Source organism: Zonotrichia leucophrys, chromosome 1A (genome assembly GCF_028769735.1).
Source record: "Zonotrichia leucophrys gambelii isolate GWCS_2022_RI chromosome 1A, RI_Zleu_2.0, whole genome shotgun sequence".
Taxonomy (NCBI): domain Eukaryota; kingdom Metazoa; phylum Chordata; class Aves; order Passeriformes; family Passerellidae; genus Zonotrichia; species Zonotrichia leucophrys.
The window spans coordinates 33,863,091-34,151,448 of record NC_088170.1 but is presented as its reverse complement, the minus strand read 5'-3'; the positions used below and the strand labels follow the sequence as shown (position 1 = coordinate 34,151,448).

The window sequence follows — 288,358 nt, the reverse complement described above, 5'->3', positions numbered from 1 at the left end:
TTGTCCTCAGGTAGCAAGAGAATAAATGGAGCAGGCAGGCTCTGGAGCAGACACTGATTCCTTCAAGCTTATTAAAGCTCTGCAGCGAAGAACATCCCTAAAGCACACAGCAGAGCAATCTTACCAAGCGTCTCTTCTGAGGTGTGTTATTGCTCTGTGAAAGTGTGAGTGCTCTCTGGAAGGTGCACACCAGGCTGCTCCTGCTGCTGCTGCCCTTGTCCAGCTCCTGCTCAGGGCTCACACCCAGAGCTGCTCAGTTCAGGTCTGTTTGCTGTAAGACAGAGTGCCCTTACAGCTCTGTGGTCACCAACCAACGGGATGCCTGGAGTGCTGCAGGTGAGTCACAACCCAGATACATCTTAGCCCCTGAGAAAGGAGCTTTTGGGACTGCTGTTTTGGGTCATAAAAATGAGAGTATAGTCATATACTCATGCACAAAGCACCAGAAGCAGGTTAGTATGCAGTTCCTTGACACAAAAGGCAAAGAAAATGAGGAGACAAAATAGAATATGTCTTGTCTCCTCAGAAGATTCACTTTTATTTTGCTTAAAATGTGTGCCTAAAAATTAAAATATTTATGTATGCAGAAATTCTGCAAACATAAATGGGCAGTTAAATATGAAATGAAATGCAGTTTCCTTCTCTTCACTTTCCCCCTTACTGGCTTGATTGATGAAGACTGATCTCCCCTACTCATATGGGACTGCCATGGTTCAAATCTTATCTTCCCTGGGAAGGAAAACCAATGCCTCAACAGTCTTACAGTTCCAAAAGTGATTAAAGGTACTGAGCAAAGCACCTCCATGCCACAGCCCATCTAAACTCTACACCATCACTTAACATTGTAGTACTTCAGTTTTTCATTACAAAATAAGCCCAAATGGCATAGTGGTCTAGAAAAACAACAAGGAGGCTTCCAGACCTGTCCGTTACTGCACAAGGCAGAACCATGCTATGGACAGCTAAGGACAGACCTCCAAATGCCTTGGAACATCCATAACTTAACTTCAAAGGCTGCTGAACTGACAGTTCAGAGAAGGGGAAGAAAAGTCAGCCCAAAATGTATCTAGCTTTAGACTTTGGAAGCAATATCAAGACAATCTTCAGATTGTTTCAAGACTGACTCACCTACAACAGAAGGATGTAGTAGGAGTGCAATATGCTAACAGAGCATCCCTTTTATTTGTATGCAGATGCATAGAATTACAGGCATAAAGATGTTGAGATGTACCTGAAATAATATATTTTCTCCCTATAAAATATTTATGGCTAATCTCATTTTACATTAAATGTTTCTTAATAATGGCAAACACTTGAGACATTATAATTGTTGAATTGCTAGGAGATCTCATGAAACTAAATGCTTAAAATGTACAAATTACCTTTAAGTCATCTCATTTGAATGAAATTATAAAAAATCATGTTCTATTCATTATTTTATGTATGTTTCATTATAATAATATGGTTTAGTTTATGTAACAAAAGGATCCTAATTAGATCTTTCCTAAATAGATACAAGTTTATCAGTTAGCATATCCTGGGTAAACCATTCCAACTAATGCAGCTTTTGCTGCTAATGCCGTGTTTTAATTCCTTCCAGTTGCTAGAGGAGTTATTTATACGCACAGCATGGAGGCTCATACTCATGCTTCTTTGACTGCACATGAAAATAAAGGACATTTAAGTAGAGAGAGAGGGTAGAAAATTAGCAATTTTAGATCTCAAACCAACCCATATTTTCAATAAAGGAAAAGACAAATAGATGAACACACCATGATAAATAAAACATGTGCTTTGACATCTCCTAGATTTAGTAGACAAATTGATTTATATCTCTCAAGTAAGAGACAACAAGGAATACTTGCTTTTTGAAAACTGGCACACTACTAAGAAACCAGAATGTTTTTATTTAATTATGGTAAATGTCTATTAACATTCTAATGCATGCTAAAACATTAGAAGCTCTTCTTTGCCTTTCTTCTCCCATCATGACGATAAATTCATCCAAATTCCCTTCCTTCCAACTCCTTTCTGTCAACACAGATGAAGTTAAAGAAAATCAGTGAGAAAAAGAAGAGGAGGAGAAACATTTTGTTTTAAAGTGTCATTGCCTATGTTACAAATTCACAAGTATCAAAATACATGAGGACAACTGACAAATTTTATATGCGATTCACCAGCAAACAATCTTCACTCCCAGCCCAAAAAAATCCTTAGTTCTCTTTGAAAACACAAAATGCTAAACACATTTCCACAGTTCCTTCTTAACCACACTATATCTTTTTATCTTAACACTTTGGCCTGATTTCTTAGAAAATTAGGCTTAATGAGATCATGGTTTTTTTCAAGGTACAGTGATTTTTTAACTTGTTGGCTAACTATAACCAAATCCAAGAATGGGATAGTGATCTCATAGTACTACTAGAACAATATATGATATAATTAGCTTATGGTTGTAAGGTCAGCACACTTTGGAATACAAATCAACATTTCCTCAAAAGCACATGCCTTCTGAAATCCAACAGTATGCCCCGTCAAAAAAGTCTCAAAAAGAAGGGTTTGCGTACTTTTATTTACCCCTTATTCTTACTTATAATGAAAGACAACTTTCTTGCATTTGTAACAGTAAAGAAAATTGTAAAACAGTAGCTTTTCCACCAGAATTTTAAGCACAAAGTGTCACCTAGTTATTCTGGAATTTCCTTTTGAGCTTTAGCACATTATTATCACAGTCCATGAGGTAAGTTTTATATTTCTCATTTACTCATGATATAAGTATTATATACATAAGACTGTGTTTTACATATATGAATATGTATATATACACACATTTGCACATCAGTATGTGCCAGTTGAAACATTTCATCTTTACTTAACTAAAAGATTTTCTGTTTGTACTATAACATAACAGTTTGGCATTTCTAGAAACAATCAGATTATTGAAAGGAAGCTCTTCTATAGGGCTTCTTACAAGCAGTCATGGAAAATACAAGGTGTAATGGGTACAAGTTACTTCTGGGGAGACTCTGATTGCTCACATGAGGAAAATTTTTCACAATGAGAACAATTAGGCATTGGAATATCTTCCCCAGAAAAGTGGTGATTTCCCCAACACTGGACACTTTGGCAGGACATGGTGCTGGGCCGTATTTTTGAGACAAGAATAGTTTGACCAGGTGACCCTTGAGAATCCTTCCAACATGGTATTCTTTGTTATTTCGAAAATGTTCTTCACTGAAAATGTGATTAGGAACTGAAATAAGCTCACCAGTGAAGTCATGGATCCAAGCCTGCCAGTGTTCAAGTGTTTGAATAACACTCTTAGACATTAGGTTTAACTGTTAGGTTGCCCCATGTGAAGTCAGGAATTGATCCATGAGTCCCTTCCAAATCAGGATAGTCTATGATCCTATGATTCACTAGTATGGCTTCCTGGACAAATGGCAATCAAAAACACGCACCAAATAGATTTTACTGATGAAAACATAGGTTTGATACACACAAAAAGCAGGAATTTGAATAGCTTACAACACAAAATAGGAAAGCGTATTACACAGAAAGGAAATGTAATACACGTATTCCTTTGTATTACATTACAAGGAAATGTAATACATATAAAAAATATAAGCCAAAGACCCAAATAAGGAGAGTAGTCCTATTTCTCATCACACAGTGCCTTTAAATTGGCACTCACCCGTTTCAGAAGCAAGCTCTTTATTCCACTTTAAGGAATGGTTACTTTTCTGTGTTGTCTTCAGATATAACACAGTACTGACTGTTCAGCTCTCTCAAGCCATTCATTGACCACAGGTAGGCAACTCCTTTCTTTGCCTCTTGGCATATTATAATCCCACTGTTTCCTCTCTATTTAATTGCAGTCTTTATGAAAAATGGGCTCCCCTAGATATTGCAACATGTGAAAATCTAGGAATATTTTTCAACAAAACAATGAAAAAAAAATCTACACAATCTTAACGACTGGGGCCAGAATTATCTTACATGAGTAATATAAAATGCAAATTTCTGAAGATTAAGGAAAGCAACACGAGTAATTTGAAATTCAGGGCCCGTTTTTGAAGAGATATGGTGCTTTATAAAATTGACAAAGAATAAGAGAGAACATGCTAAAATAGAACTATTTTCTCAATGCAGCATTTACTCTTCAGCTTTGTCCTCCTTATAATTAGGTAGTGGAACATACTTAAATAAGGAGAGGAGGTACTATCACTTTAAGTATCAAGAGGTTGTAATTTAGCAGCACTACTACACTTTTGAAAGTGAAGAAATTTAATTCATGATAGACCTAAACAAAAGATCTCTGCTTATGAAAATAACATTAGCAAGTGTACTACCCAAAAATGAATCCTGGGTTGCACACTTTAAACAGATTCCCAAGAGTAGCAAAGTCAGTTCCCTAAAAAAGAATAAATTCAGAAAACTATAACATTAATTCTGTTAAAGCAAAATGAATAGATGGCACGAGTACATTTACCCTCCCTTGGACAATCCATTTCTTCACATGGACAAGTCTAAAGCACCTTGATCCCTCTGTCTCTTTTAATCACTTTTTCCTAGACAGAAAAATAGCAGAAGTAATGAACCGAAAAAAAAATTACAGATCTCAAATTAAACAACAGAGACCTATTTAAAATAAAAAAAAAAGTTATCCATTTATCACTACAAATTTGACACTACTGTGCCAATATGAACTAGAATTTCAAACCCTGTGGTCAATGAAGCATAAAATAGATTGTCAGAAATACTGCTTGAAATATGAATCTACTGAAGAAAAATGCTTGAAAATACCCAAGATAATATAAGAGAATCAAAATTGGCTGAATACACCTCTAAAAAGTCTCTACCTCCCTTTTGCAATTCAGAAATGATTTTCTCCTAGTGACTGTTTCATAGAAGTAGTAAAAATAAGCTTCTGATTTCTACATTTGAAAACACTGTGCATTTCTGTGGAAAGCTAAATCACTTTTTATCTGGAAATTATTTATTCTCTAATAGAAACTAATCACAAAATAATAAGCTTTTCCCTACACTGAAGCAATCTTCTTGGAAAATTCAGGAGGCTGTGTTATGAAGCCCACAGTGTTCTAACCATGACATTGTATGAAGTAGAGCATTATCACAAAAATTACAAGCACATTGAAATTATTTTTTCTAGCTTTAACTCAAAACAGAAATTGGAAAAAGAAATTTAGGAAAAAGTCATACTTTTAATATGCCAGTTGAAAACAATTATCCCCCAGCAAACATCTGAATTTTGGTCAGGCTGAATCCTACTGCACCATGATAAAGCTCACTAAGGATAAAGATGGCTACAGTAAGCTGCAGTGCTTCTCTTTCCAGGTTGGTTGCCTCAGCTAAATATCCTCCATAGGAATACTTCCAGGGTTTCTGGACTAAACCAGGGTAATGAAATGCTGTGTGCCCTTCTTAGCTCACATTTTGGCCAAGGTGATTTTGGCTCTGCTGATACAGTTCTGCTGGGCTACTACTCTGTTTTGATCATCCTTTTTCTGTTTAATGAGAATGCTACGGAACTAAGGTAATCCAATCCTAAAATAAGAACAATTATGTTAAGAAGGTAAATGATAACAAATATCCCTTTATATATTCCCTGATAAAAAAACAATAGAAAAACAATTCCTTAATAAAAAAAAAACAATAATTAAAAAAAAAACAGCTAAACCCAAAGAGCATTTAGCAAGCTTGGAGTTTTTCCTTTTCCTTAGAGCTCAATAAAAATGATCACAAGCTAATCTGCGGTATATTAAATAATGGTGGGGAGGGGGAGTCTGTATATTCTAACTATATTTTTCCCTCTAAAAATAAACAGAATGGAATAGAATATGAAAAATAAATATTTAAATTTGTTCAGGATCATTTATAAATAAGACAAAATCAATAAGGAATGAAACAGGAGCTGCACTCACATTGAAAAAATTAGAATCATCTCAGAACACCCAACTGTGGCTTCATTCAAAATGCTGACAGTCTCCAACAGAGAATTCCTGAATTTGTAAACAACCTCTCACCTTTATTTTGGCCAGTAGACAACAGTGGCTGGTGAGGGAAGCATTCAAACAAATTGCAAAGAAATAAGACTCACTGCCTATGAAAGACGGCAAGACTTCAGGATTGAAACAACCCTGTTTCTTGGTATCAGTTCATGGAGAGATGTATTATTTGCAGCTGGAATTGTGGAATGTCTGACCAGTGACAGAAAAAGAGCTAATGGCCCAGTAAAAGAATGGGAATGAAAAAACTGCCCTTTCATTGTGCAGATACTAGAAGGCACTCCAACCCTCCAGGTGGTTTTTTGACATTTTTCCCTCCATCTCCCCCACTACATTTAGTCCCTGTAATCAAACAATACTAAGACTTTTGTCCAAAACATTTTCCAGATATGGAATCAGGAAAGGATGAGTGTGGGCTTTTGTTACCTCACTGACCCCATCTCACAAAGTTTGGAACACTTTTGCAATATTTACAGTGATTTAGAGGCACAGCTTTAAGAAGCACGATTAACCTTGACTTGAAAATCTGAGAGCCAAGCTAGGAGAGAGTATCCCACTGCTGCTTTCAGCCCACATTCAGAAGCAAAGACATCCAATAATTCTCAGCAGTAAGCCTCAGGACTGTAAATATAATGGCAATCTGAAATCTTCATGAGTTTCCATTTAGTATTCTTACATCGTAAGTAGGAACATGGTATTTACCAGTGATTGATATCCAAGGAACATAATCTGTCTTACACGAGGTTATTTATTTATGAAGAGTCCTGCAGCTGTGCCTGGAGACAGAGTGGATGCTCTGTGAAATGGAATGGATGTGTATATATATGCCCTGTATTTGATATCAAACTGTGACATTTTATCTAAAATTCCTTGGGTGGTGCATCTTCATACAATCTTATGGCAATAGCTTAATGATGTTAGCAAAAGAGTGCAGCCAAGAACTCCTGTCTTGTCCTCCTAGCTCAGATCCCTTCATGGATGGCATTCTTCTTACACATGAAAACAACGGGCAGTATTTTAAACATATCTTCTTGCTTTGCCATATCTGCAGACAAAAGAAGCAGTGAACTCAGGAACACCACAGATGAGCAGGCTTATAGTCAACTCTTACTCTTTTGCTTGAACAAAAGACAAAAGCATATTTGCAGTAAAATTCAAGTTTCATTATTTCTATGAAAGGAAAATGAGGGAAGATATGGGTATCTGTGGCTAACAGCATTTCAAAGTTATCAGCAGCTTAGAGGGCAATTGGGTCCATTCTGAATATTAAAAACATGTTATTTAAAATGTTATGACCTTTAGATTAAGGGATAAATCCTCAGTAAATTCCTAAGTAAACTGCACTAGTGACAAGGATTCATCTTCAGTTTTTCATTCCTTTGATGAAAGCACCTAACATAGAACTCCTACACAACCTCACTCAACATATTAAAGGACAATATCCAAAGCTCAGAAAGTCACAAATCTGAAAAAGTCAGGTAAATCCTTTGTTTTGGCATCACAATTATTCCTGGGAGAATCATAGGAATAATTAAAATACATAAATAAATAGAAGGTTTTATCTTGAAATACCTCAGACTTCAGAAACATGCCAGTCTACCTGAACTCACATTAATATATTTGGCACTTATGAAATTACCATCAAGCTCCTTCAAGGCACGCTATTGTATGGGGTATCTTTATATGCACATCTTCAGACAAGGACTTGATCTCCCTGTGATTGATAGAGGCACTTACCACAACAGAATCCTAATCAAGACACAGATCCTCTGGAGAAATAAGAACAAATAATAATGACAGCAGTGCTTTAATATCCAACTAAGCAAGAATCATCTCTGCTTTCTTGAAGTGAACATTTTTTCCCCCTGTCATTTACATACATGAAATGTTGGGACTAACTGGTATCCCTATGAGCACCCTGGTCTTCTGCAGAATACCAGACAGAACCAGACAGCAGTGTGATGAAATAGCAAACACACTAGTGAGTCTGGGGTTTTTCATATAAATACTTTTGCAGTAGAATGACTTGCCTACAGAGCAGAAGGGAGAAGCTTGAAAAAGCAAAAGATTATTTTATCATTTTAAAAAATCAAGAGCCCCAGCATTTTAGACCACAACTGTATGTGCTTTCTGAAAATAGATGCATCTGTGAATTCTGGGGAGACAAGGGACTATAAGAACCCAAAAGATTTTTATGTTTGGAGGCATATCAGATGTGTTGCTTTAGGCCAGTGGGGAATGGCAAATGAAAAGCTAATGGAGAAGGGTTGGGAAAGGGGCTGGATTTAGGATAACAATCCTACCAAATACTTGACTACTTGCTGTCCCCCTTCTCCTGTGAAGTACATAATGCACCAGCATTCCCTGCTAACCCCTGCAAAATGCAGATAAGACACTATGTTTGATGCAGATAAACTCCAGATATTTCAAAATAAAAATAAAACTATAAAGATAAATATTAGATGGAAGGAATATACATATGATAAACAATTCTGCTGATGAAATGCAATTAGTAATCTTATTAGTTGATTCTGGAAAAACATGTTTGTTCAGAGCCTGCAATAAACAACCAAATGTTCCTTCATCAGAAAGTGCAAATCAGCCAACTTAGTTAAGAACTATTCTAAGAACACTTAATAGCATCCAGGTTCAGTGACTGATTTTCTATCTTAAGCAGGAAGAGAGGTACAGCACAAACAATCTGGAGGATAAAAGCCTGACAGCAAAATCTCCACACATACCAAAGAAAATAATGTGCCTATGACAGCTACAACAGCAGCAATTTTCAGCTTCTTACACTGCTCGTGCGACGCACTCTGCAGTCATCCCTCTTGCATAAATCTGCACGTTATAATTTTGCGTTCCAATGGATCGGTTTGTGTGCTCCGTATCTGCAAATGAGCCAGATAATAGGAGTGTGAGAAGTGATTTGTGCTATCAGTGACATCAGGAGTTTTGCAGCTGTAGTTATTAACAGATTTTTTTTTCATCCAGCAGCATTGACTAAAATCAATCACTCTGATAACCAGGCATGGCATGAGCTGTCCGCCCTGTCATTTCAATCTGATTAATCACACATACACAGACCTTTACCTTAAAGGAGCAATTGTTCACATTTAATCACAAAGATACATTCAAGCATACCATCATAGATTACTAAATTTAAGTGCAATTTATGTCTTATAGTTTGGCAAATACGTTTATGATAATACGGTTTTGGCATATAGATGTATTGTTTCATTCATTTTACAAACATTAAAATCTAATCTAATGTGTTGCACTTTGAATCATTTATCACATCAGATTTGCAGCTTTTGAAGCTTCCATTATGCACGTATCCTTATCTGCAGATTTATCCTAATAACCCAGGTACAAATAAGTTATTAGTTATTATGGCTTCTTCACACTGCCCTTGCTTGACAGTAGGCACCTTCTTCATCATGGATGAAATGACTTCATTTTGCCTAAACATCCTACATTCTATTAAGTGGGCATTCTTTTGTTTCAATTTTCCTTTTTAACCTCAGAACAAAGCACAACTCTTCCATTAAGAGTTATGCAAGACCTTCAGTCTCTTTTGGGGTATATATATTTTTTTCTTTTTTTTTTTCCTCTTCAAAAGGAAAGGCATACAAGAGAGTCCTTACAACATTATAATATTCTTCATATAAAAAGCAGGCCACTCTGCAAAAACCCACTCTTATGCCAAAAAAAGGTTGAATTTAAGATCTGTTAAACCAGTAACATATCTGACTTTGCCAGAAATACTGTACATTCCAGATATTTCTTAATTAGGCCTAAGCACACAAAGGCATTCAAGTGTCCTGGGGTCCACCACCATTGAGGAATGTAAGTGGGCACAGGTTCCACTTTCAGTCCAGAATTCAATAAAATATAAGATTATGCTGAAAATTTGAGTAGAAATCTAAATGTTGTGTTGATAAGATTGCACAAAACCATAATCTTTGGCTCTGTTGCTGAAGTCATATGCAGCAGACAGGTTATTACTTGCTATGCATATTAACTAGGTGACTCCCTAAGCTTTTAGTTTCTTCAGTATTAATTCACCAACATTTCAGAATTGGGTGTATTTTCTGAAAAGCCAGATTCATATGTTAGAAATTAGTTTTTATTTACTGTTTCTAAACTAGATAATACTTATGTTTTAAAATAAATACTTTTTCAAAGACTACTGTGCTTAGATCTATATATGAATTGACTGAACATTTTTATGTTTTACATTTAAACAAATAATTTTTAAAATATTTTCATTAAATAAGGCAAAAAACCTTTTAGTTAAATATATAACATTATGAATATAAAGTGAGCTGCCCTTTCATTTGTAGCACACTGTGCAGGAAGTCCCCAGAACCAGGTTCCTGCTCTGACTGCTCCCCAACTGTACTCTCAGGGAATGACAAGTTGAATAGGTTGACAAGCAACTAACCTCCTGAAGGAAGAGAGAAAGCATTCTTGTGCCAAAGAACTTTAAAAAAAAAAGCCAAAGTCTTGGAGGCAACCAGAGACATGCTTATGCTTAAATAAATGGCAGAGACACAGATTCATGAGTAGACTACACATAATTACTCAAAACTGCACAGTGCATTTTTTTCCTCAGTCCAACAGTGGGATGCAGAAGGATATTGCTTTCCACCACATGTCATGCACCAATAGTATATACATTATAAAGCACCCAGAGGTTCAATTGTCATTTTGTAATGCAATCAACAGGAGTCAGGCAGAACATAACTGGGGTGTAATCACCACCAGAAGTTTTAATATAAATACCCCTTTTACAGAAAAGGCTGACTTTTAAAAACATTCCTCCTCATCACATCCTACAGTATTTTCCAGAGAACAGTTGTTAAGCTTATTGTGCCCACCCAGTTTAGCAAAACTCTATCACCTTATCAAGTAGAACACAGGCAATGAACCACAGAGCGATCCATACATCATGCAGAGTGTTTTACAGGGATACACTGCAGCAAGTCATTTTTGGATCTTTCTTAGGCTCTGGAAAAAGATTAAAGTATTGATTTTTGTACATATATTCACATTCAAATTAGAAATCTAGAAAAATGCAGCTGCAGATCAGAACATTAGTCCATCTAGTACACAGTCCCTCTCCATAGCTGCTACTGTCAAGGAATGTGCAAAATACCTGTCAGTAATTAATGAGGATAGTATCTCACAAGTCACAGGTTGTGTCCACACAATTGCCTTCAATAGCTACTCATTAGCCAGTTCTCTCTTGTTTTTCCAGTCCCTTTCTAAATCAGTTTGTACTTGAGACTATACAAAATAGTAGAAGTGAATTTCAGAGTTTAAATTCTGTGGAACAGAGGAAAAAAATAAATGTGGTGGATTAGAGGTTTTTTTCTCCCCCATCTAAGCCTACCAGCCCATAGGACCATGCCCTGTCCCCTCTGCAGCAGCCATCTCTGTACTCACCTCCACCAGAGTACTTCCCACAGATGTACCCCTTCTGTTCTTCCAAGTTCCAGTCTGCTCAGCCTGTCCTTATAGACCAAGTCATTTAAGTACACTGACTTCACTTTTTTCTGAAGACCATTTGGTAAAGAATTTGGCAATTAATCTAAAGTTCAAAGTAAATTCAATATAATAGTCGAATTCCTGTTAACCATTTCCTACTATACCACATTTTATTAACTTGATTTTTTTTTAGTACTATGCATCAGCAGAAGAAGAACTCTTTCAAACATTTGGAATTTACCACCTCACCTTACTGTTTTACTGAATAATCTGTTATTAATAAAAAAATGCTAACCATAACTAACAAATTCATCTATTTGATGATAAGAAATTTCAGCCTTTTTTGCTTTTGCTTTTAAAAATGTCTTTAATCCTCAGGGTTTTTGCATTCTCTCCAACATTTTTGTATTGTTGACACAATATTGTACCAAGCATTTTAAATGCAATTCCTATTGCTGATGTAGAAAGGCATATTAACAGGTTTTCACATACTTATTCTCATTCCTTATGTTTTATACTCTATTTATTACTTTCCACCCTGTAATTAGAAAACTGACTTGCTCTGACTGATGAAAAAGAGGAAACAATACAGGATATGGTATTTTTCCCTCTGTCTGCTTGAGACCTCACACTTGGTCAGGAGTCTCTTAAGGTAGGGCATCCATTAGCAATAATAAGTAAATAAATATGCACAGAGTATAGAGGAAAAAATGAGTGGTTAATTCTTCTCAAAAAACAAGCAAAAAGTAATTTTTGAATGCAATAATGCATTTTCAGCCTCTTGAAAAGAAACGCTTGCTTTTACTATACAAATTCATTTCAAAGAGTTGAATGCTACAAGACATCACAAAAGCCATGCACTGCACTGGGCCTTTCTTTTTCTTCCCCGACCATCATAAGTATCTTCCAAGAGAGGACCCAAGTAGGTATCCATTAACAGGGTAGGATGAATTTCTCTCAACTAACAGATTGCTTTATTGTTTTATACTCTTCCAGAAGTGCCCAAAGTCAGAGTTTTAACTTATCTGTAACTGCCATATTTTTAACTCATTTCCTAAATGAAAGTACAATTAGGAAATAAGGAAAGCTGTATTTATCAGAACGGAATATGATAAATTAATATGGTGTAAGACATAAATTGAGGACTAAAAAATACAGACTCTTGCTACAATCCCACTCCAGTCTAATGCAGCTCACATAGACAACATGCATTTCTAAAAGTGTAAAAATGTTTTTTCCTATTTAACATATATCAGGAAGTCAATATTTTATCCATCTTCTAAAAAAATCCTAGGGGAGGAGATGTCTAATTTTTTTTTTCAAATACACTGATTTTCTCTAGAGTCTGTTAAAGATTTGTCACAAGAATAACAATAAAGAAAGAAGATGATGCACTGAACTCTCTCATCATGCCCTCATGTGCCAAGCCCCTAGACACAAAGACATTAGAAAGGAAAGTTCTTACATTGAATACAATGACTAGATGGAGAAAGAAAAGAAAATAGGATAGAAAAATACTCTCAGAATTTGTACACAATATTATTAATGGGGGGGGGGTGGACATTTCCAAAACAGTACTTTAAAATAAGGTCACTAGACACTTTCTGTGCATATTGTATCATTAATTGATGTAAATATAGATAAAGAAAGCCTTTACTGATAATGAAGTAAAAAATACTTCAAAAATTGCATGGTATGTTCTAACTGCTTTGAACTGTCATGTGAAATGTCGATGGTGAGATAGGTCTGAAAGAGCATGCATAAACTTTTCATTTTTTCTTTCTTTTTAATACATTTGTAATTATGACATTAAATTCAACTTCAATAACATAACTGAAATCAAGATATTGCTACATATATCAAGAGCTGAGCAGGCCTCTCCTTTTAGTTCCATAGCAGTGAAATGGTCATAATTGACATTTTTGTCACGTTGCTGTGTTAAGTCCTGGCTTGTGCTGCATAAATGCACAGAAATTCAGCTGCATTACACTCCTCTCTTTACCCTACCTATCATTTCACTTTTTGCTTTCTTCCTCTCTGTCTTTTCCTTCCAGTCTTTCATCATCATATGTGAGAATTATATTTTTTTTTCCTCTGTTTGTTGACAGAGAAAAAGAGTCTATGTCTGCACACTACCTGGTCCTGAACAAAAATCAGCAAAACTGTAATCAACATCCAGATAAGGTCCTCTAATTTCATTCTGAATATGAGAAGGATAATTTAAATCACAACACTGCTAATGCTGAAGGTAAAAACAAGTAATACACATGCCTCAAAAAAAAAAAAAATCAAATTCTAAACTCAAAAATATGCATGATTTCTTATGAAATGACAGAATCAGAGGTGATTGATGCTTTACACCTAATTCCAATTTTAATCTAATAGATTGAAGATAGGAGACATCAACCATATTAATATTCAAGCCTATCCCTTTAAGTATCACGCAGCCACTAATCAGAGCTGAAGGGGACTGAGCTTTTCTCACAGTTTTCATTCTCATTTTTAAATGACTTAATTTTGTACTATTTTATATTCAAAACACTTTTCTTTATCTGGCATGTAACCCCTACAGTTCAAGTACTTAAACAAACAGCACCTAATTTGATATTTTGTAAAATTAATTTCAATAGAAAAGCTGATGAAAAAAAGAAAGGGTTTCGTATTTTATAGGTATTACTAAAGCTTGTCCCTCCAGAATTAAACTTCACAGCAGTCACTTCATAAACAAGATTCAGGGGTTTTGAATGCAGGGGTATATATGTCACAAAACAGGTTGCTATGCTATTGACATATAAGCATATCTTAAAGAAACTAAACTAACAGTTATTGAAAAGAGAATATTTCATCAGAGAATTACAGAGCAATTGTGGTACCTGAGGCCAAACAGTGCTCCTGTCCCCACAACATTCACACATGTGCTCTATACAGTGGCAATGCTCCCTTCACAGTTATCAGCTGTCATCCATCTGATACTATCAACTAAGCTTTTGCTTTTATAATAGGCCCACTGAAGCTGTATCTAGTGTTTGGGGTTTTTTAAATCACCATTTAAAAAAATGATTCCCTGTATTTTAGTCTTCTTGTTGTTGTTGTTGGATTTCTGATAATAAGATTCAGCTTGCCTTGTCTTACTTGAATTGCCCAAGATAACCCTTGCTTTCCCAGGCTAACATTGGTCACAAACCAGAATTAACAGAGTGAAAAGGGGGATTTTTTCCAAGTCCCACTCAAACACCTGGACTAACAGGATTTTACATTTGAAAACCAAGTAGAAATTTAAAGCATCTAAGAAGAGAAACAAAACTGAGATTCAACCACTGCAGTAAGAGAAAATATTAATATCCTAGCTATTTTATTGCTTCTCAAAAATCAATTATTTAGTCTTTTATGTGTACTGGGCCCAGCTTAAGGACACGTCTTCCCATCAGTTTCAGACAGCTTTGCACAGAGTTGCCAGGAGCGGTACGAGTTCCTCCCTCTGTCTCAACCCCAACAGCAGTCTGAAAATGTGGTTGCAAAAGCGTGCAAGAGACAGCTCTTAGTCATCAGCACTTGTTTTGGTCACTCAGGTGACTGAGCCAGGCTCTGCTGTACTCAAAACAGCATGAGCCCAGAAGGAGAGAAGCCTCAGCTGATGTTACCAGAGAACAGCGCCTCCGAGGATGGAGATGGCCACGACAGCAGTTCAGAACGAACCTCTTCCCCACTCCAGCAGTGCCAAAGTAAAATCCCTCCTGCCAGCTCTAAGACACTCCAGGAAATCTGTTGAGATATTGGGAACTCAGAATTATTTGCATTTTGAAAAATTGTCTTATGGGTGCTTATGATTGTTTTTCACTTTGTGTTGATTCAGTTGATCCTTCAGAGAAGCCTTCTTAATAACATAAAAAATAGGGAATTGTGGAGACCCTGGGGGGGGATTCCCTTGTCTAGGAAGACACAAGAATCTTCCCTCAAAAAGCTGTTAGACTCCATTGACTCCTTCCCCTGTCTGTTCCTATGCCCCCAAGCCACTGCTCCCTATTCCCTCATTGGCCCTTATTTTTGTACTGCCTGAGACCAGGGTCAGCCCCCAGGCCCCTCAGTAGAGCGAAAGCCAGACTTTCCATGTCTGTGTGTCTGGGACCTGATCATCTCACTGTGCAGCTGAATTAAACATTTGTGGATATTATGCAAAGGCCCTTTTTGCTTCCTTAGCTTGGATTATGCTAGCAGCAATTCAGCTTGCTACAAATGGGATCCAGTTCAGAAGAAGAAGCATAAACTCATTATACTAAGCTAGCAAAAGACTGATAGAGGTGTTTTCCCAGGCAAATAATACATACAGCACCCACACTAAGATCTCTAAGAGACCCTCAGAGCAAGTACCAATGCACACAGAAGGAGAACAGCCAGCTTGCCCCTGAACTGCCCTTTCACACACATTGAAATCTAATTGAATGCATCATTCCCAACACACCATATTTATTTCTGGTTCTGCTTGCACAAAAAGACAAGGAGTCTTCTTGGCAAGAGACTGTCCCTGCCTGCTTTTCCACATTGCTTGTCAAATCACAACAGGCTTCACCACGGCAGAAGGAAATGGGCAGTGAGATCCTTCCAAATGTGGACAAGACAGACCCTTCTAGAGCTTCCTAGTTTCTCAGTTTCATCTACAACACTGGCATTTTGACATCAGCCTCTGACATATACATCTTCTCTTTTGAAACCCACACATCTCACCCACCTTCTCTCTCTTTTTGCTGTGTCTGCTTGGCCAGAACGCACAGCACTCCATGGAGCTCCTCACACCGTAGGAGGACAGCAGCAACCACTGAACATATTGCAGAGGTTAAATGAAACCTGAACAAATCTTTTCTCTGTGAGCTTTCAGAATAAGTAAGAACTCAGAAGGGAGGAAAACAGTGATATGGATAAGAACAGTTCCTGTTTTTTGAGCATGTTTTCTATCACATTCCCACCTCAGAGTAATCCAATCACTATTCTACTTTTCACTGAAGATATATAAACCTCACATCCTCATTCTCTGATCAAAGGTTTGTGCCTGCATTGATACATTGGCTGTACTGTCTTTGTCCCTTGAATTTGGACACTGGTACCTCTCCCTTCAAAAGCATGCTATCAGCACTATGTAGAGCCTTCCTTGCAGCAATAGCAATAAATCATTTTAGGGGCCATAAATAATTTGAAGGAGAAAGATACTTTCCTAACAGGCCATATTGATACCCAACTGCAGTACATTCCTTTGATTCCACCCACAAAAATGAACCGAAGTGTTCAAATCCACACTTTTTTTCTTCCTCAGGGACTCCCCCTCTCCTATGGAGCAAACCTTGCTTTTTTAAGGACCAGCATCTTCAACCTCCAGTTCTTCATGTCTTTGCTGAACCAACACTGTCTCCTCATGAATGAGAAGTGTCTCCCTTTGAGTCACTTTTTCCATTTCATTTTTTTCATTGAATTGTCAGCTCAGTCACAGAGAAGCAACTCTGTGTCCAGGTGTAATAACAAAGTCAATCCAGTGGCAGTGTTCTCTCCACATGCATACCAGTGGAGTTTGTGTTATGCTCATAAAAATTGTTGCATCTTTCTTGGGTTTTTTTCACAGAATCTGGGAAAAGTTACACATCACTTAATACAGTAACAGAAAAATGGATTCTCCAAAAACTGCCCCTTTACCTATATATCTACTGAACTGGTTTCTTACTGATGCTGCTTTATACTTATCAGGGTAGTCTAACCTTGTCTGTGCCAGTGGGCTGGTGCCAGATACCTCAATGAGCCCCACACACAGCACATCAGAGTAACCTCCCCTGAAGTGTGTGCTGCTCTGAGTAGCAGGGATCAGTGCCCAAACAGGCATAAGAGTACTGAGCAGCATGTGACAGCTGTTAGATTTCGGAAAGTTTAGGTGACGATGCTTCCCACCCACCTTGCTCACCTGTGTGAGACCAGAGCAGTGAAGCGAGGCTGGCTGCTTGGACCACATTGACAAGATAAATGCATGCCCTTGAAAAAGCCCCACTCCTATTGACGTCAAAAAGCAATGGATTGGGTCCCCTGTCAGACACAGAAAGCAGACATCTGCTTCACTGCAAATGCGAAGAGGAATTCATTAAGTCAAGCATAGCCTTATTCCAAACCAAACACTATTAACATTTGAAGTCCTTAAAATTTTGAACTGATGTAAATTCTCTTCAGTTCTCTTCTTGATTTCCTGTGTTAAATAATGATAAGTATTCAAATCAAGAAATTTATTATTTCTTATTCTTTTATTTTTAAATTTTGTCGAGGCTTTTTGATACTTTCCCTCTGCTATCCCCCTCCTCATTCTATGCATTTCTCCCCCCTGCTGTGTGCATCTGCTGTGTCTCTCTCTCACTTGCTCTCTCCCTGCTGTGTACATCCACTATTTCTCCCCACCACTCCTCTGTGTATGTTTGCCATCTATCTCTCTCCCCCTCCTGCTGAGAATATTCACTGCCTCTCCCCCTCCCCCCAGTACGTGCATCTATCCTGCATCTTCCTCTGCCACTGCAGTGCACATGAGCCTTTTCTCAGCAACTCCTACTGGCATTCATACACACCCTTCCTCTGCCTGCCTTCCCTCGTGCCCTAGCCTCTATTTTTCATCCCCTCCTTCGTGCACCCCTTATCCTTGCTCATCTTTATACTATTCTCCCTTCCATCTTTTTGATATTCTGGTTCCTTCTGTCTCCTTATCTGCACGACTCTTCTCTCAGGCTCCCCTTTGTACCATTTCTCTCCAGTTCTCTCTGATCTGTTCTCACAAATTGATTCTACAGGAAAAATGTTCTTGTTTGCAGGGGTGTGCAAGCCTGCATTGCAAACCATTCAGCACTGTGTCAAATCTGAGGTAGTCAGCCTAATTTGCAGAAGAATCCTTGCTTCCTGCCATCATACACACAGGGTAAAGTCTCCCAAAACACTTTCCTGTGTTTTTTTTTTCTCATATGACTACCCTGCATGATTCATTTGCATGTAATGAAAAGTATTCAAGATATGTCTTTGCATACCTGCAAGGTTCTTATTGGCAAAAGCAAAGGATATGACACTAATCCCAACTGTTGCAGTTTAGGTCACAAAAAAACTAAACATGTGCCTTAATTGGTATAAAATAGCAGGGCAGAATCAAATCCAAATGCATCCTATGATTCTCCAGCTCCCTTTCAACTGATGTATAATAACAGTGACTTAGTGATTCAGTGATCAACTAATTGAGTCAGCTCTCTTCCTTCTCATGAGAAAATTTCATTAACTTGCTCTCTTTTTCAGTGTCCAAATCACTTGAAAAATTTAAGACTGTTCACAAAACTCATCCTCCAAGAACTCCAGTAGGCATACCTACACAACCCTGTACTTTCTCATTCAGTGCTAACCAGTGCTATCTTTTATTTAGCTAATCACTTGTATTACTTATGGAGATGCCCAGTTTTCCACTTCTGATTATTAATACCTAGCTATTAATTACCAGATACCCAGTACAATCAGATGATGTAAACCAGAACTCCTTGGTCTAGAAATTAATTAATTTCAGCAAAGAGAATGCCTCTGCCTGGCACAATGAACCTGTAGTAAACCCTTCTAGCATTTACCCCTTTGAATTACTTAGAATTACTTTCAAGCCTTAAATATTTCTATTCTCTGTAAAATGTGTCCTATTGTCTTACTTGGGCCTTGTTCAGATTTTCTTTTTAGAACATACACAATATATTTGCTATATGCTCAAATCTACCTATTTTATTGGTCCTACAATAACATACTAGCTCTTTTCCAAAGACGAAGATGAAAATTATGCAGCATTTATGGGAAAAAGCAGATAATTTCAATTTTACTTCTGCTAACTTCTACTTACATGTCTAATCTGCTGACTCCCACTTATTTATGTGGAAGCCTAGTCTAATCACACCTCCTTTGTCACTTTTGTTCATCACTGTCACCTCCACAGGTGCCTAGTTTGTTTGGGATAACAGTCCTAGGCATCTTGCTAACTGTCCCAGGCCTCCTGTAGCACATCTTTCCCTCCCACCCCCTGCAGATGGCTGCCTCTAGCTAGAGAAGCACCATGGCACAAGCAGGATTACTGGGGTTCCTGAGCACTTGGTGCTTTCAGCCCCTGAAATACATCAGAGTTATTTCAGAGGCAAAGAAGTTGCTCTTGGTTGTGTTACTCCCATGTGTGTGTGGTGTATCAAACCTAGAAACACTAACAATGCCTGCCAGAGGCTGGCATTTGAGAAGGCATATACTCATGATCCTGGCATCCACACATCTAAGTCTTGCTCAGGTTTTCTAGATCATCAGCTGCCTTAAAACAAATGCTCTCACCTGTCAGTTCTGACCCTGAACTTGACTAAATAGTTTCTGCTCCAATCTTCGTCAAAGTCTTTTGTAATTGTGGTACTTTACGCAACAAATTGGAAATACTTCCACAGCACCTGACAAATTTTATTGAACTGTGTGTTGAAAAGACTTTCAGTAAAATATTCCCTGGTATCAAATTCAATTTACTTTCATCATAGAGGTCACTGCTAATCTCCTTTTTTTTTTTTTTAAAGCAAAAAGAAACTAGGCAGAACTTCATATTCAAACACATAAACATATCTGCTTTACATTTTTTATTAAATAAGCGAATTGAGTTTTAAGAGTGATTTGTCAACATAATTGTAGCAAGAGGAAATTTTGGCAGTTGAACAGAAAAAATGGATGAAGGCTTTAGTGCTTCAAATATGACCCAGGCTTGAGAAATAGGCTCAGTTGGTGAATACATCTGTGAAAGTGATCAACACAAAAATGGATAACATTGCCACTGACATTTTTATCACACAGTTTGAATGTTGACACTCCAAAGAGATAATAAGAATGGTCCAAAAGATCAAAGTTCCTATTGCAGGCTTTCTGCACTTTCAAGGAAATGATGGCACATCCATTTATACATGTTTCAATGTTTGGAAATGTTCTTTTTCTTTCTTTATCCAAAGAACTTTTAGACTCATCTACATGACATTGTGCTAATGAATAGATTCTACAGAGAATGACAAAATAGGCAGGTCCATACCTATACATAAAAGCTTAAAAAGAAAACTAGCATATTTCTAGTGAAAAGCACCTTAGAAACATGAAAGAACAGTGGGAAAATATTATGGATGTTCTTTTCCGCATAAAAACACCTGCAATATTTTTGTTACCTTATTAAATTTAAAAGCTCCATTTGTATTTTAAAGAATAGGTTGCCACCACATCCCAACTAGACTAAAAGTAATTTTATCTTGGTCATCTAGAAACAGGTCAAACCAGTTTGAATTTCCTGTTTCTTTTGCCAAACAAACGCCCTTCATTTGAGAATAAATTTCCATGCCCTGACGGAATAAGCAGCTCACAGGAGAGTGATCTAACAAAAATGACTGAGGCTCAGGATATGAATGTAAAACTGATTGCTTGACCTGCTCTGTAACACAGCTCGTATCATGCATATGCACCTGAGAAACTATTATGATTTGCACATCTTCTGTCTGAATGACTGCCATCCTATCGGCAGTAATAAGCCATCCTATCGTAATAACTTTACCAGTTAAATCACCATCTGTTTCACAGGCTTTCTAATGTTTATATCTCCCTTTTCTGTCCTAGGAAAAGAACAAAATTGTTTTCCTCTACTGCTTGAGAAGAAATATCCCTGCACTCAGCTGGGGAACTAAGCTAGCACATCCTAACTGTCTCTGTCAAACCAAGACATAGATTTTAGCATTAAAATGAACATGAATGAAATCCATGATCTGCTACCTCTATAGAGGGCAAGATAGAACAAGAAACACATTACATGTTTCCCTTTGTCCTTCCTTCCCATCTGGCAAACTTGCTGAAATGCTAATGTAACTGGTGATAATGAACGTACAAAAACCAGAACCCTGACTCACAGCAACACAGATGAGACAGCATTTACAAGGATCCCAAATAGATCCCAGCTCAACATAACCAGAGGAAATTTGGATACTCTCAGATAAGTTAGAAACTTTGGAAACTGTAGGATCTGTTCTTCCCTGAATTACAATAGTAAACTGGAGTTTAAACAGCTTCCATACTGCTACTCAATTTTTCATTGTTTAAAAAAACCAAACAATTTAGCAAACTCAAATGCCAAACAAAATCAAACCCAAAAAATCTAAATTCCAAAAAAACTACATTTGACCTAGCCTTGCCTGCAAAGTTCAAGGAAACAGGTAACATGCCTTCCACCATCGGGGATGTCCATAATCACATTTCTTAAATTTTTACTACACAATAATAAATGCAGACAATGATGGCCGCTGCTATAAGTAACTCAGAGATTAAAACTGTGCAAGTCAGAGACTTATAGAAGTCTGGCTGGTGGGGGCTCTAAGGGAACCTTTGCAAAAGATGTATCAATATGGATTTGCAGAAGCATTCTGGAACAGTGAGAATTGCTATTCACCTCTCAGAACCCCGGATTAAAAAGTCAGAGTAGAGATCATAGTGACTATATATAAAATCTTTCACAATGGGCAAGATTGGATTAATCCTTTATGCCTCTCCTGGACATCAACAGGATCTTCTGGGTTTTGTTAATGCTGAAAAAAAAGTGTTAATTAAAATAACAAATGCACATTAGAAACCAACCACTCACAAAAGGAGCTTCTACTATGTTTCTCTATTACTCAATTTTACTGACACAAAGAAAAATTGCTTTCCACTAGTTGTTTGTCATAGTCTGCTCCCTTCCCTCCCCATACAAGCAGTTCAGTATTAGCAATATGGTGCCATCTATCAGAAAGCACAGAGGCAAAACACTTTTGAAAACACTTTCCTAATATACATTCATACTTAGTGATCCCCTCCTTCCAAGTCCCACACATGCTTTTTGTTGTTGAGATTTAAAATTTGTTGGGAACAACCCCCATATCCAGGATGGATAAAACTTTCAAATAAAACAACAACTGAGCAAAGACCCCTTCCTCTCCATGCAACAGTTCTATCCTCCTCAAACGGATAGAGAGCCTTTAGAACATTCAGTTGACAACTTAGAGACGTAGGCTTAACACTCATTTTTTGTAACACTAAATTATGCTGGCAGAAAAGAAAACAGCCTAGGAATCCCCTTGCCTGACCCCAAGCAAGATGGGGCAAAAGCAAGAATGGCACAACAAACGCAAGGAGGAGCCCCGAGAGCTCACATGGTGCTTCTCTTGCCCTGAGGCATGGTTACCTACACCTGCCCTTTCCCCAGCCAAAACTACCCAGCCTTCTATCAAAGACTCCTCGATAGCAGCACCTTTACACACATCCTGAAACAGCAACCTCAAGTCTGAGTCACCTTTACCATAGCCATTAACCAAAAACATTTCTAAGCAAGATTTCAAAAGTCTCACTGGGGACAGCTGCAGAAGTTGCCAGCACAATAAGGAGGGAACAAGATGGGAACTAGTTCCTAACAAATTTTGATAAAATAATGATTGAGAAAAGCAAATCTACTCAAATTTTAAAAAAATAAGAAATCTCAGGGAAAATGAAGAGGGAAACTACTACAGCTCAGAACTTTCTTAACCTATTACTATAAGATAACAGGAGTTCTTATGCTAGTTTAAAAAAGCCACATAGCATTCTCAATGGAGAGTCTTCTGGAAATCTGAAACTAAAGCAAAGCTCTCACAGTATTCCAGGACCAAAAGCAGGTCTCTGCAAGCTTTGAGATGTTAACCTCTCTTTCTTTTCAAATTCTTTTCTAATTGCAAGGCTAGTAGTAGGGAAGTATCTTGGGCAGACTTTCATAGTCTCCAAAGGAAAAGTTCCATTTGTTCAAGAGGAAGTTGGAAGATGGCAATGCTACACTGTCTTTTCATTGGCAAAATGAAAGCATTCATGTACAAAGTCTGTGTCTTCTTGCTATTAAATCAAGCAACAGCTGAAAAACTCAGCTGCACGAAGCAACTCTACTCATCTTCCTTGTAGTCACCTTCAAAAGTCACCTAAGATTTTGAAGAACAGGGCACTAAAACAAATGTTCAGTGTCTTTTAAGGTGTCAAAAATGAGCTGCCAGACTCATCAATTTCTAGAAACCAAGGTGACAGAACTATCAAAGACCCAGAGAAGTAACCACTGCATTGTCTTGCCTGACCTTCTGTGATGATGTGCGAGGAATGAGGGAGCCACAGGCCTTATTACAGGGAAAGCACTCTTTGTTCTTGTAGCTTTCAAAACAAAGTACAATGATCTTTTCCACTGCAGCTGAAGCAATTCTATCACCAGAGTCATTTTTTCTGGTGTCTGAGCTGCCTACTTCAGAAACACTTCTCTGCCTAATCACAAAGAGCCAGTGAAAAGACAGAACACGGGTAGCTGGGCTTTTGTCCACAAGCCCAGTAGCAAACCTTATTAAAGGAAGGATGCATACTGAAAGCAATAGTGATGGTCTGCATATGCCCATGTTTATTTGCTGTCAGATGCAAGCCCAGACAGGGGGGGCAGCTAAGCATACAGTCCAGGTCTCTTGCAAGGCTAAGCCTGCTGCTTGGACAGAGACAATGGGATAAACAGACACCTGGAAAACCTGACTCCCTGAAATCTGGATACCACCTTTTCTATTGGCACTCAATTGCCCTGATCACGAAAATGAGCTGGAATAGTCTCTTAGGACAAACTGTCAGAAGCCTGCTCTGCCCTTCCCACTGCATTTCTACCCACTCCCTTCACTGCAGTCTCGGCCTTCTTGCTCCTCCTTTGTTTGAGGGGTTTTTTTCTCCTCTCCTTTTGTTTCTGAGACATAAAAAGAGAGAAAGAAAGATGATGGGTGACCCGAGGAAAGGATCAATCTAGACGCTGAGAGAAAAGAGGGCTGACGTGGTTGTCAGTAGATGACACAAAGAAGATGATCTATAGTGCATAGCGCCCAGATTACCTGTCCTGCAGCAAAAGAACATTTTAAAAATAATTATTCTTAGAGAACAAAATTAAAATATGACATCCAACTCAAATACATAGGGAATAACTCACATACAGGTTATCTGATAGCAAATTCACCAGCTTTATCTATTTAAAAACAAATTGAGCCCCATAATAATCCAGCTAATTCAAATGAAAATTTTAGACAATGTATAACAATTCTTACAGTAGTCGTGTCCAGCTACTATACCAAAATAATATGATGAATTTATGATCAGACTGTTTAGTGGTATACTATTGCTTTAAACATGTACAAGAGAAAGCCTAATTTAAGCTAGTTTAAATTTGAAATAATGAACAGGTAGTCAGGGAATTATTATTGATATTTTTCACTTCCTGAGATCAGTAAAATAAATACAATATCTGGAAGGGAAAATTTTAAAAGATACTTTTAATTAAAAGAATGTTTTTTTAAATAGGCATATAAAGACAAGAATAGTAATGGTTAAGACTGCAACAATAAATTCTGACACATCAAGGATAATTTAAGCTAAGATTTCAACTGTCTTTTTTAATTAAAGTATTTTACCTCTTAAAAGACATATCATTGGCACAAAAGAAGTTGAACTGCATTCTGTTCTCAATTGCCTGCCATAATCTGTCAATTCACAGTGAAATAAAATGAAATGGTATCCATAAGTGCTGAAACACTAGACCATTTATTAATCAGTCTGCTTTTTGAACAGAGTTTTCTATTGCTATATTAGGAAATCTAATTTTGTTTTACATAGAGAAGCATGTGTAAAGTCAATAGCAAACCCTGTTAGAGCAAAAACATTTAATGCTTTTATACACAGCATAAACTGCTGTTGCAATTTAAACAGCAAATGTAAAGAGCAACAAAAGTAAAACAATGCAAGGTATTAAAAATCCTGGGAAAAAAATATTACAGATTAATTAAAAGATTCAACATATTGAACTCCAATGTTCTCTCTTGTACATACCGCACCATTTTTACCCTGTAATTCAAATCACAAACTTCCCATAAAATATTGCATGTACACTATGCCTATTTCTTTTTACCTACACCAGATTTGTACAGGTACAGCTCTCCCTTTATTCATTTGCTACTGTTTTTGGATACTGGCATAATTTTTTTTTTATTGCATTCATTACAAGGTTTACTCTGCTTTCTTGGCAAAGGGGCAGAACTTTTAAGGAAGCATTGGAAGCAACACAGCTGTTATGCAAAGTAAGATGTGTGACTAGCTGTGTCTGTCCCCTACCCGTCTCCTACTTTTCTCTTGGGTTTATTAGAATAAGTAAAGTCCTTTCCAGCTACTTATTAATACTATCCTGCTTCTATACAGGTCAAATGGTAAAATGGGAGACAATGAAGTGCTTTATGTGCTTATTTGCCTAATTTCTTAATGATTGCTCGTCTTTAAAGGATCCTGGGCTTTCCAAACTAAAAGTAAAGCATGACTGTAGGCTGTGATAAATTCAAGGACCTCACAAAATTCTGTTACCCAGTAGGCCTACACAAATCTCTTTTCCTAAATACCATGACTCCCAGATCCCAGCTGTCCAAACTCCCCCTACAGCCCTTTTACCAAGCAGTGCTGCAGGCAGTTCCTCCCAGCCTGATGCACAGTGCTTGTGAGGTATCCAGGCAGCAACTTTAATTACATTTAATGTCAGCAAGAAAGACCTCTCAGGTGTAACAAAGAAGATATCACAATACCTAAACTTAATCCTTTTCACCAGATTGCCCTACATTGCTTTGGGTCCGTGACTTAGAGTAAGAGGTGACTGCATGCAATTTCCTGAGGATGAAAATGACTGCTGTATAACTAGGAAATAACACTTAAAGTAAAAAGTGAAAGAGATGGTCCACCATCACTTTGTTGAGACAAACAGCAATAACCTTTCCCTAAAAGGAAAAAAATCCCTTTGGGAAGAAATCTTCTCACTCCACAATGCCTTCAGCACAGAGAGAATTTTTATTTCATTCCCCTTCCCTTTGGGACTGCATTTTTCCTCAAAAGCAAACACCTTCCTGTCAGATGCTTTTTGGCTGAAACATGGCAGACACCACCCTCAGAGTGGAAATGCCCCAAAATCCTTGTGGTTACCACAGCTCAATAAAGTAGGGAATAGAAATGCCCGTGCACAAGGACTGTCTGCATCTCTGTCCTTTTTTTTTTCCACAGCAGCAGCAAAGGCATTCCAAAGGAATGGCAATTAATAGCAGATTCCTTGATTCAGCCTAACTGACTACTGGGAGACCTGAAGAATTGATACCACACTCACGGAGACAGATCCAGAGACATCACATGGCCCCAGTCACCAGCAATCTGTGGCTTTTTCAAAAATTTCATCAGTGCTCGCAACATGTGAGAATCAGGAAAGAAAATGTAGAAACTTCTAATATATAAATTAAGGGAAGAAGCTTTCCCTTCATCACTTTACAGCAGATAAATACCTGGGTGTGTAATACTGAGGTCAAGTAGAAAATTATACTCTTATACCAGGCATTTCAAACATTATTTGATGCTTCTTTTAAACAAACAAATGGAAAAACAATCCCCAAATTAATTTACATATCTTAAGTACAGCAATAATTATTACTTACTGAGCTTCTGCAGTGTACATGAACACGTACCTCAGCAGGATAAGCATGATAAACTACAGAAGTATGTTTAAAACTGTATTCACCACATGACTGTGACTCCATTACTTACGATTAACATGCTCATTTATACTGATCAATAGTGGTTCTGTGTTGGCATGCTTCACACTTCCAAACATTTGTTTCTATGGGGTAAAATGACCCCAAAAAGTAAAAATGAAGCCTAAACCATTCAGGAAGTATTTTTCCTTTTGTTCTCAAATATGTAAATTAGCCCTCATACTGTATTGCCTTTAGAATTAGATGGTCACTATTGATTCAAATTTTATATTTTTCACTGTATCACAAAAAAACCACAGGATCTATTATTCCTTCACAGTCTCTCCCTGACAGTAAATCTAACAGGTCACAAAATCCCAGACCTCAAACTCTTCCATACTCCATGCCCATAGTTTTGCACAGCCTCTTAGGCAAGCCTTTGATTATACTGCTTTCTTCCTAGTCCCTAAATTCATCAAACAGTAAACCTAAATAATTCTATTGACTTCAGAGATCAATTTGGAGATTTAATACAGTTCTGGATGAGGGTCAGGGAGAGGAAAGGGGCTACAAGGGGACCTGGGAACCACTGTACTCAATACAGTAACATTGCAGTACTGCATTAGAAAGCACCATGACCTGGAATTATTAATCTCTAAAGAGCTTTTTTGTTCAAGATTTGTGCTTTAAATAAAATAAAAGCTGAATGCCAAAATGCCTATAGAGTCAGAAAGGCTTTTTGTGAACTGCCAAACAGAACCAAGACTGGAAAACAAGTGCCAGTGTTGCTGGCAGTTATTAGGCAAAGAACTAATACAGCCTGCACAGCAAAACAGGCCTTCCCTCAAAATGGACATAGAAGCTCTGAGTACATCTGGGTATCCATAGACAAACCATCTCCCAGCTTGTAAATGGAGGCTTACGCATCCCGGTTGCACAGACTCAACACATCTTCACAGCAGTTTCAGCTAACATGCCTTTCTGCTTCCCACTGGCTCCAAACAGATCTTTCCTGATACAGGCATCTTCCTTTCAGCCAGCTGAAGCTTGGAGGCTAACCCATCTCCACAACATCAGCACTGATTATTTGTATGTGCCCAGTTTGGGTAAACTGGTCAATACGAGCTTTCTTAAATCACAATAGGGCTGGCAAGAAGGCACATCAAACTCCAGAATTCAATACCAAACTGCAGAACACACAGATGGATCCATTGATCATCTGAGTGGCCCAACTCCCGGTGGCAATTACCAAGTTTGCTTGAGAAGACTTGGCATCTTTCAGACCTCATTCATAGATTACAAAAGAAGCTAGAATTATTCTGAGCAACATTATTTCAGAGTCTCTTCTGTGAGCAAAAGGATAACCACCATACATAACTAAAAAAGCCTAAATACATTCAAGCATGATTTAAAAGGAAAATAAATAAAGAAACCCAAACCCCACATTAAGTCAGCTTATTAATACCTAATTCTCTATGGGAAATGATTGGGAAAAAATTCTACACTTAAACTAACTTATCCTTTAATAAATAATGGGAGCATAAGTATGTCTATGTTCACAATCAAAAAGCCCTAAGAAATACTTCTCTGCTGGCATTTTGGATAAAATTTTAGCAGAGTCTCCAGGCTGTCTAATTGCTATGATAGCATACACCGCCTGCCTCAAAGCCCAGAACATATGGCATCCTCAAAGGATTTGATATCATTTTTTCTTTAAAACGTGCAAGTCAGTTGGTCATTGTTATCCCTCTGTGGAATTACTCAAACAGCTGCTACCTTCCAACTAATAGGTAAGAAAATCTTTGTCTTTTTTGTGGCTGCTAATTTCACTGACACACTTCTGTCATATAATGAGAGTGGGTAATATGGCTATAATGAATTTTAATGTTGCATATTTGATCCATGGTGTAAACAACGCTTTGTTGAAGACTGACATATACAAAAGGATGCATTTCGTGTTGCTTGCAAGGTAGTCTGAATCATGGGGTACACATTTAAAATTGCAGCTACAATGCATAAAATATATTGTTGTTAGAAATATTTTAAACTCTTTATCACCAAATAGATAATTTCTTTTTAAATTGTCCTTTACTTACCAAATATTGATTAGCTAAACTGCACTTGTAGGTTATGATTGGGCATATGACACCTTATTCATGCTACATGCAACAGGGTTACAAATTTCATAGTTTTCTGAGTTCGTATCTTCCACGGTTCACAGATCCCATCTATCCTTGATCATCAGGCTATCTCCCCACATCAAACCTTTGGATTTTTACTTTCTACTCTTTCAAACTGAAAAACTTTTTATTCTCTATCACTAATGAAACGATAACCAAAATGAGAAATAAAACACACCAACAAAAGATACATAATTAAAGGACTAAAAACCTACATCCCACAATGTAGAGATAAAAATGGTGATGAGAAAAGGAGATAGTAAAATCATGATCATGCACCACATGTGAAGCATATATGAAACATCACATCCTCATACATGTAATGGTTGGAAGGAGGGTAAGAAAAGTGAGCTGCCCACATTTCAAAATTAAGTTGTATGGACATTCTTAAAGTAAACACCCTAAATCTAACAAGGCAATTGGCCAGATTTTGTTTTCCCTACTTTTCCCTTCTTTTGAGTTTTAATTGTAAGCTCAGAGTCTTCAATATACATATGAGCTTCTCTTCAGGTGGAAGAAAAGTAATGAAAAACAGATAACAGTTAAAACTTTCCAGAACCAGCAGATGACAAGCATTATTTTTATAACCTAAAGACTGCAGCTTTATTACAGCGTACTAATAAATTATTAACACTATTATAGGAAAAGTGCAGAAAGTTCCTCCTAAACCTCAGAGGGTCACATTAATCCATATTTTCAAAATCTTCATGAATTTCAATGCACCTAAATGGAAGAACAACCTGTTCTGACAAAATACTATCATTTTACTACGTGACAAGTACCAACAGTACATTCTTGGCTCTGTAACAGAAATGAGCAAAGAGGCAACAAACTAATGAAGAACGCTAACTATGTAAATGATACAAAATGACATGATGAAGAAAGAATGCACAAAGCATCCCATCCACAACATACAAGCAGTGGAAATCTTCCCATTAACTTAAAAGATTTTTAGAGAGCTGCTAACAGATCTGCAGCAGTTTTGGTTTAACTTAATTGCCTGTCACCTCCAACTCCACCTCCTCTCCCTCACCTTCCCCAGTTTCAGGTGTAATGGCAGGGGGAGAGGACACACAAGTACAACATAGAACATGTTAAAACCTCAGCAAACACAACTTTCAACAGTTTCAAAAGTACCAATGAATCAAAGAACCTATTAGAATTTATAATATGTTCTTTCATGGCTAGATTCTGCCCAAAATTCACTTTCAAAAAATAACAATAACAAAAATATGATTGTGCTACGATGCACCATTCTTCCTAGACATTTAAAGGGTTTTTTGATTCCTATATTCTCATAGAAAGATATTCATCATGATTTTTATCAAAACCATCTTCTTTTTATCAGGGCTCCTTTCTACAAAAAATCTATTTAGTTTTTCTTTTATGAATATAGAGGATTCTTAAGAACATCACAATCTTTTCACTGAGGTCTAAGTTACAGACACAATTTTTTTTGCCAGGATGTGAAACAGGTGTTTTTCAATTATTTCCAATTTCAGGAGTTATAAAAGACAGCTGGATGCATGCACATCATCATTTACTTTACATGCATCATATGGAAAGGATATATTCTTGTCTATAAAGTCCATCATCAGCTTGAAAATAAAATTATTAGTGAGGTGACACTATCATTCTCTTATGGCACAGCCAAAAAGTTCCAGATAATTATCATCATTTTACAATTTTCAATGATGGAAGTCAAGAGTTTCTATGGTGCAGAAAGATTTTCTTGTCAAATCATTTGTAAGATGTATTTGCACGGAGCTTTGCTACACAGTTTTCCAAGCATTATTTGCACTAAAGCCTGATAGTGTAAGGAAACCAAAGAAAATGTAACAGCTATACTTCAGGCAGTTTGCCTGCTTATTAGTCTGTGAGAGTTTAGTTAACTTTAAAAAAAAAAAAAAAAAAAAAAAAAAAGGAACCACAATGCATTTATGCAGCTCCTGAAATAAGGGCTTTACAACAAAGAAATTTTATCATAATTTACTTAATGTGTCAGTGCTGTACGTGAGCTCAAAAGCAAAAACAATGTTATGTATAACACTTTGTTACACCTCAAAGCCTTCACAAAAAAACAAAGGGAAGAAATATGTAGACATGCACACAAATGACAGCTCCATCCCTTAAGTGTCCTCCTCCAGCTCTACGTGGACACGTTGGACTTTGGTGTCTCTATCAGAAGCCACACTTTTTTCACCTGCTTCTAAGCAGGGGTAGGAATCCCTACTCAGAAATGTGCCTTTTAAGAAATAAAACCAATCAAACAAGTATTTTGACAATTCATCAAACAAAAAGTCAGAACTGAAACGTCACACGCTCCTCCAGTAGTGTCAATCAGGCTGGCATGGGGTGAGAAGAATTTCAAGACTTCAGCACATAGCTCAAAGCCCCTTTTCCCCAAGTGAGTGAGTGATGGTTTTTCATTGCTGATGACACTGTAATGGGCCTTCCACCTTTGTGAACTTTCTTCAATAAGTGCCAGAAACCTCCTAAGAAATGGATTATCTACTTAAGTGACTCTCAGAGTGGGGACAGACATTTCTTTCAGCATTGTATATTGTAACAGCTTCAGGTCCTTCGCCATCCTTCTCCCACCACGGAAATTCATTCCCTCTGCTGTACTATGCTCTCAGTTACAGAAAAAAATACCTCCATATTTGTTATTTCATAAGACAAAAATGTACTCCGAAGGATATCTGGTTTGACTGATTCCTCAGCCACTTCTGTATCAATAAGTGAGCTTCATGCAGTTAACATTACACTGCAGCTCAAAAACATAGTTTAACAATCTTGTAGAAAAAAAACCCAAAACAAACTGAAACACAAAACCACCCTTGAATGTATGAATGATTTTAAAATACATCCTTCAGCAAGGACGAAAACAGTAGGCTAGGGCTGTTAAATAGCCATCTCTAGGGCTGTGAGACTGCAGCACAGAACTTCAGCCTGCTCTGATCGCACATGGATTGCAGCCGGTACTTCTCACATGCAGGCAAGCCATCACCCGTGGCTTCCCAGGTTACGCAGGGAGAGGAGGGAGAAGCTAACACCTCCCTTCCTCACATATGGCACTAGCATATGCCAACAGACACCAGAACTGTAGAGCTGCAGACAAGGAAGCGAAAAGCCCTGCTTTGATCCGCGAAGGGAACAGGGTCAATTCCAGCATTTAATACCAGCGCTTTGCCAAAATATGGTAGACTGAGCTCCTGTGGTAAAATGAAGTAGGGACTTAAGTGATGATCATCTGGTTGACAGCCTGCAGGCCACCCTGTTAGTGCAATTACTGGTAGGATTACACAGAGGAGACAGATAAAAGGAAGGCTGCTGTGAGTTACAGTAAAAACATCAAATTCTTAAACCTATATTATTATGCTGTAATATTAGAAAACAAGGAAGTGTTTCTGATCTCTGTTTCAGAGAAACCAAATTACAAAGTAGAGAGTTCTACGCCAGATCATGGCAGTGGTACCTAATATTAAAAGGCAAAATACTTTCCATTTTAAATATTTTGGCTTAAATATTTCAGCTCTTGACTTCTTTTTCCAGTAGGAAGAAGTAATGCACTGTTCACATGGTGACATGGCAAATGATGTTTTATTTTCATGTTACTGAATTCTGTACTTTTACCATGGCAGGGGGTAAAACCAGTTAAAAATATGTCTGGTGCAGTTTAGAATGCTGCTAGTTTTTATTTGCCACTCACAAAGACATACCGTGTTTGCAACCAAAGTATTTATTCTCACTATGCAGGGATAGCACAGAGTTCTTGGCTCCAACCCAGTGTGTGAGGAGATACTGATTTTGTATGCTCAAATCACAGCTGTATGTCTGGTTACCTGCAATCAGAGAAAATCAAACAGGTAGAAAACTTCTGCAAGCACTAAGTGCCAAACCTAAGTACCTAATAGACATAGCTTTGTCCCAGCCCATGCTGTCCTACTGGCCATCTTAAGAATCTGCTGAGGAAGAGCAAGATTTTACTAAAATTCTGATCAAGTAGTCACTGTCAGGGGTGATCCATGCTTCATTGGAGCTCCTCAGCTCCCAGGAATGCAGTCAGGATCTTTCCTTGGCTAAATTTGCTCAAGTAAGCTGATCTAGATTTTTAAATCGTGAAGAAGAAATTCACTTTCCCCCCCACTCTTTTTCCACAGATTAATTTCCTAGCAGTGAACTGCTGTGCTTCACCCAGCATCAGATTCACAGTTCCCAGTAAGAAAGCCAGAAGGCAGCAGTCTCAGCAGCAGCAAACCATCAGATCTGTCTGGTTGCTTTGTGCAATCCCAGCCTATGTTCAAAAGGCCAGCAATTATGCTGTTAGCTGTGGCCAGAGAAGTGGGGAAATGGCAAGGATGACATCTCCTAGAAGGCTTTAATCCAGTCTTTCACAGCAATCAGTGAAGTATTAATCCTGCCCATTTTTTTGCATAGGCAGGCACAAAAGGAATTTTTTTTATAGCTACAGACTAACACTTAAATTTAAAAGCACTACAGAGATACTTTAGTACAGAGCACAAATTTGACAACTATAGAAGCAGCAAGTGGGTTCAGATGAGGAGAAAGATTTCAAGCTTTATTACTAACTTGTCTGGGAAGCTAAAAAAATTGAAAGCAAAAGCAGTGTGACAGATGCCTGAGAAACAATTGAACTGAGGTAAACTTGGAAGTCCATTCTAGTTGTACAGAAAGCTAAAAACAATTTCATCCAGAGGGAAGCAGAAAGTTTTGAAGCCCCAAGTCAGGGAAACCAGGGGTCCAGCTACAGAGCAGCTCAAAAACCAAAATGATTAAAGAAACTGACTGTACATCTTGCTTCAAAAACCATAAGCTGTATGTTCCAGGCCTCACAAATATCATGGTCCTTACATTAGAAGCAGTGCAACTTAGAGAAATCACTAGGCTGCCTAGCTCAAAGCTTCAAGTAAAATAAATAAATAAATACTTTAGCTTTCAAAAACAAGGAGAACAGTCACAATGTAAGATCTCACAGAGTTGAGAAACCTGCCAAAGATCAGCTTCCAGGACTTAAACAACATTTCAGGGAATACACACCACTACAGATCTCTACAGGACGTGCAGCTTTGTTTGTGGTACCATGTCTTGAAGTGCACTTCCTTCATGAATTCTAAAAAAAAACAGCACCAAGGGTGGGATTCTGTGTTTATTGCCTCCTAAGGATCCATCATTTATAAGTGAAAATACAGTATTTGCTATAAAGTAAGCACCAGATCCTTTAGCTCCTCTCAGGATCTTGCACAGAATGCCAGTTTCTTTTTTACATCATTAATTAAAAGGAAACACATCTCCAAAGATGATACTCTGGCACAGCTGAGTAGTAATTTCATCATATTCAAACTTTACTCTCCACTTCATCAATGAAAAGAGCCTCCAAAGGAGGATCTTTGCACAGGGATAGCTTACAGCTATGTATTTAATGTCACTAAATTAAAATAAACTAAACATCCAGATAGAAACATGATTTCACAAAATGAACACATTTAGGGGGAAAAAAGTACTTTGTGGAACTGCCTATCAGTGTAGAATTGCAATTTAAAAATCAAAGTTAAGTGATGACCATTCTCTGTAGATATATAGAGCCACCCAGAAACCATGCTTTATTCAGCAACAATAGAAAGCAGCTCTCTTTACTGTGCTCGGGTGATGTCAGATGACAAAGATTAAAAAACAGAGAAAAAGTGCATAAAGGGAATACTGGGGATACTGGCAAAAAAGGTGATAAAAAAATTATGGTAACAGAGAGAAAAGGAAAATTCACTAAATTAATTTACACTTTCAATCCAAAATCTATAGTTCTAAGAATAAAGAGAGATGTAACTGAGTGTATTTAGATACCATAAATAATAGTATACTAAATACTAAAATAGTAAATAAAACTTATTTGTGATGTCAATATCAGAAAGTGAACTAACTAACAATGATAAATTCAATATCAGCAGTCTACAGAAAAGCGTGTATACACACTGGGAATACATCTCTTGCTGTTTCCATCACTAAACAAATTCATGCCCAGTTATACATAGTTACCAGTCCCAGTTGCTGTTAACAATCCACACATCATCAATCAAGCTCAGCTGCTCACACAGAACGTATTATTTGAAGGTCAGTGTAACACTGGACAGCCAAGGTAATGTTGATGAGAGCAAGATTATAAAGTAAGTTTGACATTTTTATACTAAATCAATTCTGAGTGATGTATGGATAAAAAATTTAATTTATCCCAAAGTGATAAATTACCACTGCTTCAATCATTGCACAAAACAGCCTGGGCAGTTATCCTCACATTTTCCACAACAAATATGTGTCCTTTCATGGATCTACACATAACCCATCCTGGGCAGAAAAGAACTTCCCATACACTACAGTTTGCAAGTGGAAGAAATCAACCTCAAGTTTAAGCTGATAAGTGTTACATAAATTAAGAATGGATCACCACAGTAGAGATTCATTACTAGCATTCCTTAAAAAAAAAAAAAAAAAAAAAGCAATCTTACTATAAGAATTTTGTAATATAAAATCACTAAAATCCACAGAAGAACTGTATTAGCTTTTTACTATACAAATTAAACAAGCTCCAAACAAGATAATAATAATCTCTCCATAGGACTACCCAAATACATACATCGCCTAAGCCTTCTCCATGGCAAACTCCTATTTCATTAGTCTTATGTTTACACTTGATTGTTTTGTGTACCGTGGATCCAATACTACCTCTCATCTCAGCTAGAAGGTTGACAAACAGTTGAAAAATTATGAAGAGAAGCTTTTTTAGCCATCTTGCCGCACAAATAGGCCATCATTTTTCAGTCTAACTCAGAACCTAGACAGGCAGCCTAAGAGCCCAAATGTGGTTAGGGGTTGGTTTCCCTTGTCCTAGTACAGGCCACAGAAACTTCACAAGCAAGTGCTATATCTCAGCTGGGATACCACAGCTAGGAAACAAGCACTGGGAATTGTGTCTGCAGGACACATTGTGTATATTCTACCAGGAGATCAGATCCTTGGTCCATCACCTTCATCTTACTGCCCTGCCCCAGGGTAAGGATATACAGGGTCATCTCCAGGTCTATACAAGGAATGCCAGGGTCCAAGATCTCCGTACAGACACAGCCAAAGACTATTAACATCCCTCCTTTCATATGCAGTTCACTGAATCAGTCTGCACATGCACTAGATTAGAGAGAAGAAAAAAATTTTGTTAATGCTTTTTTATATTGCATATAGAATACATGCTCTGTCAAACACGGTTGCAGTCACCCATCTACAATACGAAATAATTTTTTGAAAAAAAACAATGTAAGTAGTGGAATATCACAGAAACATAAAAATGACCATCTGAGGTAAAAAATTACATATATTTTAAACATATACAGAGACTAAGGCATGTCAACTTCAGCTGAAGGAAAAGAAGGACACCAACGATGACCTGAAAGGTCTATAACTGACAGGATGATGAAAGTGGATTACTTAAATAAACTCTTATAGAACTGATCTTTATATGACATTATCCAGGTAGGAGTGATGTGAAGCAAATGAATGAACATAAACAAACCAAAAACATACTAAACCAAGATAGAGATCTTAAGTAAAAGCATAAAATCAGGATGATCAAAACAGATTTTCTGTTCCTAGATGTCAAATGTTCTGAAATATATATTTCTGTAGTCAATCGAATATTAGAAACATCTGATTTAAGGAAAAAAAAAATCAGTCTGCCAAGACAACCACACTTCCTTGATTCCCATGAATATAACTTGCTCTCTGTTCTCTGTGATGAGAAAGGGTAACTGCACAGAATTTCTTAGTCTCTTGCCAGAACTGGGATTCCAGTGTTTCTTAGGCTGCCTGCAGAGAGATGCAAAAACTTCAGGAGACTGCAATTAAGACCAGGTGCTGATGATCTTTAAGGTTCCTTCCAGCCCAAACCATCCTGTGACTCTGTGACTTTCAGGCATGGAGAAAAATCAAGGAAGACCATAGTCCTCATGTAGCTCACTGTAGCAAAACACATCCTGTGGCAAAAGCCTGTGTAAAATTGAAACTTTTGCACTCCTCTGACTTAACATTTTTAAATTAAAAAATTACTTCCATCAGATTTCAGTAGAGTTTTCAAAGAATTACAAACAACAGGAAAGTTATAAATTCAGTCACTCAACTCTTCACTGGAAGAGCTAGCGAAAAAGCTCTGCAGTCCTTGCCACCTGTAGTTGTGGTCTCTTACTAAAAAATCCCTCCTCATAAAATTTCCACCTGCTGCTTTCCCATCCTCTCATAATTTCTTAGCTTTCTGTGAGGGCACAGAAGGCTGGGAAGCTGGTCTTGTTCAGAATAAGAAATACTAAAATATGGGAAACACTTTGTTTCATTTTACTGGGTTGCTTTTCAGATGGATCAGTTCCTTAATTTGGTCACTGCACTGACTACACCAGGCTTCTGTCAGTAAAGCTGGTCAACAGCAGGAATGGACATCAGGGAGCATCAACATCAATCTGATCCTGTCAGAACATGTCACAACATCAAGCTACAGTCTTTTCAGTAAATTAATTAACCTTGATTTAATTAACAAGTGAATTAAATCAGTCCTCTTTCAGAGATGAAAAGCCATGCTGTCAGTAAGATCCTAGACACAGGGCAAGTTTGGACCCTAACATGCTACATCTGCTCCTGAGCAGACACTGTAAGCAAATAGTATTATTTAAGGAGGTCAACATTTGCCAGTGTCATGGGGGCTTATAGTACTTTACATGTCTGCTTCCGAAGCCCTCAGAATACCTGACATGAAGAAAAAAACCGGCATGTGCTTCATCTTCCTGCTGTAGCTACACTGCCTTTAGGCCTGGGACCTGCTAGCTCAGGAGAGATCTGCACATGTTCTCCTGTACAGGGTGAACGTTCAGCGACAGGGCAAGGGGCAGCGGCTCATAAATGAAAGAGAGCAGGTTTAGATTAGGTATTAGGAAGAAATTCTTTACTACAAGAGTGGTGAGGCACGGGCACAGGTTGCCCAGACAAGTTGTGGATGACACAACTCTGGAAGTTTTCAAGGCCAGGCTGGATGCGGTTTGGAGCAACCTGGTCTAGTGGAAAGTGTTCCTACCCACGGCTGGGGTGTTGGAAATAGATGACCACTAAGGTCCCTCCAAAGTGAAACCTCAAAAATGCTTTCCATAGTTATCCAAGAGGTAGAAATATGGGTTTTGAAATTTAACTTGGTTATTAATATAATAATTTCTGAGAACAGAAAGAGTACAATTACTCAGTGTTATACTTTGTAAGTTGTCTCAGGCAAGAGAAAGTATATATCCGTATATCAAGTCTGCAGATTCTCTTTACCATCTTTTACATTTATCTTTTACATTATGATTCCCTTTTATTTCTTAGGAATGCTCTGTTTGGGGAACATTTTAATACATCATCAAGTATCTTTTACGCTTGTGCAAGTGCTCGTATCCTCAGTCTTAATTCTTCATTAAGATGACTGTCAGATGTTATTTTGTGCAATAGAGTTTTTAAACCAGAAATAAAAACAGATAAGAATGACCACGTTTTAAAACTGAAAGAAAGGTGCAACTGAGGTAATCACTCCTCCAGTATTCTGCACTCCAAGCTACACAAAACCAATAGTGAGAATTATCACTAGACAAAAATGATACAATGCTGATAGATTATGTGTTGATTTACATGAACATCAACATATTGCGAAACATTACAAACCATTTAATCTACCATCAGAGTAGAGAACATTTAGGAATGAAAAAAGACCAATAGTGCTTCATACACAATTTGGCTTTAGGGACCAGATGTGTTATAGCTTCCATATGTCTCAGCCTACTAAATGCATTTTTAATGGCAAGTTCTTGCAGAGCAAAATCTGCACAGTTGCCTGGGTAGTCTGTCAAAAGGCAAAATTTGCCCTGAACTTTATTTCAATGATGCTTCTACATGTTCTGGGAGCCCCACAGAGGTCACAGTGGGACAGAAGCATCAGACTCAAACTATAATAAGCCTTTTTGGATATTCTATGAATTTCTAGGGCATTAAACATAGATTATTGCTCTTATGACAGTATTTCCGGCTCTACTGATTAAGCATTTTGAAACTTCTCCTAGATAGTGATAGATCAATAGTACTGGAGGACTACCAGAACAATCACACATTCATTTATTAGAACAAAACTATTCCAACAAATTGTCCCTCAATCAGCAGCACTCTGCGTGCTACAGTTCCTCAGGCCTTTCAAATTTCAGACATTTTTCTTGCTTTTTAATGGCTCTAAAGGGCCCAGAGACCCCCATTGGAATGAAGTCTAGCAGAGTCCCACATTTCATTGTACAAACAGAAGCTTGGGACAAAAAAGCACAGAATATTCTCATGTGAAAATTACTTTTTCCAAGAGGAATGAAGGGCAAAGCAAGTGTTAATTGGTGCACCCAAATGTGCCATTTGGCAGAGAGTGGTATTGGGATCTCCTCAGAGTTCCCCAACACGTATTGTTCATTAAGCCAACATCAAAAAAAAACAACCATGATATGATATGATATGATAACTAGAATTCCTTCATTTTCAACAATATGAAGATCAAACTTCTATTTTAGTAAAAATTATCCAGATCTAAAGGATCTAAACTCCAATTGAAATCTAGTAGGACATAGAGTTAAGAAACCCTGCTAAGGGTAATCTGAATGGGTTATCACCAGACAGGTGAGCCATTATAAGCTTCTACAGGCACTTACAGAATCACAGAATAGAGTTGGACGTGACCTCTGTAGATCCTGAGGCCAGAACTGAACACGCTACTCCAGCTGGGGCCTCGCTAGGGTGGAGTATAGTGACCTGCTGGCCACACTCTTCCCAATGCACCCCAGGACACCACTGGCACCCCTGGCTGCAAGGGCACTGCTGGTTCATGGCCAGTTTGTCATCCACCAAGACTCCCAGGTCCTTCTTTCAGAGCTGCTCTCCAGTGGCTCAGCCCCAGCCTATACTGTACCTGTACTTGGGGTTATTTCTTCCCAGATGCAGGAAGCCACACTTGCTCTTGTTGAACTACTTTAAGTTTCTCTCTCCCCAATTCTCCAGCCTCCCAATGGCTGGCAGCACAACCTTCAGATGTATGAGCCACTGCCCCAGTTTCATGTCACCACCAAACATACCAAGGGTACATTCTTCCCCTTTATCCAGGTCATTGATAAACAAGTTAAGTAAGACCTGACCCAGTGTTGATCTCTGGGGAATGTCACTGATTGCAGACCTCCAACTGGATTCTACTCTGATGGTCACAACCCTCTGAGCTCTGCCATTCACCTATTTCTTGATCCACCTCACTGTCCTTTCCTCTAACCCACAATTCCTGTGCTTACCTACAAGGATGTTATGGCAGAGCTGTGCTGAAGTCAAGGTAGACAATATCTACGTCTCTCTCCTCATGGACCCATCCTGCCATCACAGAAGGCTTCCAGATTGGTCAAGCATGACTTCCCCTTGGTGAATCCATGCTGACGACTCCTGAAGAATGGTCAATACTTAGCCAAGTTTGTTGTGCAAAGACAATTTGATCAGACAAAGTACTCCAGATCTGCTGCATGTTATTGGAGTGTGTACAGGCTGTTCACTACAGGGATTTATAGCAATTTTAACATGACTTGATACCACAGAGTAGTATTTCTACATGTCTAAAAGCATGGATTCAAGATGTATCTTATTGATCAGTCATGTAAGAGCAATTTTAAATGGACAAACATAAAGACAATTTCAGTGATCTTCTTTTGCTACCAGAAAAAAAAAAAATAAATTAGGATACATGAAGGGGTAATTCTATTGTAACTTCTCAAAACAAACAGATCTTTAAACTCATGGGTTTGTAGTCCCTAGTAAGGTTAATTGCATGGACAATTTTCAAGGCAACCTGAAGATTCCAGTCTATAAAGGCAGTTGCATGTAGGAAACACATTTTCACCTTAAGACATTGTCATGAGTTATAAAGTAGATCAAATTCCACTGAAGTCAAACAAAAATTTTACTACTTTTTGAATGTCAAAGATGGCTTTTTTCTTATCTACCACCTGCAATAAAATTCCATCTGAAGTACCTTAGAGAACATTCAGCCTCTAATTGTTATTTTACTGCTTTTAGAATCCTGTAGTGAGCAATCATTGAATTACTGTCAGTGATGGTAAGTTTTCAAACAAATACCCTCTTAAAAAAGCCCACATGCATATTTCATAGTCAGAAAAATGCAAGTGCCTTCAAACTCATGAGGAAAATAAAAGCTTCAGATACAATGTTCTAATCAACCACTAGATTTACAAGACAGCTCACACAGACTTACACTTCTAAATACAAGTTTCTTTGCAAGTGATTTAACATTACTGTGACGCCTCTTTACTCTGCAATTTGCTCTATACTGAAGAAACTTCACCATTTTGGACCTGCAAAGTTCTGTTTCTGTTTAAACAAGGATGCACTTGCATAAACCAGATGGAGTGATGGGGATATGAGTCAGCCAACAATTAGTTAAAAAAAACCCCAAACATATACTTTAGGGCAGTTTCCAATTACCCTAAAATTAAAATTTCTACACCCAGCCACTCAATCCAAAAAGCATAAGGAAATGCATGGAAAGAGAGATCATTTTGAGGGCTTTGGTTGTTGGGGCTTTTTTTTTTTTTTTGTTTGCTGCAATGGAGATATGTTCCTCTTTTTTATATTATCCTAAAAACCAAAATTTGTTAAAAACATTTTGGGGGTGATTAAAATGGGAAAAACTCCCAGCATACCTGATTCACTAGTTAGTGAAGGCCTTTCTAAAATGAATATTGCAGATTCCATGTTAAAGACCCATTACTTTACATTATTAGTTGTCTTCACATTAAACCTGAGTTCCTGTTTTCTCTGACGAATATGCTTACTGGAAAGTAGAAAACGCATACATTTTATCAAAGACAGACTTTGTACTTGGCACACTCTTCAAAAACATCTGTCAGACAGAGGTTACTTATTAAACTGTTAAATCAAACATCTTATCCCAATAACTAACAATTACCTTTCTCCCCTCCTGTGGATCCTAGCAGATTAGTCTATTTATTGTTAAAACCTTCACACATATCAGATCTGAAACCTCTAAATATGCCAAAGACTCTTCAACATGTCTTTTGCTTCTTAATGAAACTATGAACTGTGAGAAAATTTTGCAGTAGTTTGGGCTTGCTTCAAGTGCTGAACACATCAGGGCGGCTGTAGCATAGTTACAATCAAATACTTTGTAACAGCATATTTTAAATTGGATGAAAGATGTTACTTTCACTTAATATTTCTTCAGTAGCATGGCAGGCACATTACCTCCGTTGATAAAGGCCAAGGCCCTGTGGAAGTACACGGCAAATGCGTTATAGCTAATTTTGCCATCTCTGAAACTAAGTATATATGTCTGCACCATCTACAGAAAAAAAACTTATGAAATGAGATACAGCTTCTAGATAAGTAGCTAATATCAACCAAATTTGTTTAGAGCCATGGAATAAGTAAACAGGTCATGTTTCTAGCAATATGCATTATCTAAATCATAAGATTATGTCAGGTTTTGTTCGGAAGTAGGTTTTTCTGTTTTACTAAACAACACAAACACAACCTCATTTAGAAGTAAGAATCAAATAGGTCAGGCTGAATTCAAATATGTTCCCCCATTCAAAAAGTTCTGTGAATTTAAGAGACTGTCAGCACTTATTCTGAACATTTTCAAAACCTTCTGTGCATCCGCCGCTATCTGCTTCAGTCTGGAGAGGAGATGTGAGACTCAGTGACTTGACTTCTCAGCCTGAGCCTTAAATCTAAGATGATATATGTGGTGTTATTTTCAGAACTCTAGATTCCTACACACTTCTATATTAAAAACTGATTATTTTAAGTGTTTTAAGTTATAGGGGTTAGATTTGCTTGTTTGTTCAGAAGAAATGTTCCCTGTGAACAAATTAACTGGAGTGAAAGAAAATTGCTTTCTTGTTGATTTACCTAGACAACACTTCAAAATTTTATTGAACATATTGCATTTTGTATTTATATAAATAGCATCATTAAATTACTTTACAGTTTTATAGAAAAGCTTGCACCCCTTTGCTTATATAAACTGCAAGTGAACTAGTCTTTCCCTCAGCTTTACCCTTCAAACTGTTCCAGTCAACTTGAAAAGGAAGTGTGGTGCAGAGAGAAGAAACAATACAAGACCCCTTTTCCAAGCAAGTACATTTTAATTTTTCTCCCATTCCAAAACAATGTCTCTAAAGATAAGTTGTACAGAGTATACATGCAAAACAGGGACACTTATCTGAACTTCCCCAATAAGCTGATAACAGGACTGTTGTTAAAGCAGTCAAATGGATTTACTGAGTTCAAAAAATGTTTAGGCAAGAAGTATTAATTACTACTAAAGTGATTCCCAAACCATTAAATTTTATCAAATGCACTTCCTTTGATCAGATAGTACCTGATAGCTGTCAAAATGTTAAGCTTTAAAAATATCACTAAGCTTAGAACTACCTCCAGAGGATTTTGATTTTCTTATTAACATCCCTGTAAGGATGGCACTATCAACTTCATACTGATAATTTTCTCCTTTTCAACAAATTATTAGTGAATAAAGGTATAAAATATATTGCAATAGTGAAAGAAAACTTGAATTAGAGTTTCAGTGTTAACAAAATGATCTGGCAAACATTAAAATACAATTGATCAGATTATCACAGGCCTCACGCAGCGCCCTCAGCTTGTTCCTGCTGAGTAATGATGATGTCTGAAAGGTAACAGGGATACAACAGTTGGATAGGGTTACAGCACCATCACTGTGACAATGCTCCAGCGATTGCATTTTGCTCAGCTATTCAGTCATTCAGGTAGGGTGCTTAAGTAGACTGCTGACATGTGAAAACACTGCTTCTTTGAATATTCTAAGTGAAGCACTTATCCTGCACTTATCATTGTTATTTTGACCGTGGTGTTCACAAAACAGTGAAGGGCTAATGGAAGCTCCAAGTGAGGTCTATGCAATCCAAAACAAACAAAAAGAAAGTATCTGAATTATTATTAGCCTTCTACTTCACTAGATTACAGAGCTGCAGCACAGCACGACATCCTGCACCTTACCCAAAGCCTTATGCTAAAATAACAAGTTACTCTGAAGTTACTTTGCTCCAGTTTTACTCACTACATGGTACACATCTACTAAAACACACATAACTACCTCCTCACAAGATTTTTTAGCAAGTCTGTCCCCATTCAAGGGAGAAACCAATTTTCAAGCACTTTCCCAAGAGAGGAATTTAGGAGGAAAATTTACTGTTAAAAACTGTATCTATACAAACTCTTTCATCTAACATGTCACAGTTTTGTTCTGTATATGAGTATTTTATCTTGATGCATATACACACTGATAAACCACATAAATTAAAATTAATTGTCCTGATGGTGCATCCTTAACTGGTTTATTCACACTTAACTTACTCATATCATTGTCTTTTTTTCGGGGGGGGGGGGGGTTTGAGCATTTACAGGGAAATTTCTCCTAGATTAAACCCTGACAGAAACAGATTCATTTGTATTACCTCATCTTCATTAAATCCCTTTAGTCCAAGATGCAGAAACAGTAGCAGAGAGATTTAATATATCAAAGACAACTCTACAACAAAAATGAAAGCTACATACCATTGGAAAAGACAAATTTCTGTCAATGGAAAGATACGAGTCAAGGCCCCTTGCTGAACTTGCTGGCTGTGGCATGATGACTACTTGAAAATTATGTTCTCTGACAATGAACAAAACACTGGATTTTTGTTGTTGTTTACAGTGTGAACTATGAGTGTTTTCTTAGCATCTAAAACTAGAATCAGTGGAACGAGCTGAAAAAGATTTTTTTAGAAAGTTATTATAAATGGTTTGGGGGGAAAAAAATAAAAATTGCTCTTGCTGCCATTGTCTTTTGCAAGAGCTGTAACAGAACTGTCTTGTGATTTATGCTGTGGGATGCTAAGTGGAAGCCAGTGTCCCCCCCCTGAGGTACCACACAGCCCTGTCATTGCCCCCAGCACTCTGGCACAGGCTGGGCACAGTCCCAGCCCCAGAGGAGTGGGAGTCTCCAAGTGCTGCCATCCCCAAGGGCTCCTTTCACAGCAGCACCTCCGCCCTCACCTTGACTGCTATGGAGACTGCAGGAAAACCCACAGGAAACACTGAAAACTACTGAGTAACAACCAGCCTTGCCCACATTTAATCCAGAAAGCTCTCAATCTGGAAATTTCACTGATGAGAAAAGCAATCTGAACTTTAATTTGGTGAAGTGACCCAAATAAGTATTAAAGACTTTTTTTCTTGCTTTGCCTTAAAGATTTCCACTGAAACTCTGGATGAGGATAATTTTCAGGCAGCATTAATGCCTGGGTTCACACCTCTACTATGCTGCAACGGCTAGCTGAGAGCAGTTGGGGCACATTTTGCTGTAAAATTCCATTGGTGTTTTGTCAGTCAAGAAATCCATTGCAGTCCTGAACAAAACCCCAAACCAATACACTTTAGCCAGAGATCTAAAAGGAATGAAAATAATGAACCTACCAGTCATGAATTCTTGTAAAAGAGAAGGTTGTTTACATCAGTAAAGGAGGGGTGGCAAAGACTACAATTCAGATTAAGACATGACCAGATGCATGTGAAAGTAAGCAGCTGAAAAGTAAAAGAAGATACAGCAAAAAAACCCCAAAAAACAATGCAGAAATAGACCATTAAAAGTCAATTAGAATCCCAAGGAGGAAAGACAGGCAATGAAGGAACAGATTGATAATTATAAACTGCAAAATGGAACATTAGGTTAGCAAGATGATAATGCTGGATAGATGAAAAGAAAAACTGTTAAAAAACAGCAAGTCGACAACAAAAGAGAGAAAAACAAGGTAAGTTAAAAAGGAAACATCTGCAATATGTGAAAAATCTTCTGTGATTGATTTAACATTTTCTTTCTTCATTTCTAGTTTTATACTTTCTCTAACTCACACTATCACATCCATAGAATTCTTTGCTCCAGCAAAAAAGAAAGATAAATGATCATCCCTTGTAAAACAATTACAGCTGAATTTTTCTTTCTATCCTGGGACACCAGTGGTGTTGATCTCACACCTTACACCTCCCTTCCCTGACACAAAGGTACCTGTGCATGCATTTTCACTGTTCACAAGTGAGTCTGAGGGCCCCAGACAGCCACAGAGAGCTGTGCACTCAGCACCAGCATATTTATCTGCTCAGGGCATGCAAACTGAGCAGTTCTTAAAAACCCCAAACAAAACCAAACTAACATCACCACTGCCATCCCTCACAAGTTGCACAAGTTTAACTCCCTCAAACTGCAGACTATATCAGACAAGCTAAATGCTCATTTAGAATATGAGACCAGACAACACAGATTGGAACAGGACTAACACACTGCATTTGTGGCAGGTAATTAAGTTGGATTAGTTTAGCTGAGTCTTGAAAGCACATTTTCAAATCCTGCACCTTTTTTCTGCCAGCTGAAGATCTGTCAATGGAAGAGTCATAAGTAGGAAAGCAATTAGAAATTGAGGAGCTTTCTGTAAGATCTTCATCAAAATGCATCTCTCTGGCCTTATCCATTATCCATTTCTGTGTAATAAAACACACTGGACTAAGAACTACATGTATTCCTGATGGGTTGGTCACAAATTAAGTTAAATTAACTTAATTAACTTAAGTTACATCTGTCTACATCTCATCTCTGGCCTCATTTTCAGTACTAACAGCCTCTGTCCATAAACCTGACCATCACCTGCTACACCCGGTAGCCCAAGGTCACTTACACTCACCTGGAGTTTGACAGCTGGCAACTCTGGAAACCGTGGGCCCTTAAAGGATCCGAATTGGTACCTCTGCTCTTCAACTGTCTTCAAAAACTTTTTATCCAGCCTCCACCAGAGCAGAATGAAATAATTACATTTAAAGTGGCCAACTTTACAGACTTCCCCTTGGCTGCTGTCTCCCCTGACCAGGAGCTGTTGACAACAAAATCTCTTCCAAACTGTGAAAGCAAGTTTATCCTCAGGCTGCAGCAGTGTTATCACCAGCGGAGTCACTGGGGGATCGGCCACTTGACAGGCTCGTGCAACAAGCAGGTGTCATTTGCTTCTTTTATAGCTTCCTCCACAGCTTTGGGCTGTAACTCTTCCCTGAGAACTCGGATGCTGTCTGCAACGGGCTACAGCTGACAAACAGGATGTGACAAAAATTTGTGTTCTCTCACATAGTAGCCTAACTAATGCCAAAACCTTACACCCTTCCAATCTGCATCAGTCTGAGCAAGCAATGAAAATGGAAGAATCCAGGATCCTAAAGAGGCTTTTGACAGACAGCGTGTTTTTGGCAAACGAACATCTGAAGAACAGTACAAACATTTTGATACTACTCCAAAATAGCTCAAAGTCTGTCTTGAGAAGTATCAATAACAAAGAGCAAGAGCCTCCAGAACATAAAAGCTGTTGACAAAACTGTCAGTGCTGTGCAGAATTTGACAAGGAGTACAAGAGCCAGCCTGGAGCTTAGAAGGAAGAAAATGAAATCCACCTCCCAACCCACAGTCACCCAACGCTCACCCCTTAACCTGGAACCAAGCCTGACCCTCAGCCCTGCCCATGCACAGACAGTGAAATCCAGCAGACACGTTACACAGACAAAACTGTCCCCACACCTAGACTTGGATAAAAACCTTAATAAAAGATTGAGCATTCACTTTATACATACATATATATATATATATTTACTTTTTATCTGGCATTGCCAGATAAAAACAAAGCCTAGTATCTTTAAAGACAAAATACTTTTCCTTCTTGAATTTTAGACTGAAATACATGTAGAGCACTCTTCTTTGAATACCATTTCTGTTTTGAATACACATTCATTTCAGAAACATAAAGGAAAAGTTCATTTCATCTTTCTGGTCAATGACAAAAAAGAGAAATGACTAAATGAAACCTTATTTGCATTACAACTGTTAACAAAAAGTACTTTTTCTTCCATTGTTAATAAGCAAAAAGTCCCAATTCTTTCTTTGTAGGTCACTCTTTTCTTTTCTCTCTTTTTATTAGAAAAGTGAAAGTAGATTGGAGTGGAAAACAAAAATAGAGAAACCAAAAATTAAATAGCAATTTTCTACAATTATCATAAAATTATAAAGAATAGCTTGAAAAAAAATCTTTGTTGTTAAAGACCACTAGGAAATGAAAAATTGCAACCAATTGTATAATGATACCCACTAATCTCCTAAGATTCATAAATTAATTCAATACATTCATCCTCTCAGTATGAACCTATTGTGTTGCTGCTTCTTAATAACTACTAGAATAAACATAATAAATTTACTTAAAATTTCAGCTACAAATCACACTCTACTATATCTTCATTTCACATTTTTGAGTTTCTAGAATATTCAAACTTTGCTCTGCTATTCCATAGCATTTCTAGATAATGCTTTAATTTACCTCAAAAGTCCAGTAAAACCAGAGATTTAGTGGGGCAAAAAAAACTTTCACATCCTTCTTCCAGTTAAAGTTCTTAGTCATTTACAAAGGTTTTTTTTATTCCCTTCATTCTTTTTTTTTTTTTTTCCCAGCAAGGCCTACTAGAGATAAATATCCCATTGCTCTGTTTGAAAATTGAATATATTGAAAAGCCGATTGAAAATGATTTCTATGATATAGGATGTGGTTTATTTTTAGGTGGTGATAGTTTAGGCCTAGTATTTCATTCATGTAGAGTTTTTTCCACTTGGATGTCTTAAAATGAGATTTATTTTGGTTTGTCATTAAAATGAAGCAGCAATCTTGCTTCTATAGCCTAAATAACCTAGTTGAGTCACAAAATGAGTTTCTGTTTAACTTCATGGTTGTAAGGAGTTTGGGGAGTCTAACATTAATCTGTTTTGGTGATGGAGAGAAGGGGAAGAGGTTGCTTTTGTATGTCATCATTCATATGATAGAAAACACTCAAATAATTTCAAATTTTTCTGCACCTCTGATATTTGTGATCATCATACTGAAAGACCCAAAGTAATTGGTTTTGTATAGAAAACTAGCAGAAATACAGCCTTTTCAAAAACAAATCTTGATTTATTAATGTTCAGCAATATTGAAGTAAAAAAGGGATGTGAAGATTTTATCTGAACAATAGCATTCACTCTACTAAACAAATAAGAATAATCTTGATCAAGAACTAAAATTTCAGGCAAGTCTGTTGTAAAAATCCTGAGCAACTGAGAAGAAAGCACCAGAGGAAAAACTTGCCAGAAAACTTGAAAGGTATTTTAACATCCCTTATTTAGAGATAAGGAAATTATTCACAGATGTTATACCCAAGGAGGATATGTACTTAACTGAGAATAAACATCCAGAATTAGCAAGCTCACCTCTGAACAGATATATTGCAAAGAAGCACTCAACCCACACCTGTGTAATTGCATCAAGCAGATATCTTAGGTAACAGGCTTGTTGCTAGGATTCCTAGGGATCTCTCTCAATGTGCTCCTCACTCTTGAAAGCCAATATTTGTCTTAGGATGCTTTCAGAGAGAACTTGCTCGCCCTGTTTGAATGAAGATATTTCTAGCTCACAGACACATTTAGAATTGACATTTTTTCCTACATAAATTCCTTCTATTTGTTTCTGCTGAACCGATGTTATGACTCTGGTGCATAAATTACTCCTGTTTTTGCTATTGCAGCTGATGGAAAGGTGGCAATGGAGGGCAACAGAGATGTGTTACAGCATTTAATGCAGGCAGATTAGGGATCACTGGCAGTAGTGTCATTGCAAAGACTGAAAAGACAAAGTAAAACAGCTACTGCATGATTCAGCTGTTCAAGGATCTTGGTTTTACCAAAACTTGCACTTGAGTTTCTAGAATATTCAAACTTTGCTATGCTATTTCATAGTGTTTCTATATAAATGCTTTTATTTACCTCAAAAGTCCAGCAAAACCGGAGATTTAGTGGAGGGGGGGAAAAAACTTTCACATCCTTCTTCCAGTTTAAGTTATCAGCCATTTACAAACATTTTTTTGATTCCCCTCATTCCTTTTTTGTAGTACAAGAAGATGGTGCTTGAGCATGGCTGGTGTGCTGCAATCACATCATTGTTCACAAACAGCAACAGAATATGTGAGAAAAATTTCCATTCTTGGACCTGCGTGAGAAACTTGCCACAACCCATGTTAACACAGACTTGTAACACACTTCCAGGGGTAGTCTGTTCACTGTTAATAAGTCATGTGAGGAGATCTTGGGTTTATTCTACAGACATGCCAAAGTTACTGCTTTTGTGAATGCCTTTATATTGGCTGCCAGTGGCCTTCTGCACCTCTCGGAAGCCACCAGCTCCACAGGGATGCCTGCTGTTCTCCAAAGACACAAACTAGCAACACTCAAATATACCAAGAAAGGGAGGGATGCAAACATCAACGTGAGCCACACAAAGTTGGCCACACCATCTAACAAAGGAAACCTAGTATTTACCTGCTCTTTTATTTCTGTTGGTTTAGATCACAATTAGGCAGCATGTCTGCACAAACATTTAATGGGACCCTGCCTTGACAGATAAACATGTATTCCAACATGCAAACACAACTGCTGTTCTCTTCATGTTTTCTGTATTAGTAGTAGAGCATCAGCCATCCTGCAGAGCACTAGAGGCCTGTGAAGGGCCTATTCACACTAAATCCCTGTTTATTGCTCTTCCAGCAATTCCAAGAGGATAAAAGATATTTGTCTCTCTTTACACACTTGTTGCATGTCAGTTCTTCCAGATTACCGATCATCTAATTTTTTAAGCATTGAGCAAGGGTTTTTTAGTCTCTGTGCTCTCATCCTCACAATATTAAACAAAATAATCTGTCCTAGATACAATTTCCTTTCTACATTAGTAATATATAGAGATCTCCAGATTGCATGTTAACTATAATTAATCATATTTCTAACAATATCCTTAACTTTTCCAGAAATACCCTTTCAAGCATCCTGAGAAAACTTTTTAGATTAAATATGCATGTGTAAAGGACTTAACAGGAATGATACTACAAGTAATTATTCCTTGATTCCAAATTAGTTTTAATCTTTGTTTATGTGGAAGATTTTAAAATGTTGGAAACAAATTTATTAGTCTAGGCTTTCGCATTGCCCTAGATTAACAAGAGACTTTACCAACTCCCATTTTTAAATTTTGTGCTGTCATTTCCTTTATACACTGCTTTGCTGTGCCTTCTTTTCATAAATTGGATCTTTACCAATTTTCTATTATATTGTGCTTTTTATCTGACATGACAATGTCTTCAACACTTCTAATTGTGTATTTTTCCTTATGGATCTGGTGATTTTCTGACTAGCCATCCTAACAGTATTCTGCAAGTGGAAATCCCTTTTTCCTCCACTAGATAGGTATGGATAAATTCTGCTATTTATCTCCCAATGGTTTACATAGTAAGTACATAACTGTTCTTTTATCAGTTTAAAATCCAAACTCAATCTGAAAACTACATCAGAAGATGAGGGTAAAGCCAGTATACTTCCTCCCCCTAGCAGCATCTTTTTTTTTGCTGCCTAGAAAATAATTAGCAGAACACAATCACACATTTTCTGTATAATAAACAAATGAGTTTCCTAGGAGAAAATAAATTATATCATGAAACATTAGCTACTGCTTAATTCCAGTTTTTATGTGATGAAGGAAGACCTCTGATTTGCTACTCCTTGCCTGAAGCAGTGTAATCAAACAAGTTATATAAAAACCTGGGGCAATTCAAATTACTCATCTATGTTGCTGGAGTTTTGGGGTGGTTTTTGTATATACTTTTCAAATTATAACATTGATAAATGATCATTTCAAAGAACTTTTTTTCCCAGAAAGACACACAAAAGAACAAAATCCAGTTTAAAAAATGAACTCATGGGCATTGTCTAGTTACTACATTAAAAAGTCAGTGCACAGCAGGAACTTAATGTTTTAGTATGAAATACATATCAAACCTTTGTAAAAGATACCTTACTTCAGGTAAATCAACACACCCAGTTTTCATTATGACCTTGTGCACATGTATTTTTGAAAACATTATGTTTACAAGCAACAAGAGTTCAAGCAGGCCATGAAATACAGTATCCAGAGTCCAGAACTAGTTTTTGAACAGATGCTAATTAAGTGGTTATCACTGAATGTTGAGACTGTGCCAAAAAGCACTGCAAAAAGTTGACAGCAAAGCTCACAGCAAAATAGCCTGAGAATAAAACCTGATACTCCTCTTCACAGCTCCCTGCTAATAAAAGCATTAACTTAAGAGCACATATGAAGGGAAGTGAGGACCTCCTGCTGCCTCTCTGATACGGTGTTTGTGGCAAATGGGCAATTTCCATACATGTGGCAATTTACTAGTGTTACACCCTATACCCAAATGCCTTGAGGCACTGAAGTGCCAGTCAGGAGAGCAGGATCAGCATTAACATATCATTATGAAAGAAACAGCAAAAGGGAAAAGGGAAAAAAACCCTCTGAATGCTTCAGTGAAAGTTTCTTTGTAGACATGTTTTTAGAGGCAGGACCTGAAATCTCATGCTCTCAGAGGCACAATGCAATTCACTCTTTTATGAAATATTAAGCAAAGGCAGTAACTCTTCATTTCCCTATGACCATTCCTCCAAGTTTGCAAACAGCCACATTCACCCAGAATTAAGCAAGCTGTAGCAAAAGTAAATAATCTAGTTATGAAAGGAGATGCATGTTTTAAAAGAAACCAAAATAGTTTGCAAGACGGGATTAGACTCAGTCAATAACATATAGGATTTCATGAATAATTCAAAATATCCTGTGCTTCCCTGAGTGAGGAAAGGAACACAGGAGAGAGATCAGTTGTCCCCTCTCTTTATTTATCACGTTGTAATGTCTGGGAACTGTTTACCTCTCTTTTTAATGCACAGCTCCAGATGATATTATTAAGACCCCAAAATATTAAACACAGACTCTTGAATTCCAAGACACACTATGAAGTAAAAATCCCCTTTGTTAAGAAAGCTGGATCATTTTACATATTGCCAACTAGCAGTGTTAAAAATGGCATCCAATATTACTGCAGGTGAGAGGAGGTACATTGTTGAAACTTTTACAAGTTTATCTAAATTTTCAGTTTGTTCCCTTCATATAATTGGCAACTTGACTATAAATAAGTAGATTTTTTTTTTTCTGTGAAAAACACCTAATCAAGTTCCAAATCTACTCCCCACTCAAAAAGTAATTGGGTGGGGAAAAAATCAAAAAACCCACAAAAAATGCAGTATAAATTTCAAGTTCATGAAACATTCCTTTTGCTCAGGGGCCAAACAGAAACAGAACATTGCTTGAAAGAATGTTTCTGTCCCCTAAATTTCATACATTTATTTTATTCTGAATCAAAGTAAAAAAAAATTGCATGTACATCCCTTTGCATGTTCTTAGAGTTTTATGGTTTGCTGGGCTGTAACGACCAATTACATTATCTTCTAAATTGGTCATTCTAGGCCAGATAGCTCTCAAATATACTTTTTCTCCATGGCACACGTGCCTGGAGTTGTGCTGTGCAATATCCCAAAACACAGTCCTTGCCACTTCCTGAACACATTGCACCTCTTACTGGTTTATAACACTCCATCATCACTGTTTTCCTAGAACAGATACATCCATATACCCAATGGCTGACGGATGATTCAAAAAGTAAATGTCTTTCCTCTGCACTTTCTAAAGCAAATGTCAGGTGGCTTCCACTGCTGTATGATTCCTACTGGTTCAGCACACAAATCCAGCTCCACATCTCTTCCAATATTCCTATTGCTTCCTAAATACCAAGCCTGTTGGATGAAGCTGTGCTGAACAGAGCTGTAACAAGCGTGGGCACAGGTACACCCCAGGAAAAACACTAATAATGAAATTACCACCTGTTCACTCAAGTCTTGGTGCATTTTCAAGGGAGATCTATTTTATGTTCAACATACAGAATATCCAGCCCTGCAATGTTCCCAAAATCTCCACATACATTTCTCAGGTGCAAAAGCAGTATCCAGAATGTCTAGGCTCCCTGCCACCCCTGCTACTTCCTACAGCGCAATTTTTGAGGAGTGAGTTCTTATCTATTAAGTATTAGGACACAGCAAAAGCAAAAATTTGTACTCTGAGGAATTTGGCAAACGAACAGTAAATATTTACCAGCTGCTAAGATCAGCTGGCTGTTTTGAATTTAATCTAAGTATAATTAAACAAACAAACAATCAAGATATTGAGATTGGATTTAACAGTGTGGAATAAGACCATTCAAACACTCTTCCATTTAAAAATTATACCAGCATTAATGATAATCAATGCAAATTCTTCCTTTTACTGCTAGACAAGTATTAATTTTTGGTTAACTAACAACACCACAATAGTTTCATAAATCACTGCCAGATATCTGTAAGGATGCCATCTGAGAAGAATTTCATTTTTAAAAGTTTGCTGTCATAACATTAAAATGGTTTGTCAAAACAACCTTGTCTCCTAAGGAATCATGGCTTTGTTTAAATGAACATCAATTCTTCATTTAGAAAATATTTTCTAAATGAGAACTATCAATTTTTGGCATGCCTTCTTAAACTGGAATTTTGCCTAAAGCATTTTCTTTATTTATTTAGAAAAAACCTCTTTGTTTTAGTTCTTCATTTTCTAAAAAAAAAAAAGTTAGGCATTTGAAATTTCAATATCAAATGTCAATTTTAAGGCTTTCATACTGCAAGCCATGCAATACTGGAAGGAGAGGAGTTGAGCTTTTGACAAGTCCCAACTTTTTCAAATTTATGCAGGAGTTAAATAGATGCTAGTAAAAACAAAACACCATAAGGTGCCCTAATCCTTTCAACTACTAAATTCCAGTAGTATTCTAGGCTTCCTCTAGACATGAAGTGCTGATAAAACCAAACAAAACAAAACCAACCGAACAAAAAAACCAAAAAACATTCTCAACCACCCTAGGTTAGTGCTATACAAGATACAACCATTATCTTTATGGAAATCTGAGCCTTTTGAAATAATAAGGACTAAAATATCTTTTTTACAGCTCTGGAAGGCCTAAACTTTTCTAGCATATTTCTGAAAAAATATGTGTACGTATGTTATGCCTAGGATTTCAATTTCAAAATACTACAATACAGAACAAGAAATGGCACTTAAATTCCATGGCAGCTAAATTCCCAGCACATTAGCCCATGCCTTCTACAATCCCACAGTGCCTGACTACTGAGGATTCTCCTACACAAAGTTCAGGAAAACTGTTTTTACAAGGGAAATTCTGAATCAGCATGATATCCTAGCAGCTATCATGCATTTTGTTTCTCTTTTGTTTTTCTTTAAGAGACTTTTTTTGGTGACTCATTGCAATTATTTTCTTATAGATTTCCTGATTAAAAGTATAAAGATTAAAAAACCCCAAGCATTTTTAAAATCTTCCTCCCAGAAACATATACATATCCATTCTCTTTCCAATTCCTGTTCTTATTTTTAAGCCAACAAATTCCTTATGTAATATTGGATGAAGGCTGGAGAGGAGACAAAAAATGAAACATGCTCAAGTTTCAGTGCTGAGAACCAGGCTCAGTGGCTTTTAGTGTTTAATTTTTTCTGTTACTGGGTAGTCATTTTGTTAAGTCTTCAAGAAAAAGATAATTCAAAGACAAAAGTAAGCTAAACGTCAAGTTAGATGTTGACATAAAGGCCCATTCTATCCAATTATGAAGGTAAATCTAACAAGTTGTCAACCACTCTACTCAAAGAAATCACACAGGTTAAAAGGCTGATACGTGTAATTTAAGAGAGACAGCAAGCAGAAATAAAATGGCATGAGGAACAGACTGCACACAGAAAAAAAATTCATGATACAGCTCAAACAATCTGTTTTAACAGAAAATTAATCAAATATTTCTTTTCAGTTTCTAATGAACGCAACTGAAAAACCACAAACATGCCTCTGACTGTGTAGTAACATAGTGTCCTAAGAATTAAGAAGCTCTTAATTCAACACTCAAGATTAGCGTCATACTATAAAGTTGACATTTGATATTTTTCTTGATCACATGGGTTTCTAAGCTCAGCTAAGAAGAAAGGAGATGCACAGATAGCTCATCATTGCACAGAGAACCTCACATTAATGGTCTCTAACACAGGGTGGGAGGTGAAAAAGATTTAGACTTGTTTGAACCCCAACACTAAGAGAGAGAAGAAACTTTAAAAAATGGGCTAAGAGAAAATACATTGTTGTCTACTGCACTTCTTGCCTGGCATTTCCATCTGTGGTTAGGGGAATATTGCCATTTACTGAATACAGAAAACTACATGGATGCACCACTTACAAGCACCTGGTTGCTGGAGGCGAGCTAATTATCTCCTGGGTATCAACAATTCAGGTTCCAATAGAGCTTTTAATTTCACTGTATCTCCATCCTTGGAAACACCCAAAAACCATTTGGATAAAGTCCTGGGCAGTGGTCTGGGTGGCTCTGCTCAAGCAGGGATGTTGGAGCTGGTGAGCTCCAGAGATTCCTTCCAACTCATTGCTTCCATGATCGTCTGATGAAGTCACACTATCAAGAAGAAATTAAACTTGTGCCACTGCAAGGGCTCAGAACACATCTTCCTTGAAGGCTTTAAGCCAAGTCCAGCTTAGCAGCTGAGTCCAAACTCATCAATGCTACTGAGAAGCATCATCACGAAGAAAACTAGAAGGGAGGCTCTTCCCCAGCTGCTTTTTGGCTGGGGTGTACCACTGGCTCCCTTCACTGCTGCACTGCAGCTGTATCTGTGCCTGCTCTCCCACCACTCTAGCCCAGACTTTTCAGCTCAGCTTCAGATATGCCCCAGCTCACCGTGAACTTGCTGGGAAATGACTGCCCAGACTCTGAGCCTGACCCCTGTCTCCAGCCCTGAGTCATCACTCAGCACCCTGGCTCCTTGCTGTGAGGGTCACCTGCCAGTCTCCACTAGCGGAGCAGTCACATCTGCCTGCCCCACACCAACACCAGCATAAAGACAAATTCATTCAATCCACAGGAAAAAGTTAAGTAAAATCAGTGGTAAATCAGTACCAATTGTCAAAAGTACAGGGATTGAGAGGACAAGCAAGCCAGTATTATTTAAGCTACAACAATTTGAGATAGTACAACCATATCTGCAAATACACTAGGAATTCTCAGTGTATGGTAATATGTAATAAGGATAATACAACTTCCAATATAATAAAATATAAATACACAGAGGACAAAAGAATGCCAGATTTATCTGGTAATGTTACAAGTAATGCAAGATAATAGCATATGCTGTATTTAAATAAAGACTTTATTTGGAGTCTGAGGGAGTCTAAAATACTCCAAAGACTATAAATAAATTACAGTAAAAGTATAAAACTGGCATTTCTTGGCATGAGTAGGTGTGGCCAGCCAATGTCACAGTAAATTGTCACAGGAGAGGAGAAAAAATACCTGGTTAAAACATCAGGACAATCTCCTATTTTAACAAAAGGCTCCCTTTGATCCTTCGTGCCTCTGGAAAAGGAAGAAAAAAAAAGGCAGCCAGTGTTTTTTTCATTAGAGCATTAGAGAAATAAAAAGGGGAAATTCTGAAGCTCTTCCAGAGTAAACTTTAGTTCTCAGTGAAGTTAGTTCCTTGGGAAAATATATCAAGTTCACTCAGATGGAACTGATGGAGAAAAAAGCAAAAGGAGATATTCCTACAAGCTTCAAAGAGAAAATATTTCTTTTTACCTACATTGCCCTGAGATTTGCTGAAAATACAGCAACCATGAGGAAAATGATGGTACTACTGAACTTCAGACCAGCCTTTATTTTAATGCACTGTAAATCAAACAGAAAAGCCAATTAGGAAAAACGATGAGCTCTTGCTTTTATTACAAACAGCTTTTATTCCATTTTCTAAGAGCCTGAAAAATTTGCCAGTTGTCAAATTTTTAAGACACAACAACTTCTATTAGTTTTCTGTCCTCATAACCTGCTGCAGGCATGCACTCTCTACACCTTCCAGAATTAATACGTAGCAAAGTATTACTGTGGTTCTGTCCCAAACGTCACTTAAAATTTTCATATTAATTTGATTTCATATGTAGCGTTTTAAATGTAGATGTTTAAAATCCAGTATTTAAATACATGGTCAAGCTTCTGAGCAACAAGAGAGGCAAGTTTCAGAGTGAGTTGTAAATGCCTGTGCCCATGCAAAGCCAAGCTGGAGAGGGAAGGGAGGGCTCTGTTCAGAAGGGAATCTGACATTTCAGCTGGCCACAATATGACACATGAAAAGTGATTCTCTCTTGGCCCACACCTGTAACCATGAATTTGCCTGATGACCTGGGCTCTGGGCTGACCCTGTGCCAACCCTGGCCAGCCCACAAGTACCTGTTTTCATATTCTTCTCACATCAGGAACATATTTCAATAAAGGGAGAACCATTATTTTTGTGCCTTTATGTGCCTTTTCTAGGTTTTGGCAGAATTTCTCTGAACTCATCAAAGCTCCAAACGAGATTTTTGTGTGTCAAGAAAACAGTGAGAACAAGACAATGCTTCTTCCCCTGCAGCTCTTCCAGGTATTTTTCTACAGGCCTTTAGTAAAAGATTTCCCTGACACACTTTCAATGGTGCATCACCTTCTGACATTTGACTAGATGCACTGTAAAACCTTCTAGTGGTGAAGGAAAGAGGAATGCATGACAAGGAATGCCAAAAAAATTAAGATGCTGATATACAGAAAACAGAAGCATTAAAAAAAAAATTAAATGTCTTCCAACTTCAATGATATCTTTGTAATTCACTTCTGAAAGCCTGAAATGTCCTACAGTTGGTATGCAGAAGGCATATGCATTGCATATGAAAGAGACTCAACACCTTTATTTTTATAAAACAAACAGACTCGTTCTTCCCTTTGTGGGGGAGCCTTCTTTCTACCCTATTCAAATAGGACTGCATTGGGGAAAACAGGACAAGCAGAACTTCACATAGTCCCACTCACAAGCTAAATACAACCTGCCTAAGATGGCAGAAAAGCTACTACAAGGCTTGAAGTTCTTTTGCTTGGACCACTTCAACTTGTATCTTGATTGAGAATAAAACAACTAAGAACAAACAAACAAATAAACATCATCACTAGCAGACAGCTAAAATCCCCTCTCAGTCTGAATACCAGTGGGGCTCACACTGAAACTAAGAAGGTGTGGAAATGGAAGCTGCTGCCAGACACAGTTTCTCTCACCTCACTTGTGGACGGCCTTGTAGAAGAAGAAATAGGAAATACACCAGACAGAGAGCGAATGGGATTGGGGTCATTTTGGAGTCAAAAGAGCTGGGCTGGTTTCTGGTTTTGTTGGGTGGGGTTTGGGGTCTGTGGCGGTGTTTTTAATCACTAAACATCTATGTACATCTTGCTCAAAGCTACCAATTTTATCTTATGGAATGAAACAGGTATCATTGCATTTCCCACTCATGATCCAAATTCATAGATGAACATAGATGAACTACAAATACCTCAGAGACAAGGGGGGGGGAAAAACCAGGTCCAGCATAGTCTAGAACTGGCTGGCAATGTGCAACTGTGTGGGAATCAAAACATTTTGCTAATCTCAGCTTTTATAAACATTACCAACTGCCAGATGCTCTCCTGATCTGTTAAGTATCTTTAATATTACTGAAAAATAGAGATTTTCATTTTCCAGCTGAATGGACTGAAAGACTTGCAAAGCTTCTGGGTAGAATAATGGTAAATTTTAAAAAGCCAAACTATTGCACCTCATGCTAGCCATTTGAATTTGCTAATTAACATGCAAGTAAAATCCATTCCACCACTTTCCTAATGTGATCCCATGGGTCCTTCCCAACAACTCAAAGAAATGTAACTCCCCCAAATTCATGACAATAGACACTTTTCAAATGACAGATAGCCTTACATATTCCTTGAACTGTATATTATATGAATTTCACTTATTTTTAGGTTGGATCACACTCACATCATTGAAGACTTATGGCCTTTAGCTTTTAAAATAGTTATGGATGATAGCTGAATTAAAGCTGAAAACTTGAGTGGGAATGTTCTGCAAAGACAACTGCCTGAAAAAGTACAGAGTAAGCAGTGCTGAACAACAAAAAACTTCCAATACACATAAGTACTATCCTTAAACACAAATCTCACACAGAGGATTACAAATAATCCCAACAGACTGGCTAAAGCTTTATTCCAAACTAATCCTAAGTATTTTCTTCTTCTTATATGGATACAGCTCCGTAATGGTTTATATCCTTTAAAGGAGAGTTTAGAGCATTTATCCCAAGTAGGGGTATCAAGATAGAAAAGCAGTGTGGACCTGGCTCAAATAGAAAAAGGGAATAAGTGGCAAACAAATCTCTCATGTACAGTACAATACAGGCATGAGATACACTAATACTGTGCATATGTACTTTACAGCAGTGAAAGTGGGGCTATCCACAAACTTCCTCTGCCATCTATGAATTCTAGCTTATGGAAATTGTCCTGCTTTTAATCCTTTCCACCACAGTTTCTTCTCTCCCTCTCACCCATGGGAAAGAAAACAAAAAAAAAAAAAAAAAAGAAAAGAAAAAATCAACCTAGTCAAGAGAAATGGGCTGTTCTGCAAGAAATAATTTTATTATAAACTACTCTCTGGAGAGAAAGAAATTGATAGGTCACTGTGAAGAGGCTTCCCAAAATGTTACCTGTTCAAAAGATTTTTTTCCTGCACCTTCCTTGGTTACTCTGCTAAAGAAAAATCACCTCCTCTAGAGTTGCTGTTCCAATTCATCCCAGATTTCCCAAGATGATAGTGCTAGGTGCTAGAGAAAAAAACTGTGCTGAATTAAAAGTTTTGGCTGATAAGACTTCTCAGTTTGTTTGGCAAAATAATACTAAAGAGTACAGAGTTTAATAAAAGGAATGGCTCTTTTGAAATCTCATTAGAATCTGTGACTTATAAATTAGATGTAGAACATGCAATACCTCTAAATAATACTTAATATGCCTGCATTTAAATTTACTATTAAATGGTTAATGAAGAAGACTGGCTTCATCTTCAGCTTGGTAAATGTATGATATTTTCCAGCTGTCACAATATAGTAGAAAGCATTTTTTCAGTTCTAAGCAGTGCTAATAAACAACATTTCCTGCCATTTTCTAGAAAGACATTCTACCAGCTGTCACCTGCATAATGTAAATACATGCCTGTGACTTAGACACACAGGGACAGAAAAGGGAGTATAAATTTCTAAATTAATATTGTTGGGGGTGTTAAAATACTTCTTGATTTAAAAGATAATTGTTCATTGCCTTGTTATATATGTCCTCTGGGATGATATTAAATTTTTGAACATTGACAAAAATCTAAGAATTTCAACAAAAAATATTCAGTTGAAGAATTGCTTTTCACTGCCACCTTCTCAGATGATAGAACTTCCTCCCTGCAGCCTTCCTCCCCTCCCATAATTTCACAAAATCCACTTAGTTATAGGTTACTTTATGGGATAATTAGCCTTTGAAAGCTTAAACCAGATGCGTCTTCTATAGTTCATTATTTCTCATACACACAGAGATCAGCAGTGACCTTCAGGGTTGAATGCATGAGGAATGCACAGCCTCTAAATTATCTTACAAAGATACTAGCACTGGTATCTCAGGCACATATAACACACATATGTAGATGCTTACTAGAAGGAAAATCTATCTTTAGGATTGAGTAATGAAAAAATTTAAAGGATGGTTTCTTATCTTCTAGAATGCAAGTAGTCAGTAGAACAACATATTAAAGAATAACCATCAGATATATAGAGCAATAAATTACCAAAATATTTTATATAAAAGCTAGTTCAAAAGCTATTTTATTACTACTTAGGACTAAAAGGAGAGAATTCTTATATGATCACTTAGTACTCCTACAGATTTGTATTGGTCTTTGGTCATAACAATTCACCTACCTGCCAGAGATTAAAAATTACTCTAAAAACATTTGATATCCTACAGCATCATGCAGTGCTTAAAGATGTTTTCCTCCAGAAATACTTCCTGTGCATGTTGCAGTTGCTTGCTATGATGCATAAACTTTTCCTGAGTTTCCCTCAAATTCTGACATCACTTTCTTCACCTAAGGTCCCTTAGACATAAAATAAAATTGCATTGAACCTACATTTTAAAAACAGAATTTATAGAATTAAATTGTCACATTTTTCTCAATATTCGGTATTTTTCTATCATTATGTGGAAAAGGTATTCACTATACTTGTAACCACTTTTAAAAAAAAACATGTAAAAACATTAAAATAAAGTACTTAGGAATTAAACTGAATATTGCCCATGCTGCTGAGGTGCGGTTTGCAAGTAATTACTGATATGTTAAAGAGCAGCATTTTAAACTCCATTTAAAAATATAAACTCATGCAAGTTACTATATTAGAAGATAGAAATAAATAGAGATAACATACAAAAGGCCTCTTGCCTAGGGACTGACCTTTTCAGACTTATTCCAGTACTTTACTTGGTCCTAGTTATTGTTCAATATTCCTTTCCCAAGAGCACATTAATAATAATAAAAGAAGGCTAACAGCTTTGATAGCTGAATTAGAGGTTCAGATTCTTTACTGCAGCAATGAGATGGTTTTTAAAAAGGCAAAATGCCAGTCATGAGATTCTACCAGGCTATTGGTAAACTACTGACAGCAGCACTACAGCAAATCAATCAACAATGCAAAAAGCTGACAAAGAAAGAAGAAAATAAAGGCTTGAACAACTTTGCAGTTTACAGGCTTTTGTTGACAAATTGTGCTGCCTAATGACATTTTATCTCGCATTACAGGAAAATTCCAGATTTTGGTGCTAGACCACGTCAACACAATCTAAATAAATTTCAAATTTAGGACTACACACAAGAAATAAAATATTCTTTTCAGACACACAAGAAGAAGGCTTAAAGAGAACCACGTTTCAAAACAGAAATAACTACTAAAGGGAGCTTTTAAAACAAGAGTTTTGGCAATATTTTTCCCCTTTTTTTCAGGTTTCTATTATTTGCATTAAACTTGAAATCTAGTTGGAGGTTAGAAATACCTCAGCTAGGGCTAATTGACTTTGCCTCACACGCATAAAACCTCACTAGATTAAATTACAAGCAATCGGTGATATTTTTCATCTGAAACAGCCCTCAGTAAGCCTCATTTATAAACAAACAAGACACAGCATTATTAATTTATTAATGGACTCAGTGTAGTATATAATGGCGTCATTAATACCAAAGTCACTTCTGTTCATGTAACTAATCAGAATTCCAGGAGGGGGAAAACCAATATGACAAATGTTTGGCAGAAAACATGGAGCCCGTGTGCACTCAAAACAATTTTTTAAGGCGCCAGTTGAGGTCAGGGGCTGACAAAGCCCTGCTGAGGAACGGCTGTGTGCAGCTGCCCAGATGGAAGGGCAGAACCGGCCTGCCCTCGGAACCGCCCCCAGATCACACCAGCATCAACCAGCTGCCTCAAACACTGCCAGTAATTAGCTTCAAAAAATGGCAGTGCTAAGTCGGGCTGCTTATTTTTGTCAGGACCCTTGGGACTGTGAAACGGGTGTGAGGGTCACCCTCGGCTCTCCATCCTTGGGATCCACCAAACTCTTGCTGCTCCCTCACAATTTAAACTGAAACAGACAAGAACATCAAAGTGGAAGACAGATGGTGAAGTACTGAAACAAAGAGTTTATGTTCAGAGAATAAACAGAATTTCCAGCTACATCTGCCTATGCACACGTTTAAACAGTTTAGATTGGGATGCAGTTTTTTAAACTGTACTGCTAGATTTTATTGCTTACTTGCAGTAGTCATTTTACAAGGTTCTACAGAAAATTTGCAGACCTCAAGTCCACAGTCAATGTCTTTAGCACATGAATTTTAATTCATGCACTTTTTAAATACCTATTCATTCTTACTACGTTAAAGTTATAAACAATTCCATTGTTTTTTTGTCTCAACCTGCATGCTTGGGGAAGATAACATCTTCCTGTTCTGCTGCCCCTGCCAAATTTACCATTTGCCCAACTTCAGACTTCAGTGGGAAACACCACAGCAATGTGCCCCCTGCATCTTCTGCAGGTGTGCCTCACTCTCCATGCAGCTTCCCAGTGACTCTCAAAATTATTGGAATACCTCCTAAGCAGCCATTATTTTGGGACCAGTCGTCCTGCAGGAGACTCACCTGACTCTTTGAGGGCCTGGCTGATGGTTATGTATGCACCCAGAAAATACACCCTGGTTGGTAATGAGCCCTGCATGGCAGGTGTGGAGAACAGCCTCCCCCAGACCTCTTTGATGTGCTACTTCTCATTCACCACTGGCTTTAGGAGGGCACTTGACAGCCAGGGTAACATTTCTCTTGGGCAGACATAAAACAGAAATACAGAATTTGTTTTAAGATCTTGCAGACATTTTCTGTGGCACAAAGGAACAAGTGAAAAAAACAGAGGTGTGCAAATTAAAGCAATAATTTATAAAATAAAGGTCTTCTCTACCCAATAGCTTTCCAAGTCATACCTTTCTTCTGGTTTGACAGAGCCCATGCCATAGAGGACCCAAGAGACAGAGCAGACAATGCAGGAGTTAGAAGAAGTTAGAATTATATGGGGAAAGAAAATGCAAGAGAAACAAGGAGCAGAAGCCAAGCATTGAAGAGCTAAGAGCACAGGTAAACAGAAGATGCTGCCCATATTGCAACAGCTTGATAAGTTAGGCATTTTCAGCTATTAAAAGTCAATTGACAGCTCAGCCACATCCTGTGTTTCTGGTGCATTTAGAAAGGAAAATTCTCCCTCTTCCCTAGGAACATTCCCATTTTACATGAAATTTCAGATTCCAGTTACTATTAATGCCTCTGTTACAGAAAGTGCAGCTCCACCAGCCCCTGAGTAAGGTCTGCCCACCCACTCCATGTCACCCTCACACCTCTCCTTCAGCTGCCTCAATACTCCTGCCTCACTCAAACACCTTCTGCCAGCACATTTGCCCCTGCTGAGGCTGAGGCAGGAGAAATAAAGGCTTGTAAGCCCACTGCTCAATTTTTACCAAAAATGCCTGTGAATGCAGACTCCAAACACTTCAAAATAAAATTTCTCATTTTATAGGAAATATTCCAAACTTGCAGCAATTCTGTACAAAGGTAAGGACAAGGCAGAAAAAGAAAAATGGTGACATGCACCAACACAGCAAATGTCTGATGCCATATTTCAGATTCTTAATTTTTCCAAGAACTGTGAAGAGTACAGTATGCATTTATCTCAGTTACTGAGGGCACACATTAGATCTTTCCCAATGAACACAGGTTACTTCCCTCCATTAAGCCAATTCTGCAAACTTTGTATGAACCCACAGATATATTCAGCTACTGCTGTCAGTTTTCCCAGAGGGGAGAAAATAAAAAAGTTAAAATAAGGAAAATTCATCAAGGCAGCTGGGAATATATATACATATTTCACTCTTAAAGAAGGGCAGGGACAGAGAAAAGAGAAATACCCATTTATTTTTTAAAAGTCATTCTAATTTAATTTAGTCTATAAAGCTCAAACCTGCTTTCATATGCTGGACTACTGTGAGGGTTTGTCTCTCTCATTAGCATTGGGACACTAAAGGAATTTATTAACATTTATTCCTGTATAAATTATAGCAGCAATTGATTCCTCATTCCCATCTGTAATTGGTCTGAAAGAAGATGCAACAGTACAAGTCCAGAAAAGCTGGATAAAATAGTGTCCCTAAAAAGAACAGGAAAGTCGCTGATCTAAGCTAAATATTAATCAACCAGGGAATCAACCAATTAATGTTTCCTGCACATAGCCAGATATCCTTCATATTTTGGAAGAAGACATGTAAGGAAATGCCAAAAACAAGAGTATGATTTGTACTTGATGGGCTTCCTGTAGCAAGAAACAAGCTGAATTCAATTCTATGTCAGCACAAACTAGAAAGCATTTGGTGTACAATATTCTACGCAGTTTTTTTAATTATGCAATTTAAAAATTTACCTGCCTATGATAAATATTGACTGAAAATTCTATGCATTCAATAGAACAAAAAAAAATCCACCACTGAATAACAACCAAAATTATTTTGCTTCTTATTTATTGTTGTGAGGACATGCAGTCCATCTCTTAGTACCTCAGAAGCTACTGACAGGAAAGAGATTGAAATGCATTCAGGATGTGTGATACTCTCTGTGACAGGGAAATATTTCCTGGTAAATTCCATGAGAATAGTCCCTGCTATTGGTGGCCTAAGTGGTTGATGGAATCACAGAATAATGTAGACTGCAAGGTCATTTGACCCCAAATCTTCCTTCAAATTTGTTGTTGAATCTAACTTCAAAGTCATTAGGGATGAGCAATATTCAGTTAAGCTTTGAGCATTTCCAGTGATGGATATGCTGTTGCTGGGCACCTCTTCTAGTGTTTAATCATTATCATGTGAAAAACTATTTTCTTCTAATAACCAATCAGATTTCTCTTGTGCCCATGCTTCTCACTCATTACAGCACAATCCTAACAGAGGTCATGTCTATAACCTGCCATCAGATAACAGAAGATCACCCCCAAACCTTCTCTTGGGCAGACAGAACAAATCCTCAGGTATCATTTCTCCATCACTCACCTTGGTGACCCCATGCTGGACCTAGGAAAATCTTTCTTGTGCTTGAAGCCCAAAGCTGCACATATTTATGCAACTACAGATTCACAAGTGACTAAAAACATGGAAAAAAATGCCCTCAAACTGCTCTCTACATTTTTCCTATTACAACCCAAAATGTGGCCAGTTTTCACGACACAGATGTACCTGTGTTCAGCTTGTCCAACACAAAGCCCAGCCCTTTTTTTACAGAACTGTCTTCCAAACTGCCCCTACACACCCCGTGCCATTGCATGGGATGAGTGACCGGAACAGTAAAGCCACCACAACTTTACCAATGGCTCTCACCATGCCAAAGACCTGAGAGAGAAAGCTGTCTGCTTCAGGATTAACTGGCAGGAAGTTTAGGAGCTTTGCTACGGAAAGGTGATGGATGCTTTACCCCAACATCTGTTTTTTCACATGTCTAATCCTGTCCCTAACTAAACAAGCTAAATCCAGAATCTGACCTGAAGTGTATCTTTCTATAATTCTGCAGAAAGTTGTTCCATTTGAACGCAAAATACCAGCAAAAGAGGATTTATCATCTTTTGTCACTTTCAGATACTCATTCAACATTTCATATTTTGAAACTGAGGACTGAACACAAAATTTTAGCTAACATATGGAGCAAGGAAGTATAAGAGACCAAAGCAAAATATTTATAATATGTGTATGCCACAAACAGGGTGTCAAGGACAGGAATTCAAAGATACAAAATCCAGCCATACAATTTCCCCTTGCGAAAATGCAATAAATGGGGTAACCAGGCTAAGGATAGGAACTTCACATGCGTCATTCCCACCTCCCTTCAAAGTGCAATACAAAGCAGAAGGGATACATATTCAATATGTATATTCAGAAAATTACATTTATCTTACTCAAACATCTCATAATACATTGTTCCTTCAGTTCTGATTCAGTGGGGTATTTTACCTAGTGGCTATTATAATTTCAAAGTCCTCCCAACTTCTTGAAGCTTTACTGTGATCATAATAGGGTCTATTTTAAATATTTCCAGATGATACAACATTGCACAGAGAATACACCCTTTACGATAAACACTAATGGACCCTACTCTTTAAGCAGAATTTTCTTTTTGCACCCTATTTAGCATCAATTGCATCCTTTTGGCACAGCTTATTATCCTAATAATAACGAATAATAAGCTTATTATCCTAATAATATTCTCTTTCCCTATGACAAAAATTAACGAGGTCCCACCTTTTATGATAATGGATTAAGGAGTGGAGTTGGACCTTCCTTAAGGATGGCTAAAGTATAGGCTTTCTAGAAAGGAGTGCAGATTCTGTCAATGTGAATGTATTCTTTAGCTGAGCAAATAGAGCAGACTTGTTAAAATTCTGTTGCCAGCTAACACATTGAGAACAGTCCAGCAAACCCTTTACAAAGAAAAAATATGATCTGTACAAAATGTTAACATGAAAGCTTAGTCATGCTGGTAGCATAACAGATAAAATGGACAGATGAGTAGCTACCTGTGACTCCTGAGCTTCCAAAAATTATAGTTAAATCCCTATATGTATTTTGCTACTATATTATATTTCTCAATGAATGGCAACCTTTAACTACTCTATATGAAAGAAGCAGTTCTAAGCCACTCAACAGTGCAGCTTTTCAGTATGCAACAAAATTTCTCTCAAGTCCATTTGAAAAGACAGTGTACAAACACAGGAATCAGAGAGAAATGCAACCAAAATTTTGTGTGCAATAAAATGAAAATGGCACACAGAACAGCTGGGGCTGAAAGGGGTGCTGGTAAGTTCATTCAGTCCAACCCCCTGCTCAAAGCAGGGCCAACTACAGCATGTTGACTATGGCCATGTGCAGTTGGGTTTTAAATGTCACCAAAAACAAAGATGCCATAAGGTCTCTGGGCAGACCAGTCTAGTCTTTGACCACTTCCACAGTGGTAAAAATTTATGTTTAAATTGAATATCCTGTGTTTGAATGTGCTCTTTGCCTCTTATCCTGTCTCTGGACACCATTGAGAAGAGCCTGTCTTAGTCTTTTTTACCCCTACCCCAACACACATGCGGGACTAGGGGAAACCAGAGGATCTGAAAATTAAAATCACTATTTTTGAACCGTAACTTTCTTGACTGCATTAGATTCACACAAAGCATAGGCAACATGCTGACAAACGCCTTCCTCCACATACTTGTGTTTAGAGAACACTCATTCCTCATTCTCCAGGAAAATATATGTATCTATGTCCTAGGGTGACTTTATGATTTTTATAAGCAGTCGTCTGCTCTGCTTATGTTGGATAATAAGTTTTGCACCTTTACAGCTGGTTCTGAGAGTGAAGGGGGTAGAAGAAGTGCAGAGCTTGTTTTCAGAAACTGTGCTCACTCCTCCACATTGCTGCTCCTAGACTGTGCTGTCTGCAGCACGGACAGACAGCGGGACAGAGCTCTCCTTTGCTTTTAGCTTTAAGCTAGCTGAGGCAGAGAAGTTCCCCAGCCTGTGGCTTTTCTTTTTCTTGGAACTGATCATCCAAGGACTGCTCTGGAGTGAAAACCCAATGAAACACCAGGAGCTCACAACTGCGGCCCACCAGGGCCTGAGATGTGGCATTTACCAGCGCAGGAGGGACTGGTAAGAGACTGAGCGAGCCGAGCTACAGCCATGACAAGGACCCTGAATTTGCCATCTCTTCAGAGCAGTGAGAGGATCCATTGTTTAACATTATTTATTTTTTTTTAGTGTTTGTGAGTACTTTGCCTCTTAAATAAACAGTTTTTTCCACTTTTCTTCAAGGAAATCTTTCCTGAGCTGCTAGGCAGGGGGCAAGGCACTTGTATTTGCTTTCTAGAGGGACCCCATTCAGAGGTTTCCTTCCAAATTTGCCCTAAATCAGGACAATCTATAAATATAATCTATATTACATACACTATAGAATATAATCAGAACACTTGTAGGCTTCCTAGGTAAGGTAAAAGACGGCATGTGTATGACAAAAATAGGCAGTGCTCAATTACAGAATTTCACTCCTTTTAGTGATGAGAAAGAATGTTTCAATAATTAAAAAACCTAGTTTAAGTTAATTTTTATACTTTATTGAAAGTCTTTTGATTCTTCTCAAAAAATCCCATCAGCTTCCTTTTAACTCTTATTCTTTATGTCTATCAAGTAACTTTCATATTTATATTTTCCAGTAAAACTAATTATCTTGAGAGCACATAATTGCTGAAAATTACTGGTTTTCACCTACACAAGTACTCTAAATACAACATTGACCTAAGCATTTTTTCAACACTTCAGATTTCAGTGAAGTTTTTGTTTGGTTTACAGGACAATGTTTGTCTGGTTGGGGAAAAAAGGAAGGGGCTGTTTTGGTTTTCCAATAGAAACTCTATTCCTAACCTAATGGTATTCCTTCATCCTGTCTCAGGAATGTGCATCAATTAAATAAACATGGCTCTACACTCCTGACAGATGCATATTTCTCTGTGCCATGTCTCTGCTTACCAACCCATAAAGACTGAGGAGCCATGCAACTGTTCAGGTTAATACATAAGTCATGTAAAGAAAGGGAACTGCACCCATGAAACAAGAGAGAGACTACAGTGATAATTCTTATTGCATTTAGAACAAAGGGAGCTGTACTCCATACTCTCAAGCAACACTGCTAGAAACTTAAATTGCATTGATTTCTTGAAGTTCCTGAAGTTTGAAAGGAATGTGGTCAGCAATACCACATTGCTGTCCACAATGTTGGATCTGTTTGATCTGTTTCATGAGAGATTTTTTTTTTCAGTTCAGGTGTTAAAAACCAAAATTCCTTTAATAAAATCCTCCAAAGGTCAGGTTTGCTAGAAGTAAAACTGTCAGGCTTCCCATCCTTGCTTCGTAATTGTGCACTTGATGCAACTGTAAAATGTATCCACTGCTGCAAGCTGTTCTTTTCAGTGAAGTAAAAGAAAAAAAATTTCCAACTATTTGCAAGCTACAGATCATTAAAACCATCCTGAAAACCAACACCAGAAGCACATCTACATCTACAGTGTTTTCCTGATTCTGTTCTGCAGACTTCAATTACTCTTTTTAACTTTAGAGTACAAAGACCTTCTGCACCAAATTTTATGTGACATAATAATGCTTAGGAAGAGCCTGCACGCATTCTTTAAAGTTCTCCAACTCTTTAAAATTACACTGACCCAATATTAACCCCAAAAGCATAAAATACTTCTATATTCCTTTCCTTGTTAACTCTAACTTCACTCATTACACTTCCCATAGATTTAATGCATCTTGTACAAGCTAAAGTTGGGGGGGGGGGGAAGAAAAAATGGAAATCTGTGAGGGCCACCTGAAGTTCTCAGAAGTGTAGGAAATCAATAAAAAGTAATTTTCTGGCCTCAGACATTTTTCAGATGAGAAAATGCATCAAATGAGAACTTGTACTTCAAAATAAAATATAACTACAAAGTTCTATCATGCAACAAAAGTCAAAATACCTGTTTCCTCAATGACAAATAAATACTGTGTTCACAAACTCTGTGGGTTTCAAATACCTGGCAGAGCCACAATAATTCTGTAAAAGCTGAAACAGAAAAAATCCAGCTTGAAATAGGGCTTCAAAATGTTTTTGAGTTGAGCAGTATCACCAAATCTAAAGGGGAGAGTTGCAACAAGTCAGCTAAGGTTCCAGTTAGAAAAAAATCTTCCAGAGAGTCTTCTTGACAAGTCTTTTGGGAAAGAACGGACAAACAATGAGTATAGCAGCAGTCTCTACCCACTGCTTGCACTGCCACTGCTGGATCTCAGCAGCATCATCTGTCTTTACACCACCAAGAAAAAGATTTCCAGATCCATGTTTTTAAGAAATCCCCAAACTAACTTACTTCAACTACTTAAAAGTCTCAAAAGCCAATAAGTTGTTTTTCAGAAGTATTCCAGTTTGAAGCTACCTATCTTCCACTAGCCTTTGTAACATCCCATTCCTTGTTTAAAATAAAAGTAGATTCTGTTAGTTTACTTGTCCCAGGATTTTTCTGCTTTCTTAACTTCTGCAGGACATACTCACTCTCTGAGCAATCTGAATCCTCCCAGATACACATGCCATTGCTTTTCCCTCACTGTACTGAGAAGGGTCAAAAATCCCCATTCCACATTTCCTCCTCTATCCAGTTCATACTAACTCTGTCCAGTCTTCCAACCCATCTGTCATTCCAGAAGCCTGGCCCCCTTTTCCTCTCTCTGTGGGCTTATGCATACCTGAATCATCTCCCCACAAATGATTCCTTTCTTGCAGACTGAGGAACTAATCATTATATGAGTTAACATTTTAGAATGACAAAGGGGTTGGTGATGCTTTTAAGATGAAAGGTAACCATTCATTCAGGGTAACCACTGACTGTTTTAGCTTCTACAGGCATCAAGAGACAGCAAAGTTGATGCTGTAGCCACTCCTCTACTCTTCCAGTCATCACCAAAGTGAATAAAACTTTACTCAGAGATGCCTGAAAGAACTCAATTGAAAATTGAGCAGAGCTTCTAGAGTTGGTATGCCAGGGACTTGTACAGAAATCCCACTCAAAGCAAACAACCATTTCAACCAGGCAGAAAAAAGAAAAAAAATCTTCAAATGTCAAAACATTTCTGGTTCATATTGCTGTCAACTCAAGCCTGAATATAAAATAATAATAACATGGAAAACTTCCATTCTAACAGTCATTGTTCAATAATTCTCTACAATTTAAAATCACATGTTTAATAATAGCACGTGAGAATGAGCAATATCATACTACAAGCATCTAATAAACATGAGTTAACATTACACAAATGAACAATCAGTAATAATATCTTATTTAAATTTAAATAAACAGCTCTAAAAAAACTAGGACAAAAATACCTAGCTATTCAATGGGAAAATTAAAGCATACACAAAAACATTTATAGTTTCTTGCTCTCACCTTTATTGCAACTAATAATCAAACTAAAAATGCAAAATAAATTGTGAAAAACTCTGCCTCAAACAATTGATAGCTCAACCATCAGGGTAGCATTTCAGGAAGTTAAATATAAAACAAGTGAATAAACCCCTCTACTACTTTCCTTCTCTTCTGCTGGTGATACCATCCTGAAGCTATCAAAATACCAAATTTTTTGAAGCAAGGACAAAAAATTGAAAAACATTTTTGACTGTTTGTTCTGTTGATTTTTTTCTATCAAAGCATCTGCTACACATCCCTCCTGGAGATGGGGTATAACATAAACCTAAAAGCTGTACAGACATTCTCACATCATTTTAGGGTGAAAGGATTTGCTCCTCTCTCTGAGACATCCTTCTTTCTGATGAGAACAGGAAAGAGAAAGGTAACAGTGAACCAAATGAAAGTTGTTTGTAACTCCAAATCCGCAGAGATCACTGACAGCAGCTCACTGCCCTGGGAAGCTCCCAGCAAAAGTTGACTCCTGTGTGCCAGGGCTGGCTTTTGGTGTTCTCATACTCCAACTTGTGGCAAAAAGGGTGGATGCAGCCCCACAGAACCCTGGAACCTCAGCTACCCTTTTGTCCTACACAACTCCAGCACCAGCAACACCCCAGAGCCCAGGCAGAGCTCTGTGATCATGTTGGCAGCAAGCAACAGGATCCACAATCCTGTCTGGCCCAGCTCCTGCTTTCTTCCCCAAGACAGCAACACTTACAGCAACAAAAAGTGCTACCTACACAAGCAACTTAATAGGAGAAGCTTGGATGGATGTCTCAGAACACATCACATCCTCACAGCTTTCCCAAAACAAAGTGTGATTTCCCACACTGAAAATCTCTACAGTGGGTTAAGTAATAACCCACTGTAGAGATGGGTGTCATGGTTTTCCTAATTTTTCCTTTGATTATGTCAATATCACCTGTGGCTTTATGGTAAAAAAATAAATACATAATATTTTCCAAGGATTTTCCTCTTTAAAAAGTTCCAAGAAAGTCAGGAAAACAGAAGGGAATACAAATTTGTATCTATATTTATCTGGGAGGAAATAAATAGCAATTCTTATAATGATGTCTTCATGCTGCCTATTAACTGATAAGGCAAATCTATTAATCTTCCATTTTGTATAAAAAAATTGAGTACTGATTTATAGCATACACCTACTTCTGTGTATTTCTACATACACATTGCATAAATCCTTTGTTTTTAAAACCAGACCAAAAAATACAAACTAGGATATCATAAACTCAGAACAAAACATCATCCTGAATTTGACAGCAGGTGGGAGTATCCATGTTTGTCTGGCTCTGCATATACAACAGTAAATAAAATTCACAATGTGAGGAAAAAATCTGGCTGTTAAAAAAATTGAACTACTCATATGAAAAGTTAATTTTGATAGATAAATGAGATAATTATTTGGGCTCTTCAGAAATGTGTGTCTGAAGTGTTAAAGTCCATGACAGATTAATGGGCAAAATACAGGCAGGGCAGCTGGGAGTTAATGGTAATGAAGTACATAACACATCTGACAATTTCACCATAGCATGTAGTACATATATACACATATACTCATTTACAAAGCCCTAGTGGATGAATTAAATTAAACTATTTTCTAACTCTTAAATTGGCCAATCATAGGAAGCTTGGCTGTTGGATATATTTTAAAGAAAGGCTCATTAAGCAATAGCCTCCATTTCTTTCTTTGCAAGACACAGTGAGACACAGTTAATTTGAAAAAGAATCTGTAGGCTGCAACTAACGATACATTTGGGTGAAAGTTTCTATTGAACTTGTTTATTTCCATTTGCAAGCGGTTTCACTGTCTTCTACAAAAGATTTACATTTACATACATTTACCAAAGATCTACAAAATGTTTACATTTCTTGGTGGATGTCCTTTCACCACACCCAATGACACTTGCATGTCCCATGAAATATCCATACTTTCAAGTGTCCTAATCAAAGACCTTTATAGTAAAATTGTTTTAATTTGATGATATATGTTACAGTGCAATCTAGTGCTTCACTGCTTGGAAAGTTCTTACAATGAACAGATTCCTCTAAAGTTGCTTTGTCTTTTGAATACACATGGGATAACTGTGGGAAGCCTGTTAGATACCTAGTGGTTTTCAACATGTTAACTGCTTCAAGGCAGATCAATATACATCTTCAATATACATAATAACCAAGGAAGAGCTTTATGATGAGGAGAAAAGCCTTGATTAAGCTGGCATAAGCAGCCCAACTGCTACATGCATAACCACAACAGGAACAGTTTCCTACAGCTCCAGGTACAGACACCGAGGTGATCCTGAACTTGCACAGGCGGAGGGGGAAAGGCGAGGAGACGCTGTAAGAGAGCAAGTGATAAGAGGAAGGGGAAGGGTTGCAATTCCTTTCACCAAGTAGGATACAAAAGGTAAACTTTCTCATTCATTTCCAAAGCCACGTCATTGTGGACACATCTGCTGTGAGGAAAGGCTTTTGTTTTAACAAGTCACTAAATTTGCTGTATCTAAACATCATCACAATGCTCATTAAATCTAACATCACATTTTAAGCAGTCTTCTTAATGGGGGGCCTAGATGGCAAGTCAGCACTTAGTTCTCTCTGTTCTTCAAAGACATCTGATTAAATAATGTCAGAATTCCTCAAAAAAATCAAGTTTTTATTGCTCCTTCATTCATTGATGTTGCCATCAGATGTCACATATATATGCATACATACACACACACAGAGGTGTGTACATATATACACACTCACTCATGATAAATCTCACACCAATTTTGATGTCAACATTTCAACCCAAAGACACCACAAACATTGCTGCAGCACTGCTAACCTTTTATCCTTAATGAAACCAGAATGAGTTAAAGCAACAATTTTAAAAACAAGGAAGATGAGCCTAGAAGCCATTTGTTAAAAGCCAGCAATTTTTTTGATAGGTAGATTTCCCACCAGATTGCTATGAAAAGCCTTCTACAAATAGATTTTTTTTTTTTAGAGTACATATATCTATTATTATCATTAGCTCTCTCTTGCCAAAATATGTCCTTTTAAGTTTTCAAAGCTCCCCTCAGTTTGTGCTGCTTTAGAAAAATATGACTCTGTGAAGTTATTTACAGCATCAGATCAAATACATATATGCATTCTAAGGAATCTGTTCCAAGGAGACAGTTTTCTTTCCTGGGGATGAAATAACTGATGTAGAAGAAGCAGTGATACTGGTAGAGCTTCTTATTTACTGAATAAACAGAGTTGAGTTAAAGGATGCCAACTCTGTCAAACCACAACGGGACACCCTAACTAGAAGGAAAAATTAGATTGAAGTCGAATGTTTACTTTCCATTTTTCTTCATTTTGTTATATGTCAGCTGAAAAAAAAAAAAATTCTGGCTGCAACACATGGCCTCATTACCAGTTAGAATTGCTATCTTCTTTTCCACATTTTTTCCATATGATCACCCTTTCAGTTTCTGATAACTACTAAATATAGAATTCTTCCAGAAAACAGACAGGTCAGACCACTCACAACTTCAATAAATTGTAAGAGTATGAACTGAGCTCCTGACAAAATTGTTGTTTGCCCTCCTATTAAGATTCTCATCCGATATAAATGATCCTGAACTTTATATCACAACTTTGATTGGATTTCACCATACTTACATTCTGCTTCCTCTTGTGGGATGCTATTAACAATCATTACAAACAACTTCTCAAAAGGAACATAACATATCCTAATACTCTGGAGCACTGTATCTGCATGTTGCAGGTACCTCCATTCTAAATTATCCTCCCACTCCACTATTACCTCACCTCCCACTCTCTGCAATAAAAACAAGATTTGCTTGATTTATAAAGGAAGTAAACATAGCGTTTCTGTAGTTTATAATAGCATAAAATGGACTGAGCACCATTCAGTGATACATCTGCACAACTGCTTGATCTATAATTTAACCACATTGTATTATTTCAGCTTTACACTTTAATTGGATTTGAAAGAAAGGTAGAGAAACTGTATTTTTTATGCAGCTTATGCAAGATGGAGTCCTGATATTTTCTAACACACAAAATGACATTTGAAATAGTGAACAAGAGTCAGTCTCAGAGGACACAAAATGACTGAAGATTGCCATTATTCAGACTCAACAGGAATCTCATTCCCTTCTTTAGATTTGTATGAATAAATAAGGATCTCCAAGACTACCATTCACCTTGTATAAGTTGTTTTATTACACATATAGTAAAAAAATCAAAATATTAAAAATTTCCCAGACCAGCTTTTCCCAAGACAACCATGCCCTCACACACATTTACAGTTCCACCAAGGTTTGGGGTTTTATAAATTTTAAAAAAGCTAACTAAAACTCAGTCCATTAAAACAGATTTTTCTCAGCAAGATCAGTCCCCTTTTCTGTTCACAGTGAAGGTACACAATAGTTGGTGCATTAACCAGGTAGGGGTATGGGGTGTCTACAGAGAAGAGCAGGAGAAAGAAATGGGGGAAGAGGGGAGAGAAGGTAGAGAGAGGGGAGGGGGGAGAAGAGAAAAAGGAATAGCACATTGCTGTGATTTTGATGGCAATGCCAGCTTACAACCATGAGGAGTTCACAGAATTAGTTTCTGGTAACTACTTATTCATTGTCCTCCTTCACACAGCTGTTTAAAGCAAATTGTGGTTAAAAAAAATGTTTCCAAGGAAATTATTCACTGGAACTGGATGGTCAGCATCTGCTAGTCCTTCCCTCCTAGACTTAGAACCACAGCATAAACCTGTGGATGTCATCTTGTACAAGTCCTCACTCAAAGCCAGGCCAACTTTTGTGCTGCACCAGGTCACTTAGGACCATGTTCAGTCAAGTTTTGAATGTCTCCAAAGGAGAACCAAAGAGAGACTGAGACTGTGCATCTGTAATTTAAGAGAACACCCGGTGCAGGCCAACTGCAGATTAGCCATTTGCACCAATCCTCCATTTTAATAGTTTTATTTATGCTCACTTATTTAAATGAGTCCAACTTCTACTTCTTGTCACATTGTTGGAGAGCCAAGAGGGATTAAAATGATAAATTCACCACTTCAGCTCTCAGTAATGTAAGGATTTGGGGTTTCAGCAGAGAAAAAAAGAAAACAACCATCTTTGAAGAACTGAAGTCCAATTATTTTAAGGGAAACAATGTTCCCACAATCCTCTGCATCACTACTCCCTAATTAAACAAAAAGCAAACAAAGACAGCTCACACTCTTACTATGGAAAATGCCATCGCTTAACTGGAAAAGCAAGCTATAGGAAAAACAAATTATTACGGCCACTAAACACAGCCCAGTTTTGAAGCAGGTTGGACGGCTGCTTCTCTGAAAAACGACTCAGTTATTTAAGCTGGATTTAAGGAGACACCTCTCACCAGTCTAAATAATTCTTAGCACTGGGAATTTGAGGAAGCTGATGGGAGGCTCCAGTGAGAGAAGAGGAAAGATGAAGAATGGTGGAATGAGGTTGCCTCTGCCTCATTCACTCCTATTTCCTTCCAGCTGCTGTCTGCAACAGCAAGTGAAAATGGAGCAGTGGTGACAGTACCGCTCCAGCAGCAAGAAGAAAGAATTTGGCACCTGAGACCAGAAAAGCCCCAGGTGCACCACTGATACTGATTACCTTTCTCCTACTGCAGCCCATAAGAGTTGTAAGAAAAAAGTTTGATTTATGCTGCTGTGTTTGTTGAAAACACCTTTGTTGACTTGAGCTTAACATATTTATAGCTTATTAAGTAAATTGGATCATTCCAACAAAGAACATGCCACTGGGACATATTCCAAGGAGAAAAAAAATACATAAAAACAGATGCTTACAATCAATTTAGTTTGTTTTCAGAACTATATAGTAACAGCACAGTTTATAGCAGTCCCCTTTTATCGATTTATTTCCTCTTCAAGAAAAATTTCAGAGAAACTAAAGCATTTCACATGTAGTTAGTGGGATAAACAGCTATTTCACCTGTACCTTCAGGTATCCTATCCTTAGCCCACATTGCTAAGGACTAAAAGAGACTATCATCTGACATCTTTTCCCTGACTTACATAGTGGAGCACAGCAGAGTAAATGCTGGTCAATGCTCAGATGTTCAGCACAGGAAAACGACTACAGTGGCGTCCAGAAGTTTGTTCATTTTAATAATAAATAACCAGCATATTAAAATGGCACATTCCTTTATGAAACAGTCTCTGCAAAAAGGCAATTTTTTTCTTACATAAAGAACAAAAAGCCTGCACGCTAGGGCAACTGATACACTTGTGGAATTTATTAAGTTAAGCATAAATGCTAAAACTAAATGAGCTTCTTTAATTTCCATAATGAAATTGTTTTTGTAAAGTTAAAAATACTGTAATGAGGCCAAAACGGTGTGCTTTCAGAGACTCCCATGGTGAAACAAATGAGATTTTAGCTTCTCTAATTGGGCATACTGCAGACTGGGCTTGATGCTGTCCTCAGCACAGGATGTTTGTTATCCCTAACAAAAAGAGGTCTACAGCTGTCAGCATAATATCATATAGCTTCTCTGAAGCCAAGCCATCAGAAGGAAGGCTGCTGCTCTCTGACTGGGACCACCCAAAGGGAGAGATCAAGTAGAGAACAGCTCTACTCTTCCCTGATTAAGAAGTTATTCATAGAGGTAATTTGTTTACAGCTATCACAGAGAAGCTTTTGAAGCAAGGAATGAGTATTCCCAAAATCCACCAAGAGAATCTTATTTGATTAAATAATGAATATGGATATTCCCTTTCTCTTTCATTTCCACCTACCCCTTTTCCCCTTGGTTATTAGATCTCATTACCTGTCAACGCAGGCCTTCAGAGCTTGCCTCTTCCAGCAGGAAAAAGAAAAACGTTAGAGGAATTGTGTTACATCTCTAGTGCCAGAATCTGCTGGTTTGATGACATGTGCAACACTGCAGTGACACTCTTCTAGCCTTTAACAACTTCAGTCTCATATTAAATAAATTTTTTTTTGGTTTTCCCCTGTACTGAAGTTCAAGTGTAAAGAACTGGGAAAACACATAATCAATTTTTAAAAATTCACCAACTTAAAAATCTGGCAGTAGTAAAAAACAAGCCACTTAGTTCTTACATAACTAAACCATGATTTAATATTTGAAGCAAGAACAATAATTCTATAGAGAAAAAAAAGTCCTATTTAGGGCACAAACACTGAAACATAATGCAACTGCAACTATACATACCTTTAGATGCCTTATACAAGGATACTTGATTCCAATTAGTTACATGAAGAAGAAAGACTTTATGAATGCACACTGATGGAGATTTCTGCTCCTTTGCTTTCGACCTAAGTTTTCATTGCAAGATCAAACTGTTTAACCCTTGCCAGAACATTTTACTGGACTAAAAATGTCAAGGCATAATTTCAAAGTGACTTTCTTACTATTGTAAATTTTCTCTAATTTCACCGTAACATTTGGAACACTATTGTCTCTTTATATCTAGTCTTTCACTCCTTTCCTGATATCCTGCTCTACTTTCACTTCTCAAGACTTCAGCTGTCAACCTGCTACAAACTAAAAATGTGTTTTCTTTACAGAAAGGCTTTCAGAATCTTGATAGTTATCACATGTTCTACAATTCACCCCTCTGCTGACTCACAAAAAGATAGGGAATATAGGCTTTACAATGAGAGCAAAGCACTTTGGTGAACAAAAAAAAAAGTGAAAAATTACTTTAACAGAGGTTTAAAAGACGTAGTATGAAAAAATGATGGCAGAGGAGAAACAACAGGCAAAATTTTAAATCATCAGAATTTATGCATTTTTGTGAATGGCTTTTGCTTCTTTGCTAATGTTTTGGTGAGTGCAAAAGAGCATAGCAAAACTGCACAGACAGAATGAAAAATATTATTCTCCAGCAGCAAACAGAACTTTCTCAGTATTTTATAAGGAATCCATTTAAAAATATAGCTTAGCAGGTAAAATCCTAGGAACTCTTGTGAGGTTGTGCTCTTCAACCTACTTCCAAGAGCCCTGTGTACTGCATTAATGCTTGTAAGGGAATGTAGAGAATTAGCAAGAGATAAGTGAATCATCACGTTTTTCATTTTAATTCAAACTTGATTCATTAAAGCCTCCTAAAAAAACCTCTATGGTACATGAATCAGATTCAAATAATGAGCTATTTTAATTAATTTGAACTTGGAACTTTACTTTGGATCACAGAAACCTTCTTAGAAGATGCTCAGAAGACCAGCATGGGGTAAAAGCAAAATATCAGATTACTAGATGTTCAAAGAAAACCTATCTTGAGAACCTCCTACAAAGACGAGGATGATTCCAAGTTAAAATAAAGAATAGGAAAATTCTTACAGGCTTTTTTTACAACTGATTTTGAGTATTCAAGAACACCTATCTTTGTGTCGACCACAATACAGTAGGCTGAATAAAAATTATATACATATTGCACACAGTTTATTGCTATGTGTAATAGGTTATTCAAAGTACATCCTTTCAGGTTTTGAAAGAGCAGAGAAAGTCTGAGCACTGTGCCCCTGTATACCTGCAATACACCATGAAATGTTATCAAGTTGTGTATCTGCATTAACTGAAACCAGGGTCAAGATGATACAGCCTAAGGAACAAATTTAAAGATTAAAAAACTAACAGCCTCCTGAAATAGGCATAAAACAGATTGTAACTGGCAACTGGTTGTCAGTTTCCAGAAACATCACCACTAAATGATGATGTATTGAAAAAGTTTAAATATGCATCATCTTCATGTCAAAAATACCTACACAAAGGGTTCTTTTTCTACACTGTGTATGTCTTACTATTTAATTTAGATCTAAAAAATCTACTGATTTATTTTGGTTAGCCCTATAAAAAATAGGATATCTTCTAAAAATGTTCCTGTTAGGCTTAGACTATAAAAGGGGAAAATGCTTAAGGTGCAAAGTATCTTTGTCCCACTGTTTTCCTATAACATTTTTACTATGATGAACAAATTACATTGTCCTCTCAATCAACACATCTGAGCAACATCAGTCCTGACACAAAGCAAATAATAAATCTCTCCCTGTAATGAATTCTTTTTTTCTAATAAAGTCACCCATTATTTTAGTCTAGAAGATTAACTGTTATAAAATCTATAATATGAAGCCCAGACAAAACATACATACAAATATACACACAAACTTAGGGGTTAAACCTCATTTCGATATTCACATTATTTCACAAATAACATGTCACCTTTACTTAAGCTGATCAGGCCAGCATTTCCTTTCTATCAGCTGAAGCAGCTAATTTACTTTCATTGACCATCCAGCAGTATAATATACCACCTGCTTATTGTGACTCTCTCTGGCTAGGCATTTAAAAAAAAAACCAAACCAAACCAAACCTGCCTTTCTCTCCCCCATTCTGTAATTTAACTTTGTACAAATGTAATCTTAAATTCTTCAATTCTCTCGGGCATTTTGTGAGTAGAGATGCTGGGATTTTTACAGCACCACATCTGTGCATGCACATTGTGATTAATACAAGAGAAATCCTTCAGGCATATTGCAATTGATGCAGCAAAGCTGAAGCACTGCAAAATTATCTGTTTCTTCAACTGTTAATTTATTTCTTCATAGCCAGACAGGTATAGAAGATTAAACACTTCTTTTTCTCATTGCTCTATGAAAGTAGAAGATGCAGATATGGTGGTAAAAGGACAGCAAACAGTATTATATCCCATTCTAATATTTTGGAAAGAATTTGCTTTGCAAACCAGTTTAATATTTTTAACAACTTTATGTGCTTGAGAAAATCTAAGCCATATTGCAATGAGGAATACTATCTAGTCAGGTTTTCATTGCTATTTTTGTCACCAGCTAAGATAATTTCTATTGGTCTGTAAACATTTGCAACCCCACCAAATGCTAGTTCATACCTACTGATGAAAATCAGAAAAAGAAGCCAGAAACATGTTATGTTCAGTCTGCTACTTCATTTTGGGTTAAGAGACAACAGTTTTGACAGTAGGGCCATCTGCTGTTAACTTTCCTTCTCAACATAATACCAGTCCAGTCAAAAGCAATTAAGCGTGTTTTGCCATTATAATATGCAGATAATTATGATAAATTACAGTTTTCAAATCAGCCTCAAATTATGCATATGGTAGGTATTTTCCTTGCGGTTACTGATGTAAAAAATATTCCCGCATTTTCAAAATATTTCAGCTATTTTATTGATGATGTTATTTCTGTAATGAGATATCTACAAGAAAATTTCTTGGGCAGAGAGCCTGACAGCCATTAGAAATCTATTTATATCTCAGCAAGACATTTTGCCAAGTAGATAGAGTCATAACATTCTGCACTGCCATTACACAAAATACTCAGAAAATTGTCTATTTTGTTTACTTGTGTGTCACAAAAAAAAAATTGAAAACATATGCAAAAACACAACTAAATAGCCAGAAGAATATTTTATGCTTTGTTACAATGTGGAATGATTAAAGAGTTTAATGTAAGCTAAAACACATGATAAAAACATCACTTTAGGAACAGCACACTGCTGTTTTGTGTCGAGCTCTCTTTGTCATTGCTCAGGTGATGCCCAGGATTAGCCAGGCATACATAGGCAACAATTCAAAGTGCAGTCAATAAAAATTCATCTTATATGCCAACACTGGATTTATGTGGAGGGTACTTTTTTTTGTATGGATGGGAGCATACTGTCATACTTTCTCTGAAGTTTAACTGAAAAATCACCACTGTTAATATTTTAACTTTTTTTATAATGTTTCCTCAGTATTTCTTTGCTAGTGAATAGACTTCCTGAGAAATAATCAGGCCCTACAATGCAACCACATGTTCTTCGTGACCAGACCAGCACTGAGTGATGATCCAGGACGCTTCATCCATCTAGTTCTTGCCAGGAATGCGAGATCCACTATGAAAGATGGCTCATAAATCCTGGACTCTAACAGCAACCAGTAGCACCTGAGCCATGGCAGGCCGCAGAGGAATGATGAGGAAGAGAGGAAAGCAAAAGAAAAAATGACACAATAATGCCAGCAGCAGAATCAAATTTGAGCTCTGCTGAACGCACAGAGATGGGGTCTGCATGGCAATGGCCTAATCACCTTCTCATCATTGTGGACAGAAAGTGCTCAAATACAAGTCAGAGAGATAAAAGTTACCAAAAGACATCAATTCAATTTCAAGTTCAAAAACGTGCGGCCAAAGACATGAATTAAATGAACTCATATTTTAAATGCTTTCCCTCAAACAATGAAGTCAAGCAACACCTCCATTTAGCAGCAACGCAGAAAGAAAACGAGCGGTGAATATCTGCTCTACTTAAATGTCAGCTAGCTTGCTCTTCAGCTGTGCTTGCAACAACCACATAGACTCAGAAACAGGAGATACCAACAAAACAACAGCAGAATATCCTTACCTCTGCCTTCTGATTCTTAGCACTATGAGACAGAAAAGGGTAAGATCTTTAACTAAGGGGAATGGAGCCTTTACATAATTCTGCTTGTACAAAAGCTGTGTTCTCTCCATATCCCTCTGGTAGCTGCTGTTAACAGCTGCCAGTGCATTACCATACTTTTTCTCTCCTTGGCAGGACAGGCAAATTGCTCCCCACAGATCAGATGCCAGTCAACATAGCAAAAGGAACTGTGTTGAGCATAATTTCTCTTCTCGTAACACTAAATTGTTTTCAAAATGTTTGGTTTCCATCAAATCACTGCTTGGGGTGAGCTTTTGCTTCTAGATTTTTCTTTTGAACATAACATTAAGTTTTACCCAATTTCCATCATCAGTTGAGAAAATGCAGTGGATGCTTTTATTTCAGAAGTGCTGCAAAATTTAACAAACCATTCAACTGAAAAAGCTCTTGTTAAAAAACTGTTGAAAACTTAATGTGTAGCTAATTTATGTTTTCAAGATCAGCTTTGCACAGTATCACAAAACCTAAATTTCATTACTCAATATAATTCTCTGCAAACTTTTTCAGAAGAGGATATTTGGATTGCAAGGCTTCATGTCTAACACAGAAGATATTGCAATTTTGGAGCTGGGAGGGCTGCATCCAGCCTATAAATGATGGTGTGCAAATGCACAAACATATAAAATATTATCCATATCTTGGCTGCCGCTTCAAAATAAATTCCTTGCCCTTCATAAGAAAGTCCATTTTCTGAATAAAACCAAGAACTGCACTGTCTACTTGACTAATCAACTTGAATTCATGCACAAGTCAGTGCACCCTCAATATTAATGCAGGTGGCTGCTCAGAACCATGCAGAATGACAAAAGCATTCACTGAGTCTTTTTGGAAGCAGAAATGCTGATTTCTATCTTCTTAAAAGTGTATGTCAAGAACCAGAAGAGATAAACAGAAATGCAAATGAAACTCAGCAGGAAAAGTGTTCCCTATAAGCAGAGAAGTTCTCAGCACAGTTTTACCACAAATCTGCTCTCAAAACACAAACCTTTTGATGAAATACAATTAGCAACATAGCTAGAATTATTAATAAGTTAAGAGAAACTGATGAAATACAATTAGCAACATAGCTAGAATTATTAATAAGTTAAGAGAAACTGACTTAAAACAACAACCTAACAGACTTGGGGAGGCCATCTTAGTGGGGTATTTCTGTTTGGTTACAGTATCGTACGTGCATTTTCAGCGCTGCATGAATATAATTAGCATGTCTGTATTCCAACCAAGAAACACTAATCCCCAATTAAAGTTTATACAAGTCTGATATCTCCAGCTTACAAACAAAATTTTTCTTGTCTATCATTAGATATTCCAGCTGTGGGCCAAAAGGAAGTCAAGGTAGGAAGCACATCCACAAGTACTTTCAAGTGAGCACTTAAATAATTCCCCACTACAGATACAGGTCCCAGCTCATACAGATCCACGGAGAAAAGGTGAAAAAAACCCCAAATGAAATGAAAATTCTTTCACTCTTGTCTTCTAAAACACATTTTAGAAGCAAGATTGTTTATTATTAAGCCAAGTAAGGTACATAAGACAACACCTTAAAAATATTTTCTGTCATTAGTGACTCCATGACTGGTTCTGTCACCTAAGGCACAGTGAAGATGTGCTCCCTAGAAAACAACGCCTTGGTGCTCTACATCGCTAAGACAGGAGTCTGGATCTTTGTGAATGCATCAAGGTCATAACTGGTCTTCAGCAACCAATTGGAAAGAGAATTTTTTTGCAAGTTCAAAAGTAGATAGGACATTTGAGTGAAACCATGTTTGGAATTAATCTCTTCTTAAATCTAAATAGTAAAATGCAAAAAAAGACTGAATTTGAGAGACACCACTCTTTAACCATATTTACCACATCAACTGTATATTCAAATTTTGTCAAAGTGCTATTAATTTCCCTTCCATGGCATTTCAAATATTTACCACGAGGACCTACTGTGAGTTGTAAAGATGTGGCTACAACAGTCTGGTCAGAGAGAGAGAGAGAAAGCTAGATAAGCTTTCCCATGAATCAGTCTGGGAAGCTTTAGGGAGCTGGAGAGAAAGAATGGTTATCAAATGGTAACAATCTGCAGGTTGTGTTTATAACAAGTTGCTTTTCTCCTGAGTTATTTACACCAAAGGAGTGTCTTCTTAATTAGCCAATCATGCGAAATGTGTTGATTCAATGACCAATCAGGTCCACCTGTAGCTAACCAAGGTGTAAAAGGAGAGGATTCTGGCTTTTCGCACTTAGCCTTCTGATCTAAGTCCGTGTAATTTCTGACTCAACAGTGAAATAAAGATCTATTAAAAGTTTGAGCATTTAGTAATGACTGAAAAATCCTAGTATTTTTAATTTAAAAAAAAAACCAGCTTTCCAATTTTTTGCAACACAGAGGACTTCTGTATCAAATAATCCGTGGTACAACTCTCTACAAGGGCTCAGATGGAACTATTAGCATTTAATAACTATCTTTAAAAATCTCTTCTGTGACTGTTCCCTCTTTTTGTCCATTACCCCTCAAGTGTGGCTTTATCTGCCCTTCTGCCAGAAACCTGGCAGCCAAGACCCCCACAGCACTTTGAGGAAAGTACAAGGCAGGCTGGAAAAACCTCCGGCACAACCTTTCAAAAAGGTATCACATCAATCTCTTCAGGGCTGTCAAAGACAACAGCTAATGAGACAGAGCAATGTCCAAGCACACCAAATGATGGTAGGGGGAAAAAAAACTCCCTAAATTCACCTGGTTAGTTCTCGTAAAAAGGAGATAAACTCAACATCATGTAAATGCCACTGGCTTTGCACTGTTATCGTCCATTCTCACCCTGCACTGAACCTGTTATCTTCATGCACAGGCAGGCACGAAGACCTTGAAGCTCTCAGTAGCATTGGCAGTGCAGTCAGCCCCTCACAGGCAGCAGGTTCCCCCCATTTACAGACAGCCATCTGTGATCACTAGAGCTAAAACACACAAAGCACACTTGCTGACTTGCACACTTTGGCACAAGACCTGTAGATTTTGCCCTCAGAGCACACCATACGCCTGAAGTGCTCTGAGATAGAGCAGGAATCACTACATCCCCAGGAAAAATAACTGCAGCTGTGTTATTGTCTCAAGTCTATCAACTAATGGGACTTACAGAAACAAATTTACTGAGAAGTACAGAATGTTGAGTGTATTTCAGCATAGACAACAGTGAGAGTAAAGCCTCTACCTTTTTCTGTTTTCAAACCTGCCCAAATAGCAGATGAAGGAAGGAGATGAACATCTTTGGATATACAGACATACAATGCAACATCTCAAATATCTTCAAAAGTGCAGACACTTCCTGAGAATCCTTGTTCTGAAATAGAATTTCTGCTAGGAGAGGGTATCGTCTTACCTTTCATATCCTGTTATCCAACATCAGAAAATTGTAAGTCTTTAAGCAATGCAGGAATGAGGAATAATGGCTGACAGCACTGTCCTGTAACTCGGATTCAACATTAGCCCTGGCAGTGCCCATTTCCAGTACATGGTAATATATTAGCACAAGAGAAATGGAAATTCTTGGTATTCTTTTCACTATTTTTATAATATTGAATCAGATTTCTGGCAAAAAAAAAGAAATAGCAGTAAAAGCAGAAATATTCACCCAAAGTATCTGAAAAGTAAAAATAAATTTCGAGACGCTTCTTTCATAGTTTGAAAAAAAATCTTCTGACATCAGGTATGGATCTGCTGGCTAAATTGCTTTGATAAGTAATCTAAACCCAAGGGGTTTTTTATTTATTCATTTACTCATTTATTTCATGGTTATAAAAATGTGTTTCATAATAAATATGGAGAGGGACCAGACAATGCTGATTAACAAATGTGATATTCTCAATTTCTTTAGCATTTCATTTTTTAAAAGGAATTGTGTATCTGCAAGATTGTCAGTCCTAAATTTTATCCATGCCTTTGCTGTCACTACTTGGTTTTGGCTTTCTTTGGATATGTTAAATTTATAGGCGTTGACAAAGTATTAAGAAAGAAAGTGTAGAGCACTTCAGCACTTGTCAGGCCACACCTGGAATACTGTGCTCAGTTTTGGTCCCCACTATAAGAGACACAGGCAGGCTGAAGATATCTGGGAAGCCTGCCATGAAGGGAAAGGCTGAAACAACAGTGTTTGTTCACCTTGAGAAAAGAAGTCTTAGGAGAGGTGTTATCACCATGTTCCAGTATTTAAAGGGTGGCTACAAAGAAGAGGCAGACCCCCTTTTTATAAGGAGTCATGTGTAAAAGACAAGGAGTGACCGGAACAAGTTACTCCTGGGGAGATTTTGTTGGACACAGGAATAAAGTTTTTCAAAATGCAAACAATCAGCCATTGGAATAACTTTCCCAGGGAAGTGGTGGATTCCTCAGTATTGGGCTCATCTAAGATTCAGCTGGACAAGGTGCTGGAACATCTATTCTTAAACCCAAATTCTCAATATGCTCCTTTCAGACAATTGAAGGCAACAATTAGAGATATTAGTCTTCAACTGTCTACACTTAACCAACCCAGCCCTCAGGTCTTTTGCTGCTTTTCTAGTTTAGTGTTCTACAAAGCTGCTTTCTAGCCACACAGCCCCCACAGTGTAGTGTCGCATGCAGTTGTTCCATCCCAACTGCAGAAATTTGCATTTGCCTCTGCTGAAGGCAAGGTTCCTCCAAGCCCATTTCTTCAGCCTTTTGAGAACACTCTGAAGAGAAGCCCTGAGCTCCAGCAAATCAACCACTTCCCTCCAAAAGAGCATCACCGAGCAAACTTACTGAGATTGCATGCAACAGAACCATAATCACGTTGTTATGGAGGAACTAAGAAGTCTTGGCTCCAGTGCTGAGCCCTATGGACCTTTGAGCAACTGGTGATCAGCTGGACTTCACACTGACCCTGAGCCTTTAGGTCCAGCAGTCAAGTTTCTTTTCCAGCTACCTTAGCCTGCTAATCAGCCTCTCATCAGTTTAGCCACCAAGGTGCTACTGAGCTCTGAACTCCAGGCTTCTAATCTTGATATTTATCTTCCTCACCACCTCACAGGTGTGCAGCTGGAGCTACCACTGACCTTACCATGCTTCACCAGGTGCTCTTTACTCATGAGCAGCAGATCACATTGTGTGCCTGATGGGACAGCACTTGCATTAAAACAGATCCTCAACACATCCCAAAAATCTCCTTGATGTCATGTGCCACATCATATTACACCCTCCAGCAGATGTTGACAGGTCAAAGTTGCTCACAAGAAACAATGTTTTCAATCAAGGTTCCTCCCGTCCTCTAAAGAAGATTTCAAATAATTCTTTTCTTCTCCCACTCAGTCAGCAGCAGACACTCACTGAGAGGCATTTATGTTGGACTCTCCTTCAATCTTGACCAGCTTATTACTCCTTCCAAAGCAAACCTGCATCTGTAAATTCAAGCCACCATCGGAGCACAAGCCTTTCTTACATCTTAGCAGCTGGTACTTCCAAAAGAGTCTGCATGGTGTGAGCCATCCCATGCCACATTTCTGTGCTCCTCAAGAAGTACCCAGGTGCTACCCAGACTTTGTATTTCTTGTTGCTTCTTATGCACTGTGTGTTTCTCTACAGGTAGATGGGCCACCAGGGAAAGTATCAAAGGTTTTCTTATAATTCTTCCATTCAAGTACTCCATACTTCTCTGGCCTTCATTCCTCTACTTCTATTTATGTTTCAGTCTTCATTTCCTGCAATGAACACTCTTTAAAAATGAAGTTTCATTTAAAGTGGTGATACCCTAATTGAGGCTCAAACTCTTCTCCATAGGTAAACAAAAACACAAGCATGTGTAAGAGAGCAACAACCCCACTACCCTCCAGCCTGGATGCTCACTTTCCTTCTTTCCTAAAGTCAGAAAGAATACTTTAGACAATGTGAATCTAACCCACGTTGGTGAAATGCTGCTTGAAGCTGGAAATTACCTGAAGGGACAAATCTAAAAACTATTCATGCAACTTAATCAAAGGTTTTTAGACAGATATTCAAACTTAAGATCATACATGAAGTATTCTTCCCTGAGGATGATCCTCACATTAGAAGGACATTAATTTATGCTTATATTTTTGAAGAACAGATCAGCAAAAACCACAGAACTCCAAAGGTGTACAAGATCCATGACTGCTCTTGTGATGAACTACTGAAATTACAGGAAGACAAATATAGATGGTTTGATTATGAAATGAGATAAAGATGTATATTACCCTTTTACCGTATATTCCAACAATGCTCCTTTTTCTACTTCTTCATATCTCTGTGAAGAATTTTCTAGAAAAGCTGTTGTTAAAAACAAGTACAGTAACCTGCTGAGTACTGAGAATGAGCTACTTTTATGTCTGAAACTTCCCACTGCTCCTAAACAGATTTGTGACTCTAAGCAGACTCATCTATCTCATTAACAAGAAGTACTATTAGGGAAAAACAGAAACCTTTGAATTTAATTAAAATTCAAGGGCATTTTGTTTGAATGCACATTTTTATTTATGTTTTTACATACAAAAAGAAGAGCATTATAAAGTTCTATCTACGCCCTTGTTTACAGAGAAAGAATAATCAATATTTTGAGGGAGCGATATTCAAATAGCAGGGGAAAAGGTACCAGCTATTAAAATGTGTCAGCTCCTGGTTATACCTGATCTTTGCATGCCATGGTCTACTCCAAAAGCTACCCAGTGGAAAAGGATGCATCTGCTACCATAACTTCAAAGTGATACTCAAATGTGTCATGCTGTAAATAAAAAGTTGAGATGCAGAGGCACATGAAGATCCACTGACAAATTTTAGAGTGGTTTTGGGTAGCAACCCAAACCCTTGAATCCCAACTCCTGTTAATATTTTGTGACCAGTAGGATATAGCAATTTGAAAGTCTTAATCATGCAAATATATTTTTGAGTAACCTCTAGAGAAGAGCAGAGGGAAACCTTACAGAGTCCTTTAGTCACAGAAGACAAAGCAGAATAAATATAGGCCTAAACCAGAGTAAGTTTCAATTGTTCTTCATCTAAATTCCAAAAGATTTCTATCAATACCACTAAAAGTACACTTTTCTTATTCACCTTCCTCACATTCAGTAAGGAGAGGGATTATCCAGAGAGGTGCACAGGACTTAAACTGGTAATAAAAAATTCTTCCCTCATGCTCACGGTTGTACATTTCTGTTTTTCACAATAACTGACAAACACAACAAGATTCAAATAAATATCCACTGAATTATAGATGCTCTACCCCAACAAGAAAGCACAAGCTGAAAGTCAGGTGAAAAAAAAAAAAAAAACAACCAAACTGAATCCAGCAATAACTACTTCAGTGTCATAAGGGACCCTCTACTTCAGATGAAAACTTATATGAAGAAGCCAATGGAGATTGTGGTTCTTTCCTACAGCCTGAGTATACATATTACACTTGAAGATGAGCATTTTGAACCAATTTCCTGAGGTAAAGTCCACTGACTTTTACTGCTTCTTTGATGAAACAGTATCAAAGGAGAGACATCTGTCTTGTTCCTCTTTTGAATTCAATTTCTTCACGTAATTTCTGCGCTATCCAACCTCCAATGGGAGAAGTTGCTGAGGAGACACTGTGGTCATCCCTGAACACCTGAGGTGAAGCAATTGTGAATTCCGAGAGGCACAGATAGCAAGTACATCCCAAGGCAGCTTCTGGATGCACAGCTCCTGCAACCTGAGCACAGACACTGGACAGCAATAAAGGTCACCCTAATTGAGGCTGAGAGAAAACTTCTCCCTGACTCAGAGCTTCATCCATAGCAAGCAGAACAACAAAACTAATTCCATGTGAGCAAATTGCTACTATGACACAATGGGAAAGAAAGGGTGATATGACCCACTCCATGTTTAATGACTGCTTCTGAACTAGATAACATACATATAATGGATTCACCCAGACTCTCTCTGGAAGCACACACTGCCCAGTCAAAAGTATTCCACCAATTTACCCACATGCAAAGTGACTTCAGTGCTAACAACAAGCTCCTGGACTGCAGTCACACTGTAGCTTGAAAATGGTGATATCCTAAAGTCAGACCAACAAGGTCCCAGTGGTAGTACAGAACTGTGTTAGAGATCAACACCTAGCTCCAAGAGCCCAAAGTGAAAAGGGCTGGAAGCTCAGTCTCAAAGCAGGTTAGAGCCCGACCAGGAAAAGCAGCAGCAATGATGTCCCTGTAATTTATCAGCGTCCTACACCTTAGAGCGCCAGCATTCCAGATCAGGCTCTGTGAAGACAGCAGGCCCAGCATAAATGATGAACCTCTCAAAAATCATCCAATCATCTTTTTTTTTTTTTTTTTTTCTCAGATCAAGACACCATCTAAACCAGCAGAAAAGAGGTCAGACTTGGAAAGGGAACATGAAAAATAAGGCAAGTATGGAATGCTCATTCTCAAGTCTTACTTTCTGGCTTCCAGTGAAGACCATTACTTTATTTTCACTGTAAGCAGTCTTTCCATTAAATTCCACCCCAACAGAGAGCATTGAAATCTACAAATACCAAAGCAAAGCCACAGTCACCTTCTACCATTTCCATGGCTAAAACCAGCTCATTTTATAGAAGTAACAGCCTTCTAGCTCCTAAGGTACAATACTGACCCTCCTTTGTGCTGGCAACACCAACTCAGTACCACAGTGCCAGGAGCCATTGATTTGACAACTTTTTAACTTTCACATATTCGACAGAGGCTGACACTAACCTGTGATACATAGCATTCCAGACAGGACACATTATTTCTTAGAGTTCATGAGTCTTTTTTTCCAATGACGAATATTGGCATTAAAGCTTCTCTCATAAACCCAAGTATTGTATGCCAAGTATTGTATACTATTCATTTTCAGAAGAAGCAGGATACTGCAGAAAAGAAAAAAAAAAAAAAAAAAGAAAAAACAAACCAAAATAGACCAAAATTCAATTTACAGCACAAACAAACACAACAAAAGACAACCCCACCCCACATACAACCACCTAAAAATTTGTACTGTTAAGTTAATTCGGGAAGCAGAGCGAAAAAAAATTGAAAAGGACCAAACTTCATGGGAACTTATTCCCTCAAATCAGAGTCCCAGAAACTTGTTCAACTTCTGCTTGCAAGCTTCAGAATTTAGAAACTTTGGGAGTTTCCCACTGCAGCAAAAGGCAGAGCTTTAAAAAAAAAAACAAGACTAATTAGACATTAAGTAAGAGCCTTTTTCCAGCTCCACCCCCTAGGATATGTTAAAAGAAAGTTGTATTTGAACTGACAAACAGCATTCTGGAGAAGGAGAATTAACTTTCAATACTTCTCTTCTACAATCTGAAAATATCAGGCAAGTTGGAAAACTCTACCTGCACATCTCTGAAATACACCACAACATTTTGATGAAAATAGTTTTGTGCTTGCATCTTTGATCTAGGATCAAAGTTAGCACCCCAGATGAATCTCAGCCAAGTACTCAGGTATTTCAAACGCTGAATGACAGACCAGCTGAGGATTAAAGGTCAGGCCAATATCTTGAAATGCAGTAAAAGCAGACAATGCTGAAGTACATTTAGATCTTCATGTGAATAGCCTTCAGGCTTGCCATGAATTTACTCAAAGCAAGGCAGCATGATCTATTCAAGTTGTGCTCCAGGCTGGATGCTGCAAGACAGGGTTGTGCTCATGACTATGGTATCAATTTGCTACATGATCTATTATTTTGGATTCAGCTGTATCTCACTACTGACAGAGCAGATTTACTCTGCAGCTTTACACAACTAGCATGGGACTAATTCCCTATGGGATCTATATAATTCTATTTTAGACTTCTTGCTGTCTATCCAAAATACTTTCACCTGCTGATTTTTATACAGCTGGAAAAAAAACCTGAGGCTTCCTCAACAATTGTGGTTCCTCAGGGCCCATATAGGAAATTGTTACTGCTCACATAATAAATTCCCTGAGTACAGGATATCAATAAAGCCAAGAATGCTCTTTCCAATGATTTATTTAGCTGCTGAATTCAAGTTTCCCTTCCATGTAACAGCTGTTCTGTTGTTTAATCAGAGATAAACAAGTTTCTGAAAGGTTCTTCCCCCCCTTTGGGTTATCAGATAGTTAAAGCACTAAAAATAGTTCATTAAGGATCATTCATGGTCTTACTTAACAGGTTTTGAATGATATTTCAAAACATCACAGCCTTTATTACAGATATGTTGGAGCAACTGAATATAAGCAGTAATTTGGCCAACATGCCCAGACCCTCTCTTTTACAAATGTTTTTTGTGATAATTCCTGCCTGCAATAACCTATCTGCAACAAACCTCATTCAGTTACGTTTGTTAACCAGTATTCATTCCTTGGTACAATATCACAGGAAATAATTAACAGTAATTCTACTCCTAATATCCCTTTGACACTATAGTAGGACTGGACTGATACTGCACAGATACTACTTCAAAATATAAACATATTTACAAAAATAGCCCAGGTGCACACACAAACACAAAAAAAAAGTCAAAAAAAAAAGACCTTGAAAAAGTAAGATTTTTCAAGTTTACAAAGAGAGGTGGTATTCCCAGCACTGAAGCTACCATGCATACATAGGCAGGTGGTATCCTGTGGCTCCTCAATACTCAACAGAGAAAGTAAAGGCTTCTCCAGGAACAAATTCAGAGCAGAGACCTAGTTCAAGCACTTTGTAGAAACAATTTCTCCTAGAAGCGAAGAAAACATAGAAGAAGAACAAGAGAAACTATGTGACTGAGGCTTAGTGACTCACACTGGAACACACGAGACACAAAAAAAATCCTCATTATATCATACTGTATCTTCAGGCTGGCAGGGTTCAATGAATCAGAATTCCAATATGACTGGATTATTGCCTTATCATATTCTTTGAGGAGTCCTGGTCTCAGCAATTCTGAATGATGGCCACAGGAAATAGATTTCATGGATATTTTGATGAGAAGAGTAACAGAGGTCATATCATTCCAGCATAGAAACAATGATGTTTATCTAGTGTTTGGCTTCTACAGTTATACAATTTAATTAACCTGATGGCAATACCAGCATGATCTGTGGCATACTATACGATGAGACTTCAGCTGTCTCACTGACTTCAGTGTTGTTGTGAAGTTTCAAAGCAGTGATTTGAAAAGTTGAACAGAAAGAGTGCTATCATATTCTATGAGATTTCTGAACAATCCAAACTCATACTGTGAATTACTTCCAATATGCAAACTACTGTTCAACTATATTATTTGTTATTATGCCAGTGCAAGTGACATTTTTTAGTGTTACCAACATATAGACCAGTGTTGTGAAAAAGAAACAATGTAGGTTTATGTCATTCAAGAGTCAAGAGTTTCAAGGACTCAAGGATTCATGGATGGCCACCACCTGGGTAGCTAATCATCTTATTCGTGGTCCTGTATTTGTTTAGAGAGCAGATATCTTCAAGATAAATGACTTAGGTCCTTGACTTCATTTTATGTAAATCATTAGATCATAAGTATGAATTATGCATTTTGCAGGAGACATGCTTTTATTAGAGATTGCACTATGAAGAGCAACTGTAACACAATTCACCTTGAGAACACCTGAAAGTGAGTCAGAGCATATGGGAAGTAATTCACTGTAAGTGGAAGATAGAATGGAGATATTCCTGCAGAATGAAGATCACATCTCTAGCCCTCTAGAATTTCAAACCTTTCTCAAACAAAAGACTTCATGATTTTCTGGTATTATTTAGAAGGTACAACACTTTCTAGAAGCGTTACACAATTCAGGAATTTTCAACAATAACATTCTGTCTTACTCCTTGCCTTTTATTCTTAAAGGGGAAAAAAGTCTACTCTTCTAATTAGAACAAAAAAGAATATAAACTTTGATACTATCAGATTTTTTCAGTTAAGCCAGTCTATATTTTTTTGCTTAATCCTGGCCCAAAACACTTCTGCATCCAGCTTTAGCAAACAGTTAAGATTCAGCTGGGTTGCAGACCATGTATGAATCCATAATCCTGGCTATAGCAATTAACATCTCCAGATATCAGTTGTTGCCAGAATGGCTTCATGAAGGGAAAGCCTTGCCTATCGAACCTGATTTCCTTTTATGACAAGGTAACCCACCTAGCTGATCCAGGAAAGCCAGAAAATGTAATTTCTTTGGACTTCAGCAAAGCTTTGGTACTGTCTCTCGCAGTATCCTTCTCGACAAGATGCCAAGCTCACAGCTGGATAACCACATCATGCTGTGGGCAAGCAACTGGCTCACAGGCTGGGCACAGTTATAATGAATGGGGTAACATCAGACTTGACAAACTATAAATGCTGCACCAAACATTCACAAAGCAGTAATCTTCCAAACATTTTCCTGGAAATTTGTGCAGTTTCTCCCTTGAGTAGGGATGCCTGCTTGTCTGTTACTCCCAAGAAGTTAAATGAAGAACTCTGTACATTATCATCACTCTGGTGGTAAGTTACATTCAACTCCTAATCAATACTACTTGTTTTGCTAGTTTTAATATAGGAACTTTCATATATTGCAGTGTTTTATGTAATTTTGTGATCTACCTGGAGTTCTTTATTTCTGTGCTGTGTAGTAAGTAATTCTGATTAAGATCTTTCATCTGTTATCTCTTTAGTGTTTAATATTCACTTTTATAAATAGATCTGGTTTGACATCCTTAGAACTTGCAGAGTGATTCCTTCATTTTAAAGTGTGATCAAGTCCTGAGGCTAAAGCAGGGCCTCTACTCATCCCATGACAGCTGGCCAATGAGATCAGATAAGCAATCTGCCTAATACCATGTGTTGGACACAGATAGTGATGTGTTATGCCTCATTTCTTGTTTTAATTTTGTCTGTGGATTTCTAAGGCCGAACTTTTCTATGAGTGAAGTGATTGCAAACATTTGCCTTCACCTTTCCCCTGCCCTCCTGCCCCCTCCAGGTGTTCTCTAATGCTTGCTACGGAAGAGCAACTGATGACTAACATTTCTTAAATGAAAGGGTAAAAAAAAATGGTAAATGCAATCACAAAAGGGCTACAGCGGCCTGGAATAATTTCAGAAGGGAAATGGAATGAAGAGCACAAAATTTTCTGTACTGTCTTATAGAAGTTTCTTCAGTTCAACCAAAGAATAATCAGAATATAATAAACAGTCTTTTTGGATTAATTGCAGTCCATGTCTGATCATCTGTGACTGGATTTCAGTCAATAGGAAAAACAGTTTCAGGAGCAGAAGAACAAGCAAAGGACTTTAACTAACTGTCCTTTGAGCACCTAAACTAATTAGCCTGGTGTCTCCCATGTCTCTCACAAACCCCAGTTTTCCTTCATATACCTGACACCTGTCATTGTAACAGCCCATATCCGCCCAACATGCCCAGAGCCACACCCAGCCCATACAGGTTTCTTGTTTCAAGACTAAGCCAGTTGATCTGCTCAATTCTTGCCCAAAATACTCCTGCACACAGCACCATATACTCAAGTTTAATCCTGGACTCCTCCACACAGGACTCTTGCTCCCTTTTCCCCCCAGAGATGCATCAAGCCACTTCTAACAACACATACAGAAAACAAAGGTCATATGAGCAGAAGTCTCCCTTCTTTCTTCACAATGGGGGCATAAACATGGATTTCTACTCCATGTCAACACCAATTTTCATGCAACCTCTAAAACCTCAACATTTTTAAGATGCTGCTTTAAATTGGGAAAAAGATGCATTAGCTATTAGAGCACAGACAGAGATGGAGTAATGGCATACGCCTCATTTCCTTAGGTAGGCAGGCAACAGATTAGTTGAAATGATGCATTTTTCAGAAAACATTTATGTCACTCTGTGTGCCATCTAAAATTTTGAATCTGTAACTTATCACCTAATGCACATTCATTTGAAAATAGAAAACCAAGAAAGAATGCTAATATAAAAACTACTCAAAAAGGTTTTTGAGGCATAGTGGTCCACATCCCTACATTATGCAGCTAATTTAAATAAATAAATAAAATCTGTAATATTTAGCTGGATAACAGCAATAAAATTACTAGTGATATGCTTTGCTGCCTTGACAGTAAATCAACATAAAAGATTTTTTAAAATGTTTCCTGTCATGTAAATGAGCTGAAATGCAGCTTCCTGAATAATAAATATTTGGACAGTGCTGCGTTACAGCAAGTCCCTATAAACAGAATACACAGTTAACAATTGAGATAATGGAGAAGCTGACACCTGAAGCACTTTTTTTATGTTGCATTGTTTCCTGAAACACTAGAGCAAAGCACTGCATGACACACTACAGATAAGTCCAAGGAAAGAACTCTGCATTTAAATTTCCCAAATGAATGACACTTTTGACATTTCCCTTAAGAAAGTTCATGATGTACGGTAGTTTTTGTTCTGCTTTCCACTAGGAAAAAATGATCACAATAATGATAGTAATTGGTAAACAGATGAGTGAGAAATCCCAGAAGCAATCTCATATTAAAAGGCCACACTACATATTACTGCAGAGTACTGCGCTACAATATTTTTGGTTGACTCATAGATGGATTTTTTTGCTCTCGGTTGTTTGAGTTGGTTTGTTTTCCTTCAAATAAAACTTTCCAGAAAGCAAGACAACATATTAAGAAGGTTTGAACAGGTCATATAATCTCTGGTAATCACTTCTGCTACAGACATCCACACAGCTTCTCTGAGGCTTCCAGCAGCAGAGATCTCCACAACATTCCCCAGGCATTAGATGAGGTCACCTACCTCAGTCACTTGCAAAAAAGTAATTTCCTAACATCTAACCTGAATCTCTCTCGATGCAAATTAACTTTTCTCCTGCTCTCAGTAGGCCTTGTAACTGTTCTTTCTTCCCTCTACTATTCTTATTTGTTTGATTCCATTGTTTATCCCACTTTTCTTTAAATTCAGTTCCCCAAACATGACACAGAAGCTCTGCCAAGATTGTATTATACATATCATACTGTAACGCTATTTATAAATTATTTTAAACAGCAGAACAGTGTGGGTTCACATTTAGGGTAACTGTATCGAATACAGTTACCATAAGCTATTCTTCAGTATTTTCTAAGCAAGTGTTCCTTCACCTTGTGATTGTGCAGCTACTTGTTCCAAAGGACAGCACGCTGCAAAAGTCCTTACTAAATTTCTCCCAACTTTTTGTAGACTGTTGCTCCACCATGTTTATCCTACTCCTGACCTCCGAACTTCTTGCTGTTTCCTTCTCATGGCTACCTTCCAAGTAAACAAGTATGCCAAGCAGACCCAAACTAAACCCTCCAGTCCCCTATTCAATAGCAGATACTTCACACTATCAGTTTGCACAGACTCCTAACTACTGGTTGATTCAGTTTGCAGCTGTTTCATCCAAAATGCATTTTTTTTTTCTTAAAAGTGCAGCATGCAAAAAAAAAACCACAAATTGTCCAGGTGTTAAAGGCAAGTTGCATCTCATCTACAGCCTCTCTGACTCTAAAAGGCCTGGCATTTTTATAAAATTAAATTAGACTGGTTTGAAAAGAGTTGCCCTCAGTCAAGATGTCTTGTATGGGTTGGTTTTATTTAATTTTGTCAAAGATCGTAAGCTCTAGCACTTTACTTGAACTTAAGTTAGGTAAATTTTCTGCAATTTCCTGATCATCATCTTCCATTCTCTTACTTTTTTTTCCATCTTTCTGAAAATTCACCATCTTCACTGAAAATTCTGTCAATGTTTTCTTCAACAGGAATATTTTACCCATTTCTCTAAATGGGATGACATTCATCAGGATCAGCCAATAAAACAGTAATCTCTTTCTTCTTCTTTCTACACCTACTCATTGACAGTAATCATGCTAGCTACGTGAGAAGATCACAGTTAATTCCCTTTTCCACCTATAATGATTACCCATAGATTTCCATGCTCAAATTAAGTGGCAGTCTGGACCTCAGAGCATGTACAACCTTGACAAACTAATGTCACTCCTGTTAATAAGGCAACATAAATATTCAAGCCCCAGAATCACTTTATCAGATTTTTCATAGCGTATAACTTTGGCAGTTCTTCCTCTTTATTTCTTGCATATCCCTATGGCATTTAGAAATTTAACATGGGCAGAAGACTGCTGCTTTTTTCTCTTCTCTTCTCTCCCCACATTAGCCCAGCAATCATGAGGTAGATATCAATACGTCCTGGTGTTACTAAAAATACCTATTTCATCGTCATTATGCCATTTTTTTTACAACACTACATTGACTGTCAAAGCAAGTTCCCAGGGGAGATAAAAGCCACATTCCCATCCCAACAACCACTAACTCAAAACATCCTAATCAGCATCATTCTTACCTATGAAACTAAATTTTAACATTAAGAACCCCATAAACAAAACATCATCTGGAAAATGCAAATGAAAATCTTGGCTGTGACAGCAGTGTCTCCTGACCCAAGCTGGATCTGCTTCTGATAAACCAAAGCAGTTTTTTATCTCCAAGAAAGGAGACACACAAACTGTATCTGTGACACTTTCACCCCGTCCTTCCTCCCTGACATACAAGAATTCCACTTTTCTTTTTCAGGCAAAAAACTACATGTAGTGTGCACTGTCAAATGTAAGCAACTAAAAATATTTTGCAATTAAATTGGAACAGATCAGATCAGTCACTTTGAAGAGTATTGAGACCTCCAAAACTGAAAATATAATTCAAAAGTAAATCTCTCCAGAATATATTCAAATGGATTTAAATTCTTATGAAAGTATGTTAGAAAAACGAAACAATGAATCTTCAATTCTTGTTGTCAAAAAAGATAAAAGGAAAGAAGATTAGAACTTGTTGTTTTGCAGTTTTGGGTTTTTTTAACCTTGACACTTCCAAGAAGCTAAATCCCAAAAAATCCTGCTCAAATGACCGAAGTACTTTTAAAAAAAAAAAAAAAAAAAAAAGGAAAATAAAGGCAACACAGCCCTAGACTTGATCTCTGCTGTTGACTTTTAGAAACAGGTAGAGAGGCTGTAGTTAATTATGACTTACTGGGGTTTTTTATCTCTACCCTACTTCACACACTACACTTACAGCAAACTTCCCAAGGTCAGAAACCAATGTCTATAAAGACAGTGACAAGAGCCTGTAAGCAGTGAGATATATCACAAAACACCTTTTTTTAACAGAAAAAGCACACGTGCACTTTACAAACATCCATAAACCCCACACCAACTAGACAGACTATACCTATGGATGTGTACACACAGAAATCCACACCTCATTTTCTTAGTAATGAACTAAATCATTGAGAATTCATAGCAAAGGTCATGGTTCTCTCCTGCTGGGTATCTGTGGTGCATGCCCAAGCTCATTTTTTTGTAAGCCTGTACTAGAACAAGATCCAGCCTGGTGAGTAGGAAAAGGTCCTGGTGAGTAGGAAAAAAGCCTCTGCACTTATTGCAGTATCCAGTCTCAGGGTATCACAAGCCTATTACTCTGCACATGGTCTAAGTTTACCTAACACCTTTATCTCAATTTCCAAAGGTGCTGTACTGAAAAAAGGCTTCAGTGGGATTTGGGGTGGCAAGTATAAGCAGCAACGTTAAAACAAAGCTCTTCAGGAGCCATATTAGATTTGAGCATCCAGTAGTGGCAGGGTTTAGATTTGTGGACTGGTGGGCACAGGAAATTCTATAGAAAACCAAATTTCTTCTTGTTTTTCACCTTCCCCAATAATACATATTAAATCAAGTTTATGTATTAAAGATACTGCTCCTAACAGTTCTTCAGGAAGGGAGGAAGGATTCCCCCTTTTTCTCATTAAAACTATAATACTATAATTTAGAAAAAAACCATGAGAGATTATATGATGGATAACAAATAAGGCAATGGCAATAATTGTTAGGAATTACCAGTAGGCAAATTTTTCTTGCCTGCAAGAGCACAGGATATGGGAATTCCTTGTTTGTTTGAAGTAGCACTATCTAAGCCACATTCTTTTCCATGATTGCCTCACCCAATAAGATGTAGCTGTCACCTCAACCATGAGACCAGCCAAAACTTAGCTCCATGGGTGGGAAGCAACCTGAACTGATTATTTTGTTTATCAAGCTGGGGAAAACCACTGGATTGCCTCCAGCCCACCTGTAGTAGTCAATTATACAAACATGCCCCATAGAAACCTTCCAAGGGGATCCTAACACCCACGCCCCCACAATCCATTCTCAAATGCCCTGTTATCTTAACTCCACAAAATACACAAAACTCCAGTGAAACTGTTAATGGAAAATGCAATCGCTAATAAGAAACACTAGTTCACTGTTAATGTTCACTTCCTTTCCCTGAATTTCAAAGCCGGGCAAAACAGAAGCACTTTGCAGATTTCTACCCTTTCAGAATTTCTCTTTTGTCACTGTCTCAGTATTGCTTCAACACAACTCCTGTATTTGGGGTTTTGTTTGGTTGCTTTTTTTATAAAAGATGTTTGGCAAAGTCCAATATCACTCACAATATACCAAAAGCATAAATATTAGAAAAAAAATTAAATTATATGAAATACACTATAATATCAGCAAGGCTCTTTCTTCTTACTATGGAGAGCCTTTTATTAAAATCTAATACTAACACCAGATTAATGTGACAGCCATGAGTATACAAACCAAGTTACAAAGGAAATAAGCTTTTATTACTTTTCCAAAGATACAACTAGCTTAAAAGTAAGAGAGGGATGATGAAAATCGCTCAGAGCGGGGCAAAAAAAAAAAAAACTACAAAACAAACCAAAAAACCAGTGGTTTTGGAAAAAAAATCAAATTGTTGAGCAGTTAATTGGATTTCCAGGCTTATATTTAATACAACAATCCTGCTTACACAAAGTATTTACTTAGGCTGTGTATTTCCCCATGTACAAGCCAAGTACAAGAGGATTTAAATAAAACTTTAACATTTGAGATGCTTTAGTTCTTATGATGGAGTTAAGCACTAGTACACAGTACCAATACAGGCAATAACCAGAGCCAGTAACAAAAAATAGAACTGGATTAGTCAGATGCCAAAAGCCATGCATAACAAGACACCTCAAAATAGGTTTTGTCCTGCTGGAATTCTCCAGCAATGTGCTATGACTTCAAGTGCAGCAGTTGCAGAGCTCCAGCTGGAATCTTCCCTCTCAAAACTCATCAGACATTGAAGTGAGTCACTCCATCACTCACATTAACGATAGCAAGTTTTAGTGCCATTAGTGAAGTCGAACATTAAACTTTTTCTAAGCCATTGAACAGATGTTCCAGCATTTAAGCTAGCATGACTTTTTTCCTAGTTGCCTCCGTTCTATCCTACCAGAAACCTGTTGTTCTGGCAACTCCATGCAGGACTTGAACTTCATCCCAAACTTTTCTGATCTCCTTCCACCTCTGCAATTCCTTTTGCCAGCTCCCTCGCAGAGGGCAGCAGCAGCTAGCACCTGTGCTGCCAACAGAGCTAGGGCTCACAAGGAGATGGAGAGAAAAGGCTATGCAAGTGATGGCAGCAGGGCACAGGAGGGACATTTTTCATGGGTGGGTCTGAGCACCAGGAAAGAACAGTGGCGGGATGGGATGGAGCGCTGAGCAGGAAAGGGGCCGGATGCAGCTCCAGCTATCCTGTTTACATTTCAAAAATCCACTGTCGTAGTTTAAGGACAAACCTTCAGAATGAGCTGTAATTAAGCCTTTTATCTCCCTTATTCCTCCTTGCCCTTAAAGGCCACTCACTTACTGCATACCTTTCTGCCCCATTGGAGTCCCACGAGGCTGGGAATGAAAGCAACAGAGTTCTTTATTTTCAGAAGACATAACTGCAAATGGCTTCCAGCTGAAATATTAGAAATCTTTTCAAGTAAAGTGACTTGATATGACTCATTTGCTAATGTCATAAGCCTGTGGCACAAAACATCTTAAAAAATATAGTTTTGTCTAACTGCTTATTAAATAGAGTCAATTTTTATATTACCATCTTATTGTTTTCCTTCTATATCCCAAATAATCTAATTTCTCAACAATTAAGCAGTTTGCTTTAATACACTCCTGCTGATTTAAGCAGAAAACAATAGACATAAAAGGGCACAATCTTCATTAGGTCAGTGATAGTTTCAATACGTTTCAGTAAATTAAAAATTTCACAATATGCAATTAAGCAACTCTATTAATATAATTGCCTTTTTCCTCAGTCTTTTGGCTTAATATATGCCAATAATTATATTGAGACATACGCTCATTCATGCACATACATATGATTTCCACCTGCAGCCTCCACATTTCTTGCAGGCACAAATCAGTAATGTGCTTCTGAAAGCTAGTTAAGAAACCACACCTAAAAAATAACTTCCCATCCTGGACAAGAGTGTAAGAATCACTCTCTGGCTGTGTAAGTAAAACACATGGGAGCATTTATGTACTTAATTTTCCTAATAAATCAAATCCTATTTGTTTTCCAGCTACAGAGCCTGGACATGATTCAGAATCTGAAATGCCACAGCACAATGCCGCTCTCATACCTGAGAGAATGCCATTCTGCTCTAAAACTTCATGTTCCCAACTTTGTAAAAGAGGGAGTTATGTTATGAAACTAGTAAAAAAAAGTCCAAATATGTTATGATTGTCTATTTTGCAGAAGGGAAGCAATTTTCAGCCAAGTAATTGGTACATTTTCTTAGTGCATTATGTTTCTCAAAACATGTTACTGTAGGTGGAGATTAGCATCCCTTTTCTTCAAGAGGAAAATTACTTGTCTTCTGTAGTGACTGGAGCTGTCATTCCAAGAGCTGACAAATGTTAACAATCTCTGGAGGTGTTCTTTACAAACATCTCAAAAATAAATAAATATATTCAGAACAAGGATCCAATGACCAAAGAAAGGTTATAAATAGAAGGAAAATACCACTGTTTGAATATTCAAATGCATCATGTATCCATCATTTCCAACATAAGGAAAACTATTTTTAAATAGCTAAACTGGCACATTAACAACTAATATGGAAGATTGCCAGAGAAAGAACACAAATATTGTATATTAACAATGAAAAAAGTTAACTGTATCTCCCATTTTGCAGATAATATCAAAGAGGAAATGAAAATAGACAACAGTTCCATTCCAGTCATGCAATCCAGTAATCTGTGCAGACAGATTAGCAAAACTCTTACATCTGCAATTAGAAAACTGCACAGATATTTTTCTTTAAATCTTTTTGTGGTTAATCACATCCTCACTGCAGTTTCTTAAAACTGCTTCCAGTGCTTGCAACAACAACACATGAAGCTGCACCTCCTTATCCCACATGCTGAAAGCAGGCCCACCAAGTCCAAGCAAATCTATTTGCTCAAATCAATTTATTAAACCACAGTAACTATCATGCCAAAAACTCTCTGACACTGTCTATATGTATAGCACACTTAATCGTTTAAAATTTCAACCATAAAACTCATCTTGGTTTAAAACATTTACAGCAACACATTAATATATGCCACAGGAAAGGACTCAAACACTTTTCCTTATTTGCAAGAAATTGTCAATCACAGAACAGGGTACTTTACTGAGATTTTCACTGAGAAACTCTTACCCTTTCTCTAATATTTCAGAATAGCAGCTACTCTCAGCCCCATGACATGGCTCTTGGAGAGGGTCCTGTGCAGGGCCAGGAATTGGACTGGATGATCCTTGTGGGTCTCCTCCAACTCAGCTTACTCTGACATTCTGTGATTAAAATCATCTCCAAGTAGAGAAGCTTCTTTTCCCAAGGTGAGGCTTTTGCTAGGAGACAAATACCAACATGTCAGAAAACCTTAGCCAAAATTACAGCTATACAGGATGTAGGGCCACCTTCAGAAAAATACAACCTGAACAATAGTCAAAATAATTGAAAAAAATTAGCACTCAATACATCTCACTAATGTAATATCCAAAAAAGAAGGAAAGAAAGAACAGACAAGGAGATTCTCATTATACTTTCAAAACTTTTCATTTCTCAATCTCCCAATGTAAACCAAGGATTTAATTTTAATATAAAATTAGTTCCCCATCAGATGAATAACAGAAATATAAATAAATCAGCTTTGCAACTAGTTTAGCCCAGGGTTATAAGTAACTCCTCTAAATGAACTAAGAAGCACACCACAGAATTCCCAATGCATTTAAAGAACCTCCTTCTTGCAAGAGATGGACCTTCCCCACCCTGCTCAGGGTCAGATTTGAGCACCTTCCCTTCAAGCACATGATCATCACATGATGGGCTCTGCCCAGCACATAACCCCACATAAATTCATAGGCTCTAAACAATGGGATTTAGAAATAGTGGATGAACATTTTGCTGTAGGGAAGAGGGGATGGAAGAAAATACCTAATTACTTCAGCCTTACAGATGAATTAGCATCTCAAGTGATAATGGAAACAAAGAAACACAGACTGAGGGCAAGCACGCAGGCAATATTTTTTAGTGTCAGTCTATACCTGCTTTGTGCAGTAGACCAAGAAACAGCAGCTTCCAACCAAGAGCTGCAAAACACCCCACTGGCTATGAGGCAGAGCTTCATGTTCTTTTAGCCCTTCATCTTCCCCATCACAAGGTCTGACATTCACCAGAAGCAGTGCCTGATTTCAGCATTTTCTTCCAGATACTGTGGAGACAGGTCCGGATTACATCCCCCCATTCCACAGGGGAAGGGACACAAGGCAGCCCACTGTGGATGAACTACACCTGCCCCAACTAAGAAACACTTCTCATGAATCCTCCTAACATAGCCAATCATCTACACCCTGCAAAGTTTAAGAAGCTGAAGTATTTAGCAGGATCAGATTTGTAGCAAAAAGGTAGACATAAAAATGTTCTTCTCCTGATTAGATGTAAAGGAGAAAAACTTAGAACATTTAAGCCTCTAAAAGGCTAAATGAAAGACTCCTTGTTATTTAGTTCATTCAGTTTGTTACATCAAAGTTCATATAGAGGAGAAAGGAAGGAAGCTGTGATACCTTATCATTGAAAGGCCCTTATTTTAAAATGAAAGGTAATTAATGAAAAGAATTGTATGTATTGTAGAAAAGAATTATGTCATAAAATATCCAGTACTATAGATCAAATACGTTCTTCCAGTATACAGGTTATGAGGCTGAGAAAAATAGTGTTTCTTCTAAAGACAGAATGTCATACCCATGCAATATTCATACCCAACAGTCAAACCTATTTGATAATTTTTTATATCTTTAAGTACGACTGGGATTATTCATTAGCTGACTGAAGCCTGCACTGCGGTATGTAAAACTTTGTGCAATGCTCATTATTGTGAGTCTTTTGATCATACAACTACTTTGTTTACAGATAAGGACAGCTTTTTGCCATCAGCCATGGTAAGGTGGCAGTTTAACTCATACTGGAACAAGGAAGATGTGGGAGTAAGCCAAAGTTAAAACTTTGTGATACTAAACAGCAGGTTGCCTGCTGTCTGCAGCATTAGCATTTAAGTTCTCTGCAGCTCAACTCATTTTGTATCAGAGGAGATTTATATCAAGCTGTGGGAAGGCATGCCAGCTTCTGGTTCTGTCTTACAGAATTACCATCAAGAACACAGATTATAAGGAGCAAAAAATAAAAGCAAACTTAGGGAAATATTTCATGTGCTACCAAAACTTGTAAAGATTACCCTCGTGCAAGAATTACTTTCTAAACATCTTACTCTTTGAGATACTTCTTGAAAAGCAAGATTTTCTTTCCTAATTGAGGTGTATAGTGAATTGGAATTCCAAATAAATGCAAGCCAGTATCAAACTACATATTTTGCTTTGTCTTACTCCATTCTGAAGTAATATTTACTGTTCATTTGTCCTTTTGCCGCCTCCTTATGCTGGGATCCCCAAAGGTGCAGTGCCAACTACAAAAATTCACAAGAAAATTTTGACTATAGTATTAGACTACTCAAATTGAGGGGAAAAGCACCTTGAGGATGAGACCTGGATAATTTACATCCTGAAAAATAAAATGTGATTTTCTATCTGGGATACAACAGAAACCCCAAGTTTTCTATTTCCTCTCAGAGTATTACTTTATTAATAGCAGATCTTTTGATACACTGTTTCATAAGCAAAACTATTTTCAACAGCATTGACATATTTGACCATGCAAATACAGAAACATAAGGAAAAAAATCTCATTTTCTCTTTGTTCAAATATTTAGCTGTGAACATGCTTTTTCAAAGACAGCACAACTACTAAAAATTTCACTGCATTAAGATAGAACTTCTTTACTGGAAAAGTAAAGTTGTTCGACATCTGCAAGTCAAAAAAACCCCACATAGAAAAATCCCTCCCTATTCTACTGCCTTCCACTGCTGTTACATCAGCCCAAGACCTGTGACAAATTAACTCTACCCTGCAGCCAAGTGAATTTCTGTTAGCGACTTCTTATGGAGGAAAGTAAAAACAGGATAATCAGGAGTTCTGCCCATCAGACAAATCCAGCTGTCATTCTGCTTAACTTCTTCAACAAATGTCCTCAGACCCACAGGAGAGAAAAGAAACACCATTTGGCATTTAAACCTGAGGTGCCAGGATTCATTAAAGTGGAAAACAAGTCTGGATTGATTACTCCAATTTTAAAAGGTCATGAATTCCTAAGGTTTTTTTTGTTTCTTTTAATGCATATTTAGTTATTTTACCAGGCAATTGTTTTAAATTGTAAATTATGACCCTGTATAATGGGTACTGCCTTAATTAGATTTTAACTATATGCTAATCTGAAAGGGGGGGAGATTGTTTCATGCTTTCTCAAGGTCTGCTAATATCCCTGCATATCCCATAAAAATGCTAATTGAGAATCAATATAACTAACTTTTATAACTGAGTGACTTAAAGGTGCAGAGCTTCCACAAACAATGGCCTATTTGAAACATTTAAATTTAATCTGAAAGTACCATTTTTGCTTCCATTGCATGGCCAGTGATTTATATCAACCATTGTCCAAGTAGTCATGGAGAGAAAAGCAGTGCAGAGAAGAACAAAACTCCAGTAAAATAAGTAGACCAACTCATAAAGGTTTCAGCTGTGCTGTGTGGTTACAAGGTAGAGCATTAAATTCAAAGTTTAGCTTGGTCTCAAAATCAAACCAATGACCTTCAAGATTCAGCAGTTAAAAACTTTTCCACCTTTAACATTTTGCTCAGACTTTGCTCACGAACTCACACAAACTCATAACTGTCATTTTTTCTTTTACAGATTGTACTGATAATTTCATTTTTAATCCTAACAAATTTACCACAGTGATGACCAAAGAAAATATATATAAAGCTTATCAGTACAATCAGCAGTAAAATAGGAGCAATGCTATTTTCACTGATGACCTCATCTTAAAAAAAAAAAAAAAAACAAAACTCTTTTTCAAAAGCATTCCTCCTTAAAGAAAATAAACATTCTTCAGGCAGTAATGTCAAATTTAAGTAACTGGAAATGGAGAAGAAATAAGGCCAGCACATCTAATGGATCCATAAGATTAGGAGATTACTAACAGCCCACCAGGCTCACCCTTGAGTGTCAGATGTGGGGTGGCAGATCCCAGCAGCAGAGGAGCATTCAGTCAGGAGGGAGCAGAGGACAGCTGCACAGCTAATGGGATATGCCACTCCAGTGCAGCAATCAGCTGATATACAGCCATCACTGAAAATTGCTCTAATTTGGTGCTTATCACCTATCTTGCTAATATCTTGGTAACAGGAAGAAACACAAATACATGCTTAAATATGCTGCCCACATCACACAAAAGTTGAAGGCTAATCTTACTTCCCTTACATCAATTACTCCAATAGAAAATTGGTATGGAGGCAGTTCTGTTGAACCTGACCTTCACAACTGCATCACTGTCTGCAATCACTGGCCAAAATTACAGCAGGCTGACTGTTCCACTCCCTCCCATATCTCAGTTTTCCATGCACAGTCACCAAATTTCATCTTTGGAGTTTTGATTAATACAAGTATTGTCACATATATTAAAATGTATTTAAGAAAAGAAGTTTAGACTTCACTGTTTCAGAAAGGCTCTGTGTTACAGGATGGTTTACAACTGCTTTAAAGGTAAAGCTGTCCCTACACTGTGCATACAGAACCTGTGAATAATCACTAGCACCTCCTCATGTCTCAAAAACAGCTGAAGACCACAGATCTAATAAGAGACCAAAATAATACCCATACCCTTTCCCCCATTCTGCATCGCTTCAGAAGTTCTCTTTTGGAACAAAGTGAACCTTAAGTTACTTCTAGAGGTTTATATGATCACAAGTCCAGAAGGAGATCCATCAAAACACTCAAATAATGTCAAAGTGCTTTAAAATCTAAACAGAGCTGCACAGGAATACCCAACAATATGATGACTTGTGGGAAGCAAATTAATTTTGATTTGCCAAAGACGTCCACCTGGAGCTGCCAGTCATTTCTACATGTACACTGGAACTTCAAAGAGCACTGCTGTAAAAATATACATTCCTCTTGAAGATACACACCTAATATTCATCTTAGAAAAAACTTACTTTCTGTCCTGTGCAGTATTTCAGACACTATACCCATGACTTCTGTTTTGGCTTTTGGCTTCTGTTTTGTTTTGTTGATTGGGCTTTTTTGGTTTGCTTTTAGATTGAAAAGCACTTTACCCTTACTGAAGCAAATTGCTCCTTTCCAGAGTGCACTGTCAATGACAATCCTGCATACTAAAATGGTATTAAGTCTTCACAATGAGATTTTCTGTTGGTGCCCAGAAACACATCTGCAAGAAAGGGTTTATTCAGAACTAGGTTTTTACACTAAAATAATACTGTTCATATTCCCTCTCCCTCACAGCTGCTGCTGATTACAGGCTCAAGATGAAACAGCAGACGCTGGTTCTGAAATACAGACCTTAATAATTGCCCTTTTTATTTAACTGTTTACCTTCTGATCTGACTCTTGACATCTGCAGTTTATGAGCAACATACAATTCTAAAAGCTTTCATATTTTAATTATAGATGCAGGCATAAATAGTTCAACAGAACGTAGGAAAGAAAACCCTTTGTGCTGATCATGGGGCTGGCAGTCTCTAAAACCCTGCCTTGCCTCCTTTACCCAGCAACAGGCAGAGTGCTGTTGGATGGGAATTTGTCATGTCCTCGGATGATAATAACTAGAATTTCCCAAGGGCAGACACACGCCTGTGCTCGAAGTCACCCATGCAATGCTGCTGTGGTTTCTGCACGTGGCTGTGTGCTGTGGAGCACTGCAGTGTGCTGCACAGACTAATTTCTGAAGCTCTCAATGAAACAAGCATATGCTCAGCTTTTAGGAAGCAAAGGACCCTAGAATTTAAGTGCACTATCCACAACATATTGAAAAAAATAATTTGTTTGATGCATAATGCTTGCCTTTAAACATAACTTCTGGGTGCCAGAGTTACATTGAGTGTGTCTGTTGTCATCTTGTTGCAAAAGTTCCATACCTTCTTGGTGATTTCTCACGAGCATCTCCTCACAGCACAGCCAACAAACTCCAGCTCTCTCCTCACCCAGCTAACCCACTCTTTTGTAGCACTGGTCTTCTTACTGGACACAGCTGTGGCCTATTAAGGGCAGGCCTGCTCCTAATCTTTGGTGATTAGTACAGCTGCAACTCCTCAGGTGTGAGATTGCTTTCTGCACTATCTTTATTTTCTCACATTCTATCCCTCCACATGTGTCCACCATCAGTCAGGATGAAAGAGTAAAGAGAACATATAAACAATTGATAATTTCTTTCTGATTAATTTAACAAAAGCATTCATGTTAGAAGGAGCTCTGGAAGTTGTCTGGCCCAACCCCCTACTCAAAGGAGGGCCAACCACACTAGGTTGCTCAGTGCTGCATCCAATCAGGTTTTGAATATCTCCAAGGGCAGAGATGTCACAAACCCTCTGGGCAGCCTGGCCCAGTGCTCAGCCACCCTAAAAAGAATAAATCTTTACTTCATTCAGATTTTCCCCTATTTCAATTAGTGCCCATTGCCTCCCATTCTGTCACTGGGCACACTGAGAAGAGCCTGGCTTCATCTTCTTTACTCACCTCCCCATCAGGCCATGACACGCGTGGATAAGATTGCCCTGAGCTTCCCTTCTCCAGTCTGAACTCCCAGCTCTCTCAACCTCTTCTTGTGTGTCAGATGCTCCAAGACCTCTGATCCTCTCCATGGTGCTTTGCTGGACACACTCCACTCTCCTGGAGTGAGACACAGCACTAAACACAACCCTCCTGCAGTGCCTCACCAGGGCTGAGCAGAGGGGAGCAGGGTAAGTGAGCATGCAATTTTAACTAGATTCAGTGTTGCACACACCCTTCCCACACGGCTGAGAGGGAATAACCAGTCTAACAGAGAGAGCAATCCTTTCTCATACTTCTGAAACACAGAATTTAAATTTACACTTCAAAATGTTATCAATTTATTAAGTTCACATTACTGTGAAAGTAAAACCACTTTCATCCTGAGGTGTAAATCTGAATTGGCAAAATCTCTGGGCTTGTTACACAACCTATAAAGTAAAACACAATCACCACTCTCCTTTCACTTGCCCAAGTTTATCATGCTGATGCCAAAAGCAAGGCAAAGTATATTCCTACAGTGTAAGAGAATTACAAAACAAAAGCAAATCATGATTCATATAAAACTATTGTGACCTCCAGCCTTCAGAACTGCCAATACAATAGCATCAAATTTACCCTTAGAGACTTTCACTAAAAGTTAACCTAACAGCTAATAGTAAGAGCAGCTAATGAGAAATCTAGCAGACTCCATTTTTATATTTTATGTATATAAATTACACACATATCCATACACATGATTCTAAAAAGAGGCCCAGTTCATCTTAGATCAACTTCTGAGTAAGCACAGGAGTAAATATAGCTAAGTTTCAAACTCTTCCTGGGGTGATTCATTTGTTTTTGCCATGTGTCTTGTGCAATGGGATCTACACATTAGGACAAGGAAGCATCCTTCCTCTGCGTGGGCAGAATGTAGCATGCTGTCAAGGCTACGGAAACATGAGCAGAAACAAAAAGATTAAAACCAGCTTTTGAACTCAAGATATTTTACATGTTATTTAGAATAAAGACTTTCTGCCTTTTTTTTCTTTTAAGGCTGAGCTCCACCTTACCAGATCACACAGTTCAACTTTTTGTGTCACAAATATATGTAAGACCCTGCATTATAGAAAGGACTGATGTAAAGGGCATTTTTAAAAGAGCACCAGGGTAGTTTTTAGAACAAACCCACTTGCACCTTAACATCAATACAGGTTCAGGTTGCCATTTTTAAAAAAGCTGGGCTTCTAACTCCATATATATTCTCATTTCCCGATCCTTAACATTTTAGAATTAAAAAAAAAATAAAAAAAACAATAATTAAAAAAACAACAAAGGCAAAACACATCCAATTTTTATACTACAAGTAAAAATCCCTCTAAAGCAATGTGGCCCATTTTGTGATTCCGGTAACACCATACAAATGGATGCCAAGAACATTCTTGACAAGAAATGCTGGAGTGACATGCATTATCCTACCCAGGAGACAATCTGCTAAATATGCATCTGGTTAACATCAAGTAGTTGTCCTTCTTGGGATCATAATTTTTTCTTTGTCATCTCTGACTATACATATATCTGTATAGAGAGATACGTCTCAGCAAAGGTTCACAACTGCAGCAGTAGGCAAGGGCAAGCTCATTCTGCCCATGCACTGGGAAGACATTTCTTAGTGGGACAGTATCAGTTTGCACACAGCCTCATGCATCATACATGCACCAGTCCCATAACCATTCTGGCTTATTTCTAGCTCCAGTCGTGGACCAGGCACTCCTGTGCCAAAAAAAACCCTGGTTTGGTCCCTATTCTTATGTTTCATTTACATATTTTACTCAGCTTTTTGCTTTAGATTTTTCCAGGTATAGTTATAAAATACTAGTTAGTCAAAAATCTCATTTTTTGAGAAGTGATTCATAAAGGTGGAGTTGAAAAATAAAAATACCCATACCAGCCTTTATGCCTTCTTTACCAGCTTTTAAAAATCCCAGTGTTAAGTTCCATTTCATGCTCAGTAGAAGGTTGTAATTATAAAGCATGCAGGACAAATTATTTCAAGTTAAGGTAAAACTCTGCCAATGAATTTCAGGCAAAGCAGAGGGTATTTTCAGGTCCAACACTAACAGCATTTTGTCTACCTGCCCTCCTCTCCCCAGTCCCCTGCCACCCATTTCTGGTTCTCAGGTCCACATACCTGTATGGAACTGATAGCTCAGTTCAGTAGCAAACAGGAAGTTTTCAGAAAAGTGATTAATTCCTCGACAGTTATTAAGTACTCCAAAGTAGCTACTCAATAGAAAATAGACTCTCACTAGAATAACACTGTTTTTAATATACATACTGCTTACATTCTTCTTTGTGTTATAGGATCTTTGGGTACAAATTTGAATTTGACTTCTCCCTGCTTTACAGAAAGAACACAAATGATGTCAAATCTCTTTTTGTTCAGGTATAAAACTTGCTGCTAGAGACTAGCTAGAACACTGAAGTTTGAAGGCACAGCCTTATTAAATATTAACATTCTGCTGGATTTTTATATTCCATTTCAATATATTTGTGGCCAATAACCATCCATTTCCCTCACTTGCAGAAGCTGAGCAGGTGTGCAGGTAGCTGGTTACCAAGACAACATACCAGCAAGGGATTAGAGCAGACACTTGTATGTGTATAACTCTGAATAATGCAAACACTGCTAAGTGATACATTTTTCATTATTCGAATATCACATGATGTTTTATGCCATTTAATATTTTTTTGCCTGTTGAACATGCTCCTGTTAAGAACCCAATTCAAACCTCACAAGCAAATGTAATTATAGTTTCATTATAACAATGAAAATACCACTTTATGCATTTCTTCTATGAGCTCAATAAGTAGTTATACAAACATCTGTTCCATTTCCTACATCTCACATTTAGAAGAACTAAGCACCAAGAAAGAGACATTTATAAAAACAAAAGTGAGATGAAGAAATGTATCAGAACTCTATCATATTTACAAGCACTTCACCAAGAAGGCTGAGTACTTGAACCAGGCATATCTTTGCAGTAATTCTCCCCTCATTGCTCTAGAGACAGATACCAGTCCTTTAGCAATGCCTTAAATTCTGTTTTGTTAAACTGTGGAAAGCACTGCAGAACATTCTGAAGTGTTTTGTCAACAAACTATGAATTACAATGTTAACCAACAACTTTTAATAAAAGAAATGAGCAGAGGTAAATAAGAACCACATTTTAAAATGTCTTTATGTTAGAGACAATTTGAAGTGGACTTATTCAAAACAAAACCTTTACAGAAATTTGAATATATACCACCACATCCTAATTTTAATGCTTCATTTTTATTTTACACATACTGCCAGAGGACAGAAAACCTACGGCTTCCCCCATAGTTCTCATAGTAATAGCACATTTCAGCTGCACCAAAATGTGTCGAGAAAAGCACAAAATAATGAGAAATGGCTCTTTTTGATCCACTACATACAAGATCAAACAGCTGCATTTTATAATTCAGCAAACCTCAATCTCCACTTTACCCATGACAATCATCCATAGTATGAGAGGGAGAAATGCTGAAGTTTCCTCATGTAGATGGAAAATGTTAAGTGCTACTGTCATTCTGTTTTCTGCAACATGAAGGAGAAATGGTCCTTCCAACAGGAATTTCTAGGACTGAAAGTAGGAGGAAAAGGTTCAAGAGTCATCACTTTAAATTCGTAGATTTCAAAATGAGGAAGATAAAACCTGATGTATTTTAATGGATACCTGGGCTTTTTAAAGGCAAAGAAGAACAAAACAGACAAGTTCATGTGCTTTTCATCCTCCTTCTATACTGTAACTTCTTCCTGCTCTGAGCAAACTGCCTGCCCTTGCCCCAAGGTGTAGCAACACTTATTCTGCCTCAACAAACATTTTCAGATATGTTTCAGAATCAGATCTCCACAAAACAATTAAAATAAAATAAAATAAAAACTTAGGTTTTATCTGATTTCAAACTTTTCACTGAGCTCAGATGATACAGAGGAACCTGGAGGGTATTATAAGCACTTCTAGTAATTGAAACGATCCTCCTTTGAAATAACTAGTGGCTACATAACTCACCTGTCCTGGTGCCTACAAAAGTCCTGATAAAAACAAAGATGATTTTAAAATACCCGCACATCCAGGATGTAAGGGTAGGAGGGAAGAACCTCAACAGTTCTTCTCTAGGGTTAAGGGTACAACCTCAGCAGCTGTGTAGTTAAAAAAAACTTAAGCTGTGGAAGTTTGTGGGGATGAAGTGTTTATGTATTTCTCAGTACTGTGACTTTAGGACTTTCAATATAACAAAATGAACAAAAATTAGAGTCCCTGAGCTTGAGGAATCTTAGTCTTGATCTTCACAGATGAAAAATGAAAACCCTGGAAACACTTCAACACAGGTGACTGATCGCTGGAGAAATCACATTCAGTTCAATGAAGCAACTTGCATGGCCAAAATGATGCTTTTAATTAACTATTTCCAGGACTCGCATTTTTAATTTTGCTGCAGCCTGCCCAGAAAAGATGAGAGACTCAACCTGTCAACTGCTTAATTAGACTGGGTTTCAATTCTCAGACTAGCTTCCTCCAAAGAAACAGCCATCTGTTTCATGTTGCAAACCCCCTAATGTCTTTCCTGGCTTGATACTGAATTCAAGATAAATACTTGTTAAAATCAAAGATCCAACCATGCAAAGAGACTCTTGTAGGGTTAATGCTTCCACAAGCTCACTGAAGTCAGAGAGACTTTACAGTAGAATTAATTTTTTTCACACCACAGCCCTTCAATGCCTGGCGACTGGACCGACCACCCAGTAAGGAGGGAAGATAAGACACAATAGAGATAATCAAAATTCCAGATAAAATAACATGTATTGAAATTTAAAATTCTACAAGTCTATTTCATAGTATATGAATATATATATATGAATTTAAGTATCATAGTTTATGAATTTAAGAATCAACTAGGTCTCTGCTCCTATTGCTTTTCACAGAATATTTGTGCCTAACAGCAAAGCAGTGGCATAATGCACAGCTAAAGTTTCTTGTTATTAGAAGGTAGACCAGTATGTACCTCTTGACCCACCATAAAGTACTGGAGAAACCATAAAGGCCCAAGCAAAAAGTAGTGGAGAAACCTCAGAAAATAGCCAAATGCCCACCTAGCTGCTTGCTCACTCCTCTTCAGCAGGAAAGGGGGAGAAAATAGGATGGCAAAGCTTGTGGGTGGAGGTAAAGGCAGAGGTATTGCTTACCAATTACCTCCACAAGCAAGACAGATTTGACAGATGAAAACTCCTTCAATTTATTGTCAAGGGAAACACAGACAAATATTAAAGCAATATCCTTTCTCCTTTCCATTCCAGACTCCTCACACTCCTACACCCTCCAACTCCTGAGCAGCACAGGGGAAATGGGCATTACAGTCAGTACACAAGGGTTCCTCTCTACCACCCTTTCCCTCTCTGCTCTTCTCCCTTGCTCCAGCCCACCCTCTTCCAAAGGCTGCTGTTCTTAAGGAAAAAATTTGTCTGCAGTGTGGGCTCCTCCTCAGGCTACAGCATCTGCTAAGGTATCAGGAGACACCTCTTTCTCCTCCTCCTTCTCTGACCTCTGTTTCCCTCTACTGTTTGTCACACTTTTTCCCCTCCTCCTTTTCCTGTCCAGAATTTTTTGTCCCTTTTTAAAATAGGTTTCACAGAGGTGCCGTGCTCGTGGCTGATGGGCTCTACTGTGTCCTGTGGTGAATCCACGGGAGCTGGCTATGTCCAGCTTGGAGCAGCCTCTGGGCCCTTCTCACAGAGACCACCACTGCAGCTCATCACCTTCAAAACTCTCCAGGGACACCCAGAGCAATGCCAAACATCTACAAGTTCTTGGAAAGAGACAGAGATTGAACAGTATATCAAAGTCTCAAATCTCAGCTAAAAATCAAACACTGCAATGTCACCCAAAAGGAATTACAGATTAGAGTGGGCAAGAGAGGAAAACAACCCTTGTGATTTAACAATCAAGGTCTGGGAATGCTAAGGAGCAGCTAAAGAGCTACCTCTTTTGAAATAGGACCATAAAGAAAGCCACTTCATTTTGGCTCTTAGGGATGAGGGAGAAAGTTTTCTGAACTTAGAATCCACTCATCTTCACAATATAACCACAATTTCTCAATTGCATTTACAGCAGCAGCTCTGCAAAAGGCTAAGCAGCACTGACCTCAGTACAGCACAGAACTGTTTGTGCTGGAGAGATCACAGGCCCGTGAATAATTACCCACTCTGCTCCAGCCACTTCAGAGACATTGCTTTATGAGATTTTGTGTTTCTTAACCTTTATGTTATTGTGCTCATATCATGATCAATTACATAGGTTTTAGGTTGGTGTACTTGCCCAAGTGTTTCTCATTTCACCTCTGCTGTTGTTGAACTTTGGTCTCTAAGATTTCTTCATTAAACAGCACATATTTGTATCAATATCCACTGCATTTGCCTACAGCATTTCCCTTGCTAAAGGGGGCTCTCTTACATGCCTTTAAAGAGGGGCTTTCAAAGATGTAACATAAACATGACTCTGTTCAACTTAATTACAAAGGAAGGAGATATTCCCCATGGTCTCTGGCAATCCAAACGTTATAGAGCAGAGACCTCAACTAAGAGCTAATCTGATTTTTAAAAAAAATTGCTGGCAGACAATTTTAGTTTAAGCTTCCCTAAGACTCCAATATGTTATATTTCATTTTCTTGAGGTTATGTATGTTATCTATTTAAGAATCTAATTCCTCATTTTTAATAATAAACCTTAAGCATTTAAACTAACAGCTTTAAAACATTCAATACCATCAACAGCCACCCTATTAGTCATTATCACACACACATAGCTGCTTGTACTAACTGTGATGGCCTCCAGTAAACAAACTGGAAGAGAAATTAAATTTTCACACTAATATAAATACATCTCAGCAACTTCTCTTTCATAAATGATACTGTTTATATATCAAAGTGATATTTTTCAGGCAAAAGAAATTATAATATCCAATAGTACCACTTTTCCATATGGTTTGGGTGGGTTTTTTTCTTTTGTTTTTTTTTTTTAAATCAAAGCACTGCTGTAATTTGATCTTCTAATTTATTACCATAGCCTGAAACTTCTGAATTGCAAAACACTAAGTTCTGCATCCTGCTGTTGATTCTTCTTTAATGAAAGAGAGTAAACATTGCTGTTCATCCTCTCCAGCCTTTCAAATACCTTTTACATAATCAACCTCATAGTTCTATTGAGTCCTGCAGAGTTAAACTGCAGGATTTCTGATAAGATTTTTTATCAAATCCAGTGCCACTCCAGAAACTGAGCATTAGCAGTGTTTACAAAACTGCTCCACCATTTCCTCCCACTAATAGAGGGAAAAAAAATAAGCCAACTATGAAATCTAATTGTCTTCCATAGTTTCAGTGTCTGAAAATGGAAGAATTGCAGTTACTTCAAATTTCTTTCTTCACAGCAAGAGACAGTTACAGACACCTGTAAAGGTAGTATTTTCAACCAAGAGCTCTTAAGGGTATTGTTTTTCCTGGACACCCATTTCTGTCAATGCACACATAAAGATGATGAGTGCTGCAGCACTCACAGTGACAATTTCTCATCATGTTTCCCTAACGTGTCTGACCTAATCATCCAAAGGGAAAGCTAATTGGTTTTATAGTTTTGGCTGAGAAGAGCAGCTAAAATTTAGTCCACTTGAAAGTGAGACTAGTATGGACATCAAAAAAAAATTTAAAAACTTAGTAAGTATGTCAACTCATGTCTGAAGGGGTATGGCATGACTCCAGTGTGTATACAGGCTGAAATTGCATTCTGATACTCAAATGGAAAACAAGTAACTGCATTTTTTCTGCATTCACAATCATCTATTCTTTATGCTCATTCAGCATAGACTTAAGACTTCCCAAACACCCTAAAAAAATCTCCAGTTGTAGAGCAGAACAGCAGAAGACACAAATCTGTTGAGGAACAAGAGTCAGGAATCAAGAACACTGTCAAATAGGCATGGAGGACCTGCAGTAGCAGGCAGCTAGTTAAATTTGCTTTCTGTGATGATTCTCTATAGAAAGACATCTAGGATTGCATCTATAGTGAAAAAACAGGCAAAATCTTATTTAGTCCTGCTGGGTCCCAGTAAGCAAGCAGCAGAATGCTTGAAGTCTACCTAGAATTTTTTATAATATCATCATGGTACAGACACACATAATAAAACATTTATTCCTTTCCTAAATACTTAGTAAACAGCTAAAAACATGTAGCTTAAAGCTCTGGCTATAGGCTCCCCCCCTACCTGCCAGAACATGCTGAGTGTCATCTTAAAAAAATGCCATCACACAAACACGTACACCAGCCTTGGCAAGGCAGAACAGCCACCTGCTGCACATGTAGTTCCAGCTAATCCAATCTACCTTTGAGTTATAGTGTCTGCAGTTTGCCCTGGGAATGCTGCTTTCCCCAACTGGTTACTTTGGGAATTATTTTTTTTAAAAACTGAGAATAGAGTACCAGGGTACCAAACCTTTATGGAAAAAAGTTGTGGCTTTCTGAGCAAAACTACAAGGCACATGGAGTCATCTCAGGTTCACAGGGTCAGCTGCCCTCATTTAGTCCTAACAGGTTGGTTCTGATGCTTGCAAAGACACCAGTGGATCTGAACTTTAACACTCCAGTTCTAGGAAGACTGGCTAACTTGGCATTAGCAGAGCATGAAAATCTGGATTTGTTTCAAGTCTAGTGCTCCAACCTAATGATCCCAAACCAAGCATCTCTTGTGGAGCCAGCGTGGCCCAGTCAGACCCACATGCTCAGGCAATGCCCAGAAGCAGCAGTGCTGCTGAGATGCCTCCAGAAGGGCTTAGCTCAGGCTGAATATCACAGCCCTGGTGCTACCAAACCCTGCCAGAACTGAGCAGGCTCTTCACAAGGCCAGCCCTGCTTACAGTCTTTTGTGGTCTGAGCACACACTGACAGCTTGAACTCGACTGTATCCCTGCACCAGGACAAAAGATGCTCACATCTTCCTTCACCCCTCAGCACTATCTCCTCAGGTCACAGACTGCTTCAGCTTCCAGAGTGCTACAGTTTGTCAGGTGGAGGGTTCACAGCAAGTGCATCTTACACGTGGCAGCAGACACGGATCTTTGAGTAAAGCAGGCAATGGCAGCACACCACGTACAATTTTATCTGTGCCCTTTTAAGCAAGGTGCCCTTATTTAATTCCTGTGCCCCACAGAAGCACTAAAAGAAAACTAAAAATACATCCCTGCTGCTTCGCAGTTTCCATTTTTTTCAGAAGATAAAGAGCCCATGAATTGTCCGCATAGAATTTAATTGGTGCAGTTTATATGAATTCAAAAACTCACTGTACAGTAACATCCTTGGCATGGAGCAATTAGAGCTGGCTAAATTTTTTCAAAACCCACGCTGCTTCTGCTCCCACTCCAAGACTGGGTCACTCTTTGTTATGTGAACTATCTTCAGAAAGAAAAAGCTGACAGTGAAAGTCTGCAAAGCTCCTAATTGCTAGACTTCTAAAAGAAACCAGAAAGATAGATCAATTTAAATTCTCCCCAAGAAAACCACTGTAAAACTCTGGGGTTTGTTTTATGATCTGTGTCACTGGCAATAGAATTACTCTGGAATACTTCAGAAATATTGAGCCTCTTCCTCAGCAGGGGACAAAAGGCCCAATACTAAAAAGTATCCAGCTTCAGATTAATTAGATATTGTAACTACAGTCCATAGTACTTTTTACAGATATATATGCTTTTATTGTCTTCTCTTTAATTGTTTGAAAGACAAACTACATCATCCTGCTCTCCCACAATCCTTTTCTTTACTTCCACAAAGTCACTAAAAAAAGCAGAGACCCTTCAAGATGTGTGCAGTGATGCTGAATTTCTTGAAGGAAGCAGTGACAGAGTTATTATAACAGCTTTTACCCCAAGGGAAGAAAGTCTGGTAAGAGAGGGGTCCAGCACAAGATAACTTCAAGGAGAAACAGTAAAAAGAGGCCTTACACAATGAAAACTATAACTGCTGAATGTGTTCTGCTGTCCCAAAACTCAGATAACAGACAGCAGCAGTGTTGCTGAAGACAGACCAGACTGCTAAGAGAATACAGAGAATGAGACAGTCCTTCAGACACATTTTAAATATGAAAAGAAACAAACAAAAAAAAATTGCCAATAAAACAAAAACCCACAACGTCAAAGAAATTACCGCAGCAAGCACATGAAAGAGTCATTAAGTTCTTCACTGGAGTAGGGCAGACTTCATGTTAAAAGTACACATACCTCCCAAAAGAAATTACTATCTCCACTCATTTTCAAAATCCCAAACAGATGGTGAACAGTGGAGCAGACACATGACAGCTAATAAGAATGAGTTCTCAGGGATAGAAATTACTGAGATAGAAGCAAAATCCAAAGAGCTTATTGCTGTCAAGTCTGGGTGGCAGAACCATCTTAATCACAGAACACCGAATGAACTGGTACATGAAATTTTAAGTCTGATAGCACAGATATTAAATAAATCCATCAAATGAGGGAATACCACATGGCTGAAGAAAGCCAAATATGGTGTTTATACTTGGAAGGAAAGAGGGAAAAAAAGTCATTTTGGTAGCACAGACACATCAGTCAACTACAGATAGCACACAGATCTTGACAAAAGAATGGAAAACAAAAGCAGATTAAATACATTACAGAAGACTGATCATATCATACTAGTCCAAAATGTCTCTTTTCTATTTCATTCCCACAAAAAATGTGAATGCAATTTGGATTTTAATAAATCATTTGGCAAAGTACTCCATAGGCTAAACTGGAAAAAGTGGGGAAAGTCAGCAAAAGTATAAGATGTATAAATCAGATAAACTATTTAAAAGATAAGTAAGAGCAAAGGGAAATTATCAGGCAAAAATATCATTATAAAGGAAGTTCCTTCAAAGTAGTCTTTCAAGATAGAGTTGAACATCAGGAGTGAAGAAAAGCATGTCAATGGACACAAAACAAGGTGAGCAGGGCAAGATGCAATGCCTGTAAGATCTGAGTGCAGGATGACTCCAAACAATCACTGTGGCTCCATCCTGAGACCAGGAAAGTGCAGCCAAGAGAACTGATGTTGCTTTCAGAACTGTTTTGGAGAGGGGTCCTGACATTGGCCAGAGGCTTGAGGTGAATGTAAAGAATTCTAAAGAAGAATCTAAAAATTCTAAAGACCACAAGTTTTCTGCTGCAGACTTAGGTCTTCAATCTCCAGAAATCTAGTTTCTATTAAAAAAATCCCAAAAACTAGAATACTCAAAATGAATCTGTTCACCTGGTACTGACCTTTAAACTGTGGCAACCGTGTTGCTAACAGTCTGTCAATGAGGAAGCTCAAAGTGTGTCAGGTGTGTCTACAGAGGCACACTTGCAGCAACAACTCCACTGTAAGCATGCTCATAAGGTAAAAGCTATGTCTTTTCATGTAAGAAACACTGATTTGTCTAAGCCAAAATGAAAAACACAAAACCATCCTTCAAACCAGAGGACAACAAGGAATGCATGGTCATTTGTTAACATGGGAAAAATTACTTTAAACTAAAGATGACAAGGATTTGACTGCCAAAGGGTTTGGTTCTAGAGCAACTTTTCAGTAAAGGGAACCATGGGGAATTGTTTGACTAACATGAGGAGGAAGCCAAGCTGTTTCTGAGGAGAAGCTTCACCAGCAGAGGACTGTATGTTGCACCGGACAGTGCCAGCAGAGACTGAACCTGCTGATGGGGTAGCACTGCCCACCAACCTCACCACCAAACCACATCTGACCAAGCCATCCCACTCTTGTCTCCTCTTTTTTCTCTGCTTGAATGTGTCACTTACCTGCTGTGTCTTTCTCCATTCAGGTGGCAACCTCCAGGACTGTGACTCATTAGGTACACATATGGCTCCTGACAGGAGCCCCAGTAAAGCCTCAAGGCTTTACCAGACGTGGTTAGAAATGATGAAGCAGTGAGGCTTAGCAGGTAGGCAGGATCCATGAGGACAGTCTGTGACACTGATGTCTAGCACAGCAGTGTAGGGGCAATTTAAAGCTGTTAGATCTCTTCAGCTGTTAGATCCCACAATTTGTATTGCTGCTTCCTGTATGAGCTGGTAAAATTCATACTACAAACTCAATCACATAAAATATTAATCAAAGAATTAATATTTGAAGACATAAGAAAAAAAAAAACCTCAAGACAATTCCTATTTTGAATAACTTTCATCCTATTTAAATCATGTCTCAGGTTTACATCTACTAATAACAACTTGTTCTCCCAAAACAACACAAGAATGGAGTAAATATATATATATAAAAAACCAAAGCTCAAATAAGGTACACATGAACATTTTACAAGACAAAAAGTACAAGCATTGTCTCAATCTCAGTGCCAACAGACGTTAATCTCTGCGTGACAGAGCTCCAAGTGCACACGTGGTGGCAGGGTTTGTGTTATGCAGACCAGCAGAAATTAAAATGCAAAACCTGGTGCCCAGCCCCTGCTCCAAAGACAGACTTTGGGCTCTCACAGGGATCCTTTCCTCATGCTCATGTAGCTCTTTATAGAAACCAGGGAAGGATAAGGCTTGAGAACCTAAAAAAAGAGGTTCAGAGACATCTGAGCAACCACAGCATCTTCCAGTAGAACTCCTATTTATACCTATAGGTATAGTATATACCTATACTCCGGTAACTCCCTTTCCTATCTGAGTCACCAGGGCCCATGTCCGAATTCTCCTGCTTCCTTCCTTCCTTCCCTCTTTCCACCTCCTGACACAGCCTGGCATATGTTTCATCTGCATTTAAATAACCTGCTGGTCACTGGGTACTTTGGAAACAGCTGCCCCTTTTCCATTTCAGGACGTGGTTTAACGTGAGCCTGCAGCCTAAGGCGCTGCTTAGGGAGGGAGGTCTGCTCACACACGCTGTAACCCTGGGCTGCAACATTCCTGCTTGCTCAGCCAGGATGGGACATCCGCTCCCTAACTGCACGGAGATGACAGGTGAGCTTCCAGAATTTTATTACTGACACATATTTTTCAGAGACTTCCAAACTTGGCAAGAATTAAATAAAAGCAGCAGACCATTTTCCTCTGAAAATGCCAACTTCTGCCAAACGTACCCTGCAATGCCATGACAGAAGGGGCTTTTGCAAGTGACAAAGCAATACATTATTTTCCCCACGCATTCATTTTTAAAAATAACCCCAAACATTTTGATGAAATATCAAATAAAAAGGCAGATGGTGTGAAAAATTTCAATACTAATATTTAGGAGTTTACTACAGCTTACCAGGAGGGAGCTCCCAGGCCTGACAGAAAAAGAGTATGCCCATCTTACAGTTCAATAAACCAAATTATTTTGATGCCCTGAGTTCCATATCAAACTCACTTCAAAAAACTGACTACATGTAGAGCAAAAGGTGTTTACTCTAGCAAAAACACCACAGACTATTTCAAATTAAGAAAACTTCACAGAGAATGCTTTCTTTTTAATTTTGGAAAACATTCAATAAACCCAAGAAGGGTTATCTGGTACAGATTAAATTGGGATGAAATTTTCGGCCAGAAAAAAACATAATCAGCACCAAGAACTACTTTCAGCTTTATGGAAACCACAAGCAAGGCTCAGAGAACAGAAATACCAGCTCAATCAGCTCCAGTGGGAGCCACAGTCAGCAAAAATGTATTGTATTAACTGGGGCGAAAAAAGGCACATTGACTAAGATGCAAACATTGTGTTCAAAAAACTGATAGTATATGCCAGCCTGGTGACCAGCAGACTGGTTCTTTCTGCATACCTGAAATCACAGTAGCATACTGAACACACTGCTTTGACCAAACTGCAGTACTGCAAAGCCTACACACTAAAGAAGGACCAAGGCTGGCCAATGCCTATGACACTAAAATTCCACTTATGAAGGGACAAATTTCTCCCATTTGACCAGGGTTAGGCAGTGTAACAGTAAATGTAATGATGAGTAGCCTATGCAAGTGCTTCCATTTTTGATGGCAAGGCTAGAGGTGAAGCAGCACTAGAGGAAACAGCTTAACAATGACAGCAGTACCCACACAGTACAGCAGATGGAATCAGAAAAGTCTTTACTGCTGCTGATGACTGCACAGCAAGAAGCTCTTGCCCACAATATACCAAGTTAGCCAAAACTAGCCTCTCTCCCAAACTGGCTGAAAATCAGACCATGCTGTCTGACAGTGCTCCTCTAGTAAATTCTGAGCCTAGCATGAGTTCAACACCTACAGCACAGGGCCCACGGAATTCAAGGAGGCAGAGCTGGAGTACTGCTCCATGATTTCGGGTATGCATCAGGAGGCTGCAAGTAATGGTGAGCAGCTAGAGGAAAATTAGAGGTACTGAAGTATAAGGGCAGCTGGGGAGTGGTGGATGATGGGCATCAACTTCAGTGAATAGGTGGAAGAAACACTGAGTCACTGAGAGCCCAAAGTCTGCTTCATTGACTCAAATATTCACAAATTAATGTTTTGTCAGTTGTTGTGGTTATGTCCCATCCAATTCAAACTTGCTGTGGTGAGAGGTACAGAGAGAGGGGAAGAAATATAACACAACATTCCTTCTGTATCCCTCTCCAAACGCCTCTGCATCCAGCCTCTGCTTCTCATGCATGCAGGCTTTCCCACCTTCACTTCTCTCCATGATGTAGTTTATATAGTTTTATATGGGTGTAAGAAAAACAAGGCTGCTGGAGTACACAGGTGGGACTCTCACATCTAATAACTTCTCAAATATTACTGCAAATCCCTTGCCATTGTCTCCAGAGACATCTTACTCCAGTTATTATTTCATTTCCTATTTGTTCCATTGTAAGTTTCCTTTTATTTAATTTCATGCAGCTTGGCAGAATAACACCAAGCAATTAAAATGAGGCACATATAACACTCACAAAAATACTGCAGAAGTCTCCAATGTTCTCTACATGGTTTGAATCAATTCACATTTCACATATACCAGCCTACAATGCCTCTTTTGCTCTGCACTTCACTCCCATTAGCAGGTATTATAGTTAAGTTCTGTAATTGAATCATTATTCATCAGTAAAACATCTACTTACCCACGAGTTTTATACCTTCCATGTGTCTCATGGTAGACTCAGCCCAGAGATGAGTCCCAAGGCAGGAGAGTCTCAGCAGCAGGAATGCAACCATTGATCTTGGCCCACAACCACTCAGTAGGCTTTAGCTGACTGTAGAAATCACTGCAGAAATTTCTCCTTGAGTTTGGGACCTCACCACACAAAAACACAACCTTTAATTTGAAAACAAAACACATTCCCTGTTCTCACAGTCATGAAACCACCGACACGGATCAAATGAAATCCAGCACAATATCATCTTCCTTACTCTGGAGACATCCTGAGCAAATCTGAAAAATTAGGAACAGAGTTGTTCAGCTAATCAAGTTGATGCAGAAGCCTAAATGAGGGAGGGCAGGTGGGGAGGTAGCAAGATCTTAATCAATTTTGTGTCCCTGATGAGCTGCTCAGGCACATCCAGTTAAAATTGTCAATCTAAATTCCAAACTGCTGAATTGTTCACCATCATTTACAAAGCTGTAAAAAGTCAAAACTCTTTCCAACTCCTCTTCCACCACTCAGCAACGTCGTAAAGCAGTGTCAATATAAAAGCATAGCACCTTGGCAACAGAACATACAGACAAATTATGTGAAATGCAATTAAATTCATAAGTTTCAAGCCTCTGCTTATATGTTGCATTCCTCTTTCTGAGTATCTGTCTTGCTTTTCCATTAGAAGTTGCTAAATGGTTTCTAGTTTACAGCAAAATTAGACCAGGGTATATGTCATACCTTCTATCACATCTTTGTGACCCTATGCTGGTGAGCTGAAAACTTCAGCACAGTAGCCTGCAAGGAAAATTCCACTGCAAGTCTAATTTGCCCAGCAATCATGTAATGCAGAACAATTGCTCTGAACAGTGTTTCGAACTATCATGCACTTATTCACTCAGTCCTTACAAAAGCACAGTTAGAACACTCATGAGAGGTTTAATTTCTGAAGCCGCTAACAAATAGAATCGTCCGTAACTTCAAATCCCAAGGGGGCACCACACGCACTGCACTATTTCAGGCCAATTAGCACGTTGTTTGGGAATTAGCTCTTAAAACAACCAGTGCATTACATCATGAAAATAACAGTTTCCCAATTGTTCTAATGAACACAGAAGAGGAAACTGGAACAAATCCTCTGCTGGTATAGACCCATCTAGTTCAGCTGAGCTCTGTTACAAATCATTTCAGCTTTATTACTTAGAATGTATGCAAGTAAAAGAGCAATCCATTTGAAATGGGAAAAAATCCCTGGCACTTTCTGTGAATCACCACATGATCATTAAGATAATAAAATTAATCACAGGTTTTCCATCTGAGCCTTGGTGGTTTTCATGGTTTCCACTGTTGCAGCAGTGAGACTGTACTTACTCTCTGTAAGCAAACAGTAAAACACTGTCTAGAAGTTAAAGCATTTTCCTGAGTCTCTCCATTATCACAGTTACTCCCAGACTGTGAAACTCCTACGCTTTGTACCTGTTGGTTATGCCTTTCCCCTAATTTCAGGATAACACATAATGCAGCTTTATGATCTCAGAGAGCAAAATCCAGCCATTCATCATCAGCCAAGCAATCAAGGAACACAATGAGCATCATAAGTTTCACTTTTAAAAGCTACTGTTCCTTAAAATGGGGTAATGCTTGTTTCAAATTTATTTACAAGTTGTTTATCCAACTCATGCAGCTCAATAAAATGAGAAGTTCATTACTCTGCCCTCCCTCAGCCACATGCTAGGCACTTTATTTTCAGCTGAAACCACAGGTTCATCTCTGCTTGCTTTCCTAATACATTTCAAACCAAATAACCGTCAACCTTCACATATGGTCTCGAGCATACTGTTGACTTTGTTTTTGTTTTCCTCTGCTTCAACACCTCCTCAGATTAATTCTCTCATACCAAACACTGATTACCATCCAGTCTTGTTTTATTTACTACCTCCTCCTGGGTTTCACCCACTTACATCTCTCTTATGGTTCTTCCAACCTGAAGCCGTCTGGTGCCAAGCACACAGTGTTTGTTTTCCCTGTGCTACAAATTCATGCTACAAACATCAGTGTGACTCAACTCCAAACAAGTATTAGAACAGTACTTGCATTAATTGTTGGCTATTCCTGGCAGCCCTGGAGAATCTTCACATGAAGGAATGGTCTCTTGAAACCATTTTAAGCTTGATCTCCCATTACATGGCAGCCAGAGGCCAAAATAAACAGAAAGAAGCAAGAGGGTACACATCCAAAATGCACAGTAAGAAAAAAGAAAGAGAGAAAACAAAGGAAGTGCCATTCTATAAAGTTTTAACAGAAAATGCACACAGTGAAAATATCATAAATCCAAAAGACATTGTTTTAAGTAAAAACAAAACCACTTAACTCCAAATTAATTGTCATAAAATACCATGTTCCTATAGACAACTGTTAAGATTAACAAGAGAAAGTAATTTACATTGAATGTGAAAAATTCCTTATTATGCTATTTTAAAATAAGTTTTTTTTCTAATTTTTTTAAAGCAAGTCTTTACCCAACAGACCCAAGGAAAACCTTCTTTCTGGCCTTGCTATTCAATAATCACTCACCATACCATGTCTCCCACTGACAAACTTTGCTTTTATGCAAAGTTCCTGACAATGTTATTCATTGTTTTATTTCAGCCTAATAGTCAGGAAAATACTGCTTTTCTCCAAATAAACAGAATAGCCCTCTACTATATTTTCTAGAAAAAAAAATCAGAAGCTCAACATCAGTGCAGTCATAGATGAAGAATAAATAAAAGCCATCTCAAAGTAGCTAAAATGAAGAAAAATACTTTAAAAAGAAATATTCTCAATAGCTTATAAAGAACTATGCACAGACACTTCTTTAACCAACATTATTAAAATCCAAACCCTAAACTGCTTTTGTTCAGTGCCGTATGAAATGTGGGTGTTCCCTTCTTTCCCGTGTAAATGCCAATGGCCATTACCATTAGTAAATAAATGAAAGATAAAAACAGTCCACAGACTGTAGGGAAGAATAGGAAAAAGGGAGGGAAAAGTCTTTCATTCATATGAAAATGACTCTTTAATGACTTCACAGGCCCCGAGCTCTTTCTGTGCCCTCACTCCTTTAAGCACAGGACCCCAGAGCAATGCTCAGCACAGGCAGCAGCCTGAAATGAACATGGACATGCCTGCAAGTGGATGAAGGGCAGGATGTGCCTGCACTGCCCAGCTCTGAGCTCTCCAGTTATTGACCTGGACTTCTAGTCATACCCTCAATGGAGAGAAACACATCTTCACTGGATGGAGAGGAGAGCCTCTTTAGGATGTTGCCCAGGGATGTTGCTCTAGGCTCCATCTCTCAGCTCTGCACTGAACTGGGTGGAAGTCTCTCTCTCAATGAAGAGCAGAGAAACAAAGGCATCTATAATATCTATGCCACTTACTGAGGGCTTTTTTACCCAAGGAGCACATCTGCATGCTATCAAAATTAACAGTCTAGCCCAGGAGAAACCAGTACCCTTCATGGCATCCACAAAGCCATGTAACTCGCTCTTGAGAAAGGCGTGAATGACCCCAGAGTCCACTGCCTCTAGAAATTAACAAAAATTTCCTCTCCCTTCCTGAACTATAGCCATTTCACACATAAACAAAGTCTCAGAAGAACTCTTGTCAAATTGAAACAGCTACAAAAGAAGAAAAAGGTGATTTGTCTCTAAGGAACATGCTCTGCTGTGCACTGAAGCCTAAAAGAGTAGCAGCTAGTGAGTCAGAGGCTTTAAAACCTCATTGTTGCCTTTACTTCTTATTTCCACTCCTACTGACCACAGGCTGATAGGAAATTCTATTATTGTTAAAAGACACAAACAAGATAGCCAAAATAATTCAGAATCCAATCGATACCTTACATTGTGGCCACAAATAACAATTCTAATCACAATTCCACACCCTGTTGAATTTGCTTGAAGGTCATCTGGCCCTAATCTTGGTATTTCTTTTCCTATCACATTGCTAACTCCTTTAACTTATAAAGAATAGCCTGATCTGAACTTCCAACCAGTAAAAACAAGCACATGAATCCATGCTAAAACTCCAAGACTGTTAAGTACCTAACTGCATCTGAGTACAAAAGGTAAGAGCTAAAGTTGCCACCTGGCTTCTGTAAGCACCTGGCAGACCCCCGTTCTCTGCTGTGAGGCACATGAAGAGCCACTAAAATCTGACAACACTGAGTTACCTTACGCCATAGTTTCTATCCAAGCTTTGAAAGGCAACAAATAAGATTGTCCCATGAGTGGGGTCATTCACAGGACCAGAAACAGCACGAAAACTGCATATATACCTATATATGTATATGGTCCACTCAAAGGTGGCCATCAAGGTTCCTTAAGCTTGACTCCTTCTACAGTTGAGAGCTGCCGTCTCCAAATTCTTCCAAAACCCACATAAAAGGGAATGGGAAAAGGAGACTGTATGTTCTCACTCCTTTAAAAGAAAGGACTGAACTACAAAGAGCCTTAATTCCCCCACAGTTTGCACCTGCACACATGCTGATTCAGCCCAGCCACCCTGGAGTCACGTCTAGCACTCTCTCAGGGTTATCTTGCACAGGTGTGGCATTAGCAAGGATTGCTGCTCTCCAACAGCTGTCAGACCTTGTGTTAAGGTGACTGTTTCAAGACTTAAGATAACTTCCCTGGCAAATGAGAGGGAATTTGACAATGACTAAAAGCTTATGACAAAGGCGATATGTTCATAGGCTACTTATCATTACGGAGGAGAATTTTACCTCTAGTCCCTGCTCTACCCGAATTGAAACAGAAATACTGACTAATATTTCTGTTTGGCTGTCTTGATCTCCACTAGTAACATTTTCTTGCAGCAGAGAGGTGAAGCAGGGCACCCCACAATGTCAAAGTGACTCAGACCTCTGACTATGGGGTCATGTGAAGTCTCACACTCCTATTAGAGATGCACAGCTACAACAACACTGGGTTAGAGGAGGTCTGGTCCTCTAAGAGTGAGGTTATAAATACTCACTGAAATAGTTCAAACTACTTTTTCCCTTGCTTTTAGCTTTAGGAAGTTTACTATTTTCACAGTGGAAGGAAATGAGCCACCACAAAAGAGGTCATCTGATAGCATCCTATTCTTTCACTTCTTCCTTCTGCCCCTAGAACATAATGTAGGTCCTAGTGAATATTTCATATCTTAATTACCGAGAATAATTATCAGTTAAAAAAAATCATTAAAGGGATATTGCTTCCATGTACCTCTGAAAAGAAATTTAAATCGCTTTTCATCTCTTCACCGTAAACTGTCGGAGTGCAAACCTATTTATGGGGCTTCTCCAAAGCGGACCGATCCCGCCACGCCGGACCACGGCCGTGACGAGCCCCCTCAGAGGATGGCCCCGGGGCCGCGGGGTCACGGCTCACGCCAAGGGGGCACTCACCGCTCGGCTCGGCTCGGCTCGGCCCGGCCGGGGCTCGCCCGCGCTCGCTGCCCGGAGTGAGACCGGGCCGGGGCCGAGCGGAGCCCGGCGCGGAGCGGCCCTGCCCTCTGCGGGGCCCCGGAGGTACTGCCGGCCTCCCCGGGCACCTGCGGTCGCGCCGAGCCTCGGGCGGGGCGGCTCCGCTGCCCGGCACTGCCGCGGGGTGCAGCGCGGCGCCGGGGACCCGCGGCCGCCTTCTCCGCCAGGCACGGGCCCCGGGCTGGCCGCGGAGCGGTGCCGGCAGGGCAGGCAGCGCACCGGCAGCGAGCGGCCCCAGCCCTCCGGCCCCGGACAGCGCAGGCTGAGGGCGACGGAAAGAGCACCCCGTGCGCTGCTCCCGGGGCCGCCCCCATGGCGGGCTGGTCAGCCCGTCCTCCCTCCCGCCTGTGCAGGGAACAGGCTGCCCTCGGGCGGCCCCGGGAAAGGTGGGCGGCAGCATCCGACAGCCAGGTCTGCTGCCACCTCCACGGCCTGAATGTCTGATGTCCCGCAAAGATGAGCGAGGTCCCACTCCCCACTCATTGCTCCTTAGCTCCATCCTTCCCTCCACCCCTTCCATGTCAGTGTTCATTGCACAACCACACAGGTACCAAATTATTTTGTTTTTAAAAAGAGCCCTCAGACAAGCCCCCTGAAGTCTTATTAAGCTATCCCACCCTCGGGGATGCTAATTTGATCCCTGATACAGAAATAGTACAAGGAGTAGCTGCACTGCTTTCTCCTTCAGAGTTTGCCGTGGCATTATCAGGAAAACCCAATATGTGGCCGAGACAAGTATATGGATAGAAAAGTTTGTTTACGCTTAGCCTTGGTGTGATGGAGTGGATGCTCATTGAAAGAAGCATTTCAAGGGCCTGGAGGGCCCCTGTTATTGAATCCTCGGTGCTGTGACTCAGTGTGTGGTAAGGGCGGTAAATCCTCTGAGAGTTGTTTTCATTCTTCGATGCTCTTAACACACAGCAACAGTGGCAAAAAATGTCTCCATCTTTTCTGATGCAGCTGGACTGGCTTCTATTAGCCAAGCCTTGTGGTCCCTAGGTTAAGCTACTACCTACCAATTTACTACGAAAAGCAGTTTCAGTGAAGAAAAATATGAAACAGCTCATCTGCTGTGTAATGGAGGCATTAGAGGGAATTTTTAAAGCGCGTTAGCTGAGAGGAACAGTTGCACTAGTAGTTGGAGTTTTCAATTGTAGATCAGCTTCAAGGTCCCCATCTTCAAAGGAGATTAGCAGGTGAATGAGGTTAATTGCTCAGGCACCATTAGGTCTGTTTCTCCCTGCTTCCTAAGCATACTATGATCAACAAGTAGTGGAGTTTCTCAAGCCCAGTGTTATTCCTGGGAAAGATACAAGTTACAACACAACACAGTAATTTGAAATGTGGGCTCTCCCCGTAGTCTCTCTGTCTGGGAAGGACACTGCTGAACTGACTGACAGCACAGCAATCAACCCCCTCAGAAAGAGAGATCTTCACTCTCTCCTAATGACTCTGGTGCGATGTATGCAGAGACCGAACTGATGGAAACAGGTGAAAGTGACAAGCAGAGTAAATCGTTGGTGAAATCTAAGGGCTAGATATGAAATATTTTGGTTTCTTTACCATTGAGGAATACATTCAGTGCAGGTAGCTCGGTTTGCAAGCTGAGAGCCTTAGGCAGGGGGCCGTAAAGTGCCAACCCTCTGCATAACAAAGGGCCTGTGGAGGGGACCTGTGGCCCCAGCCATGGGTCCGGACCCTCAGAGACACGGCAGCAGCCCACGATCCCCCCACTTGACGCACTAAGACTCTCCAAGGATAAAAGCCCAGGGTTTCCTTTGTTTGTGGTCCCTCCTCGGAGGCACCAGCTCGAGCTGTTATTTTGTTATTTGGTTAGAGCACCGAGATTTAATTATTTTAACAATAGGGACGTCTGAGACTCTGCTACAGGAAGGTTAGGGACCAGCCGGTGAGGAGGTAAGGAAACCTGGTGTGACTGTGACTGTGTTGGGTGTGGGGTGCGTAACTGTGAAAGGGCTTCGGTCCCTGCTCAGGTGGTGCAGCTGTGACTGCCAGGGCGCCTCCTGGATGGTCGGACAGGAGTTCCTCAACATTTACCTTATCCCGAGGAGACCTCTTGACAAAGATGATGATGATGATGATTCGGTGGCGGTGGTGACGAGCTACCAATTCTCTCAGCACAAGATTAGTCTTCCCATGGAGTTTGCCACACAATTGCCACTTAAGTGAAACTGAAACAAAACCAGCTTTCAACAGTGAAATGAATGCATACACTACATGACTAGGCATTAAACTTGAGAGGTCAGCAACAATTAAGTGCTGTCAATTAACAAAATGAAATCAAAGTGCTTTTCAACTTTACAAACACTTTTCAAAAGGCGGAGTAATGTTTACCTTGTTTGATCCCAGTTGTACTCCCATGTGGGTTTCACACATAAATCCCTATATTTCTAAAAAGCATGGCATAGCTTTCAAAGCATTTATACCACTGATCTCTATATTGTACTTAGAGGATTCATAGCAGTCACTCCGATGCCACTGCTTTTGCCTAATACCTTGTGTAGAAAGTAACCTTCAAAACAAACCCCAAAACTACAAAATATATATAGCCAAATCAACTATGGGATGGGTAAATATAGAAATCATAGTATCATTGGAGTAGCATGACTTTCTGGCGCACCTGGGATTTCTGGCATTGCAGAATAGCACAGGCAACTCAAATATATGTGACTGAAGTGCTGCTACCTCCCTGCATGTCTCCTTTTGTTCCTGGCTTTTTTGTCTTTTTCATTCTGAGGCATCCAAGTTACCATGGAAACAAGCAGTGGCATTTATGTATATTCGTGAGCCCTAACCATACAGGGCATGTGAAGTTAGTCTCAGTTAATGAATGACCTGCATCTGGTGGAGCACATCCCTGTGGAAGGACACCCTGCAGTGGGATATGGGCACTGGCACAATGAGACAGTGCTGAGCACCACCCTGGAGAGGGGCTCTAGGAGCAGGGCCAAATGCCTCCCGGGGAAGGAAACTTGTAATTCCTTCTGCTGTTGCCGAGTGGTGGGAGTCAACAGCTTCCTCAAAGCTGGAGGAACTGATAAGAGATAGGACTCTGGGGACAAGTATTTTGGACACAGTGCAGTGACTTTTTTTTCCCCACCCAATGGGGACAAGCGGGAGGTGACCACCAGCACCACATGCAATTCTCTTAGACAAATATGTAAAGGAAATAATTTTAAGTATCATGGTATAAAGACATAGGGTCTGTTTAATTTAAGCTTGCCTTAATTTGCTGCCTTCTCTTGGCAAGAGGATATATTTCAGTAACAAAACAACTAGAGGATAAATCTGCGGACACTTGTGTAATGTTGGGAATTTAAAACTTGAGTGGATGGCAGTAAGTGGCAGACCAAAGTGCTTTGACTCTTAAAGCTTTAATATATCTTGCATATCTCTGTTCATCCAGGTGGACTTGGATAAATTGAATCAGCTTCTTGACTCAGAAAAGTCCAGCGATGAGAACTGGAACAGCAGAAACCCAGAACTGCTTCAGTTTAGATGCTACAAAATTAGGGAGACAATTCCATCTACTTAGCCCAAAACTTTCAAAAGTGATGAATCGGATTGGTTCGCCCTAATTTTTGATTGGTCAGTCTAAGACCTTATGAAAACATGAAGAATTGCGATTCAGAAAATACAGCTCACCCTCTGCAACCTGATAATTATAAAAAATAACACCAGCTGGACACCTCTGGGTATTCAGGCATTCTGGTAAGTAGTGTTACAGTAATGCAACCGAGCACTAGTATTTATTTATAGTACTATTTTTTTAATTAATTCTGGAACACTTCTGCCCTGTGTTAGTTAATGTGTATTTTTATAACCAGTAAAGGCACTTACATGTAAATAACCTGTATAGGAAATTGTGTTCTTTTCTCATGCGTCCTTTTCTCTCTGTAATTTCATTCCTTCTCTATTACTCAGAGGACAAGTAGGGATGAAAAGAATAAATCAGAATTATCATTCTTGCAAAATAACAGGCTGAAAAAGCATTGTCTCTCAGTGATTTCCATAAAGAGACAGAACTTTGTGGTGTAAGATATTGGAAAGAAACCATAATAACTTTCCATTATATGAGCCTTGGTATTTTTAGCTAGAATGAGAGAGCAAATGAGGAATTCAAGAGAGCGAGCTCAAGGCATGAGCATTTGTCCTGCAACTCACACATGATAGAACTAAGGGAGACAAATATTCTGCTAGTAAGAACAACAGAAGCTTCTACTGCCAGAACACATCTCAGGTTATCCTCAAGGGGTATAATGACAATTTTAAGCTCCCTCCAAAATTATGTTTGCAGCTAAGCCAATGGCTGCATGGGACAACTGCTAATACAAAGCTTGGCAGTTGTTTCAGAGAACTCCTGTTCTAGTACGTGATGGGCAGTGGATGGCTTCCAACACAGCCAATTTCAGAGCCCCAAGCCAGACACTTGGAAAGTTCTAACATGATTTAGCCCCAAAACAACATGTGCATTACTTGTTTATGCTGCAACAGCATTTTGAGGCCTGAACTGGTTTAGCATAGGCACAGTCCCAAAATAAATAGGGCAGTTTTTACTCCACCAACATGGAAGAGGGAATGCTGCTTCCTACTTGAGTTCAGGTCTGGATGTTTTGAGTACTCATGAGGTTAAGGAATAAGTATCAGCAGTATACACTTCTCTTTCCTTCATTTTTAGCCAGCTGCTGTTTATATCCAGGAGAAGACAAAATAACCTCTAAGTTTCTGATGATTTAGTGGATTCTTAACTTGCTCTCAAAATCAACTGCCTTCTGGACCAGAATAGGTTTTTTTGGGTCATTACCCCCCTACCATCTCAAAGATGCTCTTAATAATCCACAGGTTATTAAATATGCACTTTCTCAAAAATTTCTGTTTATTTTGAAAATATTAGATATGCATTCTAGCTCCAGAATACCTTTCCACACACACAAAAAATGGAAACATCTCATATAAGCCCCTAATGTTAGTAAAAGTGGCTATGTAACAAAAAGTGTTATTAGCAACTGCTGTAGACAGCATACTAGATATGACATTGTCCACATCTGAACATCTGAAAAACTGTGGCTCTCAGTCCCACAAATGTATCACCATTTTGACTGCCAAAATAAGCTAACGAGAGATGTGCTTTCCATGACTTTTAGTTATTGAGTATGATTCCACTGTTAAGTTTCCCCTCCTACAGCTGTGCCAGACAAATACAAAAAGGTGAAGTTCACAGGTACTCTCTGTACTTCCATGGCTAGAGAGACACCCAGAATCACAGCTAATTTCACAGTTAATCCTGAAAACACCTTGGAATTTTTTACTCTTGTCCCTCTGGCCTTGTAACTCCGGCAGTGCCTGTTACAGGATGCTCAAGGAAGAGTACAAGATTGTTTCCACAGCTGAGAATTTGTTCATCAGCATTGCCAGATGCATGGCTGAGATGATGTGAAAATGGCTGTACTCAGCCTGACCAGAAGGTGCAGCTCTTGATGTGCACATAGTGACACACAGACACAAGTGCACTGGTGGGAAACACAGACACAGCACCTGCCAGCCTTGAGCACTCTGCAGTATCAGTCTTGTTACATTTATATACAAATAACCTACAACCATTTTGCATCTTCAGTTTTAGTATCGAGGGTGTCTGCTGGCAAACAACGGTACAGTTTGGCAGTGCAGTCTGTAAAGCATGTTCTAGTAAGCCATGCTCCTTGTGCAGGAGAAGCAACGTGCAGCTTCCAAATTCATCCTTGTCGTGCTTAGGAAGAACATGGCGTGTGTATCAGGACTGCTGCCAGGAAGTAAGAACATGCTGGCATTTTGCATTTTAGGAGAATAAATCAATTAGTCAAAAGCAGTTTTCAAACCCCACATTCCTTGCAAGTAAACTTCTCATCAGAGAAAGTCTGTATTAGCATGAGAGTAGGGAATTTAAAAAATTAAACATCCGTAAGTTTAGCATGAAGAAAACACAGGATGTCCAACTCACTGGCGTCTTGGGAGAGAAGATTACTCCCCCTGCCCAAAACATCTGCTTGAACATGATTTCTAGCTATGAACACGATCTCTCTGGCATGACTGTTAACAGTTTTCAATTTGGAAGGGGGAACTGCTCCCCTGTCTTTTACTCCAAGAGCATGAGGTTTTGTGAACATATCCGTGGAAATGATTGGATGGTCTACATGAAGCCACAGAGGCAGAAGAGAGATTACTCCAGAATTACTTTCAGGTAAATGGTGCCTGATGAGGCATAACAAATACAACACAGATGATTCTCTTTATTAAGCAGGTCACCAAAGGTTTTTTTCTCAAAAAGGTTGAAACAAGCTTTATTTTAATATACAAATCAGATTGTGTACAAGGCAAAACATACCCTTATAGAGATAGGCAGAGTGGATCTCCACACATGTGTAGCCACTTGCACTACAATAATCCTGAGACATGGACAAAAGCCCTAAAAATCTTTTTAATCACTCTTGTTATAGTCAACTCCATTTGGGAATTAAAAACATTATACAGTTTGGTGTCAGGAAAACAAATTACCTATATGGAAAATACCCAAGATAATGGTCTAACTCCCTGCTGTCATCCAGGTACACCAGCAAGAGTTCAGAATTTGAACAAATCAAGAGATGGAAATATGCAAGGTTACTTCATTAACACTGAAAAGCATGCATAGAAGGATGCCAAGATATTTTTGCTACCTTCAACTACTACTGTCTTCATGAACTGTCTGGTCTATGTGTCACGTTTAGATATCCTACAAACTTAACAAAGAGTTTTCTACATTGTGTGTTAAGTTAGTAAAAACCCCAACTTCCTTTGCTTCCTTTCAATACAATATATGTGATATAGAAATACTTTTAAAAGCAGTAGAACTACAGGCATTTAAAGTCATTTCCCTAATATTAAAAGCTACTTGAACACCCTCATTTTGCTACAAGACTGTTTTTCATTAAATGACATCAAAAAAAGGAAGTGTCTTTTTTAAAAAAAGGTTAAAGGTAAGGAAATGTTATAGACATGTTTGAATTTTCTTTAGTTTTGCAACATATAAAAATAAGTTACACTATATATTATGGCTTTCATGTACTTATCTACTCATTTAGTAGCAGAGTGTCATTGTAGATTTAAACACTAGATGTTGTAAATAATTAACCTGCCATGTACTTCAGACTTTACTTGAGTTTTGAATTTGTGAGAACAAGCAAATATTAGGGGGAAAATTAAGAAGCCTCCAGAAAAACTTAGATAGCAAGAAGCACTTGTAGAAGAAGTCTTTCAGAGAAATTTTTTAGTCAATTTAAAATTTTCATTTGATTTTGAAAGCATTTTAAAATCAAAGTTTTAATTTAGTCTTCTTGGCAAAATAAAGGCCAAGCCAAATATCCCATACACTTCAATAGTCAGAACTTCCTACTGAGCTTCATTTCAGAAATGTTGACATAATAGTATGCTACTATTATGTTACTGAAGTAATGATTGCTCTTTAATGGTTGTTAATAATACAAGATAATAGATTTGGTACGCAGCTATCTGAAAAAGGCCACAATAATGCTAAACCAACATGGCTCAAAACTGCAACACAGCTGCCCAATATCAAGTGTTGTTCACTACCAAAAGGTGCTTGAGTCAGACTGAAAGACTTCAATTACACATTGCTGTATTATTAATGGCTATATTATTGACATACATTTTGAAGACTAAAGTTGCATTCAAATCAGACAAGCTATGACAACATTCAAATACATGTAAATAAAAAGAATTCTAGATTCATAGCCAAAGTAGTAACAAAAAAATCTTATTGTGCAGTTGATGTGGCATTTGCAACAAGAACAAACTTATGAATTCAATAAGAAAGACTGTGGCACCGAATTTGGGAGTATTTTCAAGCTCTAGTTTTACTCAGGACAGAAGAGTTGCCAGCTGAATAAACTTAACTGACTACTGTACTTTCCATCTCTTTGTAAACAAGACTCCATGTTGTGCACAAAAGAGGAGCTTTCACTCCCCTTTTTCTTCAAGGAAAGTATCTGAAAAGGCAAGCTGTAGTGATTGCTTCCGACAGCAGTAGAATAAAGAAGCAGATAGAAAAGTAGGTATATATAAAAAAGTTCTTAGAGTAAAAGCATCTGTCCTGGTTTGACTTTGTTTATGAAAAGGCACTTTACATATTGCTAAAACTCCAATACTGTACTTGTCCTTGGAGTTTTTCTGTTAGAAGGCTGTGTTGCAAGCTGGTCAGCATGAGGATGCAAATGTTCTTTACACAGTGCCTATCTGCTACAAATTTTATAATTACACAAAGTATCTTACACCAGTTATTTAGAAGAATAGATTCATGTTCAAAATAATAACAGGTCTTCAAACAGCACTTCAGTGATGACAGACGATCTGTCAGAGCCAAAACACCACCTGTAGTGAGTTCACTCTAATAAAATCAGCAATGTGAATCTTTCAGAAGTGAGTCCTCAGTCTTTTGTTTTCCTCTCGCAGTCTCTCAATTTCAGCTACTAAGCTTTCATTTACAGAGTATCTTTCAAGTAAAGCATGCATTTCATTCTACAGAAAAGAAAAAAGTCTCAATCAGTAGTAATAAAGTTAATAATTCCAGTTTTATCCTACTGGCTTTCATATTTCTTTTAAAAATGAAATAACGTAGATAATTCTGTTTTTAAAAACTTTTGATAAGAAAAGTAAGATTTTCCCTTTTAAGCTGACATACAGTATTTTGATCATTAATACATTAGTGAATATTTTATCAAAGGATATTTTGCAGTTCTTCAGGATGAGAATCTACTAATGCAGATTCCATTAAAATGCTCAGAACCCAGACAAGGTCTTTTTAATGCAGATCAAAAGAACAAAGATTCATAAAAAGGTGAAGCTAAAGAATAAAGAACAGCTCAGTATGTATACAGTACCTACAAGTGAAGCTTTCTATTTGAATTCCATCTACTTTTCCTTACCCCAGCCTTTATAACTCCTGAAATATGGAATGCATACCTCCTCAACCCCTAGAGTCCCTTTATTAACCAAAGAAAAAACAATTTACCAGATTCCTACTCATGCTTTCCCCCTCCCTTGACATGAAATTCTCCCTTTCTCAGTCTTAATAAACAAAATAGATTTTCTGTTTTGAGAGAAGATGGCATGCCTTACTATTACCAAAACTGAAAACTGAATACATTTCCCATCATGGTCCTTGTACATACCAGCTGCATATGGAATTGCTTGATCATCTCCACTTGCAAATTCACAATATCTCGATGGCATGCTTCTCTGGGGGAAGAGTTGCAAAAGGAAGATGCTTAGACTTACTTAGGAAGCAGTCTCTCTCATACCCTCAGCACCCAAAACTCTACAATTCCTCACCTTCACTCTCATCTAAAGTCTAGAAACCCTTAGACCATGAAACATAATCTTCTACAGCTTATTTTGGAATACTTTTATGATATTGATTTTTATAAGTACCATTTTTTTCAGCACATAAGAAGATGCAGGACTTTTCAGTTTAGAAACACAAATATATACATGGTGATATCAAGATTCTTTTTCACTTGCAAGCTATAAGCTCCTCTCGTTTTTACCATTCAAAGCTAATTTTCAATCCCTTGATGATAAGCACTGCAGAGAAAGATACTTATCTCTACTTGAAGATACACCTTTTCAGTATAAGCCTTTCAACAGTCTTAAGGGCCCAAAACATCAACTGTGGTAAATTATACATTATTCTCAAAATCATGGAATAATCAAGGTTAATCTACATAAAAAGCAGTGGCAGTGTTGTCTTGTGAAGTGGACATGAATTTGTTAATTCATGGGCAACCATTCCACACTACAAAAACCAACCTAGAAAATAGCCTCTGATCATGACATTAATACCACAGTTCCAGAAGCTGAGGAAGAACATGAACAGCTGACAGACAAGCAGCAAGCTGACAAGCTCTTCCTGAACAGTGCAGTTGTCTGGGACCGAGTACTGCGCCATGGGTACCACTGGCCTGACAAAGTAAGGTGTTTCTTTAGTAGACACACACAGATCTTACTTCATTTTCCTTTCCTCAAACATAAAGCAAACCCCAAGGCAATCTCCACCACTTTCTCTTTCCACAGATTATTGTGCTACAGAATTCCTACTGGAGACAATCTTCTTCAGTGTATCAAGTATAGATGCCAGCTAGCATCCTATAAATCCAAAGATGTAGGTTATCTCCCAAAGACAGGGAGATGAAGAAACAAACATCCTTTTGGAACCAAATGAATTATGTATTATTCCTGGTCCTTTCCTGAAGGTTCATGGTTTTTCTCCCCCTTTACTTGAAGAGGAATGAATTTCAGGCAAAGAACATAAAAATCCTTTCCTCAGGTTCCAGCAAGTGGAAGGTAGTTACGTCAATGGGAAGCTTACAACAGTTCCTTTCCCTCTTACTGACCACTAGTGCTAACAATAAAAAGTTGTTTACTAAGGTTTACTACCAACTAGTTAAACCCAAGTACTAACAATCTTTCATAATCAGTTTAAATGTATCTGCAACTTAAAACTGGGAAAAGGGCCAGCAGAGCCTTCCAGCCACTCCAGAAAACATAAGTCAGAGGAGAAACACAATATTTAAGGCTCCAGATCTGAGGCACTGGAAGTAAAAGGCTGGCACGCATAACTTCTAACTCTGGGGTGCCTGAACATAGATTTTAAAAAGAACACATCTGCAATACATAGACTGCATTTTAAATTACATCAATTCATGTGTTCATCAGATGTGTATTTATTACCAAAAAATTCCAGGGGAGTTTTACCATACTACAATTATGTAAAGACATTAAATAACATTGGATGTATTTTTTCTGTTGGCAAATACAGAACAGCCATGGTATACTGACCTACTAAACTACTTTTGCTTTGCTTTTTTTCATCAAGACAGCAGCAGTTCCCCCGTCCTGCAATTCTTCTCCATTATCTCCCTTCAACCTACATCATCTTAAACACAGGCTGGGAAGTGATGCCCTAGATAAAATTCTCTTAACTTCTTCACCTTCTTCCAACTCCACTCTAAACAGAACCATGCTGATTGGACTTCTTTCAAGACAATTGGAATGTTGCTTAGATATCCACAAAGCAAGCTGACACCAACCATCACTTACAGCACAGATGTTATTTCAATGAAAGCTCCACCAGTAGAAATACACACACACTGTTTCACCTTACACATGCCAAGATACCAACAACCAAAGCCAACACAAGTCAACTGGCTATGTCAAATTCTCCTCACTGTCAACTTGAAATTTCTCCTGCTGGGATAGGGAGACAAGCAAGGAGGAAAAGAAATCAGTGCAAGGCTTCAGGAAAAGAGTAGAGACCTTGCTATGCAGACTAAATTTACCATCTGAGAAATATTCATTCATTCTGGAAACATCAGCAAAGTCATACACCAACAGCCCTCAGAGCCATCAGACTAATTAGTCATCAGAGCTATTAAAAACTAAGTTTCATACCTAGTTTTTCAAAAATAGGGCTATAAATGGTGTAATTTTCTAATCCAAAGAGAAATTTGTTTGAGCAGATGCTGAAACACCTCATTAAGAAAATATGTCATTGAAAACAAAACACTCTGCAGGAACAGCAGTACCTGAAGTCATCCATTGTTTCTTGTATCATATTCTGAATGAAGTTGATTTGAATTGCTGTCAGAGGTGCATTCGGCCTGCTACTCCCAATGGTTTCTACTATTTTTTCTGACAACGAACTTGCAACGCCAGCAGTGACAGATGATGTTATCTTTGAACCTTTACAATTGAAAATAAAATACTGAGAACCCTCATGACAAATAAAAACCACTCATATCATTGCATTACTTTTAAAAAAACAATTATTTAATTAATTTTACCTCAAACATTGCTTGGTTAAAAAAAAAAATCTGATTTACAATGAATCTTTCCAGAGGCAACTAGAGAAATTTTAGGAGGGCCGGCTTGATTTAAAGAACCAAGATCAAGTCCACTGTATCAGATTTCATGTCAGTTTACAATCAATCACACCTAGAACTGGGCCAAAATTATCAACTTACTTGTTGAGGTAGTACCATTTACTGGTAGATCATATGCAGGATGGGCCTGAATATTCTTGGCTATTTGTTTCTCGTTTGCATCAGGAGTAGATGATGGTGGAGAAGGTTCTATGCTTGGTAAGCTTGATTTTGAAACCTGACAACAGAAAGATTTTTTTTTTTCATTTTAAAGATTAAATCTACTTGTTACAATTGTGTAATTGCACTTGAAGAGTAAGTTTTCCGAAATGTACCTTCAAACATTTTCCTTTTAGGAATCTGCTAATTTTCATATCAAAAATGTTGTAACTAAGTTGTATCACTCCTAGCAAACTCAGGCTTCTCAAGAGCAATAAAGAAGTACCTAAGCTCTGTGCAGACACATCAAAGACATCTCAAGGAAAAGAGGGAGATAGAGAACAGGGAAAGAAGAGAGTAGAATTGCCCTAACAAACAATCAATCATACTAGTGCAACCATCTAGTGATTCTTCTTTTTTTCCAAAAAACCTAAATACTCCTCAGGCTACCCATTTTGTTTCATGGGAACTTATGTAACCTAATCTTATTTAAGACAAACATACATTGATCTTCCATTGCTGAAGGCCAATTCATCTAAATCACACAAGGTTTTATGGATTTGTGTTAATAGTGTGTGAACAGAGTTGCAAAATAAAATCAGATTGGGCATTATTCAGTATTCTTTTCTTCAAGCAGCAATATTCCATCAAGATTCTAAAAAGAACACTCATAACAGGAATACCTGCTTTAAAATGTCTTTAGATTCTTGTTTTCCAAGACTTATTTTCTTAGAGTCAGTCTCTGGATGCTCCTCCTCTTCTTTAATTGGAGATCCCAAAAGTGCATGTAATGGGCTAGACTGTGTCCCTTGTGCACTACTGCCCACTACGTTTCTTTTTACTGGAAAGCCAATGGTTGGTTGTGGGAGAAAATCCAAACCCAACAGGGAGGAGGGAAAATCCAAGCCTAAAATGAAAAGGGAAAGATGACATACACAGGTCAATAAACACACACACCACATCTATCCCACAGTTGAAATGCCTGCACACTCATACAAAATTGACAGAAGAAACCGATTGACAAAAGAAATCATCAAAAACTGTACTCCACAAAAAACTACATCCTTCCATCCAACTTATGGTGCCTCCATCCTTATAAAAGTAATAAAACACGAAATCATTCTGTATATCACTATAAATTGTATAAAGGAAAAAACCCAATCGCTTTAGGACCATACTCTAGACCTCCTGTTACCAGGTTGTTCTGGGAATCGTCTGGCACGTTCTCAATGTGCCAGACAATTCCCAGAAAAGTTATTTCAGTGCCTGCTTTGGTCATTTGTTTTTTTCAATGGTATGACAAAATCAGCATGTAAGAACTAGCACAGACCTCCAAAGACTTATCACTGGCATATGCTTACCATTTCCTTGAGGATCTTCAGTCACTTTATTTGCAATAATATCTACAAAACAGCAAAACAGAGACAAATGAAGTGTTTATTTGTATCGCTGCATCAAGTTCATAATCAAAGACAAATTAAAATATCAAGTAGGTACAACAGTCAGTAACTCACAAGTGACATTTTGTCACACTACACACAGAGGAATGATGCTTTACAAATTCCAGTATCAGTAACTTACCATCTCTGACTGGAGAAAACACGTCTCCTAAACTACTTCGACCCAAATCATCAAAATAACTTAATTCAGCACTTTTCCCATGATCTGCTTCTTTAGAGGGAATGACATCCAAGCTGGAACTATGGGGAAAACCTTCAAAGGGCAATATCATTCCGTTAGTAATTGACCTTTTCCAAAAATAACATTATGGCTAAACAATCTCACACCAATCTCACACCATGATACTTGGGAAGCCCAGTGAGCATTTCAGAATCATCTGCAGATGCCACTTAGAGGGTCAATATTAACTTGCTCATTTGGGCTGTCAACAAAGGGGACTACACCTACAAGCTCAAGAGGAGGGTTGTAAAACTGGAGAACCCACCCATGCTCAGAGAAATCTATGTGATGGGTGCAGCAATTTTATGGTGCATCAGGTGAAGTCAAACTACTGACTGCACCTTCTGCTCATAAGGTAACCACATTCAGACAATAAAAATTTAAATTTGTTCTGCAAGAAAAAAAATTTGCTGTACTAGGGCCATTAAGCATTCCAAGGCAAATCATATGAAACACCTTTTTAAAGCTTACTTAGTGTTAGTATATTCTCCGCTTATTTCTAATATTTGAAAATCAACTTACATATTCTAATATAAGAAAATCAAATTGAAGTTACAATTGCAGGCAAAAAAAAAAAAAAAAACTCAACCAAACTTGTTCCTAAGCCTTTCTTCACTCTACCCTCAAGCCCCTTTCCTGACCTAATCCAAGAGTGAAAAAGCTTTTTATATGCATGGCACCAAGGACAGTTGTCTGAAGAATGGGAGCATATCTTAAGCCCAAAACAATCCCCAGTAATTATTCAAACCACAGTTTTTAGAAAGGGAATTGAACTGCTCAGACAACCACCAGAATAACTTTCATAATTTCACAAAATGTTCATAAAACCTATAACTACTTCTCTAGGTGGGATTACTTGTTGAAGTGATCCAAATATGACTGTGTGGGCGACTGCAATTAATCATTTCCAAGTATTTACATCAAGTGGAACTTGAGTCACATTTACAATTTCACATTTAAATGTATTTGTACATTTGTAAATGTATTTCACATTACACTTTTCACTCCTTCAGATGTGTCAGCTGTGACACCAACATAGCATTGCACTTGCTAGTTAAGTAAATAAGTATACTGAGTCAAATCAGAAGTGCAGTACCAGCCTGTGCATCAGAATTTAGAAGATCTACGTGGAAAAAGTGTAACAAAACTGGGCCAAAATATCTTGTGCACTTTTACCCATTCCCAGAAATACAAATGCAGTAAGGTACTTAAAGCAGAGAATAGTTGGTAAATGGCAGTTTATGGGAAGCCAGCTCAAAGTACATCCAAGTTTCTCATCACATTCTGACTTCATTTATACTTCTGTACCTTAAAAATAGGTGTGACAAAAAGCCTTAATTTTGCTTAAATATGTTATCAGATTATTTTACTGAATGTCCTTTATTTTTTCCAAAGTTAAATCCACTGAACAGGTTCTAGAAAAAATTCCAGATAACAAATGAAGTTTGTGGTTTCTTATCCATTTCCATTTTTAACCTTAAAGACCATATCTTCTGCAGTATTCAGAGGTTTTTAACTTTTAAATTGAACATTCAGATGAAGGAAAACTGTTTTGCTTGGTAAGCCTTTACTTTGTTAAAACATTTATTTCTTATGCACGGTCCCCTTTAAGGAGTAACAGCCATTACTGCCATCTTTATCTTCAAATAAAGACAATGAATAAATGTTTTAACCAAAATAAAATTTTCCACACCATTCAGTAATGTTGATTAGCTACAGTTCTTGCATACACAGGAAACATTCTACTTCACCTCATACTTCACTGCATACCCAAGGGAGGTCATTAATACACATCCCTATGGACTGCAGTGGCTTATTGCCTAATTACTGTTACTAAATGTATTTCTCCTTATTTTTAAAAGGGAGGGGGAAAGTGCTGTTACATTAAAATGGATTGAGGATTTTTTTCAAAGAATCAAACTAGCAGTGTTACCAATTTGATATTTTCAGAACTTTTGAATTAAATAAAATTTTAAGAGTACATTTCACACAGTGGCAGTTTTGGAATGCTCTGAATTCTTACAAAGAAGTTTAAATTTCAGAGGTATAGATAGCAAGTACAGTTATACAACTAATCATACTTGTAACTATATTTAACGTCTTTCCTACCACATGATACTGGAATCATGCCTCTCACAAAAACACAGTTCAGTTGTCACTTGGGTTTTTGGACTAGGTTGCTTTTTCTCCCGGTGTTTTCCTAGGTTGGTTTTTGTTTTGTTTTTTTCTTTTTGGATGAGGTCTGCTACTCCTATTCATTACAAGAATTACAAATCTTTAGGTCTGCATTCCATGCAGACATTGCATCAGAAACTACATCATGTACATAACCATAATCTGCAAGAAGTCAGAATGCAGGAGGTAGTCCCATAGTTTTAAGACTTCATGTGTCTTCAGTTTATAGTAGGACCCAATTTACCTCCTACAGTGTCATAGCATGAGTTACACAGTGGGGAGGGAAAAGAAGTATTTGTATGTGCAGGTACATACACACAGTACTTCCTAACAAATGCCCTTCCCTCAGTGAAATTTTTATATTGCAATGGTCAAAACACAAAACACTGCTTCCATCTTCCCCATTATGCCAACTGTTTTAAGAGCAGGAACACAACATTACCTGTTTTCTCCTGAAAAATCTCTCCTCCCTTATTCTCATTTGTCAATGTAAGATGAGAGAAAACTGCTGCTGATGCTTGAGAAGCAATGTTTTTGATGCCAGTATTTTGAATTCCTCCAAGATTACTGCCAGCTTTGACTTCTACTCTTTTGGACACAGGTTTATTTGAAGAACCTGTGATGTTAGACTAAAGAAAAAACAGAACCAATTATGAGAAGTTATTATTCCTTCAACCCAAAGTAAAAAAACAAGACAATCTACTTTCCTTTTTAAAAACAGTGAAAAAACCAGTTCAAGTTGCAAAGGTTGCCAAGGAGATATGCCTTTATAAATACAAAAAAAGGTATCTTCATATAACTTCAAAGAGCATGGGAGACATCCGTGAGGACCTCCACAAGGATAGCAACAATTTAACAGTGGTGTGACCCTGCATGATTCAATTTTGATCCCAGGTTTAAACATAGCAGAAAAAAAGAGTTTACAGTATTAGGGACTTCAAATTTTACAGGAATAGTTAACCACTAGCAGCAAGTGTGCTAGAGAAAAAGGAAAATCTCTGAGAGGTAAAGAATCCATTTCAAAGGTCCTCTCAGTGTCCCCTAAATGGAAGCACAGGGTTTCTCGATACAGTAGAGCCTAATTAAGTCTTGGAAGAACCTCTTACATCATCTCTATTATTTAATTAACTTCTACACTGTTTATATGTGCTAGCAAAAGTCCATATATAGGACATACAAAATATCTTCAGATGAGCAGCCCTTTGTCTTCTCCTTAAGCAGAAGAGCCATTACAGACCTTTCTGCTACTGCCTACAAATAACCAGAGGTGCCATAAGCTGATCTGCAAAGGCAGCACATCCACAGCAAAGAACCCAGAAGACTGCAAGTTCCACTTATTACTACACTGAGGGCAGGAGTGGGGGGAATTCCATATTAACAATGCCTAAAAGAGTAGTTAAGACTAAGCAGTTTATAATTCCTATGTTGGAATGATCCCATTTTGTTGGCAGCTGTAATGCTTAGAAAGTGAACACTAAACTTTTTTCAGAACTTAAACTTTTGCTTTGCTTTCATTAATCTGTATATTGAACAATAAAAGTACCTTGGAAAAAGTGCTGCTGAACTGAAGACGTATGCATTTCACACAGCCTTTGTGAGCAGTAACTGTTTTCACTGGTGATGTCAGCTGTCTTAAGTCATACTGGCAGATCTTTCCCCGGGAACATCCTATAGCCAAAGTAGTACCATCAGGCATGAAGCCTACTGTGGTCAGAGGAAAATCAGCTACAATTGTTTTCAGTAACCTTCAAATATGAGAAATGACAGGATGAATCTTTTAGAATTCACACGTTGGACTTTTCAACACAGAATATCTAAAAGAAATTTATACATATACATATATATATATATATATAAAAGCTTTCACAATTCAGCTACAGGTCATTAGTTCAACTTCTCCAGTACCAAGTAAATTCAGTGAACTATTTTAAGAAACAGTGGATTAGGCTTACACTAAGCATTCATGCTTAACAAGAACAAAAACTGAACATGCCCCAAAAGACTTCATGAGGACAGGATCACCTTACCTTCTTAATAGCAAACACCAACATTATTTACTGGCATCATCATTTGCAGCAGCAATCACACTACATACATCCTCTCATCCTCTAGCTTCCCAAGCCTATCAACTCTGCGCCTCCCACAGCTCTAGGTCTTAGTTTGCATCCCTCTACTTCATCATTCCAAAATGCAAACAGACTCCTGCTGCCAGGAGGAGCTAGAGTTAAAAGCACTACTCATGCTAAAACCAATGTCCCACAAAACCACTTGCCATCCCATCCTCTATTTCTCATCCTTCCTGCTTTTTCATCCAGCATTCTCCCCTATCTCAGTAGTTCTGTGCACCACAGTCAGATCTTTTATCTTAACTACAAAAGCAGGCAAGCTAAGCTCAGGTGGCTGGCTCAGGCTGTACTGCCCCTCACAGAAGTTAACTGCTCTCTACCAACAAGAAAAGCCCATACCCAAGCACTGGAGAACATCCCCCATAAACTGGACTTCATGCCTTGGGGTTTTTCAATTGTTTGTTTGTTAACTTAGAAAGCAAAACAGACTATGGGACAGGTTCTCCAGTAGCAATATGCCAACCACTTCAGCCATTCTGCATGTGGGCTGAATGAAATAACTCATGTCATAATTAGGCATGTTTTTTCAGTTTATAAAACCCAAATAAGGAATTTTCTAAAATCAAAAAGTCTTTCATATACTCACTTTTTACCTAAAGTGTCATAGAAAATAATTCTTTTATCCAAACCTACAGTTACAAACAGCAGCTCATTGACTGGAGAAAAGCAGATTTCTGAGGCTGGTGCTTTATGAGTATTTTCAAAATTATGATACGGGGTCTGGCTATTTACATCCCAGAGAGTTACATTTCCACTGTCAGAAACACTGCCCAGCAAGGATTTCTTAAAGGATGAATATTTCAAGTGTCGAATAGGCTGTAAAACACACATAAAAAAGTATTTTAATACCAATATTAAATATTATATTAAATTATTTTCTAAAGACACAAACAGATTAGGAATACAAACTTAAAGTAGTCTACAAAGGCCTTCAACTCTGAAATATAAATAGTAAAACCAGAAAAAATAATTTTGCATTAAAATGCCATTTTTGCTACTGGGGGTGAGACTTTCTTTTTTTACTATTATGGGGTACCATATGAGCTGATCAGCAAAATTAAGCAGAAGAAAAATGAAACGTCCAGAAAAGTTTCTCAAATTTTCAGCAAATATCATGCCTTCATACAAAAAATCCCCACAACACATCTAGAATTGAAGTAGTGAAAAGGCACATTAGTTCACCAACTAGTCTTCTGCCAAGAATGTTAAACTTAATTCCCCTTGAGGTACTTGGATATCGGCCAGTTTGATAAGAGTTAAGCAGGTATGTAGGTCCTGCAGAACTGACTTCAACCTGTGGACTAAGACCACAGAAGAGGATAACATGTGAGGTTTATCAAAAGTAGCCTTGCTATAGCAGAACCAGGAACTTAACTTGCCTTTCAGAAAAGCTATTTCGTTTCCACCACATTGCTTCAGAGGACGTTTCAGAAGCTCACTGCTCGAATGCTACAGCATTCAATTTCCTGATTAATTTTACTTATGACCCAGCTGAACCTATTCACTCCTGGGACCATAATACCCTTACACTTAAACAGTTTCCTAACTCCCCAGTGCTGCTATCCTGTTTTAAAGAACAGCAAACTCACCCTCCTTTGGGCTTTATTTTGCATTTAAAAAAATGAGAGTCCTCCAGGACTGTTTTTTCAGTACTATCAGTCTTTTTGCAACTCTCCCAGTATGAATTTTTCTTGAATATGGACAACAAAAATCTTTTATGTTCCTCAAAGCATTTCGCTCTTATTTGAGAATGTTTTAGTCATTGTCATTTATATTAAGAAACCCAACTCTTTTCCCTTGGGAATTTTTAAATCCTACTCTAATAAGAACCTCAGCTGTCCCCTAAATCTGGTATCTTGATTTCTACTCTGTCACAGTTATTCCTGTGTCTACAGTTTCAATCATTTTCTGATACTGACACAATCCTCTTATGGGCAAATGTCTTCCCACTGGGTTTCATCATAGCTCTACCTAGAATCACCGACTTGTTAAGAGTGGAAAAGATCTCAAAGCCATCAAGTCCAAGCCTTACCCCAGCATTGCCATGTTCACCACTAAACCATGTCCCTAAATGCTATCTATTTCTTGAATGCTTTCAGGCATGATGATTCCACACTTCCCTGGGCAGCCTGTTTCAATGCCTCACTCATTACCCTTTCAGAGAGGAATTCTGTCCTAATACCCAATCTAAACTGGTGCAACTTGAGGCCATTTTCTCTTCTCCTATTGCTTGTTACCTGTGGGAAGAGACCAATCCCCATCTTGCTAGTACCTATTTTTCAGGTGGTTGTGGAGAGCAGTAAGGTCCCCTCCTGACTCCTTTTCTCCAAGCTGAACAACCCCAACCCCCTCAGATGCTCCTCACAAGACCTGCACTCCAGACCCCTCCCCAGTTCTGCTGACCTTACTTCTACTGTCATAAGCATTACTGAAAATATTAAACAGACAGATAATGAAAGAAAATATTTGTTTGATTTATCAATATACTGAGTTTCTTACCCATCCTATCTAGTATTTTCTCACAAAGCTCTGAATCAAGTACTTTACTCAAGTCCAGACCAATGAGTGCTGAAATATTTAATTTGCCAGAAAATGCTCTCAAAAAGCCATTTTATTCTGGCATAGACCACACCACAATGGATTGTACTGGCCTTTATCCTGTTTCTGTCTTTAACTTCCTTTTGATGGAGATATGTGTTGCTTCATATTTCTCCAGCACTTGTATTGGGTATCTTGCTGGAAGCCAAATTGCTTCAACCTGCTTTAAAAAGGTGGCACCTTCAATTGCATGTTCAAATAGGAAAGATTACAACTCTTCATCATTAATATGGTCCTCCACTGGTCATAATATTATCATCATTTTTCTCACATTGAAAAAAATACTGAGAGATTCAGGAGTAACAGCTTTAATTACAAACAGGATCCCCATGGGAAATATTCCTGACCCTCGCTGTTCTCTCAATTCTTCACCTAATATCTTCCTCCTTACTGACCTGGCATCTGCTCATGTTTCATTTTCTCACTCCTGTCCTTCTGCCCATCAAGATTACTTGCTTTTAGCTCTTCTCAAACCTCCTTTGCTATCCTACCAAGTCAGCCATTTCCTTTCCTTCTTTATCCTTTAATCTTACAGGTCTGGGCAAGTTCTCCATTTTCTTTCATATGCCTACATTCCCCATATTATCACTGCTCCCCACTTTTAGCTTTAAAAGCTGACAAACTTTACACTATATGGAGTAGCCAGAATCCATCACACTCCTTTACAAATCAGCCAGCTGTTCAAACAGCTAAACTAAATCCTGTTGCTAGGAGAACTGCACCAGGCAGTGAAGACTTGAACAAACATTGTATTTTGAAACAAACTTTAATTTATCCTCACAACAGCAAGCAGACAAGAATCTGGTAGTCTAAATGAACGCCAATAGCAAAGACAAATTATGGGATCTGCAAACAGCTCTGCAAGAACTCAATTCTAATAAAACACAAAGGTGTTCTAAATTAAAATCAATTAACAGACTATAGGTCAATGCTCCTATGGAAAGAACTTCGTTTAAAGTCAGAGAAAGCACAGCAACCTTGGGCTATTCGACTACTTGTAGAACCTACACAACATGAGAAATTAACTGGCACAGAAACTACATTCCAGCATGCTGAATCAAACACAGACAAGCTAAAATTTTTAAGGTTAGTTTGACTTCACATTCCTCAATTCTAAAAAAGTCACTATGGAATGGTGACCCTTCCTAAGCCACAAAACTAGTACCAGGATCAAACAGTACAATACACTGTTTATCTATTCAAGTTTACTCTTAAGGAAAACCGGCCCCTAAGCTATAAATCAAGTAAAGGCTTTCTAAATTTAATAGAATTTCATAAGTCTTCAGATATTTTCTTCCCTGTAGAATCAATTCTCCAATTCAAATCCAAAACAATAATAAAGACATTTCTGCACATAAAAGCAAAGAACATTTTTAGGATCAAAGACAAGCTGGTAAACTGGGACATCCAACTAGCCAATTCATTACAAAATCATAGCTCAATTCCACTTTAAATGAAAGCTATAATCAAATAACTGCCCTCCCTAAGAAAATGTTGTAGACCCTTTAGAATGTGAACAGGAGCTCTTTGTTTGCAATTACTTTAACATATCAAATAGTTTTACCTAAAGGTCACTCAGCTTTGCAGCAGACTTCTTGATTTCATCTGACAAAATAGTTATTCACAGCATATCTCTTACTCCTAATCACTTTCTGGTAGAAAGAACTGAATATATCATTCAGGTTCATTAAAATCATCCTCACAAGAATTTCTTCATTTTCCAATTAACTAGCAGCATAGTCTGCACTCTGGATATTCACCTCAGCTCCATAATCCAGCCATGGACCTCCCTGCTCCTGCCTCACATACACATTCCTCACAAGATTGTAACAACCAAGTCAGAAAAATGACCTGACTATAGAGATGGATTGTTAAGATCAAACCAAGTATGAAGTACGATTTTACTTCAATATAAGTATGAGACTGGTGATGGATCAAAGCCACTGCAGCACCTAGGAGCAGAAATAGTTTAAACTTCACAGAGATTTTTCATCAGAAAGTATACCATAATTCCCGAGATGCTGTGAGATTGTAAGAGATTTTTCACCACGTTACGCTGTTCATGCGAGACAGGAGAAGAATTTAATTTGACACTATCTGCAATCTAAGAATGAAAAAGCTGTTGCAGTAACAGAAAAGGAATAAGTCACAACTTGAGCATTCCTTGCAACATTAAAGGTCAGGTTTAGGACAAAAGCAACAGTTCTGCATCCCCCAGGCAGCCCCTACCTCTGTAAAAATGATTCAGTAAAAAATGAAAGCACGCCTAGAACTCAAATACATGGCTATCCATAAGACAAGACAATTCTCATAAGAGCACACACTGGAATTTTCCAGTGGGACAACACAGCTCATTTACTACTGCAAACGCTCTTGTATCAAGGAATTTCCCTTGTGATACCCACTAATTCTTTTAATATCTTTTGAGTAGGCAGAAAGGATTTGCACTGGCAAACCCTACCAAGGTCCTCAGGTAGTATATATACTTTGTGTTTGCCTTGTGCACCATCTTCCTTCAAACTAGTTCTCCCAAATACTAACTAAACACCTAAGTAGGTAGGATAAAACCTCATTACTTTTCTCTTTGAGCATCTGTGCAATTTTAACCTCCAGATTAAATACTTATTTTTAACCTCCAGATTAAATACACTTATTTCCAAATACAGCCTTGTATTCACCCCTCCAGTACAGATACCTTTGAATGAGTTAGAACCCAGACTGCATGGTCTTTGCCCTCTGCAACAATATACACTGAGTGGCAAATTGAAATTCTGTTTTGGTTTGTAAAGCCAACTGTGCTTTAATCACTTCTAAGTTATCTAAAAGTTTGTTCTTGAGGAGCCAGTGTCTACCAAGTAAAATTTGCTGTAACCTGTATAGAAAAAATGGCACTTGAGAAATTTGTATTTCAATGCTACCTAGTATTTAAGGCTATAATGCACACACAGCAGTCTGCTTCCTCCTTTCCTTAAGGGCACTCTTAAAAATTAAAATGAAACAGAATATCAAAACTTAAAAGCTCTTGATACTTTCAATTGTACTTGAATTGTACTTTCAATTTCTAAAGACTGCAAATTAAGCTCAGTACCTGAAAGGAACTTAACATAGATAGCCTACCTGTCTGCTGCCATAACCAAAGGGACTACTTGATAAATTGGTGGTAACACTGTGTAGGATGATTTCACCACTCAAAGATCCAGAAACAATATAGCCATCATTCCAATTATATGCAACACACGTGATTTCATCTTTATGTTCCTGTGGAAAAGGGAGGTTAGAGGGAGAGTGTTAAAGATGCTCTTCCGAATTTATGCTTTTGCAAAAAACTTCAGCTGATTTTTTCTGACTATCTGTGACATCTTGAAAGATGTAAGAGTTATTATGGAATATCACAGGAAACAGCAGCAAAACGTACCAAAGATCAAGCATACCCACCCTCTGATTGTTTCCACTGGGTGGTTTCCACAAATTAGTCAAGATGAACATATAATTCTATACAATATTTTAATATGACAACCACAGAGACACGTACCACAGGTGTTATGAACATTATTTTAAAAGTGAAGTCTCCCAGAAAGCAGTGATACTTGCATAGATACTTGAATATACTTCCTGTTAATCTGATGTACTACTGACAACTTCCTCTTCTGTCACTTTTAGACCTAACACATTTATCAACCAGCTTTTCAGTACAGTCATTTGCAGTGATGATATTGTGTATAATGAACATGTTTTTTCCCCTATATTCCTATACAGGGGAGGACAATGAAGTACTTCTAACCCAGAAGTTAGGAATTTAAAGTATTGTATTGGATACCTAGAGGTTTTGTTTCCAACTGCAACTCTGAAAGTCCAAGAAAAAAAAGGATAAATCAAAGCTGAAGTTTCGTAGTCTCTTAAAACAGAGATGCTAAATAAGGGCAAGCCATCTACTGAAGGCACGTGGGAAAGATACTAAACTAGCCTACGTTTGGTGCATCATAAAAAAGTTCTAGAGAATTCATCCTGGATCAGTTAGAAGACAACCATCCCAGTTTTGCACAACATTAGTTCTGCTACAGTATTCCACAAATAGAGAAGTGTTTTCTCATTCAATGTATCAAAACCAGCAATTACTTGGAATGCAACTCCTGGAAAAAAATCCCCATCAGGTAATACCAAAAAAAAAAAAAAAAAAAAAGAAGTCTATTCTGGAAATTTAAACATATATTATTCTGTGTTTAAACTGTAATTTTAATTTCAGAATTGCCCTCTGAAAACACCAAGTTACATATATTCGTTAAATTTGCTATTTACAGCACATAAATAACAGAAACTTGAACAAGATGTAGATGCATGCTAGCTCCTATCTGTGACCTTGACCCAGACAGACACCAGACTTAGAGAAAGTACATTTTTTACAGCTGGCAGCAAAACCTGGAAGTGGAAAGCTACAGCTCTTCCTCGGCCAAACTTACCTTTAGGCTGCGGTAAATCTTCCTGGACTTCAAATCCCAGATATTAACTGTGTTATCAAGGCCCCCACTGACAAGATATGAAGAACTAGAATTCAAGCCCACACATGTCTGTTTTGCCTAATGGAGAAAGAAGAAAATGTATGCTAAAGATAATTAAAGGATTTATTCAAATCTACTTCAAAGCATATGGATGTGCATTTCCATTTTCATCAGTACAAATAGTCCCAATGACAGACAGACCTATTCATACTCTACAGCCATTTCCTATCAAAAGGCATTTAAAATCAAGTCCAGTTTGGACATATATTTAATATACTTCAACATGTAAGTATATTAATTAATAAACCTTCACATACTAGCATTTCCCCATTCTCATTTTAAATTTTTGGCACCTTTTCCTCCAACACACATTTTCCCTTTAAATTCTAGCTCTGTAAAGAGCAATCATAGTATTTTATACAGGTACTCAGGTTTTTTTAAAGAAATCCTAAGTTAAAGAAATAAAACTCTTAGAAGAAAATTAAGAAGTTGTCTAAGTTACATACTTCACATTCCCTGAACATTACAGGGAATATTATAGCAGCACACCTCATAATTCAGTTAAGTGGTTCTTTTAAAATAATCACTGAAGTACCAGCTTTTGAAAAAAAAAGGTCAATCTTAATGACAGGCCTACATTGAGAACAAATTATTATTCAGTTCCATCACATTGAAAATTCACTTTTAAGTTTTCAAAATTTGAGTGAAGAAACAACAAGTCCATCTAATTATTGACATGGTAAAATTGCAAGGGATTGCATTAGTTATAGGTCAAATTTAGTGAAATCTTTAGGACAAACACTCCACCTTTGAAAGGGTTTGCTTCAGCACCGTAAAAGCAAGGTTTGAACAACTTTGCAGAAAATTTCTAGTCCAGACTAGCATTACAACAGCTATCCAAGGAGAATAATTAGAATGGTTTAGAACATTAACAAGCTATTAAAGTGACCATGTGAAGAGACTCTTCTACAACTAAGTCCAGCTTTTTGAAGTGCCACACTTCCTTTTAACTAGAGAGAAAAAAAAAAGCCTTGAATACAACACAAATTCTTTTGTTTCTTGCAATACAAGCTGGCACATATATGGTCCAAGAACAATCCCTCCACAGACTCTTACGTTTTCCAGAGTACATTTCACAGGCATGCATAATACTGACAGCTCAAGCTGGAAAATGAAGTTCAAACTCGAGCTATTCCATCTCCTACACATTAGATCACACCTGAATCACTGACTGCCTCAAGTTATCACATTTGCATAACTGCATCTGTATCTTTTTACTGACAGAACTATTTTAAAAGCACTATTGCCCCCACTCTTTGTATGTGTTTTACAATACACGAGGAAATGTTTTTAGGTATGTGTCATAATTCTAACAATACTAAAATTACACTGATACCAATATGCAGAACAGATGTGAGACACACAGGATACCAGGTGAACAGGGGAAAAAATGAGGGAAAGGTATTACTCATACTTACTCCTTCAGCTATTTCAAAGAGTGGGACAGGTTTGCTTTTACAGCTTGAAACAACTATTTTATCACCAGCAGCAGAAGCAGTAGCCAGGTATCTATCTTTGTCACAAGTTAAGGAACATAATTGTAGGATACTGGTGATTAATAAAAGCAACAGGAAGTTTCTCTTATTGAATAGAAGACAGGTTGGCTAGACAGTCTAAAGCACTGGACCTTGAAGGGACCTAGAAACAGAAGGCCCTTTTCCAAGCTTTCATTAAGAAGCTCTTGAATTAACTACAGCTTTTACTTGCCAATACAAGACAGACAGCAATTTCTTTGATAGAAAAGACGAGAAATATCTGCCAGGTATTATTTAGGAGCTCTTTACCACTGAGGCAGCTTATCCAGTCTACAATTCTGCTTCCCCACACCCTCAAGTAAGAGCCCCATTTATCACTAGTTCAAAGGAATGTCTGTGGCTGTTAGAAGACTGGATTTAAAGAACAGTCCTGGTCATGACAAATGTTAGACTACTTCACTACACAGTTTTAGAGTACAAAGAGCACTTGCCAGTTTCTCCCACTCTGTACTGAGAAAAGAAAACAAAAGCCCAAAAAGAACCTTTTATGAAACCAAGTACCCCAAAGTAATAAGAACATTTATAGAATTACAGAGCAGGAAAACTGCATCTGCACTGCCACCAAACAGAGTAATCACTCAGTTCTGGCCAATGCCCATTGTGATTTTGTATTTGCTCATTAAAGAACAACACAGGTTAATTGGCTGGATTTAACACAACAGAACCAGCAGGCACAGTAGTGCTTGCTATTGCTTTCATTATTTTAAGGCACTTTTGTATAATTTTACAGAACTATGTGCAACCAGAACTAATGCTTTATCCCTAACAAGCTGACAAGTCTATAAAGTACTTCATTGTTTCAGTCTTGGGAGATGAAGAGGAGACTTGGTAGAAGAAAGCATGTAGGACAGACTGACTGTAGATAAAGTTTACTAAACACATACAAGTGTGTATGCATACACATGAAAACATTACATCTGTGTTTGAAATTCTCTGCAGGCTCCATAGCTAAACCATTCATTTGTCTTCCAATTGGTGTAACTTTCTCATACATTAACTTAGAGGACAGACATTCAGAACTTGCAGGACTCATACGCTGTGTGACAGCATCCTGTCCTCCTTCTACATCAAGATGAGGCATCACCATCTTCTCCTGTGACAGCCACCCAAGCCGTTCTCAGCCCACTGAGATTTCTCATATTCATCCAACACTTGGCCCCTCATATTATCCAAGACTTCCCTGGCTTCCAAGTCAGAGGTGGAAGACCAAAAAGGGTCAGATCCATTTTGACGACAAAACACAACCACTCCATGAGTGTTATCCTACACAACCACGTTTGTGCTTGCTCTCCAAACGCCACAAGCAATGGAAAGAAAACCAGTGCTTAGAGGTAAGTGAACATTATCAAAGACCATCAGAATCAACAAGAAGCTGTCCTACCAAAAAAAAATCTTTGATTACAATTTTCCTCACTATACTATGTACAGAATTTTATGACGCCAGCAGTTGCTTTGCTCAAGCTTGTCAGTTAATTAAGTACTGTCTTGAAAGAAAGTATCATAATCAACTACTGAAGAAAAATATGAGTAAGCTTTACAGTTGGCAGAAAATTCAGGCATATTACAGCCAAAAGTGCTGGCTCCTAAGATGAGAAACTTCTTCAGAAGTATTTGTCATCATGAACTCATTCTATAAATCCCTTCAGCACCGGGAACTGCAAAACTTTGGCCAAAATAGAAACAAACATTTTTATGTGCGAATTCAAAACATGTCAGGCCTGTGCTTTACAAACATTTCTGTAGAAAAAGGAAAGAAAAAAACACTGGAATTTTGCAGAACACCCACAGAAATATGACTGAAACTGTAAAGGATACTATTGCTGGCCCAGCACAGTGAACTGACTGGATGTGAGGGTGTATGTGGGTTGAACTGCTCCACCACAGTGAAAGATGAGGAATCCCATATTTTAACATCATCTCCTGATGATGCAAAACGTATGCTTTCTTGCATGGCTGCACCTGTTCTGGCAAAAATAAATGAATAAGTGAAAATATATAAAATAAAAAAATAAACCAGGCAACCTAACAATTCAAAATGACAATTTTAAATGGTACAGTTGACATTTTCTTGATACCAGCAACATTTACTTGGAGAGTTAAACAGTTAGTACCGTTCAGCTGCATACACGAGTGAAAGCAGCAGCCACTCCAAGCTTTTGCTTCTTGAACTCTGGCAGGAAATGCATGGTTTCTTTTTCACAAAGCCAGCCCTCTATGGCACCAAGCTACTAAAAGGAAGCTTTCATCTCCACAGTTCGCAGCTGCCTACCAGGAAGCCCTGAGTATCTGAAGGACCCATTTCCCACCAGCAGATGGGGATCTACAAACCAGAATCAAACTGTTGCAGAGCAAGGCGGCAATACGGACCTCAGGGACTCCCTTCAGCGTTCATCTCACCACTCCAAAGAAAGCATCCGAGAATCCTTCAGACTAAACCTTTGACAGTAGAATACGAGCGACAATGAGCCACCTTTCATCGCACCTTACAATTATTACGAAGCAAAAAGGCCAGGAACAATGTACTGCTACTTATTTTAACAGACACCTTTTAAGACTTAAAGCCAGGTTAACCGATGCCTGGTTTGAAACGCTGACTCTCAGTTTTTTAATCCAGGTAATTTTAAATTATCAACAGATGAAGACTGTAAACTGTGAGCCTTGGCTTCAGCTGAGAACACAAGTAGCCCTTAGCCAAAGTTTGCGGAACATTTCCACACAGCTTTAGGCCATTCATTCTCACAGCCGGGTCTGTTAAGACTCACAAAACTACACAAGAAATTCAGGGTCCACATACGCCTTCCCTGGGCAGCAGCCCGCGGAGCCGCTCCTCGCTTGTCTCCCGCCCCGCAATTCAGCCCCGGAGGCCGCGGGAGGAGCAGCACCCGCCCCTCGGCATCGGCATCGCCCGGCCCCGGCCCCGCTCCCGCGCTCTCCCCGCGGCGCTGCGCACCTGGCGGGACGAGCACCGGGCCGAGCCCCGCTGCTCGCCGCTAGGCCCGGCCCAGCCCAGCGCCGCCTGAGGGACCGGCCCTGCCCCGGCTCCGCCCGCCCGGCTGGGCCCGGCCGCACTCCCTGGCCCGCGCGCGCTCCCGGCCCCACTTGCCGCGCCGCGCCCAACTTCACACGCCCCGTCCCGGCAGCCCCCGCGCGCCGCTCCCGCCGCTACGGCGGCCCGGAGGGGCGGACGAGGCGCCCGGATCCGTTACCGGGGCCTGCCCGGGCGGCCGCTGCGGGACGGAACCGTGAGCCGGGGGCACCGAGCCGCTCCTGGCACCTGCGGAGGCAGGGGGCGCTGGGCACGCAGTAAACCCGCCGAGAGTGGCTTTGAGGGGCACCACATCTGCCGCGATTTGAACTGGAAACGCAGATTGCAGTGCTTAGCGAAGGCATCCAGCACTGCCGGCATCGGGGGTGTCCGTACCTCTGGGACCGGGCACATCATGGCCACAGGGGGAAAGAAATGATAGCATTAATACATTACTAATAGGAACACCAAGTAATAGAGAATTGAGGCGTCTGTTTCCTGATTTGCAATAGAACTGTTACCCTGGCCGTGCTGAATTCTACAGAAGGAGGGACTTTTTTGTTATTTCATCCGGTAAAATAAAAGGTAGCAGTTCCTTTACGTGATACGTGTTTGCACTGCTGCTTTCTATCCCTAAACACAAAATTATATGCTCAATGTAAAGCTGTGTTAGACGTGGAACCATAGCAAAACTTTCTGTAGAGATCTGCCTGTGATTGAGTCTTTACCCTGTGTCCCCTCAGAAGCGCTCGAGCTCAAATGCCTTATTTACTTTCCTTTTCTGATGGAGGCTTGATTTTCCAAGTTCATTTAATATCTTGTCTGTAGAAGTGAACTCAGAATCAGGAGAAAAGAAACCATGCCACTGTTACACAAAATGCCATTATTTCCCTACAGCAATGAGGATCATGTCGATTGCATCTATTAATCCTCATTAAGCAATCATTAGTCATAATTTACATCTTCAACCACCTGCCCTCTCAGCTGAATGTTAAGGGATCCACAGCATTCCTGCAAGTCTTCTATCCTCACTCCACTTTATAGTCCTAATTTGCTGCTAAACCTGTCCTGTTTCACTTCCGAGGCCAGCACTTGTTATTCCATCCCAGCTTCAGTACAGAGAGAATCTAAAACCTTTTCTTTACCACAGCCGTATCCTCTGGCTTTTTTTTTCCTTATCTCCTCTGCGGAGCACAACTGATTTTACAGACAGATAAATGAGCACCTGCCTGACAAACCCTGAAGCCTTGAACAATTAAAAATTTGGGGCATTTTAAATAAACGTGATCAGCATGTTTTGCTTCATTCTGTAACAGCCTCTCAGTTAAATCAGTTTTTCCTGCTGGTAAGACTTTTGCTGGCATTTTTTACGCCAGTACCTGTGCAGTGCTTGTTCTTGGTATTTGTAAGGAACCATTGGGACACGATGGTGAATCCTGTTTGGGGAAAGGACTGCAGCTAGAAGCCCAATCCTTAAAGCCAAAGTGCTGGTATTGCTGAAAGGCCACCTGTGCAAGGCAGGGCATTCCCAGCAATTGTGCAAGGCTGTAAAAAGAGTGGAAGTGTGAGCAATACACAAGTGAAGAGAGGCAAAACCAGTTTATATAACACTTTTAACTTACTATTGTCAAAACATTTTGCACATAGAAATAATCTTTCTTCTCCCATAATAATTAGACCTGGATGGATAACAATTCTTGGATTAGGCTAAGATTTCAATTATGCTAATAGATTTTTGCCTTTAAACATACATAGGTTTCCTCTTTGCCCATAAACAAGATTTTCATTGTAGGGGCAGTGACATTAGTTTCTGAAGCACAAGCCACAGAGTTCCAGGGGAGTAAGACCAGTCAGGACACCAGGAAAAAAAAGGCCTTAATTTCTTTATGATTATAATTGTTTTTTAGAGCAGTTTGGAAACCACTTAAAAATAGGCATTATCCATTTGGTAGTGGAATCGTAGGAATGTGACAGAGATAATTAATACACTGCACATTGTATGATGATAAAATATATAGAGTAATTTCATATGATAGGATCTTGACTTTGACTGCTAGCTCTGCTGTACAGTAGCTGTATGATGCAGAATTCACAGGGAATGAAACAAGTATCACTGCCAAGAAGCAAAGAGCTTTGCCTAGGGCATTAGAAATTTTTGGTGGCTGCTGAAATGTACTTTTCAACTCTGAATGTCTGGCCAGCAGCTAAACCAGCCCTGTAGGTGCTCTGTGTGTTCAGAGACTTTCAGCCTCCACACAGGCTGGCGCAGTCAGCTCGTGATTATTTCTCAGGTAGCGTATTCTGCTTCCACACTGAGAGTTTTCATGCCAATTGCTTCAGCACAGCCCATCTTTTTTTCTTTGCACATTAAGTAGAATCCTAAATCATGCTGAGATGGTAGATAAATGAGAATAATTCTAATTATCTCTGGGGTTTCAAAGTGGAAAATTAAATTGCAGTGGTAAATATTTGACTTCATCACTTGCCTCTGGACCCTTTCACCCACTCTGTTTTAAAGATTAACCTATGCTTCATATTTTCACTTCTCTCATTTAATGATGTTCTCAGTATCTTTAACTCAAAGAAAACCTTTGGCAAGCATAAATGGATCTCTCTCCTGGCTTAATTAGTTCAGCATATTAGCCAACAATTAATTCTAACTCCATCATTATTATTTTAAAAAATCTTCCTTCTTGGATGTCACTGAAATGGACTGGAAACAAATGACTGTTCCATTACAGCGTCTCTCAACTGAATAATAACATAAATAGCCTTCCTCTTTCACTCAAGGATCTGAAAATATTTTCCAAATGTTGATGCAGAAAACTTAAAATCCCTCACTGATGAGGGGATTACTGTTATCTTCAGATAAAGAAACTGAGGCATAGTGAAGGTAATTACTAGGATTATTTTGTTAGATTCATGTCATCCAGAAAATGGATACATTCTTTGGACAAAAAAAATTATTGTGAATTGTAGCTGTAGTGGAATTTAAAAACCAGTCACATACAATTGGATAAATCTGTGTGAAATTACTGATTTCCACATCATAAAATTAATTTGACCAGAAATAATTTCAAGTTACTATATATTTGTAGGCATGAGAAATCCCGTGAATGTCTTGAATATAGAACATCTTTCAAGGCAGCAATATAACTTAAAAATATATTGAAACAGTATTTGAAAACTGAAATATTCTAAAATCCATTCAGACCTTTCACTGTTAAGCTCCCTGTTCAAATTCAATTTGAGCTCCAGCATGTTCTTGATAATACAATTTTTAATTACAGGACCAGAAACAGGTTTTTCTTCCTCAGTATTTTTCCTTCATTCAGTTCACATAACAGAAAATACTCAAATAATTTTAAAACCCCAAACACCTCTTTTTACTGTTCTTTAGTTTCTCATAGGTCTTTCTAGTCCCTCACCCAAGGGAATGCACAGAAGATAAAATGTCATTCTTTTCAGAATCTTTCAATTTCTCCCCACAGTGTGCTTTCTCTCTAGCTCTCTCTCTCTCTTTTTCCTTGCCCCATCCCATGATTTACCAGATAGGGAAGCACTATCCATTCCTTCCACAGATGTAGAATGGAGAAATATTTTAGTTAAAATTTGAAAAGAAAACATGCCAAGGGTTCAAAGCTGTCAATAGCTGTCAATAGTAGCTCTTTGCCATTGCTGTATGGGGCAGATCATAGAGAAGAACTTCCCATAGCAGGAAGGTCCTCCCTTACAAAGTGAAATCCTCCTTCCTCCTCTTCCTTTTTAATTTTTAAGACAGTGACACAGACAAGTATTCTATGCAAATCTAATTCAGCGTGGTGCTGACACAAATCTATTCTGGTTTCACATATTGAATTCGCCATTCTGTTTTCACATATTTACTGTCTCCATTTACTGGTAAGGACAAAAACCCCACCCAACTACTGCAATACATAACCAAGAAATAACTTGCTTTGCAATTGCTTTCATACTTTTTTTCTGTGTGATTACTGGAGACATTCAGATATGAGCTTCCCTCCATACAAGCAGATTTTAACTAAAGAGTTTAATTTTATGCTAAAAGAAAAAATGTTTTCACCAATGTTTCCTCTGAAACCTGCATTGAATACTTTATCTTGTATTTATGAGAATAACATCTGCTGCTATGGATACAGTGAGGTCAACATTTTAATGTTATTATTTCACTGTACTGTGTTAAAGGATAATATTTTTCTTTAAAACAAAAATCTTAGAAAATACGTATTATAGGAAAGTAAGTATAGTAATGTATTTTAAATGAATAGGTAAAAGCTTTTATTTAATATTTCTGTTTCAAGTACAGGAAATATAACAAGGTCCAGACAGGCAGCACTGAAAAAACACCTTGTCTGTAATAGAACTTCACTTCCATTTTCACCTGTTGCCTATAGCATGTTTTACAAGTATTAATTAAGCTGCATAAAAGTCCTATGACAATACTCAAGGTGACCCCAAACAAAAAAAGATAGGGTTTTAGTTTGTACAAAGCACAACAAAAGACAGAATACCTTGTTTATTTGTTTTTAAAAAGCTGCAATTTCCTACTTGTTCCTTGTAAAAGAAAAACAAGTGATGTCAATTTTTATCTTCCTGCTTTTTGAACAACTGCAGAATAATAAATTCTTTTAATGAAAGAATAATGCTAAGGAGTTTCTCCTCCAAACTGGCTGTTAGGCAGTCAAGTTAAATAATCATACTAACTCAGTTTTAAAATTGTCTTGCAAAAATAACTGCCCTATCAATTACTCACTTTTTCTCTTCTTTTCATCATTGTATCATTATCCTTCTAATTTTCCTACTACCTACAGCATTCCAGAAAAGTGTACACAAAATAAAAAACAGCACAACTTTTAAACAGCTACGGATAACACAAATACATCCAGTCTTCTTTCTTCTATAGAAGCAAAGAGAAATAGGAAAGAACTTTATTCCCTTTCTTCTTGCACTCATCACATTCAGGATACACATTATTCAGAATCTTACCCCTCTCTCCCTCTTCCTCCCTAAAAGAAACTAAACCAGGTAACATTTTTCTGAAAAGCACAAGCCAAGGTAAATCTGCAATTTCCAAATAGCTCAAAAAAGTTTATTGTTTTATCACAGGGCTACAGTACAGGGAAGTGAAGTGAAAGGGACTGGTATTTTTCACAGGAAATGAGCCCAGGAATGGTTACATTAATGCTGAATTTTCCTGGAAATACAAAACCATAACTACTCATAGGACAAGTCTCATAGGATTCCTGCCCAAACGTCCTGGGGTTTTTTGCTGTTTGTTGCAAACAAATCGTTCCAAGTAACAAAGGAATGCCTGGCTTTGGGATGTGAGCAAAACCAAAGGGCCATGACCCATCTCTGCTAATTCACTTGTTCGTGTCAAATTCTCCATCTCAATCACTGGGGCATTTCAGATGCTCTGCCCATTGAGATGGAGAATATGCTTGAGCATATTGCCTCAGGTGGTTGTTGTTAGGACTCATTTGTATTTCTTGAGTACTTTAAAATAATATTTACAGCAACATTCAGAAAGATTCCCTTAGCTTTTTAAAATTATATTAAAAATATTCAAAATTGTACCATTTTATTCTTTGTACTGCCTTTTGGCAGGGGGGAGTTGTTTATTTGTTAGGGGGGGTTGTTTGTTTGTTTTAAAAATGCTTTGAAATTATGAAGACATCTGAGTGATCACTTGCACCCTCAACAACCTGAAATGCTAGTTTCCAAACAGATGAATAAGAGAACAAACTCATTGATCATTTTAGCCCCCACAAAAATTCTCAACTTCAGAAATAATATCAACTTTTGATAACTGCAAAAAACAATTTAAAAATTGCTGATGAGAATACAACTTCAAGGGAAAAAGGAATATCTATTATCTGGAACTAGAAGACTACAAACCAATCCAGCTTTTCTAAACAATAAGAAATTATTGAATAGCTAGAGAATCCTCTTATAAAGAAACTACTTTAAAAATATTAAATTCCTAAAAAATTATTTTCATGTTAAAAACTACAAATGCCTAAATAATTGGAAATAACCTAAAAGTGAAAATTATAAAACGTAACAGGAGCCAAATCCTAGTGTAATTAATGAAGTTGTTATATTAACACTAGAACTTAAGTCTAAGTCTGTAGCATTCAGATAGTAACTGATGAAGTTATTGCAAAACAGCATTTAGCGAAGCAGAGAAATCATCCAATTGAAAAGACTTCCATCACGTATTATACATCCATTGGCAAGATCAAACATATCTTTCAAACTTGTTATTGATTGCAAAGTAACATCAAATGGGATCTGAAAAAAAAAATACTAAATTAATAACTTTATTAAGCTTAGAGGTACCAAAAAGCACATATATACCAATATATATATATATATATATATATATACATATACACACACATGTATATACCAATATAATACACATCTATACCAATAGTTTCATATAAAGTCAGATTTCTGAAATTCAAGCAATGAATTAGTTAGAAATACTTATTGCCTGGGCATAAATTTGTTGTTAGTGACATTTCTTGCAGGAAACTAGTAAAACAGGATTCAAGAGAGGAAACTTTTATGAACAGTCTTGTCTCACAAAGTTTATCATGATCATCTGTAGGTAAAATGAAGAGCTGCAAGTATGGTTAGCAATTTGGAAGGCTTTTCCTAAGATGAGAAAATGAAGGAATTGAGCTAACAGTAAAAGGTGAAATAGAGGGCAATCATAAACTGGTTTGAGTGTCCATTGAACACGGAGAACTCTTTAACTGATTTAGGTAGCAACAAAAAACAGTTGAAGACAGAGATGACTGGAATAAGTAACATAGGGAGGTTAATTTTTAATGAAATTATTTTATTTATAAATTTACTTCCAATGTTTAAGACTGGAGCTTCCAAACACTACATCTCTCACAAGGACATAGCTACTCATTAAACAGCATTAAAAACAAGTAGGCTGATAATTTTTTATTCTTAAAACATGAAGAGTCAAATAATTTTAAATGAATAATTCAATGAAAACGCACTTGTTCCATTTGTAAATATAATTCAGGGCTGAATCAAAAGCACTGTAAGACACAGAGAGGGAAAAAACAATCAAAGAAGAGAAAGTGGCAACACGACAGAAGAGTGACAGCTCATACAATGAGAAAACAAAGACTACAAATTAGAACTGACTTTGCCCAATTAATTCACCAGAAGATGAGCAACAGAAGTGTCTTTGGTGGGGGAAAATGGTGAAAAACTACATATAAGAAATGTATCTGCTGCCTTCTCCTCCATTCCAAAACAAAGGGAATGTACTATTCTGTGGTGTACATAGTCCCTCCCAGAGCTTTCTGCCTCTGGCTGAGACAGGGTAATGCACACATACAGCTTATATGAAAGTTTGGAAACGCTACTGTGAAACATGCTATATATTAGGAAGTGCTAAGCACCCTACAAGTTCTGTTGGCTTCAGACAAGAACAAAGATGCTCAGCCTCTTGAAGGATTAGGCTTCAGCTGCTCAACCAAAACTACCATACCTCAAAGCATCTTAGTTTGAAGTTTCTATCTGAAACTTCACGATGAAAAGTTCTGTGATGTTCCACCTGGTTGTGGAATTTAGATAGAATAAAAGCAGCGCAGTAAACATCATATTTTTAATAGAACACCACTAAATCTGCTCCCTCACTTCCATCGCAGATTCACAAATAGAAGCAGGCAAAGTGAAAGGAATTCACAAGAATTTAAACAGTTCCAGAAATTCTCCGTGATTCTGTGAAAGTTTGTATCTTCCCCTAGGAATCTATCAAATATTGCTACCATGGAAGATACTTCAGTGGGACTCTGAGAAGTACAGCTTTGCAGAAAGGATGTGGGTGTATTCTGATGCATTGATTAAGCCAGATTGTGTGATATGAAGGCCTGGGAGTCATTTGAGAGAAAACTTCAGGATGGATAATGAAGGGTGGCAGGAATGGTGCAATGTGTACCAAAGGGCAGTGTGCACTCTCAGGTACTGGGCTGCAGGATGCACAAGACAGATTCTCTCTGCTGTAACAGGCACTAGCCCAATGTTCTCAGATAAAAGTCACATTCTGTTCTGGTAGGAAGAGCTCTCTGACTGGAAGGGTACAGTGGATGCCTTTTCCATTATCATTCCATTGTGAACAATTTCTGGCAAGATATTTGAGGATCAGTTGAGGGAGTGATAATTAAAGTGGACTCTAGAATCTCCTGTGGAGTCCCTTGAGCCCTGGGAGCTGTGGTCCTTCCCTGATGTCCCCAAGGTGGCTGAGAACACTGAACAGCACTGCTCCCCACCCTGGGCCAGTTCCCACAGTCTCCTCTGGGACACTGACTGCACTGGGCAACAACAGCATGAATAAGATGTGTTTCCCATCAGCAGGGACAAAAAAAAATTGCATGCTATCTCTCAAAACATGTCGTGAGCAAGACAGAGAAAGCTAAAGGAAATGGAATAATCAAACCTGAATAACTGCAAAAATGCAAGAATGGAAAGAAATTGCATTTGGTGATTCCATCATGGAAAATCACTGGAGTCTGTGTAAACAACAACCAGAGAATGGTGAATAATCTGTATTAACCACTGTGAGCAAAAATCCCCTTTTAATACATTTTTGCGTCTATGAAAAGTTGATTCTAATGAACAGTGAAGATATTCACAGTTTGTAATCATGCACATTTGCATTTTATTTGTAAAGATGATAAAATAAAACCAAAACAAAATAAGGAAAAAATGGGAAGATGCTTAGTGGTATAATCCTTGTTTCAGTTTAATTGAACAATTGTTTTATTTTAGAAAACAGATTTTTACTCTAAATGAGAACAACATACCTCAGTTAATGGAGGGGACAGGGCTGGATCAACAGAAAGCAGTGCTTTGACTTCAGATAAACACCTTTTAGCCATTTCCTAATGGTATAAAACAAGAAGAAATTTGTACTATCTGTGTACTACAAACATATGCTGTACTATCAGTCTCCTCTGATAAGCTAACAGATGGCTCAGCCTTACAAATTTTTTCAGAATATTCAAGTTTTAGGTTATTTTAATTGAATTCACAGCAAAGTAAACCTTAGCTGATGAATATAAATTTTCTGCAACACAAACAGTAGTGTTTCCTGTACAAACACAATGCCCAAATCTTGCCGTTTCTACTGAGGCAAAATTGCTCCTGGTTCAGGTTTTAAATCCAGTGACTGAGCCTACTTTTGCTATGTGTTTACTGAAGATATGATAAACAAACACCCTGACAGATGATATTTATACATGTATAATGCATGGCATGTTAATCTTATTAGTATTCTAAACATTTTTTACCAATTACTGACATTTATTAATGAAATTTTGAGCAAACACCTTCAGGTAATCAGAAACACCCACTAAAGGACAGCTCTGTCTACCCTCCTGAGCACAGTGATTGGCCAAAATACCATTTGTTCTCCAAGCTGGTCAAAATACAGCCTCGTAATAATGGCACAGTGCACAATTGTCACTGTTTCACAGCATCCATCAGACAAAATGACAGCCTCTACATCATTAATCATTTCACATAATAGATATAAAGAGAATCCTGTCACATGATAAATGTCTCCCACTTTGAAAATAAACGTCTATTTTGCCTTGGCATTTATCAAGCAGCACTTATGCTGTGGCAACATTCTATTCCAATGACATTATCTCAAACAGAGCACACGGAAAATTCTGAAATTACCTTTTGTGTGTGTGTATGTGGGGAGAGTATTGCTTGTGGACCATATTCAGCCTTGCTAATAAAAAGAAAAGAGGATGGCATAGAGAAAATGAAAATAAACTCCATGCCAATTTTAGTCATCTCTCAATAACATTATTGAAGGTTCTTATTTCAGAAACCACCACTGCCCATTTTACATCGACGATGTGTAACTGATGTTTAAAAAGCACTTTTGGGTTGATCACCATGCTAATTTAGCACATTGCCAAGGATTTTCATATGTAGATTACTATAAATTAGGTATAAGTTTCCAAATCTATGTACCTGAAGAGGTAGCCTTTATTTTCAAGTAAAAGGTTCAAAATACCTGGGTTTTTTCCTAAAGGGACAAGTAATATATAAGAAAAAGCTAAATATTAAATAAAGAGTGAAAGTATTTCAATTTTTCTTTAAAGACGCATGGGAAGCTTAATGTCTGCCTTTATGTTTTCCTTCCAAGTTGCCCATCATTTATTTCCCCAAAACAGGCATCTTAAATCATATAAGAGCCAAGCTGCTCTCACTTACTTCTATTTTACCATCGAGATGCACTTTTGCATCACTTCTCTTGGGTTGAAATGGAGGAATTATTTTCAAAGTTTCATTTTGCTCAGGTAAACTTGTATGTTCTGAAGTTGAAAAGCTCTTAGCAGCTTGCATCGATAATTCAATTTGCTCCTTCAGATCAGACAATTTCTCCCTTAAAGAAATAATTCTAAAAGAAGACAAAGTTTTTCATATTACTGCTATAAAACAACAATATTTGTTGTTTCCAGGTTATAATTAGGCTGACCTAGCTTTTATTACATATTGATTAGGTTCTACATTTTCTTTCATTGTAAGACTGATCTCATAATTTTACAAAAATAAGTTTTCCATTTAATGAAGTGGAGATATAGAATACATTAGCTTTTTACATTAAAAACAGAAGTATAATTTTAGGAATGTCTCTGCAAGAAATGGCTTTTTTATCCAACCAGGGTGGCAGAGGCTGCCCATTATTTCTTCCCTTCCACCCACTAAGCAGTTCCAAAAATTTTAAGACTAGATGAAAGACAAGAAAGAAAGAACGAAAAATGCCATAGGATGTGAAATTAAGGGCAGAGTCCAGTGCTAGAACTGAGAAAAACACTTGCTTTCTTAGAGTTGTAATATGGTATGAAGAAAGTAGTTGATTCAATGAGAGAATGGAAATAACTGCCGGGAGTGGTTTTTAGATCTGCTACATTGCTATGCCAGTGTAATATAATTAGCATATGTTACTTGGTTCTTTAAGAATCAAAATGAAAATGCTAATGAATGCATTGAAAAAGCAGTTGTTTGGATGAGTTTAACACATGTATGATATCTTACAGTTTTTACAGTGAAAATATTTGAAAAGCAAAAATGAATGCTTTTAAAGATTTACAGCTCTTTGATATTTTGTACTTTATTTTCTCTCATCCTAAATGGCTGACTGATCTTTAATACAGCATGAAATAACTGGACAGAGTCAGTGATTATTTACCTAGCCAATGGAATCCAAAAGTGGCCTGAAAACATAGACACTGAACTGATGTCACTAATCCTGATAGGACTTGTATTATAAGCATAAAGCAACAAAACCTGTAAGAGAGAAGGGAATGGTAAACTGTAATGCAGTAGACCTGAGCTATTTCAGTGATACAAGAGTACAATAAATATCAAATACAGAGTACTGATTAAGCCTTAGATAATTGACCTTCAAAAAAGAGAGGAGTGTGACTTCATATGAATTTGTACTACACTCAGTTTTTATAGGTTTTAGATGAATTTAATTAATTAAATTGGATATTATTACTCTGGGTTTGAAAATTAGGTGTACCACATGATGTCACTATCAAAATCCAGCATTGTCCTGATCCTGGTCAATCATATGCATGGCTGTCATCATGCTAGGTTTAAATCCATGAAGTGTGCATAACTCACCAATCCAAAAAAGCCATACCATTATAAGAAAATTAAGCAGAATGTTCTCATCTTTCACTGCAAGTATTTACTAGTGTAATTGAAAATATGCTTCCTGAATATTTTGACTATATTGAAAATGTCAAAAATATGACATTCATACATTATTTGGTTTTAAGAGTTGTCTCTGGTCTTCTACTGATCTGTATGGTCATGCTAAAGTAACCTGCAAAGCCACATTAAAAGGTACATTCTTTACATTAACTCCCGGGGTTTCTATCCGTTTCCTAATAAAGATAACTGGGTCTAATAGAAATTTAGAAACAGATCTGCTATGCCAGAAAGTTTAAGATCATGGATTTTTATTGCTGTAGCAGAAATTTTACCTACACGTTGCTCCCTTGCGTAAAGATAAAACAAATTCCATGTCATAGTTTCTCACAGTCCTGCAACCCTCTCATCTCTTTCATCTTTCATTTTCAGTCTGATCTTTTAGGAAAATGAGGCTTACAAAAACCCATTTTTCTTGTACACGTGGATCTTTGCTTTTCCAAGAGTCTCCCACCAAACTATTATTCGAATGTAGCTACCCAAATTTAGAGTGGAGGTCTTAAAGACATCACAGATTTACAACAGGCATGAATACAGTATAGCCTGGAAGCTCTATATGGGGAAAAAAGGTGGTTTTTTTGGCCTGCCAACAAAAAACTGTCAGGGAATTCTGTTTTTTTAAAGAGCAGGTTTGCAGCAGAGTAAATAAATTCTTCCTATCACCATAATTCTGTTAAAAAGCTGGTAACTCATAACACAAATATTCATTGGAAATTAGACTTAATTTGCTCCACTACCTAAGGAACTGCTTTGCTCTAGTTATACCTTAGTTTTTCTGTCGTTTGATTCCTTTGCCATAGGAGGAATGTACCACTGAATGTTGATTTCCCTATCTGGAGCAACTGTTGCCCTACTCTCTGTCTTCTCATATTCTGGAACGGCAGAAACCGTAGAAGCTGGTCTTGCCTGAGAAACTAATGACATAGTTTCAGAAATATCAATAGACATCTGAAACACAAAATAAATGTGAAGGTTTTAGTAAATAATAATATTTAATAATATTTAAATTACATCATTTAAGTAAATTAAAGTTTAAACTATATTTTCTGTATTTTTCTGAAACAGGAAAAATCTGTTATAATCTAGTGTCTACTGGAATTGGTATGACTTTCATTCCAGCATAAATATATGTTCATTTAGGTAAATAGGTAGTTTTTAAAGGTGTCCTTTTTACTAAGTTAAGACTTTTCAATGCTTATGCAATGACACCTTCCTAAAGCTAATACAAAGGATCTGTGGGCTGACTTAGAGATACCCACGGTCACAATGATTGCTGCCTTTGACTTAAAATCATTATGGCATTATGAGTTTGGCTCAAATCTATTATTTGGCACACTGATAATACAACATTTAGTGATGAAAAAGTAATTTGCCAAGTATAAATATTGATAATTAAAACAGGATTCTCAATGTTAGAATAATGCTTTATTTATGTTTACCTATCTGTTTTCTCAGGTTTGCAACTAACAAAGGGTGACATCTGCTGAAATTTCAACCATTTAATTTGTGAGGACTTGTTGTATTTTATAACATACATATGGAACATTAGCAGGGCATTCATCAAATAGCTACTGTTGGCTGTCATTCACCAGGGAATTAATGCAGGAACACTGTCAGCCATCATTCATGTATGAATAAAACCTTTTCTTAAAATTGTGAAATATTTGATTTAAAGGCTGAACACACCATCTCTATTTTTTAAAGTATTACACAGATCTGCAAAGAACACTGGCCAAACAGTTGCTTTTTCAGGGAACATGGAGGCTATTTGAAATAGGCCTAATGTCTCCATCATTGGTTCCAAAATGTGGACACTGAAAACTGCTTCCTGGGAAGTTAGTTCTTCTCAAATTTCGAATGTTCATTGCTGAAAAAATGGAGAATTTAACTTTATTTTCTCTACAAAAATGTCAGCGTATGACAACTACAGGATAGTAAATCCAAGTGAGCAAAAGATGGATTTCTTCACAACAATCTGATTTATGCCATTAAGCCAGTTACCATCCCACATGAAGCTTTAGTAGAAGTGAAGGTAACAATGAATCCAGGAGTGTGGAAGTCATAAATTTGAGCACATGGATTTGCCTTCAGCGGCCATAATCCATGGTAAGCCGTGAGCTGTGCATGGAGGACCCACTCACTACAGCCTTCTTCTAATTCAGTAATGAATCACTGTCCTGCTAGCATGGACTGTGAAAAAAATTAGGAGAAAACATATATATGGACATGAGAAGAACTTAATTTATTCTGTGCCCCTGAACTCGATCTCTTAAAATTCCAGTTTATGCTATATATTTATTTTTAAAATGTTTGTTATGAGTTTTTTTTTTCACTGAACTGAATCCTTTGGGTTTCTGTTCATATTGAATATTTTTGAAGAAGAACGTTACAACTGCTGTTGTCAAACTGGTCAGTCGCTGAATAACATATGAAAATATTTTTCTCAGAAGTCTGAAAACAAACTGTCTTTGTCAAGTATTTCCAGATCTACTTACTATCATGGAGCAGAACAAAAAAAAAAAAAGCATGAAAAATGTAACAGGGCCCAGAATTTTAAATATAGACCTAATGTAACTTGGATTCTTTGGTCAGCAGACCAGAAAAAGCCTTCAAGGGTCAAAAATAGGTTACAGAGGTAGATATAAGTGAAACAACTTCGTACATAAAACTCATTCTTTCAAAAAGTATGTCTATTTCTACTGTTAAAACTCAAAGTAATAAATTACAGTTACATTTTTAAATAACATCTATAACCTTCTGGATAGTTAAAGCTTCTAAAAATGTTGTGATAAAAATCAATGAATCTTAGAATTAAAAAAAGTAAGAGCTTTGTGCTTGTTAGCTGTCTGCAACAGTGAAGTTAACACATGATTATGCAGCTTGCACCTGTCATGAACATGACAGTGAGCTCTGAAGCTTATTATTCTAGAATACTGTAATACTAATTATGTCCAAAAAAAAGCAGACAGAGTAAAATAATTTTTGATATATGATGGCTGTTATAAATGTCACATACTGTATATTTACAATTTACTCAGTGGCACAGTCAGGTCTTTGTTGGGAAATGAGTAATGATATGCTGTCCAACACTGCAGAAAGTTCACCAACTCTAGACAAGCTACCTTCACAGAAGTATTTTTATTCATTTTCATAACATACCTACTTCTCCCTCCTCAAGGCTCCCCTGTCTCCATTTAATACTGAATATAATAACTAAAAAATAAGCCACAAAGACCAATCTTTCATTTTAATTTTTAATATTAGGATAATTATTAATATAAGACATGTGATTGAGAAACTTTGAAGACAATTATTTTTACCATGGGTTTTAAAACACAATTTCATTCAATGTTCAAAACATGTGCCATGGTCAATGTAAAATCCAGAATTCTAATTCAAGATTTATCTGAGTAATGTATTCTGAGCTGCCTACATTTGAAAGCTCAAATAGGCTGCTCACGAGCCAGACATCAAAAAAGGTTTATTTTCTAGCCAGCTAATAATCAAGGAAAAAACTGGCATACAAGACCTTAAAAAACTTTTGATAAAATATAATGTACATATTTTTTGAAAGTCATGTTTTTATTATAGACTAAATTAACAATATAGAGACTGGTACATACATATTACAAAACTAACATCAAGACATTTTTGGTATGAAAGATGAAGATCTGCAAGATTTAAAATCTCAGCCCTTAGTGAGTAACAGCCAACTTTATCAACCAATAAAAACACCTTTTTAAATATCATTCTGTTTAATCTTCTAGGGTCTAAATACACTGGCTATGGGATGAAGATTATTTTTGCAGAAATGAATAATTATTTTAACTACATCATTCACTGCTTTCACAGGATTTTGGTTTTGTACTGATCCTGTGCATATAATTTCATTCTTCTACAGTGCTCCCAGAAATATTACTATTGGAATTACCAAGAACCTGAATGAAATACCAGTATAATATTTTTGAAACATTAGAAAGAATATAAGTACCTCTGAAGAATCACTTGAATGACTGAGTGGTATTTCTACATCATGTAGTTCTGCTGGAAAATTCTCAGGACAACACACTGAAAATTGCAACAAATACTTTTCAAGGAAGGAATGCATTTTTGCTATGCGTAGGACAATTCCTGTGTCAGAAATCAAACCAAGGTGTCCATCTCTTCCAGAAAGTGATCCAGTTCCTGGGTAGGGGCAGTTTATAAAAGAGATTTTTAAAATTACATCATTATTTGCCATTAAAATGTCAAGTTACTACATATACACTATATTCATAAATTGTGGAAGCATCATAAAATATGTAAATAGATTATCATATAAATGCATTTCCAACAATTATACTGATTGCCCTTAAATATTACTAGCCTATGCTATTGGTAATTTTTCACCAGTGATCAGACAGTGAAAGAAACTCTCTCCAGACATTATAAAGTAGCATCAAATGGGAGGTATAATTTTGAGGTGTAGGTACTTAAATTCAAAGTGTAAGTGCCAGTATGTTCACTAGATGTCTAAGCACCCACTAGAATAAACACATATTTATTCAACACAGCCAAAAACAGCTTTGAGAGCTCTTAAGACCCCAGCTTACACAGCTAGGGGCTGATCAGCTGAGTTTCCCCCTAGGCTCCCCAACAGGTAACTACAGCTGAGATTTACATGCACCTTTTGACACTTAATTGTAGATACATTCCTTCCAGTTCAGTGCTGAGCCAGAATACTTTCATTTGATGCTCCAGGTAGAAAACCCAGCCCTCTCTGGAATTGTTATTTTCAGAGTTGCTAGGTTTCTCCCTAAATAACACCTACACATACAATATAGTTTTGTTCTCACCTGTTGGGTCATCAATTGTATATCCATAAGCTGGCCATCACATGTAAAGGCACAGTATTAAGGCCTTGCAATTAATGGATTCTTACTCTATTTGAAAGGTCCTATCTATTACCATGTTCTATTTGCAATGAAATAACCCAAGCTTGCAAATCACATCTGGGGTTTCAGTCAAAACACATTTAATAGTGCATAGCCTTCCCATTTACCCTACACTCAGGTCTCCAAAACAGAACCTCAAATTGAACCCATTTATTTATTATGTGACTTAAGATTGATTTTTCTAGGACTAAAAATAGATTATGAATTTTTTAGAAATGCTTCAGATGTAGTAATAACAATTAAGTTTTGAGGGAGGCCTTCCTTGTATTGTGGAGGCTTATGAATAACTATGAAGAAAGGTTGTAATATCTTCACGTGCAGCATGTGTAAACTGACATAAATCTGGATTTCCATGAAGACTTTTTGCATTTATATAATTTAAAGGAACTAAAAATTAGGCTACTTCAAATTACGGCCTTTAACTCTGACACTGTTTGCCCTCAAGAACAGTCTCTCATCTATAGCAGTTTTCTGGAAGGACATAAAAATGCCTACCAGATAGGTTTGTGTTATACATTCTCTTCAAATGATTGTGGTAGCGAATCATGAGAATCCATGTTATTGTATCTTTCTTCTGGCTGGCCTTGGTGACAGGACTTTCTGTTCCTTCACTGTCACTCTGATAGTCTTCTGTGATTTCTTTGTTTTCAGCAGAAGATACTTCGGGAGTTTCAGAGACAACATTGTATCCATCTGCAATCCAATAAGAGTTCCACGCATGAAGTGGTTAGAATTTAAAAGCTACTTCTGCATTGTGCTGGAACTGACTAATCTGTAACTAGAACTTGTGAAACTGCTTATATTTTTCATACAAGAAAAATTATTTTTACTCTTTTTTAATATGGGTTGAAATAGTAAATAGCCTTAAAATTAGTTGAAAATTGTTTCTCAGATCAAAGGCAGGAACCTTACTAATCCTTGCAAGGAATTCAAAAGGAGTAGAGAGCAAAGTGCATTCTCTCTCTCTGAATCATTATTCCTATACATTGTTCAATAGAAGATACTTACTAAATGGAAATAACACAAGGAGTCACAAATCATAACTGCAGCACCTGAACTTCCCAGTTTTGTTGACCCTAACTCAGAATAGATAAGCACTCTATAGTATTCATTGTTAGTTTTAATCCTAAATCCATCTTAGATATTAAGCACATTTTCACTGAAATATACTCTTAACTGTGAAATAAAACAAAAGACAATATTTTCTTTTGCACTGCCTTAAAGTTGTACTTATGCAGAAAGAGGAACAAATTATCAGTACAGATATCACTGCATCACTGTTTACATTCAATACTGGTTTTCACTGTATTAGTACATGGCTCTTTCAAAAGCACAATTCTTGAGCTCTGTTTCTCACTCCAAATTGAGCAAACATTGTTACAGTGATTCCTAACAGTAAACTTTCAGACAATAATCACGAGCGCTCCTACAAAATTTGAATGTCTCTACTATTCCTGGCATTTCACTGTCAATGCCAAAATGACCATATTGTCCTATAGATGAAAACTTAAATATGTTTTTTACCAAGAGTTTTACAGATAATATTTAGTGTTCTATGCTGAGAATTTACAATTCAATTTATTTGTTTGTATTTTGGCCTACTATTGCTTTTTTACTTTTTCTATTCTTCTTTGTATTGGCTAGCAGAACTTTCAAGAGAAAGACATGTTGCATTTGCTAAAAGAAAAAATTATCTGTAATTATAAGCAAATGGAGCTAGTACAAAACAATCAGATGGAAAGTCTTAGCATACAACATTTGTTTTCATAAACTAATCAAAACACATATGTTTAAACACTGTACAGTATGCAGACATGGCTCAGCTTTCCAGCACCTATCAAGCAGAGCAATTCAGTCTTTGTCATTCACTTGGCAAAACTGAAATTAAGTCACTGAACCAAAATCACTATCAATGGTTTCCTGTTTAAAAATAAACATGAATTATTTGTCTTAGTGTTTATATAACATCTAGCACTCATTATCTCAGAATTCCTAGTTTCACTACTGAGGGTTTTTTTTAGATCAAAAACTTCCATTTCATCAACTCCTTTAGCTGAAAAATAAAAGCAGAATTTAGAAATAAACCAAAGTTCTACCAAGCTATTGGAAGCATATCTAAATAATAATCCATAGGATTGGAAAGACAGTGAAAGTTTTCTACTGACTTTGACTTTTAGAAGACATGGGCAGAAAACTTTGCAAGAGTTTGAGTTTGTCAGTTTTGGTGGGTTTTGTTGTTTGTGGTTTTGTTTTTATTTCGTTGGTTGGGTTGAGGTTTTTGGGGAATGACGCAGGGAGAGAAGCTATTCAAGACCAACACCTTGCAAAATCAAGAGTAAAACTGAAACTCTCCAAGGGAATGCTAATATACCTAGAGAGAAACATCAGTTATATGTCAATGTTTGGGGAAAAAAAAAAAGCAGTGATGACTGATAAGAAGGCCAATATCTACTTTATATGTCAAAGGAAGTCCTGTAACAAAGGACCATCCAAAATTATGGCAGTATGTGCACTCTGTCTGTCTGAACCACAGTATGCAAACAATGAATTTTTCCTAAAATATTGAACACATGCACAGGCTGCTATTTAAAGGCTCATGAAGTCTCTACTTAATATTTGGTATTGCTATGCACGATGAGACATTTGTTTTTACTTTGCAAAGGTGATGTATAATTTTTCATAAATTAAAACAAGATATTAAATGTATTACTAGATTACATGGCATATATAGCTTAATATTTATTTAATTTTCTGATATTACAAAGTATAAAGGAATACCAGATATGAAATCTCTGTAGGAAGAAAAAAGATCCATAGTAGCAAATTCTGGGATTTTTTGTTGTACTTCATCCTTCACGTTCTCGTCTTTAACACTCTTGATTCCAATTAACAGCCGAGAAGCAAGCATAGCTTCACTGACCTAAAAATAACATTTATTTTATTCAGGGCTCATTCACTACAAAATTTATGTATATTTTAATATCTTAGAGTAGCAAGATGAGGACAAAAATTAATTATTCAACATACTATATTTTTAAAAGTTAAGAAAATATTCTTTTTGACATAAGGTACACATTATATCAAAATTAATCATTACTGCTGAAAGCTTAATTACTACATACTGATTTCAAACCAGATATCCTCATCTGGATGCCATTGGTGTCTGTCCACATGTCAAATACATGTGCACACATATCAAGTCATGTGCCATTTTATTTGCACTGAATCAAAGTTAAGGTAAGCAGAGTCATATCTGTCCAAGAGAGATTAAATGCATTATTCAGTGGCCATTTTAATTTTATTAAACAAGACCCATCCCAGAAATTTTAGGAAACCTTCACACTCTTGTTTGCATTGCCTTATTTGCTCGTGTAACTAGAATGAGATGAAATGTTAAAAAAAAAAAAAAAAAAAAAAAAAAAAAAAAAAAATTTAAAAAAAAATCACCTCTTCAGAATACTGCACCAACCTGTGAAGCTGCTCTTATTGCAATCCAGGCTTGTGCTTTGTACGCTTCTGATTTCATAGCGTCCTCAGAAGCCCGATCTTCAGAATAGGTCTAAAAATTATATGCCAATTCATAATCAGGATTCTAAACATATTACAGTAAACTATATTCTAAACATAGAAGACAGTCCGCCAACTTATAAAGTAATTGTTTTATTTCCAAGTTGTAAAAATTGGCATTGAATGTAAATCCATGCATTAAATGCTAAAACCAACAGCAAAAAAATCTAGAGCATACTTATTGGTTGCTCCTGGAAAAAGTTTTCTCAGAGCAGCTAATACTATTGTCACTCGTGTATACAGTGTTGCTGTCATATTCCCCTTTTTTGAATCTTAATTACCTCTTTTCTCTAATGCTATACATTTTGCTTTCCATCTATGGCTCATAGGAACTTTCATGTTATTAAAGACACTTATATTTCTCATGCTGTCATTCATATTTGTATAGAAAAATTGAAATTTTATATAGTTATAGTATAGGTTTGAATGTTAAGTACATTTTCCAAGGTGCAAATTAATTTGTACATAATGGGAAATGAAAACACTGTCGGTTCTGTGTCTTCCTATTTTATATAGAAAACTATTTTATATATTATTCAACACAATAAATGTGAGAGATAACATCAAACAAGATCAAATTCTATTATATGGTTTCTTTGTGTGATTTTTCTGGGAGGACTTTTAGGTTCAGTATGATATATAAGTCGTTGCGAATAATAATATGCCAAGGTGCACAAAACATATTTCCTGTTTTGAAGAGGCCCCTGCCCAAAAGACAGAAAACATACACTGTATTTGGAAGTCACCGAATTATCTGTGTCTGATTCATCCTCATTCGTTTCAGCAAAACGGAAATAGGATAGTGCTATTTCAAGGTATGACCGTCTTACTAACCTGTAAGAAACAGCACACAGAATAATCAGCTTAACTATCAAAGTAAGCATTACAGTGATAAAATCTGTCTCCTGCATAAGACTAGCTAGATACCTCACCAAATAAAGCATTCATCCAGCCCCCATCTTCTACTTTAAGTGCAACTTCTTTCAGAAATTTAGGAATTCAGAAGTCCATGGGTTCCTGTTTTAAAGTGAGTCTAAAACATCTCTATGGTCTGCTTAACAAATAACACCTTCATTTAACAGTACATCAAATATAGTTTTTATTATTTGAAACAAATATTCCATAAATAAATTGCAAATGTTTAGTAAGAAAACCCTAATTCTGCAAAGGAAGTGGTCTTCCTGTACTGTTTGCTTTTCTTGCTCAAGTTAAGGCATTTATCCATTGCCCTGCTTTCCCTGAAACACAGGTAGCTGAATTTGGATACCAATGAAATTGGGTGCTCAGTCAAACTCTCCAAAGGATCAGCAAAAGCACTCACAGTGACCAAACCAGACTTTTGTTTCCTAACTGAGCTCAGATACTAACCTTCTTAGTTTTGAGTTCTGTACAGGAATGTTTCACATCTTCAGACAGTGCTCAGCTATCCCCACCCTCCTCCTATGTCTCCTTATCTTTTCAGTGATTTTTACAGTAGTATTGTAAACTAAGCAAAAATCATAGAATCATAGAATGGTTTGGGTTGGAAGGGGCCTTTAAAGGTCGTCTAGTCCCACTCCCTGCAAGGAGCAGGGACACTTCAACCACATCAGGTTGCTCAGTGCATCCTTCAACCTTATCTTGAATGCTTTGAGGTACAGGGCATTTATCACCTCTCTGGGCAACCTATTCCAGTAAATCACCATTGTAAAAAATTTCTTCCCAATATCTAGTCTCAATCTACCCACTTTTAGTTTAAAACCATTACCCATTGTCCTATCACTACAAGCACTATTAGAGACTTTACCTCCACACTATAAGCCCCCTTAAGTACTGAAATGCTGCCAAAATGTCTCCCTGGAACCCTTTCTTCCTCAGGCTGAAAATTCCAATTCTCTCAGCGTTTTCTCACAGGAGAGGTTTTCCAGCCTCTCATAATTTTTGTGGGACTCCACCGGACCTGCTCCAACAGGTTCAAGTCTCTCCTGTACTGAAAACTCCAGAGCTAGGTGCAGTACTCCAGGAGGGATCTCATCATGTCAGAGCAGAGGGGCAGAATTATTCCCTTCAACCTGCTGAAAATCACTACACCTGGAGAATTTCTCCAACATTTCTATTCCCTATAGGTTTATAGTCTTCTTATGCAGATTCCTCCTGGCGCTGCAGATTTATTCAGATCTCACTTATGAATTAACTTCCCCAAGCATAGCAACAAACTCCTATTCACATAGCTACTATTCTGGACAGACACATATTGCACAGAGTTGGTTGTTTATATAGTACAATTCCAGCTTTAGTACAATTTGTGTAAAGCAAAATACAAAAGTCAGAGTGCTGCACAGTTAAAGACTGAGCAAACTAGCTGAAAAGATGGCAAATTCTACACTTGGTTGGCAACAATTTAGTCAAATTTCTAGTCTTGCTAACAAAAAAAGGATGTGAGACATCAAGAAACAACTTTAATTAAATAATACCATGGATATCAGAGGGCTTGTATAAATGTCAGCAGGATGTTAAGTTCTCTAAAACAAGAAAGCCATGGTCCATTGATGTCACTGTACATTCTTTTAGAAAGATGGTAGCAAATTAAATGAGAGTGTAGCAAATTAAACTTGCAAAACTTCACCACAGTCTATTTCTGCACCATCTTCCATCATGCTGGCTGCTTGTTGAGGTTTATTACTATGCTACTACTTCTACATTCAGAGTTCTGGTTCATTAACTTAAGTAACAGAATACCCAAACAAGCAAGGTAAATTGCTGCCTTTACACTGTCTCTAAGTAGATGTGGCACATTATTCATTTAGACTGGTCAAGAAACAAAAAAACTGAAGTCCAATGTATCAGAGCTGCTTGACAGAATTTATTGGCTGTCTTGGCTCAGCTCTTCAGGCATCTTCTAGGCTGATAACTAATGCCAAAGTCACTGTCCTGATATCTGTTACAAACACATTTCCTACGCTCCTTCTGCCTCTGCTCTTCTGACTATTTCTGGCTGGTAACCTTTTCAAGCTGGATTTCTGTTATCTGGAAGGGGGCAGACCACAGCTCATCCTCTGAAATATGAATAAACCTCCTGTTTAATTGATAGCTCTGTTCTCAGTGTTGACAGATAGGGCACAAATTTGGAAATAGAACAGAAAGCTGTAACTTTTGTGAAGTGTTTAAAAATGCTTTTAAATGTTCTTATCATTTGTTTTAAATAAGAGAATAAATATCCACTAGCTCTTCTCTATTGAAATAAAACTCTCTAAAACATAAAAGATACTCAATAATAGAAGTCCCAGACCAAATCTCAAAAAAATTTTTTAAAATTATATTCATGTATGATTTAAATTATTTTCAAAGTTATATAGCTAGATTCTTACTCATATTTTTGATCATGTTGCTGGCTGAGCTTAATAGCTTCAAACAGGGTTTCAACAGCTTGAGTTAACTTACTGCCTGTTTCTCTTGTTTGGCGTTTTACCTTACCTTAGAAAGAAATACAGAAAGTAGATTTTAATGATGTTAGTAATTTTTCTTCTGTAAGACCCACCCAATCTTTTTTACCTCCAGAAAAGCTAAACAACACAATAAATTATCTATTCTCCTTCTGTTAAGCAAGATCTTTTCCAGTATATTTAAAAGGTAATGCACAATGCTTGTATAACAATTCACAGAGTAGCTGAAATAACCAAACTTGGGAATCATAATGACCCTTAACATTTCCTGATCCCAAGTAGCAGAGCATTGTGTATGAGGAGTTAATGAGCAGGCAGAGGCCTGTTCTGTGCTGTGCTGCACACACGGTGCCCCTCAGGTCCGTGTTGTGCTGGTCACATCCCACAGGATAAACGCAGCCAGCTTGCTGTAACAGAAGAGTCTGTTGGCAACATCATCTCAGTACCTCTCTGTAAAAGTGAAGCAAGAGGTTCTTATGTGAACATGCTTTTTGTTTGACAGTAGAAATAATGAATAACATTGTTTTCTCTCAAGAACAGCTAAAAGACGAAAATGAGTCAACTTTTTTCACAGACAGGATTCGCACGCTGTGCTACACTCTGATTGGAAGCACGTTCAACACTGCACAACTTGGAATTCTCAGCCTCTGCAGTAATAGGAGATTATTTATTTACACTGTCACATTTTTCTTTTGTTAACTCCCAAAAATGGCATTTTAAGAGATACATTACAAAGTCTTCAATGTTTTTCTGACTGGGATTCTCACAAAGCAACACATAATGCAAAATATAATGTTCTTAATCTTGTTAGCCACACCCTTGGATGCCTGCTAACATACAGATGAAAGTAGCTCTAATCCAGTTTTGAAATTAATTGTAGAATAATGCATCCTGAACTCCTGTGGTGTGGTACTAAACACAGGAGAGAGATCTGCACCTAGAGACATTAAGAAATGTCAAAATTTATTCTAGTTTTACAGTAAAATGTCTCCATTTTAAGAGACGTCATGCATAACATCTCCTAGAATGGCACTTGGGATGTACAAACAGGGGTTTATTTACCCATCTGAAAAAGAAGTTCAACTTCCAAATCTGCTTTTTTTGCTGCAGCTGCTCTGCAAAGATTCAATGCTGATTCTAAATGCCTGAGAGCATGTAGCCATTGCAAGGGAAGTCTTGCAGCTGTGGAAGCTACTCTTTCAGCTAATGTGTATCCTAAAAAAAAAAGAAAAAAAAAAAGAAACAGCTCTTTGTAAATTATTTAGTAGACAACCAATTTATGCAAAATTAAGCTAATTCCTGAGAAGAAATGCTGCTACATATTTACTGTTACAATCCAATTCTCAAAAAATCAAGTGATTGATGGATATAAATACAAAGCTATAAAGTGTTTCACTATTGTATGATGCCACTGAGGTTTACCTAGGCCACTCAAAAGAAGCCCAAGCTACACCAACCAACCCATTCATAAAATATGAGTGAAAATTTACCAAAATTCAAAAATAATAATGAGTTGTGTTTTGCTTACCAATTTTCATTTTGACCAGGGCTAGCAAGTTAATATGTGGCAGGTAGATATTCTTCAAGGGTAGGACCAGGCAAGTCAATGTACTGTCTTCTCCTTGCCGTTCAATGAGTTCACCACAATCAAAAATCTATGAGAAGAGCATGCTCAGTAAAATCAAGTTGCAGACAGCAAATTAAACAGCAGTTTAAGTCAGGTATTGCAAAACTGAAGTGTCTTGAAAAGAACACTAGAAAAGGATTCAATATTCCTGAATTCCTTTACTTTAGTGTGTACTTGTCTTGCAGAAGAGTCTTGTGATGCAAGCAAAATATTTTAATCAACTCTTAATTGAATTTAGTAATTCTAGGCTTTGGTTTTTAATAGAGAACTCCCTAAAATCATTTTTTTAGAAATAGATCTCGCAAGTAACCAAAGCCCTGGAAAGAAACTGTCATTTCTACACAGAAATCTGACATCCAGCAACAGCCAGAAAAGAAAGAGAAATTAGCATGTAGGGAGCCAGTCAAACCTTTCATTCATGGAGATAAGACAATGCGAAGACATTGTAAAGTGTCAAGTCACTTGAAGGTTAGCAAGTCTCAGAGTTGGATGTTTGAGTCTGAAGTGATTCATATGATTCTTTATTACTTGGTGAAATAAATATTTCGGTGGATTAAACTTGCGTTTTAGAAAATATGAGGAAAAAGAGTTTGATCTAAAAACTTTCCTCTATAACGTCTACCAAGTTCAGATAAAAATGCCTATTTCTGGATCCCAAATAGGTAAATGGTTTAGTGCTCTCACAAAGTTCATGTCTTTACATTTATTTTTTTAATTACATGTTTAAATTTTTACATGGAAATTATTTCTTCATACCAATTGTAACAATCCATCAACCTAAAATATCATGCTACTTTAAATAGATTGTCCTGATTCAAATTATTCTAAGACACAAAGCCAAGTTCTTGGATGCTTAAGACTTAGGAATTTAATGAGATCTACATTCTCCCTGAGGTGTTGAGTATGAACATGTCCTTCATTGCAAATGGGATAAGTGAGTGTTCTGCATCTCTTTAGAAGTCAAACTACCTATTTCTTTTTTCACATTTGGATGTGTATTTTGCAACTATTCAATACTTTTAAATTCTGTGAAAACACCAGACTTCACATGTGAACATGCTTGATGAGTATGGATAAAGAATTTGGTAAGATGAACGACTTCTTTACACTATTCTAATGCATTTAAAACTGAAGTGATCAGTTACTAGGAGCAGCCCTTCTTAATAACTGATAAAATAACTTCCAGGAAAAATAACTAGGGCTGTTGGAAGGATTTGGAAATGCACCGACATGTACTCACTGCTTTAATGGTAAGCTTATGTGCTAAAACAAGCAAGTTAAATGGTTCCACTGGAGAAGAGCAATGTTCTGAGTCCTCTACTAGTTGCAGTGGCAGTATGTCTGCCAGCAGAAGCATGCTTTTCACAAAAGTCACAGAAGCTGGCAGGGAAATACATGTATCCTCTTGGAGTAAACCGATGATATTCTGTTTGGACACAGACAACATAAATCAGAGCAGTTACTATATTCCTGTCTATTTATGAGGACAAAGCACACAAAGTGAAAAAAAATCTATTTTAGAGGTGCTATTTCAAACTTATTTAATGCTGCCATCAGCTGTTCTGACTACACAAAAAATTCATCAAAGAAAAGCAAACACTTTTTCTTTTGTGCTCAAACCTGCAAAAGAAGTTTAATGCCTGCCACAGGACGTTTTTCTTGCAGGTCAAGAATAGCAGCTTGCACCATCATTTCAGCCTGAGTCTCAGTATCACCAAAGGCTTCTGCCTCTAATATTGCTTCTTTTATCACACTTCTCCGCTCAGCCACATCATTTCCTAAAAGGAGAGAACATATGAATAGTAAGAATAAATAGAAAAGACTTTATTGTGTGTTCTACCATTCTTAAGTATTTCCATACTAAAAAGATACAGAAAATATGACATTATGAATTCCACATTGCACGTGTACCATTTCATCAATTTTGTGTCAAATTTAATTTTAAAAAAAAGAAAAATCACTTCGTTTCTAAACAGCACTAGAAATAAGCTCATCCAAATGCATGCTTTTTATGCAAGCCACCAAAATAAATATTAAGGTATTTGAGATTTGTTCTACTTATCCAAAAATCTGATTTTAGTTAAAATTGCAAAATAGTAACAGCCTGCAGAGAAAGAGACTTAAACTGATTTTAGTACTTAAGTGAGCATCAGAGTTGTTCATAGAACCAAGGAACGAAAAACTTTTTATTCATAACCAAACTTCAAAAAATGTATTTTGCAATATCTCTCTTAAGGCCTTAAAAAAATAACTTGGAACATTTTTAGGAGCTATGTAGGGATATTTCTTTTATTGGAGATATAGAAAGCAAAAAATAGTTTGAGACTTTTGAAACCAGAAGTACTCAGCAACAGCAATTTTTGAAACAACCAGACTTTCTTAATTGCACTACAATATTTGAAACTTTTAGGTACAGTTATCAAAAGATAGTGACTATTAAATGAAAATTAATATAATACTTTCTGTTTTCATATTTTAGAAGAGAATGTGCTCATAAGTATATTTTCCTTTTTGGATTGGATGAATTTAACACAAATAATTGTTCAGTGATAATACAGCCCCAGACTTAATATTAGTATTTTTTAACTATGAATAAGAATTGTGACTGTATAGGCTCATTTGCCCATTATAATCCCAAAATCTAAAGTAAGAAAGTGTACTACCTTTCTTATCACCAATACCATGTATCTGTGCCATGAGTGCAGTCACTAACATTGCCCGACACCTCAGCCACAAATGTACGTTCACGTGTCCTTGTGCTGTTACACGAGGAGGGAGTGAAACACCTTCTGTGGTGGACTCCTATTAAGTCCCAAAAGCAAAAAAAATGTTACTTTCTGAGTGACATACTTTACTACAAACAAGGCAACAGGCCTTTTTAAATTATTACAAATATCTTACAAATAATAGCAACATTCTAAACAGAAATTTATTTGAAGGCTAGATAAATATTTTTGATAACAGGAGGCCATTTATTATTTAAATTTTAATATATATAAAATAATTTTTAGCACTGAATAGTAAAACACTTTTTATGTGAGACTCCATAAATATATCTATATACTATATTTTTTATGAAAAATAATTCTAAGAGTTTGGATTTTTTTCCACTCAAACAGGAGCATTACACAAATTTCTGAGGCACATAAAAGTCTAATTTTAGAGGAGGATCAGTATCAGTTTCTGGTATCACAATAATGACTAGAAAGACATTTTTGGTTTTTGGTTTCTAGTTTTTTGTGTTTCTAGTGTTTAGAAACATTAGTGTAATGTACAAAAATATTAGTGTAATTTAGTACTACAAGTGTTTGTGAGAATGCTCAGCTCAACTCCTTGTTCTATCTTCATATATTCTAAAAACTCTTTCTATTGCTAAAATTCTACACTCCATGTTCTACTATTTTTTTCAGCAAGCAACCACCGGACAATGCTTCACCTGCATTTTACTTATACAAAAAATCATCGTGACTGATTTGCATTGATGCGAATGAGGAAAGAAGTATCTATAGCTCAGTTACTGGCTACAGGACCATGCCAAGAAAAGAGAGGAGCTAGTGCAGGGAGACAGAAGCCCCTGATATGCAACACAGTGTTGCTTGTCCATGTGAGTCAACTTGACTCACTGTGTGCACTCAAGAGTGACTGTGTGATGGGAGACCAACAGGCTTTCCAAAGCAAAGGTCAGAATCCCTGTGTTGGACAACAGAAATCAGCTGAAATCTTGCTCCATGTGCAAGACTGCTCCACAGCAATGATGTGAAATGGTCCATCTGGCTCTTTCAAAGAGAATTCAGTTTTCAATCAGAAAATCTTAAGTACCTATACTGAATAATACAAGATTTTCAACTGATAGCTATTTTTTTCACTTTCTTTTTGGTTGAGGGATTTTAAACAAAACATTTTCAGTGCTGCCATTTGAGAGTAATAGAAATAAAAACTGTCATTCCTAACCTCATATAAATTATAATGATGATTACAGACACATTGAGCACACCTTAAGCGAGCAGGCGTCCAAAGCATATCAAAGATCATTTTTTCTCCAGGTGACTGCTATGTTCTAATACTTTGAAAATTGCTCAACACTTAACACAAAAAAGATCAATATACAAATAAAGATAAGTGTAAAACAAATATCCACACATACCAAATGCTCCCTTTCATCCTTTTCCTCTTGAAAATGTGCCACATCCACGCAAAAAACTTTGGCATCTTGGAGAAGTCGAATTGCAGAAAAAGCCAAAGCAACACTGTGGTATAGAGCAATATTATTTTAAAATACTAATTATATTTGCCACTTTATGATTTTATTAAAATAGATACTTCATATTTTACTATGCCAGAGCTGTAAATGACCTGCTACCAATTTTTGCTTCAGTAAAACATGATTACATTCAGACTATTTTCTGAATTTGGAGGCACTGCATTATGAAAGTGACAAAAGAGCAGTAAGAGAACAAGTCTTGCCAATAGTAGACATAACCTGAAAATATTTCACTGTTAGGGTGGTCAGTATTGGAATAGGTTGCCCAGGTACATGGTGGAGTCATCATGCCTGGAGGAGTTTAAGAGACCTCTGGATCTGAGTGATACACAATTTAGTGTTTTAGGGGTCACAGTGGTGATGCTGGGTTGATGGCTGGACTTGATGAGCTCAATGATTCCATTATTTTTTCAATAACATATAAGCTCAACTATATCATATTCTGTTGGAGTAATCAAAACAGAACTCCATTATAATTTCCAGTTACACACAGAATCATTAAATCATTTTGGCTGGCAAAGACCTCTAAGATTGTCAAGTCCAACTTTTAGATCTAGTCAAATCAGTAGATCAAGGCCAACCATGGCATATCTATCATCAGGAATAAGTTCTTAGAAATTAGAAGATGTAGAAATACCGAAAATCACAAGATATATTAGGAGAGTTCTATATCATCCACAACCAAGCTTAATACCTTTCTCCTTAAAACTTTTCCTGGCTATGCATTAATCCTCCTGTTAAATCCACGTGGTCAAATACTCAAGGATCTTAGCAAACACCACCAAGGTGATGAGGCAAAACCTCATCAGTAAGAAATCACATGACATTGCATCTACTGTACTCCTTGCCCCATATCCTAAATTCTTTTCTGGAGTTCACTCTGAACAGCACCTTTGGAAGATACAGACACCATTAGGACTGGTGCAGCATTTAACCCTATGTGTCAAAAAATGATGGACTTAGATCACAAAATGTTGTCCGGTTTCTTAAAATATGAGCTACTGGTTTTCTTTTTCCTTTTTCTTTTTTTTTTTTTTTTGCTGTCATTATAAGCACTCAGACACCCACAGATAATGTTCCACTTTCATTACATGTACAAAAATGTATATCTACAGCAGCAGACTTTGTGAATACAATTATTTCATTATATGAAGACATCTGCAAAGCCATCACAGACAGAAGACCTTTTTCATACTAGAAATTGTTGTCCAGAGAACACACTACTCAAAATATTCTGAGAATTGCCAAAATCAACGTCTCTTTGTATTGGTTTCTCCCCATTTTCCTCTATGTCTGTAAATCTTTACTTTCCTACATCTTCTCTAAAACATTTTTGAGTTTGGTTTTGGGGGTTGTTTGTTTGGAATCTTTTTATAAATCTCCACGTGCTCTGCCCACAGAAACATTTTTCTAATAATTCTAAGCCACCAGAGAGTATGCCTAGCTCACTATTTAAAAGATTTTTTTCAGCAGGTTAATTGTTAAAAATGCATAACCAAAGTTCCTATCTATGATGGCTTTTTTTACATAGCCTCTCCTTACATAAAGACTGGCTGTTATGAAGCATATAAAAAATAGAAAAGAATTATTAACATCTTTTTACACTGCCAGAACAATGCAAAGATCTTTTAATGCAAGAGAGATTCAAGGTCTGTGTGAATTTACGGCTTTTGAGATGTTCTAGACTCATGGTTGCAAAGGCAAAGATCTTGCACCAAGAATTCTGAACAAGAGCTATACTTCTAAATTACACATATTAATCTGTCAACATATGTATAACCACAGGATGGATAACCTCCTGTTAAGATAAGAGAGCAGTTAAAGTCTTCCTGTCATTTCTGATTCTGTCCTCCTTGCTGTTTTTGTGATACAGACCTGGATGGATTACACCAATTCAGCACAAATAGACCTCAAAGTAAGAATGAGAACCAAAACCATTAATATCTTGGTTTTTACATTTCAGAATTCAATCCTCATGAATCTCCTTCATCATCCCTTTACCTTAGTTTCATTCCACAAGACGAAAACAGAATAAATCAATGTTGAATTTGATGATGCGTTTCTCTCTAACAACGGAAAAGGTGAAACAGAATTTGCTTATAAAAGTAAACAGAAAAATGGATAACACAATGATGGGCCCCAGTTTCTTTTTTTAAGAGTTCTCCCCTGAAACCAAGGCATCAAAGTTAAAATCTGACTTTTCTTAAAACATGGCTTGAGATGCTATGGTTCACAGCTTAAATGCCTTGGAGAAGGTACAGCAGCTAGGAGTATATAGGCCATTAACAAATACTAACCTAAATTCCTCAGCACCACTGCCTTGAGTTAACTGCTCTTGTCAACATTTAGCAATATTGAAAATGAGGCTAGTTTTACCTACATGTTTACACATAAATTTTCTTAGTAAAATATAGACCACAAACCCAAAGACTGATATATGCCTTAAGTCACAATTAATTCACTTAAGCAGAGAAGTACACATTTGGGTAATTAAAAAGTTCACATTTATAGGACAGACACCATGTAAGTAGTCTCCTTGAGATCAATGGGATTAGTCCTATGCATAAAGTTATTCTGAAGCATACATTTTTTGCAAGACAGAAGCTTGTAATGCAGAAGCTTCCCTTGATGAAATTTTTGTGACCCTCTTCTGCTGTCAACAAGAGTGATGTATCTATATATTTCCCTTGACAAAATACACATCCTTTTATCAGCTGAATCAGAAAGTGACAAGATGATCAAAATAGGAAAGTATAGCTGACTATAACAATTTCACCACTAGGTCATTTTGCCAAAGGAGAAAAAAAAGATGAATTTCTGTAATATCATGCAAAGTTTGATTTCTAGGCTGGCAGGCAGGAAACATTCAGCTGTCTGAAGAAATGTTTCATTTGTATCTGAGGCAGACATATCACAGCTTCCATGGCAGTGCAATAAAACTGCAAAATAGGTTAAAAAACACCAAACTCTAACTTTATTTTTTCATGGGTTTTTTTGCCCTGATACTGACCACTATCAATATATAAGACCCACTAAACAAAAACCCATCAAAAATTTGAGAGTCACAAGAAGTGATCTCTACAATGCTAGACATCCTTTGAAATCTTTGATATTCTAAAAATGTTTCTTCAATCTGAGACAAGTTATAAACCAACACAGAAACGAGTCTCTAGGATATAAACTGCATGCCAAAATGAAGGGTCCTGCATTGAAATGTCTTGCATATACTGGAACCAGTTCAGCTGGGTGAGAATGTCTGAGAGAGGACTCTACCAATGCAGGTTTTACCAAACCTAGTATCAAGCTAAGATTACACACATGATACTTCAGATGTTCCTTGATTACCAGTATAGAGACTTTATAAAATTCAGGACACTCAAAAGTATGATGAGGTGACTGTCAGTGACTGGTGGATTTCTCCTTGACAATTTATAGTAAATTAATCTCATTCAAAAACCACTGAAATGGATTAATATTTCATGTTGAGAAATGTCCTCAAATAACCTACAAGTTCTTCCTTTGCATCTTCCCTAATGACATTATTGCTAAATTATTATAGTCCTAATATCTGAATTTTTGGAAACTGCTTTCTTTTAAAATAACATACACAAAACCCAGGGAAAAGACCACACTGCAGACTGTTACTGTTTTCAGTACAGCAGGCTATACAGCACTGTGGAGCTCCTGTCCTTGTTAATTATTTTTACTGCTGTACCATAACAATGCAAAAGTAACTGCACTATTTAAAAGGCATTGATTTTGAGAGTGTTCAGCTGAAAGAAGGAAGGTGGCTTGTTTTGTCACAGAATAAACAATTTTTTTAATTGAGTAAAAAATCCCATTGAGACTCATTTATCTATTGGCCTGATGAGCCACCTACCACTTCAATCTTCACCACTATTTCAACAGTAAAGAAAGGGTTATGGTTTTTTGTTTTGTTTTGGTTTTTTTTCATGCTTACTGTGCTATAAGATTTATTATAGCAATTCTGGTGTTTACTTAGATTAGACCTAACAAATGTTACAAATACTGATTACATTGTACCAAACCTCAATCTAGTCTGGCACATGCTACACCTGAGTATGCTCCACCTGTAGCTAGCAATTAGTGCACTCAAAGATTTTTCAGTCTAATAAAATATTAGATAAAAAGCATTTCACACTGATAAAATTATCATGCATTGTTAAACTAACATCCTTCTTACACAAATTAATGTAAAATTACAGGTATCCTAAACAAATGAATCCTCCTAGGTAAAAGACCAAAACAATGTTTGGAATTTAACTCTACAAAGAGTTAATGTCTTTCATACTGTATGTAAAAGAGTTAATCTATTTCATACTGTGTGTCCAGTATATTCCAAGAACATTAAAGCTGTAACTTCATTAAATTCTCCAAAAGAAATCAGAATCTCAAAAAAACAAAAATCTAAAAATTTGGGGATTTTAATTTGGAGAAAATATCAGGCAGTCAGGCAGATATATACAGATACATAGAGATAATTCAGCCATAGAGATAATACAACAGTATTTTAGACTCTGTGACTAACAACATAATGCTGCTGAAATCTACTTTGTTAATGTTTACTTCAATGCTTTTTAATCATTGTAATTTAAAAAGTAAAATTTTGATGTTTTAATTTGAAACCAGTAAGTACATCAAGAAGAAATTTTCCTTTAGGACAGAAACACAGGGCATTCTGGAACAAAGTAGAATTCAGTACTTCAATTAGTGCTCTGCTGTACAATTTAAAATCATAAGAATTCGCATGATCTAACATATCCAGATTTTAACCAAAACCATGAAGATTACAACTTTTTCTTTGTTTTTATACAACAATTTATCACACAAACACCTCACAGAGAAATTGTAATTGATTCTCTGTGCCGACTGAATCTCCGGCCTTGTAACTGATCATCTTTTAAAAAAGAAAATAAAGCAGTAATAAAAAACTAAATGTCGGTGTATCTGACATTTGTAAATGTACTAATGGAGTTGTTACAGATGACTACTAGGATTTACAATTGATGTAGTAATAAAGAAATTATGTTTTTAATCACTGGTGGTGAAGGCTGTGCAAGATACGGTTGTTCATAGTATTACGTACCTGAGAGGCGCTTGATGCCTTTGATGAGAAATAGAAGCAAGCTCAAGTCTGGCCTCAATGAGAGCCTCTAAATCTTCCACAGAATACCGAGATATGTCCCCATCATATTTTTCCTGTATGTTCTGTACAAGACGGCCTAGAGTTCCTTCAGCTTCTGTCAATAAAATCCCCTACAGAAGAACACAGCATTTTATGATTTCAAAAAGTAAAGAAACTAAAATTTTCTTTAGAAATATTTTTTTCTGTGTACCCTGCTATCCCTGCATCCTAAAATAAATCAACTTAATTGCAATATGCCTTTTCTATAAATGGGGGTGGGGTGGGTAATTCTGCTTTTGTCAGGTTTTCAGAATCACTGTGTTTAAATCAGCAACATCTTAACTGTGCCTGTACTATAGCCATGCATGCTTAACTCCATATTTTAAGGCTTAGCAATGCTATTCACTAAATTTCCCATTCTTTATCTAATAGCTATACTTAATGATTTTATACTATACTTCTCACTATGCTTAGTAATTTAAATAATAAATACAATATTAAAAACAACATTAAAGATGTCAAAAGAAGTATTACATTCTTTATTAGCTATATTTTGACATTTTTGTGTGCAGTATGTATCCTGAAAGTTTAACTATAATTAACAGTCTTTCTGATCAAAAAATCTGTAGGAAGCTATGAAAAACACATCTAAAAAGAAGTTAATTTTAAATTAAGTCTCAATTGTGGAGCTTTCAGCAGAATTCAAAACTAATTTAAAGGTTTGTATCATCCAATACATTACTTTGATCAAAATTCAGAGCTTGACTTAAAAAAAAATCACAAAAAAAAGCAAACCACAAAAACTTCTCCAAAATAATAGAATAGTTAAAGAAAAAATAAGAGTAAGAAATATAATATGCCTCTTAATTGAGAATTATTCAATTCAAATGAACATTTCTATTTTAGTTATTTTCAAGTTGCCATTTTAAAATTATAATAAAACTTTCAAGTTTCTAGCATTTGATCTATACCAACTGCCATACAAAATCATCCTCCCTTCTCCAGAGGTACTTTTGGTATTTGTTTGTTTGTAAAAATGGCCAAAAGTAGATACTTCCAAAGTGAAAGGCCCCTCTGAATGAAGAATATGTCAGCCCTTTATTTTGGCCTCTTTGTGATGTGAAACTGGCAAGCATAACGTTTACAATTAAACAAAACAAAATCCAACTTAAAAAAAACCCCTTCAAACAAAAAAGCTAATAAGCTAAGTTATGTTTTCTTCAAAATAAAGTACCAGAAAGAGCTACATGAATAATTTGAAATATTTCACATATGAGAATGGTAGAGAATGGTTTTTTATTTGTATAGCATATTGCCCCATCAAAGAGTCTCTGATGTTCTACACATGGAACCCTCTGAAAGGAGATTATTTTATCTTGAAATCCCATTGTCTTTACCCTTTATGCTGAAATAGTCATACTGAGATCTGACTGTGGAAATATTTCCCATCATTTGAAAAATGATACACCAAAAATAAAAAATGATTACACCAATTTGTCAACACTTCATGTACAGCTAGTAAGGCTACAGTCAAATTAGAAAGAGAAATTTACAGTCTCCTTTTTCATACCATCCTCTCATCATAATTTCTGTTACAGTGAAGGCATTAACAAGGCTTTTTGGATCAATCTGCATTTTCTTAATGTTTTTCTCCTAGAAGTCAAAATTACCTTCAGCATGGCCATATTTAATTTATCTTTACAGCCAACAAGACGCACCACTCTGTCTCTTTGTTCCTGTTGTCTTGGATCCTGATCAGCATCAACTGCCAAATACATTGCAGACAAAATTTCAAATTACAGATGAAGAACCAAAGCATTCTCAGCAATTTGAAGAACATAGTCCTTTTCTCTCTACTTACAACTGGGACTTTCAACATCAAAATAAGTAATAATGGAACAAATTAATAATAATAGTAATAGAAGAATAATAAAAGAACCTTAACAAGTCTTACTACTTATTTCAATAATTACTGAATTTTTTCAGCAACATTTAAAATTAATATTGTTCATAATATGACATATTAACTCATATGCAGTTAAAAATGAAAAAAGAAGCTTGAAACAATATAAATAAACTTTTCCGCCATTCTTATAATTACCTTTTACATTTGATGCTGTAGTTTTGCTTGGCTCTGGCAAGTTGTCGTTGTCAACAAAATATAAATCTTTTTCAACTTTTTCAGGTATATTATTTATTGTGGCAGAAAGACAAATGATGAGATGCATTTTGGCTAAGGTTAATTTGTTCATCATTTGTGGGTTGCACAGTGGCGCCACTGTTAAAGACAGGCTCCAATTAAATGTATCTTCCAGTACCTACAAGAAGGTTAACAACCGGGATTATCTAAAATGACACATTTCACATTTTTCTTGTCTAAGACATATTCTGTTTCTATTAATAATGACACAAATCAACAATTAACATGAATGCTATTAGTAATATTCTCATTTATTATGAATGAGTTGAGTTTTTTCCCAAATTTCACCCCTCAGTAGCACTTGCTACAGCCTCACAGATTGGTTTTACAGCACAAGGTGCATCTATGAAGTTATAGCTATTATCACTGCAAGTTCTAGTTTTCTGCATTGTAGGTCAATCTGTAGTTCAAAAATCTCAACCCAAAGAAAAGTCTGCTATTAAAAAAAGGAAAATATTGTTGTATCACATCATTCTAGCATATTTCTAGAATGTAGAATATTTCTAGAATTATTGTATCACATCATTCTAGCATATTTCATAGACTCTTTTTGTTATTCATTTTAGCATTCTTGTTTTATCATGAGTTTAATAGTCTCACTTTAGATTAATAAATGTAGAAGTTGAAAGTCTACACAGATTTGCAAGATCATGAGTCCAGTAACAGCACCACGTATACTGCAAAGTGTTCAAATCAAAAGATAATGCACAACTTCAAAATAAATCAGAAACTAGTGAGATCAAAAGCTGTCAAGATACACTTCTCATTTTCATTCTGTAATAGCAACTGTTGTAGGAGACACACAAGCTTACTGTAAACAAGAGAGAGAAGTGGAGGGGAAAAGGTAGGGATTGTAATTTACCAGTTTGCTTTAATGGTACAACTTTTTCACATTCTGCTAACATTTACCCCTACCAGCTCAATGGGTCCATAAGAAGGCTAATAAAAGGAAATTATTAAAACTGAAAAACACAAAAGAAGGTAGTGATAACTTGGTGATTTTAAATAAAATCAGAAAATGACTGTTTAGACACTGGTTTATAAAGTCACCATTTTAAATTTTTTTTCCCCTAGAAATGGACTTCAACCCCCATCTGAGTTAAGTCTTTGAAGACAACTCTGATTGAGAGAAATTACAACATTAAAAGCCTGACACTATCAATGTTTAGCAGGATAAGCACCTGACCATATCACAACAAAGCCTGAATACTTCCATTACTGTGTTTTGCACAGAAAAGCCACAGAATTGTACACACTAGATCTCCGATCTGAAAAATGGTGAAAATGGTAGTTGCCCTTCCCTTGAGAGGTCAGTCATAAAACTAAAAATTTAGGAAATTGTAATCTATTGAGAAGAATATGTCTTCTATTTACAGGATTTTTTAATAATAACAAGGATATTTTCTCTTGAGACAGAGAAGTAAATATTTTTGTATAACATAAAACATTTACCTCTTTCGGGTTTTTTTACCTGCAAATTTGTATCAGTCATGAGAGATTTTGAGGTATCAAATTTCTGTGAGGCCTGTAAAATGGAAAAAACAAAAGTAATGTGCTACAATATGAGTATAAAACCAATGAGTTAATAAAGGTGGGAAGAAGGAAATTTCCCTTCAAATCAGCTCATTAAACTCAATTTGCTCTGCTTCACTGTCTGTAACTCAGGGCAAAGGAAGCAAACATGAAGTTTGTCCAATGCTTGACAACCCTTTTGGTGAAAAAAAATTTTCTACTCTTCATGCTGAATTTCACCTGGTGGTCTGTCCAGAAGTCTTTTGTCACATCACCTACCCAAAAGCACCACTCAGATAAGGAAGACCTTGATTACACTCATCCAGGATTAAATCATTAGCTTATTTTGGCAAGGAAAGACTAGTTATAGAAGAGGCTTACCCAACAACCTGATCTGCCTGCACAGGTATTCTCACAGCAAGACAAGAGTCCAGGTCAATTGTTAACAGCTTCCAACCCTTGTAGCACATTAGTGACCAGATAAAGGGAAAATCAAATTGACCTGGGGTGATGAGAGTTCAAGGCTCTGTGGGCAGCAATAGCCATTATGGCCCAGCATCTCCTGAGGCTGCCCTCACTCTCCCCAGGGTACAAGAGCCCATGTCAGCTTTATTCACACTTTCCATGCCTGCATATGAAATCACACATTGTTTTTTCTACAGTAATATCTGCAGTACTCAGTGTATAAAACACACATTTCAAAATTGATTTTTGCTCCTGCTGTTTAGTGAGAGATTTTAATGTCATTCAAAGCCTACTATTTGATTCATCTATTGAAAGAAATTTAGGATTTCCTTAGGAACATGCAGATATGGAGTATGTGCAGTTTCATGAAGAAAAATGGATTGTTACAGCTCCATGTCATACTTTTCTGGTGTTTACCTGCACTGGTCCAGTACATCTGTATCCTGCTGGTATTTTCCATGGAATTCTCTCTCCCGAAATAAGCAAAGACAGCTCATGAAAGGCCCCCGTAAAAAATCCTATATCTGTAAGTGCTTTAATCTATGAAAAAATGACAAAGCCTCTGATTTGAATGTTATTCATTATTCTTTTTTCTCAAAATAAAATCTGTTTAAAGGTAATTTTCAAATAGATTTGGCTACCAGAATAGTACATTGATGGAGAATGATCTTCAATGGACAGAAATCTTTTACATATTATAGTGAATAATTTCAAAGATGTGTCTTTCACCTTTAAAAGCAAATTCTTTAAAAACTTCATCTTGAATAAGGGAAAGAACTTGCTTCATCTGGTAAGAGTTTTGACTGCCTGTCCAAGCTCAGCCCCTTAAAAAATCTCTTTCATAGTTTTTACTCATCTTAATCTTGTAGTACTCAGCTACTCTACCTAGCCCATATCAACATTTTCTGAAAATATCTAAAACCAATATCACTTTGTCTTAAAAACTCTTGATAGTTAGATGTTTTTAAAAAAACACACCCAGAACTCCCAAATTATTTACACAACAACAAAAGGTGAACATTAGTGAAAAGACAAAAATCTGTTCCTAGATTTCATGGAACCTTGTTCTACCATGATAGTAAGAACACATCCAGAAGTGAGCCTTTGGGGAAAAAAACCAGTCATTCATGTTCTGCACTTAAGAAAACATTTCAAAGAAAAGTAGAACAAGATAAAAAATAACAAGTGACAAGTCTGGACCAAAGAAAGAAAAGCCCCTCTTCATTAAAAAGAGAGTAGAAAGAATTTATGGAAGCACTCAACAGCCTATGCAGGAAATTAACAGTAAAACTTTTTAAATAGCTCTACATGCTACTAAAATTGAGAATATAAATAATATTTGCATTTAGACAGTACCCCTACCAACTGCTAAGAAACACTAAGCAACAGCTGAATTTTAAAGCATTACTTTTCATAGTAGAAATATAAGAATATTAAATTGACTACATTAAACAAAGAATTGAAAAGTTTACTTGAAATACAATGTGTTTTGAGAAAGAGAAAGTTATTTGATTACCTTGAGGATTCTTCCTTCAATACATTTAGCTGGGTCCTTACAAAGCTCAGATACAATATACTGGTATAATGTGAACAGAGGTAAAATCTGTAACAAAATAGTAGATCATGCAGCTATAAACATCATACAGGGTACAACCATGGAAATACACATTGCAATTACATTTCAAAAGTATATGGATAATATAAGATTACTGCTTTGACCATTACATGCCATCAATACTTCTCTTACGCTTTCTGAAAGATTAACATGTTAAAAAGTTCTTCAGGTCACTAAAGCTAACCCCTTGTATGTGATTCACAATGTAGGAAGTGAAGTTTGTCCAAATTATTCTCTCTGTTCAAGGTGGGGTATTTCACATCACTACTGAGTAAACCTACCAGAAATAGGTTGATACAAGGGATTTCTAAAACTGTCTGCATTTTGATGTCATATTTTTTCAATGCAATTAACAGAAGAATAGAATTCTGTGATCTTTTTAAAATAAACACAATTAAGTCATGCAACTAAGTGAAATTATACCAGCTGTAAAATAAAGTGGATGGTGATGAGACTTATTGATAAATTTATTTACATTCATTTCAAATTTAGTTTTTTTGTAGGGACAACTAACAAAAAACATTTTAAAACTGAGCTCTATTAAAGTATAGAGACACTGTATATCCTTCCAGGATCTGAAGGGGGCCTACAGGGAAGCTGGAGAGGGACTCTTCATCAGGAACTTTAGTAATATGACAAGAAGTAATGGGTACAAAGCAAAAGAAGGGAAATTTAGGTAAGATATTAGGAGGAAGTTCATTACTGCAAGGGTGGTGAGGCACTGGAGCAGGTTGCCTGTGAACTTGTGGATGCCCCAACCATGCAAGTGTTCAAGGCCAGGCTGGATGAGGTGCTGAGCAACCTGGTCTAGTGGGAGGCAACCCTGCCCTCAGCATGGGAGGTTGAAACTATATGACCTTTAAATGTCCCTTTCAAACCTAAACATTCTATGATTCTATGATCTATTGGTATACAATATTTCAGAAAAAGCAGATTCTTTCCTAACAGATGTATGTGTTTATTGGAAATGAAAGAACTTCCAAAATTTAATTACTGTTCAGCTTTTACATTTTTCTTCACTTTAAAATGTCCCCAAGCTTAGAAAATGCTAACAGCATAGTTAGATTTTTGTCAAATTCACTTAAAGTTTTCATAATGTAGCTTAATACTTCTGAATTTGGATTACAAATGCTTGAGGCAAATGTTTTAATTGTACCCATACAGTTTCCTATTGATATTTGAAGTAGTTCAACAAAATTAGTCTTTGAAGTTTTATTAAAAATAAAACTTGAATCTTGATGTATTTTGATTTAAGTGACAAATCAACTTAGCGCCCACCATCCAAAACATTCCCACACAATAAGCATTCAGGGGAAATGAAGCTCTCATTCAGCTAAAACTGCAATTGCTTTGAGCATGATCCATGAACTGGATCTATATTCTGCTGGCAAAAGTGCAGAAAGAATCAAAGATGTGCATGGCCACGTGAAGCAAGCAGTCAAGTTAAGAGCTTCTGCCTCCAGGTAATTGTCTGCTCCTGGATTTTACTCGATCTCCCACAGCCAGGACAGTTACACAAAGCTAAATAACAAAGTGAACTCCAGTAATGCAGAATGGGAAAAAGCAACAATGGCAGTTAGCCTGAAGTTTCAAAAGAAATCAATCCAAAAATTGACTTGCTGACAAAAAAAAAAGCGTAACACCTTTCTGCCTCCTCCTGTCTAACTCCTCTTCCATCCCTACCTCCTAACCTTTGTTCCTCCTTGCTGCCAGCCCTGCAATCTTTTCGCTTCCTGACACTGCCTCTGCCACTTGCAGGACCTTGTCATAAGTGGATTCAACTCATCAAAGCTGGAAAAAATCTATCTACTTTTTCAGATGGAGAGTGTTCTGTCATGTTTGATCTACAGAGGCATAAAATAATCACCTGACAGGAAATTCTGTTGGCGCATACAGGACCAAATTACAAAAGAGAGAGTATTGCACCTTTTTCAGTAGTAGTAATCAATTCAATCTATTTATTCTAATGTACAACACTGCATCTTTGAAGGAAGCTGGATTAAAGTGGAAATGGTCAGACATTAAATGGAGGAAATAGGATTATGACCAGCATAAGAGGGAAGTTATGAAAACAATAAAAATACAGAGGAATAAGAGAACATGGAAAGGAGAAACCAAAAGGGACTTTTATCTGCTGGAAGTTGAAGTACTGAAAGCATTCTGGACATACTGCATCTAAAGTATTTTTCTGTAGAGTGTATTTTAAGTAGCATACAATAGAAAATTTTCTCTAAAATGCCTAAGCTAAACAAACCATGTGTTGCCATCTTCCAGAATAAAAAATTTTGCTGTGTTTTCTAAAATCTGTATGCAGCAAGCTATACCTTGTTCAAGTGCCACAGAACCTAGCCATAGGGGTATTTTGCTAATGAGGTTATCTCATAAATACACCCACACAAGAAAGTAAGACTAGGTGTCTTAAAATCATTTCCAGACCATAAAAACAATACTTACTATTAAATTTTGCTTCACAGAATGTAGTTCAAGCATAATGAAATTCAGACTTGCAACTACAGTAGAGATATCAGCTCTGTAGCGATCAGAGAAAAGGTCAATACCAGGAATAAGAATATTTGTTTCATATTGTGCAAAGTCACAGTCAGATGTTGGATGGGGAAGAGAAGCTCTAAACAAGGTCTGAAAGTAATAACAATGAATTAATGAATTATTTGTGAAAAGGTGAGCAGGTATTAGTGAGACACCATAAACTTCAACTCATAAACTACTTCATAAACACACGTCCATCAATGCCTTAATTATTCAGCTGTTTCCAGCCACAATATTGAATACATTCCTAGAGAAAATGTTTTATGTGTGAAGTTGATGGAGAAATAAACTAGCTGGAAATAGTCTAAGGACAGTATGCCTCCCACTGTTTATGGGAGAGCTGCTGACTTTAGGGCCGGTATAAAGCTAGTTCCACCTTTAACTAGGTCAGACAGTGCAGCTTATCAGTTAGTGCAGCTTAAATAATTTAACTTAAAGCTAATATGAAATTTAATAATTTCTGGGAGAGCTGCTCACTATAACAACAGTTCAAAGCTTGTTTCACTCTAGCTCCACCTTTAACTAGGTCAGCTAGCACAGCCTAAATCATATAACTAAAAACTAATATGAAATTCAAGGAAATAATTTAAATGTTCTCTCTGAAAAAGGGAAGAATGCTAACATTCTACCTGATGTTGGATATTCCTTCCCAATTGTGTTTATCTTGGTATAATTAACAATTATATCCTAGAGAAATTTGCATTTACACTCAGATCAGAGATATTAACAAGCCTAAAGCCTACACCAGAGGTGGAATTTAAACAAGGTTATAAAAGCTTTCCAATTCAGGGAACAAATTACGGCTTGAACTTCTTGCAGTGCTGTGACAGTAATTGATTATATTTTTCAAGACAATCACCCTGCAAGCTGCTTCTATCCCAATTAATATCAGACCCACTTCAGTCAAGTCACAATTATTTCTTCTGTTACACAACTGGAACAAATGCTTGCTACCATTTCTGTCAAAAAGAGGAACCACCATTGTTCTGCTTTGTAATTGTTCAGCAATTACAGTGCTAGAAGCAAGTAAAAATTCTCCTTTACCTTTGTTTCTTCAACTTCTTCTCCCTTTGGTGAACCTAATAAGTTTTCCAATGTGGCCTAGGACAGGTCTCACAGTCACAATCATGACACAAGATACCAGACAGTGACATTGCTTGGTTTTGGAACAAACCAGATAACTCCCTGAAGCTGCACTGGGATGAGTAATCATCAATCCTGGTAGAGTATAACTGGCAGAATACTTGCAGTTCTTTTCCCTGTGCCACTTTTGAAACTGACATCTTAACTTCCATTTAAAAGCAAACTGAAACATTGTTTTTTTTCTCTGTAGGTCCTTTTCCTGAAAGTCTGCAAACTTAATTTTAATGATCTTATATTCTTTGTGAGTGAAACAGGATCATTTTTAATATCCTCTGGTTTTAGAGCAAACTTATTATAGAGTTCAGATTTTAGTATTACAAACTAATATTTTTCAGTGCTAAAAAATATTCAAAAATTGCTTTTTTCTAAAGAGTATGTGCTCTTGGTTGAAAATTTAAGCCAATCTGTGAAGACTCTACAGATGTAAAAGACAGCACTCTGCTGTTGTTGATGCCATCCAGCTCTTCCTGAGCAGAATACTTCAAGAGAAGAAAAATATATTTGACTATCAAATGTTTTAGTCATCTTCCCTTTTCAGTATTTTTTCTCTGAGACACTCTAGCCTCCTATTGAAGTGATAATTTTTAGGCTATAATATAGAAATAATGTTAAAAAACAATGAATAAAACCATTGTATCTAATATGCATAAATTGTCAGCTACCTGCGATCTCCATTTTTCCTTTACAACCAAAACAAGAATAGAATTATTTTAACATAATTAAATGACAGAGGGTCATTTTAGAAGCAATTTGTTAACTTCATGAATATGAACTGAAATTGCATTCTTACCTTAAAAAGTATTGCAGAAAAATAGCAGTATTTTGTTCTTAATCTTATATTTGATGTTGTTATATACCTAAAGCACAACAAATAATAAGAAATAATAATGTAGCCATCAATATAAATTATTAAAATCCTTGGGTTTTTAGTCTGATGTGATAATAATACTAACACAATTCAGATGTTTTTCCTACTGAAAACAACTGCCTGTTTTTAAATAGGTGCTCAGCCACACCATGTAAAGAAGCTTTTGACCAAAGACATACCTAGACAAAGAGAGTTGTCTAGACTATCTTCAAACTTACAGGAGAAACACAGGCAATCTAAGTGCAAACTCCATCTCATACAAAACTAAAACTATAAAGCAGATTAGGCAACTCACACTTTAAAGTGTATTTCTTTCCAAAAAGGAAGCCTAAGAAAACCAACATGTGGAGTTTACCATGGCAGACGTCTAGCTAAATGTAATGATTCCCACATAATACCTCACCAGAGCCTTAAACCATCCTGGTAGTAGGATAGTCCTATGATTAACAATCCTAGAAATCTTTACTTCAATAGCAGAATCCTTCCATCTCCATTTTATAGCCTATGACTAAGTTGTTGTAGAAAGAGCAACTCAAGAGAAAGATGTTTAACAGCCCAAGTCAAAAGAACCACCTGAGGGAGAAGCCAGGAGGACAGCTCCCTCCAAATCCTGCCAGGATTTGGAATGGACATATTAGCAGCAAAGGGATAGTACCCAGTGCAGCAAATAGGTGCCACAAACACCTGTAAAGGCAGCTGGGCATTTGGTCTCACCTAAGACTGAACCACAGCTCTGAATTAAAAGAGATGTCCTTTGTAATCAAGTTAAATTCACTCCTTTTCCTTTTGGGTGCTAATTCTAAGTGTGGCAATGCCACTTCATTCTGAAATACCCATGCTACTACTTGCAAAGCTACCTTGGCTTATATGTTACAGTGCTATTAATACAACCTGCTTCACAGGTAAGGCAATTTACTCAAAGATGAAACTCTGCCCTTTCATGGTTATAGCATTTCTAAGGTCATTTAATGCTGCCTTGGGTACTTCTAGATTTATATTTTGTACAATACATTGAAGAACAGCTCAGAATTACATTCACAGTGTTTTACCAGCAGTGAAGGAGTACTGGATGGAAATATTTATTGATGGTAGATTTTTATACAGTAAATAAAATTTCATTTACTTCTAATTCACCAGAAAACTAGTACTTTAGGCAGTAAATCTGACATTAATATTTAATATGTGCACTAACTTGGAAAATGTGATATTTTGATTGAAAATCAATATGACTGAAAATCTTTGTACTTATGACTTTTTGTCATTTTGTTTTCTTTTAATGATCTCTCCATATAACATACATCTGCCTTTATGATCAAAGACAAGCACTGTAGAAAAGGGAAAAAACAGTTTTCTCCAAAGAAACAAATTTCTCCCTGAAAGGAAAAATTACTCTGCTTTTGATGAGTCCTTTTTATAACAACTCATTATTGGTTTTTAATTAATTTGAAGTTGCCTCATATCTTGGATGAACAATTTGTTTAAAATAGGATAGAAATACACATAGGGGTATGATACTTACTGAGCTATCTTAGCCACTAGGACTGCTGCATGTAAACATCCCCAAGCTCCAGCCTGAGAAAGAAATTTCTCACTCATATCAGTTGATCTTCCAACTGCAAAGCAGTCTGTAGCATCTTTTGGAAAATATAACTCTTGCCAGGTGTTAAGAGCATCAGCAATGTTGAGTGTTTCATCAAGGGATTGACACCAGTATTTAAAAGCAGCTCTGTAGCATCAAAAATACCATCATATTGCTGACATTTTCCCAAGTGGAAGATAAGATCTGCTTCATTTTTTCTTTATTGCCTGAGATTTAACTAATTCTGATTGGGTCAAAAACTGAAACACATTTTCTGTAACATTTTCTATAATGATATCTCTATAACACAAAAGAGATATCATTCCTGGTCAAGAGACTTATTTGGACTCAAATCATCAAGCCATAGACATTACTTCTTTAAAATAAAGAATGTATCATTAATTTGCTCAACGGCAATTAGGTAGCTAAGAAAAATAAACAACGTATAGAAAAAAGCCCTCTCAAAATACAGCCAGTAGTAAGTTAGATGAAAGAACTAATGGACAGCACAAGAACTTATGAGACAGTTGAGAGGTATAGGACTGACAACTAAAAAAAAAAGAAACTGTGCTCTTTTTTATCCAGTAACTAGGTACCTTTTATTTCCAGCATAAAAGTGAAGATTTCCAAGTTCATGTAGAGCCTGTACCTTGAGGTCTCTCTGGCTACTCATTTCAAGGATTCCTGTAATTTATTTTTCATCAATTAAAAAAAAAATCATATCATTAAAAAGGTTACTGAACCTTGCACAAATTTGGCATGAGTAGACATGAATTCACATGTAAATCAATGCATGAATATTTTTTTAAAATTTATTGGTCTTGTACATTTTACCTTCCAATGTACCATTTCTTATTACAACTAACTTTGAAAGCAAAAATAAAGATATATGGACCTGTTTACATAATCTTTTGTATTTTTGTTTTGTCAGGCCTCTCGAATTTCTTCCTGTTCACAAGATAAAGTGGAAAGCAGGTCACTGGCCCTGCTAAACAACTCTGCCTGCATACAGCACAGAAACACTCTCACAGACACATTTTTGGAACCTTTGCTGCAAATAAAACCACTTAGAGCTACTATACTTGACCTGTTTAGCCATACAGCAAAATCAGGAGCTGTGACTGTATGAGTAAAGCCATACCAGAATGTAAGATGGAAACCAAGTAACTAAGTCACATATCCAAATACACAGAATCTAAAGTCTGTTTGCTAGAAAAAAAAAAACTGTCATGGAATTAAAATGAATCTCCTAAACATTATATCAAATTCAGAATTGGGGATTAATCAGCATAACACCACTGAAGTAATGCTTATTCATAAAATGAGATAACCATAACAATTATGAACCAACTAGCGGCTTGTTTAGGATCTAATGCAGATTTCCTCAATTAGGAGGAAGAAGGTTGTACTTTCCTAGAAACCAGCCTTGGGACAGTTACAGCTGTCTGACAGAGGAAAAATACCAATGGAATAAACATACATAAACACAGATAGGCAGAATGTTGTTACTTTTTATCTGCAAGCAGAAATTTATGAAAAAAAATTACCTATTGTTTTTTCATAGGAAGACGTAATTACTGAAAGGTGCGACTTTGGTATTGGTCTACCCTCAACCATACTGGAGAAATTATATTTTTCTTGAGAAAGGTCACACGGTGTCGGTAGAAATATCACTTCATCTACCACGCTAAATTTCAGCTTCCTGCTTGAAGAGATATGACTGCTGATTGCTCTTCCAGTATTTTCTAGATAGGAAAAGTGATTTATACGATCAATTTGTTTATATGATAATATCAGTTGTTTATATGATCAGTTTGCTGTATTTCTAGGACCCCAAATATTTCCAAAACATGTTAATCAAACTAATATAAAGTTTCTGTGTACCCCATTTCCATTTAGTTTCCAATGCTCTAATTCTGTGTGTCTCCTAATTCAACTTATTGGACATAATTCATTGGTCAGTGTAACCAAAGGGTATGCGTTCTGTTAATGAAAATAAACTTGGAAAGATCCACCAGTCAGTCCTCTGACAGAGGTATAGCTGCAGACAGACAGGTGACACAGCTGCATGGAAAAAAAAAGTATCATACAACTATTAGACAAATCATAGGAAATAAGGCTTAGAGCTTGTGCATATAGAACTTCAAATTTAACTTCATATTCTATATTTTTTCTAATTGTCAGTACCTAAAACTTGAATTTAGAAAAATCTGTTCCTTTCAATGTTTGCTATTTTAACTGCATATACACTTTATTAAGGGCAAAACACTTCAATGAAGCACTCACCTTGTGTGTGCGCAAGAAATAATGAAAGTAGTTTCCTGCTGTGTCTCAGTGCTCTGCTTTGATATTTAGATTTTTCTAGAGTTTCTTTAAAACATTTCAGTGTATCATTCACATCAAGAGGCACAGAAACTAGGGCTTTTGCTTGATTGTGATCTAAAGCCAATTAATAATTATGGAGAAAAAAATTGTAATATGTAAATAAATAACGTTAGTAAATCAGCCTGTAAAACAAATTTGAACATTTTTGTAACATCAAAACTAAAGTATATTAAAATATTCCCCCTTTTTTTCCTGTTGCTTTATGAATTGAAGCAACTTATTAACCACCAGGAACGTTTATTCTGTCAATAACAGTGCTATTCACGCAAACTTAGGAGTGTATTGCTGGATATCCAAAAATAACAGAACAAAGCTGGACCAAGACGCCCATGCTGCCTCATAGGCTGTAGGTTATCTGGCACCTGCTTTTCTCTGCTTTCAGACATAGTCTGAATATATTCTGAAAGATCTTGACAACATTACAATACATCCAAAATATCAAGAACACTAATTTGAAGAGAAAGCTCAGTTTATAATAAAAGACAAATTGTAGGAGAAGTGGAAGACTATGATAAGAAATAGAAACAGAATTTATAAAACCAATTCAGTATGAAACAAAGACAAAACTCTGGGAGAAAAGAGAACACACAATACTAAATTGTGCTCTGACCTGTAGAATCCTTATTTGTTGGAGGATTGAAAAAGCGTCCAGGAAAAACCCCTTCACTGGCAGAACGAGCAACAGGCAGCTGTAATTTGTACCCTATGTAGTTTCTGCATCTCATCTAAAAAGCAGGATTTGTTTCATAAGAACTGAATAAGAAAAATCTACATTTAGTTCTTACAGTTAAATATCTATATACACAGTCACATGACAAAATAAAAGAGGACTATGACAAAATAAAAGAGGACTAATTAAGAAAGACAGCAGTGGCCCATAACTAGTACTTTTGTCAGTAAGAGGTGAAACATCCACACCTAAACATTGCATATAAGTGTTTCGAAGTTGCTGCACTAAAATTTGTCTCTTAAAACTTGTCTCGTCTCTTACTTGGTATTTGCCATAATCATTAGCAACTCCTTGATGTTGTGCAAATATTCCACCTTTTTTTCTCCAGATGAATGCATGCTTGCACAGAACCTGTCACTAAGCATGCCTAAAGGACATGTTGCCTGGGAAACACAATGGAATGCTAAATACAGAGGTACAAAATAGCTCTAAGCAAGTAACAACAGCAGCCTAACTCTGGCAGAGAAGCAAACTTCCAGACTTCTGTAAAGGACTAATCCTCAAAAGACTTTTTATTTTGTCAATGTAGTTACACCACTTCAGAAGCAGAAGGACCAACAGAACTAGTTCTAGAATTCTCTGAATGGCATTTATTTATGAAATGCAACCATAAACTCCAAATTTCTTACCTGAAATCCTTATTACTATTAGCTAACACTAGTCTTTAATCTGTGAACTGTCTTTCTAAACTATGATTACTTTTCCACAGCTCAGTTACCAGCACTATAAGGGTACCACTATGCTGTGGTGCCCTTCTACAGACAAAGGACCATGTTTGAATGGCTGGGCCAGAGAGAGCCAGCAGGAAACAGAGAACACAGAGCTCCTGAGCTGCCCTTGCAAGCCACGGGCGCCTTCAGAGTCCCTGCAGACCCTGGGCATTGCTGTGCTGTGGCAAGGCCATGGCTCCTGAATATCATGTCCATGGTCAGAAAAAACCTCTTTGGTACTCCAAATCCCACTTCCCCCTCCTCTCCTTCAAGTCCTCTTTTACTTTAGTGATAGAAATATCCTGAAAATATCCACAGTGAGACTGACTTCAGCAAAACTTCTTAGAAATAAACCTTACATTTAAAAAAATGTGAAACTAATTTCTAATAGCTAATTCAATGAAAAATTTCCAACTGGCACTGTTAAGCGAATAGAATAGATAGAGCCACAGCTTTTAATGAGAGGAACTTGCTGAGCTGCTTAGGGGTTTTTTTGTGCTAATCAAGTTTTTTAAAGTTTTTAATTGGCATTGTCTGAGTTTGTTTTAACTCAATTTTATTAACTTTTGGAGCAGTGTTCCAATGCAGAAGCAAAGTAATATCCCAATAAATATTTTAAGGTTAAAAGAGTGGCATCAAGAAATAACATGAAATTAGATTTAGGCTTATAATACGGCATGGACATGTTGCACATGGAAAAAATGTCCTCTGGATCACCTGCTGCTCTTGGAATCATGTCATACAAGCCTTTTCATGCACTTCTATCAATTATGTTCATTAATTTGTTATAATTGACTATTTGGGAACATATCAGAAAGCATATTAAGCTAATCAGTGAAAGTGCTTCTCCACATTTAGCTCACATTAGAGTCAGTGTCCCAAAAAGAAATCTGTATTTCACCTTTTGTGCATCATCAGACAGATATTTTGTGAAATGAGATCCATGGCTGTCTGAGCCACTGAACTGCTGTATCCTCTCCAGCAGCTGCCTCTGAGCATACACCAGGAGTGGACTCACTTGTTCTGTGAACCTCTCACTGGAAAAAAAACCAAAGTGTAGTAATTAAGCAATATAATGGTATAATAAACTATATAATACTAACTTTTTAAGGTTTTTTTAGAGCTGGTATAACTTACTGTGTAAATATGTTAAATCGTACAGCTATGTGCACCAGTGCTTCCCACTTCTTCATGTGATACAACAATTCTATTGTTTTTAGAACCAGATTGCATATCCATCTCAGATCAACCACATTCACATCATCCATGGGAGGCTGGGGGTGAAGAGCAGAACCACCATTCTCATCCGCAATGCCTCCTAAACAACTGGGAATGCAAAACTCTCCTTCGGGATCCACAATCTACAGTCAAGAAACATTATTATACCTGTTATTTTCAAATGTGCTTTTAGGACAAATCAATTACAGAGATCAGAAACCACTGTCATCTAAAAAACTTGTTACAGAGAATAACTTGAAGATACCAGAATGTAATGCAAGAAAGAGAAAACTCTCTCTAGTGAAAATTTGATAATCAAGAGCTGTCTGAATAGAATAATTTTTACCTTAAGAGAACTGCTAGCTTGTAGGTCAATTATCATATCAATGATCATGTCTGATGCAAAATAAAATGGCAACCAGATGGTGCTGCAAAGAAGATCCCAGGTGATGGAAAATGCACCCATATGGGAACGTGACTGGTTAGCAATCACTTGAAATTCTTGAGTATAGCTCCAAAGATCTCGACAAGCATTTTGAAGCAATGTCCAGTGGCCACCACGATGAGCAAGAACCTGTGTATACCATTCAAAATATAACTATACCTTGGAAAGGCAGAAATTAAAAGCTTCATTCTTTTATTGAAAAACTTAGGCATAAATAATCTTTCAGAATTACAGTCTAGGCATTACAAAACCTTAATTTTTACCTTTTCATAGAAGGACTAATTTATAAGTGAATTTAATTGTAGGTTTTGGTGTGAGAATAAGAAATAAAAATTAATTCACACCACCTATAGGTGTGCTTTTACTTGGGTTTAGAAGGTTTTATGGGAAGAGCAGTTAGTCTGCATTTCCCTTCAACCACTGGTTCTCCTGTTTCTAGTGTGAGATTCACTAAGACCTGTAAAGAGAAAGTTAAATCTGCAAGTATTTGCAGAAAAATTTAACAAACATGAGAAGGAAAGTTAGAAAGGTGGATTGAAAAATAGAACAATTACATAAATTACTGAATGTCTGAGAGAATATATATTCTGATAGGTGATATGGCTGACATTTCATACATTGTACTTGGATATTTTTCAGAAGATGAGAAAACATTACTTTTAAACATTGAATTTTCTTTTCATCTCCTGAGGTCTTTTCATGTAAAAAGTAGCAAGTATTGCAAGACATGCTTAGTGCATTAATTAGTAATACTTAGTAATTAATACTACTTAGTAATATATAGTTTAATAAGAAACCAACCACATCTTCTTACCACTGCTCTTTTCAAATGCAAGAAGATGCTTGTAAAATGCTTCAGTAAAAGGGCATTTGATGGAACCTGGTCCTGTTTGTTGGTCTTTGTTCGACTTCGAGGAGTTTGACTCTGTTTATTTCTGGTTTTAGGAGATTTACCTGTGGCTGAAAAAAAGCTCCTTGTTAAAATTGAGTTGAAGTTCTCAAAAAGAAAAAAGAAAAAAACAATCAGTTAGGATTTTCCTGTAATAGCTAAATACTTAAATGTTAGGAAATGCCAATGTTAAGATTATCGTGTCTGTAAGGTTATGATATTTAAAATACAAGATGCTTTTTCTTAGGAATGAAAGCTAGTGTGAGCAAAATACTAATGGGTACCAAATAGCTTTCAGCCTCAAAGTCAAAACACAATCCTCATTTAAGTTCTAGGAAGAAATCACCACAACAAGAAATCTCTTGGCAAGCTTGCAAGAATCTTTCTTAAACAGAGTCCTCTTAAAGTAGATACTAGGAAGAAAGGAGGATTTCTGATAAATTCTGTGGTATGTGTAGAATCCCTTCATTATTTAATTCACTATCAAATATCCCCCAAGGGGAAAGGCAAAAGTTCATGGTAGTGGAATATAGTAATATCTGAACTAGAGGTCTAGGCAGAAGCTAATTCCTATATAATACTTGAACTCTATGACAAACTGCACATTTCACATAATTCTTTTAAGCATAACTGTTGCAAATGCTAGGAGATAGTAAAGAGGACTTTTATCAGGTTTCAGCCAATTTCAGTGTGTCTCAGTCACTGGTAAGCATCAAGGCAAAGGTGTTTCTGTAAAAGTAGTCTGCTGCAAAGAGAACCAGTGAAACAGAAATTCAAGTGCTAGTTTTTGTCACACCTCCTTGGAGAAGGCAAAGAGGACAGCTGATTTTACCTAAGGAAGCCCTACATGGAAAGAGAGGAGAAATTCCATCTTTACTGCCATGGCAAGAATGTGTCCCTGAAGAGATATTGAAAAGACCAGGCCTGTGATTACTTGTTGAACTTCTGGAGCCTATGCAGACTTTGTGCTGACTTTGTACACTACCATTGACATCTGAGGAAATCAAAGTCCTGCATTTCACAATTACCCACAGATAGGAGCCTTTTGGCTCCTGTTGGAACCTCATGGATTAAAAATAGCTAGAATAATAATAAATGTTAAATGTGAAAGACAGAGAAATTAAATAACAGTGGTAGAAAATAAATTGTTCCTGAGGTAGCTTCTGGCAGAGGGAAACACTGGGGAGAAAGCAGCAGAGAAGGAAAATTAAATTCTACTTATAATTTGAAAGATAATAATAAGCTCCAGTCTATAACTTTAAAACTACTTACAGAATGACCCAGGGAAATTTTGACCTGCTAGGAAATGTAAAGGAAACTACCAATCAGTTACAAACCTCAGAAACTGAAAGAAATTATCAATGCATTCAGAATCATTCGGAATATTATCAATTTAATATGTGTAGGTAGTCTGGTATCTGCAAAACTAAAACTAGTATCATTTTTCTTTTTTAAACTTACAAACTTACTAATAAATTATAGGATAAAGAATAACTAATTGATAAAATGTAACATATTTATTAATAGATTAAAAAATGCTCAGAATTATTAGATATACCACATGACTTACTAAGACTTCTGTTATACTAGGTATGCCAAAAAACATGGATGACAATAGGAGGAAACCTAGAAATGTCTTCTATGTCTTGGCATGACTGACTGTTTTTCCAAAGGTGATGTGGGCAACTAATGATGGAGGTCAAAAGAGCCAGAAATTAAGAGAAACAAAAAGTTAAGTTGAAACTGATTACAGTTGTGCACCAATAAAAATTCTTACAGGTTTGGGTTTCAGTGTCTTCTGACTTTTCAGGGAGAGAAGGACTTGGTTTTCCTATGTTATCATCTGCAGCTTCCCTTGCCAATACAGTGCCAGAATTGTTTAATGAGAATATCTCAGGATCCAAAATATTGTAACTGCAAAATGGGAGAAAGAGAAGAAAACACAAAAAAAACCCTTCACATATGATATCAAAAAGAATTTCTATGTACATACACAAAATTCAGTGTCTCAGAAGTGATTACTTTCCAACAGCTTCAGGAATAAGAAATAATGAATGATAGCCAAATTATAAGGAACCAAAAAATAACTTAGTATAGTATATTTCAAAGCTTTCATCTCACCAATGAAGTTAGCAACCAAAACTGTGCCTGATGTCCACAGGATGGAAAGCAAAACCTTTTACATAGTAACAAGTAATTTGTATTTGAAAGCTGAACTGTTCATATGAATATATTGTAATTCAGATCTGTCTGCAGTAACAGCAATAACACAATAATCTCTATTAACAGCAATCACTGATAGTGCAGTAAGATGTACCTGTCCAGATGCTGTGAACCACTAATTCCCATATTGTATTGCACTTCCAGGTTCTTTTTAAATAGATGGTAGTGTGCAAGGGCCAGATAGATATTCATCTGAGACTTCCAGGGCATCTCTTCAAGACACATTTGACAAAAGCGACTTCGGATTACGTATTTAGTCAGCAGCATCACTAAGGTTTCATGAGCCAATTTCTTCAACTTATCCATGGCTTTGCTAAACCAAAACATATGAAGTAGCAAGAAATGAAACTGTTTTCTTGAAGCTCTAGAAAAAAAGTCCTGGTAAAGATACATGGATATTCTGTTGCATCTCTCCAGATTAATATGCATAAGCATATGACATATTTCTAAACAAAAGACTTTTGCTTTAGTCAAGAAAAGCAACTGTGCTTTCCCTCTTTACGTGCACTTAACACACAGTAAATCCCATTTTATATTTTACCAGCTTCTATAAGATAATTGTCTTAGTACTTTAATGAGTTTAGATCATTTTGAAGTTATTTGTCCCTGAATTGTACAGATTATTATAGCAAATATAATGTGCTTCAAAGTCAATTCAGGAGGACCTTCTATTATACTATAAATCTAGATTTTGGGTTTTTTTATTGCTTTGCTTTGGCAGTTAAGCACATCCAGTATGAAGAGAACATAGTATTTCAAATCTGGATGCCTGCCTTGGATTTCCAGCCAAAGGTTTTTAAGGTTTCCATGAGAGATGAAAAAATTCTGTATTACTTGACAAACATACAATGTTGTATTCAAACCAAATCTCATTTTTTTTAAAATTAACTGTAAACTGATTCCTTTATTAATCTAAATTATTTTTCTGCCTGTTTTTCACCTTTAAAATGTGGGCAGAATAGTATACCACATACAATTTTGATTAAATTATGCAGCATTACTGTTATGTAAGACACAAAAGAGCGGCTGATAAAAACCCCAGATAGGTTAAACATCCTTTCTTCTGCTGAAAGCCATGAAAATCATTTTAAATAAGGTAGGGTTTCTTCTGTCAAGGAGGAATAATAACATCTTTAGATGGTTTAGGTGAATATTTAGAAGATGATATGGAAACACTTTTTAGGTTATTTAAAACACTTCCAGAATCAGTTATATGATTGCTTATGTGCAAATATTTATAGTTTCCTATTTGCCAATTACCATAAGTGACCAAAGGACCAAATTATGAGTACTACACATTCTTTTAGGTCAGAAGGTAATATTATTGGCAAGTTCACCAAATATAAACAAGTACCTGCCAAAAGAAGAGGTGAATTATTATTTTTTTTAATCAAAAACAGTTCTGGGGAAGCTACAAGACAGATAGTCCAAAAAGACTAGCACAAGGTCCACAAAAATAATTCTGAATCTCCTACTACTACTATTATTATTTATTTAATAATAAATATTTTATTAGCTTTGTAACAGATAAACTCCCCAACACAGTTTCAAAAACCTTATAATACTCAGATTATCAGAGCTTTTCCACCTTGATGAATCAACATGCTCAAGCTAACACAACTGAAATACAATCTTTGATTATTAATACAGAAACTTGAAATCATTAACAGCTATTAAACAGAAATGCAACAGATTTTGTTTCATTGAGTGGAAACCAATTTTATACTAAACTACATCAGAAAAATGAGAGGACTGTGCAGAAACTAGTCTCTTTGCTATAATACAAAAACTAAAATACACACTTAATTGTAATCTAAATTTCAGTCAAAATATTTTTTCTGTATATATAAGCCTGAAAACTGTGTTCATTTACTTTTGTGCTTCTGAAGATTGCATTGTATCTGGATTTTTCATTAAAAACTCTCTGAGAGGTCCTTTCTGAGGCACAGCTTGTTTTGTTGGTTTCTTTGCAGGTGATGCCTTTGCTTTCCCTGAAGGTGAGGTATTTTTTCCCTTTAAAAAAAAAGTCTTGCATCAAAATCTTAAATATACTTCAAATAATTATTTATACCTACATTATCAATCACCTGAGGTATAGAGCAATTTGGCTTACATAGGAACAGAACATTAAAAAAGATTCTGGAAATGGTTGTCAAAGTAAAACTGCAAAAGAAGTACTTAAAAATTCTAGAAAACGTCACCATTTTTCTGGAAAGTACATGTCAACAACACACAAAGAAGCCAGTCAGGTCCCTGAAGATTTTCTTTCATATACCAGTCTTTTCATCACAGAAATAATGACAATTCATTTCCTAATATTATAAACAGTAAAGCTTTGCAATGCAAAAATGAAGACAGAAAAACCCTTTTCCTAATCTATCTCAGATGCTAGCAGTATTTCAACATTACTAGAGGATTATGAGGGAGAAAGCTCTTCCTGCAAAATAATACAAATCCATTAAGATTATCAGTATCTTCCAGTAAAAGTAAAAAATTATTTTAAATTAATTCTGAAGAAAAAGCCTTTGCAGTGCAATTAGAACATCTGCACAAGGAGTTAACCATAAACAATTACTCACAAAAAAATCTAAGTACATATTGTACAAAAAGGCCTGAGCTGATCTCCTTTTCTGAATGTGATGGTACCCACGTCACTTCCTATTACCACCATGTTCTTTTAAAGGGAGTCAGGTAAGGCAAGTTTCTTCTGATTTCAGAATTCGTTATTTTGACTTATCTGAAATTCACACAATTGTTGGTCTTTCAGATGAATCCTATGTCAGCATTTCTTCCTGGTTTTAGAAGTGCAGAGGTCAGCTGAGGACTAGAGTTTGTATCCCAAATTTTAGGAACTGTGTATGTCTCTAGATGAGATTTTTATGAGACAATTTTTGAAAATTTATTTTGTTCTTATGGTATTGCTACCCAGTAAAAATATATAACTCCTTAAAAATAAAACTCACCTTCTGAACTTCTGCAGCACTTGTGCTTTCTCCCAGAGTGAGAGACCTTGCTTGTGCTGCAATTCCATCAGTACCAAGGAAGCTCTCATTCCTCCTGATGAAAAATATTTTTAAAATAATCATCATAATAATCATCATGTTAAATTCCTTTCATAGTAAAAGATTATCTTTGGGAACATATAGAGCACATCATGCAATTCCTATTTCGTTGGCAGTTTTAAATTCAAAAGACTTAGTTTCTTTCATCCTCTTAAGAAATTAGGAAGTGTTAATTTTCAAGGTTTATTACAGAAATCTGAATTTGTGAGTAACAACTATATTACCTTCCTAATGCCTAGTAAAATAAAAAATTTTCTTTATTACCCAAATTATACTACAGAATTTTGCAAATAATTTCTTCACATCCTACTGTTTTGGTCTCTTGTAACCACAATTCCTGTTCCCTAAAATATATATCTCATTTTCACTGATTACTTGCCTTTCATATTTTAGAAATACTGATGTGGTTTTTTAAAAATAGGATCTTCTCAGGTAAGTGTCTACAATTTGGCTCCATTTATCTTTTCCCCATAGAATTTTTTTGACACTATAGTAGGCCCTGATCAGTTTGCTTTTGATTTAACCCATCACAGCCTCCCAAGCTATGCCACCACCCCATAATAACAGCTGTGTAATCCATGTTCATGGAACTTCCGCAGACTAGGAGTCATGGAAATTACTCCTGATGGGTCTTCCAATGGGTACAGCTTGGAGTTTCTTTTGTAAATGTGACTCTCATGAGCCTAAGCAGTAGTTTTTCACTACTACTCTAACAGAGATCTACCTTTTCAAGTTAGTTTCCACACTCTCTGCCCACTCCAGAACACTCTGAAACTTCTCTTCATTCATGACTTTGTGCAAAAGCTGAACGAAGAACTCAAGGAAACGTGTGTTGCCTTTGAATTTAAGCACTGCAATAAAGTAACAAATAACACAGGTATTTATGCTGTAACAGAATTCTGAAGTCAGCTTGGATTCCAGCGACCTATGCCTCCAAGCACTTATTTAGGCCATGTTGTGTACCCATAGCGACACTAAAATCAGGGATACTCAATGGAAGTTGCTAAATGCTTCTTGTGACTAGGCATCCAGAATCATAAGCTCATTCTATTTAATATACTCCTAGAATTACATACATTATAGAGACAGCGATTTCTGTGAATTCCTCTTCCAGTGAAATAATTTAATGTGGAAATAGGGTACCTCAGTTTTGAAAGAACATTTCATACAAAGAGAATATTTGAAAAATTTGGCACATTTTTTAAATTTACTTGTTTCTAAGGTTATTAGAAAACATACATGATTCAATTTAAAATATTAATATTTTATATACTTAGCATGAACACCCCAAATAATTGGTTGCATTCTATTCTCTATGTGTTTACAGTGAGAACTTTTTATAAGCTATGTTTCACTTGATTTTGTATATTTAAGAACCAAATGAAGGTAACATTCCCAAGAGCTTATTCCAAGCAAGAATGAGATTGCTTTACTGGCAACTTTCTGAAGTAAAGGAGCCCTTACAATTAATATAAACAGCAACTACCCTACCTTCTCGATAAGCACGGTCTGATGGCCAACATGAAATTACAGGGTAGAGTAGCAACAGAGATTCCTTTCCTGTAAGCTGTGCTCCAGGACCTGCATCAATAACCAAATGAAATCCATTATGAAAAGCAGTAAGAATATACAATAAAAACTCCACTTATAACTGACCAAAAAAAATCCTTCTCTAGCACAGAGTTTGCTTTTAAATCTCTAACTGTCGTGAGAGAGGATGTCTGGAGTTCGTCAGAGGTCTAAAAAAGAGCCATGAAAATCATATGTGGAGAAGAATGTGCAGAAAGGACATGACAAAAATGTATTTAAGGCTATACAGCAAGAACTGATCCCATGATACTGCTATTGACTAATGCTTACATTCATGCTCTGCATATGGATAATGTAAGTACGTAGAGGATTCTTTTTTCTTAAGCTAAATATTTACAAAAATAGATGTATAGAAATTCAGTTATATTCTATAAATAATATACTTTATATAGAATACACAGATATGGACAGTATACAGAATTTATAGGGCAATAACTTGGATTCAAGCTTCTGGCAGTTAAACACAACAGCTGATTAAAAATTATCAGCTAACAAGCACCAAAACAATGTTAAACATACTGCTTGTTATTTTTCCTTAATAAAGAAAAATAATCTACAAATTTTGTGCTTAGACAAGTCCTGTAAGTTGAAAAACATCAATGCAGCAAATCCCTGAAAAAAGCAAGATTAAAAATGCACTCTGGAACCAGTTGTAACTGTGGATCAATAGATACAACATCCAGTGAGAGCAGTCAGTTTAGGTCTGTTGAATGTAAATAATGTCCAACTAAGTAGGACAGCCAGCAGGAAAAGCAGACTTTTAAAACAGGACACCCTTTCTTAGTACTCTCTCCCATTTGACAATTTCAAAAATATGTTGCTCCAAATAAGCCTTTTCACAAAGAAAAATACGTCCCAAAAATTTTTTTATCGGAAAATATTTGAAATCTCAGAATTTAAATTGTACTGTGTGTGAAATATTTTGGTTTTCTCTTCTTTTGAAAGAAGCAGATTCAGCTCTTTTCCATTTTTCTTGTAGACTATCATTAATGGAATGCTAAGTGTTGATCCAATTATAAGGATTTCCTATGACAAAGCTTTTTCCAAAATGCTTCTAACAGCATGCCCCACAGGTGTGCACATTGCCCTGAACCATTAATACATATTTGTAAGGACAGCTGTAAGCTTTGCATGGCCACAGCAAAAGGCTTCTTCTCAGTTTGTATCCTGAAACTATTGACAAATAGGCTATTTCAACAACAGAGCAGATTTTAGTGATCAATTATTTGCCAGCTACTGAAAATGTGTTTTTTTTCTAACTGATCAATCCATTAATTTAACTTTCTATTAATTAATCAACATGCTTTTCAATTAACTTACAGAATTCTTTCCTTATGTGACTTGTTCTGCAGGAATGCAGGCATCAGTGTGAGCAAAAATGAAGGATTATTGCACAGATTAATGGAATTTTTCCATCACTCCTTATCCTATTTTTCACAATAATACTTTCTCTTCTGAACAAATGCATGCACAGAGGTGACGGATGGTAACTAGAACAGGAGGGGTGTGGTCTTGCAGCAAAGGCCTGCTGCATACTGGGCTGTACTAGAAACAGCATGGCCAGCAGGTCAGGGGACATGACTATGCCCCTCTATTCAGTACTAGAATAGGTGTGAGACCACATCGAGGTTACTGTGCCTGGGTTTGGGCACTGTAGTACGAGACATCAACATAGTGAAGTTGAGAGAAGGACAGGCAAGATGACAATGAGCTATAGAGCATGAAAAGGCTGAGGGAACTGGGTTTCTTCAGTCTTAGGAAGAGAAGGCTAAGAGGAATCTACACTCACCTAACAGAAGAAATACAGAATGTGGAGACAAACTCTCCTCACTGACAGCACAACAGGCAATTGAAACAAGTCAGAAATCAGAAAATTCCAAAGACATCTAAAGAAAACCTCTCTAACCATAAGAGTGGTTAACTATCAGAACGGGTTGCCCATAAAGGTTATGAAATCTCTTTCTTCAGAAAGATTCAAAACTTGACTGGACAAGCCTCAAGCTGATGTAATTGTACCTGTTTTGAGAAGGGGGTTGGAATAAATACCTTCCAACCTATACTACTCTACCATTCTATCCAGGTACCAATCAGAAGTGTCTCTGAGATTAAGTTCTAACCAAACTTTCTTTATAATCCTTACTTATTAATTCATCTAACTTTGGCAGGATTATTAGCCAGAAAATTATTGTGCTTGATCCAGAATCCAAGATACTTTAAAGCATGTTTATTCATTTCCAACTTAAAAGGTAGTTAAATACTAGCATGCATACAATTCCCTCACAAAAACAACAATTTCTGTTAACTTGCTTCATGGAGAGTTTTCTCCACTAAAATTTCCTGCAGTGGTCATTACTACTAACATTGGTGGGGTATTCAGACAAGCTATAAATGGACAGTGGTCTTTGCCACTGCATTTTCTGATTTAAAAAGATAAAGCAAGCCTAAATAACATGGAATCCAATTTAAACAGGTTGGAAGTGGAAGAACATAAATATTTGCAGAATTGTTCACAAAGGAATATTCCTTTTAAAGAAAAAATGTGTGTTCCAGTGGAAATTACAAAAAAAATATGAATGCACACATCATTACCAGGTGATCATTACCAAGATCATTATTGCTTTGGTTGAGTCATCATGGAAGATACAAGAAATAAAAGTACTTCTTCAGTAAATGTAGTTTTTTCAAACAAGCAATAGAAAACTCCATAGACAAAGGTAAGACATGTTTCAACAGTACACCCACCTGGTTCTGTCAGTTTGAGTAGAGTTGATTCAAGAGAATTTAGATTTTCTGCTGCTTTTGCCATTGCAGCTAAATGGGATGCCCTTGAGGAACGTCTCTGAAATATTGAATACTTTGTTATGAAAGCTTAGCTTTAATTTAACTAAAACCAGCTTGTCAATAGTGGAATCTAGCTTAGATCACAAGTCTTCTAAATCTATATCTTCTAATTTCATCAATATTGTATTATTTTTCTTTTCTTATAAAATAGAAATTATGTTTGTGACTTTTTTGGCACAGCATATTTTGTCAAGCATGGGGACTCCCAATCTCTGGAGGCATTTAAGACTGGGCTGGATGGGGCGCTGAGCAAACTGGTCTAGTACAAGGTGTCCCTGCCTAAGGCTGGGGGTTGGAGCTGGATCATCTTTGAGGTCACTTCCAATATAAACTATTCTATGATTCTAGAACAAAAAAAAATATTAGTAAATCTAGTCTTCAAAATAATAAAATACAGAATTTAAAGAAAAATTAAAAACTAGAGCAACTACTTTTACTGCTTTGCCAGTGCGTGTTTCTTCAGTTTTCACGTCTCCTGACTGGCCAGGTGAAACTCCTGGTGAGATCAACAATTTTTTCCCATAGTTAATGATAATTGCTGAAAGTTCATACTCTTTCCATGAATGTAGTACCTATAAAAGAATAATCTGTTACACAAGTTTTTTTTTACATGATACGTAATATTTCATTCCTGTCTACTTATAATTGTCAAAATGCATGAATATTATAAATATAAATTTATTACTCAATATGCAAGTTTCTTTTAATAAAAAAACCCAGGACTGTAGACATGTAAAATAATTGGAATTGCAGATTTTATCTATGCATTCTATTCTGCTTAGTCTATCCCTCAGAGAATAGAAAGATTTACCCAGAAGTATCTATTGCTGTGATTGACACCCTCCCTGTTCTCAGGTAGTACTGCTATCAAAGAACATACAGGATAACTAAATGATCCTCATTTGCCTCTCTGGTATCAAGCACACATTTTAAAATCCCAATTGTATTGAAAGGACTGGTGAAATTTATTTTTAAATTGCAAAATTTATAAATTAACAGTGTAGCAAATGTTTTTCAGTGGCTTTATCTTCTTTAGATAGAGCTCAAAAGGCCCCAGTGCTTCTACTACATGCAAGCTAACTTTACACTAGGATCTTTGCCTTTATGATCCTAAGTAAGTGTACAGATTACCTTAGGATAAACACAGTACATGACCTGACTCTAAGTCAAAAGAAAAACATATACCCTGCCTTAATGAGAAGCATTTTCAATTCACTCATTCTCTTTGCTATTCTGTATGCTATCCTGTTGAAATTCTATCTCTAAGGGAAAAAACCCAGCAATATAAGTGGTAGTCAATTAGCTGAGGAATCCAACAAACAAACATCTAATCAAGGTTTCAAGGCTCCTAATAGGCTTTATTGTGTCTGACAGCATTCACCTGGGGCCTATGCCTATGGGGCCAGCTGAGAGGAGCTCCCTCTCAGCTCAAGTCTAAGCCTACAGTCCCTGCTGGCTCCTATATGGCAGTAATGTTGGTCTCCAGCCTGGTGCAAGTTATGCCTGGTGTGACAATAGATCCACTAGACTGGGCACCTGGCTCATGGACCAACTTCTGAGTTTGACCTCAGACTATTCCCATCATGATGGACCTGCCTGCTGGGCTCTATCTGACCCTAGCCACCTCACCAGCCTTATCCTCACCTCTGGACTGACTTCCCAGCTTCAAATCTGACCTGCCTCATCATCACAAATTTGCCTGATAATCTGGATGCCTGGCTGAACCTCTGTACCAGGTGCTGCTCTGCCAGCCACGGCATTGCCCTTGGCTCCTGGCCTCACAGCCATGCTGCCCTTGCAGAGCATTTTTTGGGTTATTTGGTACAGATCTGCTCTTGTGAGGTTAGCATGGAGATTCAGCTCCTATAAAGACCAAGCTGAGCAATCACCAGCATGGGGCAATCTCTCAAATCCTTAGCCACAGCTCAGCTTCAGTATGGGCTCTTAGCTGAGGTGCACCCAAAGGTAGAGGAAAGCTGACTTTTTCAGTATCACACGTTTATAATAGTGAGTAATTAACTGCAGCATGTCCCTATACATGAGGGAAAAAAATCCATACTGTGTTTCTCCTTATCTCACTAAACAGATTGAGTATCTGAATCATATGTCATCTACAGACATATATTACAGTTGAAAGTCAAGGTGTTATTACTTTTGCCAGCATGCATGACTAAACAGTATAAAGTCTCGTGTATCTAATTAGCAACTAAAACAGATATATTAATCAGATTAAAACTACAAATATGACTTTTGCAATAAATACTTTTAAACATACATTATATGTATGTCTTACTGAAAATAGTATTAGCTTAAATATAAAATTACACAATCATATAAAATGTAGATCTAATGACATGGACTAATAGTTTTAGACTATTTTCTGAATAAATACTAAAAAGGCAAAATGTCATCATAATAAAAATGTACTGATTCAAAGATGCTAATAAATGTTTGCATGCCTTTACTATTTAAGATTGCTGGTACTGTAAGATATCATTCTGAAGGCCAGCTTACTAAATCTCTTTTTTCATCCAAATGACAAGAGCCATATCTCAAATTAAGCTGTAAGCACAAAAATTCACACCGTACCTTTGCTGTATGATATGAAGCACAAGCTATCATATGCAGAATACTCTCATAACATTCTTCCTGTCTCCTTTGCAAAGTAGAACTTGGAATTTCTTGGAGGACAGCCAAGCATTTAATGAGAATCTGTAAATACAAGGGTTAAAACAAAAATTGGAGTCTAGAGCATACTTTCAAGCTTGTACCTCTGTACAGCCCACTGTATTTCATGGTGAACTTGAAAAATACTTTGAAATCTAATGCATAGGATAAAACATTAGTTGTACAAATGCCAATAATTAAATTTCTATTTAATTGAACAGTGTCAAGATTTCAACCAGTCTTTTGGAATAAATTACATGTTCACATAAAATCCCAGATATTAATATACAGATACATGATGGATATTTTTACTGATCTCACTAACATGGAATCCAAGAATGTTTAATTCAGTGAGGTAACATAATCCTACTGGAGGACTGTTTGAAAATATATTGAGATGGTAAGGATTTCAAATGAAAAAAAATATTTCCAATATATTGTAAAAAAAAATACTTCTTTCCCCAGTTTTGTCCATCAGAAATGAAAAGAACTTGTGGCTATTTTTTGTGGAAATAATTTTTGTGGCTATAAGTTGTGGAACTTATTTTTCACTTTACTTAAGAAATCTGAAAGAGGAGCCATTTCCAGTGGCTAGCTGTACCTTTAGCAGGACAACAGCATCTTAAGCAAGAAGCTATCCCTGTATTCAAATAGATGATTTTTATTTCGTAATCACTCCTGAAAACTTTACAGGGCCCTAAGTGTCCCAGCAGTCCTTCCCTGAGCATCCTCACTTGAGACCTCCCATCACACCCTCTCTCAAGCTCAGGCACAAGCCTTCAGTCCCTGCTTGAGCTGTGGTACTGCCCCATTGGTCTTCAGTTCTTTCTCCTGCATGGACCTTGGACCTGTGCTGCAGCCTTGTCTCCAGCCTCTGGCTTCAATTCCTGCACCTCCTGACTTTTCCTCCTGGATGGACCCTGGGCCAGCCCAATAACCTCATTTTCCCTGGGCTGCCTTGGATCCTCTTACCAGCACCCTTCTCTGTCTGCCATGTTCAGATGCTGCTGGTCTGTGCTTCACCTGCAGTGCGGTCACCTCATCCTTTCTCACAGAGCCAATATACTCTTATTGCTGCTACCTAAAAAGGCTACCTAATTACAGGAAAAAGATTTGCATGTTTCTACTGTATGCTTGCTGAATGTAAAAACCACATCTGCTGCTTCATAAAATGTATTCTGTTTTTGAAGAGAAGGTGTTTGCTTCTGGAAAGGAACTCATGCCTGGAAACTAAAGACTGCATTGTCAAAACACTGAATAGCTTTCTTTTCTTTAAGAAGAAAACAAAACTGTATATGAAGCAAACATTCTGAATTAAAAAAAAAAAAAAAAAAAAACAACAAACCAACCAACAACCAAACAAAAGAAACCACAGGCAAATGCTGCTTTTCTTCCCTCAAAATTGCTGCCTGCAAATAACATTCAAGTAGAAATTACATTGTAATTTCTGCTACAGTTTAAAATACCAACAATCACCCTAAAGAAACAACTGATACTCTGCAGTTACTTCACCATATCTGAGAGCAGACTGTGTGCAGCTTACATGGAACTTAGATGCATTGGGGACGAATAAAATTCTAAAAGGCATTTCTTTCATCAGCTATTAAGCAGTCACAGCCTAGATATTTAGCTCTCCAACTGTACTGCCTGTTATAAGTTTAATTTGAATCACTATAACTGCAGGACCTGACAGCCGCTTTGTCTTAAAATGCTCTCACCTGAACTACTGGCACTGAAAAAATCTTGTGGTAAATAAGTGGGGCGAGGAGACCATAACATTGTACAACAGACTGCAGTGCATAACTTGGATCGTTCAACCAGTTGCTAAGTTCAATTGCCACTGTCATTCTTTCACATTCTGCTAATCTAGCTACCTGTAAAAGAAAAACACATTTTGATTTAAATATTCATTCTGTTGTTAAACCATTTGAGAGTGGAAGAAGACAGATGTTACTGCAGTTTAAAAAGCAGGATAAGCAGCAAGTAAGAAGAAAGTTTAAGAAGGAATATAAATTCGCACCTGTTAGAAGTATATTAAAAAACACATTATTCCTGATACTAAAGGAAATGATTGCTCTTGATCTAATTGTGCCCTCTGAGTTTACCCATATAATTTACAAATTGAGGCTGATTAATAACCTCAAACTATGTGCAGTGGAAATTTCACATGCTAGCCTCTCAGAATCGGTAAGGGAAGGATAAATCCTTCCCTTCATGTTATCTGTTGCAGTCCTTGCAAGTGAGAGTTTATCTTGTAAAGTCACAGAGTAATCAACTGCTCACATTTTTTACAAGTACTTCAGCAAAGAAATAAATAGAATAGGAATGCAATAAAACAGGAGGCAAATTTGACTATCCAAATAAAAAAGAAAGTGTGTATTTTGTCATTAACATGCCATTATACTATAAAAAACACTGAAATAAAATATTACTATATTAAAACCATGAAACCCTGTTAGAAGTCACATCTTAATTAAAAAACATGTATTACATAGCATAAATGTTGAAAATTTAAAAAATTCAAGGTAGATCTTTAGGGGACAAAAATAACTTTTATTATACTTCTTTCTTATATTATAGTCTACCACCACTGAAGTCAAGAAAAATCCTTCCTCAGTAGGAATCAGTGTGCTTTGGTTAGGCAATAACTGATTCAGAAACCATCATTCCAGCAGGATGTAAATAACCAACAGCTTCTGAAATACTTCAGAAAAAAAGGCCATGTAACCCACAGAAAATGGAGTATTCTGTAAATGGGATTAGTTGATTGCCACATCTATCTTAAAATGATGAAATTAAGCTGATGAAAAAGTAAAATCAAATCCAGTATATTATTTTAAACCACACCTACTTGCTCCTTATAAAATATCTCATTGGAACAGATGGAATCACAGAAGAGTGCACCTTCCATGACATTAATGTCAGAAACAGCAAATATATTCCTCAAAAAGAGGTGCAAGGCAATAGGAGAAGTCTGAGATACAGCTTCAAAATGTAACCTACAAAATATAAAAGCAAAAGAACAGTAAAAGCACGTTAATTATGATTCAGATCTTGCATGCCTGACACTGTATTATAATAAAATGAAGTCTTTACCTTTAAAATTATGGACAAAATAGATTACTATAACTTCTTCTAGAAATAAGACCTACATATAAAACTGAAAAATTTGCTTAAAACTTCTAAATTAAAAGCTAAATAAATAAAAATATTACTTCTTTTGAAATTGCTATCCACTTTCTACTAATCTAAAACAACTTTTCCTTATCTGCATAATCTAATCCAGTGAAACTAATTTTGAACTGTCTGAAAGCTTCAGATGGTACAGCTTATTTATTTTCATTGTTGCCTTTTACACGTTGTTCTTCTGTATTCTGACAATGACACACACACAGTTGTGAAGTCCATTGCTAAGTATTACTAACAGACTCCTTTTCAACACTTATGTCTTGTATTACAAGTCTCAAAACAATCTCCTCTCTTTTGCCTGCTTTTCTCTCAAGATATTTTTGGGTTTTTTTTTTTCCCCTTCCCTGGGGACAGAGGAGCATTTGTACTTGCTGTATTTTTTAATATTTTTGTTACAGGAAAAAGCCTATGATTTTGAAGTCAAAGAAATAAATTCCTTCTTCTCCTCAATTGTATTTCCTGAAAGAGACTGAAACTCGAGAAGTAAGATCAAATAGACACATTCACTCACTCGACATTACCAAGATACCACTACCAGGGCTTCTAGCTGGAAAAACAGGTTTCCTTTCCTTCAGGCTCCCTCTGCTGTCCCTTTAGCGAGTCCAATTTCTTACCCACAGCTCAGTAAACCTGAAACTGCCTGATACCGCAGCCGTGAGAATCTTCCATGTCAATTAAAAAAAAAAATAAAGGGGGAGTAGGGGGCTTGGCCAGAAAATAAAAATTCCCAGAACTGCTTTGCACAGTTGTGCTTAAAATGTTCTGTCTTCATCTGATTTATCTGAAAAAAGACTTATTACAATGTTATCTCTAGAGCTGGATGTGTTAAAAAATTACTTATGAAAAAATAGTAATGACAAAAAAAATGCAAACAACAGCACAATGACTATTCCTGCTTTGTTGCCTGGCCAGGATAGATTAAAAAAACCCACACAGTCATGAAATAGAATATATACTGATTTTCTGGTAGCATCAATGCAGCCCATAGACTCTAAATCCCAAGTGCTACTATGGTTATGGCATGTAACATCAAGACCCCTGGTGCATTTGTATGCCTGGTATCACACACGTGGTGGCACTTGAAGGGCAGACACTGAAGCTGATTATTTGTATACAGCTAAATTGGATGTTAGTTCATTACCAAATCATAAATAGCTGACTTTGATATAAAACTATTTTTCTTATAATATTTCACATCTATTACTGCAGAAAAATATCTTTTATCTGGGAATAAATTCAGTTTTGATGCATTTCTGAACCTGGATCTATTGAATTTCAGTAAACGTAACCACAAAATTTCTAGCTGGTTGATGAAGAACTTCTATAATTATGGTTAAACATTTGATTTTTTTTAATAAAATTTTAAATATCTCTAAAGACCTTTAGCATATGCAAAGATTATTGACACACTATGTAGCTATCCCAAAACAGAATTAGCAACAATTTACCTGTTTTGGTCGGTGTTCTTGACAAATTGTTCACAATTTGTGAGATCTATTGCTCTCTTAATTGGAAAGTCAAGCACCCAGCGCATACGATACATTTTGCATATGAAAATGCATCACACAAAACTAGTACCCACTTTGGAAATGTTTCACAATTATCTTAAGAAAACAGCCATTACAAAGAATTAGGTGTGTAAATGTTAGCAGTGCCTTAAATAACAAAAATCCTCTGCTAATTATAAACCCTTTTCCCAGAACATTTTTCACATCACAAGCCTGAACAAAATTCCACAACTTGAAACTCTTCTAAATAAAATGTGCACATCTATAATAAAAAAAAAAATATAAATAATTAATTATTATTTAATTTTGTTTTACCAATTACCTTTTTGCAGATATAGTGAAATTACTACTTGCAGAAATTACAGCTGCATTGGGAGGCTGTGGAGAAGAATCTGAAACAAAGTAATCCCACATTGGTGAAAATGCTGCTCTGGCTAATCTGAAGTTGCCCATCTGATAGGCTACCTACAAAAAAAAAACCAAACAGTGAGTTGACGTGCTCACGAAATAACCAAGCCAGACAAAATTACAGGATCAATAAGGTTTCAAAACTCCCCACAACATTGTAAACTGTAAATTTACAATTTCTCTAAGAATATCCGAACACAGTTAAATAAAATACATGTAGCAATAACTGGATTTTACTATTATTAGTCTGGTTCAGATTCAGCATCAGTGAAAGCAAAGGGGCTCCTTGACTGCTGACCAATGCTCTAACAGTCCTGTGTGGAAAACTTTACAGGTATTGTGCTGCAGTTCTTGAAGGCATATAAATTCATTTAGGTTCACTTTTCTTTTGCTAATACTGCAGAATGCCCTTCTGCTCTGAATAACAGGATGTAAACTAAGCCAAATAAATAGGCATAAATTCACATGGATACATCTTACACTGGAATATTTTGGGAAAGCTTTTAACTGTTCCCCCTGATCTATCTATAGGGCTAGAAAATTTCACTTTTCTCTGTGTCACAATCTGTTTTAAATATCCTTTTATAAGAACACAAAATTATAATTATCTGCCAAACTTTGTGGTCTTTCACAAGATACTACAAAACTAATTTCAATATGAAAATGGTTGGCTTTGATATCTGCTAAGTTCAATAACATTTTTATTCCATAATGACTAACAAGATGATTTCTAGTACTTAGTCTCAACCACAAAAATAAAAAAAAACCCTAAATTATTTAAAAAAAAAAAAAGAAAAAAGTTAAATGCAGAATGTAAAACAGAGATGGTTTTACAGAGATAGAAAGGACTATCTGAGTCCTTTCCACTTAACCTGACATTTTTAATAATTTTGAATTAAGAATGAACTTACTTAGCTATACTATTTTTATGTTAAAATTGTGATTTGTGCTTGTCAAGCTTTCGTCAACAAGGTCTCAAGCTGTTACGAGATGCAGTTTTAGAACAACTACTGAAAACAAATAATTACAACAAAATGAAAGTAGGTGTCCATTATCGTATTCTAACCCTACCTGAGTTAGATATGCTCGAACAGTAGTAGCAGAAAGTGGTGGATAGGCAAGAATTGGCTTAGTCATTTGCCCAATGGCATCCCCAATAAGTTTTCCATCTGAAGAATATGCTGCCACAGCAAATATGTATTTCTCATTGGCATCTAACCCTTGGACTTCGAAGAGAATTTTCCCATCCGCCAGTATCTACCAATAAAAATATTTTTCTAGTTAGACTCACTGTACATACCAAAAACAAATCTCAAATTCTAAATGTTAATTATTAAACAAACTATTTAATGGTCCTGGATACAACCAAAGTACAATCCAGATTAATAGCAGGTAATGTACTAGATTCTTGTATAAAATTCTCAAAAACAATGAGAAAACAATGAAATTATAGGTGAAAAAAAGGATCAGTTTTGTCTGGAATGCTGATGTGTACACAGAGCACATAACCTAAGACAACAGTTAAGTACCAGGACCTGATGTTTTTCTAAGATACTTGTGTCCATTTGAACATTCACATAGTGATTGTCCATGCTTGCAGTCAGTGAGCTGAAACACTCTGTCCCTGAGCTGTGATAAAGACCATACTGCTCTCCTTCATACATGCCACCTTCTTGTATCAGACAGAGGCAGAGATATCTCTGGCTCTTTTCAGCACCACTAACAGCACTTTGGAGTCTGTGAAGCAAACAACATACTTTCAAGATCTCCATTTCTTCTTCAAGTAATTGTATACCTGCACCTTAACATTATGGCTCACTCCAAAGACGATTTTCCACGTCCCTCTCTGTGACCAAGGTGACTTACACAAGGAAGATTTAAAGACTTCAAGGGTCTTGAAACAAGAAACAAGTGCCAGAGATGGAATGATAATATGAGAATTGAGATCACCATAACACAGTATCAACACAACACTCTTTTTCAAACAGTCTCTCCTATATAAAAACACCCCTGAACAACAGAAATCCATTCAGGATGCTGGGGCTGAATCCTGAACCAGCAAACCAGAAATAAGTGAACCAAAAGTCTGCAACATGCCTTTATGTTAAGTTGATAGATCATTCTCTCCTCAGGAACTCTAAACTTTTTTATTGAAGTCAGCAGATAGAGACTTTGTCTGCAGATCAGCATTTTGCAAAAGCATACCCTAAAGCAAACAGAAGTTCCATTGCAGAGGTGTATGGTTAACCTCAGGTGTGTGTGTCTCCAGTGCCTGCCAGAGCTAAGATGGTCAGCGGCTTGGATGGACTGCAGCAAATTCACAGAAAAAACAGCTGGCAGCGGGGTGAAAGTCACCTGTCAAACACTTAATTCACCTGATAGGGGATGGAATATTGAAACTAACTTGCTAAACATCACAGGAAGCTTGGTTTTGTGGATTTCATGACAGAGTATCAGGAATAACATTAAAGCCTCTACTGCCAGCACCTACACACCTACTCTTCTGATACAGTTTCCCTTAAGGAGAGGAGCCAGGGGAACTAAGGGCACAGATTCCCTCTCCATCACCAAACACAAGTCTATCAGTGCTAGTATGGAGCTGGCTTACAAAGCCAGGAAAGCCCGAAACATCAGGCACAAGATGTTGATATCATTCTTCTGTCACAAAGCACACGGCAATGTTTTTGCCCTGCAAAGAATAGAACTCTTAATAAAGATTTCCAGACACAAAAATGATCACTGAGGTGATCGATGAGGAGTTAGACTACAGAAGCTGAAGAGGACATGTTGAAGCTTTCTTGCTCCTTTCTTAAATTACAAAATGCACAGTATTTGGATGGTTCATTGTTGTCATAAATGAGGACAATGCAATAGCAGGGATGAGTGAATGAAAACCAGAACTTTCTCAGTCTGTGCAGAAACACCACAATGTGATACAATGGAAAAAAAACCTACCTAAAAATGCAAAACCAAACCAACCAACAAATAAAGTAAAAAATCCAAAAAAGTAAAGGTCAAATTGTAATGAACAAATAATGTAGAAGTACCAAGACAGTCAACATGATCAGTCATAAGTAATTAAAGATGTGTGGGATGATTCACCACACCACATGCTCACAGAATGAAAGGGAAAGAGCATGAACCTAGAAATAAACTGTGTCTGAATATGAAGCTTATTGAAAAAGTTATATTACCATGCTGCCAGCATTAAGTAAGGCAATGACTTGTTTAGAAGAAATAGCTGATAGAAGTTACACAATTAAGAAGAATGAATTTTTATCTGTTTAGAATTTCCTTTTAAGTTCCTGGAAAGAGTAGTGTCTGGAGCACACTCTAAAAATACTTCATATACTTCCTTTTACTTTTACATTTCTTAGATATCACCCAAATAAATAGTTTAAACAAGGTACAGATTTGCTTAAATCTTGAAGCTTTTGAGTAATTTATTTTCTTATTCAAAAAAGATTCCTGGAAGTTTTTTGGTGTAAAGATAGAAGAGTTTGTCAAAGGCTTAACCAGTTACATGACTTTTAAAAATGTGTCAGATAGAAAGATTTAGAGAGTTGGATTTTTTAACAGGAAGAGAGAATTAACTAAACAAGTTTTACCTCTGTCTTACCTGTTCTCCTGAATTCTGAAGTTTATTACTATTTAACCTTACTTTCGTATTACTTCCTCCTGCTACACAGCCCAAAATACAGTACCATGAAACCTTTGAAGAAAATGAGAACAAAATTAATTGATGCACAGTATTATTTCCAATTTTTACCTAATGTAGAATGTACAAATTTTGTGAAAACAGTCTCTGCAAAAAAACTTGGCTTAGTTATAAAAAAGTATAGTCTAACTGCACTAAAAATATCAATTAATTTATTTAGCTGGAAAACTAGATATACTACTAGTGGCAATAAAAACAGATGATTCTCCAGTATCCTAACCCTACCCTGAGTTACCCTCTTCCTCAAAGCTATCCAAAAGCACAGACTCTACAGGTCACAGATTTAAAGTCACCTAGATCCATTATTCATCCTTGATCCATTATTATCCCTGCAATGGTATTCTTCTAAAGCTGGCAAGGGGTTCCAATTTAGCAAGCTACTTGAGGACAGATCCTTAAAATCAGGAAAAAGAGATGCAGGTATGACAGCCCTTCCTTCTGTTGTGTCAGCAACCCTGCTGAGGCTGCACTTGACCTCGCTGCCAGACATCAGTGAAGGCACTGAAGAGCATCGGTGTCAAGAGTGAGCTCTGAGGGACCCCACTCAGCACCATCCTCTGCCTGGACATGGAGCCATGGGCTGCAACTCTGCCTGTGTCCATCCAGCCAATTCCTTATCCACTGAATGACAATTCACCCATCAAATCCATGTCCCTTCTGTCTGGAGATCAGCCATGTCATGTGGGATTGTACCAAAGGCCTGACAGAAGTCTAAATGATGACATTTGTTGGTGTTTCCCTATTGACTGTTTTTCACAAGGTGTTATTGAAATGGAAGAGACTATTTTCAGCAAATGAGCCTTAAGATCTGAAAATCTCACAGGTATTTTGACTCCTAGTACAGGAACTATGTATGTCAAATTAAATCTGAGGCACACATTTATCCTAAGAAACTAATTAAATATTAAGCATTCAGTTAATAACTTCTACATTAAAAAAAGACCTTTCCTGTCTGCTCAACAGCTCTGTGTTAGCTTCAGAAAAAAAATGTCTTCTAGACTATCGTGGCTCAAATTATAAGAATAATAATCACACTTCGCCATCTAGTGGCCCGAGATGCTGCATTCACCCTCCTGTATCAAACAAAATTACTTTGGAACACATACTAAAACAAATGAACTACCAAACTTTTAAGTTTGGGTTTTTTAAAATTTTATTTTAGATTCAGTAAGGACAGAAATGGTAAACTTTTCCCGATTCAAACTGTTTGAAATTTACTGATTAAACTGCAATAAAACTGCAGGTTATGAAAAAACTGTTCACAGAAATATTCTTACCACTATTAGTAAGATTTGAACTTCTACTGGGCATATACACATGATTATTTTGAAGAAGCTTGCAAAATCACTATGAAAATTTCTCACTCAAGAAAACTGCAGCTAGTAAATTTTTCATACTTCAGCCTGTTTGAATCCCTTCTGGACAAGGGAAGGAGAGAGAATAAGGTGATTTAGAGTAGTCAGAAGGGATTTACTAAAGGCAAATCAGGGCTGACCACCATGACTGGCCTCTGTGATAAAATTACTTGATTAGCAAAGGAAGGGAGAGAAGTAGATGCCATTTGCTTTTCAAACTAGTGCATGGTAGGAGAAGGAAAAACAAAAGATCTAACTTGAAGCAAGGGAGACTCCAACTGCACATAAGAAAAAGTTTTCTATGGACATGCTGCCCTTTTGGAACACACTTTCCAGAGAAGCTGTCTCCATTCTTGGAAGTTTTGAGAACTGACGGCACAAAGCTCTGAGCAAAGTGTTTTAGTCTCACAGCCAACCCTCCTTTGAGCAGCAGGCTGAACAAGAGACCTCTCCTAATATCACCTATGATCTACATAGACCTGTGACACTACATGTTCAACAGAAAGTGGATTATTTCCAGCTGAACTGAGTCATTTCAACACTTCATTAACAGAGATTTTTGCATCACATGATGCAACAGTCTTGTCTCTCTTCAGAGGGTAACCAGGAGTATGTCAACCCCTAAGCAAGAAAACTTGCTTTTGATAAGTGGAATAAGTAAGTATTAGACAACAGAAGCACCAAGGGACATAATGCATGAGATTAAGAAAGTGTCATGAAAATGTGAAGATCAAAACAGTGAGTCACAGAGGAAAACTGACTCACAGAGGAAAAAAAAAAAAGGGATACTTAATTAAGTCAGAATAACATAATCCTCTCAGGAACAAAGAAAAACGTGTTGGTATAGCACTGTTGAAACAACTTTTTCTCTTGTGTATGATTTAGCTATTTCTTATGCAGTCATCATGAAAAACATTACCTGAATATCCGAATCAAATGGGGCTGGTTTAAATGTCATGGAACAATGTGATCTGGAAAGTAACAGAGGAGGAGGAGGAGTCCTGCTTTTTTTCCTGCTGCTCATAGCTTCTTTGAGACTGCGATACAATGCACTTTGTTCAGCTTCAACTTGCTCAATTAAAGTTAGTGCTTCCTAAGATTGAAATGAAAACCAATGGAAAACTATTAAAATATAACAGACAGATTTAAATTTTATACACTGTTTTCAAATTGTCATAGAAAATTTCGCTGCTATGTAGAAAACTTGCAATAGCTTTTCCTATTATCCTACATCCTAAATGAGGATGAATGGTACTTTGTGTAAGCTAATATACACAGATTAATTTCATAATTAGAGAATGCTATGAAAGAAGCATATCCAATTTTGGAAGAACCTATAGGAAATAAGTTAGTGATCACATATAATGTTAATAAACAATTATTGCCAGCCAGTGGTTAACTCTAACAAGAAACAAAAAAGATATCAACTCCTATTTAGGAGAGAGCTGGAAACCTAATCTGTGGAATTTCTAGAGGAGCTGTAGAAGCAGTTGGACTGAATTTTTTGTAATTCAGAAACCGAGGGAAAAAATAAAATCTACAAATAAAGAAAAAGGAACGTGGGTCCATAAAAGGTAGGGCTAAACCATTTTTCCCTTGGTTAACTGTAGACAGCTGAAAGCTGACTGAGTCAGGTGTCAAAGATGTGGGAACATTCTGAATATAGTGATTATGAGGCCATTTGGTTGGAGATCAAGGCTACACTTTATTCTTACTTGACTGAATAGCAAATTGTTAGGTTTCTTCACCTTGATGTCACTGCCAGTTCAAGAGAAACTTGGCAATCTAATATAAAGAACTTAGTACTTCTGCATCTTTAATTGTGGCAGCTGTTCAGTGCCTATCAAAGCCAAAAAGGCCAACTCATGGAGATGAACAAGGATTACATTTTGTGTAGAGACAAAAAATGACATATTTCTACAACTAGAAATTTTATTTGACACCTTTTAGTACCCTACACTGGACCAAGGACTCAGGCTGAGCTGAGTCTGAAAGATAAAATGAAAAAAAAAATCCCAAGTATTGGTAATTCAGTGACAATCCTATAATCTCGCACCTTAACAGTTCCTTGTTTCTGTCCTCATACATTTAGAAGACTACACCAAAGTGGGTCAGATCACAGACTGAGTAAGCATGGAATCTCATGTCCAAAAATTCTGAAAATATTTCAGGTTTATGGTGAAATGAGTGAAATGGGGAGCTAAGATTTAATAGTGCCTTTTGCACAGCTAATAATTTTCACAGCCCTACCACTCCACCTCATTCTCTCACCCTTTAGATTAGGGTTGCATCCACCCTAGTGAAACACTACAGGAAGGATATAAGATAAAGAACAAGATACAGAGTAACTCTTCCCATCACACAGGATTCACACAACCATTCAGCTTTTGCAATCAGCAGTTTGAGCCTTCATTGCTTCTTTAAAAACTATACTTCTCCATGGTAAGCAGCCCTATGACACATTTTTTAATTAAAAGTATCATGGACTCATTCTAGTCTAAAGATATATTTCTCATTAGTGCAAGGGGGAAAATGCTCCCAGCTTGAATAAAGATGGGTGTTGTGACTGAGAGTGGTACTGCATGACCGGTACTTCAGGAATTGTAGAACTTGGAAGATAATAAATGTGGCAGTGTTGCAAGATGAGCAAGAATAAGCGGTTGAGGAAGCCAAATGTCACCATAAAAACCCCAAATGCTTGACCTGTGATTAAATACATTTTATCCCTGACTCTGTCACAGACTTGTACCATGATATTAACTTAATCACATAAATTCAATACTCCAACTGGCCAATGAGAACTACCAGTGTATCCAATTCTGCAAAAACCTGGATGTCCAACTAGACGTATAGGACAGGAAAAAAGAATTAAGCAGCTGTGAAAGAAATAATAAAATGCCAAGCAGCTCATTAAGCAGCTTGATGCAATTGAGTAAACACATACGACTCAGAAGCTTCCATATCTACTCAGTTGTTTACTGCATGAGAAATGGTTATTTGTATACTTCTCAAAATAAAATAAACCGTTTCCTATTTTGCTACATAACAAAAACAGATTTGTAGCACATTGGGCTGATTACAGAAGAAAAGATCAGAAGATGCAATTCTATATAAAACTCTACAATACAAAAAAAGCAAAAGCATGAAAACAAAAGCATGGATTTGCTGCTTATTATGTGTTCACCATCCACCTCAAGCAGGAAAATTATTGAACATATAATTAAATATTTCATCATAAAACAAATATCAGAAGAGAACATGCTAAGTTTGTCCAGACAAAATGAATTCTGATATTTTCTGCCAACTGTATGCAGATATATTATATTTTTTTATCTACATCTTTCTTAGTGAAAAGTGCACAGAAGCAAAAGGTAGTGAAGGTCAGTGTAAGAGCTTGGTAAATGTTTGTTTAGGATAACAAGATACTTCTTGGGAAATGCCTGTAAGTCTTCACTGTTGACTTCAGTTACAATTTACATACCATATCACAACATCTGACATAATTTTCATAAATAACACATATTTTAAAAATATATGAGAGATATCTTTAATGTATGCATTTTCTGATCCAGGTTTTGCATTCTTCTGATGTAATAATTACATGTATTACTTATCATGCTTCCAAATTTGTGGCACTAAAAAGTAAGAAAAAACTTCTAGTAACCTTGTTTAAATTACTCTTTTATATTTTATATAGTGAAAATTGCAGCTTCTGTTATCTCTTGTACAGGCTATAAAGAAATTTCAAGCCCTGTTGTTGAGCAGGTAATTTTCATGGACAGATGCTGGCACAAATGTAAACAGAAATACTCTCATGGATTTCAAGAGAGTGAAATGAACCCAGGAAGACTCTGCTTTTAGCTCCAATAGATTCCAAAATCCCAATATCTAGACTGTTCTTTTAGAAAGAATAAAATAAAGTGCATGTCATCATCACCAGCTAAAGTATTCCAAGCCTTGGAAATCTGGGAAAAAGAACAATGTCAAAGGTTACAGTAAGGAAACCTGAATGACATTTTGGCAACATCTAGGTTTGTAACTGCAAAGTCCAGGAGATACAGTAGAGAAGAAAAGACCTTATCTACTCTCAGGTTTCCTGGAATTTGCATGTATGCACAAAATTTGGGGATGAGCTCTTTTCTTCTTTTAAGGTCACTTTATTCTTTGAAAAAGACTGGCAATAGATGTTAAAAACACATGATGACTCTCAAGTTCCTTCCATTTTTCTAGTTTTTATAAGTAGTATTATGTAGTAGTATTTCATGTTCTGTGTCTTACTTACATAGAACATTAAAACTGTGCTAATGGTAAAGAAGTTCTATCATAACGTTTTTCTTATTACCTCCAGTAGCTGCCTTTGGGAAGTAGTACTTAAGTCTTCAGGGAACTTCTGTGCAGCCTTTTGCATCAAAAAGATTGCTCTGGATAGTTTATTCCTTTTAATTTTTTTCATTATAAGTTCCTCTAGAAAACAGATATTTTAAGACGTTTATAAAACTGTGGCAGTAATTTATTATACTTCTAAAATCTTAAGTAATGTCTTACCTGATAAATATTGGAAATCTTCAATATTCTTGTCCTGAGATTTACTAGGCTTAGGAATTCTGTGAACAACTTGAGCACCTGTGTGGGAAGGAAATACTGAGTTATTTTGATAGTGCTATTGCAAAAAAATTGAGGGAGACGTTAATATGGAGTCCTATAGCAATGCTCTACTCCATCTCACATTTGTTTTTTTTGTTCAGGTAGAATGTCTTGTACATATCATGCCACTAAAAATATTCCACCCTTCTGCCTAATATCTTTAGTAGTTATATTAGCACCACAGAAAAATAGAGGTTTTGTTTGATCATAGGGAGCAGGGCACAGTGTAGCTCTGCAGTTTCAAACTAATACTAGTTTTTAATTTTAAAAAACCAAAACAACACTAAGAATGAAAGAACAAACTGAGTTTTTTTCAGAAGCCATTTGGCAAGAGTGGAGTATCTGCTGACATACTGAGACAACTTCACAGGAGTAGAAGTTCAAATTACAAAGAGAATTGAATAAAATATTCAAGTCATTCTCTAGAGAGAAAATTAGCATGACAGAAAAAAAATCGGCAGAACGTTTTTCTTTACGGGCATTGTAAAAGTTAATATTATAACTAAAATACAACAACCTACTGTCTAGGAATGCGATCTATTAGTTGCAGCAAAGTTTAACTCCCATTGGTTGAGTAGAAGTTGCAGATTAGTATAATGTAAATCTAAATTCTACAATTTTAATACATTATTTCTGTCTATATGTGGTGTACAAACTGCCCAACATCAGCTCCTCTCTAGAAAGCAGATATTCCTTTATTTTTAGTACTACAGAATATATTAGCAAAATATTCTAATCAAGTTATGAAGATTATTTAACTTTACTGAAGCCTACCTTGTGTAATTTTAAGAAGTTTCACAGCTACTCGATGTTGGGCCTGAATGAGCTCCAAGTGTAAATCTGCCAAAAAACCATTATCTGTTCCTGTTTTATCATCACCACATCCCAAAACAGAATTCAAATTCTGATCATTTGAGTCCACCTAATAAATAGGAAGTAGCAATTAAGCAATTACAAACTTCCACTACTTAGCTTACTACATTTTTCCTCATACTGATATTATTTCAATAAACTAACAAACACAGAAATTTGTCATATCTGTGTAATATGCAGTCAATCAAGAAAGCATGGAAAGAAGAGTGACTAGAGAGAGAGAGAGCACAGAAAATGGACAGAGAGAACTAGACAAAATCTGAGAATCAGTAGCAAACTGGATCAATAATAAAGACAAAACTGTAAAAACTCGAGGAGGAATAGAATTTAAGTGAATAGTGCAAAAGGCAATCTCACCCCTGAAGAACTGCAGCTGTACTAATCCCCAAAGGTTAGGAACAGGCCTGCCTTTAATAGGCCACAGCTGTGTCCAGTAATGATGAGTGCTACAAAGGGGTGGGTTAGCTGGTGAGGAGAGAGCTGGAGCTTGTTGTCTCTACTGAGAAGTTAGTAATGTAAGGAGATGCCCATGAGAAATCACTGAGAAGGTATGGGACTTTTCCAATAAGACAACAAAAGCTATCTTTTACTGGGTTACTAATGCAGAGAACAAATACCATATTGATATTGAATGAAAATATTTAGCAAATCTGAACTCACATCAAGAACAAAAACTGATTTTAATAATAAACAGTTGCAAGCAATAAATATGAAAAGCACTTCTGTTCTTATTAAGCAATCAATTTATTATCGTTATTTCAAAAGAAAATGTTAAAGAAAGCCCAAAGGAGTTCATAGTTTATTATTGAAAGAGAAAAGTGCCCTTTCAACTTGTGCTGGCTTTGACTTAGGTGGAATTAAGTTTTCTTTATAGTAGCTGGTACAGAGCAGTGGTTAGGATTTGTGCTGGAAATAGTGTTTATAGCATCAGGGATGTCTTCATTACTGATGAGCAGTGCTCACCCAGCACCAAGGCTGTGACAGCACTGCTTCTCACACCACCCCACCAGAGAGGAGGCTGAGGAGGCACAACTAGGGCAGGTGATCCCATTGACCAACGGGATGTTCCAGCCCCTACAGCAGTGCATGAACCTCGGGGAAGGAGAACGGGGTCGAAGTTTGAGTGATAGCATTTGTCTTCCCAGGCACCCAAGGTACAGGTGATGGGGACTGGCTGAACTCCTGCCTGCCTGTGGGAAGTGGTGAATTAATTCCTTGTTTTGCTTTCTCCATTAAACTGGCCTTATTTCAACCCATGAGTTTTCTGGCTTTTACTTTTTCCCCAGGGCACTGTCAGGGGCTCAGTTGCCAGCTGGGGTTAAACCACAACACTAATACACAGATGTATTTTTTCTTTTCTCTTCTTACATGGGCCAGGAAGATGAGGTACATTTGATAGTGCTAAGATTTCTACATATGAAGAAAATATGAGGTTTGTGCCATCAAAATACAATATATTACTGATAGATTTTGTGCAGTGTAGCTTTCTGTGAACTTTACCTTTGTACAGCAGCTGTCAAATACCGACTTTCCATCTGGTAAAATGGTCGTTAACCGAGATGTGTTCATGTCATTAATTGCTTTTTCAAGAACTTCATAAGCAATCTGTAATTGTTCTGTAGGCGTTTTCTGAAATGAAAACCCATATAAACACATTTCCTTAGATAACATTAAAAGTTATAATATAGATGACAAAAGTAATGTGTTTTTCTTTTCAGCTGTTGAAGTTTGAAACTGTCAGACAATCTTTACATAGGTACTCTCTCCCCATACCTTCATATACTAATATTAATATTTTAAGTTTCAAGTGGGACTGATTTACCTTCAGCTCAAAAAAAAATTATGCAGAATTAGCTTATAGCGGCATGAAATTGAACTTAACAAATTAAATTGAAATAACAGCATTTGCAGTTTTTCCCTAGTCCATTCAACACTACTAAGAAAACAGTTTTTTCAAGGAACACCACCTTTAAGTAGACTGTCACTGAACTAAACCCAGTCCATGTGTGTAAGTATTAAGACGTATGACTGACAACACTCCTGAATCTTCAGACTAACACATATCATTTTTTCTTAATATGCTTTAGTGAGTCATTTGATTGGAAAATTCTGCAAAGTGCTGAACAAAGCAAGGACACTCAGGATGTTTTATCTATTCCACATGGTCCTTACAAAAAGAAGGAAGCAAAAACACAACCCAAAATATTTTCCTAAATTAGGCAATGACTAAAATTTCTACTATCTTAATAAAATCTGCCATTAAACCATTTAAGGCTGGTACTACAGACTGGCATAAAAAAGGTATGCAGTGGAAATCACTATGCTCGTGCTGTAAAAAACACTTTCAAATACAATCCCTTCCAAAAAAAAGGATTGATGAAAAAGACTCAGGGAAAATTTTCTGATTTCATTTAATTTGAAAAAAATCTTTGTTTTTTTTTTCCTCTGCAGTACTAGGATTTCATTAAATATTTCATCTTTATAAAACTAAATAGAAAATCATATAAGAAGCTTCAAGCTTCAAGCTTCTTATTCTATTCAAAATCAATGCATCAATGAAGATAAACTGGACATTACCATCAGTATTTCAGGCATATCACAGGTCTCATCTTGTGAAAGAGAAGTACTTCCTCCTTTTTTATAGGAAGAAAAGCAGAAGTGAAAATCAAATAAATCCAGAAAGTTTTAGTACTATTTGATCAGCTCTACTTCTAATTTCAGAGTCTGGCAATAATTCTGTTCTTCAGTGCTTGAATATGAGAGGTAATGATATTGTTTCTTGAGGAGCTTTCCAGGGCTTAGACACACAGCAATGTATGTACAGTTACACTAATACAGGATATTATTAGCTAATAATGTTGTATTTTAAAGGCACCATATATTTCATAGCCACATCATATCCAAGCTAATGAAACTAGGATTCATTCTGTAGTTCCTCCTATTTTTGTAGCATTCATATCAATTCTCAATTTTGAAATCAATTCAAACCTAGTATTATCTAATTCACAGTTAATTTCACTTATAGAATGTTTTTTAAGAATAACAGGTCATATTGTTATGATAAATACTATTTCATTTTAATATTTCTTGAAGCAATATTATCAGCTTTTAAAAGTTTGCTTTGATTGTTTCAATTACTTTCAATTATGAAGAAGGCATCCAAACCTATGTTTCCCTCTTCAAAATAAGAGAAAACAATTTTTTGGTTCTTGATTAAACCCTCTAATTTCATTTCTTTGCTGAAATAATTTTTGCGCGTGTTTTCAGAGGAACAATCTTCTAGTCACTCCTTGTGCCACTGTTGTGCTTGTTTTTGCTTGTTCACTGTCTCTTCCTCATAAAAAAAGAAAATTTGTATTCGCTCAGCATTCATTCAGTGAATAGGTTCTTTTCCACACAAGCATGTGCTTGACTGTCAGCCTGTTTTGACCAATGGCTCCTATCTATTCAGCTTTTTTTCCTCCAAAAAGACATATTTAAACTGAATGAAAAAGAAGGGATGCTACAATGAGGTTCTCATTTAGTCTTCATGAGAACCTTATAATTTTCATAACGCCACTAAAACCAATACTTTATCTTAATAACAAATAGTAGTTTCCCAAGATTTTATTTCCCGAAGTGCAAAGCTATTATAATTTCTTTGTTTCTAGATATGGTCTAATAAGATCCTTAACATTTACTCTCTAGTTACTGTCAGACATGAGAGTTATGATTCATATTCCAAAATACACAACAGAGAGCTTTTAAAGTATGTCTAAACATTCATATTTTATAGCATTAGTCAGGTTTTGGAAGGAAATTTGTTTAATGTGATTGTGATAGCATATCCCAATAATGTCAACCAAATCCAACTTCAAAAACAATGAAATTACTATACAAAAATCGAGAATATATAGAGAAGAAAACCCAACTGATGCTCCAATAAATGCAAAAGCTTCAGTATAACCTCAATATTTTCCTCATTTGTTTGGCCTGCAACTAATCAACCAGCATTTGAAGGCTGCAAATGAGCCCCAGCACGTACTGCCTTTTGCCTTGCCCGTATTCAGAGAAAACAGCAGCTACTCTGAAGGGACAAAGAGACATGTAGATGACCTGTGAGGAGAGTGAGTTATAAGAGGTGTAATTCAAAACAGGGTTACTTCAGTAGGACTGGAAATGTAAGGAAAGAAATCATACATCCTTGGAAAAACAGGCTTCATTAGCTCCAATAATGGGTAAAATTATGCGCTAAAAACGCTGTCGTTCTACTCTCAACAATCTCTTTACAATATTTTTTGAATATGTATGTTTGTCAGTTTTCAGCTCAGAAGAGTTCCAATCTTTAAAGTCATTCTTGAAAGAAAACTCATACTTTCTTGAAAGCTTTACCTTGTTTGTCCTTAGATTCACTTGTAGAATCAGCTACATTTTCCAGTATTGCAGCTAGACATAAAGTTATCTCTGCAAACATTACATTAGTCTCTGCTATGTTGCTCTTCTCAATTATTTCATTCATTATCCAGAGTATATGAACCCACTAAAAATGAGGAAATGGGGGGGGAAAAGAATCAAGAGAGAGATAAATCAAATTTTTGGATGACCTTTATACATTACAGAGGTAGACAGGGTTTTGCACTCAAAATTGTCTAAAAATATTCACAAGCATGCAGACAACTCCTTTCCTGGATCTGGCTTCTTTTTTTTAAATGTCACTAGACTAAGATGCTGCATTTATACTGCTCCATAGCCCCTGTTCCTTCAGGCTTTTTTATTTTAGAACATTATTATTCCTGCCATTCCTTTTGGAAAGTTTTATGAATGTTCTACAGCCATAACTTTTATACCTTGCTCTAGTGCAGTAAGCCTTCCAGAAGATTTGATTACATGCCTCTCATTTATCTCCATATCTTCCCACTTAATCTCAGAATAAAAGAGACCCAAACACTACTGTTGTACATGCAGAGGAAAATAACCTTCTGGAGAGCCTCCAAACAATTTCACTATATAGGGTCACAAAATTAACTCCTCCAGAAACGGCTTGGTTAGCACCAACTGGCAGCCCCGAGAGCCCATTTCACCAAGAGCCTCTCACCCACAGGACAAATTCAAGATAAGGCTCTGACTCTGTCCCACGGGCTGAATACTATTCTACTATTGACTCCCATCTCCCTTGTCTTAGGTTGTAAGGTTTTTGCCACTTTAACTTATCTAGGCAACTTTCTTGAAATGCATTGATGTTTTCTGCCACAACATCTCAAATTCTTCTTACATCCTGCCCAAATGTTTTCACAAATTCTTACCACTGTGGCCCACTGGCAGACAGCAGGTTACTGCAAGAAGACTAGGAGAATATTTTGGTATTGGCATATGTGAGCACAGTGTGTTCAAAGTGTATATGTAATTCATATTTTTAAGAAGATTTATCTGCACTTTACCATAAGAAAAGGTACTTAGACTGGATGCCAGTATTTCACTGCCTGACTATAGCAGACTGCATTAACATTAAGAGAAATACAATACAATGAAGGAGTACTTCGTAAGCTTGGTGTTTGTGCATATATTCTAAGCAGTGACTTCCACTCTTTTGGATTTGCTGAAGTTCTGTTTTGCACTTCTGCCACAAACACATTACTACATCAACAAGTATTTCTTTGCCAGGATGGACATTCTGGAAAGAAAAAACAATATAATTGTGGCGATGGGTAGGCATAAAAATACACAAATAACACTGTACATAAACAGTCTCAGCGTTATTTAGCAGTAAATAAAATATATCACTTTCTTATAAGAGATGACAACATTTTGAAAGCTTTAAACATAATTTCTGGTAGATCACCCAAGCTTTTTTTCTCACAACAATGTAAAGTAGGTTTAGAGGTTTGGGGAGGTTTTTTTGTTCTCTTTTTTTCATTGACAAGTTTCCTAAAAGTAACACAGACAAGGAAATCAGTGAGATGAAGATTACATGAGAGAGCAAATTAACTGTAATGCTGAAATCAATAGATTCTGGAGAAACTTCATTTTTATTAAATATTTAAATACTTGTGGAAGGAAATCTAAATTAATAGTTTCATTTGGCTTGACAAAGTACTTCCATGGGCTATTGGTGCATTTGAGAAGATAAAGCAGTGAAACACAGCTAGAAAAAATTTTGGACTGAAATATCTAACAAGTGAGAGAAATGTTAAAACCTATCTGCATCTTACAAAGAGAATAACTAACAAATTCATAACTCTAGTCAGTTAACCTCCTAATTAACACATTTTAAAAGGCAGTAGAGCCCATCTATGTGTTAAACACATTCTAAACAGTAAGGATCAGTATACATCTTTAGCACCAGTTACAGCAGAGTTGAATTAGTATTTCAGGTGCAGTAAAACCTGATATATACATGCTACTTATATTCCCATATATGTTTGAGCATAAGATTTATAGGATATTGAAACTGGGAGGAGAAAAAAATGGAAAAAATATAAATCAAAATTATTTTTTTTTCTACTGGTTGGGTGGCAGCAAGCTGCTAGATTGCCTCAGCTATGTATCATGTAAACTCACTACCAGTGAATGCTCTGTTAATCAGGGGTGAATTGTTTTTCTTCTCTGGACAGATCAAGAAGATTTGCAGGAAAGGGCAGAAGAACCAGTAGAATTTAAATCCAGGTGACTACCTCCATACAGAGGTCACATTAAAAACTGACAAATGCTATCTAAAGGTATCTGTGGGGTACCTCACAGGCAAGATACTTTCAGTAAATATTCTACACCAAAGCTAAAAATGTGTGTGCTCCAGTTACATTCAAATTGTGGCAATATTCAAATTATATCTAAAATAAATTTTGCAGTTAAGATATATGCTATGTTATCAGAACAGGTTTTTTCTAAGGAAAAATTGTAATTAGCCTTTTGGATCACAAACTATTTTAATGTAAGTGCTAGTAGTGGTGGCATTGCACTATTTCTTCCTTTCTCAGTAGAAGAATAAGGGGAAATCTCAGTTTGAGCAAGTAAAAGTGGTTACTCAGTGAATAAATAATCAGATACATAATGGGATTATTTCTACAGTGGAGACTTCAGCACAGAGTCCCACTCTCATTGGTTTTGTTGTTGCTGCTGCTTGTTTAAGTTTTTTGCAGTGAGAATTTACCTTAAATTGAAGACAATGCTGTTAAAAAGGCATTATCATTCCTTAGGGTAGCTGTCCCCATTTCTATAAATATTGCACATTTGTATTTGTATTTAGGTGGGCAAATACACAGCTGAGCATATCTGCCCACCTAAATCTAACATACGTAAATAAATTTGATCTCTGCTTGATCAGCTGAAACATGGAATGAGCCCTATGGTCTTCTAAATAGATTTAATATCTAATAAGCTATTTTAAAGTAACTAATTACAAAGCATTTTTAAAAAATGAAACCTTTTTTTTAAATCACAAAATTATCACATTTGTAAGTACATTTTTTAACTTTTTATATTCGTGAATTTTGTTAGTCATGCAACTGATTCCTTTGATCTTCAGTTATAGGGATTCGTCACAGATTAAGTGATACACTGAGAAGAAATGTCTCAAATCCTATTATTACCTGCTCAAATGTGGAGACATAGGAAAACGTTGTTTTTGCCAAAATCATAAGATCACGAAAAGGATCTCCAGGCTTTAAGGATTCCTCTACATTCAGCATTTTTTAAAAAAAGGTGGGGAAAGGAAAGGCAAGACATTATATCTAATTTAAAACCTAAGTTTGAAAATATCTGAGTCAACTGATTTACTAATATAAGCCAGCAGATAACATGGTCTAAGAAACAGTAAATTCAGAGGGGGACAGATAATTCCAAGTTTATTCACTTCTTTGAAAAGTGAGCATTTCCATTTCTAGGTAACAGAAAGTTTTCAAGACATATTCAGGTTTTTGATTGTCATAGAATTAAACTGCAATTGCTCTAACAAGTTTTTCTTGCTTCTATGTAAAGAAATTTTGCATAAATTAGGTATAAGACCAGACAAAAAAATGCTTAAAGAGCTGTTTCACTTTTCCCCTGAAAACCTGTCTGAAAACATTCAATCATTTTGCATCTTTGCTTATAACTTGACGCATGCTTAACACACATCATGCATTTCCCACTAAGGGAAATAGTATAAAGTCATATTTTGACAAATGAAAACTGGAAAAAATAGGTGGCATTTTCTCAATTACTACTTTTTCTCATAGACTACTTCATGAACCATATTACATAGTTTTATAAATAATTTACAAAACCTCCTGCTGCAAAAATATTTGAAATTCAAACACAACTATAACTGAACAACACTCACTTCTAATTGTCTTTGTCTTTTCAGAACCCCGACGTGTGCTGCCTTCTTTGCTCTTACCACCCTCATTAATAGAAAAACTAGGTTCAAATCTTCCTGGGAGTACTACAGGTTGCATGAGTGTAAGAAGTTTGAGTTCCAGTTCAGCTTTCTTCCATGTTGGGTCATCTTGAGCCTAATTGAGATGAAAAAACCATAGAAATTGGTCTTTAAAATATGTATTTTGAATATTCCTTACCCTCATAGGAAAAGACTAAATAAATAACATTGCAATCACATTCAGATTACCTGAAGAAAATTATCAACAAATTCAAAAGCAGAATAAAACACGTTCCACTCTTCATAGTTGAAAGCTAATTTTACAAATTTCACAGCAGCATCTCCAGACACCCTTTCTTCTCCTGCAGTGATGACAAAAATATTTTCTCTGTTTTATGTATATGTATTCAGTTTATTGAAAGTTTAATTTCAATTATTTTCATTACTTGGGTATTGATAAATATAAAGATAAACCTTTACACATTTTTGAATAGTCAGCATAACCCTGAAGGATGTTTTAATACCTTTACAAGAAACAATAGCTTTATCTTTTCACAGTAATGTCTATGCTTACAGGCTGCTTTAATGATGGATGTGCAACCACAGAATCATTATGGTTTGAAAAAACCTCCAAGATCATAAAATCCAAACTTTTAACAAATACCACCATGGCCACTTAACTATATCACAGTGTCCTGTTACATTCAAAAGAGGCTCTATAATTAATGATATTAACATACCTGTGTAGAGAACACCAAGGATCTAATCCTTGCTGTTGCAGGAAGAGCTTATCACCCTGTAAAGACTCTTATTATCCAAAATTTGGTTTAAAATTTGCATAGAAACACATACAATTTCTTTTAAGACAGTTTCTCATTACTGCATCGCAAAACATTCATATACACACAGGGAGCCTATTTTCTCACTTTTCAAGTTTATTAAGACCACAGTAAGGCAGAAACTAGACTTCCTGGTCCTTGGAACTCTCACCAAGTGTTTTAGCTAATATATTCAGCAGTGTTCTGTAGTCATAACAATATGCCACCGTCGCTGCCATGAGTTGGAAGGGAACTACAAGCTTGATCACCAAAATCCAGCTCCTGGCCCTGCACAGAACCACTCCAAGAGGTCACCATTTTGCAGACTCTTTATGTATAGAAATGTTACTAACATGAAAGTTAACTCTGCCCACTGAGTATTTATATCACTGGGTTAAAAATTCATTTGAAATTCCAATCTAGCTTACCTGCTAGCATCAACTGCAGAAGACTAGATGATGGATTAATTATACCAAAGTGATTGGTGCCACTGCTCGCTCCACCTTCAACATAGACAACTTATTAAGTCAATTTGTAATCTATTAGACTTGTTATGTTCTAATTAGCCAGTAATCATACCAAGAAAAATATCATTCTGAAGTGTACTTAGTCTCTATATTTCCTTTTACTGACAAAATACCTCTATACCCAGGACTATATTCAGCTCAGAGCCCAGCAAACAAAAATGTGGAAGGAACCATCAAGTCCAGTGTTTTTCTCAAGTTTTTACACCTAACTTTGAATGGAATTTTTTAAATTACTAGAATACATCAAACACCATGGTATTTTGACCCTGCCTGGCTGCCTGACCCCCATCCTGCTGCTCTCAGGCTGTGCAGGATGTGCCCAGCAGTAGTGAAAGCACTGTTTTGTTAACAACACTGTTTTAGCCATAAGTATATGGCACAGTAAAACCTGTAAAGGCTGCTATTAAGTGAACTCCAGTTTACTTAGAAAATAAATGCATAAACTGCTGCAGATTTTTACTAATTATAAGAGACCATGGAGATCAACCCAGATATTTATTTTCTATTATGTGAAGATAAGAAAGACTACCCACTCTTACAGGTGCTACTGCTATAAATCAAACATATACTTTCAGGCACATTCTTTTTTTTTTTTCAAAATAGAAAAATACCAAAATAAAATGGAGGTCCAGGCTCCTCAACAACTGTTTTTGCTTCTTTAAGCTGTCACCTGAGAGGATTTCTAGGCCTGCAGAAAAAAGCTCAGAAGTGACCTCAGGAATTTGCACTTCATCAGGAACAGGAGGATGAGGGGGCAATAGATTCCTGCTACGATCGGGCAGTGCTTCCAGGATGGCAAGGAACTGAGCTGCAGCACCATCAAACATTGCCACCAGCAGCCGCTCGGTAGCGGTGCGAGGCCATGACACCTAAGTAAGAAAAGGTAATTTAAACCTTATGGTATCTAAACCTACTTGCAATAAAGCAAGATTTTTTTGAAAACATTTCTCCATCAGAAAATAATCACACGTTCAGAATAGAAAATTACATACTGTAAAATATATTGCTGTTATTAATGTCATGCTTCAAAGGCATAGCAAAGCCTCATGCTAAGCAGGTACAGCACTTAGGTAGACTAATCATTTCACAGCAACCAAACACACTGCTGCATGGTATTTTACTTCCAAAATAGTACAATAGAAATTATGAGGGAGAATATTAAGGCTATGTAGTTTAGATCCATGCAGATCTCTCCTGATAATTTTCTAAAGTAATAATTAGTACATTTTCCCTACTTCCAACTTCTGAGTTTTATTAATAAATTCTCTTGCTTATGAAATGGAAAATATAAAACTTTCTGCTTGTGTAGAGCACCATGTGTATTTAGAAGAATTATATCATGGTTTCATCACATGACAAGAGTAAAAGAAGAGAAGGATTATATGAAATGTCAGACTTACATTTACTGCTTTTCTCGGGTTAACTTTTGACTCACGTCGAAAGCTGTTTGACTTTTTTCTAGATTCATATACTGCTCTCTTGAAAATCATTACTGACATCTGACACAAAGGAAAAAGTAAGTCATCATCTGTTAGATGTTCTGTTCATAGAGATCACAACTACTCTACCTTTTCATAATGATTTGCAGGATGATACCTTTAGAGTGGCCTCTCTAAAAATCTTTTCTCTCTCTGTTTGTCCCAGAGAAGAACTGATATCTTCTAATTGCTTCAGTTCGTCAATCTTAATCAAACCACGGCGAGCAAATATCTGTCCAAAGAATTTAAAAATATATATATACTCTGTGTTCATATCCTGTATGTTGATACCTAATTTTAGAATAATATCATTTCTGAATTTATGCAACTGTAAAGAGCTGCAATGAAAGTCAGGTCCTGAACAACTAAAAAGGAAAACAAAACCCTTGCAAAATACCTTTTGTACATACATGGGACCTGGCCAGTGTTTAATGCTAGAAGTTTGTAACCCTGAGTATACAGAAAGTGCTATTGCATTTGAGTTGATTATGCATTTACATGGGGAAACACATCTCCAATTTGCAGTAAAATTTTGGAATATGGACAGAACTCTAAATACATATGATCTCATAATAAGTAGAAATATTTAAATAAATATTTCCCATTTGATTGCCTCTGAAATGCTCATAAGGTAAATCAGGATACCTCTCCATGAATGCTGGCTTGACAATCAAAATAACACTGAGAAACTGCCGTATATAGGGTGGCTCTCCACGTCAAATAATGCACAGATAAGAGTGGAATGGATGATTCCATACATATACTGGCCCACAGTAAGTATTCCAGGACCTGTATTGAAGAGATCTAATTTCAAAATGAATGCATTTTCACCCACATAAATATACTTTCCATTACTAAAGGACAGATACAAAGACTTATCCTCACCTGGTAGGACAAACTGAAGGGGGGATGGGGAAATCACTAGAAATTGTGTTAATTCTTAACATCTTTTATTGACTAAAAACCAATTCCCCTGCAATTTATTGGATCTTTTAATCTTAAACTGTGGTCAAGTACTATTTTAGCCTCCAAACTACCTTATCCACTCCAGTTCACTATGGTCTTGCCACCAGACAAAGATCCCCCCCTTCTCTCTCATCTGCTCTTATCTTGAGAGTTAGCCCTCCCTTTTCTGGCAGCTCTAGTGACTATTTTTCAGCAGGATCAACAAGCTTATCTGGGATGCAGTGGAGTCTGTCTTCTGCAGTGAAAAAACTGTGATTAGATTAATTTATACCCATGCAACTCTTGGCTCCTAACTCGCAGGGCAACACAGTCATTGCAGCATTCTAATTTTAATCATTAGTCCTTCTCGATTGAATGAACAGTATCTGTATCTTCCTCTTACCATCTTCTTTGGGTCAGCCTTTCCCTGAAGTACATAAAATGTGCACAACCTTTGTGCTAAATTAAGCCAATATACCAATTTTCTTTTAGTCTGAATTTCAAAAATCAGAAATACCCACCATCAATTCCTCTGTTTCCTGTAGCGGAAACCTGAGTATACTAAAGCAGATGCTAAATCACTTCTGTTTTTAATAGATAGATGCTCAAAGACAAAACATCTTTCTTGCTCATTGAAAGATTAATAAAACAACACATAAGAAAATCTTTTGTATTAAGGCCGATTCAAATTCTGCTCAAGTTTTAGGAGAAAAGAGTAAAGCTAAGACAAAAACTACACTGAGGAGAAAAAAAAGGTGTGGGGGAAAGGTTATTTTTATCAAGTATTCACAACTAAAACCCTAGCCACCAGGTGTCAGCACACTTCCACATTTTAAGAAGCAAAAGACCAATTCTTGAACATATACAGATGTCCAAAACAAAGCACTTGGAATCCTGACACAGCCTAACAAATGGCATCTCAATGTCCAGCAGGACATTACACTGGGCCCTACTGCACAGCTGAGGAAGGAGCAGACTCAGGCAGGCATGAGAGTTCAGAAATCAACCACTTTGAAACACAGACATCTTATTTCCTTGTGACAAAAGTACTGTTATTGGCAATGCCAGTGAAATTGAAAAGTCAAGGTACATTGTTATGCAAAACACAGGTGAGTTTTCTAAACTTCTGCAAATTTTAAAACGCTTTCTATTTATTTTGCTGTACCTTAGCAGAATGACCCATCACCATCAAATGTCTGCATATGGTGTAAATATGGATAGTACCTGCAAAAATAAATTCAAATAAACAAACAGGTTAAGTTCTATAATTCCACATGAAATCTGTTATGCTAAGCAACTCAATCTTTTTCTTATTATCTGGGTTGCTACTTCCAGAGAAGAACAATTTAGTGATTTTTCATTAAATGAATGAAAAACTAATGATTTTTCTGTACTTATAATTTAGAGAAGATGAAATCATTCAATTCTTCTGCAACATTAGTTTCAAAAATACCTACACAGTGAAGCAGTGTAATCATGAGAGTTCATGAGAATGAAATCTTAAAAATTTACCTAAACCATTTTTTACTCAGTAACTGCTAGAGAGACAAATCTTATTTTCATCTCCAAATGCCAAGCTCTTTAAAACAAAATACTACCTCTCCTCACAGACCTCACCTTACATGACTCTTTTCGTCCATCTGTCCTGGCAGACACCACCAATATTACATTAAGTATGGCAAGTGACATGAAGAAAATTGAAAGCAAGTAGAGTTTCCAAGAGCATCAAAATGACTTAGAAATAAAAACCTGTCAAAAATGTACTTGACTCAAGCAACATCATAAAATTTTCAAAAATCAGTCTTAGAAGTATAAAAGACACTGGAGTTCTGGGAGACAAAAAAAAAAAGCCTATTCTTCTGTTTGTATGAATGTTCAGAAAGGGACACCTCACCTGTGGCAGCAGGAGGCATCACAGTGTCAACTGTCATAGCTAGAAGGGTGTTATTATCTCAATAAGCTCAAATGGAGCAAGTATTAGGAAGATTTCTTCTATCAGTCAAATGTGTAATGAGGCTCAAAAATCTATTATCTGAAATTGCAGGAAAATGCTCAGGAACTAGGGAAAATGTGAGTTAGTGTCTCCTTCTAATTAGAGCAGATTATTGGCTAGGATTGGTACAGAGACCTGTACCATACATAGGCACTGGGATGTAAGAACGGCAGGGGAGTATATTTTAATATTAATTCTTCTCCCATAGAAACATACAATCAAAACACACACCTCAAAAGTAGGGACTGAGGGCAACAGCAGTTCCAGTAAAACAAAAGGATAAAAATTTTGACCAATCACAGCTCAGAGAAAGTGCATTTTTCAAAATGAAATTAAGAACATATTATCTTCACAATTTATATTGCAACAATTGACCATAGTAGGTCAGTTGGTCAGAGCACACTGTTAACAATGCCAAGGTTGTGAGTTCAATCCCTGTATGGGTCAGTCACTCAAGAGCTGGACTTGATGATCCTCATATAGCCCTTCTAATGCAGAAAATGCTGTGATTCTGTGAAATTCATACTGGTCTGTTTATTTTTGACTAAATACCATTGCCTTTCAAAGCAAAAATAGACGTTGTTGTTCCTGAAATTAAAATCTTGATAAATCATTCTCTGTGCATCTAGTTTGCAGAAGTTTCATTATTTTCTCAATTTTTTCCTAATACAAGCATTTACAAGCAGCAGCCTGAAGTCTTATACATACATCAAAATCCTTAAGTGCCATATGGTATTTTAGAATGGTTTTATTATCAACTCTTCCTTTCAAAGTACTTTCAAAAATACAAAGATGTAATGGCAGACAATAATTTTCTACTCTTAGATCTGCAATCCCCTTTTCAAAAAAAAAAAAAAAACAACAAAACCCAATAACAAACAAGCAGAAAAACCTCCAAACCAAAACCAACAAAAAAAACAACCAGAAACCAAAAGAAAAAAGACAAAATGAACCCATCAAAACATTTTATTGATAGAGAAATCTTGAGCATTTTTTGCTAAACAGGATGTACTCCAAAAATGTCCTTACTTTTGATTTTATTTGTACTCTTAAGCACAGTAATGATGGAAAAGTTGATGCTTTTCCACCTGAAAATGTACACTGTGGAAATCTTAATTTTAAAATCCCTTAAATCAGAAAAACGAAACATTGCCCAAAAAAACCCTACTGTGATTGAAGACTAACTAGAGATTTCTTCATGACCCTTCAGTTGACCTTAAAGAGTATAAAGACTATAAAATTTTCCCTTCACAGCTTTGCTTAGCAAAGAAATGTAAATGGAAAGCCTGAGGTACCATTGTAGATAAGCCAACACAAATCCTCCTGAGGTAGAGCCACTTGCATAGTGAGTCGTAATGAGGTCAAGACATTGAGACAAGTCTGCAGGGACTCTCCATGCCAAAGATTTCTGTCTCTGCTGCAAACCACATGATAAATGCAAACATTTCTTGCTTGCAAAACATGGAACTAAAACACACAGAAATATATAAAAAGTTAATTAATATAAGCATATGTTGGTTCACATCAGCAAAGTATAACAAAATTATGAGTAAGAAAAGATTAGGCATAACAGCAAAAAAAATCAGCATGACATTGAACTGAGCATTAGAATATGGAGAAAATGCTAAAGCTTCAGGGTTGCTGTACCATGAATCTGAGTCAGTTTCCACTGTGACACAGGATGAAAATGCACCTAGTGCACTAGGAGTGCTGAAAGGGATGTAGGGAGAATGAGGCATCAAACTGCTATTCAAAGAATCGGGCTTTGACACTGGGCTTCTCTGTAGATGTCTTTCATAAACTAAGGCAAGTTTTAACTTTTCTACACCTCTCCATCTATATCACCACTATTTTATTTCTCACTCTCATCTGTTACTTTTTCACAGATGGATTTTTCCTTCTCTTCCTTGTAATACCTAAAATAATGTGACCTCACTGGTGCCTGGACTCCAGCATCAGCTGAACAAACAACGTGAAAAAATGGGCTAAGTGGGACATGACCAGTCAGTATCTATAATTCTCTCAAAAGCCTTCTAACCTGGTAACATTTGAAATTATATTATTTTTTTGCAGTTGATTCACTGAAGATAATGAATCATTTGACACATTATCATTTTCCACTTCCAATTGTAGGGATAACTGCCAAACTAAATTTCATATCTGAAAATTTAAGGATATCTCAGTCTGCAAAGGCTATGTTACAGAACAGGCATTTTAGTACAGAGTTGCCATAACATTTGCCAGTAGGACTGGTTCAAAGTCTAGGCAGACATACAGAAAACAGAGGAGAGTATCTCTGGAACTTCAAAATTATTTACAAAACATTTTTAAAATTTTATTAACATAGTCTTTGATCATATTCTTTCTAGGAAGCTGAACCACACTTTAAAAAGAAAAATAATAATACAAAGTATCTCTTCTATCATGACATCTGCTTCTAGCTTTTAAGCAAACTGTCTGCTTTCTTCTCTTCACTAAACACCTATCTACACTCTGACTCGAGGACATTAATTTGATTAGCTCAATACACAGGAGCTGCCAACCATTTCTGTTCATTGCTCTTGATCACAGAGTAACTTGTATTACTTGACTCGAAATACCCACCATGTACAAAAGCAGAGCTTCTCAGCAAAGAACTGCTTAATGTAAAATATAACATGTTTTTAGCATTCCTCCTATATTCACTGAAACACTTTCTTCCACAAATAACAAAAGGTATACTGCAAGTCTCAGCCTTAACAATTAACACAAAAGGATTCCATCACATTCTTAAGGTCACTCAGCTTCCTAGAGCTTAAAGCACTTGGAAAATTATTCAGCATTCTATTCAAACTATTAAAGATTAGTTAATGTTAATATATAATTAACATGAAGTACATTTGTGGAAGATAAAATGGGCTCCTTACTTTGAATCTGTGAATGTTTTTGACTAGAAAAATTTTAAAAACCACAACCTACCATAACTGCTGCGTTTTTGTCTCTGACACCATTTGGAAAAAAGGCAGATTTAAAGCGCTGCACATCATCCATGACATCGTCAAGGTTTACAGAAACAAACTGTTGAAGGTATCTTTCATAACACTGTTGAAGTGCCAGCTTATATTCCTGAAAAAAAAAAAATATTTTTTGTAGTTTGCGTATTGCATTTCTATTTCTATAGAACATGTGGGGTTTTTATTATCTTTATGAAAAAAGTATCAATGTGAAAGAGCAACAGGAAGTAAAGCACTACAGTTTCATACAAATATCCAGCATGTAGTGTGAACACTCAACACGTGAAAGGTTGAAATACTTAAAAGAATGGCTTGTGCTTTGCAAGTTTTGGTGAGTTTTGTTTATTCTAATCATAAATACGACATATCAGAGAACAATTACAAAGCAGGGTCCTGGGCTAATGTAATAAACTTAAAGAGTTGCTGGAAATACTACAGTTTTACAACAGTAATGACAATGATACTACACTTCAGGGAAAAAGCATTTCATAATGTAGAACTTTATAAGCAATATGTAGATACAATCACTTTTCTCTTCCTTGTTTCCATGTTGTCTAAGCCTTTTTTTTCTTTAAATAAAACAGAAAGAGTAAGATGAATTTTAAAAGATTGAAACAAGTGAAAACTGGAATTTACACATGGCCAAGAAATTAGCATAATTAGACCAGAAACTGGCACTGGGTCTTTAACAACTGTTAGCAAAGAGGATGTTGAGCTTTATGTCTCATCCCAAACAGAGCTCCCCAGCAGCATGTCGAACCACTATAAAATCATGCTGACTCTATGGTTCAGCACTGACTCAGATCTGGAAGTGACACTCACTGAATCATCACCACCACTTCCTTCAGCAAGATTACATTTAGGTTTCTCTACCAATTTCACCAAGTCCAGCGTTCACACTAAATAAATTATTGAGGAAAAAGCAACTAACTGATGGTAAAAATGATCCTTTAATATTTAATCACACAAAATTCTTATTTCCTTGCATACCCTTCTTTTTTCAATATAAATTCCTTCCACCACAGTAACACCTTAAATTTTTAATCATCTGAGGAGTCTAACTCACATGGCCCTACTGTCCCATTTGCTGTGTGAAAGCAGCAGCCATTCATAGAAACTGACTTTCCAGAGACTGCTATGGGCAGTCAGTCACTTGTGTAATCTAATACGTGCATTCGGGCTGTGATAACACTTAGAATCCAAAGCCATGGATCAGAATGCCATGAAGATAGTTATTGACACAAAACAGAAAGATAAATTCTCCCTTAACCAGTTTAAAATACGTGTGTATGACCAAAGATAACAGGCAGATACAGGCAGAATGGGAGGCAGGGAAAAAACGAGTCAGTACTGATCACATGATGACTACTAGACTAAGTAATTTCCAGATCCGTGACTTAATGAATTTAGGTGTGTCCTAAAAAACACATAGCAGATGTATTATAGGAAGGAATCTAAAGGCATTAGAAAAATACAGCAGGAGGACAGAAAGCTAAGTGGGTGCCTACCCGCTGACTATTCATATGCAATAATTATTTTCTAAGGACTACACATCATTAAGTATTATATCATGTGCAGGTTAAAATTTAAAATATTCAACACCAGCTTTCAACTAGGAGTCAAGAGGGGTGCTTATGGAATAGGCTTTACCCCACCTATCAAAGACCTCGGTTTTACACCACATTCATCCTTCCTGTAATGTATTTGAAATTTGCAACACCCATCCCCTGTTGTTTCTATTTATTTCTTTTCAGGGAAAAAAAATCGAATGAAAACTAGGTTTTCATTCTAAAATTACATTAAAGAAATGCACTTAAAAGTGTGAGTTCCAAAAATAGCTGAAAGTATTAACTGGCCAGCAAAACAACTCCTTCAACAACATCGGTAACTTCACTCTAGAAAATTTCACATTACACTAGAAGATTGAAGTTGCAAACAGAAGTCTTTACGCACAAACATAGATTATTTTGAGGCAATCTATGGTTAGGTCATTAAGCACCTTGAATAGAAGGACCAAACTATATTGGAGTGCTGCTTTGGGAAGGCAATGCAGAGTACAGAGAGCAGCATTTCATACTTTTGAAATAACCTTACTGAGTACTCTGTGAGAGTAACAGTTCCCAAGCACCAAAAGCTTCATGTAACGTTTCAAGCAATTCCTAGGGCCCAAAACCTATGAGAACCTCAGGAATATACAAACATGAAGAAAACATGAACAGGATTATCTAGGCAATGCTATTAACAATGGCTGCTGTTCAAGCTTCCTTAAGAATTTCTTTATGTCTAAACCTACACCATGACCCTGCACCTTCAATTGTAATGGCTTTGCACTTATGGACTTTTCTGTACTCCTTCTTCTGCCTCCTAGTGAGTGCTGCTGAAACTCAGCTTCAGCTGTCTGTCTCTTACTCAGGAGCAGGCCACTTTTGTGGAATTCGTCAAAGCACATGCAATGAAGGATATAGAAGACTTCTTAACATCTGCATGATACTTCTGCCTTTGCCGTGGCCTGTGGAAAAGCTCACCAGGGAGCCTCAAATAAACACTCTCCATTAACAGCACAAAGAGCATCTCTCCTTGCTGCATTCCATGAGCAAAGGACATAAGAGTGAAAGAACAGTTTCACTGGATATGTGCCTCAAAAAGATGGCCCCTCAAACCACCTTGATACATTTCCAGTTATGCCCTCTTTTTTTTTATTTATTTTCTTTTATTCCCATTATGTTAAAAAATTAAGTAGAAGATACAGAACTGGCTTTCTAACTATACATCTCTGAGCTGCTTCTGAGTGTTGTTTAGTAACTACCCTTGAAAGCCCCAGATTTTATGGCGTGACCTTCTGACACAAATACCACTGAGCTTGTAAATGGCTCACCCTTGGACTTTTTCCACAGGAAACACAAAGGACAAATAGTATATAAAAATATATTTGCTTTATTGAGTCATATCAACACTTACCAGCCTGGCATCCCATCTCCAACACTAGTCAGTAACATATGACTCAGTAGAAGCGTAAATAGAGGTATCATACAGTGAAACCTCTCAAATACTCTGTCTCAAACAATCTAGCTCCTGAATCCCTTTTAGTTGTGATCTACCCTTTTTGAGGAGACCAGAAATACACACGTAATTCAAGATGCAGCATCACTGATACATATAGTTGTACAATGTGTAGTTGTACTCTGGTTCTTGTTCTCTGTTCCTATCCTGACAATTCTTTTATTCACATTTGGTTAACTGAACATTGAGTTGAGTCAGTGGAACTGCTCTGTCATTGTCAATTTGTACTTTAACAGCATTAAAGGTACAGTCAGATATTGTACGCTACCATGCTGAAACATCAAACAAAAAAAAAAAAGATTTTCGGGCATTTGAAAAGGCAATGGGTGCATAGAAAATACAGATATAGAAAATATATTAAAAATCAGGGCAGTTTTACAATAAAAAGCAAGAAATACAAACAACCAACTGTCACTAGAATAATTTTGTAAAAGTTTTTGCTACTTTCTAAATAGCTTTCAGTAAAATATGATTAAAAATTAAAGCAGAATAGAAAGATAATGAAACAAAGGCTAAGATTTAACCTTTTCTGATTTCATATTACTTACTTTGATCTGAGCAAGGGTATCACCAACTTTCACAAGTCTTTCATTGTAATACCACTCTGGTAGTCGTGGCTTGTATTTGATCCAAATGTCAAACAAAGTATTTGCTCTAAAAAAAAAAATAGATATAGGAGAAATTAAACTGGCAGGATTAAACTGGCAGGAAACCTGTCATAACAAGTAAACAAATCCAGAAAGCTTCAAATTTTGAAAACTCCTTTCTTCCAAATCTATTTGAACTTCTACATATTTCAAAACAAGTAATCATTAAAACCAAATTTAACAGACAGACAAGGACATTTCTGGGTTTCATTTCTGTTTCATTTTTATAATGAATTTTAAATAGGATGAATTTTCTCCCTTGTAAATTCTCACTAAAATGTCCCAGTAATAATCCCATTGTGTTTTTCAAGCACAGTCGCAAGCAGAAAATCTGTCCCACCTTTCAGCTAGTATTTGAGAAGTTCTCTTGGAAGAAACAATTTGATATCTTAGACTCAATGAATTACGGTTCACAGCAATTATTGGACTGGAAACTACAAATGTTATGAGCAGGAAAAAAATATTCCAAAATAACAATGTATGCTCAGGTAGCCGCAACCTTGAAAACTGGTAGCCATGGAATAAACCATAAAGCTACAGAATATATAGAGCTATGGTGTATAGAGCTCATGCTACACAGAGCTACACCATGAGTCATGAAAGAAGAAATGTTCAGGAATTTTCAATTGTAAGGAGTAGGTTTCAGACAGAACCAAATGACACACTTTCTAAAACAGAGAGGATTTTATGGCAATAATTGTGATGCTCTTCTGTTGCCTCCATCTATTATTCTAGCCACAGTTGTCATCAAGGATGTCTTTGTGCAACAAATTGCCTATTTTGCTGAACCAGCAAGCCTCTCACAAATGGTGATTTTAAGTAGTTTGCCTCTGCTACAGAGACACTGACTACATCATGCCAGTACGTCAGTCCCTACCAGCCATGGTCTCGGCCTTGTGCCCTCATGTGTACAACCTCCCCACACTATGCTTCTTTAAGAAAGCTACATTCTAGCTGGAAAACAATAACTGATCAAAGACTGCAGAGAAGCACTGGGATTTTTTCACAAAAGTATCCCCTTAGCAAATCACTACCAGTATTGAAGGTGTTCACAGTGTCAGGCATCTCTTACATTTATTCTCTTTACAAATTACTTGTATAGAAATGTCAGCAGAGTGCCTTGTGACACTACTACAGCCAAATTATGTACAGATAGCAATTTACGAGGAAAGAAAACACCTGAAGAAATATAAATGAACATATAAAGAAATGGCCATCTGAAAAATATCATTCTAGCTGAATTATCATGCATAAAGCATATGCTTACTGGTGTGAGGTGGTTGGAACTTTTCAACTTCTCTTAAGACTGGGATGGTAGATTAGAACACAAGACACTTAAACTGTTCTCTGATGTTCAAGCACTTGGAAGGCATTCTCACAGTCTCTTACATAACTCTTCAGCTTATAAGAACACACCCAATTAAAAAAAAAAGCACAATAAATAATATTTTTTCCACACAGAAAGCTGTGAGCCACCTTCACATTTCAAGGTGAAACAGATGGCTTTATGAGAAATCTGCCAAAATTATCTTTACAATTAAGAAATGCAACAGTCATAATCCTTTTTTTTTCTAAAAGTATCATCTCAGCAGAATTCTCAATTCTTGAAAGTAGGCAGCAAGGAAATAAGTAGGGCATCCTAGAGTTGTATCCTAAAGGAAAAATGCAGTAACAGCACAAACTAGGCCAAAAGCAACAATCAGAATAAAATGTTCTAAGGACAAATTTTTTAAGGAAACCATAGCTCAGTGAAATGAAGGATACTTTCCAAATGGATAGGAATGAGTCCCTCCTGGTCCATCTGTAACAATTAACAGCCTGGGTGGGTACTGAATTCTTATACTGAGAAAAATATTCCACACCAGTTAGTATCTGCAAAGAGGCTCCAAAGCAAAGGAATCTGTCAGGCAGCTGAGCAAAGCTCCCTTGGACTATGTAAGGAAGAATTTAGGAAAATTTCAGAGACAGAGATTTGATGGATATTAGGGGGAGAAGGGAAAGAGGGAGAAAAGAGGGAAAAGAGCTATCAAGAATGACCCTGGATGGAGCTCTTGAAAGCTGACTAGTACGTTTCTTTCAGACTGATCAGCTCAAAGTCCCCAGCAATGGTCATCTTCATTAATATCAATGTTCATGTTAACACATGAGATTCTCAGATATAATAAACAAGTAATAAATCTGTAGAAAACTAGTTTAGCAAACTACTGACGAACCTGACCAGACTTTCAACTAGAGTGGGAAGGTTAAGGTAAATTGATTCTGCTACAATGCCATGACTAACTACAAGTGAGTTCATGACGCAGGAATGTTTCTTTGACACAGACTAAGGAGGAGAGTGAGACACTTCCCAAACAGCTCCTCAGCCTTTCCTTTAAACAGCCTGTAGGACACCAGAGTAACAAGTTAAGTAAGTGAATTCTTAAAAAAAGCTAGTGGACTGTTGAAGCTCAGAAATAAAATTTCTTTATTTCCATCCATAGTAGAAAAAATTCCCTAAGGTCAACCCATAATGGTGTGCACAGGATAAGACCCATGTGACTAAAATCTTTACTAAAAGTATAAAGAATTCTCTGATACTGATCAAAAGCCATCCTATTAAATAAGGGTGGCTAAGCCACACATGAGATAAAATCAATAGTTCAAGGTCAAGCTTTGATGGACCTGCTGCCAAGGGAAATGGAGCAAACAAGTTCTTGTTTAGCTGAGGAAAAATTACTTTTGATTGCTATTTCTGACTGAAAAGATTTTTGATAGCAGGGAAGTCCTCAGTAATTTTTTTCCTACATTAGAACATTTAAGTGTCTAAATCATGGCCTTTTTGTTGACCTATAAACACCAAAGTTTGAAAGACTTGAAGGAATGAAGCAGATAATTTTATTTTTCTAAATTGAACATACTTGCAACATGGTAGCTGGTTTTCTTATTGCTCAAAAAACAAGAACACTTTGATCTCAATCCATGCCACAAGATAGTTTGAAAAATGGCATAGCAAGAAGTCTTTAGAGCATTTAGGAAAGCATCTGTAATAGTCATTACCTTCAGAAATTCTTAGGACCAGCCCAACTACAGCTGGTTCTGCAAGCAGCACATGCTCCAATTTTGCACTATCAAACAACGAAGCAGTAGGGAGAAGAATCCTGAAATTTCACCATCACAAATAAATAAAGTCTTGACTTTGCTGACTGCCTGAACATATGCTAATAATCAGAATTCCAGTCTTCTACCTCTGTACTGTCCCTATACAAATGAAGAATGCCTGAGGATGCACAGCTAACTGGGAGCTTCATGTTGCTCAATATTGCCCTGGAATTTTGGTAGGGCTCATTACCACCAGGGACTTCTGAGATCAAAGCCTTGATACAGTCAGTTCTCATCTCCATGACGAACACTGCAGATTTCTTCAGATGTGAAAGTGCTCCCATGCCAACTAAGGTATGCATGGTCATGGGTCACATCCACAAAACACCAGTTTGAATAAGACAAAACTTACTCAGGTTTGAGAGGTAAAGCAAAAAAAGGCTGGAGACAATGTTAACAAAAACTGGTAACTTAGCACTATATTGCAAACAGCTGCATGGCCACCTCCCGATCAGAAAATACGAAGAACACATAGAAGAACCACTGTTGGCAATTTTGGTAGTGTCTGAAGCAGCCAAGTAGTGTTACTTCTTCTAAGTGGACCTGGAGAGAATAGCTTTCACTATAATAATACCTATCAGCTAAAGCTGAAATAAAAAGTTCTGAAACTACAAAAAGGCTTCAAAACAGCGAGCCATTGAAATCAGCTGCTGAAACAATATAAAAAGCCAACATACTGAGATTCAAAACACTAAAGGCAAAATCCTGGAGACTAATACCTGCATGATCCACCTAGACCTGGACCCAATGATGAATGTGCCCACAAATAAATTAGGAAGCCAGATAGCTTAGAATAGGAAAGATCTCCAGCTCAGACAAAGGCCAGGCTGCAGAATCTGAGTACCTTCTGAAAATGTATACACCTACTTCAGAATAGGGTAATTTTTGGGCTATTTCAAGGAAACTACTGAGTGAAATATGCAAGGGTAGAAACTGCACCTAAGTGATAAGGTAACCACCCTGTAACCTAACTCCTATGTGTTTTTGAAGGAACTTTTGATTCCCTGGGAAACTTGTGGGGTTTATGTTAAAGACCTGTAAACTTAGAACAGAGTAGGATTCAGGTAACAACAACAGAAAATCAACTATTTACCTTAAAATAAATAGTTGAGCTCTTGTATCACAATGTGCCTAAATGCAGCAGGAAGAGCTACATGAGAAATGCACAGTCTATAAAAGACATATGCATGCACTATGAATCATACACTGATTCCAGTTGCTCTGTCTTAACTGCATTACAAAATCTCGACTTATGCATACCCACAGATAAGCATGTATGGGAGCAAACAAATATGCACTATTATACTTGCCATATGCTCTGCCTGCATCTATGTGTATAAAAATATACCAACGTCGACAGAGACATATGCACAAAAAGAGCTGTGCGCTGTTATCCTCGCGTAGCCCTGCTTTTGAAGGCACGTACGTGCCCACAAGAGCTCACCCTCGCAAGCAGCCGCACACGCTGGTGGGCTGCCAGTCCCTGCAGCACTGTCAGGGGATTTTCCCACCAGGAAGCTCAGGCAGCTCTGACAGAACCAACAGTGGTGCTGCCAACTTCCACAGCCCCTTGCGCTTCTTCCCTAAAGCACTGACTTGTAGGAAGCACTGAAAACAAAAAACGGCGCTCAGATTTCTAAGGGGTTTTCATTACAGTGAAAAATAAATAAATAAATGAAAGGAAACGGATTGCTTTGGCATACCGCTGGGGAAGTTTGTTTGGCGAGCAAACTCCTGGCTATCCCCCAGTGCAGCGGGCGCGGGATGCCCAGCGCAGCCCGTGGCGTGAGGGGGGAGCCGGGCAGGGCCGGGCGTGGCGCCCCGGTGCTGCCCGGCGGGCCGGGAAGGGCGGCCCGGGAGCGGCGGGGCGGCGGCGCGGAGAGCCCGCGGGGCGGCTGAAGGAACTGAGCGAAGGAGGAGGGGTGCGGCCGAGAAAGGGAGCTGAGGCAGGGCCAGAGGGAACGGCGGGAGGCTCCCGGAGCGGGCAGCGACGCGGGGATCGGGGTGGGGGCGGCGGCGCAGCCCTACCCGTGGCGGTGCAGGTCGTGCTGCGGCGGCTTGGCCTCCCCCGCGCCTCGCAGCCGCCGCAGGGAGCTCAGGACGCGCCGCAGCTCGGCCTCGAAGCTGTCCACCACCGGGTTGCCCCGCGCCACGGGCCCGAAGAAAGCGGCGTGTGGGGCCTGCGGCCCGGCGGGCTGCGCCATGCTCGGCGCGGCACGGCACGGCACAGCCCGGCACGGCACGGCACAGCCCGGCCCGGCACGGCCCGGACGCGTCGCTGTCTCCGGGCAACGGCCGCGGGCAGCGGCCCCGAGGGGCCGCCCTGGGCAAGGCGGGAGGTACCGCAGGGGGCGGCTTTTCCACAGCCCCTTCCACCAAGGATGGCACTTAGCATGTTGTGTCGCTGTGCCTGCTGCACGGCTACGCATAAATGTGTGCTTATCCTCTAAATGGTTACGTTTATCCAAATAAACAAATAAATAAAAAAACTAACAAACTAGGAAACTACCAGCCTGTATTTATGTCATAGGCTGTGCTTATAGCAACCTGTGTGTTTTGAAGTTCTTTACAGACGCTGTGGTAAAGAGATTTGGGAGGGATGTGAGGGAAACTGATTTTTTTGCCATGTTCGTCATCACGATGAGCATAAGGGACAGCTGAAGTGAAAACATGAAAGTGAGAGAAATATGGTAGGTGAGCAGAGTGTCCTGGCAACCAGGGCCTTTGGAGGCATATTCTCGACAGTGAATCAAGGAAAAGGATCAATAGAGATGGGTAAAGCGAAGAAACACTTGAAAAGTGCATTCATGGATGACAGCAAAATAACTATCCTTCCAGCAGCTGGAGACACACAGCATCAGCACACTGAATTACTGGAATCAGAAAACACTGCATTAGCAAGGTCAAAGAAATGACATGGGAATAATCTAAATACTATTCATCCTTGGAAAATTGCGAAGATGCAAAAATATGATTAATTTATGACTAAAGTGGCTGACTCATTTTACACATTGATTTAGTATTGTTACCTGCTCGGAGTTGTGTGGATCCATTAGCCAACAGGTATTGTGAGATTACGATTATGGGAAGATCTAGTGACAATGGCTATGCATTTAGGTGGGAGCAAATTTAAACAAAGTACAAGAGGGAGTGGGTTCCCCAGGTATCTGTGAAGGAGGTAGAAAATGAAGTCTGCAATGATAAAACATGGCAAAAAGATTTTGATGCAGAGATTTAGAAATCACTGTGTTCAGAGACAAATTTTACAGAACAAATGAAATATGAGAACTTGGCTTGGAGAGCAACAACCACCACATTTAAAGATTTTGCCTGTGCAAAATCTAATGCTAACCAAAGAACTCCCTGTAATGGATACCAGATGACTAATAAAACACTGGTCTCTTGGGAAAAGTGGCCTGTGCCACTGTAAGTATTGCTAGTGGCATTCATTTCAAGTCTCTATGAAGTTCTGAGCTAGTTTGCCTCACTAGATGGTGCTGCATCCCAAAGGGCTGATATTCACATGCATGGAATGTAGAGAGAGCTGTTCTCAAACCAGCAGTGCCTAGAAGCTTCAAGGGGAACTTGAGAGACTGGAAGCAGGACTGCTGAGTAAAACTTTACATAGCTCTAATATTTGGGTAGCAGATGGTGGAGTGAATATAATATTTGCAATCTGGATTAGCTTTTCAGCCATAGAAACAAACTGAGTCACAGAAAACAATAAAGGAAAGGGAGGATAGCCATTCCCCAGAGGGCAGGATTGCAGAGCTTTGTAAAGATAAAGCTGTAACCACTGGGAGGTTAACCAGGGCGTAGTTGGTCAGCCAGCTCATGAAGATTGTTTAGTCTAAAATTCCTGGGTCAGAGTTCAACAGGATCAAAGTATGCATTCCCTGCTAGGTGGAGGTTTAATGTACGGAGGGCAGTTCTGACCCTCTCAGCACCCAGGGTGGACCTGTAGTAGTGTAGCAAGGAACTACACTACCACAAACACTATAGCGTCTATGTAATTTCAATTTTGGATGCTTACAATATTGATTCCTATTATACTGTTCTGCCCCAGTACTGTTCTAGGGCAGACTGGAGTTTAAACTTCAGATAGTCTCCATGTAATATTTAGTGTGTTGGACACTTAATTTGGTCCAAAAGTCAAAAAGCCCTATAGATAAATGATTAGAACTTTTTAACTCCAGAAGGAGTGTGGATTTTTCAGAAGCATTCAGCTCATATAACCTGATCTTTACAGAGAAAAGCTTGGTGTATACAAAACAGTGTGAGGAATGGCTACTGAGGGATGATAGGATAATTTCCGGAAAAGATAGAGCATACTTGTATGACTTGGAAAGTTTATAGCAATTTTTTTAAATATATTACATTAGGGCCCCTGCAGTCTAAAAATATGTAACCTGTTGATTGGAAGGCTAATGATTTATTCATCATTGGTCAGTGAACATTTAGATAGTAATTTGAACTGTAGTAACATTAGGGAGGATTGATTATGGAGCATTGAATTGGACAGGATCCCAAGAATTGGAACTTAGGTAAATCCCCTGACCCAAATAGAGAGGGTATAGCAACCTGTGCTTTAGTACTACCAGGTCAGATAGAAGGAAGCTGCCTCAGAAATAGAAGCACCCACAAAGAGTTAACTTAGTAAAAACCCATATAGGAAGTGTCTGCTCTCATAGCTATGGGGCCAAGAGTAAGCTTGAGCTGTAAAGAAGGAAAACCTTGCTGCTAACTCATCAAGCTGCCTGCTTACTTCTCATGTGTCAGTTCCACTTGTGTGAACAGCAGTGGTTACTAAGAGCAAACAAAGGGGGGAAACACTGCATGATCACAGCAGAGTTGGGCAGGAAGAGTGTTCAGTGATATCTGGGTACAGGGGCTGAGGTAACGTCTGCTGAGCCCTATCTAGTACATCAATCAAAGTTTGTTTCCTATGGATAATTCTGAGATGCACATTCAGATCCCTTTCTAGGCTGCTTGTAGCAAATATACACCTGAATTATGGTGCCTATAGACTTTGCTCTTGGATATTCATAGGAAGGAGGCAGTCATGGATGCTGTATTACCAGACTTCTGCAGGGTAACTTGACAGTCCCCAGAGGTTTGAAAGAGCTACATTTATGTCATCTCTTCCTTGATGCTTTCAGGAAAAATAGTCTGAGCCGAAATGATTCTGTGCCATCACTTAGTCTCTCAGGCTGATAGGCTAATGAAGACATGAGAATTTTAAATAATGCTTAACACACTTATGTACTACATATTCAGAACTGGGATTTGCATTTACTGTACTTGCAATATGCCTGCCTAATCCTAAGAGCCAGTGGGAATCTGCTTTGGGTAGGGTATTCCCCTTTGAGTAGGAGTGAATTGTTGGATTCGAAAAATAGAAGAGATTCTAGAGAAAGAAGCAATAGCAGGTACATAGTGATTCTTACTGAGAAATTTACTTTGTAAGTTAGTCAAGCAAAACAAGGTCAAGGAAACACAATGTTTTAGATGACAGTACAGCATTTGTTATTCACATGCTATAGGGGAATCAAAGTAATGCTTTAAGTTACCTGATAAAGCTCCATAAAAAGCCATCATACAGCTGGAAGAAGTGAACTAAGCTGCTGAATGCCAGGAACACTGGCACTTTATAGATATGAGGAACTTGTCTGATAGCAGGGGGGAAAAATAAGAACTTGTGCTGAGCTTACAGAGGCAAAACACATGCTGGAATTAATGTACCTTCCAAATATCTAACTGTACAGGAAGCAGAGTGGTGCAGCAGACCTGCAAGCTTCTTGCTATCACCTCCTGTGGCACTTGTCTATACCTACAGCTAATGAGACACACGAGAATCCTGGACCTTTATGGGCAGCTATGAGAGATTATAGTCAGCATTTCCTTCCCACCTCCTTGCTTCTGGGCTGTTTTTGGTAAAGCTGCTTGTGGCTTGCTGAAAGTGTCTTTAGACTCAGATGCCTTACTTCAATCTGTGTTTCCATTCAATCAAAATTCGTGGATTCTTACCCTTATCTAAGGGCTACCTTCCCATAGGAAAGTTATCAAGGAGCTGAGAGGTACACTGTCCTGTTTTGACAGCATTTGTATTTTTTTGCGATACCATCAAGAAATATGTCCTAAACTAGGAAGCTACATGCCAGTAGCTTCCATATGTAGCTTTTAAAATAAAGCAGCAGTTCAAGTCCTTTACTGAGACAGTGACATATATTTGTAAAATATTTCAGTGCTCTTCCTGTCAGTGAGCAGTATACAAAATTTGTCAGACAATGGCAAGGTCTCTGAACTCTGGGACATAGATTAAAAATAGCTGAGGCATGTGTGTCTTTTGACACACATTGATGCAATTGATGATCTTTTAATATACAATGAAAGCAGATCTGGGACAGTTCTGATGCAAGTGAATGCTAAGAGAAGGAAAATGCTACATTTTTACTTGAAAATGGTTCTTGGCTTCCTTTCTGATCTAGTTCGTCAGTGTTGTACCAGGAAGGGAGAAGAGTGATCAACACAAGAAGGAACTGCAGTGACTGAGAACTATGCCAGTGCCAGGTTCTTACAGAGCTGCGTTCAGGCTTGGGGTGACAGTTGTCTCTGTGTTTTCATTGTATTATATGAAAGGCTTCAGTGCCAAACTCTAGAGATGACGTGAAAGCTTTCAAGATTACAGTATATTAAAGTGGATTTTTTCTTTTAAAATCTGAGTGTGAATGCTGACAAAAAGGTTTGCCAAGTTTCCTTTTATCATTAGGAAAATTTTCTTAGGCATATAAATTAATCTCAGTTGACCTGCAGAAAATGGGAGAAATCTGGGAGAAGTGATCGTGTTCAGCTGATTTTTCTCCCCACTGCAAAGAAAGTGTAGGAGTGTGTAATATTTGTGTGAACAATCTGCGAGATTTGACTCACCCACTCAAGTTGTATCGTTATGCATTGAGTGGGTTAAGCAGTCTTTGGGGAGGAAGGTACAGTACAGGTTTTATATAGCAGCTTGAGTTTGTAAGAGGACTGAGATCTTCATTATGGACTTAAGTGCCAAAGGTAGCAGTTGGAAATATGAAAGTTCGTGAGCGACTCTTCAAAAATGGAAATATTGCTTCAAGGAGAGAGCTTGCCTACAGTTCATGTTATTCTCTTAAATTTTTATAAAATATACTTCATTCTAGCTTACAAGTAAATTCTACTCAAGTAGACATCAACTGATGATGAGATTATTTTGCAAAGGCTTCTAGGAACCTGCAAATATTTCATCTGAGAATGTACTATTTTCAGTTCAGTAGACAGACTATGGAGGAAAGTTCATGTCACACTTGAAGATCTCATCTCAAATCTCAGGAAGCCGTAGGGATTCTTCTTCTGAAGAAGCTACACCTAAGGCTAGTTTAGAGCAACTGTAAAGATATCTTGCAAAAAAAGCCCTGTAAATCCTTTCCAATAATGAAAAAGTGAATGTATGCACAAGATTTTTAGTGATGTGCAAGGAAACTGCATCTTAGAAACACTCTAAAAATGTGGAACACTTACATGTAGGTATAAAAAGCTAGAGAGAGTCCTTAGCAAAAAACAACATCCAATTTATTGAGCAGAGATGGCCGAGGTAGTTTTTTGCCATGAAATGTGAAGTAGCAGAGATGGAGTGTGTAAATTATTTCTATTTTAGCTACATTCAGCTTAAGCTGATTGCTAGGTAGGCATCTAGTAGTTAGATTTGATTTTGGAATAAAAGTGGTGGCATGTTTTGTTTAAAATATATTTTCTTCATTTCATAAATATCCTCAGCCAAACATTAAATAAGAAAAAGTACAGCCTATTCCAAGAAATAAATTAGTTCTGAAGATCTTCCCAAATTCTCCTGAAGCCAAGTATGACAATGCATTTTTATTCCTATTCTCCTGACGCACATTTGCTGTTTATAATTCTGAGCTGCTGCAAATGCTGTAGATAGAAATGATCCTGGGGAAATTACACTATTGTTTGTATATATAACTCCTGAGTAGCCAAATGCATCCTTATCATGACTCTTTCTCTGTTGTGCATTTGGTCTGGGAGTACTCACAGGATCAAAATAGCCTCTTCTAGGAATAAACTATTGGCAACAAAAGGACACCTAAAATAAGCTGGTGATGCCCTTCAATATTTTTAGATAAATGCATTTCTGTTCAGGCCTTTTCTTTCTGCATTACAGTATGAATTTTGAAACTTTTTGACACCATTGCTTCCATTTTCCATTCTTACTAGTTTCGCACTTGCTTGCAAGAATATTTCACTCCAAGGTCAAAGTATCTGCTGATTGAGGTTTTTTCAAGCAGCTGACAGAAATTGTTTTGGACAATAGCCTGACCTTGGACTAGGAGATTTAGCAAACTGGAGGTCAGCAGTACAAAATTACACAATGTGGAAGAGTAGTTATTTTTTTTTTATTAAGCATTGCTTATTCAAGGAAGTAGAAAAAAAAATCTGTTTTTACACAGTTATTTGGATTTTTCATATTTTTCAATACTTTTAAAAATATTCTATGTAATTATATTTTCTAGTTATTTTTTAATTATATAAACCATTCTGAGCTTTTTATATGTATTATTTCTAATAGTAATATATGTAATTATGTAATTGCAAACTTTTATCTTAATACTTTAGAATTTTAGAAAATTAGGAACAAGTCATTGTTTTGCATATTACATACATGTGAAAAGAAAAATAAAACTGTAATATTTACCCTTTTCTCCCTCAGAATTTCAAATTAATAAAAATGAACAATTGTTTTTTTCTCTACATGATAACATCTCAGGAAAATCAGAAATTGCTATTAGCAGTTTACCATGTTTAATTGATGCAATAACAAAATGTGGTTAGATCTTGGCCTCACAAATGTAGATGAAACCTTGGTAGCAAGTTTTGAAAATTTTACTAAAATGCTTTCAGGTGGACATATGGCTCTTCGTCTGTTAGATATGGATACATTAAAATAGTTGATTTTTTACTCAGTGGATCCACTTCATATACTCTGGCATATTTATTAAATTCAGAGACAAAACCATGGTATTTACCTTTGTAGAATCAAAGTGGGTAGATTGTATTCTTCTGTATTGTTAGCAGTAGATTTGCTTCATAAATTATCCTTAAAGAAGAAAATTTTGTTATGCTGACCTATATAATTCCATTATAAGGCTGACAGAATGGTTCCTTGAAGAAGGCAGACAGAACTTCTCTGAAGTAAAGCATTTTACATCCATCTGGGTTAGCACAAAAAATAACATAGATTTTTAATTTTGACATCAGAAACATAATCACTAGGTTTAAAACATAAGCAGAAATATTCCATGATAATTTGGAGGTGCATTTACATTAGTAGTTTGGTTGTGATCAAGAGCAGACTTTTGTAGTATCCCCAGCTCTGCACTTGCTGTATGTTACAGAATGATCTTGAGCGCATGGGCTGGACTCGCTCTGAATGAATCTAAGCTGAAGTGTGCACTCCACGAGCACACCTGACATCCTCCATCTGATACCAGACATTCAGTCTCCAGGAACAGACTAGTAAAACCCCCGAAATGTGCGTTATGTGAATATCTGGTCTCCAAGACTAGCTGTTTCACAGTACAGATCTGCTCTGATTACAATGTTTTTCTTTTAGCCATAGACTGCTTTGCTAATTTCTTTTGAAGCAGGATGAAAACCAATTATGCCATTTCTGGAGAGTTGTTTTTTAAAATATCTATACTTGAAGACAGCCTAAGACACCACTGCTATCTCCATTTTGCAAACACAGGAGAGGGAAATGCTTACAAATTTTAAGCCACAAGTTAAACATTTTTTACTTGTTGCAGAACTACATCTTCTGTTTGTCTTCAAGAGGTGAAGATTTTTAGTGTCTCCTCAGTACCATTAACATAGAGGACAAAACTGCAGTGATACAAATACCTAACAAAACATGCCAGTGCATTGTGTATGGTATCATATCAGTTTCCAGGTTAAAGTTTACAAATAGGGCCTATGCCCTATTTTGTTCATCTCATGATTTCAGTTAAGAAAAAAGGATGACTTCATTAAGCTCTGTTACAAGAAGTGTTCTCCAGCTCTAGAATAACAACATCATTTTCTTTATATCTTTGGTTTATTTCCTTAAAATGATAAAGTTAATAGATCATGTACTTTCCTAGGAGCCTCCATGTTTCCTAGGCTACCCTCCATAGGCCATGTAGATGGAAATGCTGTGTCTGTGCAGCTCGGCTGGTAGGCAGCAGATCAGTCACTGACTGTAGGACTCAGTGTGATGACTCTGCTCACATTGTTTCATTACAATCATTTTCAGAGGCTGAGAGAATAGAGAGCCTGCCCTTAGCATGCAGCAGATATGCATGGTCCCTGCAGAAAACCCATAATAATTTCCTTAAAATGCATACTAAGATGCATGTGTGAGAGTAATGTTTATCCTACTGTAATAGTGTTCCTCCTGTTTGTCCAGCTGTCCCAGCAATACCTACCTAGCCCTTTTCAGCATTTATATGATCTGTAGTTTGTAGGAGTCTGATCATTCAGGGACAGTGAAAATTGGTGTGTTTTCAGAAAGCATAAGAAGAAAAGGAAATGAGTTGATCAGAGCCATAATGCCAAATTCCCATTTCAGTGAGAGGTCAGATGACTCTGTTGCCTGTTCTGACCTGACACCAGATGCAGCATCTGAGCCAGCTCTAATCAGGCTTAGCCACTTGGCACTGCACTGATCAGTGTGGAAATACCAAAACAATGTAACTACAGCAGAAGGATGTACCAGAACAGTCTGTCTCCAGACTCAGTGTATCTGGGACCACGCTGTGCATTTCTGATCAGGTGCTGCTTTGCATAGTGTGGGTGCACATTTAATAGCCAGTATTCACAGTACCACAGGTGCACAGAGTGAAGGATCTGGGAATGTACAGGCATGAAGATGACAGGAGAGGAGAGACTATTGTTAATGGGATGCAGGAACTGTGATTTGCCTTGGAAAATTCAAGGGCTGTAAGATGTGGTATTTGGCATATAGGGAGAAGGAAGCATAGTAGATGATTGTACAACTTCTGTTTTAGTTGTACAGGATGGAAAAGAGCATGTGGCTGGTATTCTCTTTTCAAGGCAGAGGAGGAGGGAGCCCAGACAGAATACAGATATTCACAGAAAGCACTGGACAAGAAGGCAAAGACAGAAGAAAGGAGTGAAGGGACATGAGAGGAAAGGGAAATGGTCTGCAGTATCCTAAGTGCCTGTGATGTTTAAGAGTAGAGTCCTCCCAAGGCCAGTCTTCCCTTAAGAGGAAAAAAAATCATGCCTTTAAGACTGGTGGAAGTAGGTCTCTCAAGTACATCACCAGAGGTTGCTCAGGATAGTGAAGTCTGGACAGAAAATGAAAACACATGAAAAATAAAAAATAATACTGTCTTCAGAATCCTTCCTAAAAGAGATACTTTCACTTTTTGCATTTGTTGTGGTCAGGGGTTTTGGGCCAAGAAAAGGATAAAGTTAGCTGTGGCAACTTTAGTCCCTAGCCTCTGTTTCTCAGACCTAAAGTTGAATAAACTTACCTTTGATAACAGCAACACTGACTAGTATGTAGCTCCAGCTCCATGCCTGATAGTGATGCTGACTGCTTTCAGACATTAAAAGGGAAGTTCCAGGCTCATTTTCTAGAGAAAAAAGTCTTAATTTTCAAGGTAGTTTTTTTGTGTTTTGGTGGGGAGGGGGAGCTGGGAAGGGGCTGGTTGATTGGTTTGGGGATTTTTTTTCCTTATTTCGGAAAAGATTTTGCACTATTTAAAAATAAAAATTAAGACTTCTAGCAGAGGCAAGTGTGGTGGCTAACCTTACTGCTCCTACAGTTGCCATTATCTGAGCTGTTCTTTGGAGCAGTAACTGAAATAGAAGGCAGAGAGTGGGAGTGCTGAATGGGAAGGTGAAGGGCCCTGGCAGATCTCTGCAGTGTAGATGGAGCTCCCTCAAGCCTCTGACTTACATTTTCTGAGTCAGAAAATTAGGGTTGATGGTGGCAATTATGTACACTGGGTACAACAGAGATCTGAGATAAAGAGATAATGGTCCTGCTTATAATAAGAGAAAGGCAGCAGCTGAGAGCAATAGAAGAAGAAAGCAAGAAGGGAAAAACATTAAGTGGGAGTAGGTCAAGACATATATTTTAGCAATGGTGCTGGAATTTCAGGTCTTTAAACTCCTTTGACAGGTGATACTTCCTCCCTGGGACTCTGTACCTGTTAATGTGGAAGCGAGACATTAAAAAGGAGAGAGACAGTCTGGCGCTTAGACCCTGAGAAGTTTGCAGACAGGGAGCTGTGGGAACCTTCCTCAAGGAAAAGCGTTTTGCCTGAGGCTACAAGTGCTGGAACATATTTTCAGGGTTGTTCCTGAGCAAAGGGACCTGGGAGGTTCAAACCAAAGTGATCTTCTCTCCATAAGTGAGCTGTAAGAGGTCGCAGTGTGTTTTGGAAGGCTTGAAGATGTTGCTGTTTGTAAGTGTCATAGGATGACTTTTCAGGTTCATCCTGTTGGAGTCTGGATGATTTGATAACACCTACACTACACTTCTCTTACAGCCCAGGGATGTCTCTGTACTTTATTAACTTTCTCAGTAACACGTTTGTTACCCAGCTTTGGCCTGGTGACTGCATTTTGTGTTAATTTTTTTTTAATTCTTTTATCTTACTTTTCTTTTTTTTTTTTTTTTTTAATTTGCCATCTAATGTGAGGCAAATTTTGGTAATGTGAGACTGCATTTTCGTAACTGAAATTGCTATAGCATTTTGGAAGTAAACAGTTGATATCAGTAGTTAGGCTGAATCTAATTCCCTTTAAAGGGCCAGTTACCCAATGACAGGTCACCTGTGGAGTTAAAGAATATCAACAGTAGCCTGAAGCTATTCAACACTGTAGTATTCAGTGAGTAGATAAATTTGTTACACTTCAATACTAATAGTTCCTTAGGCATCATTATTATAAAAATTTACTGCTTGTGTTTTTTTCTGTTCTATGAAGTCCTGTAGCACTCTATTATAATAATTTGGTACATCTCTATCATTTACTTTGACTGTTATTTTCAAGTGGTAATACCTCAAAAGTTGATACAGTTAGATTACTGAATAATGCAAACCACAAGAGGTATTCACAGAGAGGGAAAAGAAAATACAAGATAATGGCTAGTTCAACCTTCATTAATACAAAATGTAACAATTATGGTAAGGTTTCCAAGTTCCTTAAATGTCCTGTGTTGCCTAAGGACCTTTTTTTTCAACCCTAGAGCTGTGTGGCCCCTGCATTTAATGTGCACAATAACTTTTCAGAGGAAAGGAGATTTTGGCACTTACAGGTGCATATGCATTAGGTAAAACAATCCCCAGTAAGTGGTGAGTAAAGTTCTCCAGATAATTTCTACCTCAGTAAGACCTGCAGAACTTAGAAATGCACTGATTTCTGAATGCCCTTGTAAAAGTCACTGTGATGTCAGAAACATTTTTATTTTATCTCAGCTCAATTTACCCTGTTCAGCACCTCAGGCATCTTTTCTTTAGCAGCTATTTGACATCCACACTATCATTAGTGCACACTATCAGGATGTTCCAATGCAAAGCACTAAAAAGCATCGTGGCAAATGATTGTATCACTGCAGAAGACATTATCACTATCATTTTAAAAACTATTCACAGTACCTGCCACGAGTATGTCTTAACAGAATAAACTGATGCAAAACAAATACCTTAATTTTACTTCTCTAGTTTTTGAGAAACAGGAAATACAAAAGGAAATTAGAACATCCAGCACTCTTGGTAATAATTATCATAGGCATTTGAAAAACAGGCACACAGAAAAGGATATGTGCAGAGTCAGACTGCAGTGACCTCCCACACTGCCAAGTTCTTTAGAATTACTGAAATTATAAACAAAGTAAAAGCTCTTCTTTCCCAAACAGCCGCCTCGATGTCACTTGTTTCCACATTCCGGCTTCTGTCGCTGCAGCCCACACTTTCTCTGTTGCTAAGTGCTTTAGGCTTCTGCAATATGTTCCAGCAGCTCCCTGTTTCTCTCATATCTCCAAATGTGCTATCATCAGAGAGCAGAATGTCTAGGTTTATCTGACATGGCAAGAAAAAAAAATATTAAACTGTACAAATTACAGATTCTTAAAGAACACTAAAATTTTCCATATGAAAAAATATCTCCAGAATCTTGCATGTAATTTCATAACATTTTGTTAGAACATGTTTTCAATTCACAGTAGGATATGTGAGGCATGAGGGCACATTATGGCTCCTGGGAGCAGCTGTAACTAAATCTTGACTGTAAGTGACAATAGCAGCACAGAGCACCGGGTACTTGCAGACATTTACATCAGTGCTGCCACTGAGCTATGCAAATAAAGAAGCTCATAAATAAATGGATATCATAGGGAAAGGGGGGGGAAGACAATACAAGAGTTAAGAATTTATATAATTTTGTAATTATAATTTTGTAATTATATTGATAAATGTAGACTGTTACATCTTTCATCATTCTGGCTAAACACTGGTTTCTTCTACCCTTACAGCAGGCACATAGTAGTTTCCACTCAGGAGAGAATGACATTGTCACTGTTATTCACCCAGCTATGTCTGCCTTTTTTTGTTTTGGTGAGTAGGCATCTTACGGAGTGCAGTTTTCAGCCTATGTGCCTTCACCCACCCTGGGGTACAATTCCATAGCTCTCCCTGTATCCTTGGCTACAGTACCAGCATATCTGCTAGTGTGATTGCTGGCAGGTTTTACTTTATGTCTTTCATTCAAGGTAAGATGAGCAACATTAGCTCTTTAATAGTGATTAGAGAGCTGTCTTTAGTGATTAAAGGGCTAACATATATAATTAAGTTGTGTGGGCATCCCCCTTACTAGATAGAAGAAACATTCTAGGTACATTTTTTTAGGTTAAATTTGGCATTTCCTAAAGCCAGCTCAAGGTACAGGAAAAAGTAAGCAGTACTTGCAGAAGAAAGTAATTCAGCATATAAGGACTGGATTGGTAGAATTAAATAGTTGATACTAATGCACCTCATTTTTCCATGATATATGTTTTGGGGGTTTATTCTAGATTATATTTAGCCTAGTCACTGAAGCCAAACACCTCCACTATACATGTGTTTCAAAGCTTTCTGAGAAGAAGTGTTAGGTATGTGCTAGAGGACCTTGTGATGATGCAGCTCACACGCTATTTTGGAACCTCTTGTCCCCATTAGCACTAGGGTGCATGTGGTGCAGACTGGAAGCAGAGCTTCTGTTTTCATTTCCTCCTGAAGGAATGTGGTTTGTATGCACCAAAACCACTTTGAGAACTGAAACACCGCATGGTAAGTGGAGACAATGACAAGATTTTCCTCCAAACCACACTCTTGTATTGAAACGAATTGCTAATGTGGACACAGCCTTCTTGGACAGCTGATGAGGGAGCAATCTGCAGGTTCTGCTGGGGCCCAGGAGAGAAGTTCAGCTGCTTTAGGCTGAATCTCTTCCCTCCACAGAGACCACCTTTCAATACCACTGCAGGCCTTCTTGCTCTTCTATCAGCACTCTGTGTTCTTCTTTTCCCCACATGGAAAAGGTCCCTGGCCGGCCCCATTTCCACCCACGTGGAAGGTACAGGGAGTGACCTGTGGCTGCAGAAATGATGCAAGCTCTAGAATGAGGACCAACAGCTGCCTGAGACGTGAACCTGGAGATACCATAGCCAAAGAGAAGTGAGAAAATAGTATCTCGAGGGTTAGGTGGGCATACACAGGTTGGTAGAGAGAGGTGTCAAAGCCCCCACGACTTCCAAAGCTCTGCTGCTTGTTTTTTACACTTCAGCCTCACTAAAACATAACTGGCAGTTCACAGTAGCCTAACATTTCCCTGAAACCAGAAAAAAAAGACCCCTCCCAGTGTCTTCATTTTGTATTCTGAAATAGCTCGTTTGCTACTGTTGCAAATTTAGATTAACCACACAAATAAAAAATTTCTAAAACCATGTTTCAGCAAGATGCTTTCCCTCTGCCTCCCCAAACAGAGGGTAAGAGAAATTCTTGTTAAATCTGTCTGGTTTCTCTGGGTTCTTGGGCCTCTTTTTTGCCTCCAGACATGTTCTTTTAATAACTGTGTGCTGAGACAAGAGGTATCTTGCCTCTGCCTTCATTCCCTCAGTTAGTCTGTGCCTGAGACCAAAGCTGATAACGACTCTTTTCCTTAATCAAAACCTGGGATGGGATGTTCTGTTGCTTGACATCTTAAAAGGCTTCTGGTGCAGGGCTGGGGTTAGGACACCCTCCACTCTACCCTAGTATTAAATGGCCTGGTTTATTTTGAAGCAGAGAAGAGTAACAGTCAAGGCAGGGAATATGCAGCAAATAACAACTACAAAGCAGTGTAAGAATCAGCTGAAAAGCACACTTCATCCCTTACAACCCAGACAAATTAATGGGCACAGTCCCCACCAACCATGAAAGGACTGACACACAGCCCCTGCATCACTCTGCTTCCTGCTTCTTTTCCCCTGAAGCACTGGTTAAACTCAGCAGATTTTACAGCGTAGTCATGCGTTCCACTTGCTAATAATCAGCTCAGTGTAAATATCAACACACTGCTGCAGAGAAGCTCAAATGTCATCGTAACCGTTCCCTTGGATCTCTTCAGCTTTGTGAGGGACAGAGAGAACAAAGGTGCCAGAGGACAAACAGGGCTCTACAGCAAGCATGGAAGAGCAGAAAGGAGAGAGGCACAATGAGAGGAGAGCTGGTAAAGCTAGAGTCACCTGGAGTGTAGAAAAGTAGTGCCCCACAGAGCAGCTACAGATTCCACACAAGGCGATACCAGCAAAACAATTTTCAAAATTTTTCTATGTAGAAGGACCTGGGACAGAAAAAAAACCAAAAAAACAAACAGGGGCAGTCGTAAACACTTCATAAATTCAAAAACAGTTTTGAATTTAGCTAACAAGGGCCAAAAGCAAGAAATGTTCATGCACTTCATCAACTAGCATCCAATTAAAACAAAACCAAAAAATAAACTCCCAGCTGTAAGGGACAGCCATCTGACATCTTTGCTGACATGCTCCTATGAAGGACAAGGAGTAAGAGGCAGAAATTACCTGTATCTCATGTGTAAGGAGATCAACCTAGGAAGCACTGAGATGTTGTATTGCTGTGCTGTGCTTGCTACAATTGCAGAAAGAAAACTCTCACCTTCCCGTTTTCTGTATCTTAAAACAACTAGAAATGGTTCTTTAAGGGCAGTATATACAGATGCAGTGTATTCCCTGAACTCTATTCTTGGTATGTTACTAAGATACAACTGTTTCTATGGAGAGCTTATTGGTGGGCAAAATAAACTGTTTTGATGAATTATAAAAAAGGTAAATTAATTTTTCAAAACAAAATATTGAATGAAGCTAATGAGATTAAATCACACCAATACAGAATTTCAAGCACAGTTACCTCCTTTTTTTTTCTTTTTTTTTTTTTTAATTTCTAGTAGACATTTATCCTAAATTCTGTATCGATATAAATTTCTATCTGTCCTGCAAAATACTTAACTAATTCTAAAGCCATGCATGTTGTTTGAGCTACAAAATCTCCAACTGAATATTTGTTTATTTTTAAAAGGTAAGTATAATTGTGCAGCAATTTGCTGTGGAGTATAAGTATCTGCATGGCCAGGAATATGCCATGTTGTGAAGTGAAGAAAAGAGCTTTGAAATGAAGAATGGTAAAGTTAAAGAAGGAAAGAACAAATAAATATGTTATATAAAGCTCACCATTTAATTTTAACATGCTTCTGGGTAACAGCTAGACTCTACCGATGACAACTAATAGGTATGTGGGGGACCATGGTGCATTCCTGCTGCCTTTTTTTTTTGTTGTTGTTGTTTATAGCTCTAATTATTTTATACTGTCCTGAAACAGAACTTGAAAAATGCTGTGCTTGACTTAGAGAATAGTTTAGTTGATCAATCAGCAATTTGGCAAAGCAAACAGCTACACAAAAAGAAATGGGTGAGAAATTCCACACTTAAATCAATTGGAATTTATGAGTGACCTCTTCTCTTTTTTTATCCTTATATCTACAGAAATTGTTAACCTCATTTGAAAATGCACTTTGGTATTTTCAGTGTCAGAAAAATTCTACAGGTTACATATCAGTTTAATCAATTGTCTTATTCAACCTTAAATGCACATGTAGCTATGTAAAATTTCTCACTGGTACCTAAGAGGAAGCATTTCTTTCAATGAGCAGATAGGAGCTGCCAGCTATATTCTTCTGGTCTTATGCCACCCTTTTTTCTCTCTTAGTTGGATGGAGTCTTCCAAATCTAGCATCAACATATAAATATACACATGGCTGCCTAAATCAGGATTCATAGTTCAGCAAAAATTAGTTAAGAAAAGCCTGACTGATCTAGCTGTTGCAATTTCAACAATTATTACAGACCTCAGCACTTTGTCCCTCCCATGTGCCAGAGGGTACCCTCCCTAGGAGGTGTGTCGGAAGAAACTTCAGGCATCTGACTCACCTGCCTCTCTGTCCTCACTGGTGGTAAAAGCTACTTGCCACACTCTACAGGAAATAGGTATGGCTCTGTCTCCTCTCCCTCAGGGTGTAACAACTTTCTGCAGAAGGGTAGGGCAACTAGCTGGGGCAGATAAAAAATAACACCTTAATTGTACCTATCTCCCCTGCATAGTTAGTGTTGTTAAGATTACAAAATGGTAAAAGCCTTTGGCCTAGACTCACAGATAAAGCCCTACATCTACTTCCTTCCTAATTTCCTGAATTTGTTTTCCATATCTTCTCTCTTGCATTCTCTTTCATCCATCACAGCTCTCCTCCTGTTCTCTTTCTCTATCTGTAGTGCTTGTTTTGCAAAGGCTATTTCCTACTGACATCTCAAAAGCCGCCATTATAAATTTCAAAGCAGTCAGCCAACCAGCTGCCAGTGCACAACAAACTCCAAAATGTAGTTGATCTGAGCATGCACAGGGATTTCTAGAATATATAAGAAATATATACTCTGCACATGAACAATATATCATATACCCTTGACCTGTGGCATACAGAAAACAATGTGTGCAGTACTCCGTTCTCGCTGAGGTAGCCTATGTTTCCCTCAGCTCATTTCATTCTATCCCCAGATTTCCTGTGTCTCATTTTATTTCCAGCATTCACTAGGTACCCTGGTTACATTTCCATGTGCCTTTTCTGATACTCCTCATATTCTCTAAATCTGATTTTAGTTCTGGTCCCACTTCTTTTATTCCCGTGTCTCTCTACACTTTCCTGTCCAGAATTAAAATGATAAATTTGAGAATCATCTGGTTTCATCTTCACTGAAACAGCTACCATCTTTGCTAGAACAAAGTTAAGTTTTATGTAACAGTATTACAGGAAAGTAACCAGCTGTCATTTAAGTCCAGAAACACTCTGGAGAGAGCAACCATTACAATCAGGAAAGACCAGGATGCTTGACACCTATAGTCTTGTAACTGCAGGAGTCTCTGTGTATTTTGTGCTTTAATTTCAAATCCACTAAGTAGTTTGAATTGGCAATGATACAATGGTTCTGAGACTCACTGATGGCATTTCTAATCAATTTAGTGAATAATGACTGCAAATTTCTATGAAGCAATTTACTTGCCATGAAGAAGCTATTCTGTATGAGACACTGAACCTGCATGAAAGAAACAGAGAAAAATAGGAGCCTCTTCCCCTGCCATTTTAGATTTCTGTTTCATAAAGGGAGAATTGTACCCCTGAACGGTACCTGAAAGGAACAAGCAGCAGAGGTGTGCACATACAAGTGACCAATTTTCATTACCTGCAGAAATTCATTGTTTTGCTCAAATTCTTTTCACCATCTTTAGTCTCGAACACAAAATGTAAACCAAATGTAAAAAAAAAAAATAAAAAATTATTTCTTTCACTAGGCTAGATTTTTATAGTCATGTATTGTCCAAGGCACAAACCTAATTTTTAGACAATTACAGAAAATACCTCACCATTTTCTATCTGAGTATGGCAATTGACCTAGTTGAATTAGGCTTAATATCTTTTGTTTTGAAAAGCAGGATGTCCTGTCTTTCAGACCAGTAGTAGAGAAATAAAGGAGTGTCTAGTGTTTGTTTGCAA

The 288,358-nt window shown here is 37.2% G+C and overlaps 2 protein-coding genes across 6 annotated transcripts; both read right to left on the bottom strand.

The window, feature by feature from the left end:
- Window positions 1–139,595: 139,595 nt before the first annotated feature.
- NEDD1 (NEDD1 gamma-tubulin ring complex targeting factor) lies at window positions 139,596–163,234 on the bottom strand. 5 transcript variants are annotated; one of them, XM_064702109.1, is made up of 16 exons: window positions 163,038–163,234; window positions 162,455–162,523; window positions 161,903–162,046; window positions 159,971–160,065; window positions 158,454–158,570; window positions 157,114–157,254; window positions 151,985–152,214; window positions 150,816–151,017; window positions 149,715–149,901; window positions 146,999–147,130; window positions 146,779–146,820; window positions 146,101–146,324; window positions 145,361–145,496; window positions 144,923–145,079; window positions 142,511–142,577; window positions 139,596–141,857 (listed from the first exon to the last, which is right to left on the bottom strand). In XM_064702109.1, exons 3-16 carry the CDS (start codon window positions 162,036–162,038, stop codon window positions 141,753–141,755), a joined length of 1,971 nt encoding a protein of 656 aa, XP_064558179.1. In that variant the 5' UTR covers window positions 162,039–162,046; window positions 162,455–162,523; window positions 163,038–163,234; the 3' UTR covers window positions 139,596–141,752. The 5 variants fall into 5 exon arrangements, with proteins under 5 accessions (XP_064558179.1, XP_064558180.1, XP_064558176.1 ...); XM_064702110.1 differs by lacking the exon at window positions 163,038–163,234 and adding an exon at window positions 162,633–162,836; XM_064702106.1 differs by lacking the exon at window positions 162,455–162,523.
- Window positions 163,235–168,217: 4,983 nt separating this feature from the next.
- On the bottom strand, window positions 168,218–270,378 carry CFAP54 (cilia and flagella associated protein 54). The gene is made up of 69 exons (XM_064733592.1): window positions 270,203–270,378; window positions 264,938–265,043; window positions 261,295–261,441; window positions 259,632–259,803; window positions 257,509–257,567; window positions 256,044–256,187; window positions 255,517–255,630; window positions 255,321–255,419; window positions 254,591–254,789; window positions 253,822–253,896; window positions 252,825–252,937; window positions 252,540–252,711; window positions 251,809–251,894; window positions 249,759–249,893; window positions 248,615–248,762; window positions 246,821–246,876; window positions 245,744–245,872; window positions 244,145–244,292; window positions 243,272–243,349; window positions 243,069–243,190; window positions 239,646–239,819; window positions 237,273–237,365; window positions 234,725–234,910; window positions 233,568–233,710; window positions 231,400–231,547; window positions 230,267–230,422; window positions 228,471–228,593; window positions 226,319–226,453; window positions 225,783–225,879; window positions 222,942–223,031; window positions 222,175–222,301; window positions 221,352–221,445; window positions 220,262–220,401; window positions 218,483–218,701; window positions 217,943–218,079; window positions 216,091–216,236; window positions 215,178–215,405; window positions 214,751–214,974; window positions 214,515–214,650; window positions 212,784–212,898; window positions 212,075–212,227; window positions 211,336–211,533; window positions 210,385–210,472; window positions 209,729–209,935; window positions 208,132–208,198; window positions 206,106–206,288; window positions 203,553–203,639; window positions 202,454–202,576; window positions 201,531–201,584; window positions 199,961–200,177; window positions 199,530–199,624; window positions 197,821–197,990; window positions 192,597–192,699; window positions 191,116–191,254; window positions 190,073–190,230; window positions 189,693–189,878; window positions 188,354–188,480; window positions 187,888–188,040; window positions 186,751–186,856; window positions 184,132–184,237; window positions 183,306–183,395; window positions 182,615–182,756; window positions 180,332–180,529; window positions 178,894–179,087; window positions 175,668–175,850; window positions 174,373–174,470; window positions 173,394–173,580; window positions 171,968–172,045; window positions 168,218–169,424 (listed from the first exon to the last, which is right to left on the bottom strand). The coding sequence occupies exons 1-69, from the start codon at window positions 270,376–270,378 to the stop codon at window positions 169,305–169,307; spliced, it is 9,399 nt and encodes a 3,132-aa protein (XP_064589662.1). The 3' UTR covers window positions 168,218–169,304.
- Between the last annotated feature and the right edge of the window lie 17,980 nt (window positions 270,379–288,358).

Coding starts and splice junctions, on each gene's coding strand:
- NEDD1 (XM_064702109.1), bottom strand. CDS start 162,038: ATGCAAGAAAGCATACGTTTTGCATCATCAGGAGATGATGTTAAAATA. Junction 146,325..146,778: donor TGAAGATCCTCAAGGAAATG/GTAAGCATATGC, acceptor TTTTCATTTTAG/GCTTGGATTTTCCCTCCTCC. Junction 141,858..142,510: donor AGCAATTCCATATGCAGCTG/GTATGTACAAGG, acceptor TCTTTTCTGTAG/AATGAAATGCATGCTTTACT.
- CFAP54 (XM_064733592.1), bottom strand. CDS start 270,378: ATGGCGCAGCCCGCCGGGCCGCAGGCCCCACACGCCGCTTTCTTCGGG. Junction 216,237..217,942: donor AGACACTGAAACCCAAACCT/GTAAGAATTTTT, acceptor GCTTTTTTTCAG/CCACAGGTAAATCTCCTAAA. Junction 186,857..187,887: donor TGAACTTCTTTTTCAGATGG/GTAAATAAACCC, acceptor TTTCTTTCTAAG/GTAAGGTAAAACGCCAAACA.